The 288358-nt window shown below is 42.9% G+C and overlaps 2 protein-coding genes and 1 long non-coding RNA gene across 10 annotated transcripts; 1 reads left to right on the forward strand and 2 right to left on the reverse strand.

Moving 5' to 3' along the window:
• Nucleotides 1-1786: 1786 nt before the first annotated feature.
• PIP4K2C (phosphatidylinositol-5-phosphate 4-kinase type 2 gamma) lies at nt 1787-52429 on the reverse strand. Its single transcript, XM_075851977.1, has 10 exons — nt 52046-52429; nt 40225-40322; nt 33330-33426; nt 22942-23088; nt 21452-21598; nt 16185-16223; nt 11588-11701; nt 5523-5772; nt 5017-5120; nt 1787-4014 (listed from the first exon to the last, which is right to left on the reverse strand). Exons 1-10 carry the CDS (start codon nt 52388-52390, stop codon nt 3934-3936), a joined length of 1422 nt encoding a protein of 473 aa, XP_075708092.1. The 5' UTR covers nt 52391-52429; the 3' UTR covers nt 1787-3933.
• An 84-nt stretch (nt 52430-52513) lies between these two features.
• Nucleotides 52514-54855, forward strand: LOC142742352 (uncharacterized). The gene is made up of 3 exons (XR_012881360.1): nt 52514-52570; nt 53489-53548; nt 54743-54855. It is a non-coding gene; the product is annotated as an uncharacterized LOC142742352 (long non-coding RNA).
• A 13638-nt stretch (nt 54856-68493) lies between these two features.
• KIF5A (kinesin family member 5A) lies at nt 68494-202480 on the reverse strand. Of its 8 annotated transcripts, none has more exons than XM_075851983.1 (31): nt 201737-202480; nt 148874-148961; nt 148376-148449; nt 147755-147859; nt 146902-146950; nt 139692-139747; nt 132852-132939; nt 131857-131981; nt 126271-126375; nt 126030-126178; nt 125476-125624; nt 124800-124975; nt 123468-123536; nt 121487-121693; nt 120742-120888; nt 120418-120606; nt 120034-120151; nt 116493-116551; nt 108100-108206; nt 106485-106586; nt 106174-106234; nt 106006-106077; nt 103778-103882; nt 94580-94600; nt 82994-83210; nt 82547-82697; nt 77025-77107; nt 73170-73259; nt 72277-72304; nt 70582-70702; nt 68494-68804 (listed from the first exon to the last, which is right to left on the reverse strand). In XM_075851983.1, exons 1-30 carry the CDS (start codon nt 201860-201862, stop codon nt 70624-70626), a joined length of 3195 nt encoding a protein of 1064 aa, XP_075708098.1. In that variant the 5' UTR covers nt 201863-202480; the 3' UTR covers nt 68494-68804; nt 70582-70623. The 8 variants fall into 8 exon arrangements, with proteins under 8 accessions (XP_075708098.1, XP_075708097.1, XP_075708096.1 ...); XM_075851982.1 differs by having other exon boundaries at nt 108100-108209; XM_075851981.1 differs by having other exon boundaries at nt 73170-73256; nt 108100-108209; nt 116487-116551.
• Nucleotides 202481-288358: the final 85878 nt, after the last annotated feature.

Here is a 288358-nt window from a genome sequence, read left to right on the forward strand (position 1 = left end):
TGGATTGAGAATTGTCTCAAGGACCGTATCCAGAGAGTTGTGGTCAATGATTCCTACTCTGAATGGTCCCCGGTAATAAGTGGTGTACCCCAGGGTTCAGTGCTGGCACCACTATTATTCAACTTATTTATTAATGATATAGAGGATGGGATTAATAGCACTATTTCTATTTTTGCAGATGACACCAAGCTATGTAATATAGTTCAGTCTATGGAAGATGTTCATGAATTGCAAGCAGACTTAAACAAACTAAGTGTTTGGGCATCCAGTTGGCAAATGAGGTTTAATGTAGATAAATGTAAAGTTATGCATCTGGGTACCAACAACCTGCATGCATCATATGTCCTAGGGGGAGCTACACTGGGGGAGTCACTTGTTGAGAAGGATCTGGGTGTACTTGTAAATCATAAACTAAATAACATAATGCAATGTCAATCAGCTGCTTCAAAGGCCAGCAAGATATTGTCGTGTATTAAAATAGGCATGGACTCGCGGGACAGGGATGTAATATTACCACTTTACAAAGCATTAGTGAGGCCTCATCTAGAATATGCAGTTCAGTTCTGGGCTCCAGTTCATAGAAAGGATGCCCTGGAGTTGGGAAAAATACAAAGAAGAGCAATGAAGCTAATAAGGGGCATGGAGAATCTATGTTATGAGGAAAGATTAAAAGAATTAAACCTATTTAGCCTTGAAAAAAGACAACTAAGGGGGGACATGATTAACTTCTATAAATATATGAATGGCACATACAAAAAATATGGTGAAATCCTGTTCCATGTAAAACCCCCAAAAAACAAGGGGGCACTCCCTCCGTCTGGAGAAAATAAAGGTTCAATCTGCAGAGGCGACAAGCCTTCTTTACTGTGAGAACTGCGAATCTATGGAATAGTCACCGCAGGAGCTGGTCACAGCAGGGACAGGAGATGGCTTTAAAAAAGGCTTAATTTCATAGAACAAAAAAATATCAGTTACTATGTGTAGAAATTTTTACCTTCCCTTTTCCCGTCCCTTGGTTGAACTTGATGGACATGTGTCTTTTTTCAACCGCACAAACTATGTAACATCTATTACAGAATGCGAATACGCTGATATCCATTCGGAAAAGGTTCCAAGCCATGTGGATGGGATTTGCTCACAGCTTATCCACATGGTTGTGCCAGTATTCCACTGCGTATTTTCTAGCATATCTTTTCAGTGTGCAAGGGGGGCCTTACTGGGCCAGGGTGGGACTTCAGGCAGTGACTTTGTTACCAGACACCACTAAAAAGTGTTATCTTTCAAAAGACAGACCTCAGATGAGGGCAACCACACTGAATGCTGGTGCTAAGAAACCAAAACGTATTGTTTTCTCTGTGCATGCCTCGGTGTTGCCCCACGCCAACATCAGACACCGCCTTCTCGCCAAGTAGCTCACAGGCTGGGGAGCTCTAAGGATACCAGTGCTTGCAGGCGTAGCACAGAGCACAGGCCTGAGGCAGTAACAAGGGGAGACCTGCTCAAACTCAACCGATAGGTGGTGAGTAATGCAGGGGAGGAATCACATCACTACAGATTCCTCTATCTGATAGCCCCTTAGTGGGGACAGGAAAACACTGGTGAAGGCAGGGTGGGGTATTTAACCTCCCGTTTCCTGTTCATATTCTGGCCAATGGTCAACTCCTGTCCTATTATAGTAAGTATTTGAATTCCCCATGAAATAAGAGAGCGGACATCATTTTTTAAGAATACAGGCAAAAAAGGGTGAGAACACAGTTTCTAACAAAAAATAGAAATATACGATCAGTTCCAATTTCAGTGCTGTGGTTTAATTGCACAAACATCTATTTGTAAAGAAAAGAACCGGATTCCTGCCCATTTACAGAACAGTATAAGGCACTTATATAAAAGAGAAAACATGAAGATTGGCATAATTAAAAACACTTTTACAGCTAGCCTGCAGCATAGTTTTATGGTGCCATGCATTCTGGCTATGCTCTTGCAGGTTAATGGAGAGGGCAGAACATGGACCTGCTAAAAACAGCAAATTTTGTCAACTAAAGCATATTAGGGCATTGCAAAAGGTGAACCTACACATTGGCTTATTCACATGGCTGCATTTTTGGTCTGTGTTTGATCTACACATTTATTTTTTTTGTACGTAGAAGGAATGAAAGCAGGAAAAAAAGACAAATATATTTTAGTAGATATATTTTCTAAATGTATGTGTGACGCATGAGGAAGGGGCGTGGCTGCCCAAACCGTTGCGTGACAGGATCCCTCGGAAAGGGAGGATTCAGCTTCCTCGGGTGGTAACACTGCTGTTAATTATTTGAAGGATGAAATAAAAGGAGATGTCAAGAAAGGGAGCAGTCTGTGCAGTTTAATACTTAATAGCCCTGTGGAAATCTATTGTTGCAAATATTGCGCTTGGGATATTTGGCAGAGTTGATGGATTCAGCCCCTTAAATCCTCACCAACTCATTCTGCTCTATATTGCATATAAAACACTCACTAATCAAATGTAAAGATAATTTCAAACCGGTTCCATTTTCTCAAGGTAGCCGATGTCTGACAAGTTTGTGTGACTAGTTCTGGCATTTATCTATTGAAACTAAGTCATAGAATGAGTGTCTCTAAATTTCCTTTCTATTGCATGCCCACTTTATTACCCTTCCCACTCAATTAAAAGGTAACACCACCCAGTGTATGGAATAACCTTTATATACCATACCTGTTCTTTTAGGTGGACATTTAAAATTCAAGGCTCCATTGGAATCCACGCAGTTATACCAGAATATGATATACAGGAGACAACCACTTCCCTTGTATACGCTATTCACTATCAGTAACTTGGTAAGGTAATTACATTTCTGCATAAGCCAACCTTGTTCACATCAATTGCAAACAACCCATAAAGTTAGGCGTCAGCAGCCAACGTTGAGGCACACCGGCTACCTGTCTGTCCAACATCGTCTTAAACAGAATATTTCATTCGAAAGGAAAAGCAATTTTAAATACAAGAAACACACTCAAAATAAATATACGTTTTTATCCTCTAAAATACACCACAATTAGTCAGCTCCAAGTAATGAACCCAAAATATGCACACAAAGATAAATTATGAAACGTATACATCTACATAAACAAACATTTACTAATAACCTATAACTGCAGTTAAGGATTTTGCTTGTTTTCCCATTTACCAAACCCAAGTGCACAGGCGTATAGCACAAACTGAAAAAAACGGGGGTACATATAAAACGCTAATGGTTTGTCGAAACTGTAGCCAATGGTCCCATCCATTTTATTTTGCCATAGACCGTAGTGTGGTCACAGGAAAGAAGGAAAGGTTAGGGCTGACCAAAAGTAAACTGAAAAAAATCAGAGGTAAACACCCCGTCAAGTTATACCATAAACATAGAACATTTCCCATAGACGGCCCCTTATTTGGTTTTATATGTGACCACTTCAAACCGCAACTGGATTTCGGCATTTACACCGTGCGCATCATATTAGGCACGTACGCAAGAACTCCGAGCTCAACCTGTTTGAAATACAAAAACATTTTCTTATGGCAGATCAAGTGACACAATGCTGCCTGGGCTGTTTGTTAGAATGGTAGTAACAATATTAGTAAGGGGTGACATTTTTTAGTTGCAGGCCTAGTATTTGGTCATTTGCACAAAGGCAGTTAAACCTCGTACCATTAGAATTAGATATTTTTTCTGCTATCACTGTGGTCCATAACCTTATATTGATTTTTTTTATTGCTTGAAAACTTGCACCCAGGATGGCTTTGCGTTTCGTTTTACACGTTATTTTGCCTCCTATGTGCTAAAGACAAACAAAATTCCAGGACGCCATTTGGATTGGGGGTCAGAATTCAAAGAAGGATTTCTTGTTCAATTTAGTCAAACGGCAATAAATCCATGGGAACAAAGTCCTGACGTTTTATGCAAAGATGTTTGTGACAAACTCTAGGAATCTTTTTCCGTACTGATCTGGGTGCACTGTAGAAATCTCCGCACCAGCCTGGAAAAAAAAAAAAGTAAAGACTTGTAAGCTAGTTTACAAATACAAAAACATGTAGGTCTAAATCTATAGGGCCAGGGCTGTATGTAAAGTAGAATGGGCCCCACCCCATACGGAAAGCTCCGATAAATACACCACTTTTTTTTAAATTAAAGTTAGGGTATGTTCACACGGCCAAATTTCAGACGTATACGAGGCGTATTATGCCTCGTTTTACGTCTGAAAATACGGCTCCAATACGTCGGCAAACATCTGCCCATTCATTTGAATGGGTTTGCCGACGTACTGTGCAGACGACCTGTCATTTACGCGTCGTCGTTTGACAGCAGTCAAACGACGACGCGTAAAAATACAGCCTCGTCAAAAGAAGTGCAGGACACTTCTTTGGACGTTTTTGGAGCTGTTTTCTCATAGACTCCAATGAAAACAGCTCCAAAAACGGACGTAAAAAACGGCGCGAAAACGGCGCGAAAAATGCGAGTTGGTAAAAAAACCGTCTGAAAAGCAGGGTCTGTTTTCCCTTGAAAACAGCTCTGGATTTTCAGACGTTTTTGTTGACTACGTGTGAACATACCCTTAATGTCAAATGCAATTATGTAACTTTAATACCGGCTCAGATAAAACCAACCTGATTGGTTGCTATGGACAACACGGAACCTTCCTCAGAATAGAATTTAGGCACACGACCCAACGGGCCTCATTTAACAAGAATTTATCAGGACAACTGGACTTGTTGCCTATAGAAACCAGATTCCTTCTTTCATTTTGATAAGGGCCTTTGGCCATTTGGAGATGGAATCTGACTGGTTGCTATGGGCAACTGCTCCAATAGTTCTTAGAATACTCCCCCATTGTGTTTAGCAGTTCTATGAATAAACTTCCATGCCGTTTAGATACTGAGCCTGAAGTGGCACTGAACATGCAGCAGATCAGTCAAACCATGGACATCGGTGTTATTTAGAATCAACCAAATTATCCCCTAGGTGAGATCCACATAATCACCCCATGCTTCACAGTTTTGGCTGCATGAGCGGCTTTCTTCTTTGCATCGTACTGTGTAAAAATGTCAATCAGTCCCATAAAATAGACTTCCTTCTGTGGAGCACCTGTATAAAGACAGAAGTGATATCAGCTTTCTGAGAAAAACAAACCCCACAATACTAAGTGGCTACGTTTCCCCTGCAGTGGCCAGAGAACAGCTCATCATTGCTGCTTAGAGAGGCCAGACAACAGCTCATCTCAATTTCATGGTCATGTGATGGACACACAGCTGCTAGGATCGTTAGCAGACACAGCTGATACAGTAACGAGCCGTGCACCTGGGTGTACGTCACATGACCATCATTTATCCACAATGAATGTTTCTACTGAACAACAAGCAGAGATTTTGAAAATCGTAAGGAATACATCAAGTAGACTGGAAAATCATATAACAATTATACAAAAAAAACATTAAATTTGCTGAAACCAGGCAACCCCTACATCATAAAATAAAATGAAACCCTTACACTCAGAGCTTTTGATGGCATAAACATCGATGAATGGCGCAAATTCTCCAGGGCCTAGAGGTTTATGGGCGTTCAGGTAGCCAGCTATTCCTTCAGGAGAGGTCCCATAGGAACCAACTGTTGCATGAACCGTTGCCTCATTTTCAGCATCCTCTTCCTCAATCTCCTCGTCCTCTTCCTGCTCCGCTCGAATGCCATCATGAATTCCCAGCAAAAGACTATAATCCATAATTCTTAACTGCACCAGAAACTAGAATATAAAAACCAATAAACGATTGTTTCATTGCAACCTCGCACTTTCATTTGTTAGCATTTCACAAATTACCCAAATATACATTACAAAGACAATTATGTGGTATAACAAGACTAACAGCTGAAGCGGCGTCATAACAGAACTGGATATATAATGCTATATATTCTAGTATCATACAACCCCGGTCCATGACACCGGGAGTAAAAGCAGATTCTGCTCTGGTGGACATAGCCTGGCCATGCATTACATTGGTAATGCTGCGTTTCACCAGTAGAGGCCGGACGCCGCTTCCCCCAGCGATAACCGATTATCTCCGCTGGTTAGAGATACCAGACCTTTAAATTTCGGTTGCGCTCTAGCCCGGCTTATAATTAGAAGAAAAACAAGGTGTGTTTGTGCGGCAACTTTTTTAAGGTTGCAGAACGGTGCGGCTGAGAGCATACATGCACTTTTCACAAAAATTTTGGTTCTCAGCTACCGCAATCCGGGTAGAACCGCAGCAAAGAAAAAACCAAAAACGTGCATGCTTGGTACTCTCATACACAATGTGAATACACTGAGACATGAGAAAAAGCGGATGTCAGAACTTTCCAATTTTACATTCAGCTGAACCTTTAGGCCTCATTCACACGAGCATATCCGATTCACGCGTGTGAAAAACGCGAGTGAATATGGTCCGCCTGTGTTGCGTTATGCATCAGTGTGCTTCGCGAGTAGCATGCGTTATTCATGCACTCGCAAAGTACATTTTTTTTTTTACATTATTTTCAACTGAATTGATGGGCAAGTAACGTACAGCACACGCATGTGCGGTGCGTGGTTTTCACGCACCCATTGACTTCAATGGGCGCGTAGGTGCGTGATAACGCACAAATATAGGACATGCAGTGAGTTTCACGCAGCAGACTCTCACTGCGTGAAAAATCACGCATGTGTGAATGGCCCCATTGAAAATCAATGGGTCCTTGTGCTGTGCATTGTTTCAACGCACGGACGTGATTCACGCCGTGTTCACACCACGCAAAAAAAAACAGACGTGTAAACGTGTCAAAAACGCTAGCGTTTTTGTAAAGTGCTTTTTAAACTACAGGCATTTGATGCGTTTGTCAAATTTTTACGCTTTTTTGGCGCATAATTAGGACTCCCAAAGAATTGCCGCAACTTTTAATTATGCAACGCGTTTTTAAAACAAGCGCACATAAACACGCATCGTATGCACCAACGGGGAGCTTCCCATTGATCTCAATAGGTAGCTTAAATTATGTGTTTGGACGCGTTTTACACACCGAAAAACGCAACAAGTATACGCCGTGTGAACAGGGCCTTATGGAGATGGCAAAGAGGAGAAAAATAAACTACAGATGTGAAAGTGACAGAAGCATCATATTCTACAAGTGCAGATCTGACAACATCACAAGACTAGACAATCCACACACTAAACCTCTGTAGTGGGAACATTTTGTTCTAAGGATAAAAAGTCATTAAGGAAACTAAATTAGCCAGAGGACATGGAAAAAGAGCGACGTGAATGAGCAAGACACAAAATGAGCAACTAAAGCTCGCAGCCTGAATACAGAAACTATTGTTACGCTTTTGCTCTTCATTCTATAAATTGTGTACTGTGGTGCCTTATGGCAAGAGTCATCAGCAGCAACATGGTAGAGAGAGAGAGACCTCAAACTTTCACACGCAGGATAGCTGTAGGTTATTAACCCTTTCACCTCTTGTCCCCATAAATCAGCAGATGCCAGTTAGAGTCAGAGACGTCAAATGTTTCCGATTAGGAGAAAAGGATGATTAGATGTGTAACTGTTAGGCTGGATTCACACAACCATGTTACGTCCGTAAAGGACGGAATGTATTTCGGCTGCAAGTCCCGGACCGAACACACTGCAGGGAGCCGGGCTCCTAGCATCATAGTTATGTACGACGCTAGGAGTCCCTGCCTCTCCGTGGAACTACTGTCCCGTACTGAAAACATGATTACAGTACGGGACAGTTGTCCTGCAGCGAGGCAGTGACTCCTGGCGTCGTACATAACGATGATGCTAGGAGCCCGGCTCCCTGCAGTGTGTTCGGTCCGGGACTTGCGGCCGAAATACGTTCCGTCCATTACGGACGTAACATGCTCGTGTCAATCCAGCCTTAATCTTCTCACTCCTGTAGTAGGGAAACCGGAAATGTACAAAAGTTCCTGTATTCTGCCCACCTGAGAGGCTGTACAGGGGGAGAGATGACCGTATGAAACAGACAGCTTTCCTCCTGCTGTCACTTTCAGCTATCCCCTTACTACCTCTCCCTTAGGCGAAATTCATACGAACGTGTGCGTTTTGCACGCGAAAAAAAACTTGTTTTTTTGTGCGTTGCAGTTCCCTGTGTCATAAGTGTTTTGTGCGTGGCTGCGTGATTTTCGAGCATATGCCATCCTTATGACACGCAGTTTTGAGGTTTAGAAAAAAAAATTGAGGTGGATTTATTTTTCCCTTCATTTCTTGATCTACTGTTGCGCAAATCACACGCATGAACACGGATGTGCGTCCGTGTGTTGTCCGTGATTTTCACGCACCCATTGACTTCAATGGGTGCGTGATACGCAAAAAACACTCAAGTATAGGACATGTCACGAGTTTCACGCAGCGGACACGCTGCGTGAAAAACACAGAATGTCAATGTCCCCATTGCCTTACATAGGTTCGTGTAAATAAGGCCTAAGGCTAACTTCAGACATAGCGGAAAACATTAGCTGCAGGTTTCACGAGTTACATGAGGAATTTGCGGATTGTGCTACGGTTCACTGTGGATTTCACCCTATACAAGGAAATGTTTAAATCTGCAGATTCTCCGCAACATAAGTATTCTGTGGATTTGAAATATGTTCATATTTGTTTGGATTTGGGGTGCGGAATCCCCACAGCAGATCCGCCACGTCTGAATATGGCCCTACACAGAATCAGTAAGAAAGAAAAAGAACAACTTTCATACAAGTGCTGCGCCCCGAGTAGATCACCTAGAACATTAGAAGTGGTTGAAATTTTGTGGTTTTTTTTGTATAATTAAAACTTACCATTTTCCAATATATTTTCTATGTTAATTCTCAGTTTTCAAGATCCCTGCTCCTTGTTATTCATTAGGAACATTCATGGTTTACTTCTAGTGGATACAATTCTGTCCATGGTCATGTGATGAACACACAGGTGCTTTAATCGTTAGTAGACAGAGCTCTGATACACACTGTAATGAGCCGTGCACCTGTGTGTCCGTCACATGACCATGGACAGAATTTTATCCACTGAAAGTAAACAATGATTGTTCCTACTGAATAACAAGCAGAGATCTTGAAGACGATGAGGAACACAGAAAACATATTGGAAAATGCATAACTTTTCATTAAGCAAATTAATATTTTTTGTATAAACAGGACAACCCCTTTAATCCTAATATAATTCGAAATCTAAGATATTAGGCTTAATGGGAACGTGTCACCAGATCATTACCTCTTGTTTAAATCAAGTTTTTACGTTAAACATTTTTTTTAAATAATTTTTGGTGATTTTTTTTTAATTAAATCTTCTATGTCAATCTACATATTCTGTATAATAAGAAACAATCCAAATGTTGGCTTAATCAAAATAATATGTTTATTCACCCATAGTATAACTACATTCAAAAAGCCTTTGATATTTCGTATGAAGAGACATACCAGAAGTTTTGAATGGTGGGGGTCCTCCACCGCAGCTGAAATTAAGGTGTTGAAGTGCCCCAGCTGAGTGCTATGCACCTTTGGCTGTGATCGGCGCTCATCAGCCTGATCACAACGTCTATGAGCCAGTCTTCAGCCTAACCGGAAGCGCTGATCACAGTCAAAGGTGCATAGCACTAAGCGGAGCCCCCACAGATGAAAACCTCTGATATGTCTCTAGGACATAACAAAAGTTTTATGAAAGTGGTGTTACTCTTTAAGGCCCCCTGTACACAGGAAATAAATGCCGCAGATTTTCTATGCAGAAATTCCATAGCGGATTACAGTCCCAGCCATGTAGATGATTTGTACAAGTCCTCCCCCACCTAATGCGGAACATTTTCCACACAGAAATCAAAGCATGTTGGGGATTTGTAAATCTGCACCATTCTCCTGTTACGGATGTTCACAGGATTTCACCCTTTTTATAAGACATGCAGAAGCCCGCAAAGTGTGTGGGTACCATTAGGGTAGATTCCAAGAGCCAGACTTGCAGCAGAAAATTCTGTATCAAGTCAGACCCAAATTCCACAGAGAAATCTGTCCGAAAATCCGCAACAAATCTGGTTTTATTTGGTCCAGATTTTCCGGCCCCAATTTGTTCAGCATTCCCAGGAGGCCGGGGAGTATTGCATTATAGAATTGTAATATATATATATTTATTTTACAGTGGAAAAGGTTTTTTCTTCTAGTTGCAGAAAAGCAGCATAGAACTCAATGGAAAAAATCTGAAACAGATGCGCAACCATTCCGCAGCATAAATTGACATGCTGCAGATTTAAAAATCGCCACTGCAGGTTAATTACAGCATAGAAACATTCTGCAGCATGTATGAGATTTGTTACAGATTTATCGCCTGCAAAGTCTGGACAGAAAATTCAGCAATTCTGCTACGTATGAACATGGCCTTAATGCGATACCAAGGTCTAATCTTTAGACCGAGTATTCTACGCAGCAAGAGTTTTTAAAGCGTATTAAATACATCCTTGCAGTGAAAGGGTTAAGGCACTTTTACACCAGCCGACACTCGGCCAGTGCAGCGAGCGCCGATCAACGAGACAGTGAACGGCACTCACTTGCTCCTGTCACACGGAGCTATGGATGGGGATGAGCGGTCGTTACTCCGAACGCTCGTCCCCATACATAATCATGTCCGGCAGCGCATCTCCCTGTTTACACATGGAGATGTGCTGCCGGCAACGATCGTTTGCTCGTTCATCTGCGGATGGCTGCCCTTTTTACACAGGGCAATTATCGGCAACGAACGTTATAGGAACGCTCGTTCTGCCCGATAATAATCAAGTGTAGAACCCCCTTCGGGACAGGCCGTGTTCATTTGCAGCGGGTATTTTCCACCACCACAAATTTTACCATTTGAATAGAAATGGGTAAAATCAATATGTTGGCATGCTAGGGATTAGAACATTTGTGCAGTGTACACAAGCAATGTACTACTGTTGCTTAGTTGCAGTATCAATATACGTATGCTTTGTGTGATCGTGTCCGAAGATAAATTGAACATGAAAATCACTTTACATAGATACATGTTGAAGGCTATATAAACCGTTAAGTTTTATTTATTTTTTTAAATAAAATTGTGCATCCGTGTGATTCCTAAATACATTTTATTCCAAATTCTTGTTACTTTGAGATACAGCTGCTTTGTATTCTGTTTACAGAGCAGCTGTAGACCTGAGTCAGGTCCGCGGGACTGACAGGTTCAGTTTCAGTGGGTACACCGTGTCTGGCACGTAGGATCCTCCTGTAAATCGATCACATCTAAGTCATGAACATAGATGTGATCGTTAACAGCTCGATCCTGCGTGTCAGAAACTCAAGATCCGCGGTCGCTGAACCGGTTAGTCCTGCGGACCTGTGGGATACAGGATCCAGTGCAAGTTACAGTTGCTCTATATACAGAATGCAAAATAGCTGCATCTCAAAAAGTAAAAATTATTTTTAATTAGTATTTAGGAAGTTTCACCAATCACATGGATGCCCAATTTTATTTAAAAAAAACACAAAAAACATGTACACACCTGCACTGCACTGAAAATAAAACATTTATGGTACCTCAACATCACGCTTCAGCTTCTCCATGAAGACTTTCTTTTGTTCCTCATCAACATACACTTTCTGGCTCATGTTTAGAAAATCCATGTCCTTCAAAGTTGGAAGTTCCTTTATCTTAATACAAAGTAAACAAAAGTGGAGCATTTAAAATGTGCTATGTACACCACTGAAAAGTTGTTGTTTTTTTAAATAAAAATGTATCAGTGTGTTTGGTGCAACTCTTTAGTTACTTTTAATTAGAAAATTATTTTAACTTTTTGAGATACAGCTGCTTTGTATCCTGTATGAAGAGCAGCTGTATCTTGTGTGGAGACCTGAATCTGTCGATCGGTAACTTAGATGTGATCGGTAACTTAGATGTGATCGGTAACTTAGATGTGATCGGTAACTTAGATGTGATCGGTAACTTAGATGTGATCGGTAACTTAGATGTGATCGGTAACTTAGATGTGATCGGTAACTTAGATGTGATCGGTAACTTAGATGTGATCGGTAACTTAGATGTGATCGGTAACTTAGATGTGATCGGTAACTTAGATGTGATCGGTAACTTAGATGTGATCGGTAACTTAGATGTGATCGGTAACTTAGATGTGATCGGTAACTTAGATGTGATCGGTAACAGCTCAATCCTGCGTGTCAGAGCCACGCAGGACCCGCTGACACAACCCGTCATTGCCGCTGTCCTGACAGATACAGGTTTCAGCACTAGATATAGATGCTCTGTATACGTGATACAGAGCAGCTGTATCTCAAACTAAAATGGCTTCTCATTCCTAGTCCCGAGCATGGCTTTGCGCTCATTCAGTCCAGTACACCGGCATGGATCCCCTCCTCCTTCGCTCTCAATATCCCCCCTCACTACTAACCTTCAGACTCTAGTGGTAGTGCCCAGGCTCCCTTGCTCACCAATCCCACGTTCTATTGATACGTGCTGCACCCTCTCCTCTTCTGATCCTTCCTCCTGCTCTTCCTTCTTTCCTATGACACTTCTGCTCTCTCTGCCCCAATGAGGTGAAGTGACACTGGCAGCCAGTCTCCTCCACCTGCTCACTCCGGTCTGGTGATGCAGTGTGGCTCTAATCTGCATCCAGATGATTTACAGCGCAAATAAGTCCAATTTGTGTTTTTTTCAAATGGGTTCCCACTGTACATTTGCTCAAAAAAAGTGGTCTTTGGTTGGTTTGGGGGAAGGGGTCTGCTTATGGAGGGGCAGCTTCCATAAACTATAATGATGGAGAAAATCGGTTTGGATTGGGTGGTCTTCTGGGGAGGTTTCACTGTACATATGAAATCTCATGTGCTTGTAGGGCCTGATTTTTCAACTTAATTTGCATTTACAATATATTCATTGTAATGTAATCCATAATTCTGACTACAATTTATTACATTTCAAACTTTAGATGAGCAAGTTGGTGCTTTTTTGTTGCCACTTTGCACATTAAGACCTCAATCCTGAAAGACTTCCTTTACACAGCATATTTTCAGACATACACTATATGAACAAAAAGTATTGGGACACAGACAGGAGCTTTTATGACATCCCATTGTAAATCCATTGGCATTAATATTGAGTTAGTGCCCACTTTGCAGCTAAAACAGCTTCCATTCTTTTGGGATGGCGTCTACAAGATTTTGGAGTGCGTTTGTGGGAGTTTTTGCCCATTTATCCCGAAGAGAAATCTCAAGGTCAAAAACTAGAGGACTAGAGGGTTGCAATATCCATTCTAGTTCATCCCAGAGGTGTCCGATGGGGTTGAGATCTGGGCTGTGTGGCCCAGTCATGATTCTCCACACCAAACTACTCTTTTATGGCTCTCTTTGTGCACTGGGGCACAAGTTAAGCTGGAACAGAAAAGGGCCTTCCCCAAACTGTTCCCACAAAGTTAAAGGCATACAATTATCCAAACCGTCTGGGTATGCTGAAGCATTAAGGTCTCCCTTCACTGGAACTAAGGGGTCTCGCCAAACCCCTGAAAACAACCACATTAGTCATCTCTCTCCTCCAAATTTACAGTTTGCTCAAACTGTACTCCACAGAAGACGTTTCCAATGCTCCAGTGTAAGGCTTGCATACTGCTGCTCAGCCATGGAAACCCATGCCATAAAGGATGTTAATGCCAGAGGAGATTTAGAAGTCTGCAGTTATAAGAGTCTTGGCATTTTTTTGCACTATGTGCCTCAACACTCCACCCCCAAGCGGTCTGTCCCTTAGTGGTGAGTTGCTGTGGTTCCTAAACACGGCAAATATGAATGATATTATTGCAAAGCGGATCAGGGAATATCTAGGAGGGAATACATTTCACGAACTGACTTGCTACAATGGTGGCCTCCTATTACAGTACCACGCTCGCATTCAGTGAGCTCTTTAGAACGACCCATTCTTTAACAAATATTTGTAAAGGCAGACTGCATGGCTAGGGGCTTTATTTCATACACCTGCAGCAATGGAACTGAGTGAAAGACCTGAATTAAATAATTAAGAGGTCCCAATACTTTTGTCCACATTCTCTATATTCAGATGGTTGCATTTTAGAGCCTATATTCCAAATGTTACACCTGGACCCCGATTGTTCTACTGTATTTACATCACCCGCGTAGCCTTATAAAAGGGCTTGTTTTTTTTTGCGACGAGTTGTAGCTTTTAATGGCACTGCATATTGTACTGGGAAACTGGCTGCTGTGACAAACATCAGCACCTCGCGACCGCGTATTATGGGGGAGGGAGCAGCTCCAAACTCCCCCCACCGACTTTGAAGTACAGTCGGTGAGGGGTTAAATGGGCATTTATCTGTGCAAAACAAATGTTGACAGCATATTTAAAAAAAAATAAAAAAAAGCAGCTGTGTCTCGCCACAAAAATATGTTCCTAAAGGAAAAAGTGACATCCGGTATTTATGCAATGTTACATTTATAGCAATGTGGCCTTAACTGTACTGAACTCAGATCCAAATAAGGCATCCGTGACACTTATTTCATGCAGCAGACAAGAAGTTGTGCCCAGAACCTAGCGTGCAATAAAATCCAGGTCAGCAGTAACCTCGTTGTGGCTTCCATAGGAATGCATTGAGAGCCTGAGACAGGTCAGAGTGAAGATCATGCGGCCAGCGCTGAACTGGAAAACGGCATGATGCAGGGATCGGTAAGTTTTCCTGCACACAGCACCCCACTGAAAACCAAGGTATAAATGAAGAGGGCAATAAAATAAAAAAAGTGGAGCGCTTTTTTAAGGCTACGCTCAAACAGGGCTGCGCAAAAGTACACAGAATATCCACCCTGGCAGCCGCAGAGAATTCTGGCAAAAAAAAACGCACTAAAAATTGGTGCAGTTTTTCCGCCGGAATGTCCGCTGCGGAAAACTGCTTGTAAATAAAAGAAAATAACAAACATGCTTACCCTCTGAGGTCCTGCAGACCGGCCTCTTGTGAAGTTTTATCCCATGTGACCGCTTCAGCAGTCACATGGGATGAAACGTCATCCCAGGAGGCAGGCCTGGATGAAGCAAAGAATTCTGGGTAAGCATATTTTTGAGTTGCTCTTTTTTGTGCGGCAGAATCGCAGCTTTTCCGCTGCAAATCTATTTGTTGCAGGTTTTACCTCCCCATTGAAAACCCACAACACTAAAGCAGCGAATACTGAAATACAATTGACATGCAGCAGATTAAAGAGGCTCTGTCACCAGATTTTGCAACCCCTATCTGCTATTGCAGCAGATAGGCGCTGCAATGTAGATTACAGTAACGTTTTTATTTTAAAAAAACGAGCATTTTTGGCCAAGTTATGACCATTTTTGTTGTTATGCAAATGAGGCTTGCAAAAGTCCAAGTGGGTGTGTTTAAAAGTAAAAGTCCAAGTGGGCGTGTATTATGTGCGTACATCGGGGCGTTTTTAATACTTTTACTAGCTGGGCGCTCTGATGAGAAGTAACATCCTCTTCTCTTCAGAACGCCCAGCTTGTGACAGTGCAGATCTGTGACGTCACTCACAGGTCCTGCATCGTGACGGCCACATCGGCACCAGAGGCTACAGTTGATTCTGCAGCAGCATCAGCGTTTGCAGGTAAGTCGATCTTACCTGCAAATGCACGTTACAAATTAAAAAATACATAAAAAAAAAAAGTAACAAAAACGCAATAAAACACTTGAAACTCATGTTTTTTTTTTTAGCTTGTTAAAAAGTATATGTGAAGGAGGCCTTGCAAAGATTAAGGCCTCATGCACACGACCGTAGCCATGTGCACGGCTGCGATTTTCAGGTCGGCCGGCCATGGAGTGTCAGCCGTGAGCCCGGACCGCAAAACACGGCCGTAATAAGGCTTGCCCGTTCTTTTTGCGGTCCGGGCTCCGGGGCCATGCACGGACTGTGCAAAACACGGTCGTGTGCATGGCCCCATAGGAATGAATGGGGCCGCAATTCTCCCGTGGATTTTAGGGGGAATTGCGGCCGCAAAAGCACGTTCGTGTGCATGGGGCCTAACAGCAAAATACTATAGAACTTTCTGTAGCTATGATGCAAACTTAAAAAAAAATCCATCCAGCTTTATAATTCGGTTCCATAAAAATATAGTATGAATACAAGAAAAATGGAGGAAACGTACCTTCTCTTTATCACTAGCCTCTCGAGATACCAAAGATCCCTGTAGAAGATGCAAAAAAATAAATAAATCAGAGAATGGCACAAAGCCCAAGTCCGCAAAGAGAAAACCTCTGTATCCATCATCTCATCCCAGAGTTAACTACAAGATATATATGGAATTGAAAGCATATTCATTTAATATCACATTTTCCCCCACGACAGGGGTCAGACGATGAGCCGTTCATCACCCCTGTGGCTAATAAGACCATTACCAGCATCTGCATCGCGGGGATTTCTATGCTGTTCTGGTGAAGATATGTGCATGAAGACAGAAGTATGAACTCTGCACATCTTGAATTTTATTTTTGGGTGCGATTTGTGTCAGACTATGTTGGGTCAGACTCTTTGCCTCGCGGGAGAAAGAAGGGACATGCCCTATCTTCACGCGTTTACGCCTCTGACTTCCCATTGACATCAATGGGAGGCAGAGAGAACGTATTTCGCTGAGTTTTTGCCCGTAGCACTCAATGGCAGGGGGGCGAAAAACGCAAACGAAAACCACGGCAAACGACGTGCAGGAAGGACAAAATCTGCCTCAAAATCCCAAACGGAATTTTGAGGCAGAATTTTCCTCCTGCAAAAAACTGTGTGAACACAGCCTTAGAAGGTGAAACTTGGGAGCTTCACTTAAATTTGGTTGGGTCATTTTTGGAGAATTTGGAAACTTGTACTTGAAATCACTTGAGGCCATGTTCACATGCTGCAAATTCCTTCCACTGCACAACCTGGAAACATCAGCAAGTGAATATATTTACATTACATACGGATTTCACCACGGATTGTTAACGTGTGACCGGGGTTTCTAAAACTATTTACTTTGCACTGTAGTGTGAGAACAATTCTGCAATTTTGGTTCGCCATGAAGCCCCACTTTTTAAATAACTTTGGCCCCGCAGCAGGTAAAGAAGGATGTATTAACCCCTTAAAGACTAGGCCAATTTGAGTTCTCTTCATTTTCGTTTTTTCCTCCCCGCCTTCCAAAAGCCATAACTTTTTTTATTTCTTCATTGATATAGCCGTGTGAGAGCTTGTTTTTTGCGAGACAAGTTATACCATTTAGGGTATGTTCACACGGCCTATTTTCAAGCCGTAAACGCCCGAAAAATCGGAAGCAGAACGCCTCCAAACATCTGCCCACTGATTGCAATGGAAAAAACGGCTATTGAAAACAGCACCAAAAATGGATGTAAAAAACGCTGCGAAAATCGCGAGCGGCTTAAATAACGTCTCAGAAAATCAGGAGCTGTTTTCCCATGGTTTTTGACTCAGCGTGTGAACATACCCTTATTGTAACGCATAATGTACTGGGAAGCTGAAAAAAAATATTTGTGGGGTGAAATGGGCAAAAAACAGCCATTATGCAAATTTTTTTTTGGGAAGGGGGGGGGTTTGTTTTTACGGCATCCATCAGGCGGTAAAAACTGCATATTCACCTTATTCTACAGGTTAGTACGATTACGGCAATACCAAGTTTATATGTTTTGTTTTACCACTTTTATAAAAATAAAACTATTTGCTAAAAAACAAAAAATAAAATATGAGAGCCATAATGGTTTTAATCCTCCATCAATTTAGCGGTGTGAGGGCTTAAATATTTGCAGGGCAAAGTTTAGTTTTCACCGACACCATTTTGGGGTACATGCAACTTTTTATCCCATTTTTTTTTTTGGGAGGGCTAAGGTGACAAAAACAGCAATAAAAAAAATAAAATTATATATACACATTTTTAAAAGAAAAAAAAAATGCTGGAAATAGATCACTATGTGTGTAATGAATCTATATAATATAGGAATTGCACTTTTTGAATTGAATTACTGAAATAAATAAACTTTTTGATGATATTCTAATTCATTGCGATGGACTAGTATGTGTACATGAGGAATGACTTTCTGGCCATTGTAGGACTTTTTTCTTTTAGCAGTTTTCCCCTCTGCAGGTTTTAAATTCTTAGTCTTCTCTGAGCTAGTGGGCGGAGCCTAATTGTTGTGTCTTCTATACACTGCACACATAGAAGAGGAGAATCCTGCTCTCCTATCTCCATCACGTAAATAGAAGCTGCAGCAGCATGGAGGACATTATACAGGAGGTTTGAGCAGCTTACTTAAGAATTCAGGACTGGGTAGATACTTATTAGAAGCTGCAGTACATCTGTCTGTCTCTCACTCTGCTCCCCCCTCCACTCTTAACAGACTTGTATAGGCAGCTGGTCTGTGTCGCTCACTCATTCTGCTCCCCCTCCACTCCTCATAGCCTTATATTGACAGGAAGTGAAGAGACACACCCCAACCTTCTGCAGCCCATTTGTAACTAGGAACAGATTTTGTTTAACAAGGGCTGGACAGCAAACTACAGGAAGGGAGACACCTAGTAGCAGTGACTTCACACAGAATTTGCATGGATAAAGCACCTACATTGTAACAGTAAGTAAATTACCAAGTTGATCTAGATCAGGTAGATTATTAGATCATAAGTTGTATGAAAAGTTGATGTCCATTTAAGCAATAAATATAAAGGGCGTTAAAACATTGAAATGTGATGTGTAAAAAAAGCACCACACAATGGTGTCCGGTCTGAAGGGCGACATGAGGAATCCCTATGGTTTCATACTACAAAAGCCGTAGGCACAACATCATGGAGCAACAATAGTGGGAGACAACTATGATCTGTAACCACAATATTAAATAAAAAAAGGTTTTAAACAAAATCCAGTTTATTAAAGAGGCTCTGTCACCACATTATAAGTGCCCTGTCTCCTATATAAGGAGATGGGCGCTGTAATGTAAGTGACAGTAATGCTTTTTATTTAAAAAACCGATCTTTTTTCACAACGTTAGGAGCGATTTTAGTTTATGCTAATGAGCTTTCTTAATGCCCAAGTGGGCGTACTTTTACTTTCGACCAAGTGGGCGTTGTACAGAGGAGTGCATGACGCTGACCAATCAGCATCATGCACTCCTCTCCATTCATTTACACTGCACTAGCGATATAGTTATATCACTATGTGCAGCTACATACACAAACCCTAACATTACTACAGTGTCCTGATAATGAATACACATGAACATCCAGCCTGGACGTCATGTGTACTCAGAATCCTGACACTTCTGAATCTTTTCTGTGAGATTTACAGCAACGTATACGAAATCTCGTTTATCTCGTAATCTCGCGAGATTTCGTATCCGTTGCTAGAATCTCACAGAAAGAGTCAGAAGTGTCAGGATTCTGAGTACACATGACGTCCAGGCTGGATTTCATGTGTATTCATTATCAGGATACTAGTAATGTTAGGGCTTCTGTATGAGGCTGCACATAACGATATATCTATATCGCTAGTGCAGTGTAAATGAATGGAGAGGAGTGCATGATGCCGATTGGTCATCGTCATGCACTCCTCTGTACAACGCCCACTTGGTCGAAAGTAAAAGTACACCCACTTGGGCATTAAGAAAGCTCATTAGCATAAACTAAAATCGCTCCTAACGTTGTGAAAAAAAGATCGTTTTTTAAAATAAAAAGCATTACTGTCACCTACATTACAGCGCCCATCTCCTTATGTAGGAGACAGGGCACTTATAATGTGGTGACAGAGCCTCTTTAAGCTCTGCATACAGGAGAAAATGATCATTCGGAACATACAAATTAAAGCAAATTCTGGTGATCAGTCAGTAGAATTATGAATCTGCACAAACCGTATATCCATAATATAACCAACCAACTCTAGGCAGGAAGTGTCTGTATTAATAGTTGAATGTGCACAAAAGTGAAACAGGGAAGACCCCATACAAAAAAAGGAGAGAGGAGAAGAGTGAAATAACTAAAGCAAAGTGAAGTAACCTCAGGGTACCGATGTGTTAAGGGGTATACGAGCAGAGGCGGAAGGAATATTGCTAGAATCTTGTGTGTGGGATGAGGAAGTCCAACAGAGCAAGATTTTAAGAAACTGGACTTTTTTGTGGTGACAAACAAACTTATTTTTAAAGTGGAAAGTGGCAGTGACTGAAGGTATCCAGTCTTAGGCTGGGTTTACACTGAGTATTTTGCAGACGGAAATTCAGCCTCAAAATTCCGTTTGGAAGTTTGAGTCAGATTTTCCTCTCCCTGCACGCTGATTTTCGCCTGCGGCCATTGAGCGCTGCGGGCATAAAACTCTAAACGCCCGAAGATAGGGCATGTCCCTTCTCTCTCCCGCGAGACTGTTTTACCGCTCGCGGGAAAAACACACCACCTCCCATTGAAATCAATGGGAGGCATTTTTTGGGCCGTTTTTGATGAGTTTTGCGCTGCGGTTTCCGCGTCAAAAAACGCGTAAAAAAAACTCTGTGAACCCAGCCTTAGAGTTCGTGTGTGATCGGCCAGTCAACATCTTGCCACACATTTTTGTCCTATAAAAAGAGGATGTAGGTCAAAAAGGTTCGATCAGGGACAGAGGGATAATCTTCTGGGTCTAGAAACAAAAGACACGTCTTGGGTCACTCGCAACAGGACAGCCCATTTCATCATTGCCGAATCTAATCTGTTGACTAAATGAAAGGAGATTCCAGAGGAATTATGGATTTGGGGCATAGGTCAGGTGAATTACATTGAAACCTCCGTTGTGTAGTATGCACGGTGTAACCTAATGGAGTGGCACGTTAATTTTGAAAACCAATTTGAGGGTCTCAAATATTCATCTCCCATATTTTATTTTGTGCCTAGAAAGAAGTACCCAATTTGTGCCTTCAAAGCATTGAATAAAAGAACAGAACGATAGAAAGAGAAAAGAAAGAGACCAGAGTGCACAAAAAAGCCAAAAGTAGAAAGGTAGATTTTTATTAATCCAAATACATTAAAAAGGAGTCAAACAAAAAAGAAAAGACATCATTCACGAATCAAATGAACCCATATGTTTAATAAAATATAGTGCTGCTAAGCCTGTCCCCTCCGTATATAGAATTCAATACATGGAGGGTAGAGCGCGAAGAGACCTGTGAGCTGAAAATGTCGAGGAGACCACATCATGGACATTTTTTTCTGCTAGGACAAATGCTTCACCATCGGCACACAATGAAACATGCCACAATTTATTTTATTTTTTATATCTGATTACACATGAATCTTAGGAGGAAAAAAACCTGTGTATGAAATCTGAGGCACATGGAGGTACATAATGGACCTGTGGTTTTCTATGGGTGCAGTAAGAAAAAAGCTAGAAGGGGATTTATTTGAAATCCATAAAACACACTCTCTCACCTTAAGATCATACTTCCTGTGAACGGTTAGGCGATGACTAAACATATTTCTCATTACCAGCATGTAGAAGTCTTCGTTGTCTACACTTAAACGATACATCCCCAAAAACTGAGGTAAAAGTGTGCTACCATGACATTTCACGATATGCTAGAAAACAAAGAAAAATCTATTAAATCAACCTCCAGGAAAAAAATGTTTGTGCAGGATTTTATTTACAAGTGAAATTTTGTATCCATAGAAAATATTTATGTACTTTAACTTCGTATTAAGGACCTCTTAGGCTATGTTCACACGGGGTATTTTGCCGAGTTTTTTTACGCGGAAACCACGTCGCAAAACTCGGCAGAAACGGCCCGAGAACGCCTCCCATTGATTTCAATGGGAGGCGTCGGCGTCTTTTTCCCGCGAGCAGTATAACTGCCTCGCAGGAAAAAGAAGCGACATGCCCTATCTTCGGGCGCTTCCGCCTCCGACCTCCCATTGACTTCAATGGGAGGCAGGAGAAAGCGTATATCTCGCTGTTTTATGCCCGCGGCGCTCAATGGCCGCGGGCGAAAAACGGCGCGATAATTGCCGCGAAAATCGGCGTGCAGGGAGAGGAATATCTGCTTCAAAGTTCCAAACGGAAATTTGAGGCAGATATTCCTCCCCCAAAATACTCCGTGTGAACATAGCCTTAGAAATGAGAAAGTGAGAGAGAGAAAGAGATAAAGATCTCAAAGTCCAGGTAATCAGTCAGGTCTCCCTTCCCATCTTATCTGTTGAGGGGGGGGGGAGATGCTAAGCTTAGAGATATAAAGTTTTCTATGATTTGATCCAATGTTTTCAAGCCTGAAAAGGCTATTTAACCACTTGATGACCCATGCTATAATAGTATGATGCAGGTAAAACACTCAGAGAACCTGCGCCGTACTATTACGATGCTATGACAGCGTGGGCGCTGTCACGGTGTCTGCAAGATCAGGCCAGCAACTGTAATACACAGCTGTTGGACCGCTCGAATGACCGAGATCAGAGACACCTCAGATCTCCGTTGTTTAACCCGTTGTATGCGGTTATCAAAGCTTAAAATTGGCAGATTGCTCAGAGCCCATTGAATAACCCTAGGGCAGTCTATTAATGCCAGTTAGGGCATACTTCGTTTTTCTTATTAAGGTTTTTTTTTTACATAATGTATCTATTATGGGATTAAAAAGGTTAATAAAAATGGATTAAAAAGTAACAGAATATAAGAAACACATAAATAATATTGCATATAATACATTATTATTTGGTGCTTTGTAACCTTTCTATATTCAGATATTTGGTATAAGCATTGCAACCTGTTCTACAGATCTATAATATTTTATAAGAAGAGAAGTGAATAAAATAAAAAAACATTACGGAAAAAATAACTGCATTTCCGTCAAAATATAGATTCAATTGCGAACATAAATGTGCTTAGAAAGGGTACCAAAAAGAAACAGCTATCCCCCGTTTGTTTTTCTTACTTGGTGGTAGTCTGATAGGATACTATGCATGTTTGCAATATCTTCACTTGAGACTTCCTTAACTGCCAGGGTCTTGTCGTAAGACAGAAGAAATCTTCCATCATGAGCTTCACTTTCAGTATATGGGGAACTACGTGTCAGAGAGACCTAAAATGAAGTTAAGAAATTAGATGTACAGTAGTAGTGCTAAAGTATGAAAGACAAACTTAACCCGGCCACACTATAGTCCATTTTATATGTGCACAGAAATACATCAGGGACTGGTATGGCCATCATACCCAATTATTATAGTCGGTCAGAACAAATTCTTTAATTTAATTGGAAGGAAAAATTATTTCTTAGCGGTAATCAAATTTTCATGTAACCTCCACGACGGCACCATAAGGGTCAGTTCACACGTTGCGTAAATACTGCGGTTTTTCCACAACGGAACTCGCCGCAGAAAATCTGCAGCAAATAGAGTAGCATCTAAGTGGATGAAATAAAACAAATCTCATCCACACTCTGCGTAAATACTGAGCGGGAAAATAACGCTCAAAAATTTACCTGTGGTGCGGAATTTTTAAACGCCGCCTATCTGTTGCAGGTTTTCCCCATTGAATTCAATGGGGAGGTAAAAACAACAAATAGCAGTTATTGCATTTTTTTGCGGCAGAAAACCCCCCCAAAACTCATACTTACCCAGAAGTCTGTGTTCCTCCCTCCAGTGCGGCCTTCTGGGATGAAGTTTCATCCCATGTGCCCGCTGTAGACAATCACAGGCTGTAGCAGCGGTCACATGGGATGAAACATCATCCCAGAAGGTCGGTCTGGAGGGCCTGCCTCCTGGGATGACGCGTCACAGGCCGGCGGTCTCCTGGGATGAAACGTCATGCTAGCAGGCTGGAAAGTGCTGCAGTTTTCCGCAGCTGACATTCCGGGCGAAGATGTGCACCACAGTTTGGTGTGCTTTTTCCGGAATTCCCTACGTCGCACAGGGCAGATACGTTGGATGCTATTATGCAGTGTATCCATCCCGTGTGAACTCAGCCTAAGGAGGGATTCCCGCCTTTCAGAGGGACACGAAACAATGAGGAAGGTTAAATACACCCTTCTCCTTACCTTCCCCAGTTAACACCATATATCGCGATATATATGCAGGTCAAATACAAAGAGAAATGTATTGAACAATATAGGTATCATACAATGAAAGGAGGGAAAAAAACCCTGTGCTCTCCTAAAAGTTACAGGAAAATACGATAACGGTAAGTAATCTTTTTTTTTTTTTACTACACCTCCACAACAGCATCCCTAGGAGAATTAACAAATTTTTTATTTCTGAGTGGGACTACAGCATGAAGGACCTTACGGCCAAAAGTCATGGATGAACACTACATCCAGTTTATAACAGCGATAGAAGTGTTTGGACTTTGCAGATCTGATCTATCGTGACAGAAGCACTCCCAGCCCAGGAAGTAGATACAGCTCCTGTTAAAGAGGCTCTGTCACCACATAATAAGTGCCCCATCTCCTACATAAGGTGATCGGCGCTGTAATGTAAATGACAGTTCACAGCGTGATCTCGCGAGATTACGCTTGCTGTGCTGTAAGTCCCACACAAACATTACCGAAGCGTCAGGATTGTGAATAGACATCACGTCCTGGCTGGAAGCGATGTCTATTAACTCTCAAGATAATTCAGTAACGTTAATGTGTCAGTAAGTGACTGCACATCATGATCTAGCACGATTACTATGTGCTGAATAAATGAATGGAGAGAAGTGTAGGACGCTGATTAGTCAGCGTCCTACACTTCTCTCCACATTGCCCACTTGGTCAAAAAAGTAAAAGCACGCCCAACTGTCTATTAAGAAAGTCATTAGCATAAATTAAAATCGATCCTAACGCCGTCAAAATTTATTGTTTTTCTAAATAAAAAACTGCTGTAATCTACATTACAGCGCCGATCATATTATGTAGAAGATAGGGCACTTATGTGGTGACAGAGCCTCTAAGTAAGCTTTCAGGATCAAAGCAATGGCCTTCTCTATGAGACTGTAGGCAAAGGATGTAGCTACCCTAATTTAACTAGAGGTCGTGATCTAGCTTGCCGATGAAGAGTTAACAGTAGTGACAATTTCCAGGAGGAAATGTCCCTAACGTTATCTGGTAGCCATGACTATTTCTGTAATTCAAGGAGATGAAGGCATTTCTGACCATATTTGAGGACTTCCCTTCTGACCTCTGCACTGGTAGGATTGAAGAGAAAAACCTTTGTTTCACGAATGTGAATTGCGTCCGTGCAGGCCGCGTTGTTTTCACGCGGCTCGCATGGACCAATAGAAGTCTATGGGGCAGTACTGTCCGTGCTTTTTGCGCAGCGTTTGTCCGCTGCGTAAAAAGCGCAACACGTTCAATATCTCTGCGTATCTTGCGCATCACACACCCATTGAAGTCAATGGGTGCGTGAAAACCACGCAGGTCGCACGGAAGCACTTCCGTGTGAACTGCCTGATTCGCGCAACAGCTGTCAAAAGGATGAATGTAAACAGAAAAGCACCACGTGCATTTCTGTTTACAAACATCCAAATGGCGTGTCATAATGATGGCGGCTGCGCGAAAAGCACGCAGCCGCGCATCGTATGATGCTGCCTCACGGAGTAGGTAAGTGGCTTTTGCGCAGGCAAAACGCTGCGTGTTTTGTGTGCGCAAAAACGCCACGTTCGTCTGAATCAGCCCTTAGGATGGCTCTCTTTCTGGACATTTTATCTTTGACCTCGAAAAGACAGTCTGCTGAAAATAACAAGAAAATTAGGGAAAGCCTTCCCTTTTATCAGAGGATTGATATAAAATTTCATCTAGCCCTGTGCCTAACAGCCTATCACCTTCACAGGCTATGGAGCATAATCTGAACTTGGAACCAGCGTCCCCTGACCGAGGGAAGCCAGAGAGCTCTTCTGGCAGAATTGAATGTGATAGATGCTCTGGCAGAGTCCGACTGTCAGCTGAGGTATCCGAGAGAAAATCCACAGCTTTCATAAGGACAGGGAGAGAACAGAATTTGCTCTCGGAGGGCTCTGGATTTTAAGTGATCTTCCATATCCTACAATCATATTTTAAAAGATCTCATCGTACATGTTACAGCAATACTTGGCTTGAATGCCACAGTACCATCTTCCTCCCAAGTGCGCTTACAGATACCCTCTGCTTTTTTTTATCCATTCTCCAGACCCATTTCTTCAAATGGATGTAAAGAACGCTTAGAAATTCTAGCTACTGGAGCGTCTATTCTTGACATCTTGTCCCATTTCTCAAAATCTTACTTTGCAAACTGATACTTCCGTTTGATCCCGAAATTTTTTTTTCTCCTAGAAGCTTCAGACCATTCTTTGTGGCTCCCTTTTTAATGTTCTAATGGATTGGAAACACTTTTTTTTTCTATTTCAGATGCTTGAAAATGTGATCCTGTATTGATTTAGGTTCTTTAGCCTCCTCAGTCTTCATGGTGGCTCTTAGGCTATGTTCACACGGAGTATTTTGCCGAGTTTTTTGACGCGGAAACCGCGTCGCAAAACTCGGCAAAAACGGCACGAGAACGCCTCCCATTGATTTCAATGGGAGGCGTCGGCGTCTTTTTCCCGCGAGCAGTAAAACTGCCTCGCGGGAAAAAGAAGCGACATGCCCTATCTTCGGGCGCTTCCGCCTCTGACCTCCCATTACCTTCAATGGAAGGCAGAAAAAGCGTATTTCGCGCTGTTTTATGCCCGCGGCGCTCAATGGCCGCGGGCGAAAAACGGCGCGAAAATCGGCGTGCAGGGAGAGGAAAATCTGCCTCAAAGTTCCAAACGGAATTTTGAGGCAGATATTCCTCCCCCAAAATACTCTGTGTGAACATAGCCTTACTGCTTTAAGCAGATTTTCAGAATTCTTCTGCTAGAAATAAAGGTTTCCCGTCGTTATCGGAGGAAGCATACGTCTCAATATTTCCTTCTTCAAAATCAGAGGAGTCTCGTGAAGAGTATCTGAAAGTGAAAGGCACCGGCGAGAAAAGTCGATATTTCTGGAATTGGCCAGTCCACTCCTCACGGATCATAACTGATGTTTTGTAGCAAAAAGAAATATTCGTTATTAACTCCTTCCCTATATTGGGCGTGACTGTACGTCCTGATTTACAGTGCATTTCTGCAATAGGGCGTACAGTCATGCCCTGTAGATGAAGCGGGAACAGGAGCTGTGCGTTTCAAATTCAGCGGGTGGCAGCTTTTAATATACAGGTGACATCCCTCTGCAACGGCGGTGTTGGCAGTTACCGCCGATCTAACCCCTTCAATGAGGCGGTCAATGCCGTCCGCCGCATTGAAGTGGTTGACAGAGGGAGGGGGCTCCCTCTGTACACCACCGCCCCCCCCTTTGACAGACCGCGGGTGCCGATGGTTGCTATGGCAACCAGGAAGCCTAGCAACGGCTTCCTGGTCGGCCAGGTACGTAAGCCTATTAGGTCCTACCCAAGGCAGGACCTAATAGGCAAACTGTCAGATGAAGAATAACAGTTACAATACACTGCACTACATAAGTAGTGCAGTGTATGGTACAGGGGATCAGAAGACCAGATCTTCAAAATCGACCAAATAAGTGTAAAATAAAAAGTTTAAGAAAAATAAATAAATAAAAAGTATTAACTAACAAAAACAATAAAATCACTGTGTTTCCTTGATGAAGTCCTTTATAGTTGGAAAAAAACGATATATAATACATATCCCCGCGTTAGGAACGGACTGAACTATAAAAAAAAATATCATGTTATTTTTACCGCATGGTGAACACCGTAAAAAAATGTAATAAATAACAGTGACAGCATTTAATTTTTTGGTCATCTTGTCTAAAAAATTTTTTTCCATAAAAAGCAATCAAAAAGTCGCAAGTACTCCAAATGGTACGAATAGAAACTACAGTTCGTCACGCATAAAACAAGCCCTCCCACAGCGATATCAACTGAAAAATCAAAAAGTTAATGTGGTCAGAAAATGGCGACACTAAAACAGGATATTTTCTTTTTAGAAAATAGTATTTTTACTGTGGGAAAGTAGTAAAACGGAAAAAAAACTATATAAATTTGGCATTACTGTAATCGTATCGACTCACAGAACAAAGTTAACATGTTGTTTAATCTGCACTGTGAACACTGTAAAAAAGAAAAAAACACTGCGAGAATTGCCGTTTTTTGGTTTCCTCGTCTCCCAAAACATGGAATAGTGAGGGAATTTTTTTTTTTTTTTTTTTAAAGAATCGCATGTACAGAAAAATAGAACCAAATACAAATTACAGCTCATTCCTAGGTATGAACGATGCATCGAAACTTCGATACGGTTTCGATACTCTGCATCCCCAAACGGTTCAATACCGTTATTTCATGTATTTCGATACTTCGCTGTGCGGCTGCACAGCTCAGCATTGTAACACATGAATGTATGAGAGCGGAGCTGCGGCTGTGTGATACAGTCATTGCCGCACTCCTGAGTCCTGATAACAGGTGCGCGTTCAGGATGATGCGATGCGGCCGGCGCTGCACCAATGAGCGGCGGCACTGAAAACAGAACATGGCGGGCACGCTGCAAAACACCCCCATGTTCTGACTTCAGTGCCTGAACCGCCGCAAATTACTGCAGCGCCGGCCGCATTACCTCATGCTGACCACGCGCGCACTTCCTGTCAGGAGCGGGGCAATGGCTGTATTATCAGAGAAACCACTAATCTCCACCGCTATTCCCGTGAATGCTGCGATCACATCGGACTGCAGCATTCAGGGGAAAATGAGAAGGGGGGATGCCCCTGGATCGCGTCACAGAGAATTCCTGTGACGCGATTGAGGGACATACCATATATGGGCAGACAACGCGGGGTCCAATGAAGGACCCCAGGGCTGTCCTACCATATTTCCTGTTAGGGCATACTTGGGTATGTCCTAACAACTTCCTGTGTACTATCAGTACACAGGTTAATGTACTGTAATAGAGATATATGCCAGTACATTAAAGTTTAAAAAAATAAAGTAAAAACAAAAGTAATGTTAAATAAAAATAAAAAATACACATACACCTTTTTTACAATAAACATTAAAATAAGTCTCAATACATAAAATATACACACAATCAATATTGGCGCAGCCGTAATAACCTGCACAACAATTTTTTTGCATCACTTATGTGTACGCTGTAAAAAATAAAATAAAAACTGCTTTCTATCACTTATTGTGGGGCACGAGGTGTGATGAATTTAACATCCATGTGTTTCACATTAATAGTAATTAACCCCATCATGTACCTTACATATTAACCCATTATGACTGGGAAACATGATGGGGTTAATTATTATTAATGTGAGGCACATGGAGGTTAAATTCATCACACCTCGCGCCTCACATCGAATTGGTATCGAAATTACAATAGTAAACGAAGTATCGGTATCGGAGTTCAAATTCTGGTATCGTGACATCCCTAATTGCAGCATATTATTTCCGGTCAGTGTAAAACTTACAGCTACCAGTTAGGTCATGCCTCAGGCATGGCTTAGCAGGCATCCACTACAGGCAGACCTGGGGGCCTTTGTCAGGCCCCCGGCTGCCATAGAAGCCATCGGCATCGAGCGATTGCAATTGCAGGGTGGCGGTGGGGTAAGGGGGAGAGAGAGCGCGAGCAAGCACCCTCCCTCCAAAACCACTGGGACGCGGCGCTCGCTATTGAGTGCCACATCTAAGGGGCTAAAGGGGTGAGATCGATGTTGATATCTATCCCGCTCGTTAAATCAGGTGCCCAGCTGTCTTTAGATGCCCGACATCCGCTTTAGCCGGCACAGGTCACCCGTGCTGGGCTTACGTCACAGCGCCGTGAAAAAGCGGCGCTCTGGCATAAGTACGCTTAACGGCCGCCGAGAAAAGGCGTATTGGCTGTCGTTAAGGGGTTAATAGTGTCGAGACATTTTTTCCTTCCCTGAGATAAGCGATTACAGGGAGTTCGTGCGAGCGCAGATTTTCCAGACGTAAGGATAGTTTTTAAGCTGTGTGATCAGAGAGCATTGCTTGAGATGAGTAAATAAGAGCGGCCTCAGATTCTATATTTTATCAAAGAAAATTACTATATCAATAGAAACACGTGAATGGGGCAGTGAGATTACGTGGTTAAATAGGGTTTGTAACATCTCAACAAAAAGAGCTTAAAACAAGAGTAGTTATCTCATAGTGAATATTACTGAAGCAGCATATATTATATGTATTATATATATATTACTTTACTGCATACGGCTTACCATTATGGTAGAAAAATAAATGGATTCGTTTTGTATTAAAGCACGCCTTAATAAAAGCACATCTTTTTCTACCGCTGCTTTCCCTTTAGAGCCCTTAGGAATTCAGACATTTCATTATACAGCGATAAGCAGATTTGCTTTAATAAGAGGATTTTATGTATTCTTTTCCAAAAAGTAAGACAGACTTGTGAATATAAACTACTTGGCATACAACTTCAATAGTGGTTAAAACTTAATTAGAACATAAACCCTTAAAGAACTTCAGCCCTTACAAGCTGTGAAATCTGCAGTTACAATAAAGCATTTAAAACTTATAAAGGAAACCCTTTCCCAGATATGAAAAGTTTTAACTACAGTGGTGTTCTCTTAAATTCTTTATCACTATCTACAACACTTGCTAGGATTACGCAGTCTATTAAAAATGATAGAAGTGATCCCATTCATCGCTATAGGAATCGGCTACTTATTTCTTGCAATAGTTTTAATACACGGCTTAGAAGTGATCTCTACAGAACAGGAAGTGTCAGCCCATTAGGACCATCAATGGATAGTAGCAATTTCCCCTCTTAATATACTAGCCCTTCACAATGAATTAGAATATCAAAAAGTTAATTTCAGTAATTCAATTCAAAAAGTGAAACTCCTATATTATATAGATTCATTACACACAGAGTGATCTATTTCCAGCATTTTTTTCTTTTAATGTTGATGATTATGGCTAACAGTTAATGAAAACCCAAAATGTAGTGTCTCAGAAAATTAGAATATTATATAAACCCAATTTCAAAAATGATTTTTTATACTGAAATGTTGGCCTACTAATAAGTATGTGCAGTATATGCCCTCAATACTTGGTCGGGGCTCCTTTTGCATGAATTACTGCATCAATGCGATGGGACATGGAGGAGATCAGCCTGTGGCACTGCTGAGGTGTTATGGAAGCCCAGGTTGCTTTGATAGCGTCCTTCGGCTCGTCTGCATTGTTGGGTCTGGTGTCTCATCTTCCTCTTGACCATATCCCATAGAGAATCTATGGGGTTTAGGTCGGGCGAGTTTGCTGGCCAATCAAGCACTGTGATACTGTGGTAATTAGACCAGGTATTGGTACTTTTGGCAGTGTGGGCAGGTGCCAAGTCCTGCTGGAAAATGAAATCAGCATCTCCATAAAGCTCGTCAGCAGAGGGAAGCATGAAGTGCTCTGAAATTTCCTGGTAGACGACTGCGCTGACTCTGGACTTGATATAACAGTGGACCAAACACTGTTGCTCAGTGTCCAAAGTCCAAATTTTCAGATGAAAGTAAATTTTGCATTTCATTTGGAAATCAAGGTCCCAGAGTCTGGAGGGAGAGTGGAGAGGCATCAATCCAAGTGGCTTGCGCTCCAGTGTGAAGTTTCCACAGTCAGTGATGGTTTGGGGGCCGTGTCACCTGCTGGTGTTGGTCCACTGTGTTATATCAAGTCCAGAGTCAGCGCAGCGTCTAGCAGGAAATTTTAGAGCACTTCATGCTTCCCTCTGCTGACAAGCTTTATGGAGATGCGGATTTCATTTTCCAGCAGGACTTGGCACCTGCCCACACTGCCAAAAAGTACCAATACCTGGTGTAATAACCACAGTATCACTGTTCTTGATTGGCCAGCAAACTCGCCCGACCTAAACACCATAGAGAATCTATGGGATATTGTCAAGAGGAAGATGAGACACCAGACCCAACAATGCAGACGAGCTGAAGGACGCTATCAAAGCAACCTGAGTATCCATAACACCTCAGCAGTGCCACAGGCTGGTCACCTCCATGCCACGCCGCATTGATGCAGTAATTCATGCAAAAGGAGCCCAACCAAGTATTGAGGGCATATACTGCACATTTCGACATCAAATTTTTTTGAAATTGGGCTTATATAACATTCTAATTTACTGAGACAAAATTTGGGGTTTTCATTGACGGTTCGCCATAATCAACATTAAAAGGAAAAAATGCTGGAAATAGATCCCTCTGTGTGTAATGAATCTATATAATATAGGAGTTTCACTTTTTGAATTTAATTACTGAAATAAATTAACTTTAAGATATTCTAATTCATTGAGGATTAGTAGACGCTCACATGAAAAACTCCCAAAAAATAAAAGCTACCTAACCCTTTAAAAAAAATTGTTAACATTAAAACTTGAGTTAATCAATAGCTCATTGTCCATTAAAAATTATATAGAATATTAAAGAGGCTCTGTCACCAGATTATGTAGGCGATAGGGCACATATAATCGGATCGGCGCTGTAATGTAGATTAAAGCAGAGGTTTTTATTTTGAAAAACACAATTTTTGAGGACGTTATGAGCAATTTTAGATTTATGGTAATTCGTTTCTTAATAGACAACCGTGCGTGTCTTTACTTTTAACCAACTGGGCGTTATGAAGAGAAGTGTATGAGGCTGACCAATCAGTGACCAATCAGTGTCATACACTTCTCATTGTTCCAGCCCAATGTTCCAGTGTGATTGTGCAGTGAAAGAAGCTGGGCTGGAACAATGAGAAGTGTATGACGCTGATTGGTCAGCGTCATACACTTCTCTTCACAACGCCCAGTTGGTCAAAAGTAAAGACACGCCCAGTTGTCCATTGAGAAACTCATTAGCATAAATCTAAAATTGCTCATAACGTCCTCAAAAATTGTGTTTTTCAAAATAAAAACCACTGTTATTATCTACATTACAGCGCCGATCATATTATGTAGGAGATCGGGCACTTATAATCTGGTGACAGAGCCTCTTTAATTTGTTAGCATTTACTCTTCTTTTCCATGCGCAGATTTAGGCTGGGTTCACACCTGCATTTTCCATTCCGTCGTTCTGCTCCGTCAGAGGAGCAGAATAAGGGAAAAACCGGAAGCGCCGTTTTCATTGCACGCTGCACTATAGTTTCTGGTCATTTCGGCCGGGCGTGCGACAGATGCCGCTAATTTAGCCTCCATGCAAATGTGAACTAGACTGTCGATGTCAACGTGATGGCACAGTGTATTATCAATGCTGCAAATGTGTTTTTCAATAAAACTTAATAGCAAAAGTCCTTAATTTAGATCAAGAGGTACGTGTCAATTTTGTCAGCTTACCTGGTAGTCAAGGTCATCTATTCCAAAACGCTCACGGAGATTTCGGAAAACTTGGGGACAGTACTCTTTAAACTTGAAGTGACTAGGTAAATTCTCCCTGAAATTGAAAAATAATTAGATTGTAGGCAGAGTAACAAAGGAGCAAATATGCATAACTAAACTGCATGGCCATGTCTGCATATATAAGTTACAGCACTTCCCGTTTCCACCAGACTATTTATGAACTCTGTGGGGATCCCCTGTAGCGGAGAGAAGTTAGACAGGTGCATAGAATAGGGATGTCACAATACCAGAAGTTGGACTTCGATACCGATACTTTGTGTATTATTGCGATTTCGATATCAAAACGATACTTTGCCAACAGTAATAAAAAAAATTAAAAAAAGTTCTTCCATTTTCTGATGTGAGGCGCGAGGTGTGATGATGAATTTAACCTCCATGTGCCTCACATTAATAGTAATTAATCCCATCATGTTTCTCAGTCATAATGGGTTAATGTGTGAGATACATGATGGGGTTAATTACTATTAACGTGAGGCACATGGAGGTTAAATTAATTAAACCTCGTGCCTTACATTAATAAGTGAAACGTTTTTTGTTTTTTTTTACAGCGTACGCATCATAAATGACGCAAATTGTTGTGCAGCTTATTAAGGCCGCGCCAATACCGAATATGTGTGTTTTATGTATTGAGACTTATTTTAATGTTTATTGAAAAATAAGGTGTATGTATTTTTTTTAATTTAATATTACATCCCGATTCTCATTTTCATCCTGTACGCTACAGTCCGCTTTGATCGCAGCATTCAGGGGAATAGCGGCAGAGATGAGGTTTCTCTGATCTCCGCCGTTATAGAGCGAGGCTGCGTCTGTGGCTGTGAAACACAGCCATTGCCCCGCTCCTGACATAAGGGCGCGCGCGGTCAGCATGAGGAGATGCGGCCGGCACACCACTAATGAGCGCAGGCACTGTAGACAGAACATGGGGGTGTTTTGTAGTGCGCCCGCCATATTCTGTCTTCAGTGCCGCGCATCATCCTGACGGTGCGCACTTGTCAGGACTCAGGAGCGCGGCAATGGCTGTATTACACAGCTGCAGCCCCGCTCTCATACATTCATGTATTACAATACTGAGCAGTGCGGCCGCACAGCTTACTATCCAAATACATGAAACAACGGTATCGAACCGTTTGGGGGGGGGGGGGCACAGTATCGAAGTTTCGATGCATCGTGCATCCCTAGTATAGAATGCCACCTAGTATTTTGGAGGTAGCTGCTGCAGTCACTGTATAAATACACCAGTAAGGTTCTTTTATCTTATAATTGGGTATGTTTATCTTTAAAAATAAATGCAAAATTCCTTATGTATGTCACAAGGTTAGACCGTGCCCCTTTTCTACCTAATTTTTTAAATGTAACAATTTTATGTAGCTTATTTATTGTTCAATAGAAAGTTATAAACACTGTAGTAACGTAAAATATGTTATTACAGCATATAGACATTTTGCTGCAGGATATGAAAGGGCCTTTGAAAACAAAGCGCAATTTAGTGCAGTTTTCTAAGTATTCATTGCCCCACATATTTCTGAGGCGTGTACTGCTACTGACCAACAGAAATTTTGAAGCTGGTATGGCAGATTTTGATTGGTCAGATTAAGATTATTCACATTTGCCTTGTGATTTAGAACAGAAACCACGATGCAGCGTCAGATCCGTTGTACAACGATACCACCGGCGCCCAACGAACCTATTGACTTAGAATAAGTTCCATCATGTTGTCCGTCGTTCTGACTGGAAGAATAGTGCTGCATGTAGTGATAATATGTCTGTCAAATCTGACGGAATTTGTGTTGGAGTCTCCGAACAGATCCTCTGACTTGGATGTAAACATTGCCTTAATGGTGTTCAGTACTATAGATTATTGTAAAATCACTTGGATTACAACGTCTATGGACACCATATGGAATCCCAGAGTATGATACTGCTAAATAGATTACTTGGATCAAAGAGGATAAGCAAATGATTACTCATATGTGGTGTCCACCATCATAAAATACATGTTTCTAGGATTTGGTTTTTCACATTTCATATTAACACAGGTTAATATTTTAGCATACTGTATGTAGCCATGTAAGATGCAAATAATACATGTAGGGCGCAGTAATAGTTATACTGCATATACTGAATATTAAAGTAGTTGTAGTAGTTAAAGGGTAACTAAACTTTGAAAAAACTCCTGACATGTCGGTTATGATCGGTGGGGGTCCAAGCACGGAGAAAAACAGTGGTAGAAGCAGTCGGGTGAGCACTGTGCCGCTTAGTTTCTGATTGGCTTTGCTCAGAAAGCCGAGCAAGCAGTATATGGGCTCCAAAGAAAATCTATGGGTCCGTACACCCCTCACTTGGCTTTCCGAGGAAACGAAGTGGCACATCGCTCATCCAAAAACTTTAGCTGCTTCATTTTAGAGATAGGTGGGGAACTCAGTGCTTTGACCTCCACCGATTAAAACTTCTGACATGTCAAGTTTTATCAAAGTTAGTTACCCTTTAATAACAAGAGTTTGCGGACATCGAACAACCACTTTAAATGGAATAGAACTGGGGATAACAGAATAATGGAAAACTGTCATGTAAATCTCAAAACATGCTGGCACATCCACTTGTTAGCATATGAGTGTCTGGAAAGTCAGATAATAAACCCTGTATCTGGATTCCAAACATTTTTGTAAGAGACAACTTGGCAGTTAACAAAACAATGTGTACGGTATTAAATATACTTTCCACTGCGCTCTAAAAATGAACAAAAAACGGTTTATGCTTTTTAAATATTAAATAATGGTTTATCTGAAAACTGTCCACTTTTGTTTACTAAAACTTCATTACATTATTTAAACAATACAGTTGTCTGGTATTGATTTTACCCAATTACAAAAAAATTAAAAAAACAAGAAAAACAGAAAAGCAATTTTCAGGAGAAACACATACATTAACCCCTTCACGACTGCCATACGGCTGTATACGTTCTAACTGCCGATGCCCTGTGCAGTTAGCACGTGTATAAACGTTGACAGCCTAGAACGGGTTTAAGGAGTGCAGTGGTGCTTCAGTGTGAGCAGCACTGCACTTATGTCGGCCGGGGCTATGAGAGCCCCGGAATACACCCCCCACTCTAGATAGTGCCAGCCACAACCCTCTGTAGGCAGCGCAAAACCCTCTGTAGATAACGCCACCTAAGCTCCCTCCAGCATCGGAACCCCCGGCCAGCACTCTGGCCGAGGATTCCCCTCCTAGAGAGAGCCCCCGCCATCTCTCAGTCCCCCCACCCCCCCCCACAGACCGCAACATCCCACTGTAGACAGCACCACCTGAACTGACTGGTCAGTGCGATCTGACACCGGGGATTCCGCTTCTAGAGAGAGCCCTACGTCACTGTTCATTTGGACGGTATCGTTAGTGGCTCTCTCTAGGAGCGGAATCCCCAGCCGACGCTCTGGCCGGGGATTCTGCTACTGGAGAAGCCCCTGGTGTCACTATCCATATATGAACAATCACGTCAGCGGCTCTCCCTAGGAGCAGAATCCCCAGTGTCAGATTGCTCTGTGTCGGGGATTCACTACTCGAGAAGCCCCTGGTGTCACTATCCATATATTGACAGACGTCAGGGGCTACTCCTGGAGCAGAATCCTTAACTTTTAGAGTTAACCCCTGACGTCACTGTCCATATATGGACAGAGACATCAGGGGCTTCCTGTAGGAGTGGAATCTTCGGCCAGAGGGATTCCGCTCCTACAGGGAGCTACAGTGGCACTATCTGCAGCGGGGATAAAGCTAAATACAGGGGGGATGTTGCTATTTATAGGGGGGAGTGGCGCTATTTACAGGGGGGTGGCACTATCTACATGGGTACTGTGGCATTATATTGGCACTATCTACCGTGGTATTGCGTCACTATCTACATGGGCACTGTGGTGTTTTCAGGGGGTTGGGACAAAAAACCCTAACAAATAAAATTCATCCATTTTCACGTCCATGAAAAAACGGATGGCAAATGTTGGTTAAAAACGGCCAGGAAATGGATTCAAATTTTGAGACGCATTGATGCAAAACGGACAGTTGATTCGTTGTTCACTGCCATTTTTTTCATGGTCATGAGTATATAGCCCTCTTTATATATATATATATATATATATATATATAAACACAAGTGTTTTTTTTTTATTTTTTGTGATTTGTCTGCTCATAAATATTAAAAACACTGAATTAAACTACTCTAACAAATGAAAGCCTCATAAGTCCTGTAGAAAACAAATTTAACCTCGACACAGGGGCATCAATGACCCTTGGTCATGAAAGGGTTAATCTACTATGAGTAAAGGCAATCAAAAACCCTTAGGATAAGGCCACACAGAGCAGCCCTGAAACGGCCAACACTCACACCGCCACCATGTTTCGCACGGCTGTTAAATACAGTTAATGGCTGCGTGTTAAAGGGACGTTTTACCCGCATTATCTGCAAAATCGTGCGGCCATTAATTAATACACCCTTTATGGCTGCATGATTTTGCAGGTAAAGTGCAGTTTTACCGGATATGGTATAACATAGTAATTGACAGCTGCGCCGAACATGGTGCCGGCGCGGTTGTTAGCTGTGTGGCGACTGTGTCAGGGCAGCTCTGTGTGGCCTTACCGTTATTCACCCAACAGCTGATTGCAAACATGACACCTAAAGTGGTTTACAGAGTGCGGGGGCTCCAGGTCTGCCATGTTCGGAAGTCTTTTATAAACTTCAAGAAATAATACATTGCAAAACAGAAGTCTTGAAATTATTATAGAAGCAATCAAAAAGGTTCACCTGTTGAATTTCCCTACAAAAAAAAAATAAAAGTTCAAATAAGTGTTAACCAGTTCAGGACCGGGCTATTTTGCGCCTTCAGGACCAGACACCGTTTAGCCATTTTTAGCACGTGTTAGTTAAATGGCTATAACGTTTTTATTTGTTGGACTAACGACGTGATTTTTGCGACGTTTTTTCCGTAGACAATGCAGGTTTCATTTTTTATCGTTTTTATACACACCTTTTTTGCGATTTTAGAATTTTTATTCATAAAGTTTGAAAATAATAGTAAAAAAATAAGCTTTTTTACGTTTCAGCTATTTTTTGGGGGTAATAACATAGTTTTAACCTAAAATAGACCTTTTGTTTGTGATCGTCATTGTCTACCGTAAATTTTAATATATTACATGTCTATATTAGAGTAATTGGGTCAGCGCTAGCGTTACAACAATGATTGGCGGGGGGGAACATGTTTTTTTGGGGTGGGTATTTTATGTGTATTTATTATTAAATTTTTTTTTGCACTTTACTTTATTATTTTTTTTTTACTATGGTCTGTCCCCCAAAGGTCAAAAAAGACCTTTGGGGAACTTTATATATATTTTTTCTTTCTTTTACACCATCTTTTCCACTGTAACTGGAGCTGCACAGCAGCCCAAGTTACAGGGGAAATCAGCCCTCTCATAGTGACGATTGTCACTAATAGGGCTGTGCTGGGTCTTGTAAGACCCAGCAGCAGTCTGCCACTAACGGCACCCGGCGATCATGTGACCTGTCACATGATCACCGGGAGGAATAGAGACAGCGCCGCTGCTGCTGTCTCTATTCCTATACACAGCGTTCATTGAACGCTGTGTAAAAACACATCGGAGAAGACAGAAGCAGTGAAAGCTGCTTCTATCCTCTCCTCAGGGTCCCCGGCAGTCACTGACAGCCGGAGACCCGACATTCAGCTGCCCGATCGCGCGGGCAGCAAGTTAAAACCCGAGCCGTAAAAAGTCTATGGCTCGGGTTTTAAGGACCCTGACCGCAGGCAGTAAATATACAGCCAGCGGTCGGGAACCAGTTAAAGAAAATCTCCAATTTTTTTTTTCCCTTTACAAAAGACAAATGACATAAAAAGAAATAAATGCCGGAATTGCTGTTTTTGTTTATCCCACCTCTCAAAAAAAGTGGGGAAAAAAAAAGTGGGCAAAAAGTACCCCATAATGGTAGCAATGAAAAATTACAACTGGCGTAACAGTATCAATTGAAACAACCCATAAAAAACAAGCCCTCACAGAAAGGAACTTGGCGACAAAACTAATTTTTTTTTAAAGAAGAGATTTAGTGAGCAAGAGTAGTAAAAAAAAATTATTATGTTATTTATACCAAATGGTGAATGCCGTTAAAACAAATACAGAAAGACAAAAAGGAGGAAATGCGGTTTCTATTTCCCTCCACCTAAACAAACGAAACATTACACAATAAATTATACGTACCAGAAAATAGTGCCATTAAAAAAGACAACTGGTCCCACAAAAGAGAAGCCCTCATATGGTTACGTCGACCAAAAAATAAAAAAACTTTATGGCTCTTGAATACAGAGATAGAAAGGGCCAAAATAGGCTGGTCTTTAAAGGGTAAGGCTGGGTTCACACGACCATGTTACGTCCGTAATGTACGGAACGTATTTCGGCCGGAAGACCCGGACCGAACACACTGCAGGGGGCCGGGCTCCTAGCATCATAGTGATGTACGACGCTAGGAGTCCCTGCCTCTGCGTGGAACTAATGTCCCGTACTGTAATCATGTTTTCAGTACGGGACAGTTGTACGATGCTAGGAGTCCCTGCCTCGCTGCAGGACATCACTATGATGCTAGGAGCCCGGCTCCCTGCAGTGTGCTCGGTCCGGGTCTTCCGGCCGAAATACGTTCCGTACTTTACGGATGTAACATGGTCGTGTGAACCCAGCCTAAAAGACAAAAATATGACAAAAGTGCTGGCCCATCTCATCCCCTACATGAAAGATGAAAAGCAAATATATTTCTAACCACGTGACAACTGGGGCATCAACCAACCTGTTAAAGAGGTGATTAGTGACCTTAATTTTTGAGTTAGCCTTAAAATCATCAGGTAAAAGCATCACCGGAACAGGAACTTGATTGAGTTCATTGACCTGAAAAACAGACAAACACGTATCAGCAGCAATGAAAATAAAGGGTAAAGGGAATAAGTCTTACGTCTTTAGACTTTAGTTGAATTTATTAGACGTAAGATTGTGGAAGATGAATAATGTGTTTGTTCTGTTTTTTTAAATGTCTTTTTTTTATTCCCTGGGAGCGGTCATATTGGAGATACACACTCAAAGGCCGACTGCGCGTGCGCCGTAACTTAAAAGTACACCCGGAAGAGCTCCGCCCAGCTTACTTCTGTGGCTGCAGCGGTTACGAGTTACGTGCATGTAAACAAGAACCGGGACTGCTGCCAGAGTGACGGCGCTGGATCGCCGAGGGCAAGGATAGGTAAGTATTGCTTTTTTGTTTTATTTCATTTGCAGACCCTAAGGGAAAAAACGTTTCACTTCCCGGATAAACGCTTTAACGAGCCAATTATTTGCAGGCTGGCTTATGTACACTGCTCTTTAAGGGAAGTTCACACAAAGATTCATGGCGCTGATTTAGATGCGGAAACTGCATCTGAATCAGCGCCAAAAATCGCATTCCATTGATTTCAATGGGAGGAAGAGGCTCTTTTCCGGACAGCTTTTGGGCACTCGCGGGAAAAAAACAAACAAAAAACAGCATGTTCTTTCTTGCCACAGTTTCTTCTTCTAACCCGCCATTGAAATCAATGAAAAAAAAACAACCTTCGGCTCTATTTTCTGAGCGCTTTACGCCCGTGGTCCTTGCACTAGATTTAATAGCCACAGGCAAAAATTGCAGCAGAAAGAAAAAAGCGCATGCAGTTCAAACTCTGCCTCAAAATTCCTGGAGGAATTTTTAGGCACTTTTTTCTGGCGGCAAAAAACTGTGTGAACAGGGCCTTAAACAGCGAACAACCTTTCAAATGTTTAGACTGAATAGATTATTTGCATTATTGCAACAAAAAAAGTGCAGACACCAAGTTCAACAAAGTAATTTACCAATCAGCTGGCATGGGTTCCATGTAACCAGACAAAAATAAGAGTAGGGACAACCACAATATCTCATTGAATTATACATACCACTTTAAGGAATCCTTCACACTCCCTAATGAATAATCTATGCAAGTGCCAAGCTAGCCATGCAGAGCCTGAGTTTAGCTGGTTGCCTAGCAGCAGCCTGGCCGCCAGGGGTGACCATGCTTTTGTCACCTACTAGGTTAGGCACCTGCACATGGCTGTATTCCCGGTTCGTGATTACGGCTACGGTCGTCCACGGACAGTCACCCGCATAGTATTGGAGCACGGTCAGTAAAATAAAAAAAATAGGACAGGTCTTTTTTGCGGAGCCTTTTCTAAGGCCCGGACACCTTTCCGTAAATATACGGGAAGGTGTCCACTGGCAATAGAAATTAATTGGTTCGTACTTACTGTCTGTAAGTGTGGATCAAAATTAAGGCTGTGTGCACGGGGCCTAAGGCTATGTTCACACGCAGTCAAAAACGTCTCAAAATACGGAGCCGTTTTCAAGAGAAAACAGCTCCTGATTTTTAGACTTTTGTGCCACTCGCGATTTTCGCCGCGTTTTTCACGGCCGTTTTTGGAGCTTTTCTCAATAGTCTATGGAAAACGGCTCCAAAAACGTCCCAAGAAGTGACCTGCACTTCTTATTCGCGGCAGATTTTTTACGCGTAAAAAAAAAACGCAGCGTCGGAACAGAACGCCGTTTTCCCATTGAAATCAATGGGCAGATGTTTGGAGGCGTTCTGCTTCCGATTTTTTGGCCGTTTACGGCCGTGCGAACATTCCCTCACTGTGTTTCCATATTGTATAGTTTATTTGCCATCAGCACAAGAAATTCTAAGGCCGGATTCACACGAGCTTGTGCAGCGTTTTGCGTGCACAAAAGGTGCATAAAAGTTCCGTGTGTCAGCAGCATATGATGCGTAGCTGCGTGATTTTCGCGCAGCCGCCATCATTATGACACTCTGTTTTTATGTTTGTAAACAGAAAAGCACGTGGTGGTTTTGTTTACATTCATAGTTTTGACTACCCTAGCGCGCATCACGCACGGCACACGGAAGTGCGTCCGTGTGCGGTTTTCACACTATAGGACATGTCGTGAGCTTTTCGCAGCGGACATACGTTGCGTGAAAATCACGGACAGTCTGAACGGGCCCATTGACTAACATAAGTCCATGCGACGCGCGTGAAAATCGCGCGCGTCGCACGGACGTATTATACGTTCGTCTGAATAAGCCCTAAGGCCGTGTTCGCACAGCTAAACAATCAGCTCACCAATCATACGGTAATTGATATGTTTTTTTTTCAAGACAATCAACATACTAACACATTAACAATACTGAAGTGTTTAGACAGTGAATAGACATTCCACGAGATGTCTATTCACAATCCTGGCACTTCGTTACTGTTTCGATGGTAGTTACAGCAGAGCAAGCGTAATCTCGTTGTAACCTGTCATTTACAGCGTAATCTCGCGGGATTACGCTTGCTCTGCTGTAACTACCACAGAAACAGTAACGAAGTGCAGAGATTGTGAATAGACATCCCGTGGAATGTCTATTCACTGTCTAAACACTTCAGTATCGTTAATGTGTTCGTATAAGACAGCACATACTGATCTAAAAGGATCCCTATGCGCTGAGTAAATGAATGGAGAGAAGTGTATGACGCTGATTGGTCAGCGTCATACACTCCTCTGTACAACGCCCACTTGGTCAATAGTAAAACACGCCCAGTTGTCCATTGAGAAACTCATTCGCATAAAACTAAAAACGCTAATAAAGTGGTGAAAATAGATTGTTTTTCTAAATAAAAAAGCACTGCTGTCACCTACATTATAGCGCGGATCTCCTTATGCAGGAGATAGGGCACTTATAATGTGGTGACAGAGCCTCTTTAAGCGAAGGATTGTTTCAAATGAAAATGTGACATGGTAAGGTCCTAATGTGCTTAGAGGTGAAAATGTACCACCCATTTGACAAATCAAAGTCTCTCTTAGTGACTCTCCCCCACATAAAGTAAAAAATCTGTTTAATATCACAGCTTAAAAAATTATTATTCCAGTTTTCACACGGATAACTATTATGCTTCCTATTCTCTGTAGCTCACTTGTCAGCTTTGCCGTTTAGACTTGGAGAAAACAAGTAGAGTCATCTCATCATTATTAGAGGGTGAGCGAGGTAATGACAATTTTATTGTACTGCTAGAGGTCTAGATAAGGTAGGATTGCAACACTATACACTATAGTCACAGCAACACCATACACACTGATAAGACTGTATGCATCTCCTCGGTCACTCCCTGGTCTCTGGAAGAGGGGCTGTCACTTCCTGGAGAAGACTAACGATGATATTCTGCTGTAAATTAAAGAGTTATTAGGGTATGTTCACACAGAGTTTTGAAGAGCTTTTGGACGCGGAAACCGCGCCGCTAAACTCGTCAAAAAAACGTCCGAAAATGCCTCCCATTTATTTCAAGCCCTTTCTTCGGCGTTTACGCCTCTGACCTCCCATTGACATTAATGTGAGGCAGAGAAAGCGTATTTAGCTAAGTTTTATGCCCGCGGCATGGCCGCTCAATAGCCGCGGACTAAAATCAGCGTGCAGGCAGAGGAAAATCTGCCTCAAACTTCAAGATGGAATTTTGAGGCAGAATTTCCGCCTGCAAAAAAACGCTGCTTTTTTCTAAAGAATGTCATGTTTTTATAATCCTGCAAAACCCTTTTAAGTCGTTTGAGTATTTATATATTATACATGCGGTGCGCGGCCAAGTATATTCAAGCTCGGCCCCGGTTGGTGTGTAGTGTCCTTTTTCTGCCAGACAAAACTTTGTGCTAAAAAGTTCCACCTTTGTCTCATCTGTCCAGTCAACATTTTCCCAAAAGCATTGTAAAACAACCAGGTGGTCTCGGGCAAACTTGAGACGGGCCTCAACGTGTTTTTACAACAGTGGCTTCCTTCGTGGTATCCTTTCATTAACACCATACTCGTTCAGAGTTTTTCTATGGGTGCGCTCACACGTAGAGTACTTGCATTGTATTTCCGCAGCGTAAAAGTACACCACCTTTATTAACTGTTTAGATACTTTTTGCACTTTGCTCGACAAGGCAGTTTGGTCTAGCTGAAAGGGGGTGCTTAAATGCCCCACAGTGCGCAAAACCACTAACCTAAACTAAGCCAACAAAGGGGTGTTTTAAAGGGAAGGTGTCATGATTTTTATTTTATTTTTATCATATTGCTTTTAATATAATATTTTCAAAAATTTTATTTTATTGTGTTCTCTTGTTTTACATTTTAATGTATTCTTACTTTTACTTCTCTATGGGGGCTGGCATTTTTTTTTTCATCTCTGTATGTGTCGATTAACATGCGCCGCTCCCACACAGACCAAAACGAAGCTCGTTCGTAGAGCGAAATCCAGCGCCATTTTCATGTGGACCGAAAGCCGCTGCCGGACAGTAAGATGACTACTTCCGACCGCGGCTTCCGGCCATATGTTCAACGAAGTGAAGGCGCAAGGAAGAGGAGCGTAGACCAGCGGAGGCGGCAGGAGCAGGTAATTTATGTTTGTGTATGATGTGTGTATTACTTTCGTGTATGTCCGTGTGATACGGTCTGCTGAGCCCTGTATCTAATGCTTCTAGCACTGTGCAGTTGCTCAGAAAATGGCGGCACACAGTGTAAGAGATTTAAAGAAATTGAAACCCTTCCTTCTCCTGGCACTAGCCAGAAGAAGGGGGTGGGGAATCGTGTGAGGACACTAGAGGAGAGTGTGTCCACCACAAATTTGCAGTATAAATCAATGAGGTTGCTTTACCAGTGACCATTCTGCAATTTTGGGAACTGGTCCCTCTAGTGGCCAGCACATGGAAATGTTATAAATTAGAATATAATTTAATATTTCCTGACTTGTGAAAAAATTAAAACAATGTGTAATCACTTAAATACTAATTGTTTAACTAAAAAAAAAAAATTCTAGCGACACATTCCCTTTAAGGTAGAGAAAACTGTATAACATATCTAGCAAGTTGCGACAAATTTATCATACAGAATCTGCCACTGATAAATTTGGCGCATCTTCTGATTGCCTGGTCTAAGTACTTTATATGGGAGCACGGCCCGCAAATGCGGTGGCTGTCTGTGGCCAGCCGTGCCCATAATCACAGACATTGATTACAGGCACGGTCGTGAGCAGGGGGCCTAAGACAGTATTAGTAAATCTGCCCCAGTTTCTCCAAGGGTATGTGCACACACAAAATCAAAAAAGTCTGAAAATACAGAGCTGTTTTCGCTGCGTTTTTTTACGGACGTTTTTGGAGCTGTCTTTCTATAGTCAATGAAAAACTGCTCCAAAAACAACTGAAGTAGTGACATGCACTTATTTTTCGTTGCCTTTTTGAAAAATGGCCGCGTAAAAAAAAGCCCCGTTGGAACAGAACGCCATATTTCCAATTGAAATCAAGGGCAGATGTTTGTAGGCGTTCTACTTCCGATTTTTAAGCCGTTTTTTGGAACGTTTACGAAATACGCCTGAAAACACTCCGTGTGAACATACCCTAAGGGTATGTGCACACACACTAATTACGTCCGTAATTGACGGACGTATTTCGGCCGCAAGTACCGGACCGAACACAGTGCAGGGAGCCGGGCTCCTAGCATCATAGTTATATACGGTGCTAGGAGTCCCTGCCTCTCTGCAGGACAACTGTCCCGTACTGTAATCATGTTTTCAGTATGGGACAGTAGTTCCACGGAGAGGCAGGGTCTCCTAGCGTCGTACATAAGTATGATGCTAGGAGCCCGGCTCCCTGCACTGTGTTCGGTCCACTACTTGCGGCCGAAATACGTCCGTCAATTACGGACGTAATTAGTGTGTGTGCACATACCCTAACTGTGGATTGATGTACACCCAGGTCTTTAGCAATTATTTGTAGTATTTTCCAGCTTCATGCCTCTCTCTAACACGTGTTCTGAGGTCTTCACAAATGTATTTGCCTTTGCGGAAATGTTCACACTAACTAATATTTCTTAAGAAAAGATTTATCAGTAACCAGTTTTTTGTTCCCTTATTTAATGGGTAAAGAAACCACACTTCCAATCTCATCTCTTTAATTGAAATACCTTTTGCCAATTAACTCTTAGAGAAGTCATTAATAGAGGTTCACTTTTTCACCCTGCACTGCAGAGGTTTACTCAGTGGGGAAAAACTTATTATTCATTCGACACCAGTCTCCTCACATAGAAAAGTCGCAAATGCCTCAAATGTCTTAATCTGCGACAATTTTTGGGCATTTTAATAAGTGGGCGGGGCTTAGTAGAAAGAGGCCTACGGTGGGCCAATAACTTTACTATCATTTACGCAAGAAATTTGAGTAAATTATAGCGCAAATCTACTATACCTCATAGCTGGAGAAAATTTTAATTTCTGGAGCACGGATTATCAGATGCGCCAAAATTGATTAACATGCATGCACCTCTTAAAGGGTAACTAAATGTTCAAACTTTTGACATGTCATAGTGACACGTCACAAGTTTTAATCGGTGGGGGTCCGAGCACTGAGACCGCCACCAATCGCTAAAACAAAGCAGTAGAAGCGATCGTGTGAGCGCTAAGCCGCCTCGCTTCTGATCGGCTTTTCTCGGAAAGCCGATGTAGCGGTGTACGGACTCAATAGAAAGTCTATGGACGCATACTCTGCTACATCGGCTTACCGAAAAGAGCCGAATAGAAACGAAGCAGCTCAGTGCTCACACAAGCGCTTCTTCCTCTTCGTTTTAAGGATTGGTGGGGGCATCAGTGCTCGGACCCTCACCGATCAAAACTTGACATGTCACTATAACATGTCAGAAGTTTGTTGAATGTTTAGTTACCCTTTAACGAATTAGGTGCATCTTACTCCAACGCTCTTTAGATTAAGACTGGCGAATGAAACACCAGTCCTAATAAATTCCCTCCAATGTGCTCACTAAAAGATATGAACAGTACAACAGTTTGTGTTATTAGTTTAGGTTGTTGTGGTTTATGATTGTGACTTCGATAACAATCAGACCTAATTTTATTAGTAATCAATGCAAAAATTCAGGTCATTCCAAAGGGTCACTTACTTTTTCTTGCAACGGTTTGCACTGTAAACGTCAAACGATTAACATCTACAGGTACCGATAACTATTTTTATGTATGCACAATCCTGATAATTATGATATCATTTTGTGCGTTTAGTTTTCTCTAAGACTCAAACATTTACATTTAACAAGAAGGCACGGATTTGTGGAGCTTTGTAAGGCCTCATTGACCAATACTGCTTGGTGTGACATCACTATGTAGCCCTAGCCTAAGGGGTATACTAAATGCTTTGGGGGTGACAATTTATACTGTAATAACACAAATATCTAATACATAAACGCACAACAATAACAGAATCTATATCAGTAAGTGACCAGATCTGCATCACTGACTCCGAGCTATGTATCCCTCTGCCCCCACCAATAATGTCCCTGCTGTTTTGCAAATCAGGAAAACAAAGTGATTATTTCTGGTGGATGAACGTTTACTGTGAAATGGCAAAATATATAACCTACTTAAAGGGCAACCGCCAAAGCCTAGTGCACAACGGACTACATAAAAGACCAGAGAAATGCTTCACATGCCAGCTGAAGACAACGTGGGGATTTCTATGTAATACATTCTAGTTAATACCTAGAACGGTCACAATATTAACAAGGCCACATGACAATGAGAAAATACACAACGTTTTGCGCAGTGCCCGGCTCCTGAGCTTGCAGGAAAGAAGAATCCTCTTAACTGTCATCCAATTACAATCCAGAAGATATGATTGTGTATTAACAGTATATACTACAACCAGGTAAACAGCCCAACAGCACGACCAGGTACACAACCCACAAGCACCACGGTACCACCAGGAACACAGCGGTACAATGTATGCACACACACTCTATGATGCCACCAATACACCTGTGGGAGCACCGCAGTATACCCGATGCATGCTCTATAGTGCCACCCGGTATATGACGTGAATGCAATAGGAAACAAGCTGCATCCCATGTATTACAATACTATAAAAGTAACTGTGCACCACACAACACTAAAAAGCACTGCACCACACTTTCCTATAATAAATGGTGTATCAGGCCATTAAGCACCGAAATATTAACCCTATAGAAACACATTGGAACATTACAGAACATTTGTTTGGTATACCAACATATAAGACAGTAGTAAGCCCCAAACGTAATGTCAACATAGCCTAACCCCAGGTAGGCTATACTATGGCTAGGTTCACCATATCCTAACAGGGCACGCTATACTATGACCATATACAACAGGGTACACTTTATTAGGACGAGATTCACCATATGACCAAGATGACAATATAACGGGGTACACTATAGTATGACCAAGATGACCATATAATGGGGTCCACTAAAGTATGACAAAGGTCACCATATATTAGGGTCCACTATAGTATGACTAGCTTCTGCATATAACAGGGTACACTATACTATGACAAAGCTCACTATATAACCGGATACACTACAGTAGTTTTTGCATATAACTGGGTGACCTAAGGTACGACAGGGTACACCATACACCGGGGTACCCTACGGCAACACGGGGTACACCATTCGACTGGGTACCCTACGGCGCGACGGGGCACACCATACGACTGGGTACCCTACGGCGCGACGGGGCACACCATACGACTGGGTACCCTACGGCGCGACGGGGCACACCATACGACTGGGCACCCTACGGCGCGACGGGGGCACACCATACGAAGGGGGCACCCTACGGCCCGAAGGGGGCACCCTACGGCCCGAAGGGGGCACCCTACGGCCCGAAGGGGGCACCCTACGGCCCGAAGGGGGCACCCTACGGCCCGAAGGGGGCACCCTACGGCCCGAAGGGGGCACCCTACGGCCCGAAGGGGGCACCCTACGGCCCGAAGGGGGCACCCTACGGCACGACGTGGGTACATCATATAACGGGGTACACTACAGCACGCCGGGGTACATCATATAACGGGGTACTCTCCAGCACGTCGGGGTACATCATATAACGAGGTACTCTACAGCACGCCGGGGTACATCATATAACGAGGTACTCTACAGCACGACGGGGTACATCATATAACGGGGTACTCTCCAGCACGACGGGGTACATCATATAACGGGGTACTCTCCAGCACGACAGGGTACATCATATAACGGGGTACTCTCCAGCACGACAGGGTACATCTTAGAACGGGGTACTCTATAGCACGACAGGGTACATCATATAACGGGGTACTCTATAGCACGACAGGGTACATCATATAACGGGGTACTCTATAGCACGACGGGGTACAACATATAACGGGGTACACTACAGCACGACGGGGTACATCATATAACGGGGCACATCATATAACGGGGTACACTATAGCACGACAGGGTACATCATACCGGGGTACACTATAGCACGACAGGGTACATCATATAACGGGGTACTCCAGCACGACAGGGTACATCATATAACGGGGTACTCTCCAGCACGCCAGGGTACATCATATAACGGGGTACTCTCCAGCACGTCGGGGTACATCATATAACGAGGTACTCTACAGCACGCCGGGGTACATCATATAACGAGGTACTCTACAGCACGACGGGGTACATCATATAACAGGGTACTCTCCAGCACGACGGGGTACATCATAGAACGGGGTACTCTCCAGCACGACGGGGTACATCATAGAACGGGGTACTCTCCAGCACGACGGGGTACATCATAGAACGGGGTACTCTCCAGCACGACGGGGTACATCATAGAACGGGGTACTCTCCAGCACGACGGGGTACATCATAGAACGGGGTACTCTCCAGCACGACAGGGTACATCTTAGAACGGGGTACTCTCCAGCACGACAGGGTACATCATATAACGGGGTACATCATAGAACGGGGTACTCTCCAGCACGACAGGGTACATCATAGAACGGGGTACTCTCCAGCACGACAGGGTACATCATATAACGGGGTACTCTCCAGCACGACAGGGTACATCATAGAACGGGGTACTCTCCAGCACGACAGGGTACATCATAGAACGGGGTACTCTCCAGCACGACAGGGTACATCATATAACGGGGTACTCTCCAGCACGACAGGGTACATCATATAACGGGGTACTCTATAGCACGACAGGGTACATCATATAACGGGGTACTCTATAGCATGACGGGGTACAACATATAACGGGGTACACTACAGCACGACGGGGTACATCATATAACGGGGCACATCATATAACGGGGTACACTATAGCACGACAGGGTACATCATACCGGGGTACACTATAGCACGACAGGGTACACCATATAACGGGGTACTCCAGCACGACAGGGTACATCATATAACGGGGTACTCTCCAGCACGCCAGGGTACATCATATAACGGGGCACTCTCCAGCACGCCAGGGTACATCATATAACGGGGTACATCATATAACGGGGTACTCCAGCACGCCAAGGTACATCATATAACGGGGCACTCCAGCACGCCAGGGTACATCATACCGGGGTACACTATAGCACGACAGGGTACATCATATAACGGGGTACTCCAGCACGCCAGGGGACATCATAACGGGGTACTCTCCAACACGCCAGGGTACATCATATAACGGGGTACTCCAGCACGCCAGGGTACATCATATAACTGGATACTCTCCAGCACGCCAGGGTACATCATATAACTGGGTACTCTCCAGCACGCCAGGGTACATCATATAACGGGGTACTCTCCAGCACGCCAGGGTACATCATATAACGGGGTACTCTACAGCACGACAGGGTACATCATATAACTGAGTACTCTACAGCACGACAGGGTACATCATATAACGGGGTACTCTACAGCACAACAGGGTACATCATATAACGGGGTACTCTACAGCACAACAGGGTACATCATATAACGGGGTACTCTACAGCACGACAGGGTACATCATATAACGGGGTACTCTCCAGCACGACAGGGTACATCATATAACGGGGTACTCCAGCACGACAGGGGACATCATATAACGGGGTACTCCAGCACGACAGGGTACATCATATAACGGGGTACTCCAGCACGACAGGGTACATCATATAACGGGGTACTCTATAGCACGACAGGGTACATCATATAACAGGGTACTCTATAGCACGACAGGGTACATCATATAACTGGGTACTCTATAGCATGACGGGGCACATCATAACGGGGTAGTCTTTAGTATGACGGGGTACTCTATAGTATAACGGGGTACACTATAGCACAACAGGGCACATCATAACGGGGTAGTCTTTAGTATGACGGGGTACTCTATAGTATGACGGGGTACATCATATAACGGGGTACTCTATAGTATAACAGGGTACATCATATACCGGGGTACTCTATAAAATAACGGGGTACATCAGCCTTCACCACACCTGTGCATATACTATACTAGTATGGTGTATTATTACTGGATGGCTTGCTACAACTGCTATACACCGTTTTCAGCAGGCGGTAACACCTGGAACTTGTAGTACTACAACTACTGGGAAGCAACAGGTTACATGACGTGTATGTGAATGAAGGTGAACTGCAGGAGACTGCCATAGTGAGATATATGTTCCGCCTTTACGTTACTACTCTACAGGTACTTTTGCCGCCACACTAGGGGGGGGGGTGCAGTCTGGGCCTCACCGAGTGATTGACTCCCCACATGAAGACACTGACGAGTGGGTCGCTGGCCCGGAACACCTTCACTTTCTGCTGCACGAAGTGTTTCTTCTTAGTTTTAGTCTTGGCTGTAGTGGTGGGCAGAATGTTTACAGCTGCTGAGGAAGTAGCGGGCACCGCGCTGGAAGACATGTCAGCACCACGGGGCTGCCAGCGGCCACGACCCCCGAGCCTCCTCCTCTTTTTCTTCTGTCCCAAACGGGTGCTCCCCCGCCCGGCCGGGCTACAGGCACTCTCCGCCCCTTCTAACTCACCTGGGCGCCGGGCGCGCATGCGCAATAGATTCCCACCTCCACCCAACCGGCTCATGGGACACGTGACCGTAAACTAGGCGCGCCCACGTCACCATGGAGATTTTATCCTGGAAACTGTAATGTCATACAGCAGGAACCATTTTAGTTATGGGCAGATACATTTTCACCTGGGTTATATCAGTCACCGTATATATATATCCATGCCTCGGTGTGTGTACAGTCCTGCATATGGACGGTACTGACGTTTGACTAAAAAAATTGGTCCTGAAATAACCCGCTATGGGTATGCTCACACATGGTGGTGGTATTACAGCTAATTACTGTTTAAATTACTGCTTTTCCCAGGATTTTTAGGCCGGGTTCACGGATTATATAAATATTACGCTGTTGAACCAATCTACTAACCTGCACCAACACTCGCAATTAAGGCCCTGTTCACACACAGTTTTTTTTGCAGGCAGAAAAAGTCTGCCTCAGAATTCCTTCAGGAGTTTTGAGGCAGATTTTGAGCTACCTGCACATATCTTTTTGCCCGCAGCCATTGAAGTTAATGCAAGGATAGCGGGCAAAAAAACGCTCAAACGATAACTTCAAAGGGAGGTCAGAGGTGGAAACCGCGGTAAGAAAGGACATGTCGCTTTTTTTTTCCGGCGAGTGACCAATAGGTGATAAAACGCCTCTGCCTTGCATTGAAATCAATGGGGGGAGGCGCGATTTCGACCTTGTTTGGCGCAGTTAAATAAATAATACATAATCCTGCTAAGGGTCCATTCACAAGTTGCGGTGCAGTTAGAACCGCATCTAAAATCCACCATCTAAAAACGGCATGCGGTTTTACTGCAATATGGTGCTTTTTCCGACACGGTTGTGCATAGAAAAATGCATCAAATTGTGGTAAAAATCATGCCGTTTTCGGATGCGGTTCTAACTGCAACTTATTTTTCACTGATTGGTCACCATAAATAGGGTTAAAACGTAACCTTTGATGTGTTATTGTAAAATACTGATACAATTGGGATAGAAATGTATAAATATATATGTGAAAGTCTTGCGCCTCCGCACATTGCATTGACATTGTCGTCTTATTGGGTGTATTGGGCAGCCCAGATGTGTATCATTTATTCATTCTTTACATTTTTGTTATTATTTGCAGTGGAGACCGGTAACCCCACCAGCAAATTCGGAGTTATTCCCCTCCTATGGCTCCGGTCAGGTATCTGCTGCCATCTCTCACAGCTGCTTGAGGACAACTGATGGCGCTGTCTTTATTTGTTGAAGGAGAATACAAGGCTATTCCACTAAGGCCTCGTTTACACGAGCGTGTGCGTTTTGCGCACGCAAAAAACGTGGCGTTTTGCGTGCGCAAAAGGCACTTAACAGCTCTGTGTGTCGTCTAAACGCTGTTAGCCCTACTCGTTTCTTCACTTTGATTCCTCTGCAGTGAATGGTCAGGAGCTGCTGTAGTCATCCCTCTCACAATCCAGCGGGATTTGTGTACAATGCACTAAACATAAAAGCATGCGTGGCATGGGTATAGATGCCAGCCGCCGTTAGTGGCAAATAACTCCGTCCTATAAAGGCACAGAGCCCTCCCACTGATGTGTTCTAACCATGTAAATGGACCCTAAGGCTGAATGAACGCGATGCATATTACGTGCGGTTTTTCAGCACGTATTTGCGTGCGCCAAATCCGCAGCGTAATACAGTACCAGCAAAGTAAATGAGATTTCAAGAAATCTTGTGTACACGCTGCGTTTTTTTCTTCTATTTTACACATCAAAAAAATGTACACATCAAAATGTAAAAACTGCACCGAAAATTTAGGTGCGGTTTTTACCTGTGTATTTTCCGCAGTAAAATACGCAACATGTGCATGTAGCCTAAGGCTGGATTTACACCTCCAGTTTTCGTGGCAGTTTTTTTTGTGCCAAAGCCAGAAGTGGATCTAAATAGAAGGAAAAGCATAAAGGGAAGATTGATCCGTCTCCTGCCTTTTATATCCACTGCTTGGATTGGCTTAAAAAAAAATAAAAAAAATAAAAATACATCAAATGGTTTATTTGTAAAGATCGCCAGACACATTAGACGAAAGTGGATGGATGTGGAGGATTTCGGCCAACGATCGCCGGTTATAAATTTAACCGTGCGGGTGTTACAACCGACCAATGGCTGACAGTAATCTAGTAGTAAAAAACAGGTTGGATGTGTGGGAAATGTTAATTCCAGTATCGGAAGTTGAATGTGTATGGGTCACTTGGACGAGCGCGGACAATGTTTCTCTAAATGCCAACCCACATAGGAGGGGTGTGGACGGGTTTGATATAGAACATTCGTTTCTACGTGCATTACCCTATTTTTTCCCCCATACATCGGCCAGTAATATTCTTGTCTCATCGGACATATATAGGCACCTTGTACAACTAACGGCTAATGTCATCTGTAATTGGTATGGAGAGATCGGCTCAACAAATATACATCGACCGAATGATCGTCCACGTCCACGTCCACGGCTGTGTAATGTTTATGGCTACCTTTTGTGACTGCATTTCCCAGGAATCATTGCAGGCTCTAAACACTGTGTAGTAGCTTTTGTCTCTGTCTTCTGCAATGATCTGCGCTGCAGTCCGTCTCTTGCCGAGATCTATTCATCCCCAATCAATAATGCTATTACGCAACCAAACCGCCCATTTCATTGGCTGCGCAGGAGCTGGGAATGACTATTCCCCAGCTGATTACAATGGGAAAGGATATCCACGGAGAGTACAGTGGGGAGTGGACATGCTCAACGGAATGGCTTACACACGGAACATCACTAGGGACGTGTCGTATACAGGGCTGTGACGATCTGCTGTCGGGGGAGAGTTGGTACGCCCCCATACACATTAGATGGTCGGCTGGTCCAGATGAAATCGGCAGACAAACATCTAATGTGTGTGGCCACCTTAACATGCTTTCAATGCCGCTGTCACAATTTAGTTGGTTGTTAATGGAAACAGACAGAAAACTCAGCCAAGGTCCTCTAATTTAAAGTCAGTTATTTTTTTCTACATCAGCTTAGGACCCAGGCACACAACCGTTTTTTTCATCCATCCGTAAATACTGTCCGTAAATACGGATGAGTCATTTATAGTCATCCGTAAATCATTCGCATATACGTAAGGGTGTCCGTAAATAAGGTCCGCAGTTCATCCGTATTTACGGATCCATAAAAAAGCAGGGAGGAATCTAGGGTAATCCCCTGGCGTCATATAGCAATGCTTCCGTAATTACCAACGGCTACGGATGCAAATCTGAAGTCGTCCGTAATTATGGAAGCGCCCATAGACTTCTATGGGGAGTTCGTGTAGTAATAATGGACAAAAAAAGGATATGTTCTATCATTTCCACGGCACGGACACCCATCCATTAAAATACAGAAAGGTGTCCGTAGCCCGTAGAAATGAATGGGTCCATCATTAAGGATGAAAAATACGGTCATGTGCATGAGGCCTTAGGCTGGGTTCTCACGACCTATTTTCAGACGTATTGGAGGCGTTTTACGCCTCGAATTACGTCTGAAAAGACGTCTCCAATACGTCGGCAAACATCTGCCCATTACTTTCAATGGGCTCCACGATGTACTGTGCCGACGACCTCTCATTTTACGCGTCGCTGTCAAAAGACGGCGCGTAAAATTACAGCCTCGTCAAAAGAAGTGCAGGACACTTCTTGGGACGTAATTGGAGTCGTTTTTCATTGACTCCAATGAAGAACAGCTCAAAATTACGTCCGTAAAAGACGCCCTTCAAAACGCGAGTACGAGCAATTACGCCTGAAATTCAGGAGCTGTTTTCTCCTGAAAACAGCTCCGTAATTTCAGACATAGTTGCAGTTATCGTGTGCACATGCCCTTACTGTGTAGTCTACAAAATGAATGACTTTTTTTATCTACATATTTAAACTGAAAAACGTTGTTTAATGGTTACCACATACCATATAAATACTCACCCACTGGGCAGCTCAAGTATAAGGGTATGTTCACACGCAGTGAGCAAAAACGTCTGAAAATACGGAGCTGTTTTCAGGCGAAAACAGCTCCTGATTTTCAGACGTTTTTGTAGCAACTCGCGTATTTTACGCCCGTTTTTGGAGCTGTTTTTCAATGGAGTCAATGAAAAACGCCTCCAAAAACGTCCCAAGTAGTGTCCTGCACTTCTTTTGACGAGCCGTCATTTTACGCGCCGTATTTTGACAGCGACGCGTAAAATAAAGGCTCGTGGGAACAGAACATCGTAATTCCCATTGAAAGCAATGGGCAGATGTTTGTAGGCGTATTAGGGGCGTTTTTTCAGGCATAATTCCAGGCGTAAAACGCCCGAATTACGTTTGAAAACACTGCGTAAAATTGAAGTTATACATCTAGATATATATGTGATGCCATGAGAGTCATGTGACAGTAGATTTTATTTGTCAGGCATAATTTGATTAGGTTTAATGCCTTTTGCCAAATAGCCCCTACAGTAATGAGCGTATTTCTGAGTCTTCAGGGATACAACATATTATATGTAACCCCAACACAACACACATATACATTCCAAGTGAAATGTGCTGATCATTTAAAACTCATTGGCGGAGATCTATTATTATTCTCAACCGGGTTGTTTTAGCGGCAAGAACATGGATTTATGCACATTCTATTCAGATGTATTAAACAGATTTTTAGTCGCAGGAATTTCTGCAACAAAATCTGCCACATGTGACTGCACCCTAAGGGTATGTTCACACAGGGTGGATACGCTGCATAAAAGTACACAGCGTATCCGCCCTGGACCCCGCAGGGAATTCTGTCCGAAAAAATGCACCAGATTGTGGTGCAGTTTTTCTGCTGGAATGTTTGCTGCGGGAAACAGCAGGTAAACCATGGCGACGCGTCCCTCTGACATCCTGCAGCCCGGCCTCCTGGGATGACGTTTCATCCCATATGGCCGCTGCAGCCTCTGATTGGCTGCATCAGTCACATGGGATGAAACGTCATCCCTGGATTCCGGTCTGGACGCAGAAGCGTAGACATGGGTAAGTATAATCTTTTTATTTTTTTTCTGAGTTGCGATTTTTACGGCGCAATCGCAGCTTTTTTGGTGCAAAGACTGCAACATCTATTTGTTGCAGGTTTTACCTCCTCATTGAATTTAATCGGGATAACCCACAACAGAAAGGCAGCGATTCCGAAGCATAAATTGACATGCTGCATATTAAAAACCCGGACCACAGGTCAATTTATGAACATTTTTTCAGCGTATTTTTTACGCAACATGTGGATGAGATTTGTTCAAATTTCATCCACTCTGCTGCTACTGTATTACGCTGTGGATTTTCCGCAATAAAATCCATTGCAGAAAATCTGCAGTATTTACGCTACGTGTGGACATACCCTAGGACTCAGTTCCTACGTAGCGTAAACGCTGCAGAATTTCCACAATGGAATTCTGTTTGGAAATTACGCAGCATTTACAGTAGCAGCAAAGTGGATGAGATTTGAAAAAATCTGCAGCGAAAATGTTAAGCGTAGGAACACACACAGCCCATTCAGAGCGGATATACTGCGTCTAGCTGCGCAGCGTATCCGCCCTGAACACCGCAGGGAATGCCGGCCGAAATCCCGCAACACACTGGGGTGCGTTTTTTCAGGCGTTAATTCCGCTGCGTAAATTATCGCAAATACTTACCCCCTCCCTCCTCTGACATCCGCTCCAGCCTGTGATTGGCTGCAGCAGTCACATGGCCTGCAACGTTATCCTGGGAGGCCGGACTGGAGAAGCAGGGAACTCTGGGTAAGGCCGGATTCACACGAGCGTGTGCGTTTTGCCCGCGCAAAAAACGCAGCATTTTGCGTGCGCAAAAGGCACGTGACAGCTCCATGTGTCAGCCCTGTATGATCCGTGGCTGCGTGCTTTTTGCGCAGCCGCCATCATTATGACACTCAGTTTGGATGTTTGTAAACAGAAAAGCACGTGGTGCTTTTCTGTTTTCATTCATCCTTTTCACAGCTGTTGCGCGAATCACGCTCATCCCACGGAAGTGCTTCTGTGTGGTGCGCTTGATTTTCACGCACCCATTGACTTCAATGGGTGCGTGATGCACGAAATATGCCCAAAGAACGGACATGTTGTGACTTTTTTGCAGCTTACTCACGATGCGGAAAAATCACGCAACTATCTGAACTGCCCCATAGACTAATATAGGTCCGTGCGACGCGTATGAAAATCACGCGCGTTGCACGGACGTATATCCCGTTTGTCTGAATAAGCCCTTAGTGTAACTTTATTATTGGTTTTTCTCACTTACGATTTTTGTGGCAGAATTACTGTGATTTCGCCGCAAATATTGCAACACACACTACTTTGTTGCGGGTTTAAGCACCCCATTGAATTCAATGGGAAAACCTGTAACAGAAGAGCTGCGATTCCGCAGCATTATTTGGCATGCTGCAGTTGAAGAAACCGCACCGCAGGTCAATTTAGGTGCGTTTTTTTCGGCTGCATTTTTCCGCACTGTGGGGACGAGATTTGTTGAAATCGCCCCAAGACTGCTGCTACTGTATTACACTGCAGATTTTTCACAATTAATCCGTTGCAAAAAATCTGCAGTGTTTATGCTGTGTGTGTTCGTACCCTAATAAATTGACCTGCGGTGCAGATTTTAAATTTGCAGCATGTCAATTTATGCTGTCGGTTCGTTGCTCTTTTGTTGCGAGTTTTTCCCATTGAATTCAATGGGGAGGTAAAATCCGCAACAAATAGCTAATATTGCGACTTTTCCGGGGGAAACGCTGCGATTCCATTGCAAAAATCACAAATCAGAACAAAAACACCTTTTTTTTTGTTTAAAATTAATAAAAAAGTTAATACTTATCCCCGGCATTCGTCATAGAGATGCATTCCTCTGTTCTCCTTTCAGGCCGGCCTCCTGGAATGTTTCATCCCATGTAACTGCTGCAGCCAATCACAAGCTGCAGCATCATCTCAGGAGACCGGGCTGCACGGAAAATAGAGGGATGCGTCGCCATGACAACAGATAGGGGTATTAGCTGGTTGTTTTTTTCAACCCCTGGTTTCCGCCCAAAAATGTGCACAACTTGGTGTGGTTTTTCGACTGGAATTCCCTGCGGGTTCTAGGTCGGATACGCTGCGTAGTTTTAAACTTTACAACTTTTCTGCGGTCTTATTCCGCAGCGTGATTGGGATTTGCAAAAATATCCACTTTGCTGCTACTGTAAATACTACAGAATTTCCGCACAGAATTCAGTTGCAGAAATTGCGCAGCGTATCCTGCCCTCGGGAACATACCCTAAGTCTTTTGGATCCTTGATGTCGACAGCACCCATACACTATATTTTTCAATTTTATTGCTGTACATACAGTGGCAAGACTGCTATTACACTAAAGTTGTGGGATCTGCGGTCTTTCATTTTACTAAGACCATGAATTAGAACTGATATCAAAATAAGCAACAAGGGAAAACAACCCTATAGAAAAGGTCTGGAAATGTTCTCTTTTGTACACTCTTCTGGGATCCGTTCCTGTTTTGTTTGTTTTTAGCAGAAAGTAAGGCCAGGGTTACATGTAGACTTTGTATAGTAGTACATAACTGATTTTAACTCTTGAGCTACAGCTGAAGTCCACGAGTCCATTGGGTTGCATGCAATCTTGGACTGCAGCTAACACTCAATAGTTAAAATCCATTATGTAGTACCACAAAAAGTCTAGGTGTAGCCCTGGCCTAAGGGAGAATATATCCCTCTGACAACTCTGACAACTGATCCTTTAATCTACTCAATAACTCATCTGAACAATGATCGTAGACAATGGAGATATATCAGACCACAACAGGTGTGGACATAGAGAAATAGATATTTGTTTTGCAGGCTTGACAATTGTGAAACAACTACTATGAAACTGAAAGGGTCTATTCATGCGTTGCGGCATTGCCGCAATTACCACAAAATCGTGGCAAAACATAGCAGTTTAACAGAAATTGCAGCAGTAATCAGCGATTTGACCGCACCGTGTGAATAGACCTTAAGAAAGATGATTAATGAATTAATTTGTACATCAAAATATTTGGTACAAATTAAATGACGAGTAGGACTCATAGAAAACACATTAATAAACTATATGACCAAAAGTATGTGGACACCCCTCCTAATTATTGATATAATTGTTTTAGCTATACACATTGCAAACAGGTGCATAAAATCAAGCACACAGCCATGCAATCTCCATAGACAAACATTGCTAGTATTAGGCGACATACGGAAAAGCTTAGTGACTTTAAACGTGGCAGTCATTGGATGTCACCTTTGCCACTAGTTGTTTGTGCCCCGGTCAACTGTTAGGGCCATTATTGTGAAATGGAAGCATCTGGTAGTAGCAATAGCTCGAAGCGGTAGACCACGCAAACTCATAGAGGGGGCCACTGAGCACTGAAGCGCTAGGTACGTAAAAATTATCTGTTGTATCTCTCACTACCGAGTTCCAAACTGCCTCTGTAAGTGACATCAGCACAAGAACTGTGTGCATCAGGAGCTTCATAAAATAGATATCCATGGTGGAAAATGCACAATACAAAGCGTCGGCTGGAGTTGTATAAAGTATACCACCCCTGGACTCTGGAGCAGTAAGAATGCGTTCTCTGGAGTGATGAATCACATTTCACTATATAACAGTCTACTGGACGAATCTGGGTTTGGCGGATGCCAGGAAAACGTTACCTGCATGACTGCATTGTGCCAACTGTAAATATTGGTAGAGCAGGGATAATGGTCTGGGGCGGCTTTTCAGGGTTTGGCCTAGGACCCTTATTTTCAGTTAAGGGTAATGTTAATGCTTCAGCATACAAAAATATTTTAGATAATTGTATGCTTCCAACTTTGTTGGAACAGTTGGGAGAAGGTCCTTTTCTATTCCAGCATGACGGTGCACAAAGCAAGGTCCATAAAGACATGGTTGGGTGAGTAGTGTGGAAGAACTTGACTTGCCCACACTGTCCTGACCTCAACCCAATAGAACACCTTTGGGATAAACTATAACGGAGATTACGAGCCAGGCCCTCTCATCCAACATCAGTGTCTGACCTCACAAATGCTCTTCTGGATGAATTGGCAAATATTCCTATAGAAACATGCCAATATTTTGTTGAAAGCCTTCCCAGAAAAAGGAACGCTGTTACAGCCACAAAAGGGGGTCCAACTTCATAATAACTTCCATACTATTGGAATGGGATGTCCAACAAGCACATATAGGTGTGATGGTCATGTCTCCACATCCTTTTGACCAATGTCTCCCCACTAAATTACTCCCCACTAAAATTATAAACCACAACAGTTTTCCTAGAACTACCTCTTTAATAAAAATTGCAGCCGCTTATTGACTGTGTATTAACATTTATTATGTGAGATCCCGACCATAATGCTCCAGCAAATGCTGCGTCTCCTTCAATGTTTTTCCAGCCACGTCAGCGCATCTGTACATGCAGCTGTGCTTAGTACTGCAGTATTCCTGGAAAACCCCTTTAAAAAGGAATGTTAAAGAGGCTCTGTCACCACATTATAAGTGCCCTATCTCCTACATAAGTAGCTGGGCACTATAATGTAGATGACAGCAATGCTTTTTATTTAATAAAAAATCTATTTTCAGCACTTTATTAGCGATTTTAGATTTATGCTAATTAGTTGCTTAATGCCCAAGTGGGCGTGTTTTTACTTTAGACCAAGTGGGCGTTGTACAGAGGAGTGTATGACGCTGACCAATCAGCGTCATGCACTCCTCTCCATTCATTTAGGCAGCGCATAGGGATCCTTTTAGATCGCTATGTGCTGTCTTATACTAACACATTAACAATACTGAAGTGTTTAGACAGTGAATAGACATTCCATGGGATGTCTATTCACAATCCCTGCACTTTGTTACTGTCTTTGTGTTAGTTACAGCAGAGCACAGCGTAATCTCGCTGTAACCTGTCATTTACCGCGTAATCTCGCGAGATCATGCTTCCTCTGCTGTAACTACCACAGACAGAGTAACGAAGTGCAGAGATTGTGAATAGACATCCCGTGGAATGTCTATTCACTGTCTAAATACTTCAGTATTGTTAATGTGTTAGTATAAGACAGCACATAGCGATATAAAAGGATCCCTATGCGCTGCCTAAATGAATGGAGAGGAGTGCATGACGCTGATTGGTCAGCGTCATACACTCCTCTGTACAACGCCCACTTGGTCTAAAGTAAAAACACGCCCACTTGGGCATTAAGCAACTAATTAGCATAAATCTAAAATCGCTAATAAAGTAGTGAAAATAGATTTTTTATTAAATAAAAAGCACTGCTGTCACCAACATTATAGCGCCGATCTCCTTATGTAGGAGATAGGGCACTTATAATGTGGTGACAGAGCCTCTTTAAACCTAAAGTATAAGGCTGGGTTCACACGACCACATTAACGTCCGTAATGGACGGACGTATTTCGGCCGGAAGTCCCGGACCGAACCCAGTGCAGGGAGCCGGGCTCCTAGCATCATAGTTATGTACGATGCTAGTAGTCCCTGCCTCTCTGCAGGACAACTGTCCCATACTGTAATCATGTTTTCAGTACGGGACAGTAGTTCCACGGAGAGGCAGGGACTCCTAGCATCGTACATAACTATGATGCTAGGAGCCCGGCTCCCTGCACTGAGTTCGGTCCGGGACTTCCGGCCGAAATACGTCCGTCCATTACGGACGTTAATGTGGTCGTGTGAACCCAGCCTTAGGCCTCATTCACACGGCAGGGTTTCCCGGCCGGGTGCCGGCCGTTCATAAATCGGCCGGCACCCGGCTGCATTAGGAATGATAGACCCCTAATGGGGCTATTCACACGACCGATTTTTTGACGGCCGGAAAATCCGGCCGTTAAAAAATAGGACATGCTCTATCTTTGCCCGGGCACCCGGCCGCCCGGCTCCCATACAAGTCTATGGGGCCGGGTATTACACGGCCATCACCGGAATGTGTTCCGAGTGATGGCCGGGTTTCCCGGCGCTTGCGCTCTATCTCCTCCTCCTCACAGCGCAGAGTGCATGTGAGGAGGAGGAGTTGATGCCATTCTGACGAATGGCATCGCTGTACACTGTGTTGCAGGGCCGGGGTGTACAGCAGGTGGAAGGGAGCGCTGCGCTGGCTCCCTTCCCCTGCTTGTTAAAAGCACCCTGGCTCGGCGACACCTTCGATGGCGCCGCTAGTAGCAGCAGCTGCTGCTGCTACTACTGTAGCGACGCCACTATAGCAGAGCGGGGAGGTATCTCCCCGCTCTGCTATGTGCTAGCCGCACTTTAGCTCCTTGAAGGAGCGGAATCCCCGTGTGTTCGGGGATTCCGCTCCTGGACAGAGCGCTTGATGTCTCTGTCCATATCTGGGCAGTGACATCAGGGGAAACTCCTGAAGCGGAATCCCCGAACACATGGGGATTCCCCTTCAGGAGTTGCCGCTGATGTCACTGTCCGGATCTGCCCGGCCCGGCACGGATGCATAACTTTATGCAAACCGGCCGGGCAGAATGGCCGATTTTACCGGCCGGCACTCGGGCTCGGACCCGACCCGGTCGTGTGAATCCCGCCTTAATCCTACAGACTTCAGCTTGTAAAAAGAGTTTCTTATATGCGCTGTCACATATATGTACATAAATGCTAATACACCGTGTTCCAAATTATTATGCACATTGGATTTAAGTGTCATAAACATTTAATTATTAGTTTTTCAATTAAATACATGGATGGTATTGTGTCTTAGGGCTCTTTGGATCATTGTAATCAATCTCAGACACCTGTGATAATTAGTTTGCCAGGTGTGCCCAATCAAAGGAAAACTACTTAAGAAGGACATTCCACATTATTAAGCAGGCCACAGGTTTCAAGCAATATGGGAAAGAAAAAGGATCTCTCTGCTGCCGAAAAGCGTGAAATACTTTGGACAAGTTGTGAAAACATTGGATATTTCAAGAAAACGTAAGCGTGATCATCGTACTGTGAAAATATTTGTGGCTGATTCAGAGCACAGACGGGTTCGTTCAGATAAAGGCATAATGAGGAAGGTTTCTGCCAGACAAATTAATAGGATTAGGAGAGCAGCTGCTAAAATTGCAAAACAGAAAACAGGTATTTGAAGCCGCTGGTGCCTCTGGAGTCCCGCGAACCTCAAGGTGTAGGATCCTCCAGAGGTTTGCAAGTGTGCATAAAGCTATTATTCGGCCACCCTTAAACAATGCTCACAAGCAGAAACGGTTGCAGTGGGCTCAGAAATACATGAAGACTAATTTTCAAACCGTGTTATTTACTGAGTGCCGTGCAACCATGGATGGTCCGGATGGATGGAGTAGTGGATGGTTGGTGAATGGCCACCATGTCCAAACAAGGCTGCGACGTCAGCAAGGAGGTGGCGGAGTCATGTTTTGGGCTGGAATCATGGGGAGAGCTGGTAGGCCCGTTTAGGGTCCCTGACTGTGTGAAAATGACCTCTGCAAAGTACGTAGAGTTTATGACTGACCACTTCCTTCTGTGGTACAAAAAGAAGAACCGTGCGTTCCGTAGCAAAATTATCTTCATGCAGGACAATGCACCATCTCTTGCTGCAAAGAATACCTCTGTGTCATTGGCTGCTATGGGCATAAAAGGAGAGAAACTCATGGTGTGGCCCAAAGGGTTCCCCTGACCTCAACCCTATTGAGAACCTTTGGAGCATCCTCAAGCAAAATATCTATGAGGGTGGGAGGCAGTTCACATCAAAACAGAAGCTCTGGGAGGCTATTCTGACATCCTGTAAAGATATTCAAGCAGAAACTGTCCAAATACTCACAAATTCAATGGATGCAAGAATTGTGAAGGTGATATCAAAGAAGGGGTCCTATGTTAACATGTAACTTGGCCTGCTAAGTTTTTTTGTTTGAAAGAGCTTTTGATTTCTGTAAATATGACCTCCTGATGCTGCAGATTCAACAAATTACCATTTTACTTCTCTTTACAACCTTTAAAATGTTTTGATCTCTGTTGTGCATAATAATGTGAAACACTGCATTTTGAGTTTTTTACTTCTAAAAAACAATCTGTTATCATTAGAAGAATTGTTGAATAAAATTTGCATTATACTCCAACGGTTGATGGCTTGGAGATTATACTGACTGTCATTTGCATCGACTATTTAGGAAACTCAGCGAAAAATAACATTTGCATAATAATTTGGAATGAGGTGTAGAAATTCTCAGAACTGATATATAAGATAAAATAGTGATCATGGGGCAGACATTTTTTCTGGACTTCCTAACATTAATCCAATGAAAGAACATACGGTCACCCTCTCAGCAGCCCCTAGCTGCTTATAGACAAAAAATATATATATTTTAACTGAAAAGTAAGGCTAGACTATTGATTTATTGTTCCTTTAAAGGGGTTCTAGGCCACCAATGTTTGAACGGTGGGGTCCAAACTTTGGGAACCTTTTCAATCAGCACCTCTGATTTAGTCAACAATAACTTGCAAAAGTTTTTTGCTATACTGTTACATTATATTTTATTGTGAAAGGCTTTGTTTTTTGATCTTCAACTCTTTAGGACATTGGGTGAAAAAGTAATAAAATTTAATATTTTCCTTAAATATTTTTGCACAAACGCACTGATCACATAAAATTTGCACTCATTTTGTCAGTTCATAACGATCAAGTGGGCACCAGACACCTAGGTCTACTAGTAGACTATAGATACATATGGTCTACCACTAGGGGGAGTTGTAACAGGGCCCTGTTCAAGCAGAGTTTATTTGCAGGCAGAAAAAATCTGCCTCAGAATTCCTTCAGCCTGCGCTTTTTTTGCAGCGGTTTTCGTAGGCGTTTTATTCGCCTGCGTTTTTTCAGCCTCCCATTGATTTCAATGGGAGGTCAGAGACAGAAGCACGGTGAGAAAGGACATGCCACTCTTTTCCCCTGCGAGCGGCTTAAAGCCGCCTGGGAAATTAGGGCCTCTGCATCCCATTGAAATCAATGGGGAGCGATTTCTGAAGTTTTTGGTGCTGTTTATGACGCGGTTTCCACGTCAAAATCTGCTCCAAATAACTCGGTGTGAACAGGGCCTTACAGTGGCCTGCAACCGGTGGCCCTTCAGCTGTTGACAAACTACAACTCAAAGCATGCCTTGGTAGGCGTAAGAGGTTGGAGACCATTGCTCTACTGTATAGGAAATTCTAGTGGATTTCTCTTCTCTACCGGCAGCATGCTAACAGTCAATGACATATCCATCTCATCTGGTGTTTAAGTATCAATTGTCAACATGATTTCCTCTAATTTTCCTACCAGGCTAGATTTCTGGCCAAGGAACACAATTAAGGGCATGTTCACACGTGGCGGAATTGCTGTGGAATTCCGCTGCGGACAGTCTGTCCATTGGTTTCCACACCTTATTTAGTTATCTTCGTGCAGACGTTGCGGACCATAGGCTGCGGTGCAGAATTTGGTGTCCGCAGCATACACTGGCTGATGCGGACTTGATGCGTACTTGTGGCGGAATTTCTCCATTTACTTCAATGGAGTTGCAAAATTACGCAATGAAATCCGCAGATGTTATGTGTGTTGCGTTGCGGATTGCTTTAGCCAACAGGATATTTCATCATTCTGGCTGGACCTATGTGTTTCGAGGTCTATAGCCAGACTGAGATGGAATGTTTTAAAATAGAGCAGGATGTACTCTTCACCTGAATCCGCAATGATTAATCCGCAGCAATTTACTGCACATTTTAGGCAAAGGCGCAAAGGAATCTGCAACGCGGATTATGTGCGGCATTTATGCGGACAGTGTCTGCAGAATTCTGAAACGTCTGAACTAATAGTACAGAAAAATGATGTTGTTTTGATTGAGTTTATCCCCTCTACTGACTTCATGTAACTATTAGGGTATGTGCACACACACTAATTACGTCCGTAATTGACGGACGTATTTCGGCCGCAAGTCCCGGACCGAACACAGTGCAGGGAGCCGGGCTCCTAGCATCATAGTTATGTACGACGCTAGGAGTCCCTGCCTCTCCGTGGAACTACTGTCCTGTACTGAAAACATGATTACAGTACGGGACAGTTGTCCTGCAGAGAGGCAGGGACTCCTAGCATCGTACATAACTATGATGCTAGGAGCCCGGCTCCCTGCACTGTGTTCGGTCCGGTACTTGCGGCCGAAATACGTCCGTCAATTACGGACGTAATTAGTGTGTGTGCACATACCCTTACACCCTTGGTGATGAAAATGTTAAATAACAGTGAAAACTGACAAATAGCAGTTCGTAGTCTTGTTGCTAATGAACAATCAACAGCATTTTAATGAACCTACTTAAAGGAATGGTCCACAATCTGTGAACGCACCATCTTCATGGTGGAAAACGGACTGCATTTTCTATGCCAAATCTACAAATACAACTCATTCAGAACAATGTACAGTCTTCAGCTGAATACTGTTTACTATTGAGTGGGTGAAGGCAGTTTCTTTATATGAATCACTGGCAGACTGGCACTCATTTCCATTCCTTATCTTCCCTCTGGCTGGAACATCAGATCCATGTACTGTTTCTCACAAAATGTTACAATAATTTTTATTAGCAAATTCGTTGTTTTCAAAAATAAAAGTTGAAAAACAAAATAAAGAGTTGAATTATTTTTATTGTAAATTTCCCTCATTACTCTATAAATAAAAAATAAAACAATAAATAATATCTGTAAAATCAAGACACGAACAAAAACAAGAGACAGAACATTACAATAAATCATGCTCACTAAAAGGGAACGTTTCATTTCTTATCTTATATTACGGACAGTGATTGATGTTTTTTTTCCTTCTACATTACTTTTTGTATCTTAAATGTTTTATTCTTGTTTTGTACTCCATAGTTGACCATTTTGTTGCTAGAACTTATTGCCCTGAGGTCATTATTTGCATCAGCTTCCGAGCACTCTTGATACATACCAGGGTCTGAACGCAGAAGGTTTGCAAACAGTCATTCACGTAGTCCCTACTCAGATATAAAATTTAGTTTTTAATGAAAATTTCTCTTTACCCATGTTTCTCATCCAGCATATTGTCAAGGCCATAGCACTGAAAAGACAACTATACATAATTTTAATTGTCACATTTTATTCCATTCCTTTGGATACATTACTAACCCCAGGAAAATGACAGAGTGGGTGATTTGACAGGTTTACATTAGTTTCTCCTAGAGGACTGAGATTAAAACACAAGTGGGTACATAATTGAGTGCATTGCAAAGGTATAGAATAAACATTAGCAGCTGTTAGTATACAGTACATTAACAAAGCACGGTGGAAAGACATTGAGTTAGAGTCATACGGGGAAGATAATGTTTGGCAGCAGAGGCCACAGGAAGCTAACTTGCAGCATGCTGGGAATAAGCTTCAGTTCCTTTGGAGACTGGAAGTGGAAAAGAAGGAAGACAAAGTAGAGAGATCAATAGATTAGTGTGTTAGAGGTAAGAGAACGATGCTACATTACCGGGGGAAACCAAGGGGTGTCCAAAAAATCTGATGGCACCAAAAAAGGATTCTATATGACATTTTTATGCTTCTTGTTCAAAGAGCCCTAAAGTTGGCCATTTAAATGTATACTTGGAGTACTCCCATCTTACACTTTATGGTATATCTACAGGATATACGATAAATGCTTGATAGGTGTAGATCCCACCTTTGGGACATCACCTATCGGGAGAAGGTGGGCCGCGTAACCCTGTTAGCCAATTTAAAGAGACTCTGTCACCACATTAGCTCTATAATGTAGGTGACAGCAGTGCTTTTTATTTTAAAAAACTATCTATTTTTACCACTTTATGAGCGATTTTTAGCTTTATGCTAATTACTTTCTTAATGCCCAAGCGGGCGTGTTTTTACTTTAGACCAAGTGGGCGTTGTACAGAGGAAGTATGACGCTGACCAATCAGTGTCATACACTTCTCTCCATTCATTTACACTGCACTAGCGATATAGCTATATCGTTATGTGCGGCTACATACACAAACACTAGCATTACTGCAGTGTCCTGATAATGAATAAACATTACCTCCAGCCAGGACGTAATGTGTATTCAGAATCCTGACACGTCTGAATCTTTTCTGTGAGATTACCAGCAAGGCAAACGTAATCTCGTTTACATCGTAATCTCACGAGATTACGTTTGCCTTGCTGGAAATCTCACAGAAAAGATTCAGACGTGTCAGGATTCTGAATACACATCACATCCTGGCTGGAGGTAATGCATATTCATTATCAGGACACTGCAGTAATGTTATAGTGTGTTTATGTGTCTACACATAGCGATATAGCTAGATCGCTAGTGCAGTGTAAATGAATGGAGAGAAGTGTATGACGCTGATTGGTCACTGATTGGTCAGTGTCATACACTCCTCTGTACAACGCCCACTTGGTCTAAAGTAAAAACACACCCACTTGGGCATTAAGAAAGTAATTAGCATAAAGCTAAAAATCGTTCATAAAGTGGTAAAAATAGATTGATTTCTAAATAAAAAGCACTGCTGTGACCTACATTACAGCGCCAATCTCCTTATATAGGGGACATGGCACTTATAATGTGGTGACAGAGTCTCTTTAAAGTGATCGCAACTGAAATCAATGGAGAAGTCTATGGAAATTGCTGAAACAGCTCAGCAAGCAGTGCTCAGCTCTTTCCATAAGGGTACATTTACTTTAATTATTTTGGACCGCGCAGTAAAAACAAACATAAAAACACGTGTTTAAAACCGCACAAGCTTTACCCTGAATTGCTGCAGTTTTGTGATGCAGATGCAGTGTTTACAGATGGAACACATTTGTTTAACATGTTTAACCTCTAAATACCGCGCGTTCAATTACCGCGTCGCACAACTATGGTAGTTTGCGGTAAAAAGTTTGTGCAGTATTAATTGCTGTTTTTGATGCCGTTTTTAATGCGTGATCGAAAACTTCCAAAAATGTTGATGGGGAGCTGTGCGCAACGCAGTCACCTCTCCATTCGTTTCAATACGAAAAGTCACGGGACTCCCTGTTCTTTTGATAGGTTTGGGTTCCACCTCTGGGACCCTCACCTATCAGGCATTTATAGCGTATTCTGTGGACATGCCATAGATGTGTAAGATGGGAATACCCTTTTAATCTCACAAAATGTTAGTGGTCAGCAAACCTCCCTTTTGTTGCCTTACCTGGAAGTGCCGGTGAAAAGACATATCTAGTGAACCCTGGTATTAGCTGGCTGCAGTCTCCTGGTGAAGGGGAAATAACTGGGACTGGTCATCAGCCTCACAGCCGCATGGCAAGTCACTTCTGCAGAAAGATACAATGGAAAATAAATACCCATTAAACAGTATTAGGCCGGTCACATTCAAAGACTAGTGGCCAACAATCAGGCACTTTATTTTCTAAACTTATACTCCATACATTGAAATGTGGATGAGGGGAGAACACGTAAGCCATGTGGGTGGCACGGTGGCTCAGTAGTCAGCACTGGGCCATGGTATATACTCCACCAGGGACACACCTGCATTGGTTTCCTGCAGATACCCCAGTTTCCTCCCTCAGTTCAGAAACATGAGGCCATAGGTTACACGGATTTTCAGCTTTTACAGGCTGAAAAATAAGAGTTTGACTTCAAGAGAAAACAGCTCCTAATTTTCATCCGTTTTTTTTAGCAATTCGCGTTTTTCGCAGTTTTTTTTGCGGTCGTTTTTGGAGCTGTTTTTCTATGAAGTCAATGAAAAACGGCTCCAAAAATGGCTCAAGAAATGACTTCTTTTTTGCGTCCGTTTTTTTACGCAGCCCTTTTTCAAAATGGCCGCGTAAAAAAATGGCTTGCTGGAACAGAACGCCGGTTTTCGCATTAAAATCAATAGGCAGATGTTTGGAGGCGTTCCGATTCCAAATTTTCGCCCATTTGTCAGCCATTTACGCCCCGAAAAACGTCCAAAAATAAGCCTGATTTTTTAAGCATTTTTTTTTTATTTTTGCAAGCGTATTTTGAAGCGGAATTTCAAAGCCAATAGGAAAAGTCATCTTGTAAAATGCTTCAAGAAGTGACGTCATTTCTTGTTTATGAAGCATATTTTTACGAGGTGTTTAATAAATGAGCTGCGTAACAATACGCCTGTTTTACACAATGTATTTTCTATTTAAATTAATTGGAAGTTGGTTACAAGCGTATTTAAAGTAGGCTAAAAATAGTGTTTTACACTCTGAAATACGTCTGAAAATATGCCGTGTGAACATGGCCTTATTGTAGGTTAGGAGGCTTGGTAAAATTGGCCCGTGTGTGAGAAATAGGAAAATTAGACTGTGAGCCCCTCTGGGCACATGGACTGATGTAATTATGTTCGAGGTAGTAGGATGTCGGTGCTATATAAGTAATAGCTAATAAATAGTTAGTACGTGGTCTGTGTCTAAACTATTGTTAATGAACTCTGTCCACATCAGTGCATCAGCCTCGAGCCCAGTTACACCCACATCCAGCAAATACCACTCATGCAATATAGTAAGGCTGGATTCACACGAGCATGTTCGGTCCGTAAAGGATGGAACGTATTTCGGCCGCAAGTCCCGGACCGAACACACTGCAGGGAGCCGGGCTCTTAGCATCATAGTTATGTACGACGCTAGGAGTCCCTGCCTCACTGCAGGACAACTGTCCCGTACTGTAATCATGATTACAGTACGGGACAGTAGTTCCACGGAGAGGCAGGGACTCCTAGCGTCATACATAACTGTGATGCTAGGAGCCCGGCTCCCTGCAGTGTGTTCGGTCCGGGACTTGCGGCCGTTTTATGTTCGTTTTATGTTAACATGCTCGTGTGAATCCAGCCTAAGAATACTAACTCCTACAACAAACTTGTATTCCCGTGACTCACCGGTTATCATTGATGTCTGTAGCATTGCCTGTTAGCACAATGGGTGAAAAAAACAGCTTGTTAAACATTCTCTTAATATATCATTTATGTAAGAACTGTATGAACTTCACTACTTTCTATCAAAGTATAATATAGTAAAATACACTAAACAGCTTGTTGGTAAATACTAAATAATATGCCACATTCGCAGGGAAATGTATATTCGTACTCGCAGATCAGTGGCCATTTTTTTATACACTCATCTGTGTGGCTTATTATTTTACATGCCTGCTAGTAATAATTCTACGGCTGGGCAGTAAGATATCCCTCCCTACTGTTGTAGCAGCAATAATAGTATATCTAGCATGTCGTCTGGCGTGGATATTGGATATTATTAGAAATGGTTCTGTGATCACATTGAAGTATGAGCTTGTAGGCCTCTAGTAATCCTTACACTGTACATGTTTTGCTAAAGAACAGTGGTGGAAACGTAGAAAACCGGAGGGATTTCCTATGGGCAACGCTTATGCTTATTGAACACATTTTTATAAACCGAACCCAAAGAATCAAGGTTATCATTACCCCATACATACAGAGATATTATACACCACCGTACAGACATATACAGGGTAACACATGAACATTGCTGTATTAATGATATCCTACAACATAGTGAGTTATGTTTGAAATAGTTCAACATTGTTTGACAAATGTTTATACATACAGAATGATACAGGACAAGACACTGAGAGTTAGGTAAAAAAAATATATAAATAAAACAAATAGAAAAATCTAATGCCCAATACAGTAAAATTCTGATTATCCAGCACCCCTGGTGTTGTCGGTGTTCTGGATTATCGGAAATCTTGAACATACATACTTACAAACACATATACACAAATATATATACTTGCCGGCATTGGCGTGGGGGTTGTGGGTCCTAGGAGGGCGTGGGGTTAGTGGCTCCTGGGAGGCGGGATGAGTGGGTCCTTGTCGTGCAGCTGCTGATAAGGGGCATCATACCTTTAGCAATTTCTTTGCGGCTCAGGGGGAAAGCAGCAAGGGATATACATCTATTGGCCTTCACATATATCAATACCCAGTCATAAGTGCTGATGTACACATGTTGGCGCCAGTGTTATGGTGTCTGTGCAGGTTATCTGGCCACTAGATATAATGTAGGCCAAAAGATGTAATAAAGGCCTACACTGCCATATATACTTTGCTACTTAACCCCTGAGCAATAATGAAATGAAAAGTATGATGCCTCTCAGTGCCAGCCTTATGCTGTCCAGAACTTGCCTAATGAATCTGTAATTTTTATGTTAATCCGGCATGACACTATTTTTATGTGATATTTTATATGATATTATACTTTAATATGATTTTCAGATCAAATTGTGCCGGATATTTGGAATTTTACTGTACAAAGGAGATTACAAACCCTGAGCCTACAAAATATACTGCTCAAAAAAATTAAGGGAACACTTAAGTCACACATTGGATCTCGATTAACAAAAGATTCAAGATGAAAATCTTTACTGATATAAATTGTGTAATTTGTTTAGAATAAAATGAAATGTAAACCAAAATTATCAACCAAATCACCCTGAAAATCAAAGCAAAAAATTGAAATCACAGGCGGATCCAATTTGTGTGAATCTCATCACGACAACTCATTATGTGACTCAGTAGTGTGTATGGCCCCCACGTGCCTGTATGCACTCCCGACACCGACTGGGCATGCTCCTGATGAGATGGCGGGATCAGTACATCAATGAGCTTTTGGACAGTCTGTGGCGCTACTTGGCGGCATCGGATGCACTTTCATAATGTCCCAGAGGCTCTCAATTGGATTCAGGTCTAGGGAACATGAGGGCATCAATGGCATGAACGCATTCGTCATCCATGAACTGCTTACACACTCAGGTCACATCAAGCCGGGTATTGTCCTGCACCAGGAGGAACCCAGGGCCCACTGCAGCAGAGTATGGTCAAACAATGGCTCTGAGGATTTTATCCCCGTGTCTAACAGCAGTCAGGGTACAGTTGGCTATCACGTTGAGGTTTGTGCGACCCTCCATGGATTTGCCTTCCCAAACCACGACTGACACACCGCCAAACCGGTCATGCTGGATGATGTTGCAGGCAGCATAGCGTTCACCACGGCATCTCCAGACTCGTTCATGTCTATCACATGTGCTCAGTGTTAACCTGCTCTCATCTGTGAAAAGAACGGCACGCCAATAGCAAACCTGGCAATTCTGGTGTTCTCTGGCGAATGCTAATTGTGCTGCACTTTTCTGGGCTGTGAGCACAGGTCCAACTACAGGATGTTAGGCCCTCGTTCCACCCTCATAGAGTCTGATAGTTTGGTTAGACACATGCATACCAGTAGCCCACTGGAGGTAATTTTGTAGGGCCCTGGAAGTGCTCCCTCTGTTCCTCCTTACACAAAGGAGCAGATACAGGTTCTGCTGATGGGTTGATGCTCTTCTACAGACTTGTCCGGCTCTCCCGTGTAACGGCCCTTGTCCTGGTATCTGCTCCTCAGACTGGGATAGGAGACACAGCAAAGCTTCTTGCAATGTCATGTATGGATGTGCAATCCTGGAGAAGCTGGACTACCAGTGCAACCTGAATGTCCTGCAGGTACCGCCTCATGCCACCAGTAGTGACAAGGACATAAAGAATGAGTCAGGAAGCATAAGGAAAGAGGAATTGTGTGTGGCCACAACCTGCAAAACCATTCCCTTTTGGGGGTTGCCTTGTTGATGCCCCTCCCGTGCACGTGTTGTCAATTTTATTTGCACACAAAAAAGGTGAAATTGATTTACAATCCTCAGGCCAGCGATACACTGAGACTTTTTGTATTGCGGCTAATTGATTTTAACTCTAGAGCTAAAGGGTAACTAAACGTTCAACAAACTTCTGACATGTCATAGTGACATGTCAGAAGTTTTGATTGGTAGGGGGCCCGAGATCTGAGACCCCCACCAATTGCTAAAACGAAGCGGCAGAAGAGCTCATGTGAGCGCTCAGCCGCTTAGTTTCTGTTTGGCTTTTTCCGGAAAGCTGATGTAGCGGAGTACGGGCTCATAGACTTTACACCGCTACATTGATTTCCGGAAAAAGCCAAACACAAAAAAAGCGGCTCAGCGCTCACATGAGCACTTCTGCCGCTTTGTTTTAGCAATTGGTGTGGGTCTCAATGCTCGGACCCCCACCAATAAAAACTTCTGACATGTCACTATGACATGTCAGAAGTTTGTTGAACGTTTAGTTACCCTTTAAGACAGATGCAGTCCACAAGATTGCATGCACCTCAATGTATTTATTTGGAGAGCAGCTGTTGCTTAACAGTAAAAATGAATTAGTAGCACTAAAAAAGGTCTAGGTGTAGCCCTGGCCACAGAGTGTATTCACACAGTTTGGTTTTGCCGCATTTTGTTTTTTTTGCTGTGCGACCAAAAACCTCCCTGACGAACACATGCATTTTTACAGTGCCGTTTTCAGCCGCGCAGCAAAAAATAAATAAAAAATGCTGCAAAATCGCAACGTGTGAATATACCCTAACTGAAGAGATGGATATCCCTGAAGTTTAATTGACTTGGGCTTATACTGTGATGTTTAAGTGTTCCCTTACATATTTTAAGCAGTGTATATCATGTAGAAAGATACAATACAAGCTTTTTCTGAAGAGGCCTCACCAGCAAGACCATGATGACTGGGTCTCACCAGGGGTCAAAGTCCATGCCAAATTTAGAAATAACGCTCAATTCTATTTTTATTCTTCCCCTGAAGCCAGTATAACATTAAAGAGGCTCTGTCACCACATTGTGCAACCCCTATCTGCTATTGCAGCAGATAGGCGCTGCAATGTAGATTACAGTAATGTTTTTATTTTTAAAAAACGAGCATTTTTGGCCAAGTTATGACCATTTTCGTATTTATGCAAATGAGGCTTGCAAAAGTACAACTGGGCGTGTTGAAAAGTAAAAGTACAACTGGGCGTGTATTATGTGCGTACATCGGGGCGTGTTTACTACTATTACTAGCTGGGCGTTGTGTATAGAAGTATCATCCACTTCTCTTCACAACGCCCAGCTTCTGGCAGTGCAGATCTGTGACGTCACTCACAGGTCCTGCATCGTGTCGGCACCAGAGGCTACAGATGATTCTGCAGCAGCATCGGCGTTTGCAGGTAAGTCGATGTAGCTACTTACCTGCAAACGCTGATGCTGCTGCAGAATCAACTGTAGCCTCTGGTGCCGACACGATGCAGGACCTGTGAGTGACGTCACAGATCTGCACTGCCAGAAGCTGGGCGTTGTGAAGAGAAGTGGATGATACTTCTCATCAGAAAGCCCAGCTAGTAAAAGTAGTAAACACGCCCCGATGTACGCACATAATACACGCCCAGTTGTACTTTTACTTTTCAACACGCCCAGTTGTACTTTTGCAAGCCTCATTTGCATAAATACGAAAATGGTCATAACTTGGCCAAAAATGCTCGTTTTTTAAAAATAAAAACGTTACTGTAATCTACATTGCAGCGCCTATCTGCTGCAATAGCAGATAGGGGTTGCAAAATCTGGTGACAGAGCCTCTTTAAATAAGCACAAACGGAGTCAATACAATATGTTGCTAAATCAGATATTGTTGCAGGCAGTCAAGGACCTGTGCAGCAATAGAGATCAGCAGATGAGCACTCCTGGTATAACTGCAATAACACACATTCATATCGTTTCTGTATTTAGCTGGCTTACCATTGTCCACATTCATCTTCTGGTAGGGAAGTAAGCTGCTAGTGGAAGAACTGCTCCTTGAAGTGGAACATGGATTGGAGAAACTAGTAAAAAAAATACAAAAAACAGGCCTGTGTTAATACAATATGTTGTTTTATAGAATATGTATTCTATTTAACATGCTGCTTAATATTACAAAATAAAAATTATCAGAGTACAAGGAATCTTGAACCCTTTAATAGACAATTTTAATTTAGCAATAAAAGGAATTCTGCCTGAAAAACCTTACTAAAAGGAATATTCCCATCTCAGACATTTATGGCATATTCACAGGATATGCCATAAATATCCGATAGGTGCGGGTCCTATCTCTAGAATGGGGCCCCCTACCCCTGAGCTGCCCTCTGTCGCTGGGTTCTCGTAACTCAGTAGCCGGGTTTTCCGGAAACAGTCGAGTGAACTTGGCTACACTGTTTCTCAAACTCCCATAGACGTTGGTGGGAGTTATGGAAACAGCATAGCAAAGCGAGCTACGCTGTTTCCGAAGCTCCTGAGTTCTGAAAACAGTGATACACTGTTTACAGAACTTTAATTTACTTCTACGAGCGTTCCGGAAACAGCAAAACTAAACGCTCTATTTCTGGAAAGACCTGGTCACTTCGTGACTTAGTGGCTGAAGCCCAGCGACGTACGATAGGACGGGGGGTGAGCGAGCACCATTCCAGAGATAGGTGCAGCTCACAAAGGTGGGACTCGTATCTATCGGACATTTATGGCATATCCACAGGATGGGAATACCCCGTTAACCATATTCTGTTTGCTAAGGACCTGTTCACATATTTCCGGCCCTCCAGTCTCTTTTCCCTTCAGCATAGTACCAAAAAAACTGAGGGAAACTGATGATAAAACAGATTCCAGATTTTACTATGGGGTTAGTTTTGTTTCCAGGGCATTAGTTGTGATTCTGGATATCTCCCCGAGACGCATGCAACGTTTCTTTGTCCTGCTATGGACTCTGGACCGGTGCAACATGTCCAACAAAAAAGAAATTGCTGGACAAAAATTATATATCTGAACGGACCCTGAAAGATAACTCATCCACAAGATTGCAGTGTTTCCAGATTTTTCATCCCCTATCATTTATAGTGCTCATTTATATGCAAATAAGTGACCACTACTAAAAGAAGGTCTATATAGAGGTGTTTTGCGCATAAAAATAAATAACGTGGAAAAAAAAAAGATCTAAAAGGATGTAGGCCCAAGTTAAGGTCCTTTTTATACCGACCTATTTTGACTGGTACAATGAGCACCGATCAGCGAGATGGCTTGTTCATCGGCGCTCGATTGCTCCTTTCACCAGGAGCTAGTATTAGGACGAGCGATCGGAGTAATGATCGCTCGTACATTTCTATCACGTCGGCAGCACATCTTCCTGTTTACACAGGGAGATGTGCTGCCGGCAACAATAATATTTTGGGCATCTAACACGATACAATCAGCCGCTGAATGAGCGTTTGCCCGATAATTGGCTGGTGTAAAAGGGCCCACAGATTATACAGTCCCTGATATATCAGAGCTTGCGTCCTCTAAATCAGAAGTGCGCTCAGAAGAACAATCAGTAAAGAAAAGTCTGACCGTAAATACTGCAATAATACTGCAAGACTGAAATACTTGTCTAATCTTTTAAACATCATAGAGTACATAGTTATGAGATGTCTGTCTGATAGTACTTTTGGCCAAAAACACAGACATATGCAGCCATTTACAGACAAAGGTCTTCAGGTTTAAAAGTAAAACCCCCCTGTAAGTGCTCTCTTATATAGACCTGAACGGTTCAAATTACGACTGATCCAACATGACAGATCATTTTGTTGACAGACTATCAGTAAGCCTGGATGAGAGAATGCAGCCAGTAAATGGCCAACATTTGGAGATGAAAGAACTATGGTAGGAATTTATTAGCACTGGTGTTTCATACGCCAGAAACAAGCTGGAGTAAGAGGCGAAAGTTGTATTAAGAGGTGCACATCTCTTATTAAATTTGCCTCTTCGGGTGTCTGTGCGTCACTGAATGATATCTACGCCAGCCTGGAAAACTGGTGTAGATATCCGCTACAATTTATGGCAGTTTCTGGCATAAATTATAGTAAATGCATCAGGCACAGCGGCACTGAGCCTTCCAATAAGCTCCACCCACTTTTTAGAAAACCGCTGATCGACATTTTTAGCATACATGGAGATTCGCGTTTGCATTTTCAACTATTGAGTATTTTAACACTGGGACCATCGTAAGCGGTGAATGTAAATAGTCGAATCGTACCTATTTAACCCCTTAGTGACCACTAATACGCCTTTTTACGTCGGTCACTAATGGGCTTTAGGCTAGGCTGACGCCTTTTCACGTCAGCCTAGTCTAAGTGCTGCACGGGTCTCCCGTGCAGGCAGGAGCCGGGGCTCTGCTGTCTGATGACAGCTGAGCTCCTGCTCCAACGCCCGCGATCGAAGTTTACTTCGATCGCGGCCGTTTAACCCGTTAAATGCCGCCGTCAATAGCGACCGCGGCATTTAACTTTGTTTACAGAGGGAGTGAGCTCCCTCTGTCACCCATCGGCGGCCCGCGAATGAAATCGCGGGTCTCCGATGGGGTGTCATGGCAGCCGGGGGCTTGATAAAAGCCCCCAGGTCTGCCCTGGACATATTCCTGTTAGGACGCGCCGGAGGCGTTACACTGACAGGCAATAATGCTCTGGTATATGAAGTATACCAGAGCATTATAGCAGCGATCGGAACATCGCACAGTAAAGTCCCCTAGTGGGACTAATAAAATCAGTAATCAAAGTGAAATAAAGATTATTAATAAAAAGTACAGTAAAAAAAATAAATAAAACCATTTTTTTCCATAAAAAGTGGTTTTATTTAGTAAAAGTGTAAAAAAAAAAAAAAGTACACATATGTGGTATCGCCGCGACCGTAATGACTCCATTAATAAAGTTAATATGTAATTTAAACCGCAAAGTGAACACCGTAAAAAAAAAACGCAAAAAACCATGGCGAAATTGCAATTTTTTTCCATTGCCCCCCAAAAAAGTCATAATAAAAATGAATCAATAAGTCCCATGCACCCCAAAACAGTACCATTCAAAACGACGTCTTGTCCCGCAGAAAACAAGCCCAAAAAATCACTACATTGAAGGAAAAATAAAAAAATTACGGCTCTTGGAAAGCAACGATGCAAAAGCAAATAATTTTAGTTCAAAAGTGTTTTTATTGTGCAAAAGTCGTAAAACATAAAAAAACCTCTACATATGTGGTATCGCCGTAATCGTACCGACCCATAGAATAAAGGTAACATGTTATTTACGCCGCATAGTGAACGGCGTCAATTTAAAAACGCATAGAACAATGGCGAAATTTCAGTTTTTTTTATAATCTCCCCCTAAAAGGTTAATAAAAGTTAATATAAAAATTATATGTACCCAAAAATGGTGCCATTAAAAAGCACAACTAATCCCGCAAAAAACAAGTCCTCATACAGCCATGTAGACGAAAAAATAAAAACGTTATAGCTCTTTGAATGCGACTATAGAAAAACGAATAAAATAGCTTGGTCATTAGGGCCTAAAATGGGCTGGTCACTAAGGGGTTAAGGATGATGCAGTTATGTGTGTGGACATTTTAAGCCTTCTATATATGCCCCAAATCTCCAGCTTAATCTGCCAAGTGTGTGAAGAATCGCGCTGTGTACGTAAGAAAATAACATTTTGGAAACATTTTGGATCTAAAACATCTGTCATCTGTCTGTTCTTACATTGTTCATGATCAGGCAATTGCTCAGTCAGTATTTCTGAAACTTTCCTGAACATGAACCCCTTCTCTTAAGGTTAATGCAAAGAAAAAGTTGCTGTAAAGAACGGCTCCTGCTCTGGAGGACACCGTGTAATCCTGTTCTACTTTTTTTGCAGAAGGAGGCATGTGCCAATAGCAATTTACCAAACGGAAAAATGTTTATATCATGGAAAATATCCTATGATTGCCTTGCCCACATAAGATCATAGTGTTTACCACAAATTTTAAAGTAGAAATCCACCCAAAATTAATCTTCTGACATGCCATACATAAGTATCAGTCAATGAAGTCCATGAGCTTGGACTACCACCACCAATTTCCATAACAAATGGGCTGCAGCACTTCTTAAGGTCGCCATATACCTTAGATAGCTGTTGGCCGAACACTCATTTGGCCGACTGCTATTCCTCTCAATCCCCCAATACACATGAACGCTCGGCTGAGCGTGCATGTGTACTCAATGTGAAGGGGGAATAAGCCGCTGCCAGACACCTTTCGCAGCATCTTATCTCCAGTGAGAAAAAAGGATCGGGCATTTGAAATCCGACATGCCTGATCCTTTTTTCCCTCGACATCTGCCGTCTGGGAGAATCGGGACCTTCCCATACACGTTAAATGGTTGGACAGTCAAACCGAAATTGGGTGGTTCAGCCGAGGCTCATCTAATGTGTATGAGCACGCTTAGAGCCCCCAAACTTATTCCGGAACCCTCAGAGATTTCTGTTACAGGAAATCTCTGCCACAATATTCTCATCCTGGCCCATTCAAATCAATAGTAGAGAATACTGTATCAGAGATTTCCATTGATGAAAATGTCTGAGTGGTGCAAAATGGTTTTAGATAATGTGTAGGCTTGCTTGGAGGGACACGTTTACAGACTTCATGTCATGTGTCTCTGTAGTAAGTAAAAAAATAAATTTTGGGTGGATTCCCTTTTCAAAATTTAATCAAAGCATGAATGGTAAGTGTTCAAACCGATGTGTCAGAACCAATAGTTTTTAGCACCATAGATATAATAAGGGCATGTTCAGACGTGGCGGAATTCTGCAGACACTGTCCACATCAATGCCGCACATAATCTGCGTTGCAGATTCCGTTGCGCCTTTGCCTAAAATGTGAAGTAAAATGCTGCGGATTAATGATTGCGGATTCAGGTGAAGAGTACTTCCTGCTCTCTTTTAAAACATTCGATCTCAGACTGGCTATAGACCTCGAAACACATAGGTCCAGCCAGAATGATGAAATATCCTGTTCGCGAAAGCAATCCGCAACGCAACACACATAACATCTGCAGATTTCATTGCGTAATTTAGCAACTCCATTGAAGTCAATGGAGAAATTACGCCACAAGTACGCATCAAGTCCGCAACAGCCAGTGTATGCTGCGGACACCAAATTCTGCACCGCAGCCTATGGTCCGCAGCGGAGTTGTCCGCAACGTCTGCACGAAGATAACTAAAAAGGTGTGCAAACCAATGGACAGACTGTCCGCAGCGGATTTCCAGTGCGGACTGTCCTCAGCGGAATTCCACAGCACGTGCCCTAAATATTCCTACAACAGAACAATCGTTTGAAGAATAACTTTTCCGTCTATAACGAGCTTTAACAGTTGTTGCTGTTGTATATGGAGAGCTATGAATACTGAGAAACAGCTATAAGCAAAGTTTCAATGTATATTCAATATTTCTAATACTTACAATGTGTCATTGGTGGGACTGGATGAATGCATATACATATTTTGGTATTGCTGAAAGATGTTGTTAGTGTAGCTAATTGAATCAGAATTACGGACTCCATAGAGATTGGTGGGGGAGGAGGCAGGGTAGTGACCAGGTCTGATTGGCTTAGCTGCAAGAAAAAAAAACCACAATTAGTAAAAGTGATATATATACTGTGTGCGTGTATGTACAGTGTATATATATATATATATATATATATATATATATATATGTCTGTGTTGAACGCAGGAAGCCATATTACATTGTAACTACTGTACATATAGGTGTAGAAACTGTTGTATTAGATGACTGAGCACATTATAAATGAGGCCATTGTAAATGTTAACAGTACTAACCATAAAAGAACATTGCGACAAACAGGTACATAAGGCAAGAACAACAGAATTGACTACGTGCCCCTCTTACCAATCTGTGCAGTGTGTGTGCGCTTCACTGTGTTCTTGTAGCGTACAGCCTCTTTAATGCGGTCCACCTCTTGTTGATACCGTCTCTTGTCCTTCATAGCTCCCTCTTTGGCCTCTTTCAGTGCACCCTCCAGGGCCTTAACTCTCTCAGCCGTAGCCCGAAGACGTTTTTCCAGTTTAGGAAGCTCACAACGAAGATCTGCATTGTCACGAACCAGCTGAAAGGCACCGCAGAATGTGAGAGACATTTCAGAATAATAAATAATATATTGGATTTTGATATTCATCTTGAATTTTCTAAGCCCAATCTACAGTATCAAATATGGTTTTGGTCATATATTTTGTACATTTTTGTATAATCTTCAGCAGTATAGGTTGTGTGGGATATACCTGCAAAGATATACACTTAACAAAATAACATCTTACATATACAGGTATAATACCTATGTAAGGTATGGAAATATGTACATGGAAAGAGTGGAAAGATCTGAAAAGGTAAATAATGAGACAACAAAACATATATAGAGAGAGAGAGAGAGAGATAAAAAGAACCATAGAGGCGCTATACTTCACAGTAAAGCTTTATTCAGAAGAACGTGTTTACCACAGCCGATTCGCACTCATGCGGGACCCGTTTTCACGAATCCCTCATAGACTTGAGTTTATTAACCCCTTCAGGACGAAGCCATTTTTTGATTTTTTATTTTCGTTTTTCACTCGCCGCCTTCCAAGAGCCATAACTCTTTTATTTTTCTGTCAATAGAGCGGTATGAGGGCTTATTTTTTGGGGGAGGAGTTGAAGTTTATATTGGTTGCATTTAAAGTACCATCTAATGTACTGGGAAACTGAAAAAAAATTATTTGCGGGCTGAAATTGGAAAAAACTGACATTCCTCAATATTTTTTTGAGTGCTTTTAACAGCTTTCATCGTGCGGTAAAAACGACAACTTAAAGAGGCTTTGTCACCACATTATAAGTGCCCTGTCTCCTACATAAGGAGATGGGCGCTGTAATGTAGGTGACAGCAGTGCTTTTTATTTAAAAAAACGATCTATTTTCACAACGTTAGGAGCGATTTTGGTTTATGCTAATGAGTTGCTTAATGCCCAAGTGGGCGTATTTTTACTTTCGACCAAGTGGGCGTTGTACAGAGGAGTGTATGACGCTGACCAATCAGCATCATGCACTCCTCTCCATTCATTTAGACAGCAGAATCGCGTTCTTACTAGAACATGATCTGCAGCCACATACACAGCGATTCTGCTTGATTAACGTTAATCCAATGTCCTGATAATGAATACACATGTATCCTGACACGTCTGAATCTTTTCTGTGAGATTTCCAGCACGGGAAACGAAATCTCGCGAGATTACGGAGATAAACGAGATTTTGTTTCCCGTGCTGGAAATCTCACAGAAAAGATTCAGACGTGTCAGGATTCTGAATACACATGACGTCCAGGCTGGATGATCATGTGTATTCATTATCAGGACATTGGATTAACGTTAATCAAGCAGAATCGCTGTGTATGTGGCTGCAGATCATGTTCTAGTAAGAACGCGACTCTGCTGTCTAAATGAATGGAGAGGAGTGCATGATGCTGATTGGTCAGCGTCATACACTCCTCTGTACAACGCCCACTTGGTCGAAAGTAAAAATACGCCCACTTGGGCATTAAGCAACTCATTAGCATAAACCAAAATCGCTCCTAACGTTGTGAAAATAGATCGTTTTTTTAAATAAAAAGCATTACTGTCACCTACATTACAGCGCCCATCTCCTTATATAGGAGATAGGCCACTTATAATGTGGTGACAGAGTCTCTTTAACTTTATTCCATGGCTCAATACGTTTACGGTGATACCGAATTTAAATAGATTTTTTTTATATTTTACTACTTCTAAAGAAAAAATATTTTTGTAAAAAAAAAAAAGTGATTTGTGTCACCACATTCTGAGAGCCATAACTTTTTTATTTTTTCATCTATTGAGAGGTGTGAGGGCTTATTTTTTGCAGGATGAGCTGTAGGTTTTATCGGTATTATGTTTTGGTACATGTAATTTTTGTATCAGTCAAAAAACAACGATTTTGGGGTTTTAAATGTTTTATTTTTTACGGCGTTCACCGTGCGCATTAAATAATGCTATATTGTAATAGTTCAGACTTTTACGGACGCAGCGATACCAATTTTGTTACATTTTACATTACTTAAGAGGAAAAAATGTGAGTTGTTTTTTTTTAACTTTTAATTTTTCTACTATTTTCACTACTAAAAACTTTATTTCACTTTTTTTTTTTTACACATTTCATTAGTCCTTCCAGAGGACTTGAACCACCGATCGTTAGAGCGCTGGTACAATACACTGCAATACTAATGTATTGCAGTATATTGTCATTTCTACAGGCTTCTGTTATGCCCTGCCACAGGCAGGGCTGAGCAGAAGCAGAGTGAAGACAGTCCTGTGGGCCTTCATTAGGCCCCTGGGCTGCCATGACAACCATCGTTACCCCCGATCTCATTGTAGGGGAGCGATGAGCTGTCAGAGGGGGCCACCCCCTCTTTCCAATGCCTCTGAGGGGTTAAACAGCCACGCTTCACATTTACTCTGTGCTGTGACTAAAGCTGGGCATGAATGAACAGAAGTGTATGATACTGATTGGTCAGAATCATACACTTTTCTTTACAGCGCCCACTTGGTTAAACGAGAAAAACAAAAAACGCCCAGTTGGGCATTTAGAGAAAACAAAACAAAAAAAACAAACTAGTTATCAGCATCAAAGCATTTATTTAATTAGGTAGTAGAGAAGTTTTAAACTGGTGACAGATCCTCTTTAAGCCTGATGGAATAGAACTAACGGAGGTGTGAACAGAGCCTTAAGCTGGGTTGACACGTGGCAGAATTTCACTTGAATTCCGCTGCGGACACTCCGCAGCGTTAATCCGCAGCGGAGCCGTTTCTCCATTGACTTCCACTTAAATTTAGAAGTGTTCGTTTAGACGATGCGTAAAATTCCGCTGCGGAGCATAGGCTGCGGAGCGGAATTTGGTGTCCGCAGCATGCTCTGTCTGTTGCGGAGCAGTGGCGGACTGGTTGCGGACTCATGGCGGAATTTCTCCATTGACTTCAATGGAGATTCTAAATTCCGCAATGAAGTCCGCAGCTGTCATGCACATGTTATGTGTGCTGCGGATGCGTCTTGCTTTTTTAACATGACACCCTGGACAGTGACTACCGATCCCAATATACAGCAACCTGTAAAAAAATAGAAGTTCATACTTACCGAGAACTCCCTGCTTCTGTCTCCAGTCCGGCTTCCCAGGATGACGTTTCAGTCTAAGTGACGGCTGCAGCCAATCACAGGCTGCAGCGGTCACATGGACTGCCGCGTCATCCAGGGAGGTCGGGCTGGATGCCGAAAGAGGGACGCGTCACCAAGACAATGGCCGGTAAGTATGAAATTATTTTACTTTCACTAGGGAAAGTGCTGTCCCTTCTCTCTGTCCTGCACTGATAGAGAGAAGGGAAGCACTTTTACCGCAGTTCGCAGCAGCTAGTCCGCATCAATTTACTGCACATTTTGGGCAGATCCGCCGCAGAATCTGCAACGCAGATTCTGTGCGGCATTGATGCGGACAGTTGCGGAGGAAAACCGCCACGTGGGGGCATGCCCTTATATGGCACAATGCAAACAATAGTACATAACAATTATAACAAGAACACGCTGTACTATCCCTAATAAAGATCAGCAAATCTGTGAAAGTTTGCTTTACTGGCATTTCACCGACATACAAATATCCTATTATAGAGCCGTGTTTCTAGCATATAAGACAATGGCGGCTGAAAATCTTTACTACAGATCCCTATTTCAGCTTCCATTGTCTTATATGATAGAGTTACAGCTCCGTGATTGGAAATACTTTAGTGTCGATTGGTACCCATTGTTATAAAGACTACATATCTAGACTGGTTTGACTGTTTCCACTTGGGTTTCTGGGTGATGTGAATTTTGATGCAGTATGTATATGTCACATGCATTGATTATTACGCTTTTTATAGCATGCAGGCATGGCAGTGGCTACAGATGAACAATTCAAAAAAGCTGGTGAGTTTAGAGGATGCCAGCCAGTGGGTGAAAAACTATGTGATAGTAGCAGTTAGAGCTAAAAGACCATCACCTCTTGCCTGGAAATATGACCAATATTAAAACAGTGAAAGATACAACAATAAATGACCAATAATACCATCAGCGGCTGTAACATCCATATCTCTCAACTGGTTCAATACTAGGATTGACAGAATAGTAGAATTGATAGTTTAAGGAGGATCAGTCCCAGCGTAACATTGCATATAGAGCTCAAAAATGTCTATGGCCCGCTTCAACCATATAACCTTTATACAAGTTACTATATCATAGATACATAAGCTGCATGACTATAGGAAGACTGTTGTACTATGAACTCACAGTACATGGGTTCAATGCCCGATAAAAATGAAAGTGCGTGCTACATGCAACATGTTGTATTTTCATTCTCAACCAATGTGTGGGAGGACAGGTTTGTGCCTCATGGTATTATGCTGGATGAGCTCCAATAATATATAACAGCTGACGACTCATAAAGTTAAAATTCTACCACTAGGATTATACAATAACTATGGTTAAATTGCAATTGAACCTAAACAACAATTTGCTTTAAAGGCTATATAAACCTTTGAAACCGTATATATATATATATATATATATATATATATATATATATATATATATATATATATATCAGTGTGTTTTGTGCAACTTTGTAATTACATTTAATTAAAAAATATTTTTACTTTTTGAGATACAGCTGCTTTGTATTCTGTGTACAGAGCTTCTGTATTGTGCGCTGAGACCTGACTCTGTCAGGCCTGCGGCACTGATACGTTTAGTGACAGCGGGTCCTGAGTGTCTCTAAGGGCATGTTCACACGCAGTGGTTTCAGACGTCGCTGTCAAAATACGGCGCATAAAAAGACGCCCGCGAAAAAGAAGTGCATGTCACTTCTTGGGACGTTTTTGGAGGCGTTTTTCATTGACACCATTGAAAAACAGCTCCAATAATGTCGGTAAAATACGCAGCGAAAAACGTCTGAAAATCAGGAGCTGTTTTTGCTTGAAAACAGCTCCGCATTTTCAGAAGTTTTTTGCTAAGTGTGTGACCATACCCTGACACGCAGGATCGAGCAGTTACCGATCACATCTAAGTTAATAGATTACAGGTGAATGCTGCTTGTCAGAGACTGCATGACGCGCTGACACTGAACCTGTCAGTGTCGCGGGCCTGACAGATTCAGGTCTCAGCGCACAATACAGATGCTCTGTACACAGAATACAAAGCAGCTGTATCTCAAAAAGTATTTTAATTAAATGTAATTACAAAGTTGCACAAAACACACTGATAGACATTTTTATTATATATGTATATATATTAAATGTTTCAAGAAAAAAATAGTTCTAAGTGTTTGTGTTAACTATTAGGGTATGTTCACACGGCCAAATTTCAGACGTATACGAGGCGTATTTTGCCTCGTTTTACGTCTGGAAATAGGTCTCAAATACGTCGTCAAACATCTGCCCATTACTTTCTATGGGTATAACGCTGTATTGTCCACACGACGCGTAATTTTACGCGTCGTACGGCAATTACGATGCGTAAAATTACGCCTCGTAAAAAGAAGTGCAGGACACTTCTTTGGACGTTTTTGGAGCTGTTTTCTCATAGACTCCAATGAAAACAGCTCCAAAAACGGACGTAAAAAACGCAGCGAAAACGGCGTGAAAACGCCGCGAAAAATGCGAGTTGGTAAAAAAACGTCTGAAAAGCAGGGTCTGTTTTCCCTTGAAAACAGCTCTGGATTTTCAGACGTTTTTGTTGACTACGTGTGAACATACCCTTAGGGCACGGCCAGACGTGGCGGAGTTTTTCTGCTGCATATGTTGGTGCAGATTTGGGGCAATTACGCAACGAATCTGCACCAACATTTGCATATTTGACAGGTAATTCAGACGTTGCAGAAAAGACAGCGGACTTGCCACAGATTTCAGGTTTTGCATTACAAAGGCTGAAATCCGCAGTGAAATTCCGCTTCTTCTCCGCAACAGTCAGTGCATGCTGCGGATGGAAATTTCCGCACCGCAGCCTATGGTCCGCAGAGGAGTTTTCCGCAACGTCTGAACTAACTTGCCTCAAAATGTATTGAAACAACTGTAAAAACCGGCCGCAAGAGAATTCCACTGTGGACTGTCCGCAGCGGAATTCCACAGCAATTCCGCCACGTCTGGCCGTGCCCTTATACGATAATAATAAAGCGGTTCTCCAGGATATAGCTTTTTCATTCTTGAAAGCTTTGCAATACCATGTTTGTAAAGGAAAAAAAAAAAAGGAACGACCCTCCCTCCCTTGCCATGCAAACATTGCAGCAGCACTCAAGTCCACATAGCGTCCCTCCTCCCTTACAGTCTGCGCAATGTACAGGGCACCCGTATTGCACAGGGAGTCTTTCGCCTCTACAGCTGTGTCACATATGTCAAACAGTAAGGCCATGAACAGACGTGGCGGAATTTTTCCGCTGCAAATGTTGGTGCAGATTTGGGGCAATTACGCAACGAATCTGCACCAACATTTGCATATTTGACAGGTAATGCAGACGTTGCAGATGCCATAGATTTCAGTTTTTGCATTGCAAAGGCTGAAATCCGCAGTGAAATTCCGCTTCTTCTCCGCAATGTAATCAGCAGGCTGCGGAGGGAAAAATCTGCACCGCAGCCTAATTTCCGCACAGTTATTTTCTGCAACCTCTGAACTAACTTTCCTAAAAATGTATAGAAAGAAATGAAAAAAACGGCTGCTGCAGAATTCCACTGCGGACTGTCCGCAGCAGAATTCAACAGCAATTCCGCCACGTCTGAATGTGCCCTTACAGTGGAAAAAGCCTCAGACACAGTAAGGGCATGGCCAGACGGGGCGTATTTCTGCAGACACTGTCCGCATCAATGCCGCACATAATCTGTGTTGCAGATTCTGTTGCGGCTTTGCCTAAGGGCATGACCAGACGTGGCGGAAATGCTCTGGAATTCCGCTGCGGACAGTCCGCAGCGGAAATCCGCAGCGTACACGTTTCTCCATTGCCTTCCACAGCTTTTTAGTAGGGTTCGTTTACACGTTGCGGACAATTCCGCTGCGGAGCATAGGCTGTGGTGCGGAATTTGGTGTCCGCAGCATACAATGGTTGTTGCGGACGTGTCGCGGACTTGTTGCAGACTCATTGCGGAATGTCTCCATTGACTTCAATGGAGAGTCAAAATTCCACAATGAAGTCTGCAGATGTTATGTGTGCTGCGGAGCGTATTGGTTTTACTGACATGACATTTCTTCATTCTGGCTGGACCTATCTATTTCTAGGTCTACAGCCAGACTGAGGAAGTCAATGGGGCACCCGTAATTACGGGTGACTACGTGTGTGCACCCTTAATTACGGGTGACTACGTGTGTGCACCCGTAATTACGGGAACGTTGCTAGGCGACGTCAGTAAATAGTCACTGTCCAAGGTGCTGAAAGAGTTAAGCGATCGGCAGTAACTGTTTCAGCACCCTGGAAAGTGACTTCCGATCACAATATACATCAACCTGTAAAAAAAATAGAAGTTCATACTTACCGAGAACTCCCTGCTTCTTCCTCCAGTCCGGCCTCCCAGGATGACGTTTCAGTCCAAGTGATGGCTGCAGCCAATCACAGGCGAATCACAGGCTGCAGCGGTCACATGGACTGCCGCGTCATCCAGGGAGGTCGGGCTGGATGTCAAGAGAGGGACGCGTCACCAAGACAACGTAAGTAAGAATTTATTTTACTTTTACTAGGGAAAGGGCTGTCCCTTCTCTCTATCCTGCACTGATAGAGAGAAGGGAAGCCCTCTTCCCCTCAATACGCAACGGCTAGTCCGCATCAATTTAATGCCCATTTTAGGCAAAGCCGCAACAGAATCGCAGATTCTGTGCGGCAATGATGCGGACAGTGGCGGAAGAACTCCGCCACGTCTGTGCATGCCCTAAAATGTGCAGTAAATTGATGCGGATTAGCCGTTGCGTATTCAGGTGAAGAGTACTTCCTGCTGTCTTTTAAAACATTTTATCTCAGTCTGGCTGCAGACCTAGAAATACATAGGTCCAGCCAGAATGAAGAAATATCCTTTTCTTAAAACCAATACGCAACGCAGCACACATAACATCTGCGGATTTCATTGCGGAATTTTGAATCTCCATTGAAGTCAATGGAGAAATTCCGCAATGAGTCCGCAACAAGTCCGCTACACGTCCGCAACAGCCAGTGTATGCTGCGGACACCAAATTCCGCACTGCAGCCTATGGTCCGCAGCTGAGTTTTCCGCCATGTGTGCACGAACTTAACTAAAAATGTTGAGACCAATGGAGAAAACGTCCGCTGCGGATTTCCGCAGCGGACTGTCCGCAGCGGAATTCCAGAGCAATTCCGCCACGTTTGGCCATGCCCTTAATAGCTTCTCTGTGCAAACTCTGGATGTCCTGTACATTGCACAGACAGTGAGCGGGGGCATGGACGGACTCGAGTGCCGCTGCGATGGTATAGAGAGGGCATTTTATTACAAGCATGGTATTGAAAAGCACTCTTATTGGCAAAGAATAGGAGGGCTCAATAAAAATAAAAAAAAAGATACATCATGGAGAACTCCATGGACACTATGAAAACATTATTTATGGTTATTATGTAAGGCTCTGGTTAATAGGCTGGTTCGGTTTATAAATAGATAATGACAAAACCTAACGGACCCCACAGACTTCTGTCAGGATTCTGGTACCCTAAATGGCAAGAATAGCATAGACGTCAAAAATTCCAGAAGCAAAAACAGACTAACAAAAAAAGCTAGTGTGAACAGAGTCTTAGATAATCCCAATATTTTTTTTTTTTAACTGATTTAGAATTTAGAAGGTATTTTCTTATTTTATCTGACTCCTGATATCAAGCTCTGATATGTCCTTCATAAAACGTTGCTGTGCTCGGCTGTTTCAATCAGTGCCGTAGAATTTAAATGAAGCTACAGGGACAGGGGGTCACAACCCCACCAATCTGTTGTATAGGTGATAAATGTTTTAGGCTGGAAAACCCTTGAGGGGCCTATGCACACAGTGCTTGGACCCTCTATGGAATAGGAATCCCTATGGTTCCATATTATATATAAGAATATAGTATGTTGACCCCTTGAGGTACCCTATTCCTCGCTATGCTGCACACCAAATAGAACCCGCATTAATGGAATGTACACTTTACTTCCAATGGTTCACTATGGGGGCCCTGCTGTTTTGCTTTTATTATAATTTTTAACGTACAAAATGTTATTTCTATCCCGAGTATTTTATAATGTATTTTATGTTTTTATTTCCTTCAATGACGAGAGTATTTAGGTCCTAATTGAACGGACACTTTTTAGCAATCTTGTGCATGTGGTGGTTTAACTTACTCTTTTATTTGTTGGACTGCCAAATTAATTGTTTGTTTCGTTTTTTAATATCTTTTAAAGATAAATATTATTAATTTTTTTTCGTTTTATAAGGCTAAATGCACACATGTTGAATTTGGTGCAGAACCGCAGGTAGTTCCGCAGGTAAAATCCGCACCTAATAGTGCATTTTTTTAATCATTTTAGGTGTGGTTTATATATTTTGATGCGGAAATAGGTGTTTTTATGCTGCGGATTTTGGTGGGTTTTTTTTTTTTTTTTTTTTAAACGAGTCAGATACAATTCACAAGCAGAAATGCAAGCTAAAATTAGATGCTGCGGATTTCAAAATACAGAACGCATGTCAATTTTACTTGGATTCTCATTTACTTTGCTGGCTATTGTATTACGCTGCGGATTTGCTGCACGAAAATACACGTGGCAGAACCGGATGTAATATACATCGTGTGCATTTTGATTAGGGGTAAAGTGTACAAAAAGTAAACATTTTTTTTTTCTTTTTACCATTTACAGTTCTTTATTTTTCAAATTAGCAAATTGACGCTGACAAAGTATTACATTGGGTCCCCTATTTTGTTTCAGTCATTTTTATACATATATTTAGTCTCGTGTGACTATGGCAGCGATTTGGGTTGGCATGGGTGGTGCTTTTTTTTTCAATCTATTTGAATTTTATCTTTTTTTTTTACTTATTGTATACATATATTTTTGTTGTAATATATCTCCAAGAGGTCATAAAAATAACCTCTAGGGTATCATTTTTTTCCCTAGTTTTCCACTGTAACTCAGGCATCCATAGGGGCCCCAGTTGCAGGGGAAAGCAGCCCCCCTGTCGAGACATTAGTCACTGGCAGAGCTGATCAGCTAAGACCCAGCAGCTTTGCCATGCTAGTGGGCACTGTCGCTATCGTTATTCACTACATAGCGCTCATTGAGCACTATGCAGACTCAGGACTAGTCATCAAAAAACAGTGGGTGGTTGCTAAAGGGTCAAAGCCACACAATTTCATGATAACTCTGCAGCCGACAGAAATCAGAAAAGGAAGTGCTGTCAAGAAATCTCGCAGAAGTGCAGCATCGGGCTTTGTACCTGTAACGTCAACTCATCATATACCACGAAGTAAGATATTAAACGTTTTTTTCACATTTTTGAACACTAAAAGGTATTTTCTTTTTCTGGTAGGTGTCCTTTAATTCTATGGAGCATCAGCAGATAAGTGGCTGATTTATAATAATGCGGTGCCAGGTTATCAGGAGCTAAAACACATCATGCACTAAAATATACTGTATATGTGTAGTTCATTTGACAACGGAGAGTTGATGCTGTAAATCAGATGCTTCTTTACTGGTAGGATGCAAGGTCCAAAGAATAGACTTTTCCAATGTTGGGAGATCATACAAGAAGATCTAATCTGTGTTTGTAGGAACCAATAGATTAGTTGAAAGAAATATAAATACTAACGATAAACAAATGAGAATATCGGTCTAGGTTCCACAAGTAACATGCATGTTCACATTGTGAGAATGAGCATGTTCTTTCAATGAAATAGGAGGATACTAGAAACATGTGACAATGCAGAACTCCCGAGGAATTGACGGATCCTAACAGCACTCATTGACATTAGCTTGTCAGCGGATTTCTACCCATATCAGTGGGATCTGCTGACAAAAATATGAAACTCATGCTCAGCTTCTCCCCAAAAGTGAACTTGCAGCACGAAACTTTGTGAAGAGCCGTCATTTTCAATACACTGACCATAATCCAAAACTGGGTGGATGGTGTGGAACGCCGTGCCGAGCCTTGCAAGCCCCATTCACTAACACCACATGTGATAATTCATGTGAGAGCTGCTACCCTGACTCCATGTCAGCCGCATGCATCAAGAGGTAATAATTCCATTAGCTTGGGAAATGGATGAACGTTTGTAAGGTACAAACATCTATAGATTATGAGAGATCCATTTCATTTCACAGCAGTACTGAAAAGCTGAGATACAGGGGTGGTAGAGGCCAGCGGACCTGGAGTTAGGCAAACATCTCTTTCAATATCTTTCAGTACCTTGGAAACCCAGTCATCCAGCTAAATGGAAGGCAGCAGGGAGGGAATGGGGGATACAAATGGGAGTCATTGAAAAGAGATTGCTTACTTCTATATAGACTGAGCGTACAAACCGAAAAAAGCAGAATGTGGAACAAATAGAAGTAATGGACGCAGGGTGATAATGCACTTATAATGGAGACAGAGGCCGCTGCAGAGAATGCTGACTAAATATAGCAATAGAATTTCAATTATTCATTGAATTTATATTGAGATGGAGACTGGAACGGGTCCAGGAAGGCTATTAAGCAAAAAACGAAAAGATGTACCAGATTGTACAAAATATTAGATTAACAAAGCGAAGGAAAGTCATAGATTGGGTCTTTTAATATAAAGATGAAATCTGCTCTCTGTGTATGTTATAAAGTATTGTAATACCTACTGTATGGCAAACACTATCTGAAAGAACGAATAATACTGTAGTCGTGATATACTGTAAATAGAATTATGATCAGACACACTTAATAACTATCGCATGGGTGCATATCCCAGAATGCCAAGGAATCTTGAAGATATTCTCTAGACAATTCGCTAAACAGTGCAAATAAGGTGTCTAAGGCCTCATGCACACGGCCGTGCCCGTAATCACAGCCCGCGTGCCCGCGGCACGGCCGGCCGTGGACCGCATTTTCGGGCCGTGCTCTCATACAATGTATGGGAGCTCGGCTCATAAAATACGAAAAGTAGGACAAGCTCCATAATTCCCAGCATGGTTCTACGGCACGGACTCTTATCCGTATTACGGTCTGCAATTACGGAGATTTTTTTATGGTCGTGTGCATGGGGCCTTAGTCCTGTAAAGATTGTGATGTGCAACATAGCAGCCCCCACTTTGGGCTGTCGGTGTGCTCTCCATCCCCCGGCTAAGGCCCTGTTCACATCTACATTCTGCATTCCGTTGTTATGCTTCCTCAGAGGAGCAGAGCAACGAAAATGCCAGAAGTGTAGGTTACATTGAACAACGGAGACAACCGGCGCCAGACGGAACCCATTAACTTTATCTGGTTAGACCGGAAACAATAGTGCAGCATGCTGCGCTATTGTTTCTGGTATTTTAGTCGGAATCTGCAATGGATGCCCCTAACGGTGCACATGTGAACATAGCCAGTTATAAATTGTGGAAGAAGACAGTCAAATTGACTACCCAAATATACAACCTCTTTAGGCCCAGTTCACAGAGGTTTTTTTACGCTGATTTTGACACGGAAATCGCGTCTGAATCAGCAGCAAAAAACAGCCGAAACCGCCTCCCATTCATTTTAATAGGGGGAGGCGTTTTTTTCCACGGCGGTTTTTAGCTGCTTGCGGTAAAAAAAAAGCGCCATTATCTAGCGGTACCGCCTCTGACTTCCCATTTAAATCAATCTGAGGCAGAGAAAGCATTTTACGCAGCTTTTTTTGCCCACAACGCTCAATGGCCACGGGTGAAAAACAGGGCCTTAATGTGTCATAGGCGGACTGCAGGATACAAAAAACAGAAGCCTATATTCTACTAAAGACCAGAGGCGATTCAGATTTCCCTACTTTGTAATAGCAAATGACGTTACAGAGAAAGAGGTTGCAAACAATTCTGCTATATAGCCTTTTGGCGACATTCACACTGGTGTCATGGTTCCGCTCCATCAGGTTTCTAGTGTCCCTGATGGGCAGAACAGATTATTCTACTGCACTATTCAGTCTGGTAAGAAAAATTGAAATCTGATGGGCCGATTATAAATCGATGGGAATCATAAAACATTTGGCAAAACAGCTAGACGCTCCTGGACTTGCTCCTCTCCACCTGAGCACAAGTAGAATTATTTTTAGATGACACTACACTAACAACAGATTGCTACCTATGATGGAGGCCAGATTTCTCTTGTCAGATGCCCGCTGGTGTACGGAGCGCCTTGATAAGCTATCAAGAATTCTTATTTAGTCGCTATGACCATTTGAGTTTTATTATCTAACCTGCGATGTGTTCTCTAGTCTGATCATGGCGTCTTTCTTCAGAACAACTATATGGTTCTGAATTTAATTATACTGCTGTGCACTTTGCTGATGATTTCATTGGGGTGATGGGCGCAGGCTGAATATCTTCATCTGATCTAACTTGCGAATGTTTCTGACTTCATATATATATATATATATATATATATATATATATATATATATATATATATATATATATATATATACAGTGAAGGAAATAAGTATTTGATCCCTTGCTGATTTTGTAAGTTTGCCCACTGTCAAAGTCATGAACAGTCTAGAATTTTTAGTCTAGGTTAATTTTACCAGTGAGAGATAGATTATATAAAAAAAGAAAAAGAAAATCACATTGTCAAAATTCTATATATTTATTTGCATTGTGCACAGAGAAATAAGTATTTGATCCCCTACCAACCATTAAGAGTTCAGCCTCCTCCAGACCAGTTACACGCTCCAAATCAACTTGGTGCCTGCATTAAAGACAGCTCTTACATGGTCACCTGTATAAAAGACTCCTGTCCACAGACTCAATTAATCAGTCTGACTCTAACCTCTACAACATGGGCAAGACCAAAGAGCTTTCTAAGGATGTCAGGGACAAGATCATAGACCTGCACAATGCTGGAATGGGCTACAAAACCATAAGTAAGACGATGGGTGAGAAGGAGACAACTGTTGGTGCAATAGTAAGAAAATGGAAGACATACAAAATGACTGTCAATCGACATCGATCTGGGGCTCCATGCAAAATCTCACCTCGTGGGGTATCCTTGATCCTGAGGAACGTGAGAGCTCAGCCGAAAACTGCACGGGGGGAACTTGTTAATGATCTCAAGGCAGCTGGGACCACAGTCACCAAGAAAACCATTGGTAACACATTACGCCGTAATGGATTAAAATCCTGCAGTGCCCGCAAGGTCCACCTGCTCAAGAAGGCACATGTACAGGCCCGTCTGAAGTTTGCAAATGAACATCTGGATGATTCTGAGAGTGATTGGGAGAAGGTGCTGTGGTCAGATGAGACTAAAATTGAGCTCTTTGGCATTAACTCAACTCGCCGTGTTTGGAGGAAGAGAAATGCTGCCTATGACCCAAAAACACCATCCCCACTGTCAAGCATGGAGGTGGAAACATTATGTTTTGGGGGTGTTTCTCTGCTAAGGGCACAGGACTACTTCACCGCATCAATGGGAGAATGGATGGAGCCATGTACCGTCAAATCCTGAGTGACAAACTCCTTCCCTCCACCAGGACATTAAAAATGGCTCGTGGCTGGGTCTTCCAGTACGACAATGACCCGAAACATACAGCCAAGGCAACAAAGGAGTGGCTCAGAAAGAAGCACCTTAAAGAGGCTCTGTCACCAGATTTTGCAACCCCTATCTGCTAAGTCGATGTAGCTACTTACCTGCAAACGCTGATGCTGCTGCAGAATCAACTGTAGCCTCTGGTGCCGATGTGTCCTCGCTCGTCTGACACGATGCAGGACCTGTGAGTGACGACACAGCTTGATCTCTCGAGAACACGGCTGTGTCTGCACTGTCAGAAGCTGGGCGTTCTGAAGAGAAGTGGATGATACTTCTCGTCAGAACGCCCAGCTAGTAAAAGTAGTAAAAACGCCCCGATGTACGCACATAATACACGCCCACTTGGACTTTTACTTTTAAACACACCCACTTGGACTTTTGCAAGCCTCATTTGCATAACTACAAAAATGGTCATAACTTGGCCAAAAATGCTCGTTTTTTAAAAATAAAAACGTTACTGTAATCTACATTGCAGCGCCTATCTGCTGCAATAGCAGATAGGGGTTGCAAAATCTGGTGACAGAGCCTCTTTAAGGTCATGGAGTGGCCTAGCCAGTCTCCAGACCTTAATCCCATCGAAAACTTATGGAGGGAGCTGAAAATCCGAGTTGCCAAGCGACAGCCTCGAAATCTTAATGATTTACAGATGATCTGCAAAGAGGAGTGGGCCAAAATTCCGTCTAACATGTGTGCAAACCTCATCATCAACTACAAAAAACGTCTGACTGCTGTGCTTGCCAACAAGGGTTTTGCCACCAAGTATTAAGTCTTGTTTGCCAAAGGGATCAAATACTTATTTCTCTGTGCAAAATGCAAATAAATATATATAATTTTGACTATGTGCTTTTCTGTTTTTTTTAAAAAATATAATCTATCTCTCACTGGTAAAATTAACCTAGCCTAAAAATTCTAGACTGTTCATGTCTTTGACAGTGGGCAAACTTACAAAATCAGCAAGGGATCAAATACTTATTTCCTTCACTGTACATATATGCAAACATACAAACATGCAAACATACATACATACATAAATAAATAAACTCACCTAAGACGTTCCCATGAAGATCTGAACGGTACCATCACTTTTCTTCTTACTGCTCCCATTCACAATAACAGAGCGGTGGGCACAGATGACGTAATCACGTGTGCCTGATATGATTACGTCATCTGCGCCACAACGCATTGTTACTATGAATGCGAGCGGCGCCAAGTAGCAGGAAGATGGCAAGTGACGGGACCGTTCCGAGCTCCGTAGGAACGTCTTAGGTGAGTTTATTTTTTTCAATATTTTTTATGTTGTTCGCCGTGTGCTGATGCAGCACTGGTGCGGCGGCTACAGAAGTTACATGTAGTGAGAGGGTGGGTGAGGGAAAAGTGGCTAGCTGAAACGGCTTGCCGAAACAGGAAGCATGTAGTGAGTGTAGTGTAGTTGACATTCACGGTGTGTTCGTCCCAACCCAGTGGGCAAACTTACAAAATCAGCAAGGGATCAAATACTTATTTCCTTCACTGTATATATATATATATATATATATATATATATATATATATATATATATATACATATATACACACACACAGTCTAGTCCCATTATTATGACCACCAGCTAATATCCAGAGTAACAACCGTGTGCAGCACGGGCAGCAGCTAGACGGGCTGGGAGTGACTCAATAAGGTGCTGGCAGGTTTTCTCAGGCTTCTGCAGCCATGCTGACTGCAGTGAATCCCACATTTGCTGGAGGGTGCGTGGGGGAGGATCTATGGGGCGAACAAGACGATCGAGGTGGTCCCACAGATATACAATTGAGTTCAAGTCCATCGAATTAGGGGGCCAGGGAGGTACTTGGAAGTCTTGGTCGTGCTCTTCCAAACCACTGTCGGACATTACTAGCCGTGTGACATGTCACATAGTCTTGCTGGAAGATTCTATCTGCCCCAGGGAAGACAAACAGCATGTATGGGTGGACGTGATCTGCAACGATGGATTCATACTCAAATCCGTTCAGAGTGCTGTTGCCATGAATGAGTGGGCCCAGAGCATGCCGTAAAAAATTTTCCCAGACCATAACGCTGCCGCCACCAGCTTGGGTTCATCCAGAAATGGTTGCAGGGTGTTTGTTCTCTGATGTTTCTCGTCTGACACGTTAACGTCAATGAAGCAGAAAACGTGATTCATCGGAGAAGACAACTCTTTGCCAATTATCGCTGGTCCAATTCTGATACTGCCATGAGAATTGAAGCCTTTTTTTTCGATGCACCTTTGTTGTCGTAGGAGAAGTGACCATCCATCTGCTTCGGAGCCCCATACGCGGTAGAGTTCGCCCAACTCTTGTTTTAGACACACGTCTGGTAGCCCCCTGGTTGATTTTCATGATGAGCTGCTCCACTGTAGCATGTCGCTCGGCCCTCGTGCCCCTTCGTATCCGACGTTCACCTCTCACATCAATGGCACGTGGTGCTCTGCAGTTTCCACGTCAGTTATGTCCAATGGTGTAATTTGCCCACTCACGACACACTTTCACCACAGCAGCCAATAATCATCTCTTATTGCAACTCTGATAAATCGCCCCTTTTACCCATGGCAACAATGAGTGATATGTGTTCAGACAGCCTATTGCACATCTTATATACGCACCAAGCCAGCCCACGACATATCACTTCCTTCATGGACTACGCAAGGCCGACGTCGAAAGTAGAAGGTGGTCATAATAATGTGAAACGACTGTGTATATTTGTTCTTCAACGTTTGTAAGGAGATGGAGGTGCGTGTTTGATATGAAAATATCGCTTCCATGTGAGAAATCAATAAAAATTGCTTGAATCAATAGGTCGCTGGGAATCCATCAGGATCCGTTGCAAGATGGATCAAAATGGATATGTCATGGGTCCTATAACAATGGAGCCCTTTATGCCAGTGTGAACAGAGTCTTACATGTGCTTTTAACTACAGTTAAGCACAATGAACATATTACTATATGTTTATATTTTTGTCCCCAAAAAGACATTATTTTAATAAAACAGTATTAAAAAAAAACATACAAAAATGAAACCATAATAAACAGTTATTCTTTTTAAGCAAAATATTAATTTTAGTCTCCACATTACTTCTTCCCGGCCAATTTTTTTTGCCCGCAAAACCACATGAGAAATATTGGTTCAAAGTTAGCAAGGACACACAACATCTTGGAAAAACATCACAAGCCAACTTCCTGGACCAATATAAACATGTATAACACATACATGCACACACTGTACACACAAACATCCCTATATAGGAATTAAAAATATCTGGCAGGGAGAAAAAAGTTTACATTGGCAGTGTTAGGCAATTCCAAGAAGCAACACTTTTACACTGTTTATCGCTTTTAGGGATCATACGAACTGCCACATGAGATCAATATGGATCCATTATACGGCACCTACAGCCTGCAATTGGCCAATAATGTACCGCCATGCACCTCCGATTTTATATGTAGGCACACAGAGGTTTTTTTTCTCTTACGGATCCATATGGGCTGATAGACCTATATATTCATAAAAGATTAGACTATTTTCTGTTATATTTGGATTTTTTGGGATGAAAATCGAAATATTTACATTCTATGGAACTGAGCTAATAGAGGAAAGTTTATATACAAAGCAACATTATGAAAGTACCAGCATTATAATAATAACATTGTTACACTAAGGCCCAATTCAGACGACCGTAGTATACGTCCGTGTGACTGCCGTTAAAACAACGGCCATCACACAGACGCATGTATTTCAATGGGGCCGTTCACACGGCCGTTGTTTCAACGGATTGTGTGATGGGTCCGTTGAAAAATAGAACATGTCCTATTTTCTTCAGTTTTCACAGATCCCTCGATAGACTCAAGTCTATAGGGATCCGTGAAAACGGGACCCACACGGGTGCAACCCGATGTGAAAAACTTCAGTTTTTCACATCGGAGTTTGCACTCATTCGTATGAATCTGGCCTAAGACTTACAATATATAGTTTTGGTGACGTGAAATGCAAAGAATTAAAGGGAGGCTTTTTATAGTGGTCACTGCATGAGTAACCTGGTATTTGCAGAACAAATGTGTGCCTGTGCGAATATCAATCTGAAAGGGGTTCTCTGCTTCGGACAATCCCTTCTTGTTAGAAAGGTCCCTTGACAATAAGCAGATCACATTGTGTCCCCCTTGTGGCACCCCCAGTAAGCAGCTGTTATCTGTGGGGAAAAATTCACATACTGTACTGTCCTCTTTTAGCCAGAATGAAGAGAAGCTACAATGTCTCTCTCTCGCTCTCTCTGGAGGACCCAGCACGTCCATGCATTACACAGACAGCTCATTGATTTCAATGGTCACTGCGTACTGCTCCATTCCCCCTGCAGTGGTGCTGCAGGGTAATGAAACATTTCATATCAGGTTCCCTTGCAACTTATTGCTGATCCCTGGGGTGTTACCATTCCCCTTGTCAATGGGGTGTGTCCCTACACAGTCTCAGGCCGGATTTACACGAGCGTGTGCGTTTTGCACGCGCAAAAGGTACTTAACAGCTCCGTGTGTCATCACCATATGATGCACGGCTGCGTGATTTTCGCGCAGCCGCCATCATTATGACACTCTGTTTGTATGTTTGTAAACAGAAAAGCACGTGGTGCTTTTCTGTTTTCATTCATACTTTTTATTGGTGTTGCGCGAATCACGCGCGTCACACGGTAGTGCGCGAACAACGCACAAATATAGGACATGTCGTGAGTTTTACGCAGCGGACGCACGCTGCGTGAAACTAACGTACAGTCTGCACGGCCCCATAGACTAACATAGGTCCGTGCGAAGCGCGTGAAAATCACGCACGTTGCACGGACGTATTACACGTTCGTCTGAATAAGCCCTCACTCTGTCAGCACTGATTGGAGATTGTCAGACTGTGCAGGGACCCCCAACTGATAATACCCATTTGTCAATTTATTCATTCATTTCTAAGAGGAATAACAGAGGAACGACACAATGCAGAGTTCTAAGAGAAGATAATCCAGCATTGTTATATGATGAGTAATACAAGTATTTAACAAATAAACATGTCAGGGGAGCTGACAGGTCCTCTTTAACATATTTATGGGTTTCCCCCTTTTCCGTTTTTCCTCAAGACTATACAAATTAAGTTCTTTGACCCAGTACTAGTCTGGGCTAAAAATACTGATGCAAACTACTGACCAAAATACGCCCGTGTGAAAGTGGCCTTAAAAAGAACCTTTAACTACCCCAGACTTGTGCAACTGAGTGCACCATCTTATAGGCACTGCCGCACAGACTCTCGGGCACTTTGAATTAGCTGTGTAGTCCAAGTCATTCTGGAGATATCGGTGTCGTTATAATTGGTGCCCGATATGTAAATGAGCCCCTGTACTGTCAGAGGGGCATTTCTGGACATGGAAATGCAGGGGGATTGGATAGTCAGAGCTCTGAAACTGGCCAATCAGCTGCGGACAGTGTCAGAGAGGTTTCTACTCTGATCTCTGTGATCTCTCTGCTGCGTGTGTGCGTACGCGCTCTCCTCCTTTAGTGGATGCATTCAATTGTGTAGGGATATTCCGTTTTGTCATACAAAATTATCTCAAAATACAGTCATGCACTGAGACGCGATGCTCTACCGCAGCAGAAATAACAACAGGCCAGGCAGTAGCATCAATGTCCGTCCTTCATGCTGCACGGTGAAGCAGATGCAGCAAGCACAAACTCTTCATGTCATTTCCCAGTACAGTTTGCACACACAATGATATGAGGTGTTGCGTTAGTGAACAACAAATACACTTTTCTTATTTGCCGCAGTTTTCTAGTATTTTCAGGAAATCTGGGTTACTCACATACACAATAGCTGTGCACCTACCTGTTTGTGAACCTTTGTAAGTTGCTCCAGGTTGTTCTCAAGAAAGGAAATCTTCTGTTTCTGGGAGTGAATCCCCCCACTATCCTCGGGTTCCATCTCAGCACTCTGCACACACACATTGGTATGTTTATAGAAGATACAGCACACCGACAGCTCACAGCTTCACTCTACCTAACATTAGTTTTTGAAGACACAAATTTCTCTTGATGGTTCTCGCATTGGGGTTTTATTTGCTCAAATAACCAAATGTGCAGAATATAATTTTTTTTTATTTCCATAGTCTAAATGCACAAAACCTAAATAATCATAGTAATAATAAGCTCCATTATTATAATATTTATTATTTCTTGCAGGAATTCTATGAAAATCAGGCCGGATTCACACGAGCGTGTGCGTTTTGCGCGCGCAAAAAACGTGGCGTTTTTTCTTTCAAACTCTTTATTTGGTAAAAAAGACATAACAATTCTGTAAACATTCCCACAAATCGGGAGCATATATAGCTTCGCAGAGCTATAATAACGTTCCTAGATGGAAACGTTGTGATAGAGATTAATATCTAAACAGAAATATCCCAAAAATAATTGTCCGTATGATGACATTGATATATCAAGTAAAAGATAGCTATGAGTAGTGTTAGGAAAAAACACATAACCTCTTAAAACGTGGCGTTTTGCGCGCGCAAAAGGCACTTAACATCTCGTTTGTGTCATCACCATATGACGCGCGGCTGCGTGATTTTCGCGCAGCCGCCATCATTATGACACTGTATGTTTGTAAACAGAAAAGCACGTGGTGCTTTTCTGTTTTCAATCATAGTTTTTACTGATGTTGCGCGAATCACGCGCGTCCCACGGAGGTGCTTCCATGTGCTGCGCGTGATTTTCACGCACCCATTGACTTCAATGTACGTCATATTACGTTAAGGGCTTATTCAGACGAACGGGATATATACATCCGTGCAACGCGCGTGATATTCACGCGCCTCGCACGGACCTATATTAGTCTATGGGGCCGTGCAGACAGTTGCGTGATTTTTACGCAGCCTGAGTCCGCTGCGAAAAAGTCACGACATGTCCGTTCTTTGTGCGTATTTCGCGCATCACGCACCCATTGAAGTCAAGGGGTGCGTGAAAATCACGCATGTCACACGGAAGCACTTCCGTGGGACGCGCGTGATTCGCGCAACAGCAGTAAAACTATGAATGTAAACAGAAAAGCACCACGTGCTTTTCTGTTTACAAACATCCAAACGGAGTGTCATAATGATGGCGGCTGCGCGAAAATCACGCAGCAGCGCATCATACGGGGCTGACACACGGAGCTGTTAAGTGCCTTTTGCGCTCGCAAAACGCCGCGTTTTTTGCGTGCGCAAAACGCACACGCTCGTGTGAATCTGGCCTAAGAGTCAAGCTTTACTGCAGACATTAGAGGGGCAGACGTTGGTATTGCATTTCCCTAAATTACTGACACCTTTACCTGTTTAGCTACATTAACTTTCTATCATAAACAGGTGCCCTAATTTACATAATATCTAAATAATTTAAATATTAGCATATTGGAATTCCTAAGCAGTTGTATATTTGCGTAATTAGTTATGGATTTAGATATAGTGATTGCTTTATCTACATTTCAGCCCTGTACATGTTATGTTTCCTCTAAAGTTACGTTATTTATTCCATTATGGCTGTGTTCACACAGAGTTTTTTGCAGGAGGAAAATTCTGCCTCAAAATTCCGTTTGGGATTTTGAGGCAGATTTTGACCTTCCTGCATGGCGTTTGCTGTGATTTTCGCCACGTTTTTCGCTCGCGCCCATTGAGTGCTACGAGCAAAACACGCAGCGAAATACGCTTTCTCTGCCTCTCATTGATGTCAATGGGAGGTCAGAGGCGTAACCGCGTGAAGATAGGGCATGTCCCTCCTTTCTTCCGCGAGGCAGTTTTACCGCTCGCGGGAGAAAACCGCCCCCGCCTCCCATTGAAATCAATGGGAGGCATTTTCGGCCGGTTTTTGACGAGTTTTGCGTAGCGGTTTCCGCGCCAAAAATCTCGTCAAAATACTCAGTGTGAACAGGGCTCCTAAAGCTATTTTTTTTTTACTTCTGCCTGCTCATACCTAACAGCCTTACATTTAAAGGGACATGCATGTCTGGTGTCTTCTCCCTTCTCATCTATCAGGACTCGTGTCCCTATCGGGACCCATATAGCGGGTAATAGAAAGTCTACTTACTTTCTTGACTCGAGATGTGACGTCTTGAACAAAAAGCTTCCGAAGATTGTGGAGGGTCTGGAGTTCACGGGCCTTATAAAATTGTTACAGATAAGCATCAGTTTAGGAAGAATCCCAATGAGATTTGCTATGACAGTGATGATGGATCAGGCTGGGAAGTCTACTTACAACAGTCTCCTCGAGCCCTTTAAGATCCTGCTTAGACTGCTCGTGTTTCTCGTACAGAAATCTGGTGGAAAAAAACCCAGTAGTAAGAGTAAATAACATGTACAAAATGGATCATACGGCTAATATTTCAGTGATGCAGACATAAACCCTTTCATATTTCTGGCATCACCAAAGTAATGGCTACCCATAGACTTTTACCCCCACTTTTGTTTCTGGGCAGACAAATAAGTGCTGTTCATATGAAATTAAAATAAATCTTCATTATGTGCCGCTACATCCTTATTGTAGTTATGCCATCAATGGACACCCACGTCAGCTCCTGCAGTTTGTGGTTTTTCTCGTGTTCCTCGCTCTTCAGCTTCTCATAATCGGCTCTCAACTTCTCCAGTTCCAGCTGCAGTTTCTGGTTCAGACTGATAAAAGGAAGAAAGGAGAAATTCTGATCAGAAATGAAGCCATGCTCCACCAGAAACAAGTCGTGATTTTTTTTTTTCATTTTGTGCTGGACATAATTCGGCAAACTACCAAATAATTTCATTATAGAATTAACTAAACTAACAAATTAAAAGCCAAAATATATTCACGGCTTCCTCTTTTGTATAGTTGTAGTAGTTGTAGTTATATAGTAAATAAATGTATTCATTATTGTAAAAAGATGAATGTCTGAGCAGCTCGAAGGAGCACTCCTATCAGCAACCTTGGCCACTAAAAATGGCCCGAGAGGGCCCACATGAACAAGTGCCACTGAGTCCCCTTTAGCTGGAAATCTTATAGATGTGGGAAAATGACTTGCAGCGATTACTACAAGATACATACATATTTGTTGCCAAACACTAAAGCTCATTCCATCATGGAAAAGTAGGAAAACCTCTTCTGTGTGAACGTAGCCTTAGTAACATTTTATTTTCGTGTATTTTAATTTCGTGGCATGCTGACAATAAGAAAAAAGTTGATGAGATGATGGGAATACTTAGTCTATTTTAAGACTGAAGCTGGCCATACCCTTTAGATAGATGTCGGCTGAATGCTTGTTTGGGGGACAGCTATTCCTTCCGACTCCCCCACACTCATGCACACCCGACTTGGCCAACCGTCCATGTTTTCCCAATAGGCAGAAAGCCGCTGCCAGACTCCTCTAGCAGCGGCTTATCTCCTTACAAACAAAAGGATCGGCATGTTGAAATTCAAAATTTCGAACATTCTTTCCCCCCATCTGCCACCAGGGACAGTCGGGACACTGCCATACACATTAGCTGGTCGGCCAGTCCTGCCGAAATGGGCGGGTTCAGCTGACATACATCTAATATGTATGGCCACCTTAAGGTTATGTAGAATTCTTGGGCATTAAAGGGGTTTTCTCATAATGATCATTTATCACCTATCCACAGGAAGGCGAATAAATGATGATCGCTGGGGTTCCAGCCGCTAGGACCCCCACCGATCCCGAGAACGAGGGTCCCGGACTCCCCTATGTGACTGGAGTGGGACTATGCATACCCGGCCACCACTCCATCCCCTTTCAGTAGGGCTGCCGGAAATAGCAAAGTGCTTTTTCCAGGAGCTCCGTAGAAAGTTCTTTGTATCCGTGGGGGTCCTAGCGGTCGGATCCCCACCGATCAGACATTTATCACCTATCCTGTGGATAGGTGATAAGTGATCATTATGAGAAAACCCCTTTAAGCTCTCACAAACACACTTACTGAATTAGTGTATTATAAGATCAGCTAAATATGCATGTACCATAAATCCTTATAATAAAACTGAATTATCAATACCAACAGGGTAAATAAAAGTGAACAGTTATGGCAAATTAATTTAAAGAAAGAAGAATATAGAAAATGACTACACAATGTTGTAGACAGGATGGTATTAAACAGTATATCATAAATGTGAGAATATACGTTGAGCTTGTGTGCACTCTCTTACTCTTTCAGTTCATCAATGATCTTCTGTTTCTCATTAATCTCATCCCGGAGACGGGCCAGCTGCTTATGATGGGCCTCACGGTGGCTTTCCATCTGCATCTCCAGGACCTTCTAATACAAAGGGGAATAGCTGAATATCACATGACACTGTACGGGAGCAACTAAACTCTTTATATCAAGTCTATGGAAATATATATAGTAGACTTTGTATATGTTTCATTTAGAAGTAAAGGAAATATTAATCGATAGCATATGCCATCAATAACTGATGATGGGAGGTCCGACCTCCGGGACCTTCATGTTTTTTCTTATAGCGATCCTCCGGTGCAAAGTAAACATTTTACAATATACGGCAATTGTATAGTAAACATACCCGGTGCCCTCCTGAAATATGCTGCCACCATTTGGCCATTCTGGCGCCCCCTTTCCATGTATATAAGATGACTGCCACAGTCTCAGGCTACTCTATACACAGTGTGCCTTGGTACTTAAGATGCTCCCCCTGCCCTCAGATGAAGCAGCGGCGCTGTGTCCATCATGTCTGTGTCTTCCGCTATAAGTCCTGTTGCAGGGATTCTGGCTGAAAATGCAGAAGAGCTGAATAACAAGAGACAGATGCTTGTTCTTGACATCCCTGGCGCTGTGTTACGTCTTAGTGCTGCAGAGTTGTCTTCTGAAGCGCTCCTCTGTGCTGAAGTATTGTCTCTCATTATGCAGCACTTCCAATTCAGCCGGAACCCCTGCAACGGGACCCGCAGGAAAAGAATGGACAAAATGCTGCCAGTCTTCCGAGGACAGGGGTAGTGTGACTCAGATTACCACACTGTGCATAGGGTAGCCTGAGATTGTGGGAGCCATTTATATACATAGAAAGGGGGCACCAGAACGGACAAATGGCGGCACCATCTTTCAAAAAGTATGTTTACTATACATTTGTATAGTAGAATTTTTACTTGGTGCTGTAGGTTTGATTTAAAAAGCGCTACCAGTGCCCCAGCGGTAGTCACATACAATTATTACATAGTTACATAGTTAGTACGGCTGAAAAAAGACACATGTCCATCAAGTTCAACCAAGGGAAGGGAAAAGGGAAGGAAAAATTTCTACACATAGGAGCTAATATTTTTTTGTTCTAGGAAATTATCTAACCCTTTTTTAAAGCCATCTCCTGTCCCTGCTGTGACCAGCTCCCGCGGTAGGCTATTCCATAGATTCACAGTTCTCACGGTAAAGAAGCCTTGTCGCCTCTGCAGCTTGAACCTTTTTTTCTCCAGACGGAGGGAGTGCCCCCTTGTTTTTTGAAGGAACAGGATTTCACCATATTTTTTGTATGTGCCATTAATATATTTATATAAGTTAATCATGTCCCCCCTTAGTCGTCTTTTTTCAAGGCTAAATAGGTTTAATTCTTTCAATCTTTCCTCATAACTTAAATTCTCCATGCCCCTAATTAGCTTCGTTGCTCTTCTTTGTATTTTTTCCAACTCCAGGGCATCCTTTCTATGAACTGGAGCCCAGAACTGAACTGCATATTCTAGATGAGGCCTCACTAATGCTTTGTAAAGTGGTAATATTACATCCCTGTCCCGCGAGTCCATGCCTCTTTTAATACACGACAATATCCTGCTGGCCTTTGAAGCAGCTGATTGACACTGCATGCTGTTATTGAGTTTATGATTTACAAGTACACCCAGATCCTTCTCAACAAGTGAATCCGCCAGTGTAGCTCCCCCTAGGACATATGATGCATGCAGGTTGTTGGTACCCAGATGCATAACTTTACATTTATCTACATTAAACTTCATCTGCCAAGTGGACGCCCAAACACTTAGTTTGTTTAAATCTGCTTGCAATTCATGAACATCTTCCATAGTCTGAACTATATTACATAGCTTGGTGTCACCTGCAAAAATAGAAATAGTGCTATTAATCCCATCCTCTATATCATTAATAAATAAGTTGAATAATAGTGGTCCCAGCACTGAACCCTGGGGTACACCACTTATAACCGGTGACCATTCAGAGAAGGAATCATTGACCACAACTCTCTGGATACGGTCCTTGAGCCAATTCTCAATCCAATTACAAACTATATTTTCTAAACCTATAGTCCTTAATTTACCCATTAGGCGTCTATGGGGGACAGTGTCAAATGCCTTTACAAAGTCCAAAAACACTAAATCCACAGCGGCCCCTCTGTCTAGACTTCTGCTCACCTCTTCATAAAAACAGATTAGGTTAGTTTGACAACTTCTGTCCTTAGTAAAACCGTGCTGGCTGTCACTTATAATGCTATTTATTGTCACATAATCCTGTATATAGTCCCTCAATAGCCCCTCAAACATTTTCCCCACGATGGATGTTAAGCTTACTGGTCTATAATTACCTGGGGAAGACCTAGAGCCCTTTTTGAAAATAGGCACCACATTTGCCCTGCGCCAGTCCCTTGGCACTATACCAGTCACTAGAGATTCTCTGAATATTATGAAAAGGGGGACACAAATAACTGAACTAAGCTCTTTAAGAATTCTAGGGTGTAACCCATCTGGTCCCGGGGCCTTGTGCACATTTATTTTATTTAATTTAGCTTGGACCATCTCTACATTCATCCAATTCAGTATATCAACTGATATATTAACAGCACTGGCACCGGCTACATCAGCTGCTCTTTTTTCAGTTGTATATACAGAGGTAAAGAACCCATTTAGAAACTCTGCCTTCTCTTGATCCCCTGTGATCAACTCCCCATTACCATTATCTAGGGGTCCTACATGTTCAGACCTTGGCTTTTTAGCATTTATATACTTGAAGAATTTTTTGGGATTTGTTTTACTATCCTTGGCCACCTGCCTTTCATTTTGTATTTTTGCTAATTTTATTACATTTTTACAGATTTTATTAAGCTCTTTATATTTTACAAAGGCAACAGATGTACCCTCAGATTTGTATTTTTTAAATGCCCTTTTTTTGTCATGTATTGCCCCTTTCACAGAAGGTGTAAGCCATGTGGGGTTTAATTTGAGTCGTTTATACTTGTTACCTATAGGAATAAATTTTGCACTATAATTACCCAAAGTAGATTTGAAAATCTCCCATTTATCATTTGTTCCATTATTTGACATTAGTTCTTCCCAGTCTATATCCTGAATTGCAGCCCTCATCCTGGGAAAATTGGCTTTCTTAAAATTAAATGTTTTTGCCCTCCCAGCCTGCGTTTGTTTTTTACAGTATAGGTAAAATGTAACTATATTGTGATCACTGTTACCGAGGTTTTCACGAACATTGACATTCCCAACAAGCTCTGCATTATTAGAAATGACCAGATCCAACAGAGCTTCACCTCTAGTCGGGTCTTCCACAAACTGGCCCATAAAATTTTCCTGCAACAGGTTGAGGAAATGTGTCCCCTTTGCAGTTGAAGCTGAACCATGACACCAATTAATATCCCGGAAATTAAAATCTCCCATTATCACTACAGTACCCGCCTGTGCAGCCCGCTCCATCTGTTTATATAGCTGAACTTCCATCTCCTCAGTTATATTGGGGGGTCTATAGATTACACCAAAAGTAATTTTTTCAGTGTTTACCTCCCTTTCTAGTTCCACCCACAAGGTTTCAACCTCCTCACAGTCTTCACCCACTATTGTCTTTTTCACACTCGCCTTCATATCATTTCTCACATACAGACATACACCACCACCTTTCCTATTTGTCCTGTCTTTCCGAAAAAGTGTAAAACCCTGTAGATTTACAGCCCAGTCATGTGAAGAGTCCAGCCATGTTTCAGCAACACCAACTATATCTATATTTTCTTCCAGTATCAAGGCCTCCAGCTCCCCCATTTTGCTTGCTAGACTTCTGGCATTTGTGAACATACACTTTAACTTGCCTGTCAGTTTTTCACTTTTATTATCAGAAATGTGATTTGACATTAATCGGGCCTTTTTATTTACACTGATGTTTTGTAATAAAAGGATCTCCTTATCTTGTTGTCTAGTCCTCTCCCCACATTCTGTTTCTCCCCCCACCAATATAGTCTGACCCCTCTCTAACCTGGCTACCCCTTTTTTTTCTACATTGACCTCCCTCCTCAGCCCTAGTTTAAATACTCCGCCACCCCAGCTAGAATTCTCTCCCCCAGCACAGCGGACCCCCTTCCATTTAGGTGCAAATCATCTGCAGAATACAGTTTGTACCCCAATGAAAAGTCAGCCCAGTGCTCTAGGAACCCAAAGCCTTATCCTCTACACCAAGACTTCAGCCATGCATTTAACTCCCTGGGCTCCCGCTGTCTTTCCTGTGATACGCATGGCACAGGCAGTATTCCTGAGAATACTACTTTGGAGGTCCTTCCCTTCAGCTTGTAGCCTAGTTCTTTAAAATTATTCTTAAGGCTCCTCCACCTACCATTTATTCTGTCGTTGGTACCGACATGGACCACGACAGCTGGATCATCACCAGCCCCTCCCAGCAATTTGTCCACCCGTTCCACCACATGCCGAACCCTGGCACCAGGGAGACAGCAAACCATTCGGTTGAGGTGGTCTTGGCGACAAATTATTCTATCCGTCTTCCTGATTATAGAATCCCCTACGACTATCAATTGTCTTGGCTTACCTGCATTACCATCCCGCCGACTACTAGCTGGGCTGTTCTCCCGGCTGTTAGGGAGATCAGTATCCACTAGGGCTGCCATTTCTGAGACTGACACCCTCGCATCATCACCCAACTTGGCAATTTTGCCTGGAATGTCAGAAACCGGATCGGCCTTCCTTTTCTTTGACCCCTTTCTACTGCCCCTAACTACATTAACCCAGCTACTTACCTGATCCTGCTCACCCATGTCTTCACCCTCCAGTTGTAACCCACTAACTGCATGCTCCGTGAGCAGCAAGCTCAGCTCAAGATTGTCTATCCTCCTCAGTGTTGCATTCTGCTCCTCCAGATCTCTAATACGAGCTTCCAGGTGAACAACATGCTCACATCTGCCACAGAGATATTCACCCTGGAACTCCGGCTCCAGTCGTGCATACATACTTGCATACTTGATTCACCATAGCCTGATTCACTCGTGATCTGATCAGAAGCAGTGCTGTGTCAGAAAACAGTCAAAGGGACCAACGGTTAGAAACTCACTGATCAGACATTGTTGGCATTTACTTGTTATTTTTATGCCAGCTCAGTCAACACGATTAACATATCAGCTGCATGCTTTTAGAATTACAGTTTTCATTATACCAGATCTTTGTAGTAATGCTGATGTGCCCACAAGAAAATACTATGATCTTAAGATACCATGTCTGATAAAGGCTCGTTGGAGCTGAAACGTTTAATAGATGTATAAAGGCTCTCACTTGTAGTTCTGCCTTGGTTTCTAGTTTTTTGCTACAAGTCTTATATAAGCCACAAATAAAAAAACAAATATAGATATATATTTTGCTAAACTGGTGTCTTCTGCTAATGTTGACATAGTATTAAAACAACACAAACAGGACCATACACAAAAATCTGAAAATCGTAGAAAAACCCAGAGTTGGCACCACTCACCACCGAGTGCACCATTAAATGTACCACATCATTAATAGACATCATTAATAGGCAGATGTATTATTACTGTCTTAACCCCTTAACGCCGAAGGACGGATATATCCGTCCTCAGCAGCTGCTAGTTCGCGCAGGAGGACGGATATATCCGTCCTGTGATGGCGCGGGTACTGAGACTGTACCCACGCGATCAGCGGCAGGAGCACGGCTGTTCTACACAGCCTGGCTCCTGCTGCAACTGCCGGAATCGAAGCGCGCGCCGATTCCGGCAGTTTAACCCATTAAATGCCGCTGTCAATAGTGACAGCGGCATTTAATGTGTTTGACAGAGGGGGGAACTCCCTCTGTCTCCCGATCGGCGCCCCCGCAAACAAATCGCGGGTCACCGTCGGGTTTCCATGACAGCCGGGGGTCTAACAAAGACCCCCAGGTCTGTCTTCAGCATCTGCCTGTTAGGCGATGCCAGAGGCATGACCTAACAGGTTGCCTGTCAGTTTTACACTGACAGGCAATAATGCTTTGGTATACGAAGTATACCAAAGCATTATATATGCGATCTGCACATCGCATAGTGAAGTCCCCTGGCGGGACTAAAAAAAAAAATGTAAAACAGTTAAATAAAGTTTGTTAAAAAAAAAAAAAAAAAAAATTACAGTCAAAGTCAAATAAAACTACTTTTTTGCCCCAAAAAGTGGTTTTATTTAATAAAACGGTCAAAACAAATCACACATACACATATATGGTATCCCCGCGATCGTAACAACTTGACCAATAAAATGAACACATTAATTAAACCGCCGGATGAACGGCGTCCAAAGAAAATGCAAAAAACAACGGCAAAATTCTCTCTTTTCTCCCATTCCCCCCATAAAAAATAAAATAAAAGTTAATCTATAAGTCCTATGTACCCCAAAATAGTACTAATGAAAACTACACATTGTCCCGCAAAAATCAAGCCCACGTACGGCCACATCGACGGAAAAATAAAAACGTTACGTCTCTTGGAATGCGGCGATGCAAAAACAAGTAATTTTTTTCTAAAAGGGTTTTTATTGTGCAAACGTAGAAAAAACATATAAAACCTTTACATATTTGGTATCCCCGTAATCGTGCCGACCCATAGAATAAAGTTAACATGTTATGTACGCTGCATAGTAAACGGTGTAAATTTATAACGTGAAAATTAATGCTGGAATAGCTGCTTATTTTCAATTCTCTCCTAAAATAAAGTTAATAAAAGTTAATCAATATATTGTAAGCATCTAAAAATGTTACAATTACAAAATACAACTCGTCCCGCAAAAAACAAGCCCTTATACGGCTATGTCGACGGAATAAAAAAAGAGTTACGACTCTTGGAATGCGACCGTGAAAAAACAAGAAATAATCCTTGGTCATTAACGTGCAAAATGGCCCGGTCATTAAGGGGTTAAACAGTTTAAAGTGTAACTAAACATTTGACAAACTTCTGACATGTCATAGTGACATGTAAGAAGTTCTGATTGGTGGGGGTCCGAGGACTGAGACCCCCACCAATCGCTAAAACGAAGCAGCAGAATCGCCCCTGTGAGCGCTCAGCCGATACGTTTCTGTTATTTCTCCATGAAATTAATGAATAAATTGACAACTGGGTGTTACCGTTCCCATTGTCAATAGGGTGTGTCCCTCCACAGTCTCACTCTGCCAGCACTGATTGCAGAGTATTAGTCTGTGTAGGGACACCCCCCCCCCCCAACTGGTAACAACCAGTTATCAATGTATTCATACATTTCTAGGAGGAATAGCAGAGGAACAACATAATGTAGAGTAATTATTTACTAAAACAGACATGTCAGGAGAGCTGACAGGTCCTCTTTAAGTTGCACCAAATTTATCGAATTGGTGCATGCTGTATGATCAATTTGACGCATCTTGCTAAACAAGTTAGGCACTTTTCCCTTCCTTTACGACACCCCTTGGTTGGCTTACTTTCTTTTAGACCAATATTTTGCGCCAACATTTCGGTACAATTTTGGAGCACGTCGCCACATTTTAAACCATGCCACCTTACCACTAAGCCACGCCCCATTTTCCTTAAATTTTTGCAAAGTGTTTAGTAAGGCACAAACATCTGTTCTTTTTGGCGCAAAGTAATATTAGAAAGTGCAATTTAGGCCAATATCCTAACACAATAGTAAATTGCCTCAAATGCTTACCATTCTGTTCTGTAGTGCCCAAAATTCTGCACTGACTAATTTTATAATATATTGTATGGATTTCAGACGTAATAAATAATATAATTCTGGCAGAATGCAGCTGGATTTATGCAGCTGGTATTAAAGGGGTTGTCCACTACCGGACAGCTGATGACCTATCCACTGGATAGGTCATCAGTATACGATCAGTGGGGGACGACAACCGGACCCCGCACCGATCAGCTGCTCCGGCTGCCTCCGGACACCGGACATCGATGCCGGAAGCAGATGGCTGCGGTCATGAAGCTCCGGCTCTGTACACTGCATACTGTGAAATGACATCCGGTACCCAGAGGCAGCCAATCGGTGCAGGGTGTCGGATCCCCACCAATCATATACTGATGACCTATCCGGTGGATAGGTCATCAGTTGTCTGGTAGTGGACAACCCCTTTAAGCTGAATGGAAGATATATAAATCTACATGGATTGAGCTGCCCTTCCGCCATAGACTCTGCTTTTATGGTAGGTGTCAATTATAAAGGAGTCCACAATACTGCACCAAAAGGGGCATGTAAATAAAAGGACAAGCTGAAATCACAAAATGTAACTCGTCTGAATGATTGACAGAAATATATTATAAATGCAGGACAAGTCACACATTACGCTGACCTTCACCTCACTGGCTTCCACCGCGTCCTGTTCTTTATCCTTCGCTGCTACTTCAGTCACATTTTCTGCCAAGTGAGAGACAGAGCTGATTATACATCATGTTCAGTCACATTCATACTCCAGAGAGGTGTCACTTTATGTCAGGCACACATAAAGCAGGGAGACATTTCATGGGGTGAACCAATATAAAAGAACATGCAGCCCATTGTTTCAGTAGATTTCAGTGGGAACAAGTGACATGAGAGTATAGCTAAGGGGGGAAGACGGGAGGGAAGGGGCTCATTTCTGCTACTACAAAAACTGAGGACTATGAAAACAGAAGTTTTTATTCTATAAGAGTCAGAAAAAAACACCAACCCATGCACACACTATCCAAGTTTATCTTCTATTCTTGATTCAATATAAATTCATAGTTGCCAAATATGGTTCCCACTTTATAAGGATCACTTCCTGGGAATTTGTGGTTTGTTTTTTTCTATAGTCATTCTCACCACCATTTATGCCCTAGGACTATAAGGGTGCAGTCACACACGGCAGATTTTGTTGCAGAAATTTCTACGACAGAAAATCAGTTTGATTCATGTGAATGTGGTTGTTTCTGCAGCAGGTGAATGGATTTCTGCAAGTTCCATTCAGATGACAGAAAGAAATGGTCTGCAACAAAATCTGCCGCGTGTGACTGTACCCTAATAGTTTTAGAAGTTATACACTATTTGCAAAAACGATGACGGATTGTTAATCGACCAAAATTCAGTCCACAAATGCAGACTTGGTGGCTGTTGCATTGCGGTAGTTCTGTGCTGTGTTTATTTATGTCCATACAAATGCTTCTATGGACAAGGAGCTAACATGGAAATCTATTTACAAATGCACAACCTTACACAACACTTTATGGATCAGCTAAATATATAGAATATGTGATGCTTCAAAATGTGAGCTCAGGTACCAAATTTCACATAAAAGTTAAGTATAAAGCGGAATAGGTTTTGGTAGTAATTGGTTAAATGGGCACTGTCATTTCAACAAACTTTGCATAAATGCAAAGTACAGGCGATTATAAGAAATGTTGTAATATATCTTATCAGAGTAACAAGCCTCTTTATTCTCTTATCTGGCTGTTTTCCTGCTTCCCCATCACAACTGACTTTCACTCTAAAAATTCAGCTCTATCCGTCTCAAGTTGGACTGCAGCTCACATGTTTCAGATTACACATGTCTATGGAAGCCTATGGAGAGGGGAGGGGGAAGATTGAGCAGGAAGGGCAGGAGATAAGAGCAGAACGACAGGCATAGAAACTTTACTTCCCTATATATGCCCTGCAGGATCCTGGGGCTGTTTCTGGGCGAGGGAGAAGGTTATGGAGCATATTCTCCTCTTCTTACTGTGTCTAGTGTATGGCTGCCAGTCTCCACCCCCCCCACCCCCCCCCCCCCAGCTCAGAGAGAAATACAAACTACAGATATAGAACGCGCAAATTGCAAAATTAAAGTCATATAATGGCCAGAAATAGTGCTACTCCTCATGTACACACATGACAGCTTATTCTGAAAAGTCAAAGGGTAACTGTTATTTCATTTTATTTTAACCCCTTAATGACCAGCGTATTTTAGACCTTAATGACCAAGCTATTTTTTACGCTTTTCCATCGTCGCATTCCAAGAGCTATAACTTTTTTTATTTTGCGTCGACATAGCTCTATAAGGTCTTGTTTTTTGTGGGACAAGTTGTATTTTTTTAATAGCACCATTTTGAGGTACATATTATTTATTGATTAACTTTTATTAACTTTTTTTGGGGGGGGGGGGGCGAAAAAAATGTGACATTTCACCACTCTTTTTTGCGTCCCAAATCTACGCCGTTTACCGTGTGGTATAAATAACACAATAACTTTATTCAGCGGGTTCTTACGATTGCAACGATACCAAATTTGTATAGTTTTTGTATGTTTTACTACTTTTACACAGTAAAAACGCTTTATTTTCAAAATTATTTGTTTTTGTGTCTCCATATTTGAAGAAACGTAACGTTTTTATTTTTTCGCCAATGCAGTTGTATGAGGGCTTTTTTTTGCGGGAAGACTTGTAGTTTTTATTGGTACCATTTTGGAGTAGATGTGACTTTTTGATCACTTTTTAATCACATTTTATTAAAGTCAAGATTCACAGAAAACAGCAATTTTTTACGGCGTTCACCGTGCGGGTTAAGTAATGTAATAGCTTTATAGTCGGGGTCGTTACGGACGCGGCGATACCAAATATGGGTAACTTTTTTTACCTTATTTTGGTTTTTTAATAGTAAAGCATTTTGTAAGGGGAAAAAGTGGGGTTTTGATTTTTTTTCACATTTTTTTAAATTAACTTTATTAAACTTTTTTTTTACTTTTTTACAAGTCCCACTAGAGGACTTTAATATGCGATCATCCGATCGCTATTATAATACACTGCAATACTTTTGTATTACAGTGTATTACTGCCTGTCCGTTTAACACGGACAGGCATCTGCTAGGTCATGTCTGCGGCATGATCTAGCAGGCATTCATTACAGGCAGACCTCGGGGCCTTTATTAGGCCCCCGGCTGCCATCGGAGACACAGACACTCGGCGATCTTATCGCCGGGTGTCAGTGGGATGAGAGGGAGCTTCCTCCCTCTCTCCAAAAACCACTCAGATGCGGTGCACGCTATTGAGCACCACATCTGAGGGGTTAAACGGGTGAGATCGATACTAATATCGATCTCACCTGGTCGAGCAGGGACGCCACCAGCTACATCTGGCAGCTGAGAGCAAGGAGATTTGACAGCTCCCTGCTCTGTTTACTTTATTCTGATGCAGTGCCGTAAAAAGTCTTATGCATCAGAATAAAGCCTGTTAGTGGCCGCCGTGAAAAGGCGTATTGGCGGTCACTAACGGGTTAATAATGTATAGGAGATGCGATTTCAAGAGTTGTGGTATGAACACCTTCGACAGGATTTCCTCGCTCGTCCCTTACTCATCAAAGCGTCTGGCAGGAAGAGCAGGGAGATAAGATCAGTTTGGCTGGTTATTAGGAATGGACTGAAACAGTCTGTTGTATAATTGTGTGAAATTGTGTGCGTCAGGTTTCAGGAGCAGGCAGCATGAAGTGTTCCCCGCACAGATCAGCAGTATTCAGTGTGTACGGTGTTGAATATGGAATTTCCCTAGCAACGGCCAGTAGCTGAGGATGGGGCAGCAGTTCAGGAACAGTTTTATAATAAAGAGGCTGAATTGGATAGTAAAGTATATTGCAATAGTTCTTAAAATCGCCGGACCTGTATTTTATTTTAAAAAAAGTTAGAAATGATAGTTACCCTTTAAATTTTTTTGTACCTAACAAGTTTTAATATTTAAATTAAAAAAAATAAAATAATGTAGAATGTACTGATGTGCGATAGTACTGGTAACTATACACTGGTAAAATTTATTGTAAAATTCTAGTTACTATGTACATTAATATTTGTGAGATTAACCCAAATTGCTTGCATGCTTTAGAAGACATTGGCATGCAGAGGGATGTGTGCCCGGGTACCTTGAGCCTGCATCTTAGCTAACTCTTCACTCAGCGTATCATAGGAATCCTCCAGCTGGCGTTTCTTCAGCTCCACGCTGTGCATGTATTCAGTTAGAGACCTGATCTTGGCCTCATGCTGCAAAAGAATGGAGAAAGCCAGGTCAGAAATTGTAAGGTAGAAATGAATGAAGCCCCCTGTGAATTTCTCAAGACTGAGATCTGAAAAACTATAGCATTATAACAAGGCCATTTTTAATTTTGCCCTTTTATTCATTACAAATTGTCAATAGACTTATTTATGAGGAAATAGGAAACATATGAAAACGTATGCAATACTGATGCAAAAAATGTCTAAATAACATAACTAACGCATAAATGAAGACGAGACAAACTGAGGCCTACCTGTGATATCAGCAGTTGGCAGGAGGACAGCTCTCGTCCCGTCACTTCCATCTTACGGTGACATTCAACCTGAAGGTTCTCCAGCTGGCGGCATCGTTTCACCACTGACTTGACCTCCGATTTGATCTTACTGATATAGAGACGTGCCACTGTAAACTCTTCCTCTATGGCCCCACTTATCTCTACAGGCTGTAAGGAAAACGTAAGACTTCACACTCAACGTATAGAAGAAAGGGAAACATGGACAGGAATGGGATTAGCGGAGTATAGATTTAATTCCCAGTGTCTTCTGATCATTGCTTTGTGTGTTAAGATGCTACTCACCAGTTTAAATTCTCCATTGCCGACAATGACACTGAATTCACTAAGATCTTTCATGAGGCCATTGAGAACTTCTGCAATTCTCTTACGTTGATGGGTGCTAAACTCCTGCAGGCGATGGATATCGTGTTCCAGAGAGAGTAGCGTTGCCTTAGCAGAGACCAAAAAAAAACAAAAAACAATCAATGATAAAAATTCACTGTTAGTTCGTACTCGAGGCCCTCTGCGGCAGTCAATATTAACAGTGTCCTCTCGGACTATTTTCCTATTCTGAATTGTACCCGTCAGGGCTGCCCCCTCTCCCCTCTTATTTTCATTATCATACTGGAACCTCTCCTTCGATGCATTCGTCAGAATGTTGATATTACAGGAGTTCAAGTTGGGGACAATACCCATAAAATTGCCGCTTATGCAGATGACCTTTTATTTTTTATTTTCTAACCGTTAATCTCACTTCCCAATCTTCTCGCCGAACTCTTCCGATACGCGACCCTATCAAATTACAAAATCAATTTGCAGAAATCGGAAGCCCTCAATATTTCTTTGCCACAGACAGTTCTTGTTTCCCTATCAGCTTCCTTCCCATTCCAGCGGTCCACGTCTACCTTACCATATCTGGGAGTTCACCTCACCCCACGTTTATTTATCTAGTATACGCTTACAAAGTAATTCAAGGCATGCTAAAAGTAAGGATATAGCAATGAATGCCCTTCCGCCACCTTGTGGTCAGAGCACAAAGCATACTTACAACTTTTTGGGACAGTTCCTCAGCAAGTATCTTGTTCTGCAAAGTTTTATCCTCCACTTCCTGGGATTTTTGGTCATAGTTTACTGCAAGTTCCTCTAGGGCCTGAAGAACTTCCTTCACTTCCTCCTTGGCGCAGTCATTCTCCATCTGTAAGCGGCTTAGTTCCATTTGCACTTTGTCATTGTCTCCCCGGGTGGATATTAAGAGCTGTAGATACAAAAGTCAAGTTATTTGTCCAGTCCTAAAGATTGGTAGTAAACTGTATAAAATGGGTATTGACCAAATACATAAAGAATGGCATAGCTGGTTATTACACTGTGCTATCAAATAAAAGACCATGTAGTTGTTTCACGTTTACGTATGTGAGGTGTAAAAAGACACAAAATACACCTCTTTTGTCTTTACCTTTGTATGGACCTACTGCCTCTGTATCAATTTCAAACTGTTTTCAAGATCTCTGGTGGCAGTCAATCTATAGGAACCTTCATTGTTTACTTCCTAGTCATGTGACGGTCATACAAGAGCACAACTCACTACAAGACACTGCTCTGATAACTCTCCTGTCCTATACCTGTGTGATCATCACATGACCAGAACAGATCTTTAATCACTCGAAGTACACAATCACCGTTTCTATTGCATGACTGCTTGCAGAGATCTTGAAAACAGTGAGAAATAGATACATAAAGTATTTTGGAAAATTGTATAACACTTTTATTATACAAAGAATAACCTTTTTATTTGCTGAAACCGGAATACATCTTCAAACATAAATACATTTACTGAAGGTTATCACAATAATACTATATTTATCTATGGGCCATCTCTCCCCTACGGAGCTCTGAATCCTCTGCATTCGCAGCTAAGTTATATGTAGGTTTCGAAGCTTACTGAAGTCAGATTTATACAAATCCCATTGAGGTCAGTGGTACCTGTATAAATCCTTTTTCACTCAACTCCCTCCAGCAGAAAGTTTTACATATAACTCTGCTGTGTCTGCAGGAGGAGAAGGGAATATAAAGTTCTGTATGGGAAATATAGAGACTCCTAGGAAAATATGGTACTACTGGGATACACGTTAAATCCCATATGGTACACTATATATACAGTACATGGATAAAGTAAATATTCAGTAGGTATTTCTACATATGGGAGGATTAGATCCATATTGTATTACATTTTAACAACCTTTATTGTATTCTTATTTTTATCTAATTTACTCTTGATAATGTTAATATGTTTTTCATTTAAAGGGGTTTTCCCACGAGGGACAATTATGATATATCCACAGGATATGTCAAACTGTCAGATAGATGCGGGTCCCACCTCTGGGACCCGCACCTATCTCTAGAACGGGGCCCCCTAAACCCCATTCTGGCTTTGTCTGCTATCACTGACTCCCGGCCACTTCCTGACTTTATGGTCGGGAGTTACGAAAACAGCACAGCCCGCTGAGCTATGCTGTTTCCGTAACTCTCATAGTAGTGAATAGCAGTTACAGGAGCAGCGTAGCATGCGAGCTACGCTGTTTCCGTAACTACCGTTCAGTTCTATGGGGCTTACGAAAACAGCGTATCTCAGCGGGCTGTGCTGTTTTCACCTTCATGGTCGGAAATCAGCCGACACACACAGAGGTAGAATGGGGTTTAGGGGCCCCATTCTAGAGATAGGTGCGGGTCCCAGAGGTGGGACCCGCATCTATTTGACATTTATGACAGATCCCGTGGATTTGTCATAAATGTCCCTTGTGGCAAAACCCCTTTAAGTACTATAAATCCTGTCTACAAATGGAAAGAAATAGAAATGACAACGCAGCCGTCGGTAAAATCTATTATGGTGACTAATGAGTTGCCTACATTATTATATACATTATTAGTTTCTGTGGTCAAGTCTTTATTTATTCATTGCTTACTATGTATATACGGCTTTCAGTATTTCATTTAGTTATTTACAGGATAAACATGTATTTCAATTTTATTACCTCTTCTTGATCCATCATTTGCTGCTTGAGTTTTTCTGCTAACTGACTTTGCTGGTTAATCTCATCATCCTATAAATATAAAGAACAGAGAACACTTCATTATTTGCACCCAATTATTATTTAGACGTAATATGTTTTTTTTACATAATGCTCCTAATAGTAGAGCACATACAGAGAAGAGGACAGGGTGAAAGCTGAGAAAAGTTTATCCAGTCACTTTATCCAGAACTTTGTCTTTGCACGCGGCTCACGAGACATAATTCAATATATTGATTGGCATGCTCCCTTGTATCCCCATTGGTACCCTATTATACCCTATTGTATAGATTAAAAATCTGGAGTACTTTATGTGCTCACACTATTGAAAATAAACACACTGGGGCAGATTTATTAATGTGTTTGTGCCTAGAATATGTCACAGCATGCGCCAAAATTTGGCACATTTCTGGCACATAGTGTCGCATTAAGTTTGAATTCAGTAGACAATTTTTATGTGTCCGGATAAGAGGGCGTGGCATAGCAAAAAGGGGTCATATTTAAATTGTGCCGAGATGCACCAAAATTCCGCCAAATATAAACTATATTTGTATCGTTTTTATTTGGCCTAAAGAGGCATAAGAAACAGGAAAGTGTCTAGCCTGTCGAGCAAGATGCGCCAAAATGTGATCAATTTGGCGCATCTTCTGACTGGCTGGTCTAATCTTAGACAGGAGTAGTAAATCTGCCCCATTATATTTTTACAAACCCCCCAGGACTTCTGTCACCAAAATGCCGTTTTTCTATGTCTTTGGAGTAATCATTATAGAATCATATGATGAATATATTCGGCTCTATGTGTCTTTGCGATTCTCTTCCAGTAACTTATGCTGCAGCTGGAATTAGTATTAAAATATTTTAGGTCAAATTATCTTAACAAAAAGGCTGTACATGAATATTCATTAGGGGTTCTTCCCTTGTTCAGTGCTTACAATACAGGATTTAGCTGCTGATTGGTCAATCATGTGACCTGATTGGTTGATCGTGCGACCTCACATACTTTGCTGGGGCTACACTAAATCTGATTGGTCAGATCTCTCACTGCAGCTCCACCCTTTAGACTCATTCAGACATAAACCAACTCTATAGACTCATTCATTTCAAAGTGAAAATTACTGGAAAATGTCACAAAGAGACACTAAAAAAGGTTTTAATTATGTAATTTACCTGAATTTCGACAAGGGAATATAGAATGAACTAATTCTAATTACACCCCAAAAATAAGTGACAGATACACTAGAAATAAGATGCAAAAAACAAAGATATTTTCTCTCGTAATGATTGATTATTCCATACCTTGTCATCTAGCTGTTTATACATCTTACGGATCTCCTCCTCATACTTTCTTCTCTCTTCTTCTGAGATCCTAATCACAATGGAGGAGTTGTTGTCATTAACCGGAGTCTCATCACAGGTTTCCTGGGTAATCTGTTCGCCATCACTCAGCTGCTCCGTCTCAGGAACATTCTCTCCTAAAGGTAAAGTTAAGGCTATTATTTTTTTGTATGCAATGTAATAACCACAGTACTAGAAACCTCATGACTATATACAACTAGGGTGAGTTATAAAAACGAGTGAAAACAACAATGCTGTTCACACTATATGGAAGATAAATGCAGCAACCTGTTGTACGTGTACCCTATAGGGAACACGTCATGTCTTTACGGGGTACTCGCACTGTCCTCGTGCTGTATATTTTTTTTATCATGTCATTTTTATTGAAAGCTTTTGGTACTGTTTATGTAAACAGAGAAACAAAGTAACAAACTTCCCACCACTACTCCAAACTTCTAAATCGTCTCATGCTTCGGGGGCAGCACAGTGTATGGTCATGGCCTTTTGGTAACGGTAATGTTTTTTATTTGAGCAGGGGGTAACATTGGGAATCACTGCTTTAGGCAACTTAGCCTTATTTTTCCAATGCTCTAGGTTTAATGCGTTTTCTTTGAAATGCTCAATGAACAGCTCTTACCATTCCTCCAGCGGGCTAGTTCAGCCTCCAGCTTCTGAATGTTTTCCTTCATTGTCTTGTTCTTCTCCTTTTCCTTCTCATACTTCTTCTTCCACTGCTCCGCTGTCAGCTCGAGATTGACTGATGCAGTGTTCTTGATGGTCTTGGCTCTACAGGCATGATGATGACATTTACAACGTTCATTGTGTATTCTACATTAATTTACAAGCAGATGACCTTATAAAACGGGAAAGGTCACGACAAGAACCCATATCCGCGCATATGAACATCATAGTAGCGGGTCGCTTGCTTGGGACCTACCTCTATGAGCCAGAATGGAGAGCCGCTATGTAAGAGTGACCGAGCTAGCCATACATTAAATGCTAGGCCGTTCATTTACATGGAAGGCATGCAATGCTACATGTTTTCTGCAGCAGAACTGTGTAGCCAGACAAACATTCCCCCCAGCAATAATGGCTAATTGTCGGAGAATAGAGAAGTCGGACCCGCGTTGATGAGCTGATCGTTTGCCGGCTGCTACTTATAAAGGGGTTGTGTCTTAGGGAGATTCTTACCGTTGGCCAAACATAAGAGTTGACTTGGTCTCTGCGTCATTATAGCTTGATGGAGAGCAGCAGATAAACATAGTTGTCCTGCAGTTTCCACCTAAAGAGTCTTGCAGGATTCGAGTCATCTTACTATCTCTGTAGGGGACGTAACCTTTCTATAACATAGAAAAGGATAGAATTAATATTTGTGAAGTTTTATATGGCAAAAGGAAACTGCATAGTGAAGAACATGCCAGCTATCACTTACTGATCCTTCTGCCAGAGAAGATATAACATTTCCCAGTGCCGACAAGGATTTATTTATGTTCTTGGCTTCATCTAGTACTGACCCTTCAGCTCCAGTTTTACTGACCTATAAGATTAGATGAGATAGCACCAAACAGATTACTGCATATGGGATGATAAAAAAAATCATAGGTTTATGTAAGATTCACAGTAGGATTCCAAGTTGTAGCACAAGAGAGAAATAAATAAATGACTTTGAATACAATGGGGGAGAAACTCCAAAGAATCCTATCTGCATAAGACGCCTTTGTGGAAATTTGATGAACCACTTTAGGAATCTTCTAATTTATAATCTTTGCATGGAATATACATGCAAATAATACTTTTCTTCCCATGACAATCAATATTTGACCCACTTTATTGAAAAATACTCCCAAATATGGAATCATTAGCACAATTCTCTTCATATGCTACAATACAGCATTATGCGCAGGTTTTGGGATATTTTAATTTTTTTAACTGTAATTTTTATTGAAAAAGTTTTCATTTATATGCAAAGAATAGAACACGTGAAAAATAAACATTTACATATTAACACCAAGCAAAAAATGCCAACTAACGCAATATTATAAAAGGATAACCAGTGAATAAGACAATTTTAATACAAACCACAATGTCGCATTCTTGTTATACACTATGTAAAGATTGTCATAAGGATCAAAAATATCAGTTCTGATCCATATTTAACTTAAACAAAAATTTCTGATGAGCCCCCATGATCACTATTACAGTAATGAGTAAACTGTGAATGAAAGGGATTCTCTATTATAGGGTAGAACGGTTTCCTGATCCCGATCCTAGCAAAGTATTACAATGCAAAACTCAGAATGACATCCAGATAATAAGAGATTTATGAAAACAACAAATGTCCATAAACAGTGAACCACACTTTGCAACGTGTTATTTCCAAATGATAATATTGGGTTAAGTGTAAAAACCAGAGAGGGAACCTCAGACCCAAGGCAAGAGCTGCTTATATTGATATCTCTGCCTCCTCCTCCTCCTCCTCCTCAAAACGATATCTGAAGGCAGCTCTAAGAAGTATGGTATTTTTACAAATACTATCTATCTATCTATCAGACACTTTTCTCTTCCTTATACCACTTCTTATTTGGCTTATTTTACGCCAGAATTTTGTGCCAATTTTTTGGCGCACACTGATGCATTTTAAGTCATGTCCCTTACCCAGTGGCGGATTATCATTAGGGCGAACCCCCTCATGCCCAGTGGCGTCGCTAGCACCGGAGGGAGCCCCAGTGCCAGGACTGCACCTGTCAGGCGAGGGGAGCTTCGCTGCTACTTCGCAGCCGTGGTCTCAGCTGCTTTAGAAGCTCCCCCTCCAGCCCCCCTTCCCTGCTCTACACACCTCTCCTGCTGCTAGCTGTCGGGACATGGGGGTGGGGAGACTGTCGGTGGGCTCTGTGTCTTGCTGTGAGCAGGAGAAGAGCTGCAGTGAAGACTCACAAATCTCCTACATAAAAGGTAAGTGCATGTGTGATTACAATGTGTTTAATGTGCATATTCATGTGTGTTTTTAATGTGCATATTCATGTGTGTTTTTAATGTGCATATTCATGTGTGTTTAATGTGCATAGTCATGTGTGTTTAATGTGCATATTCATGTGTGTTTTGCGTATAATGTGCATATTCGTGTGTACTTTGCGTATAATGTGCATATTCGTGTGTACTTTGTGTATAATGTGCATACTCGTGTGTACTTTGCGTATAATGTGCATACTCGTGTGTACTTTGCGTATAATGTGCATACTCGTGTGTACTTTGCGTATAATGTGCATACTCGTGTGTACTTTGCGTATAATTTGCATACTCGTGTGTACTTTAAGTATAATGTGCATACTCGTGTGTACTTTGCGTATAATGTGCATACTCGTGTGTACTTTGCGTATAATGTGCATACTCATGTGTACTTTGCGTATAATGTGCATACTCGTGTGTACTTTGCGTATAATTTGCATACTCGTGTGTACTTTAAGTATAATGTGCATACTCGTGTGTACTTTGCGTATAATGTGCATACTCGTGTGTACTTTGTGTATAATGTGCATACTCGTGTGTACTTTGTGTATAATGTGCATACTCGTGTGTAATTTGTGTATAATGTGCATACTTTGTGTATAACGTGCATACTTTGTGTACTTTGTGTATAATGTGCATACTTTGTGTGCTTTGTGTATAATGTGCATACTTTGTGTATAATGTGCATACTTTGTGTATAATGTGCGTACTTTGTGTACTTTGTGCATAATGTGCGTACTTTGTGTATAATGTGCGTACTTTGTGCATAATGTGCGTACTTTGTGCATAATGTGCGTACTTTGTGCATAATGTGCGTACTTTGCGTACTGTGCGTACTTTGTGTGTCTGTGATAGAGATAGAGTGTATATATACATATGTATAGTGTGTGTATGTATATATATATATATATATATATATAATATATTATATATATTTCAGCAGAAATTCCGCTACAGAAAAAAATCATCATTTCCTGCATTTTTGCTGCAGAAAATGGTGCGTATTTTGCTGCGTTTTTCTCAATGTTGGGGGATGGTGACGTCTCCTCTGAAAAAATGCAGCGATTCAGTCACTTTCCGCAGCAGGAATTGACATGCTGCAGCACGAGAAATACGCACCGTAGGACAAAATGTCTTGTCGGAAATTTTACGCAGCGTCTGGATGAGATTTGGTAAATCTCACTCACTTTGCCACTACTGTATTCTGCGTATTTTCCAGACAGAAAATACTCAGCAATTCCGTTAAGTGTGGACAAGCCCTAATACAGTAGCAGCAGAGTAGATTAGATGTGAACAATTCCCATCACACGCTGCGTAAATGATAAGCGGGAAATAAAAAGCTCAGAAATTGACCTGCGGTGTGTTTTTTTTATTCCGCAGCATGTCAATTGTATTTGCGTAAACGCTGCTCATTTGTTTCGGGTTTTCCCCATTTAATTCAATGGGGAGGTAAAACCTGCAACAGATAACAGATGTTATGTAAAAACGCAATTTAGAAAAAATAAAAATCTTATACTTGCCCAGAATTCTGTTTCTTCGTCCGGGCCGGCCTCCTGGGATGACGTTTCACCCCATGTGACCGCTGCAGCCAATCACAGGCTGCAGCAGTCATATGGGATAAAATGTCATCCCAGGGCTGCAGCGACGATGTGTAGCACTATATACAAGGGGGGGGGGAGCGCTGTGTGGCACTATATACAAGGGGGGGGAGCGCTGTGTGGTGCTATCTATAGGGGGCTGTGTGATGCTATCTATAGGGGGCTGTGTGACGCTCTCTACAGGGGTGTGTGTGTGGCGCTCTATCTACAGGGGTGTGTGTGTGTGTGGCTTTATCTACAGCGGGGTGTGTGTGGCTATATCTACAGGGGTGTGTGTGTGGCGCTCTATCTACAGGGGTGTGTGTGTGGCGCTCTATCTACAGGGGTGTGTGTGTGTGTGTGTGTGTGTGTGTGGCGCTCTATCTACAGGGGTGTGTGTGTGTGTGTGCGGCGCTCTATCTACAGGGGTGTGTGTGTGTGTGGCGCTGTCTACATGGGGGGTTGGCACTGTGTCCCTGCACAGTGTGATACTGTCAGTATGTAGGGACACATCCCTGTGAAAGGGGAATCATAACACCCATTTGTTAATGCTTGTGCAAAAAGGTAGTGTTAGCAATAGTTAAGGCGTGGCAGGGTGGCGGTGGAGAAGGGGGGCCCAAGTGTGGGTAACAGCCCAGGGCCCATGGTCTTCTTAATCCGCCACTGCCCTTACCTTACTGGTTAGCCATGCCCCTTTCAGGAACACTTTAAGACATTTTCTAGTGAGGTGCAAACATCAATATTGCATTAAACTGTGCCAATATGTACCAAAATTTGGCAGATTTTTTTGGACACTTTGGAAACCCAGACACAGTAGTAATCTGCCCCATACTATCTTTATACCCTATACTAAAAATGTGAGCACTTTATGTCCTCTCACTCTTTATGAACATTTATCATTAGTATAGAATAGTATACGATACAGCGTCCTGTGTAAACCTAGCCTAATAAATCCTATTACTTCTTCATCTGATACAACAGACTTTAATGAAGACTCATTGCTGGGTATCGTAATGGGAATAGTAAAAAAGTTAAAAATCGACTGAAACAAGGGAAATCGTGGAGTCATGGAAATTATGAGCAGTATGTAAAAAATTAAAAAGATCCCATTCCTGCAAGTCATTTCAGAAATGTATTATACAAACTGTCTACTGTTCATTGCCCTAACATCAGTGTTCTGCAATCCCAGGCAATACACACAGACTGCAGAAATCAATAGGTCTTGTTCCGTCTGAGTTCACATTGATTTTAGCGTATTCCATGGGCTATAATTTCTGGCTATTCCAATGATTGTGCAGAACTGTCAGTAATGTCTTTCTATATAAAGATGCATGTATAAATAAGACTATTGCCCATATTACGCCAGCTAAGTAAAGGAGACAGTTGAAAAGATGAGTGCCAAATTTCTTAAAAGCTGCTCTTCTCTTAATAAATATGCCACAATTTCAATTCCCTGACAGGTGGAAAATGAAATAGATTTGTGTTCAAATTTGCCCCATTTTTACGTTATTTTCTGGGAGAATACGCTCACTTTTCTTGTCACTTTTCAATTTTTTCAAGTAATGAGAAAAGTCGTGAATGTTCTTATAAACTTATCGCACATCAACTTTTGCTGGCGTAAACTGCTTTGCAAATGTGGACCTATGAGTATCACACATACAACAATACTATCAAAGCAAAACTCTGCATTAAAGGGAGATCTTACAAACTGGACAAAATTAGTTATACTACAGGTGTCCTATCCTTAAAATAAACCATACCTGTGTGATGGGTGTGGGTCAGACCCATGGCGGTCCCTTCACTTCAGTACAAATAATAGGGATGTTCTTGTTCATGCAGCTGTGTCTGGTACTGCCGCTTTGCCACAGTTTTATTTGCAGGAAGAAAAAATTGGTGGACCATAAACGGCCGCTGCTGGTAATAAAGTTAGAAGCAGTTCCAGTGTTTTGAAATACAAAAATAAATAATTTATTGCAAAAGACTACGCGTTTCAATGCTGAACCAGCGTCTTCATCAGGCCAGATGAAGACGCTGGTTCAGCGTTGAAACGCGTAGTCTTTTTCAATAAATTATTTATTTTTGCTTTCTTCTTCTGCCACAGTTTTCACACCTGAGTAGAATGTAGCTGAGCTGCAGTATCTAACACACCTGGGAACACCTCACTATGTCAGGTACTGCAGTGAAGGGGCTGCGGCTCTCCAGCAGACCTTTGTTCTGCTGCTTGGAGCCCCTTTTATCACACATTAATAACCAGTTGGTTGAAATGACATAAAAGTTAAAAACTTGAGGGAGGATCCCAAATATGCTTGGAAACGGATGAACAACGCGATTAATGGCAATCCCTGAAAAAGATCCCAAGAGAATCTTCACTGAATTGTTACTGATATCATTTTCCCAAAATGACAAACTAGTCAGGGCATGGTCGTGATTCTGACCTTCTCACTGCCAGCCAAGTCCACTAGATACAGCTTTCCACTCAGCTTCAGTTCCGTCTCCACATTCTCCTGCTTGATATTGATGAGGAAGATGCTATGACTACGGGAACTGTGCTCATTCATGTCTGAAAAAGACAATATATAACAGTAATAAAACATAAAAAAACAATAAAGCACAAGGGTTAATTAAGACCTATATATGGTTAATAACTTAATTGGGTTGAGAATTCTAACTTTGAAGCAATCCAAAAGAAAAATAAATCATGCTCTGTGCATATACATTCACAACAAATATTGCATACCCAACATTACGCCCTGATCTTCATATAACAATTGCTAAGGCTCCATGCACACGAACGTGCTTTTGCGGCTGCAATTCCCCCGAAAATCAACGGGAGAATTGCGGCCCATTCATTTCTATGGGGCCATGCACACGACCGTAGTTTTTACGGTCCGTGCATGGCCCAGGAGCCCGCACCGCAGAAAGAACGGACCTGTCTTATTACGGCCGTCTTCTGCGGTCCGGGCTCATTGAAAATAATGGCCGCGGCTATGTGCATTGCCCGCGATTTGCGGGCGGCTCGCGGCTGAAAGTCCACAGCCGGCCGACCCAAAAATCACGGCCGTGCACATGGCTACGGTCGTGTGCATGAGGCCTAAGTCTTGCAAAATGTGCACTAGTGCAAGATTATAGGACATAGCAATGTAATAGATTCTGTAAATAATAATAGGTAAAGATTAGGATTTGAAGGCTCTGTAAACTCCCTACTCTTGATACAAAATGTCTGACTGTTCTCTCTCAAATGGCGCACATAATAGTTATAGATTTGTCTATTCTAGATGTGGTGGCCCCAGTTTGCAGAAAGCAAATAATAAGGAAGATAAATATTTGGTATGTTCTAGTATCATGCACATGGATACAACAAGCAAGCTCCCTCCCTGGTGCTTCAAGCAATAAAAATGAATAGCATCAGATCACTTATGTCAGGCCTTACTTGTGACAGCGACATGGCGGTTAGACTTTCCTTCATCAATCACATCTAGGATCTCCTCCGGACTGGACACAAAGCGCTCAGTACAGCCCTGCCAGGAGAAGAAGAATGGATTAAATACTCATTTGCTTTAGGAGGACAAAAACATCAAGTGCTTCAATAGTTGTAATGGTGTAGTTAACCCCTTAATGACCAGCCTATTTTAAACCTTAATGACCAAGCCATTTTTTACGTTTTTCCATCGTCTCATTCAAAGAGCTATAATTTTTTTATTTTTGCATCGATATAGCTGTATAAGGTCTTGTTGTTTGCGGGACAAGTTGTAATTTTTAATAGCACCATTTTGGGGTACATAGAATTTATTGGTTAACTTTTATTAACTTTTTTTGGGGGGGAATAGAAAAAAACCTGCAATTTCACCACAGTTTTTTGCGTCCTAAATTTACGCCGTTTACCTTGTGGTATGAATAACACAATAACACAATAACAAAAACAGCAATTTTTGCATGTTTTTTATATTATTTTTTACGACGTTCACCGTGCGGGTTAAATGATGTAATACATTTATAGTCGGGGTCGTTACGGACGCTGCGATACCAAATGTGTGTAACTTTTTTACTTTATTTTATTTTTTAATAATAAAGCACTTTGTAAGGGGGAAAAATTGGTTTTTAATTTTTTTTTCTTCACTTTTTATTAAACTTTTTTTTTACTTTTATACTAGTCCCACTAGGGGACTCACTATGCGACTCGGATCGCATTTATAATACACTGCAGTACTTCTGTATTGCAGCGTATTACTGCCTGTTCGTGTAAAATAGACAGGCATCTGCTAGGTCATGCCTCCGGCATGATCTAACAGGCATTCACTACAGGCAGACCTGGGGGCCTTTATTAGGCCCCCGGCTGCCATCGGAGACACATGCTTGGCGATCTTATCGCCGGGTGTCAGTGGGATGAGAGGGAGCTCCCTCCCGCTCTCCAAAACCACTCAGATTCGGCGCTCGCTATTGAGCGCCGCATCTGAGGGGTTAAACGGGTGAGATCGATACTAATATCGATCTCACCCATTAGAGCAGTGATGCCCTCAGCTACATCTGGTAGCTGAGAGCAGGGACATTTAACGGCTCCCTGCTCTGTTTATTTATTTTCCGATGCAGCGCCGTAAAAAGGCGATTGCATCAGAATGAAGCCTGTTAGTGGCCGCCGTAAAAACACTACGGGGCGGTCACTAACGGGTTAAAGGGATAGGTCATCCACAGGATAGGTCATCAGTATATGGTTAATGGGTTGTGAACCCTTGCACAACGGAGACAAATGGAAAACATTTGCACAGGAACGTCACCATTAAAATCAATGGTGATCTATGGTTTATGTTTGTTTCAGTCAGGGTTCCATTCTGACGGAAAGCTCAGACGGAACGCCAGAACGAAGCCCTGACGCAGATGTGATTGAAGCTTTACTTTCATTAGTAGATGCACAGTAGGTCTATAGAATAGAAATAATGTGTTTGTGCACTCTTTTTTTTTTATTATTTATTTTTCTTCAAACTTTCCTAGATTTAGCCATATTGGACACACATTTTTTTTTTTGTATTGTCTGTATAGACTGTGCAGCAGGGTGTGTGCCCTTTACAATAACTGCAAAGACTGGGAGGTTATGGTCAGAGAAATGTCAATAGACTAACACAGTCTCCAATAAGTGATGCAGTACACCCCTTCCCACGGCGGCCAGGGAATGGCAGAGGAGAAGCATACAAAGCTTTATCTGTGTGTATAATGTTGCTATCCTGCCTTATGTTGACCTCAAGCAGTAGCTCTCTGCTGATTGTGTCCCAGTCTATATAGCAAAGCTGGCAAGTGAGCAGCAGCAAACAGGAAATGACATTCATTAGTGCACCCTTTGAACAGAGTTAATACTGCTTCAAATCTTCAACCCCAAAAAAGATAATGTGAAGTTATAGTCAAGCCTGATGAAATTATAGTATTCATTTAGGAAATAGCAGAGGCTTTACTCAGTGACCCAACAATTATCCTCAATAAAATCATTTCACATACTTCGAATACAATCACAAATTGTCCCTTACAGGCATTTCACTGCTCTTTGTGAAGGGCATAAACTGAACCCTGGAACAGCGTGAATATTATTCAATTCAAAGAACGATTCTGAGAAATGATACAAAGTATTTTGAATTGTATTTCAGCCTCAGGAAAACAGCATGAGATCAATAGTTTGTGGCTTTCAGCAAAAACCCTCTGAATCGCTGTACCTGCCCTCATAACACTGCAAAAGAGATTGGATTTTCTTCTTCTTCTTCTTCCAGTAATAGGCATTTGGCACATTAGCACTCAGTACGATCTATCTCCACCCGCTGTATACATAATGGAGTGACTGCTTCCTGTCATATTCACATTATTTATGTATAATGATATATAGTTCTATTACACTACCGAGACAGAAAAGATTATTCCAAATGCTTTTATTTTGGGAAATACAAAGCTAAATTAAACATAATTGTTTTATTTTTTAATGAAAAAGACGACCAAAAGCACAAATGTTCAGCAGCCGGTAGACCAAAGTACATCTGAAGCCCATCGCACCACTATGAGACGGTGCAGAGGGCAAAGGTTCAGAAAATGATTGGCTATAATTGTATATTGATTAGTACTGGAGAGACGATGGCGGAAAATATATAAATAACCTTTGCAGATACCAGCGAGCTCCAGTGCCAGATAATCCAACGAGACTGCAAACTGTTTTGATGGATAGTAAAGAAATATTCGGCACACAAGGTGATGATTTTAGCAAATCTTTCGGTTTTATTTTATCAATAGTTGATGCCAGAGGTTTTAGTGCGACATTTCGGTCATATATTAGACCTTCATCAGGCACTTGTACCTCCTGTTGTCTGGTTTATCCAGTCGTTGGCGCTGCGTACTTTAGTAGCGGTTCACCGCTTTGTTTTGGCGATTTTTCTACACGGCAAAGGGAGAGAACAGCAGCCTGAACCAATGATGGGAGTGACAACCCCTATTGGTCTCATTTTGAGGTCCCTGATCTGGGGGACTCAGTACTGTAGACAAGATGCTCCAGCTTTAGTATTTGTAAGGGTAAAGTCATACGCAGCAGACTTTATTGCAGACATTTCTGCGGCTGAAAATCTGGTACATTCATCTGAATGAAACGTGTAGAAATCCCTTCATACACCCGCTGCAGAAACAACTACATTTAGATAAATGGAACTGATTTTCAGTTGCAGAATTTCGGCGACTCTTCCATACAGAAACAAGCACATTCAGGTATCTGGATTTAAAGGGTGAGTATGGGCTCTTTTTCATTAAGGGGATGTTCCCTATCATATACATTTATCACCTATTCACAGGATTGATAAATGTATGATCGTGGGGGGCCACACAAATCCCTATAACGAGGGTCCTAAGTCCCCCGCTCCTCCTCATCCGTATGACCTCAGTAGAAATTAGTTTCAATGGCGCATGGAGCAAAGTATGCTCTGCCGCTTCAATCAACCTCTATGGGACTGATGGAAACAGCCGAGCACAATGAGGATTCTCTGTAGATTTGGGGGAGAAAATCAAATGCAATTCTGCAAGATAATAGACATACTGCGGACTTTCAAAACCCCATTTGCATGTATTGCCATGTACTGAAGATTTTCAGTGTGGTCTGAATGTGGCTTTAAAGGGCATTTCTGGAAATTCTTTCTAATTGAGAAAGGTTTTGTTAATGAGATTTTAATGATAAGACTCTCAGAATTGAGGAGGGTAATCTGAACACAGGGCCTTAAAGGGATTTCTGGTTTTATGTAAATAAGGATTAATCACTGTATAAATTAAAAGTTCTAAAATTTTCTAACATACTTTGTTTCAATTTCTCACAATTTTCAAAACACGTGTTTTCTGTCAGTGAATGAAAACACTACTGTTTACATTCAGTGGGAGCACCTAGTCCAGCACCCAGCTGAGAAGTGGAGACAATTGTATCAGTCTAGGCAATGCTCTGTGAGCTAAAGGGGGAGTTCACACAGAGTTCTTTGGCGAGTTTTTGGACGCGGAAACCACGCCGCAAAACGCGCCAAATAACGGCCAAATATGCCTCCCATTGTTTCAATGGGAGGCGGAGGAGTTTTTTCCCAGCGAGCGGAAAAAACGGCTCGCGGGAAAAAGAAGGGACATGCCCTATCTTCGGGCGTTTATGCCTCTGACCTCCCATTGACATCAATGGGAGGCAGAGAAAGTGTATTTTGCGGCGTATTATGCCCGCGGCGCTCAATGGCCGCGGGCGAAAAACGCTGCGAAAATCGGCGTGCAGCCACAGGAAAATCTGCCTCAAACTTCCAAACTGAATTTTGAGGCAGATTTTCCATCTGCAAAAAACTCTGTGAACCCAGCCTTACATCAGCACAAATATTTCTGCTAGTTTGCTACAATGTAACAATGTTTAGCTTACAGAGCATTGCCTAAACTGAATTCAACTGCATCCACTCCTCAGCTGAGAGCAGGACTAGGTATCTACAGGCTTTCAGCCTCTGAATGTAAACAGGAGTATCCTCATTCACTGACAGCAAACAAATCTTGAAGATGGTAAGGAATTAAAAGACAGTATATTAGAAAGTTGCAGAACTTTATATATATATACACGATTAAGCTTTATTTACATGAAATCGCAAAACATCTCTACCCTACCCTGTCCTTGCCGATATTTATTCTAGGTTTGGCTTGAGTCCCAGGAGTTGCCTGATTAGATTTCTGTTACTGATGAGGCTTGCCCAATTGTGACATGATTATATGACTTCAAGATATGTACCTAAAACAGTTTAAAGAAAAAAAAAAAGCAGCGACATTATAAATTAATAGTATGTATTCCTAATGTTGTGTAATGTAAAGTGTACCTCCAACTACACATTAAGAAAAACAGATATCCCACGGCATCCCCATGAAAAAGACAAGAAAAGGGATGCCCATTTAGTTGGTTTTACTTTTTCGTTTGTGGACTTTCACCTTATTTTACACCCACTCCATAGATTGCAAAAATCAGCATTATGGAGCGGCATGTGGGTGGGCGCCCCCTTGCCATGGCCTATACTAGGGAAATTAATGCAGAGGTCGGTTCTCTTAGGGTATGTTCACACGAGGGCGTCCGTAACGGCTGAAATTACGGGGATGTTTCAGCCTGAAAACATCCCCGTAATTTCAGCTGTAACGGCATGTGCAGGCGCTTGAACGCCGCGTCCATTACGTACGTAATTGGCGCTTCTATTCATTGGAGTCAATGAATAACGGCTCCAATTACGGCCAAAGAAGTGACAGGTCACTTCTTTGACACGGGCTTCTATTTACGCGCCGTCATTTGACAGCGGCGCGTAAATTACGCCTCGTGTGAACAGACAAACGTCTGCCCATTGCTTTCAATGGGCAGATGTTTGTCAGCGCTATTGAGGCGCTATTTTCGGACGTAATTCGGGGCAAAAACGCCCGAATTACGTCCGTAATTAGTGCGTGTGAACATACCCTTAGTTAGGAGGCAGCCAGGCGCTTCATCTCGTGAACACCCTCGGCGCTCTGAGTAGCCGCTGCTCGACTCTCCTATCGTGATCTGCCGAGCACCGCTGAGAAGACACATTGGGAGGATCTGCAGCTGCAATTATACATCGCTGGAGCAGAGCGGATGGTAAGTATATATGTATTGAATTCCAATGATTGCACCAGTTTTTTATAAAAAAAATAATTTGCCACCGTTTCCACAAATTTCTCGTCAGCGCACAGTGAGCGAAGCTGTGGCCCATGTGACAGTTAGGGCAAGTGAAGAGACCTATGTCAGCTGACCTTTAGTTATAATAAAAGCTAAGAATATGTGGTGGTCTTGGCAGACCATCTGGCGTATTACTATGGAGGTGCCACGCTGCCCCACCCTCCCTCTCTCCCTACTATTCAATCCATATTGTATTCATTGTATCGTTTTAATTTTCACTGCCTTTTTGTTGAAAGGGATAAATCGCTGGGCATTATGAGTGGACATACTGATTTTTGATAGTCTTGATCTTAAGGCTAAGCCAGTTAATTCATGTTAATAAGTGTAAGGTTCTTATTATTAGTTTAATGAATGGTTCTGTATGTTAACTCTAATAAAAAGGCCGCAGCCAAACTTTACCGCCATCCAGTTTGTGTCTTTCCTTATTTATATATGAAAATAAAAATTTAAAAGAGTTTTATAAGTTTGATTCAGAATGGTATATTTTTGTAATCCCATGGACGTATATATAGCAAGGTTAATAAGATTTACAAAGTGAAATGACTACTAATTGTATGTCTATAATTCAATGTACACCGTAAGTTGTAGGTTCCTCCAAGCCATACATGTTTATTACAATTCAATAATATGCTGCTTTTGTTGGTTTTCAATCCCTTTATGAACATGAGTTATCTGACAGTAAAAATGAAATTCCTCGCTATTGTGCTACAAATACATCAAAACAATATTCTGCCTATGGCACCGCAGACACAGGCTGCCATAAAAGAGCTAGTGTCTGCTGACAGCTGCAAGTAAGCTGTGCTATAGTTTTCTGCTCTATTTCCTGACTTTTATATTGGGATAGAGCTTTATGTATATGCGATTTCCATCACATACAAGATATGTACTGTAGTGTGCCATAGATGAACCTAAGAATGTAGAAGTCACCAGTTTACGCTGGACCTATACATTTTATGTATTTGTACTGATAAAATATGGACATTTGTGTTAATATATATATTTTTGCCGTATTATTTATTAACTCAGCATTTAAATAAAAAGCTCAGAGGATGAAAAAAACATGTCCGCTCTCACCTTGACAAATGGAACACGGTTCTTGTCTTCATGCACGGAGAGGTTTGTTTTAGACACTACAAAAGGAAGGGGAATGAATTGATTTTCAAAAGCATTAAAAAGAAAATCAATAATACCAAACAAGTTACCCAACTATTTTTACTTGCAAACTAAAAATAAAGAATATATGAGAGGACAGACATATAGATATGCTTAACCCCAAAAGGGGGTTATGGTGTTAATATTCATTACTAGTCACCATCTGTGAATAAATAGGGACCTGACTATTTTACAACAGTTAGAATACAAGAAAAACACAAGAAAGAAGCATGAACAGGGAAAATTTCCATACAGTGGTCACTCAGGTTACAACATTTTTTTAAGTTGGAATGGCTTTTCTTGTACCATGATAACTATCTACCTGTACTACATGTACTGTACTGCTCCCTACCTGTACTGTACTGCTCTCTACCTGTACTACCTGTACTGTACTGCTCTCTACCTGTACTATATGTACTGTACTGCTCTCTACCTGTGCTACATGTACTGTACTGCTCTCTACCTGTACTATATGTACTGTACTGCTCTCTACCTGTACTACATGTACTGTACTGCTCCCTACCTGTACTGTACTGTACTGCTCTCTACCTGTACTACCTGTACTGTACTGTACTATATGTACTGTACTGCTCTCTACCTGTGCTACATGTACTGTACTGCTCTCTACCTGTACTATATGTACTGTACTGCTCTCTACCTGTGCTACATGTACTTTACTGCTCCCTACCTGTACTACCTGTACTGTACTGCTCTCTACCTGTACTACCTGTACTGTACTGCTCTCTACCTATGCTATATGTACTGTTCTGCTCTACATGTAGTGTACTGTTCTCTACCTGTACTACATGTACTGTACTGTTCTGTACCTATACTACCAGTACTGCTCTCTATCTATACTACATGTACTGTACTGCTCTCGATCTATACTACATGAACTGCTCTGCTCTCTACCTGTACTACATGTACTGCACTGCTCTCTACCTGTACTACATGTACTGTACTGCGCCCTACCTTTACTAGATGTACTGTACTGCTATCTACCCGTACTACATGTACTGTGCTGCTCTCTACCTGTATTACATGTACTGTACTGCTCTCTACCTGTACTATACTCCTCTCTACCTGTGCTACATGTACTGTTCTGCTCTACATGTAGTGTACTGTTCTCTACCTGTACTACATGTACTGTACTGTTCTCTATATTGCTTTCTATACTACCTGCACTGCTCTCTATCTGTACTAGATGTACTGTACTGCTCTCGATCTATACTACATGAACTGCTCTGCTCTCTACCTGTACTACATGTACTGTACTGCTCCCTACCTTTACTAGATGTACTGTACTGCTATCTACCCGTACTACATGTACTGTGCTGCTCTCTCCCTGTATTACACGTACTGTACTGCTCTCTACCTGTACTATACTGCTCTCTACCTGTGCTACATGTACTGTTCTGCTCTCTAACTCTACTACACTGTTCTCTACCTGAACTACCTGTATTGTACTGCATGTACTATATGTACTACATGTACTGTACTGCTATCTACCTGTACTACATGTACTGTACTTCTCTCTACCTATACTACATGTACAGAAGATCCAAACATAGGAGCAGCACTGTGTCAATAGCCAGAAACGGTTGGTGCTAGCTTCAAAATATCAAGGAGTGACGAGCTCCTCATGCATATATCCAAGAAAAAGAGACTGGAAGCAGCACTCAGCAAAAAAATGTGAATTTATTCACCCAACACAGCAACGTTTCACTTCCTCCATGGAAGCATTTTCAAGCTTGAAAATGCTTCCATGGAGGAAGTGAAACGTTGCTGTGTTGGGTGAATAAATTCACATTTTTTTGCTGAGTGCTGCTTCCAGTCTCTTTTTCTTGGATATACTACATGTACTGTACTGCTATCTACCTATACTACATGTTTTGTACTGCTATCTACCTGTACTACATGTACTGTGCTGCTCTCTACCTGTACTACATGTACTGTGCTTCTCTCTACCTGTACTACACTTCTCTCTACCTACACTACATGTACTGCACTGCTCTCTACCTATACTGATCTCTATCTGTACTACATGTACTGTACTGCTCTCTACCTGTACTACATGTACTGTACTGCTCTCTACCCGTACTGTACTGCTCTCTACCTTTACTACATACTGTACTACTCTCTACATGTACTGTACTGCTCTCTACTTGTACTACATGTAGCGTACTGTTCTCTACCTGTACTACATGTACTGTACTGTTCTCTACCTGTACTACATGTACTGTACTGCTCTCTACTTGTACTACATGTAGTGCACTGTTCTCTACCTGTACTACGTGTACAGTACTGTTCTCTATCTGTACTACATGTACTGTACTGCTCTCTATCTGTACTACATGTACTGCACTGCTCTCTACCTGTAATACATGTACTATACTGCCCTCTACCTGTACTACATGTACTGTACTGCTCTCTATACTACATGTACTGTGCTGCTCTCTATTTGTAGTAGATGTAGTGTACTGCTCTCTACCTATACTACATGTACTGTACTGCTCTCTACCTGTACTGTACTGCTCTCAACCTGTATTACATGTACTGTACTTCTCTCTATCTATACTACATGTACTGCACTGCTTTCTACCTGTACTATATGTACTGTACTGCTCCCTACCTGTACTACTTGTACTGTGCTGCTCTCTGCCTGTACTTTATCTGCAGTACTGCTCTCTACCTGTACTGCTCTCTACCTGTACTACATGTACTGTCCTGCTCTCTACCTGTACTACATTGTACTGGTCTGCTCTCTGCCTGTACTATATGTGCAGTACTGCTCTCTACTTATACTACATGTTCTGTACTGCTCTCTGCCTGTATTACATGTGCTGCACTGTTCTTTACCTGTAATATATATTTACTGTGCTGTTCAACATAGAAAGAGATGCCCTACTTCCTGCATGTCTTTCTGACTTTTATATGTAAAGACTTGCTTTATCTGCACTAGTCTTGTGCTTATTATTTTTTTATATGAATTTCTTTCTTATTTTGCGGGCCCTCTAAATAAAGAGTTACATAGAGTTAGGCCTCATTCACACGGCAGGGTTTCCCGTCCGGGTGCCGGCCGTTCATAAATCGGCCGGCACCCGGCTGCATTAGGAATGATAGACCCCTAATGGGGCTATTCACACGACCGATTTTTTGACGGCCGGAAAATCCGGCCGTCAAAAAATAGGACATGCTCTATCTTTGCCCGGGCACCCGGCCGCCCGGCTCCCATAGAAGTCTATGGGGCCGGGTATTACACGGCCATCACCGGAATGTGTTCCGAGTGATGGCCGGGTTTCCCGGAGCTTGCGCTCTATCTCCTCCTCCTCACAGCGCAGAGTGCATGTGAGGAGGAGGAGTTGATGCCATTCTGACGAATGGCATCGCTGTACACTGTGTTGCAGGGCCGGGGTGTACAGCAGGTGGAAGGGAGCGCTGCGCTGGCTCCCTTCCCCTGCTTGTTAAAAGCACCCTGGCCCGGCGACACCTTCGATGGCGCCGCTAGTAGCAGCAGCTGCTGCGGCTGCTACCACTGCAGCGATGCCACTATAGCAGAGCAGGGAGGTATCTCCCCGCTCTGCTATGTGCTAGCCGCACTTTAGCTCCTTGAAGGAGCGGAATCCCCGTGTTTTCGGGGATTCCGCTCCTGGACAGAGCGCTTGATGTCTCTGTCCATATCTGGGCAGTGACATCAGGGGAAACTCCTGAAGCGGAATCCCCGAACACATGGGGATTCCCCTTCAGGAGCGGCCGCTGATGTCACTGTCCGGATCTGCCCGGCCCGGCACGGATGCATAACTTTATGCAAACCGGCCGGGCAAAATGGCCGATTTTACCGGCCGACACTCGGGCTCGGGAACGACCCGGTCGTGTGAATCCCGCCTTATAGCCTCAATTCACAATGGTTGTCTTGGAACTAATGAATTTGTATATTAAAGTAGCACTGTAATAATATTACGAATATTTAATTTACAAATTATACCGATCTAAGTCAATGTTAAAATTATGAAAATTAAAATACAATGCCCTGTAAATATAAGTCCCTGGGCTATACTTTTTGTGAGACCTTAATATTCTATTTAATTGTTTTTGGAAAAACTGGGTATGGTACATGTCGAGGAATTTTTCATTTAAGGGGGAATTTTTTTTAAATCTTTGTAATATAATAGATGATTGTGTCATGTCCATGGCCGGGGGCCATCAGGCTCACTCACCTCCTGACGGCCGCAGCCATGGGTCTGCGAGCGCTGGCCCCAGTCTCCTCCTCAGGAGACGCTAGCGCTCACTTCCGCTTACCTCGGCCGGATCCCGTAGGGTGCGCGCACACGCTCGTGCCCGCTCTTAAAGGGCCAGCACACGCACCTGAAGTTAATGTTAAAATTAGCCCATGAGTACCCTGGACTATAAGAAGGGCTCAGCCCCTTCCTCCCTTGCCTGAGCGTTGTTGTCGTACCCTAAGTTTGTTTAGCAAATGGTCTCCTAGTGTTTTCCAGTTCCCTGTTCCTGTACCTGTATCCCGTGCTACCTGGTCAAGTACCGTGCTGAGCTGTAGTCGTGCTGTGCTGTATTCCAAGCCTGTCCTGCTACACCACGCCTGACGTCTGCCTGCTGCCTAAGTCCCAGCCGAGCCTGTCATTGCTTCTGTCCGAGCTGCCACAGGTACACTATACGAACTATAGACTGTGACCTGCGCCCTGTTGGCCAGCTGCCATACCGTCAAGGCGGTACGGCCCAGTGGGTCCACGCACCCAACGTGACAGATTGTCTCTAACAACTTGTGTAGTCTTGCGATGGTCATTTAAAACATAAAAACATAACATAGATTGACTTCTAATAACAATAACACGTATTTCATACATGGGTTTACAGAATTGTATGTGACTGTCTTGGAGTTACTAGGGCATCAGATTCGAGAGGGCGCATCTTCACAGCCTCAAGCAAGTGACAGATCATTATCTGGAATGAATGCACTAATTTCATCCTCTGATGGATATGACGTTAGCGCACTCTACCTGAATGTATAATAAAGCAATGATTGCTCATTTGTATACACGTGCCATGCCTTGCAAAAAATAGGATTGCAGTCAATATGAAGCCAGGTCATCTGCTGGGAGCTGTTTTTTAGTGTAACAGTGTGGTAAGACATTTAACAGATTATAAATGTATAAACCACTGATTTGGAGACAATAAGGATATGTTCACATTAGCAATTTTTCAGGACGATTTCTCTATCTTTTGTAGAACTGATTACACAACTGATGCATAGAAGGGTATCGGCTTGTACCTTTTTTCTAGGGTAAGGTTATCAATGCAAGACTGAAAATGTAGCTGTTGCTCATCTTTCTGCAGTCCAGTGCCATACTCCTGCTCCCTGATGATGTCACCTCGAGAACAATATTTAAAAGTACGTTTCCCCTTCAGACCTCACCTGAACCTCAGGTTTGTGTATCTGTCAATATCTTGTGCATATTCATACTGATCCTGTATACAAACTGCAGATACAAACTGCAGACTATGTTTCTGCCTTGCTGTTTCAAATCCATCTGTTGTACTCCTGGTTATCATTCTTGGCTCCGTTATCTCACTGCGACTTGATCATCCCTGGTATTTCTGAATGATTTTCAATGTCCTCCCGGTACTGACCTTTGGCTATCATGACCTATGCGTTCGATCCTCCCACCCCGGCTTTGCCCAAGATCCTATGCAGCACACCTGCAGCTAATCGGTGACTGCTCTGAGGGCCACAACTTATGGGTTCCACCAGGAGAGTCCATACCTCCATGAGGGGGTTGAAGGTGAGTAGCGGAAGGGTTGATAACTCTTTATATGTATGTCCTTTATTATGCATTCTGTTTTTTTGCTGGCTATTCCAAAGGTTTTGTTATTACCTGCCTTTTTTGATCCTTTGTTTTCTGTAACGTTTTCCCATCACTTAACTCTTAAAAACCTCTAATAGAAATTAGAATGCTAACAAAGAGCGGAAGAGTTCCTTAATTGGTTAGTCAGTGGAACTGAGACAATCCAATGTAAACATGCCGTTTTCCATCAGACAAGCACTAGTGTGAATGCAGCCTAATACACAAGACAGACATTTCTTTAACCCCTTAATGACACAGCTTATTTTGGGCCTTAAAGTCACAGCTATTTATGATGTTTTTCGAACACATTCAGAGATCAATAACTTTTATATTTTTCTGTCAACGTAGCTGTATGAGGGCTTGTTTTGTTGCAAGACTAGTTATATTTTTATATGGCATAATTTTGGGCTGCATATAATGTATTCATTTATTTTTTTTAGTGGTAAAAGGAAATAAAGAGCAATTGTTTGTTTTGATGCCTCAAAACTGCTCATAAAGCGAAGAGCGTACCACTCTCTACTCTGACCAATCAGGAGACCGCTAGTGTCTTCCCTAAGAAAAGAAGGGTGGGGTTTGCAGCGTGCAGTGCAGGAGCACTTGCATATCAAGTCCCGCCTTAGTAGCACTTGCGATCGACACTCTGGGGAAATGAAACATTGTTTTCTCGGTCATGCAACTTGCATGACCGAAACAAAATATATGTTTAAAATGCCCTTCTCCTCCGGTTTATCGCTCTGTCAACAGTTTTGAGGCCTTAAAACTGCTGACAGGTTCCCTTTAAATGTTAACACAATTCTGCAGTTCTTACAATTACAGTGATACCAAAATATATATATATATTTACTTTTTTGTCAAGTTTTGCTACATTTGCACATTAGCAACCATTTTTATTAAAAATAATTTGTTTTTGTGCTTCTGCATGCCAAGAACCATAATTTATATATATATATCTCAACAAAGCTTTATGAGGGCTAGAACCTGTTGATTTTTTTTCCAGAATTAAACATTTTGCAAGACAAAAATGTAAAACCACATTGGTGCCCTGGCCGCTATTGACCGTGGCATCTAAGAAGTTAAACATCTGGGATTGGTGTTATCTTTGATCTCATGCCCTCCTTAAATACTAATTCTCACATTAGATGCCTTTCACCATGTTTCCAAACCATAAAAACGATATAGATTAACGTACAATGTTTTACCTACTATACAACAAAACTATTTCCTTTCATTCTAGATTTGGGTTCTTTATCTCTGTGCACTTTTTTACTTACCATCTAGAAGGTCTCTAATTTTATCCAGGTAAATTTCAAAGTAGGAAACCTAAAGAAAGAACAGATATCTCCATTACTATTTAGTGTTATGATCCAAATAAACTGCATTATTGCATGACAATGTAATCAAACCGTAGACCCATATTATAGTCCTACAATATACAGTATTCTCTATTAATAGTCATCAATACTCTAAACTAATTTCTAATATAATCCTGGTTATATTTATAAATTAACCTAACACCTAAATGTGCACTACCATTCTAATAATCTAGCAGCCCTTGGACTAGCAAGGGGATAGATTTTCATGGTGCCTAAATAGTTAATGCAGGGACGTTTAAGATGGGTGACATTATGTACAGGTATTCATCGGCTCCACTATGATTGGTGTTATGTGGTATGGGTGGGCTTTGGATGGTTTTATTGGTTCATACATGGGGGTGGACTTGCCTTTTTGGACCTGTTTGTGGAATGAGCTATCCCTCCCTAGTTTATTATTTGGATTATAATTATTATGTATGATACCTGTTCATGTGAGCTTATTATATGTCTTGTATTTATTGATTTACTCTACTTTATATGTTACAGCTGAGCATCTGGAGAACCATGCCCTGCAGAAATGTCCTCCACTGGTTCTAAAGGTGGGCAAGGTTTTCTTTATGTTGACCCCACCATATTATTCTAGATGTCCCTACAGTCATAGAAAATGTCAGATCCCCGTAAATTTCCCAAAAGTGATAATATGGCAATTCAATAAATCACTCCACAGGATTTCCCCTTTGAAATACTATCTACCAGCACAAAATATCGACCATACTGTATTGAAATGTTTGATAACACAGTAGTTTCTTACCTTAATATGAAATTCCAAGTTCTCATCCATGGCGTAGATATGGTTGAAAATATCCCTAGCGATCCTGGGTATTATTCCCATCATTTGCGGATCATGGAGTTTACCCTGAGGGAAAGTGGAGAATGACAGTCTGTATGCTACAACTGAGACATGACACTTATCTTTCGTTACTAACAAAGAGTCCTCATGTCATTTCCTAAGGGTTTTCCATCAGACAAATTTCCATCAGACAGTTATTTGGCGCTGTTTTTGACTCGGCAACCACGTCGGAAACCGCGCCAAAAAACGTCCAAAATCGCCTCCTATTGATTTCAATGGGAGGCAGAGGCGTGTTTTCCTCGTGAGCGTCATGTCCTTTCTTCAGGTGTTTCCGTCTCTGACTTACCATTGACATCAATGGGAGGCAGAGAAAGCGTTTCTCACAGTGGTTTTTGGCGGCGGGCGAAAAACGCAGCAAAAAATGCGGCAAATGTTCTGCAGGTAAGTCAAAATCTGCCTCAAAATTCCTGAAGGAATTTTGAGTCCGATTTTTCCGCCTGCAAAAAACTGTGTGAACTAGGCCTTAGAGTGCTCCCAGTTTTCAAAGACATTTAAAGAAACTGTGAACTAAAACAAGCTTACCTCCATAGTGTGGGTCTTTCCAGAAGCTGTCTGCCCGTAGGCAAAGATAGTTCCATTGTATCCGGCCAGCACATCTGCAAGGAAAAAGGAACATCTCAATGACGTAAACTACTACAGATATCTTATGTATCTGTTTTTTAAATGGTCCCTTTCCATATTAAATTAGATAACTCTTGTTACCAATAAGATTCAGAATAGGATGCCCGAATAATATCGAGCTACGGGGCACTGTCATTTCTCAGTTATAATAAAGCACCATATGGATAACATAATATAAATCTTCCACAAGCTCAGCATTCATGGGACAACAAACAGATGGACTAACGTAAGGGTCGCCTGACATGGTGACTAGTGTAATTGGCCATACAAAGAACTGAAAGAGTAGCCCAACTTTGGATTATTGAACTAACGCTTATAAATCCTTTTCCTAGCAATTCAAATTGATAAAATATATGGTTGAAATGTATATAAAAATGATAGCATATATAATAGTATTACCTTTAACAATTTGCATAGCACAGGCATGGTAGACTTGCTCCTGAGTCGTATTTGGAGGAAACACACGATCAAAAGCATAAGGTTTTCCCTAAAATAAAATAAAAAAAATTATTAATGCAATGTGTAATTAAAATGACATCTGCTTTTCATTTAGAGGTTTATATATTTTATGAAAATTCTCGCTGACATTTTGCTGCATATACTTATTTACCCAGAAAGGGCAATCTGCCACCATACCTGTATTTCCGCCCTGCCCGTAATTCCAGCACCTGATTCCAGCAACGTTGGCTTAGGTTCACGCCCCGTTAACGCTGGGTAGTTATCAATTATTCAAGAATCAGCATATCACCCGCGAATGAACGGGTTGATTGTGGAGGAACAAGGCTGATTGCGTGGGCTCGGAGGCTTAGGTTCACGCCCCATTGTTGCTGAGCAGTAGAGAACGCCCAGTTGTCAAAATATTCAAGAATTAGCATATCAGCCGCCGAAATTCACGTATTGATTACGGAGTGAACGGAGGCTAATTGCGGGGGTATGGAGGCACCTAGCTACATCAAATAAACGGCGCTGGAATGAGGGTCAGGACAGCAATACAGGTATGGTGGCAGATTACCTTTTTCTGGGGACATGACAGGTCCCCTTTATGGAGCAAAAAGCAAGAGAAATACTTTTTAAATAATAATACATTTTGTACTTTCAATTCTAAAGGTAAAACGAAAAAAAAAAAACTGACTTTCATTTAGAGAATGTTACCTCACCCAGACTTAAAATGTTAAGACTATTCTCCTCCTTATACCACCTCTTGCCTGGCGTACTTTACACCAATATTTTTTGCCAAAATATTGGCACACGCCATTAATAAATTTGCAGCATTTTACAACGTCTCTTAGCCATGCTCCCTTTATGATACACTTTTTAAAACTGTCTAGTAAGGTGTAAAAAGGGTCTTAAACACATAATATATTTGTCGCACGGCATGCGTGCCAATTTTTCAGAGCGATTTGAGCCAGTAATTTGGCACATTTTGCTTTGTAAATCTCCACCCAGTTTGTGAAATATGTAAGAGGGACTATGACTAAAAATTCTAAAAGACATGTATAAAACATTTTCACAATATCACCACAATAAATGTGTGCACAAGAATAAGCACAACTTCTACACAACAAAGAGAATTTAATAACAGACTTCAATGCACATTTATTGTACTTCCTTATTATTTACACATGAAAGACAGAGAGGAATTCAATAAGGAGAATTTCCGATCCAAATGTATTTTGGGAAAATCCTGATTAATAATGCAGGTGAATATAAGGGAAGGCATGACTGATGCCAAGCTGCTTTTCCCTTGTCAGTTCAGTGCCAATCGAGCCTTGAAGTGAACAGTTAAAATACTTAGATTGACTAGAGAAACAGCGCGTCTAATAACTTTTATATAATGTTGTCAGGCGATAAGGAACCAGTCTGTCTTATGTTATTTAGGTCAGTAGCATGAGGATTTGGCTCTGAGCTTTTTCTACAGCCAATATTTTCTGACAATATTTTTGCAGGGTACAAAGTATCAGGGATGTTGAAGACGTTGAGGTACTTTTGGGCTACCTGCATACACATCAGGTTGTCGGCCGATGACATTTAAAGGGATTATCAGGGACTATAATATTAATGGCCTATTGTTAGGGTCCTTTTACACGGGCCAATTATCAGGCAAACGATCATTCATCAGCCGATGAGCGAGCAAACAGTCGTTCATCGGCTGATCGTACCGTTTCGGCAGCAGAAAATATTATCATTGTCGGCAGAACATCTGTCTGTGTAAGCAGGAGACCTGCTACCTTACATAATAGAAATGGATGGGGACGAGCGATCGTAGTAGTCCCGATGTATTACTAATAATAGCTCTTTGTGAAAGGAGCAAACGAGCGCCGATCAACGAGCTGTCTCAGTGATTGGTGCTCGTTGTTATGGCCAAAATTGGCCGGTGTAAAAGGACCCATTTCTCATTCATTAATATAAACAAACCTTGCTGCCCTGTAGTAGTCCTGAAGATCCCAATTTACTTGTAATCGTGTACTGGAAAAATTGGAGCGGATTGATTGCTATAGGCACTAGTTTGTATACAGAAGAATATATTACAAGACCATCTACGGTTCATTATAAAGTCTTCTAACTTTTCCTTTCACATGGATCTTTCTTTTTCTCACTGCAAAAAAATATACTTTAATCTTAATTATTATACCTTTATATTATATGTTCAAAGAAGAATGTCTGTTAATTACTAGTATGAACAATTCCCAAAAATATGAGGCTAACAATACTCCCCAATGACTTGAGATCTGAGAGATTTTAATTCGTCTCGGTAAAGAAACAAAATACTGAGTCGCTGGAAGCCGGGGCTTTGTGGAAAACATACTGGTCACATTCACAATGATGTGAATCACAAAAAACAAAAAAAAAGCAAAAGGTGCTCCATAAGGTATTTCATTTGAACTTTTGTGTGTATTTAATTTACTGTTTGTTTTATGTGTATTTATTATTTTACTATTCATTGTAACACTATATGACCCTGAAATCCATTGCCAAATTTGGATACACAGCATATTCTGCCTTTGGTTACCATTTTCACCAGAATACATAGTAGCGTACATTTGAGTCCTCAACTTTTGCATTCCACAAACAATATCATGGGAATCAATTAAACAGACTAATATAATAAAAATAAAGAACTCCAGACTCATGAAGGCTATTTTCAAATCACCGTTATTCATAAAAGCAGAATGACAATAATTACGCACTGCCGGAGCACCAACAGCGTTCGACAGAACCCACTGACTTAAAGAGGCTCTGTCACCAGATTTTGCAACCCCTATCTGCTATTGCAGCAGATCGGCGCTGCAATGTAGATTACAGTAACGTTTTTATTTTTAAAAAACGAGCATTTTTGGCCAAGTTATGACCATTTTCGTATTTATGCAAATGAGGCTTGCAAAAGTACAACTGGGCGTGTTGAAAAGTCCAAGTGGGCGTGTATTATGTGCGTACATCGGGGCGTGTTTACTACTTTTACTAGCTGGGCGTTCTGATGAGAAGTATCATCCACTTCTCTTCAGAACGCCCAGCTTCTGGCAGTGCAGATCTGTGACGTCACTCACAGGTCCTGCATCGTGTCGGCACCAGAGGCTACAGTTGATTCTGCAGCAGCATCAGCATCAGCATTTGTAGGTAAGTAGCTACATCGACTTACCTGCAAACGCCGATGCTGCTGCAGAATCATCTGTAGCCTCTGGTGCCGATGTGTCCTCGCTCGTCTGACACGATGCAGGACCTGTGAGTGACGTCACAGCGTGATCTCTCGAGAACACGCTGTGTCTGCACTGCCAGAAGCTGGGCGTTCTGAAGAGAAGTGGATGATACTTCTATACACAACGCCCAGCTAGTAAAAGTAGTAAACACGCCCCGATGTATGCACATAATACACGCCCACTTGGACTTTTCAACACGCCCACTTGTACTTTAGAAAGCCTCATTTGCATAAATACGAAAATGGTCATAACTTGGCCAAAAATGCTCGTTTTTTAAAAATAAAAACGTTACTCTTATCTACATTGCAGCGCCGATCTGCTGCAATAGCAGATAGGGGTTGCAAAATCTGGTGACAGAGCCTCTTTAAATGGGTTCCGGCAAGTTTCCATTATAGTTTCTGTCAATTTACGGAGAAGGCTCGTAACAGAGGCTCCAGTGCTGATGTGAACCTAGCCTAAAGCAATCTAAATTTCCCGATATGCTCAGTTAGGCATGTCATCACCTATAATGTATAAATTAGTGCATTTATTTACCTTTTCAGTACTTTTCAGAGGTGTTTTAGAGCCATGTTCATGCTGGAAGCTGCAACTGCTTTTCTCAGCCTGTGGAAGGGTCAGTTTGCTTGTCTGCCTGTTTCTAACCCCGTACAAGCATTCACATCAACATGAACAGGATTTCTTCCCTTAGGAACTGTCACTGGGCTCCAAGGTTTAACTCCTTCCTGACCGCCCACATCCTCTAAGCAGGAGCTGTAACTAACAGCTCCTGATCTCAGAGCAGCCTCCTGAACAGAGCTGGGGTTGGAAAACATTCGGAATCCAGCTGTTTAACCCTTTGATTGCCGCGGTCCGTGGCATGATCAAAGGGAATTCCACTTTTTGATCGCATCACCGGGAGTGACACAGATGTGAATGAAACCTAACCTTGGCTTGTATTCATTTAGCAGGACAAATGTGGACAAATTAAATATGGCAGGTAGGCAAAGCACCTAGAAATTTGCTCCTGCAGCCACTTTGTGTTATTGTTTGTTTTTTTTTTAATGTCTATTATTGTCTGGCTACTCAGAAATTAAACTGTGGTCTAACTAGACTTGATAACGTATTTCCAAGGAGAGACTACAGATTACAAACAAGATTAAAAACCCAATATACTCATATGACAAGCTTGTTAAAATAATTGGCGCATCCAGATAAAGCCATCTGCTATATTAAAATGGTTATTACCGTGTTATATTTGTTCTAAATATAAAGCAAGCTGGTTGGGTGACAAACTGTTTAGGGCAGGGGTGGACAAATTAGAACGTCCGAGATATCTGCTACTGGCTCCTGAAGTCAGTAATTCCTTCACCCCAACATGTTTCTGGCTGGAAAGTAAATATCGTAACTGTTCTGTGTCCATGTTCTACCATGTTCCTGGACTATGATTAGAAGTCCAGAGATGTCAGAACTTCAGTGACACTAGCAGTAAGTGACTGGTGGGATGTAACTGCATAATGCGGATATTTTCATCATAGTGATCACATGTTCCACAGATTGTCCCCAATATGGCTCACATCTCCCTATCTCAGTCACACACAATAGGGATAATGGCATAAGAAGCCAATGACCTTGGTCGGATCCGAACCCAGGATCCCAACATTGCACGTTCTAACCACTGAGCTATCTTATAGAGAAAGATAACTCAGACATGGCTAAGTAGAATATTGAAAAACATCACACAAGGAGAACCAGAAAATTCTATTTCCTGATAATTTTATTATTATAATGGGGGATAAATGCTCTTTTAACTATTAACAAATACATAAAAATTGTACAAAAGTTTAAATTTGGAAGTGCAAATATATGTGCATAGAGACAATATAAAAAAGGCTAAATTGCTTAACTTAGAAAATATAGAATATATTACACCTGTTTTTGCCTGAAAATCTATTTTATGCTTCCACCTTAAAGGGGTTGTCCCAAGTTGACTCAAATTTTTTTTTTTATACATTCTAAGCAGGAAATGAATTTTAAAACATTTGGTGTTAAAAAAAATTTAAAATTCATTTCCTAAGTGCCTTTTTTTTACACTTGATAACTCAGCAAGTGCTGGTTATCTTTTCTAAAAAGGGGCGTGAGCGGCTCGATGTTAATCAAGCCGCTCCGCTCTGCAGTGTGCGCGCTCCCGATGTTACTAGATACTGTAGTTCTAGCAACATCGGGAGAATGTTCGTCTCAAGCGGGCATGGTAAGCCCGATTGAGACGAACTTACCGTGAATGTCATGAACCCTACACTACACTACACTACATTCACCCCGTTTCGGCAAGCCACTTTTCCCTCCCCCACCCTGTCACTACATTTTTGTACCCGCCGCATCGGTGCTGCATCAGCACCCGGCGAACAACTAAAAATATATAAAATAAAATAATAATCACCTAAGACGTTCTAACGGCGCTCTGAACGGTCCCGTCACTTGCCATCTTCCTTCTTCTTGGCGCCGCTCGCATTCATAGTAACAATGCGTTGTGGCGCAGATGACGTAATCATATCAGGCCCACGTGATTACTTCATCTGCGCCCACCGCTCTGTTATTGTGAATGGGAGAAGAAAAGTGACGGGACCGTTCAGCTCTTCGTGGGAACGTCTTAGGTGAGTTTATTTTTGTATGTATGTTGTTATGTATGTATGTATGTATGTATGTATATGTTTTCTTGTATGTATGTTGTCATGTTTGTATGTGTATATGTGCATGTATGTGTATATGTGCATGTATGTATGTTTGCATGTATGTATGTTTGCATATATGTATGTTTGCTTGTATGTATGTTTGCTTGTATGTATGTTTGCTTGTATGTTTGCTTGTATGTATGTTTGCTTGTATGTATGTTTGCATATTTGTATGTGTATATGTGCATGTATGTGTATATGTGCATGTATTTTTGCTTGTATGTATGTTTGCTTGTATGTATGTATGTATGTATGTATGTATGTATGTATGCTTGCTTGTATGTATGTATGTTTGCATGTATGTATGTTTGCTTGTATGTATGTTTGCTTGTATGTATGTTTGCTTGTATGTATGTTTGCTTGTAGGTATGTATGTTTGCTTGTATGTATGTATGTATGTATGTATGTATGCTTGCTTGCATGTATGTATGTTTGCATATATGTATGTTTGCTTGTATGTATGTTTGCTTGTATGTTTGCTTGTATGTATGTTTGCTTGTATGTATGTTTGCTTGTATGTATGTTTGCATGTATGTATGTATGTTTGCATGTTTGTATGTGTATATGTGCATGTATGTGTATATGTGCATGTATGTTTGCTTGTATGTATGTTTGCTTGTATGTATGTTTGCTTGTATGTATGTATGTATGCTTGCTTGCATGTATGTATGTTTGCATATATGTATGTTTGCTTGTATGTATGTTTGCTTGTATGTTTGCTTGTATGTATGTTTGCTTGTATGTATGTTTGCATGTATGTATGTTTGCATGTATGTATGTTTGCTTGTATGTATGTATGTTTGCATGTTTGTATGTGTATATGTGCATGTATGTGTATATGTGCATGTATGTTTGCTTGTATGTATGTTTGCTTGTATGTATGTTTGCTTGTATGTATGTTTGCTTGTATGTATGTATGTATGTATGTATGCTTGCTTGCATGTATGTATGTTTGCATGTATGTATGTATGTTTGCTTGTATGTTTGCTTGTATGTTTGCTTGTATGTATGTTTGCTTGTATGTATGTTTGCTTGTATGTATGTATGTTTGTATGTGCATGTATGTGTATATGTGCATGTATGTTTGCATGTATGTATGTTTGCATGTATGTATGTTTGTATGTATGTATGTTTTCATGTATGTATGTCTGCATGTATGTATGTTTTCTTGTATGTATGTATGTATGTTTTCTTGTATGTATGTTGTCATGTTTGTATGTTTTCATGTATGTGTTTTCATGTATGTATGTTGTCATGTTTGTATGTGTATATGTGCATGTATGTTTGCATGTATGTATGTTTTCATGTATGTATGTTTGCATGTATGTATGTATGTTGTCATGTTTGTGTGTGTGTATGTTTTCATGTATGTGTTTTCATGTAGGTATGTTTGCATGTATGTATGTTTGTATGTATGTTTTCATGTATGTATGTTGTCATGTTTGTATGTGTATACGTGCATGTATGTTTGCATGTATGTATGTATGTTTGTTTGTATATATGTCTGTATGGCCATGTATGATACTGTCTGCTGGCGCCCTGTATCTAAGCCAACTTTGTATACATGGTATAACAGTCAGTATCACACATGAAAGTGAAAGTAAGCCTACGACATGTTTTATTTCATTTTTTTTTTATATTTTTGATTTTTTACAGGTTTGGTGTTTGGACTACGTCGGTTTCGAGGACTACTTAGATGACGCTTTTTTTTTCATCAATAAAATGGTTAATGAGGGTTGTGTTGGGGGTGCTTTATTTCAATAAAATATTTTATCTAGATCTTTGTCTTTTTCTTTTCAAATTTTATTACTACCACTTTAGTAATGGCCGCTGTCTGAGTGACAACATCCATTACTAAGGCGAGGCTTAGTGTTAGCCGGTGCAGAGGCTAACACTAACCACCATTATTACCCCGGTACCCACCACCACCAGGGGTGCCGGGAAGAGCCAGGTACGATCCAGTACCCGACCATCTGTTGTGATGGCCGGGCTCTGGGGCGGCCGCAGGCTGGTATTATGAGGCTGGGAAGGGCCAAAAACAGTGGACCTTCCCACCCTTGTAATGCTAGGCTGCTGCTGCTGTGTTGTATCTGGCTGGTTATAAAAATGGGGGGGACCCCACGTCATTTTTTTTTATTATTTATTTATTATTTTTATTAAAAAGACATGGGGTTCCACCCAATTTATCATAACCAGCCACAAACAACAGTGTTATTAGCCTGGGAATGGACAAAACCAGTGGCCCTTCCCACCCATGTAATGCCAGACTGCAGCGGCCTTGTATATGGCTTGTTATAAAAAATGTGGGGGACCCGTCTATTGCTAAATTTGTTAAATTCAAAAAAAAAAACGACGTGGGGGTCCCCCCATTTTTATAACCAGCCCGATACAACACAGCAGCAGCAGCCTAGCATTACAAGGGTGGGAAGGTCCACTGATTTTGGCCCTTCCCAGCCTCCTAATACCAGCCTACGGCCGCCCCAGTACCCGACCATCACAACAGATGGTCGGGTACTGGATCGTACCCAGCTCTTCCCGGCACCCCTGGTGGTGGTGGGTACCGGGGTAATAATGGGTGGTTAGTGCTAGCCTCTGCACCAGCTAACACTAAGTACCGCCTTAATAATGGATGCTGTCAATCAGCCAACTGCCATTATCTAGGCACTAATAAAGTTTGAAAAAAAAACACAAAGACAATTTTTTTTTATTGAAATAAGAAATCCAACAAAACCCTCGTTAACCATTTTATTAAAATTTTCAAAAAACGTAGATCTACGCAGTAGTCCAACGAATCGAAGATGTAGTCCAATCGGTACATCAAAATCTGCAACAACATTAAAAAAAAGTTAGCAATGTGAACAATACCGATACTTATGCTCACCTACACACACACAAACAACCACACACAAACATATACACAAACACATATAAACACACACCCATATATTACACAAACACACACATATACACACACACATATACACACACACATATACACACACATATACACAAACACATGTACACAAACACACCCATATATACACAAACATATACACAAACATATATACACACACACACACACACACACACACACATATATACACAAACACACACACATATACACAAACACACACGTATACAAAAACACACACAAACATATACACACAAACCTATACACATATGCACAAACACACCCATATATACACAAACACACACACACATATACACACACACATATGCATACATATACACATATGCACAAACACCCATATATACACAAACACACACATATACACACACACATATACATATACAAAAACACACAAACATATACACACAAACATATGCACAAACACACCCACATACACAAACACACACACACATAAACACACAAACACACACACAAACATATACACAAACACACATATACACACAAACATATACACAAACACATGTACACAAACAAACCCACATATACACAAACATATACATATATACACAAACACACCCATATATACACACACACACACACACATATACACAAACACATATACACACAAACATATACACATAAACATATGTACACAAACACACCCATATATACACAAACACATACACAAACCCACACATATACAAAAACACACACACAAACATATACACAAAGACACCCATATATACACACACACAAATATACACAAACACAAAAATATACACAAACATATACACACAAATACACCCATATATACACACACACAAATATACACAAACACAAAAATATACACAAACATATACACACAAATACACCCATATATACACTCACACATAAACACACACACACATATACACAAACACACCCATATATACACACACACACACACACACACACACACACACACACACACTTACCTTTAGCGGAGCGCAGACTTCTCGCGACGGGTGCCTTCCACTTCATCTCTTTGCATCTCCTGCGCATGCGCCGAGATGCGCGTTCATGAGTAAATGACATCCTCTGCTCCGGACGCAGAGGATGTCATTACGCATGCGCGGCCACCGCTAAAGGTAAATAGCGGTGGCCGGGAACCTAGGCAACGAGCAAGATACAAAGAGGGACCGACCGCAACTTCAATCAACGATATCAAGAAAACGACATCGCTGGACGACGGACAGGTAATTAGAATTATTCTTATTTTTACATGGGGGAGCTTTATAGCTCCATTTATCAACTTGGGACAACCCCTTTAAATATTAAATAAACCAAAAATATTTTTGGAGTCGCAATTTTGGCCAAAAACTCTAGTTTTGCATTTTTCTGGCCTTTCAAACATGTTACCGCAATGTGATTATTTTTAAAACCCACTATTTATGATTAGAATAAAAATACCCTAAATATAGTCATCAAAATAAATGTATGTTGGCTGTATATCTGCGGGAAAAATTAACGGTGACACAACAGCGCTCTAATGTGTGCCATGGGCCCTCTACAGTTACAGAAGCGGAAATATGAAAAGCAGGAATGGATATGCAAGAGCAGAGATGGAAAGAAGACTTGAAGCTCACAAATAAGATAAAAAAAACACTTATACAGAAAGCTTGTTAAAATGATTGGTGCTTCTGGAAAAAGACATCTGCTGTACGTATTAAAAATATCTGGCGTCCTCATTACAGACGCGTTTTCTTTGTTCTAAATAATGGAATAGAAAAACTAGCCAATAGATGACAGTCTACAGCTGGGATGGGCAAATCCCAGGAGACTGGTAGCCAATATTTCTAGAACTTGAATTATGTCCTTAAAGGAAATGTATGCAAATATTTCGCAAATATTCCCAACAAATTACAAAACTAAGATTATGAAATGATGTTAAAAGGGAATGTGCAAGGCAGATCGGCCATTCAAGAGACTGAGAAAGTCCAGTAAAAACCTCTATTGGATTTGTAATGGTTCACATATTGGTTGTCACCTAGCTTTCCTAAAATGGCCAAATAAAATTAGCTTTACACCAATTCAGTTAAGAGCTGGCATTGTATATGGCGCCTGTTCTGCCATGGAAATCCAAATCATGAAAATACCAGCAAATAGCTATAGTGTGAATATTATTTCAGAGACAGTATTGGAACTTGGCACCAAATGTTGCCACCGACAACAGATTATTTATTTTTACTCTCTTCAGCACTCGGTGGTCCTGCTCTATGAGAGAAAGGTAGTTCCAGCAGGGCAAAAATTTGATGAAGTGACCCGGTTGGAACTGAGGGTAGTATTCAAAAATACTGCCACACTGAATGCTATTAGTCTTCGTAGTACTTTCTACTTTACTGCCAATGTTTGCATGGCTGTATGCTTGAATTTAGGTAACTGTTAGGCCCTGTTCACACTGAGTTTTTTTGCAGGTGGAAAAATCTTGACCTGCCTGCATGCTGTTTGGCTCCTTTTTCACTGCGTTTTTCGGCCAGGGGCCATTGAGCGCCGCTGGCAAAAACCACTGCAAAAACCGCATTCTCTGTCTCCCATTGATGTCAATAGGAGGTCAGAGATGGAAACGCCCGAAGATAGGGCATGTCGCCACTTTTTCCCGCGGGCGGTTTTTACCGCTCACGGGAAAAAAACGCCACCGCCTACAATTGAAATCAATGGGAGGCGATTATTTTTTTTTGACGCTTTCCGTGTCAAAAGCAGCATCAAAATACTATATGTGAACACCCGCTTAAAGGGTGTTTCAAGCCAGTAAAAATTGATGCCTTATCCTCAGGATAGGCCATCAATAGGTGATGGGTCGGTGTCCGACACCCGGGACCCCCGCCGATTAGCTGTTTTGAAGGGGATGCAGCGCTCGTACGAGCGCTGCTTCTCCTTCATTTCTACTCGCTCACTGTGAATCGTCGACACACATGTAGCGGCGATTCACAGTATTGCAGCCTACTTCTCCCATTGAAGTGAATGGGAATACATGATGCAATACCTGTGAATCGCCGCTACATGCAATACCTGTGAATCGCCGCTACAATGAGCGCGTAAAAATGAAGGAGAAGCAGCACTCGTGTGAGCACTGCACCTCCTTCAAAACAGCTGGTCGGCGGGGGTCCTAGGAGTCGGACCCTGACCCATCAGCTATTGATGCCCCATCTTGAGGATAGGCACTCATTATTTACTGGCTGGAAACCGCCCCCCCCCCCCCCCCCCGTTAAATATGGCCATACCAGCTAATTAGAAGGGGTCTTTTGTCCCTTAAAGGGGTCGTCTCACTATGACAACCCTGCTTTAAACTAGGCCAGCCTGAAAATCTGCTGATTGTCGCAGGTATGGCTTCTGAAACCAGCGGCGATTAGATGTCCATATGCCCATTATGGCATCAGTGAAACAACCCATTAAGATCTTGAGCATTGTAAAGGTGGAGATCATAAACGGTCCCTCCTAATGGGTCTAATTAATAATAGGTTTGTAATTAGTATAGACATGTCATATGTTCCTGTATTAATGTTGATTAATGCGTTTCGTTATAATTGTGTTTCTAGATGGTGAGATAGGACGTATTGATACACCTGTGCTGTGAACTAGATTATGACTTTCACTAAGGGCTGTTGCCTGAAATGCTTAAGTGATATCACTGGTATATTTAACTTTTTTTTTAACGCGTGAAATAAAATACTGAGGTTTTAACCCCCACTCAAATGCTATCGAAAAAATATGCGTGGAATAATGAACATGTTGCGGGTTTTAAAATCCACAAAATGTTCATTATTTTTTTTAATACTAAGATCATAGGAAAAAAAATAACTCCCTGTCAATTTGCAAATGGAGAACAAAGTCCTCTGAGTATTGTCCCTCAAATTTTCCTCTGTAACAAATTACATTAACATCCGAGGGAAAAATAAGTCATGTGTTTGTCTGATATTCCGGGATTTTTTTTTCTTTTGTCATTGCAGAGATTTCCAAGGGACCAATTTACGTGAATATCTTCCTTCTCTCAACATAGCAAGGAAAAAAACACAGCTGGCCTTCTTCTCGGCTGCATACATACTACTGGCCTTCTTCTCGGCTGCATACATACTACTGGCCTTCTTCTCGGCTGCATACATACTACTGGCCTTCTTCTCGGCTGTATACATACTACTGGCCTTCTTCTCGGCTGTATACATACTACTGGCCTTCTTCTCGGCTGTATACATACTACTGGCCTTCTTCTCGGCTGTATACATACTACTGGCCTTCTTCTCGGCTGTATACATACTACTGGCCTTCTTCTCGGCTGTATACATACTACTGGCCTTCTTCTCGGCTGTATACATACTACTGGCCTTCTTCTCGGCTGCATACATACTACTGGCCTTCTTCTCTGCTGCATACATACTACTGGCCTTCTTCTCGGCTGCATACATACTACTGGCCTTCTTCTCTGCTGTATACATACTACTGGCCTTCTTCTCTGCTGCATACATACTACTGGCCTTCTTCTCGGCTGCATACATACTACTGGCCTTCTTCTCTGCTGCATACATACTACTGGCCTTCTTCTCTGCTGCATACATACTACTGGCCTTCTTCTCGGCTGCATACATACTACTGGCCTTCTTCTCTGCTGCATACATACTACTGGCCTTCTTCTCGGCTGCATACATACTACTGGCCTTCTTCTCGGCTGCATACATACTACTGGCCTTCTTCTCGGCTGCATACATACTACTGGCCTTCTTCTCTGCTGCATACATACTACTGGCCTTCTTCTCGGCTGCATACATACTACTGGCCTTCTTCTCGGCTGCATACATACTACTGGCCTTCTTCTCGGCTGTATACATACTACTGGCCTTCTTCTCGGCTGCATACATACTACTGGCCTTCTTCTCGGCTGCATACATACTACTGGCCTTCTTCTCGGCTGCATACATACTACTGGCCTTCTTCTCTGCTGCATACATACTACTGGCCTTCTTCTCGGCTGTATACATACTACTGGCCTTCTTCTCGGCTGTATACATACTACTGGCCTTCTTCTCGGCTGCATACATACTACTGGCCTTCTTCTCGGCTGCATACATACTACTGGCCTTCTTCTCTGCTGCATACATACTACTGGCCTTCTTCTCGGCTGTATACATACTACTGGCCTTCTCGGCTGTATACATACTACTGGCCTTCTTCTCTGCTGCATACATACTACTGTATTATGTACGGTTAACTCCGTCCTTGCTTATTTTTCACTTTGTCTTTACCTAGCTCTTGGAGCGGCCACTATACTAAAAGTTCTGGGTGATCTCCATGACTCATACATGTCATTTTTGGAGCTGGATAGAGTTACTGAATATTTCACAGAGCACAACTGGTCTTTAGGGGTGGAATTACCATTTTGCTGATTCCACTTCCTCGGAGTAATCCTTCCATATTACAATATCCTCCCAAAGCTGCAGAGGAGACTCTGTATTTCTTGAGGCTGCGGCTGACTGTGATAAGAAAAAAGCTCAGCCCCAGGAGCTGTCCAAGAGCTGAAATCTGCTTCCACTCTCCGCAGGGACCCAGCCATCCTGCTAGAAACCTCGGATCAGCTGCTATTTGTAGTGATCGTGAACACATTGATTCCAAGCTCAAGAGAGTTCGTTTTCTAGTTTTACTGAAGACAAAATATATAAAAGTGTCATTGTACTTTCCCAGAAATCCTTTGCTTGCCGGTTATATTTCTGGAATGTTCCTGCCATTTAAATGTATGCATTTTCCTAATATAATAACTACTAACTAAATATAATAACTAATCCCTGATGAGCCTTAAAGCAATCCTCCAGTCTCAGGATAAAATTATAAATGTGATGGGGTATATGGAGTAATACTACCTGGTGCCCTCCAGTTGAGCCCCTCTGCCATGGATCCAACATTTTAATGTCCCCTCTGTGTTGTCTCAAAATGGTCACATCGCTTCTCATGACCAATTCGAGAACAGTAGGAGTGTCTCAGACTCGTAGTCCAAGAAGCACTGCAGCCATTTTGGGACAGCACAGAGGGGACTCCAAAACGGCAAATCCATGGCACAGGGGGGCAACTGAAGGGCACAAGGTAATATTACTCCATATTTAAAATGTTGTCCCAGGACCGGAGGGTCGCTTTAAAGGCTATGTACACATTTGAAATGTTTGGGTTCTTTTTAATTAAATTATTGTTTTAGGTGATTTTTAAAAAAAATGTGATTTACTTTTACTAAAAATTTTGTTTGGTTTTTCCGATACAGTATCGTTCGCTATAAAACGATTCCATCAGTTCAGCTGAATTGACGGTGTTAGCGGGTCCTGTGTGTGTCTAACACACATCTAAGTTCATCAACTTAGATGTGATCAATATTGTGAAAAACGAAACAACATTTTTAATAAAAGTCCATTTAAAAAATGTTCAAAATCAACTAAAACACTGATTTAAAAAAAAGCAAGCAGCTTTCAAAAGTATACATGCTACCCCTGATTTACTTATAGGGGTGTGAAGTTACACAGCGTATCCGCCCCGGTGGCCACACGGAATAGCAGGCTGGCCTCCTGGCGTGACATGTCATCCCAGGAGACCGCAGCAGCCTGTGATTGGCTGCAGAGGCGGTCACATGGGATGAAACGTCATCCCAGGAGGCCTGTCCTGGGATTACGTTCCATCTCATGTGGCTGCCGTTACAGCCTGTGATTGGATGCAGCGCTTACATGGGATGAAACGTCATCCCAGGGGGTGGCCTGGAGGAAGAAACACAGACTTCTGGGTAAGTATAAGATTTATTTTTTTTCAGAGTTGCAGTTTTTGTGGAGGAATCACTGCGACAAAAAAAATGCGACAACTGCTATTTGTTGCAGGTTTTACCTCCCCATTGATTTAAATCGGGAAAACCCACAACAAATAAGCGGCGTCTACGCAAATACAATTGAAATGCTGCGGAATAAAATTCTGCACCGCATGTGAATTTCTGAGCGGTTCTTCTGCCCAGTATTTATGCAGCGTGTGAATGAGATTTGTTCTATTCCATCCACGTTGCTGCTACTGTATTATGCTGTGGATTTTCCGCAACGGATTCTGTGAACTGACCCATACTGTGCAAGATCAAAATATGGATTTTTAGGTTAAAGGGTAACTAAACTTTCAAACTTCTGACATGTCATTGTGACAAGTCAGAAGTTTGGATAGGTCGGGGTCCGAGCACTGAGAACCCCACCCATCGCTAAAACGAAGTGGCAGAAGCGCTCAAGTGAGCACTGAGCCACTTCATTTTTGATCTGCTTTTCTCGGAAAGCCGATGTAAGGGTGTACATAGACTTTTTATTGAGTCCGTACACCATTACATCGTCTTTTCAAAAAAAAGACGATCAGAAACTAGGCGGGTCATGCAGGGGAATCCACCTGTTATTCATCACATCGAAGTTATGAACTTAGATGTGATTGATAACAGGTGGATCCTGCGACCCGCTGTCACTGAACCCGTCAGTCCCCCAGACCTGACAGAGTCAGGTTTCAGCGCAAGATACAGCTGCTCTGTATACAGGATGCAAAACAGCTGTATCCCAAAAAGTATTTAGAAAGTTGCACCAAACACACTGATACACCTTTTTATAAAAAAAAAACAACAACTATTTCAAAGGTTTAACACAACCATTAACTTCTTTATACAGAAATTTATACGAAAACACCCAACACATCCTTATCCTGAATACTTACAGCATTTTAGAAAGTTAGTTATATCTAGATGTTAGATGGATGTGCATCAATATGGGAATTACATGCGGCAATTCAGTCTAAAATTTAAAATAATTGTTAAAAGAACTTAAATCAATATCAAAGAAAATTACTACACAAAGTGCGAGTGGCCTCTGTCTGCTATAAATGGATTTCTAGTAGATCACTGGACATCACTCAGGATCAACCCTTGTCACAAGCAACCCATGGACTTGTGGGCTTAGCACGTCCCGCTCTGACATTGGTGATGGTTGGTTTAGCCGCATGCATACGCTGAACTAAAGGTGGCGAATAGGATTTTTAGGCCAATCATCTGCTCTGAATACTATTAGGGAACCTAAACCTATTTCTTAAATGACAGCGATACATTTGAAGCTATTTTAGCATTGAAGTAGATATGTATCAGTCTTTCAATGTGCAATTAAACCTCATCCGTCACGCACTATACATCACCATTGACTGTTGTCATGGTTACTCACTCCCAATGGAGAAGATTATTAGGCTAATGGAACTAGAAACTGAAGGATTACCAATTTCCTTTCTATCTGCTGAAGAACGTGATCGACATAATTCCCGGCAGCTTGGCCTAAAAGATTGTTTCTACTACAAAGATTTCGGCTTTATTTAAATACTATCTGCCCTATTATAAGTGTATTTCTGGGTGTTATCAGGGCAACCCTAAAGATTCTGACACAAAATACAGAAGTCAGACATATATTTATGTCAAGAGTCCATCTAATTTTAAGAAGCATCAGAAACTGAATTTATAGTCCGCCTTGTTGCGGCCGTTTTCGTAGTTGTTTGGTGTCTCTACTTATGCAGAGAATAGCAACCGTCTTCTGAGCATATATTATATTAGAATAAAAAAAATTAAGTAATAGAGTAAAATATCACTATTGGACCCCTACTGCAATAGCCCCCAGACTCTGATCTCTTTAACATCTAAGCTGCACAAAAATGACTTAACCCCTTTACGACGAAGGACGGATATATACGTCCTGTGCAGGTGCTAGGTACTGAGTGTGTACCCACGCGATCAGCGGCAGGAGCACGGCTGTTATACACAGCCTGGCTCCTGCCGCAACTGCCGGAATCGAAGTGCGCTCCGATTCCGGCAGTGCAACCCATTAGATGCCGCTGTCAATAGCAACAGCGACATCTAATGTGTTTGACAGAGGGAGGGAGCTCCCTCTGTCACCCCATCGGCGCCCCCGCAAAGAAATTGCGGGGTGCCGTCGGGTTTCCATGGCAGTTGGGGGCCTAACAAAGGCCCCCAGGTCTGCCTTCAGAAAATGCCTAATAGGCCATCCCGGAGGCATGGCCTAATAGATTGCCTGTCAGTTTTACACTGACAGGCAATAATGCTTTGGTATACTAAGTATACCAAAGCATTATACAGGGTGGGCCATTTATATGGATACACCTAAATAAAATGGGAATGGTTGGTGATATTAAATTCCTGTTTGTGGCACATTAGTATATGGGAGGGGGGAAACTTTTCAAGCTGGGTGTTGACCGTGGCGGCCATTTTGAAGTCGGCCATTTTGTATCCAACTTTAGTTTTTTCAATGGGAAGAGGGTCATGTGACACATCAAACTTATCGAGAATTTCACAAGAAAAACAATGGTGTGCTTGGTTTTAACGTTACTTTATTCTTTCATGAGTTATTTACAAGTTTCTGACCACTTATAAAATGTGTTCAAAGTGCTGCCCATTGTGTTGGATTGTCAATGCAACCCTCTTCTCTCACTCTTCACACACTGATAGCAACACCGCAGAAGAAATGCCTCCCGATCTGACCCCCTTAGACTTTTATCTTTGGGGTCATCTGAAGGCAATTGTCTATGCTGTGAAAATACGAGATGTGCAGCAACTGAAACTACGGATACTGGAAGCCTGTGCTAGCATTTCTTCTGCGGTGTTGCTATCAGTGTGTGAAGAGTGGGAGAAGAGGGTTGCATTGACAATCCAACACAATGGGCAGCACTTTGAACACATTTTATAAGTGGTCAGAAACTTGTAAATAACTCATGAAAGAATAAAGTAACGTTAAAACCAAGCACACCATTGTTTTTCTTGTGAAATTCTCGATAAGTTTGATGTGTCACATGAACCTCTTCCTATTGAAAAAACTAAAATTGGATACAAAATGGCCGACTTCAAAATGGCCACCATGGTCAACACCCAGCTTGAAAAGTTTCCCCCCTCCCATATACTAATGTGCCACAAACAGGAAGTTAATATCACCAACCATTCCCATTTTATTTAGGTGTATCCATATAAATGGCCCACCCTGTATATACAGTGAAGGAAATAAGTATTTGATCCCTTGCTGATTTTGTAAGTTTGCCCACTGTCAAAGACATGAACAGTCTAGAATTTTTAGGCTAGGTTAATTTTACCAGTGAGAGATAGATTATATATAAAAAAAAAAAAAGAAAATCACATTGTGAAAATTATATATATATTTATTTGCATTGTGCACAGAGAAATAAGTATTTGATCCCCTACCAACCATTAAGAGTTCAGCCTCCTCCAGACCAGTTACACGCTCCAAATCAACTTGGTGCCTGCATTAAAGACAGCTGTCTTAAATGGTCACCTGTATAAAAGACTCCTGTCCACAGACTCAATTAATCAGTCTGAGTCTAACCTCTACAACATGGGCAAGACCAAAGAGCTTTCTAAGGATGTCAGGGACAAGATCATAGACCTGCACAAGGCTGGAATGGGCTGCAAAACCATAAGTAAGACGCTGGGTGAGAAGGAGACAACTGTTGGTGCAATAATAAGAAAATGGAAGACATACAAAATGACTGTCAATCAACATCGATCTGGGGCTCCATGCAAAATCTCACCTCGTGGGGTATCCTTGAACCTGAGGAAGGTGAGAGCTCAGCCGAAAACTACACGGGGGGAACTTGTTAATGATCTCAAGGCAGCTGGGACCACAGTCACCAAGAAAACCATTGGTAACAGATTACGCCGTAATGGATTAAAATCCTGCAGTGCCCGCAAGGTCCCCCTGCTCAAGAAGGCACATGTACAGGCCCGTCTGAAGTTTGCAAAGGAACATCTGGATGATTCTGAGAGTGATTGGGAGAAGGTGCTGTGGTCAGATGAGACTAAAATTGAGCTCTTTGGCATTAACTCTACTCGCCGTGTTTGGAGGAAGAGAAATGCTGCCTATGACCCAAAAACACCATCCCCACTGTCAAGCATGGAGTTGGAAACATTATGTTTTGGCAGTGTTTCTCTGCTAAGGGCACAGGACTACTTCACCACATCAATGGGAGAATGGATGGAGCCATGTACCGTCAAATCCTGGGTGACAACCTCCTTCCCTCCACCAGGACATTAAAAATGGCTCGTGGCTGGGTCTTCCAGCACGACAATGACCCGAAACATACAGCCAAGGCAACAAAGGAGTGGCTCAAAAAGAAGCACATTAAGGTCATGGAGTGGCCTAGCCAGTCTCCAGACCTTAATCCCATCGAAAACTTATGGAGGGAGCTGAAAATCCGAGTTGCCAAGCGACAGCCTCGAAATCTTAATGATTTACAGATGATCTGCAAAGAGGAGTGGGCCAAAATTCCATCTAACATGTGTGCAAACCTCATCATCAACTACAAAAAACGTCTGACTGCTGTGCTTGCCAACAAGGGTTTTGCCACCAAGTATTAAGTCTTGTTTGCCAAAGGGATCAAATACTTATTTCTCTGTGCACAATGCAAATAAATATATATAATTTTGACAATGTGATTTTCTGGTTTTTTTTTAAATATAATCTATCTCTCACTGGTAAAATTAACCTAGCCTAAAAATTCTAGACTGTTCACGTCTTTGACAGTGGGCAAACTAACAAAATCAACAAGGGATCAAATACTTATTTCCTTCACTGTATATGCGATCAGCAGATCACATGGTGAAGTCCCCTGGTGGGACAAAAAAAAAATGTCTAGCAGTTAAATAAAGTTTGTGAAAAACAATTTACAGTCAAAATAAAATAAAGCCACCTTATTTTGCCCTAAAAGTGGTTTTATTTAGTAAAAGTTTCAAAACAAATAACACATACACATATATGGTATCCCCGCTATCATAACGACTTGAACAACAAAATGAACACATTAATTAAACCGCCGGATGAACGGCGTCCAAAAAAACGCAAAAAACAACGGCAGAATTCTCTCTTTTCTGCCATAAAAAATTAAATAAAAGTTAATCTATAAGTCCTATGTACCCCAAAATAGTACTAATGAAAACTACACATTGGCCCGCAAAAATTCAGCCCACATACGGCTACATTGACGGAAAAATAAAAAAAGTTACGGCTCTTGGAATGCGGCGATGCAAAAACAAGTAATTTTTTTCTAAAAGGGTTTTTATTGTGCAAACGCAGGAAAACATATAAAACATTTACATATTTGGTATCCCCTTAATCGTGCCGACTCATAGAATAAAGGCAACAAGTTATTTACGCTGCATAGTAAACGGCGTAAATTTATAACGTGAAAATCAATGCTGGAATAGCAGCTTATTTTTAATTCTCTCCTAAAATAAAGTTAATAAAAGTTAATCGATATATCATAAGCATCTAAAAATGGTACAATTACAAAATACAACTCGTCCCGCAAAAAACAAGCCCTTATACGGCTATGTCCACGGAATAAAAAAAGTTACGACTCTTGGAATGCGACCATGAAAAAGCAAAAAATAATCCTTGGTCATTAACGTGCAAAATGACCTGGTCATTAAGGGGTTAAGTACCCCTTTAGTTTACTAGTTATTCTATATATTTAAAACAAAATACATCATGAATTAAATCCAATCAAAGGTTTATAATCACTACATCTCTGCATTACTAGCTTATTTTAATACACTCACATTTTTTTAAAAGAGTTTTTCCAAGAGAAAATTGATAGCCTATCCTCAGGATAGATAGGCCATCAATATCTGATCAGTGGGGGGTCCAAATCTCAGCTCTTTAGCAGGGTCCGTGGTGCTGGTGCGAGCGCTGCTTCCCCTTCATTCCCAATACTGTAAATAATATTTTTTTTTTTACATGATTTTATTTGATTTCAGGCTTTACATCACCCAAAACTGCCATTCAATTATCATGTGTAGTCTTTGTGTATCTACTGTGGAAATAAAGGGGAACAAAGATTTTTTCTTTTCTTTTGACAGATTAGATTAATTACTAGCGAGAAACAAGTGGAGGGGAAACGGTTTAGGAGCGTGACTTTCATAATTACCTGCAAGCAGTCAGATAAGAGTCGCTCATTTATAACTATCACATAGATATGAAGTCGACATTTTTAGCACGTTTAAGTGTTTCAATGAATTACAATATAAATGAACTTCTATAAATTTTGTAATTTATTCTAATAGACTAACCAGCAAGAAATCCCTGCATGATATCTCTTCCATTAGTCAAAACGTTCGGACAGAAACCAAGGTCCCCTGAGAGCAACTGAAATTGGTACAAAAGAGAGTTACAAATTTTAGCGCACGCCATATTTGTGCTACGATTGCTTACTTTTACTTCAAAAGGGGGTGGTTTTGCAGAAGGAGTGGGGCCTCCCACGGACTTAGGCTTCATGTACACGACCGTACCCGCAATTACGACCTGTAATTACGGGCAATGCCGGCCGCGGACAGCCGGACGCTTTTACGAGCCGCGCTTATAAAGTATAGGAGCACGGTCCGTAAAATAAAAAGATTGGACATGTCCTATTTTTTTCGGCAGGTTTCTACGGAACGGACACCCTCCCGTAGACATACGGGAAGGTGTCCGTCGGCCATAGATATGAATGGGCCCGTAATTACGGTCCGTAATTACGGGCGATTTTACAGTCGTGTGTATGGGGCTTAACAGATTTACCATAACTCACACCAGAAAGTGGCGTAAATTATGACGCAAATCGCCACCTGCTCATAGCAGGCATAACTTTGTATTTATATTGCTTGGATGGTCATAGATGCGCATTTTCCGCCGTCGAAGGTTAGTTTATGACTGGCGTCTTAATGAATAAATCCCCCCCCACTGTCTCTGCACACTGACACGTCAGCTCCTTCATGTTCTAACTAGTGACAGACTTCAACTTAGGCCTCATGCACACAAGGTACAATGTCACATGCACTCCAAATTGGGTCCGCAATATACAACTGCCCTCAACTTTATGTTTTTGCCTCTTTACTTTTTACAGCAGCAGTCCCAAGTTCAATGTCAGTGAATAGAAATAAAATGCTAGTAAACAGGAACATTTATTAACTCTTTTAGACACATTTTGTGCCTTGCTCCACAAGGGGGCGTGGTTTTGAGGAAAGGGGCCTAGTCTATTGAGAGGGGGGTGGCTTAAGTGTGCCAAAATTTTGCTGCAAAAAACTGTCATGAACTAAGCCAACCAAGAGGTGGAAGGAAATGTGTCTAACATGCCTAACAAGATGCACCAAATGTATCATACAGGATGTGCCACTGTGATAAATTTGGCGCATTTTCTAACTGCCTTGTCTAAGTTTACGCTGTCTAAATCTAGGCAGTATGAGTATATCTGCCCCACTGCATTTAAGCTTCCTTTCACACAATCTGAGTATCATAGACTTACATAGAGAAACTGGCTTCTGGTTCACACATAAGACGCTGTGTGAATCGGCCAGCCAGATTAGAGCTCACGTGACCGCACGGGGGAGCCGAACGCAGCCTGTGTTTTGAAAACTAGATACTCGGTGAGCAAATAAATAGCATATACATGTACAAGATGGCCATTACAAACAGGCAAAGCAATAACAATTTTTATGGGCGTGCTTCTTTAAGTCGAATGAATCAGTAAAAAAAACCTGAAACTTTTGTTTTCGTTGCTTTCCGTTTCTGTCTGCTTTTATTTATCTGTCAAATAAAGTAAAGATCCGTTTAAAATGAAATCTAGACACAGATGTGAACCCAGTGTAATATGTATTTCATCGAGTTAGGTTAAGTAAATTTATGCACAGAAGTATAACGACCATCTGCTGCCATTTCCAGGAATTATGGGTGCACTCATGTGCATTTTTTTGTCGTTTGGCTACTTGCAAGTTTGAGTCCTAAGGGCTGAAGCGTCGGGCGAGAGTGTTTGGCGTGCCGCCTAGAAATTTTAAAGATTTTTACTTACCTTGATGCTTTTATTTCTTGTTACTTCTAGACATAAGATCCTTTTCCTACCAGGAGTGACGATAAGGAGCTTGGTGGAACTACAAGGATAAGAATTTCCATCCACACCCTCATTGGATTGTGGATTGTCCACTGCATTTTTCTGGGAGAGAGTGCCAGGGCCCCCCATAGCAATCGCTTGGGGGACACATGGTATCACAGCCCCACATAATTTTTATGATTTAAAGGTTGGTGGTTTCTGGTTTGGTTTCTTCCTCCCCACCCCTCTTTTATTATTACAGTTGGTATTTACCTGCATGGGTCAGGTTGAGGTCAGCTGTACAGGAATGTACGAGCAGGTTCTGGAATTTTCCACCTTGCGCTCGTGAAGCCCGCGCTTTTTACTGATTGGATAACGAGCAGCAACGGCGGGAAGATTTCCTGTTTAAATTCTGGTGTCCGGCAGTGATCCGGGCCGTTTGAAGAAGATTCAAGACAAGCCCCGCCCAGCCCTCCCCTTTTTTAAAAGGGCTTCCCTGTCGCGATGTTTACTAGAGGGGTTTAGTCTCCCAGCTAATGCTGGGGGCACTTGGTTCAATAATTTGATGATGATTGATTAATGAATTTTCAATAATTTTATGGTTATGTTGGATTGAATTATTTATTCTTGGGTAACCCTTAATAAACATCGCGGCCTATATTTCCAATTATAAAGTTGTGGTTGTCATTTATTTGTATGTTTATATGTTGGGGTTTGTGTTACCATGTCCATACTGAATGATATTGGACTGTTACCAGCACCGTCTGAGCGGTAAACTTAACTGTACTTTATGAAATGTATAAGAGTTCTCTTAACTAAACGCAAAAAAGCTTACGAAGAGCAGGAAAGCTGTGCACCAAAAAAAGTATAATATGCATTTTTGGACGGAAAATTTACCTCCAGATTAATTGTGTTGTTTAGGTTTCAATCTGATTAGTGGTTTTCCAGCGGTTGCCAAATCTCTGATGTAGGAAACCTCGGAGTATTCAGTATAACCAGTCTGGGTGTGCATGTTGCCAAATAACTGCATCAAATAAATGTTGAATTTGAGCAGGTTGTGATTTGCACACAGTAGTCAGAGTATAAGCTGGTAAGCGGGTTCTGTTTCAATACCTCTTGGTTGCAGATTGTCGTTTTAGTGTAAGCTCTTGTATTAACACAGCTGGATTGGTTATAGTAGGTGACCCAGTTGCTCTTGCACATACAAACTAAAGACATTAAAATGCTAGAGTCTTTGTTAGGCCCCATGCATACGACCGTATATTTCTTCCGTAATTACAGACCCATTTATTTCTATTGGCCTCGGACACCTTTCAGTATTTTTACGGATGGGTGTCCGTGCTGAAGAAAATTATAGAACCTGTTCTATTCTTGTCCGCAATTACGGCACGGACTGTCCCATAGAAGCCTATAGGCGCTTCCATAAATACGGACGGCTACGGATGTGCATCTGTAAACCATCCATATTTACGGAAGCGTTGCTATGCAACATGTTGGTGACATCATTTGCAGCCTCCCTTTTTTTTTTTAACGGATCCGAATATACAGATCACATACGGATGCAATATGGACCGTATTTACGGACACCCTTCCGTATATACGGATGAATTACGGATGACTACGGATCCGTATTTACGGGCAATATTTATGGATAGATTAAAATATGGTTGTGTGCATGGGGCCTCAGAGTACTTAAGGGATATATATATATATATTAAGGTTGTCACGATACCAGAATTTGGACTTCGATACCGATGCTTTGTGTAGCATTGCAGTTCTCAATACCAAAACGATACTTTGCCAACAGTAATAAAAAAAAAAGTTCTTCCATTTTCTGATGTGAGGCACGTGGTATGATAAATTTTGAACCTCCTTGTGCCTCACATTAATAGTAATTACCCCATCATGTTTCTCACAGTCATGATGGACAACATTGGGTTAATGTGTGAGGTACATGATGGGGTTAATTGCTATTAATGTGAGTGACATGGAGGTACTAAATTCATAACACCTCGTGCCTCACATTAATAAGTGAAAGAAAGAAGTTTTTTACATTATTTTTTTACAGCGTACACATCATAAATGACGCTATAAATTTGTTGTGCATGTTATTACGGCTGCGCCGATACAGAATATGTGTATATTTTATGTATTGAGACTTTTAGTTTAATGTTTATTGTGAAAAATGTGTGTTTTTTTACTTTTTTTAATTTTTTTATTTAACATTACTTTTTAAAAAAATTTTTTTTCTTAATGTACTGGCATATATCTACACAGGCAGTTGTTACGACATACCTATGTATGCCATAACAGGAAATATGGTCAGACAGCCCTGGGGTCCTTCAATGGACCCTGAGCTGTCTGCCCATATATGGTATGTCCCTCGATCGCGTCAAAGGGATTCCAAGTGACGCAATCCAAAGGGCATCCCCCCTTCTCATTTTCCCCTTGAATGCTGCGGTCGACATTGATCGCAGCATTCACGGGGAAAAGCAGTGGAGGTCATCGAGTAGGGGTATTTTTGACATCCAGTTGTGAACGTACAGAGGAATGGCACAATGCACAGTCTAAAGAAAATATTCTCCAAAATTGTTATACTATACTGTAAGTTCTCTTTCACACGACTGACTTCGGGCCTTGAAAAACGGTCCACGTGTCGGACGCATTTCGCGGCCTGACCACGGTACAGGTGAACGGGACTCCTGCAATCATAGACATTTTGTGATGCTAGGAGTCTCTGCCTCCCTACAGAACTGCTGATCCGTACTGTATCATTTTGTTCAGTTCGGAACAGCAGTTCCGTGTGGAAGCAGGAACTCCTAGCATTATAAAATATATATGATGTAAGGAGTCCCGTTCACTTGTACCGCGGTCAGGCCGGGAAATGCGGCCGACACTCGTACAGTTTTTCACGGTCCGAACAGTGCAAGGTACGGTAACAATTTCTTAGTGAGCAATCAGACAAGACACCTACCCAGTAGTGCCACCTGGCAGATTATTCCACAAAGCACTGACCACATGCTAGTGAATGCCAGATCGTAGTGCCAGTACGGTAATAGCCTATACCAGTATAGTGATCATAAAAAAAATCATATAGCACTGTCCACATTGCTGTAACTGCTAGAGAAGTGCCCATTTCAAAGTGCCAACCATAGAGAGGACTAAAAATATCAAACCACCGCCGCATTTCTTGGATAGTGAGTCCATCCATCCATTATGTGAGCATTCTACACCTTCCCCAGATAGAAAGTAATGGAGCTGTAAATAATGATTCTTTCAAGGGCAAACTGACAGGAACAAGTTCTCTCAGCTTAAGTAAAAACAGATTGTTTTATTGCTGTAAAATACTGTCGCAGCTTCGGACAAGGATGTATGAGAAACCCCAGGAGACATGAGGAAAAGCTTCTATACAATCTATTATGGAGAGAGTTCAGGGGCTGTTCTATGGCCACCAGTTTCGTTTTAGGCCACAAGCACACGGTGCGTATTACGTGCGGATTTATTTTCCTGCGTACAGTACCAGCAAATTAAATTACATTTTAAGTACCCTCATCTGGACGTTGCAGAATTTTTTTTGCACATAAATTTGCGGATTTTAAAATCTGCAGCATGTCAATTTATCTTGTGTTTTCGTCTCAGAATTGTATCTGAGAAGTTTCTAATAAAAAAAACCCACAAAAGAACCAAAATATAAACCTAAAAACGCATCAAAAAGGCAATATTAAGTACAGATTTTACCTGTGGAATTACCTGCTTTAGGCCCCATGCACACGAACGTGTTTTTGCGTCCGCAATTCCCCCGAAAATCCACGGGAGAATTGCGGACCCATTCATTTCTATGGGCCCATACACACTATCCGTGTTTTCACGGGTCCCCGCATGTCCGCAAATCCGTGCCGCACAAACTCAGGACATGTCTTATTACGGCCCGCAAATTCGATGTGGACATGCCCATAGAAGTCAATGGGCCCGTGGAAAATGCGGGTACACCTCCGTGTGTCAACCGCAGTTTGCGGATTTGCGGAAGTGTTGCTAGGCGACGACCGGGAATGAGTTCTGTCGTCATCCTGTTTTACCTAGGCTTTTTTTTTTTATCCGCATTTTGCGGATTACATACGGATGAACTGCGGATTACATACGGATGAACTGCGGAGGACATTTCACGGAACACGGTCCTGGAATTTGCGGACCAGAAAAACACTACGGTCGTGTGCATGAGGCCTTAATCTTCAGTTTTGATGCAGATATTCCGCAACAAATTCCACAATGTGTGTATGTAGCCTGAGGCATCTAATTGTGGTCTTCAAGAATGCTGGCATTCAGTCAAAAGTTTAAATTTCTTTTTGTTGCTATGGTGACGTATGTCTAATAACTTATTTTCACAAAAAATGTTTTGTTTGTTTTTTATGCATTTTTTTTTACCCATTTTTTGCTATGCGATCTGCTATGAGTAAAAATACCATTCAAGTTGGGAGATTAGGAAAACAAAAACCCGCTCTATTGTAGTGACTATGTTGATACGTGTAGACAGCTTGGTGATCTGCGGTCTATGAACAATCCCTTCAGCTAATACAGGCACTATCTTCATCTCTATAGTATGTGGAGATCAGGAATATTACTCTTCTTTAAAACATTCGCAAACCAACTTTTCAGTGAGTATTTTATTAGATAGCATCAGGCATTAATACGGATTTTAATTATATGAGACAATGCATTATGTAGCTATCAGCTAATTCTAAAGATAACATTTTATCTTAATAATTCCTTCCCGGCAGCCTAGAACACACAACATGCTTGCAGCAAGGAAGCCATATGGGAGCATAATTGTAAAGGGATCACTGGGAGGAGATTTTCGGGACAGCTACCTGCACTGCATTCATGTTTACAAAGGCTTTTAGAATACTTTTCCAGGCAGAGGAAGGGACACATATACAAAAAAATCCATGCGTATATCTACCCCAGGCAGATTCTCTACCTGGACGAGCGTCCTTCCAGCCTATGAAAACGATCATACACACACTGCAAGTAGCGATCCCCAAACGGGTCTGCCTGCCCAGATATAGGATTCTCCACAGATAAAGGAGGGCAACTGCGTCCATATATTAAAGGGAAGAGTGAGTCGAAGGTGGACCCACATTTGGAAAAGAACCACTCACAAGATATAGCCCCTTAAAACAAGGTATCTATCAGATACCATAAAAAAAAAAAAACGAACCCAATTATGAAGACCTCTAGACTAGAGACATATTTCTTTATGCAGGCCTATGGGAATCATTAGAAACCGTCTTCTATGTTATCTTTACTAGTCGCATGTTATGTGAAGAGTTTTTATTCCTAGTGTAGAAAAGCGCACTAGAAATATTGTACTGTATGAGAGCCGCTATTGATTAGGCTCCTAGTTTTAGAAAAATTGGGGAAGGGGGCTTCAAAATAATAAAACCTTTCTACTATGTTAACTTTCCCCAAACCACGATTTGGCCATGATGCCACAGCGTATTTCAGAGTATTTATTACGCAGTTAAATACCTGTAGTTGTATTTTTTTATCCTGAACATATACCGTGTGAACAGGGCCTTTAAGATAATCTCAGGCCTCAAAAATGCTGACAAAGCGATAAAGGGGGGGGGGGGGGCGCAATGTAAACATATGTTTTGTCTCGGTCATGCAACTGCATGACTGAGAAATTGATGTTTAATTCCCCCGGCACCGCGTTCACAAGTGCCACTGAGGTGGGTACTAGATGTGCAAGTGCTCCTTGGCTCTCCTCAGTGCACGCTGCCAGTGAGGCTCTACTGGTCTCCTGATTGGGCGCTAGAGCCGTCCCTCAGAGCAGAGAGTGGCACTTGCAACTGCCGCACCGTTGGGATAAACGTCGGTTTCACAGTCATGCAAGTTGCATGACCGATACAAAAGTGCGCTTCTCCTCCTCTATATCATGCTGTCAGCAGTTTTGAGGCCTCAAAACTTCTGATAGATTCTCTTTGAGAACCTTTACAAGTAGAAGCAATTTGGGTAACATGTGTGAGCAGCGGCAGAGATATATTCTCCATGACTGCGATCACGTTGACATCAGCACAATATAGGTACTGTTTATGATAACCTGTATTTTGCAAATGGCGGGAGCAGAAGGACTACTCCACTGTCCACCAGAACATTGCTACAGCCCCTATATTCACCACGCATATCAAACAAGCACCAGTAGACTACTATTCTGACAGCACTAGGAGAGTAGATGACTTATGTTGCTGCTATTATCTTTTACTATTAATTATTCTTGCTTGAAGAGGGACTGATTAGGTAAATGGATATTTCGACAAATGACATTTATATCCTTAGGATATGCTATAAATGTGTGATCACTATGATCGTTTCACTGTTTACGTAACAGCCCACAGGCGACAATGTAAGTTCTGCTCATATTAGAAGCTCTTGTTTACCCGGCTATTACACAGATTCCCCAATCTTATGATCAGCTGGGGTCCCAGTGATTAGACCCACACCAAGATGGAGCTTAAAGGGGTTTTCTGTGCTTATGAAAAATACAGCACCTACAGTTAGATCCAGAATTATTTGGACAGTGACACAATCTTCATGATTTGGGCTCTGCATGCCACCACATTGGATTTGAAATGAAACAACTGAGATGCAATTGAAGTGTAGACTTTCAGGTTTAATTCAAGGCGTTGAATAAAAATATCCTGTGAAATGTTTAGGAATTGCAACCATTTTTCTACACAGCCTCCTCATTTCAGGGGCTCAAAAGTAATTGGACAAATTAACATTCCCATAAATAAAATGTGTTTTTTCAATACTTTGTAGAGAATCCTTTGCAGGCAATGACGGCCTGAAGTCTGGAACCCATGGACATCACCAAACGCTGGGTTTCCTCCTTTGTGATGCTTCACCCGGCCTTTACTGCAGCTGTCTTCAGTTGTTGCTTATTTGTGGGTCTTTCTGCCTTAAGTTTTGTCTAAAGCAAGTGAAATGCAGCTCGATCGGGTTGAGATCCGGTGATTGACTTGGCCATTGCAGAATATTCCACTTCTTTTCCTTAAGAAACTCCTGGGTTGCTTTCACAGTATGTCTTGGGTCATTGTCCATCTGTACTGTGAAGCGACGTCCAATCAACCTTGCTGCATTTGGTTGAATCTGAGCAGAAAGTAAATCCCTGAACATTTCAGAATTCATCCGGCTGCTTCTGTCGTCAGTCACATCATCAATAAACACTAGTGACCCAGTGCCTTTGGCAGCCATGCATGCCCATGCCATCACACTGCCTCCACCATATTTTACAGAGGATGTGGTGTGCTTTGGATCATGAGCTGTTCTAAGCCTTCTCCATACTTTCTTCCTCCCATCGTTCTGGTACAGGTTGATCTTAGTTTCATTTGTCGAAAGAATACTGTTCCAAAACTGGGCGGTTCCTTTAGATGTTGTTTGGCAAAGTCTAATCTGGCCTTTCTAATTTTGAGGCTAATTAATGGTTTGCACCTTGTGGTGAACCCTCTGCATTTGCTCTCATGAAGTCTTCTCTTTATGGTAGACTTAGATACTGAAATACCTACTTCCATAAGAATGTTCTTCACTTGGGTAGATGATGTGAAGGGGACTTTCTTCACCATGTAAAGGATTCTGCGATCATCCACCACTGTTGTCTTCTGTGGACGTCCAGGCCCTTTGGAGTTCACGAGATTACCAGTGCTCTTTTTTTTAAGAATGTACCAAACTGTTTCACTTGCATTGAGAGCTCCTTTGACCTCATGTTGTGGGTTCACAGCAACAGCTTCCAAATGCAAATGCCACAACTGGAATCCACTCCAGACCTTTTACCTGCTTAATTGATGATTGATTAATGAGGGAATAGCCCAGATAATTGTCCAATTACTTTTGATCCCTTGAAAAAGAGGCAGGTACATATTAAAGAGCTGTAATTCCTAAACTCTTCCTCAAATTAGAATGTGAATACCCTCAAATTAAAGCTGAGATTCTGCACTTTAAGCCCATATTGATTATATAACTGTATATTCAATATGTTTTGGTAAACAGCTAAAATGCCAAAAGTTGTGTCACTGTCCAAATAATTCTGGACCTAACTGTATATGTGTCGGAATGCTCACTAGATAATGCCACCATAGCTCAGAAGTAGCTATTTTTCATTTACTGTGCGGTACTGTTGTTTTGATGCCGGAGGGCTGAATTACCATGTAAAGAGCTACAGATCCCATGATTCCTATCCCCTCTAACAGACTTTGCCTCTATTTACAGCTGCCTGCATGTTAAAAACAATCCTGACGTAGAGGGAAGAGCAGGGAGGAGTCAAGATAAGGGCCATGTTATGTGTGACATCCCGCACTACAGGCAGTGGGAGAGGGGAGATAACCACGCATGTAGTGTATGGAAAATCACACAAACAGGAGATAAACACCAGGAGTGTGGTCATGTTACAGCATGTGAGACTAGCTTACAGAGGCATTTCAGCTACAGACAGCACTTTAGTGACTAATCTTACTGCAGCTAAACAATCTGTACATCATTTTTAAAGATCATATAACCTCTTTAAGACATTGCAAGGCAGTGTGCCCTCTCTGCAAAATTCAATCTTGTGTGCTTCTTGTAAAATACACACACACAAAAAAATCTTCCCTTGGTTTAGACTTATTGCTGTTTATTCATAAAGCTAATTGTTTTCTGGAGCATCATAACTAATGATAATGCATCAAATAACTAATAAAATACTAAAATTTAGCACATTAACGATAAAAGAGAATAACAGAGTATAAAGAGTAAAATAAACAATTATCAATTTATTTCCATAAAAATTCTAATTTCTAAAAAGTGCCAGTGATTGCTTTTCATATATTGGTGTATGCATAGTATTGGATGTCCAATCCAAATATAGCATAGCAGAGGTGCTATATCTATATTGTCTCCTGTTCGCAATATGCAGTATGGTGCAGTCTGGCTGTATTTGTGTTTGTTTTTCTGTTACTTTAGCTCCCTCACTTACGTAAGTGAAAGGGATTTTACAAAATCCTGTTCACAATTAGAAGTAGCGTTCTATACGCTATTAAGCAGCTGGCATTATCCCTACTTTTTTGTGGTTCTTTTTATACAGTATACTGTACTTCAATGGCATGGTTATTTACATGCAGTAGCGCAATGGAACAATTTATAGAACTCATCATAAGGCAGTTTCTTAAATGGACACTAAACAAAAGGATGAAGGGGAAAAAATTATGTAATTGTTGGTCTGTAATGCCTTCCGCAAAGTCCTAAAATAAGTGATTATCTATTAAAGTGTCTTGCATCCCCATTTGTTTTACAAACTTTTTCAGTTGTAAGCCTTTGACTAGTACAGGGGTCAGCAACCTGTGGTACCCATGCCACAGCTGGCACGTCAAGGATGGTTTACTGGCACACTTCTCTCTCACAAGGTGTCCCGGGCGGTTGCGTGCTTAACGGCGGGGATAGAGAGCGGCGCTGCATTATGTGCTTGGCGGTGCTGAACACCTGGAGAAAGAGCGGCACTGCGCTGTGTGTTTGTTGGCGCTGAACACCGGAGTTCAGTCTCCGGTCAATCTCTGCTGTGTACAGTCCCCGGTCAATCTCTGCTGTGTACAGTCCCCCCTTACCGAGCGTGTGTTCAGCGCTTATATGAATTTACTGTTTGCATGGCATACTGAGTACCTCATCTTTGTTTTTGGCACACAGTACAAAAAAGGTCGCCGACTCTTGGACTGGTACATTAAAAACAAGATTACAGCTGAAATGCTTTGTAAAAATGCATGGGTATTTTAAAAACACATTTTCAGCATTTCAAAAATGCACAATGTGAACCCAGTCTAAGCTAGGTCCCTTTCCACAAATGTGTGTAGGTCGGGGTTGTTAGGTTTGAAGGGGTCTCATCAAGCTGTGTTGTATGGATCCTGAATACGGCACCCACAGCTTTTGAGGGTTTTTTTCTCACAGATTACCGTATTATGCATGCCCTATTACGTAGGTCTGCTCGCCTAGGAGTATTGCTTCTACGGAACAATACAGCCTCATTGTTGTCATACGGCGGCACGCAAAGTGCCTACAGGTCCGTAATACATGTGCCATCTAAACCATCTCATATGTAAACTAATAATACCAACTAGATGAATGGTAGAGTGAAGCTTACCTACTAAGCAGCACCTTATATTCAGTGCAGGACTGGACAACCATTGAACAGTGATTGCGGTCAGAAAGCAGGTAACGGACGCAATGAGTGAGCCTCATATATACTGTATTATGTTGTATGCTATATCCTCTTATTATACTATGAAACGCTATTACACCCAGTTCCTCGGTGAATCACCTATCTGTATTCAGCAAACTCCTGTCTGAAAAAGATTACACTGCTGTGTCTCCGACAGAGGAAACAAGATGCTTTGGAAAACAAGTCTTATGAGGAAAGATAATTGATGTGATATGAGTGTGCAGCTGGAAATCTCAATATCTCCTAGAACATTACTGGCACTGAACGCTCATTCATCTCCCTGCAACTTGTTTACCCAGAGAATAGAGGGAGAGTGCAAACATTTTTTCATTTAATAACTTGAAAGATAATAATTTTACAAAATGAATTTCCCATTCGTCAAGAGATTGGTACACATCAAGGTCAAGGGGGTTTTAAGGGGGTTTTACACTGGGCAATTATCGGGAACAAGCGTTCATAGAACTCTTGTTACCGATAATTGCCCTGTGTAAACAGGGCAGCGATCAGCAGAACAAGCTCGTTCATCTGCTGATCGTACCGTTTTAAAAAGTAAACTATTATCGTTGTGTTGACGGAGATGCGCTGACGACATGATAATAATGTATGGGGACGAGCGATCTGAGTAACCAGCACTCGTCCCCGTACGTAGCTCCTTGAGACAGGAGCAGACGAGCACCGATCAACGAGCTGTCTCGTTGATTGGCGCTCGCTGCAACGGCCAAAATCGGCCGATGTAACAGGGCCTTTAGAAGATATCAAATCATGAGCTGACAAACTGGTCAAGGCTAAATGCAGATCTGTGGCAACTGCTTGTGGCTCTTAGCAACCTCAATGGACTCTATTAGATGGCATGATTTATAGGACAGCTTTCCACAGGAACATGGTGCATTCCATTCAAACTGCTTAAAGACAAGTCATAAGTGAATGGAAATATCCTGGCATATTTGGGTTACATAGTTATTGGGTTCCAAAATATATTCAATATATGGAGAATAGTATTGGGACACACCTCTTAATCAATGAATTCATGTGTTTCATTCAGTATTGTTGGCACATGCACCTAGCCATGCAGTCTGCCTTTATAAACATTTGTGAAAAAATGGGTCGTTCTAAAGAGCTCACGAATTCCAGCGTGGTACTGTAACAGGACGCCACTGTTGTAACAAATCAGTTTGTGAAATGTCTTCCCTCCTAGATATTCCACGATCAACTGTAAGTAATATTATTGTAAAGTGGAAGCGTTTATGAACCGCAGCAACTCAGCCACAAAGTGGCAGACCATGTAGAGATACAGAGCTGAGTGCTGAGGCGCATAGTGCATAAAAGTCGCCTTCGCTCTGCTGACTCAATAACGAAAGAGTTCCAAACCCCCTCTGGCATAAAAATTCGCACAAAATCTGTGTGTCGGGAGCGTCATGACATGGGTTTTCATGGCCGAGCAGCTGCATGCCAGCATTACATCACCAAGCTCAATGCCAAGCGTCGTATGAAGAGGTGTAAAGCCGCCGCCACTGGACTCTGGAGCAGAGGAAACGTGTTCTGTGGAGTGATGAATCACGCTTCTCTATCTGGCAGTCTGATGGATGAGTCTGGGTTTGGTGTATGCCAGGAGAACGTTACCTGCCTGACTGCATTGTGCCACCTGTATAGTTTGGTGGAGGAGCTATAATGCTATGGGGGTTTTTCAGGGATTGGCCTAGGCCCCTTAGTTTCAGTAAAGGGAAATCTTAACTCTCCAGCATACCAAGACATTTTGGACAATGGTATGCTTCCAACTTTGTGGGAACAGTTTGGGGAAAGCCCTTTTCTGTTCCAGCATGACGGTGCCCCAGTGCACAAAGCAAGGTCCATAAAGGAATAGTTGGGTGAGTTTGGTGTGGAAGAACTTGACAGTCCCGCACAGAGCCCTGACCTCAACCCCATCGAACACCTTTGGGATGAAATAGAACGGAGATTTGAGCCAGGCCCTCTCATCCAACATCAGTGTCTGACCTCACAAATGCTCTTCTGTATGAATGGGCAAAAATTACAGCAGACACACGCCAAAATCTTGTACAAAGCCCTCCCAGAAGAATGGAAGCTGTTTTAGATGCAAAGGGGGACCAATACCATATTAATACCTATGGATATAGAATGGGATGTCCTACAAGTTTCTACAGGTGTAATGTGTAGGTGTCCCAATACTTTTGTCCATATATTGTATGTCTATCAGGTTCAACCATTACCCTTAAATGGCATAGACCAATCTGTAATAGGGTAGAAAAATTCCTTCCCATCTCTTCACAGACAATAGGACAGAATCCTGAATCAACATTATGAAAATACCAGTATATGTATATGTGTGTAAAGGCCCTTTTACACGGGTCAATTATCGGGCAAACCCGATTCCGGATATTTTCCCTGTGTAAACAGGGAAATGATCAGCCGATGAAGAACTGATTGCATCATTTATGCTGCAAGAAATATTATCGTTGTCGGCAACACATCTCCCTCTGTAAACAGGGAGATGTGCATACCACATGATAGAAATGTATGAGGACGAGCGATCGTAGTAATGATCGCTCGTCCTCAAACATAGCCCCTTGTGAAAAAAACAAACGAGCAGCGATTAACAAGGACCCTAACGGCTTATGCACAGAGCGACATACGCCTTTAATTTATCCTATAGGGACGCTCCAGCACACTATCTGCGTAGTTGTCCTAAATGCGATTTACACAAAGCTAATTTACTTCACGGGATGTGGTTGTGCCCACAAATTCGCACGTTTTGGGATCGGGCTCTACAATTTATTAAAGACACCTGGGGGGAAGAGGTGCACGCAAACCCACAGGCAGTGTTGTTTCACTATATCCCTTTGGATCCAGGGGGGGAGGGACCACCTATAGTGGCCCGGAAAGGAGTACATATGGCATTATTGGCTATCAAGAAGTGCATCTTGCGTCACTGGTTACAAGCATCGGTCCCGGAAATTGCGGAGGTCGCGACTACTCTCAAGACTTTATTGGGATATGATAAAACGGACCTAGAAAGACACAAAGAAAGGTCTACAGAACAATTTTTTAAAACTTGGCGTACATTCATCGAGCAACATTATCCCACAGCAGAGATAGGGGTGTTCATGCGCACATTTCGACACACATCATGGTATAGTTCACAGAGTATCCAGGGCACGCTAGGCATGCTGGTGGCTAGTTAAGAAAATGTTCACCGAGATGGGGGAGAGTTGGGGGGAGGGAAGGGAATTGTTGGCTTTGTTTTGTCTGATTAATTGCTTTGTAACGTAATGATGACAAGTAAAATGGAAAATAATTTTGAAGCTGGAGCACATTGTTATTTGATGTACGTATTATTGTATGTGTGATACACATTGCATACTTGTAACTGTTCTGGTTTTGAATAAAAAAAATATATTTGAAAAAAACAAGGACCCTAACCTTTTATTCGAATGTAGTAACCCTGGCCATTAGAAGTTATCACCGGGAAAAGCTCGGGAGACAGATGTAATAAATGTTCATGAGCCTGTCAGAGAGGAAGCTGGACTTTGCAGCAGTCCTCTACTCTGGCTCATAGGCGGGGGTGTCCCAATGAGGTATATATGCCGTATATACGTACTTGCTGTTACTGCAAGACGTGGCCTTGTGTTTTTTCAATCGTTATGATCTGATCACTCACAAGTCCATCTTCAGGTTCCTCAAGATACGTCAAAAACTAAATCTCCAGATCCCTAAAGAAAGCTATGGGAGACAAATAGCACTCCACAAATTGCTAGTAGGGTTGCACGATGCATCGAAATATGGATACTATTTAGATGCTGTGCACCCTCAAATGGTTTAATACCGTTAATTCATGTATTTCAATACTAAGCGGCCACACAGCTTAGTATTGTAATTCATGAATGTAGCCAGAGTGGGGCTGCGGCTGTGTAATACAGCCATTCCCCCAGTCCTGAGTCCTGACAAGTGTGTGCGCGGGGTCAGCATTACTTGAGCTGGTCACGCTGCACTAATGCGCGCCGCCACGGTAAGACAGATCATGGCGGGAGCACTGCAAAACACCCATGTTCTCTGTCTTCACAGTGCCTGCGCCGTCGCTCATTAGTGCTCATTGTCTCATTAAAATTTCTGTATTACACAGCCGCAGCCCTGACAGTGGAGATCAGAGAAACATCTGATCTCCGCCGCTATTCCCTTGAATGGTGCGATCAAATCTCACCGCAGCATTCAAGGAGAAAATGAGAAGGGGGGATACCCTTTGGATCGCGTCACAGGGAATCCCGGTGACGCGATCGAGGGACATACCATATATGGGCAGGCAGCCCAGAGTCCATTGAAGGACCCCAGGGCTGTCTGACCATATTTCCAGTTGTTAGGGCATACTTAGATATGTTCTAACAACTGCCTGTGTACTATCAGTACCCAGGCTAATGTACTAGTATATAGATAAATGGAGGTACATTAAAGTTTCAAACTAAAAAAAAAAAAAAAAAAAGAAAGTAATGTTAACCACTTCCGGACCGCTCATATACTATAAACCTCCGGGCGGTACACAATTAACTCTGTAGGGCCGCTCCAGAACGTCCTGCAGAGTTAGCAGGTTTGCAGCTCCCCAGCGGCATTTTGCTCCATGATACAGCTGTCTCTAGACAGCTGTATCATGGAACTTTAACCGAAGACCACTCAGCGTGGTCTCCGGTCATGTGATCGTTATGACAACCTGTCACAAAGATCACATTGCTCCTAACAGCAGCACTTACGCGCCGACTGTGAGGAGCTCTGTCATACAGCTGTCTAGAGACAGCTGCTAACACGGAGCTTTCACCCGGAGACCAATCAGCGTGGTCTCCGGTTATGTGATCGCTGTGACAGCGTGTCACAGCGATCACGTTGCTCCTCCCAGCAGCGTTTGCGCGCTGACGGTTAGGAGCTCAGCTATATGAACGCTGCGATCACATGCGTGCCGACGGTAAGGAGCTCCATAATACAGCTGTCTAGAGACAGCTGTATCACCGAGCTTCAGAGTGGTCTCTGGTCAGGTGATCACCAGTTGCATCTTCTCCCTCTCTGGCAGATTGCCAGAGAGGGAAAAGAATAATGTAATGTAATGTAAAAATGTCTGTCTGCTACACAGCGACATTGGCCACGCACGACACAGGTCGACCGGCCAAAGATCGCTATGTCCCGTAGCCTACATTGCATGTAATAAAAGTCAATGTGATTTTGTTGCAACGCGAAAGTTGCCACGACATGACAGCTGCAAGAACTGTCGTGTCTCAGTTACTTGCAGGTCACAACGCAATAACATTGACTTTCATTACTTGCGGTGCAGGCTATGGGAAATAGCGATCTTTGGTCAGACGACCTGTGTTGTGGTCAAAGTCACCATGTAACTCACCCGGAGTATTTTGCAGGCAGAAAAAAAATCAGCCTCAAAATTCCTGAAAGAATTTTGAGGCAGATTTTGACCTGCCTGCACTTTTTTGCCATGGTTTTTTGCCCGAGGCCATTGAGGACCGCGGGTGTAAAACGCTTTTTCTGACTCCCAGCCGCCCAGGAAAAAACAACAATTTTTTGCCGTATATTGGCGCTGATTCCGACGCGATTTCTACGTCAAAATAAATCCAAAAAGCTCTGTGAACTGGGCCTTAGGGTGACGCTTGTGGCGGATTCACTGCAAATTTTACCTGTGGCTTTGCGCAGGCAAAGTCTACAGCGGATTAAAGTACAAGGCAAGTAGATGAGATTTTACATGGCAGATTTTCAAATCTTTGATATGTGGTTAAATGAATACCTTGGGGTCTACTTTCCATAAAATAATCATTTGTGGGGTGTCAAAGGGGTTTTCCAGTCCACAAAAATTGATGGCCTATCCTCAGGATAAGCCATCAATATCTGATCGGTGGTGGCCCGTCTCCCCGCCGATCAGCTGTTTTGAAGGGGCCGCGATGCTCATACGATCGTCGCTTCCCCTTTATTTCCTTAACTGCTCACACTGTGAATCGTGGACACACTTGTAGCGGTGGTTCACAGTATTGCACTATACACTTGAATAAGAGAGGGCTGTAAAACTGTGAACTGCCGCTACAAGTGTGTCCGCGACTCACAGTGTGAGCAGTAAAGGAAATGGAGGGGGAGCAGTGCTCGTACGAGCACTGTGGCCCCTTCAAAACAGCCGATCGACGGGGGTGCTGGGTGTCGGACCCTGACCGATCAGATATTGATGGCGCATCCTGAGGATAGGCCATCCGTTCTTGTGAACCTGAAACGTCACAACATCTGTAATGGTCGTATGGTGTCAGCGAATCAGCTTTGGAAATTTTTTCTCTAAAAGCCAGTTTGCGCACCATTCATTTTAAGAGCCACCATGCGCCCAGCGTGTAAGAAATGCACACATATTTGGGATCGTTGAAGTCGGCAGAATTTGCCAAATATGTATTCAGGTGTGTTTACCCAGTGGCATGCACCAATTGTAAATAAAAAAAAATCACCTAAAATCACACATTCACATTTTTTTCAACTTTTATTTCCATTTTTCCTTCCATATTTTTTAAAAAAAGTTAAATATATCTATTCTTTTTTTTACACAATACGGAAGGCCAATATGTTCTGAGAAAAACAGGACCAAATACATGTAGGTTGTAAAAATGATAGAACAATTTGCTTTTAAATTGGCAGGGGGTTAAAGCTCTTGATCAGGAAGTGGTTAAATTTAAATTTAATAAAATTAAAATTAAAAAATACACACATTTTTTATAATAAACATTAGAATAAAAATCTCAATACATAAAATATACACATATTCGGTATCGTCGCAACCGTAATAACAAACTTATAGCGTCATTTATAATGTTTATGCTGTTAAAAAAATTAAATAAAAACTTCTTTATTTCACTTATTAATGTAAGGCATGAGGTATTATGAATTTTGAACCTCCATGGGCCTCACATTAATAGTAATTAACCCATCATGTACCTCACACATTAACCCACTGTTGTCTATTATTATGTGATGGGGTTAAATGGGGTTAATTACTATTAATGTGAGGGAAATGGAGGTTCAAAATTCATCACACCTCGTGCCTCACATCAGAAAATGGAAGAACTTTTTTTTATTATTATTGTTGGCAAAGTATCGTTTTGGTATCGAGTATCACAATACCACACAAAGTATCGGTATCGAAGTCCAAATTCTGGTATCATGACATCCCTAATTGCGAGTACAGGCTCAATCCTCCAGCCAATCAGCGAACTGTGGACCTGATTTAAAAGGCCATGTACACCTTTGGAAGTTTTGTTTTAATTAAATCAAAGTGTTAAATGTTTTTAAGCAATTTTCAAATTGACTTTAACTAAAAACAGTTTATTGTTCTCTCTCAATCAATTCTATCAGTTCAGCTGAACTGACGCCTCAATTGAGGGCCGGCCCTGTGTGTCTCTGACACACAGGCTATAACTGAAATCGATCACATCTAATTTCATAACAAAGATTTGATCGATATTAGCTGGATCCTATGTGACAGAGAACACAGGACCCATTCTCAGCTGACCAATCAGTTCAGCTGAACTGCCGGAATCGGCTAAGAGAGAGCGATACAGGATACAAAGAAGCTGTATCGTAAAAAGTAAAAAAAACATTTTCTAATAAACGATGATTTGAAAATTGCTTTAAAACACATAACACGTTGATTTAATAAATAAAAAAAATCAATCAAAAGGTGTATATAGCCTTTAAGGTCCAACTCGCTGATTTCTAGTGCCAGTTATTACTATAGGTAACCTGGTTCAGTGGTGTTTTTTGGTGACTTCTGTGAGTTATTTCAACTATCGTCCAGTTCATATTTATTGTTGACCTCGGATTGCCTGACCATTCCTTGTCTTCTGATTTGGTCTGATATTACCCTCCTCAATTTGACCCGGCCTGCTGACCATTGCTTGCCTTTACCGTTCTGGTGATCAGTGGATTCTATTTTTTCCTGTCTGCACCACCAGTCGGCAGATGCAACATGGGGAATGCTGCAGTGTAGACTAGATCCCTGTATATGGGTTAAAGTTTAAAGAGTAGCTATGAGTAAGAACCGAATAGTTCAAAACGCATAAGCATCCTTCACCCGGGATTATTTATTTATTTGTTTTACATTTTTATACCATAAAGCAGTATTGATTTAAACTGCATCGCGTGCTGGACCACCTGTCTGCTATTTTGTTAATATTTTTGACTGCATAAAAGGTGCTATTAGCCGAAGAACAAGCATTTGCTCTTTTATCGGCTGGTCATTGCCCTATCGGGAACAAGCGTTCGTGCAAGCGCTCATTCGCCCGTACAACAGAGCCCTTAAGGGCATTGTCTACATTACAACATCCAGACGGACCACTCCCGGAACACTTGAAGCACATTTCTAGATGCATTGGCTACCTGGCTTAACCCTGTATGAACATGAAGCATATTAACCATATAAGAATTAATATAAATAGGATGGTCAACTTGATAGTGGCTTACCATAATTAAATAGTACAGTCCCATAGTAAACATGGCAGAATAGTGCAATATAGGTTAGATATTTCAATCACACAGTCAATGTCATATATTGTGGCTTCCTGTTGTTCGATCCATTAAGCAAGAACAATAGACACATTATTGGTCATTATCCTGTGCGTTAGAAGAATAAGTCTCTCAAGTAATTAGTTTTGCAGTTAATTTATATCTATATTCTCATATTTTCCATAACAATGGATGAGCAGACAGATTATATTTACTGCATTTCCCTTACTTGAAATAGAGGTTAGTACAAGGTTTTCTGTAAGCTTATACTGAAGTGCTGAGAAAATGTATTTGCCCCTGACCCGATTTCTTCTATTTTTGATAATTCGTCAGATTTAAATGTTTCAGATCGTCCAACTAATTCTAATATAAGATGAAGACAACACGAACAAGCAGAAAATGCAGCTTTTAAATGATCAGTTCATTAAACAGCGTAACTCGCGGAGCTACTCTGTTTCTGTAACGCCAAATAGCAGGGAATTGCAGTTACAGAAGCAGTGTAGCATGCGAGCTACGCTGTTTACGTAACTACCATTAAGTTCTATGAGACTTACGGAAACAGCGTAGCTCCACGAGTTACGCTGTTTACGTAACTCACGACCATATAACGTTTTCCATGGTCAGAAAACACCTCATTCAACCGCAACACACAGCGGCTGAACAGGGTTTAGGGAGCCCCGTTCTGGAGATAGGTATGGGTCTCAGAGGTGGAACCCGCATCTATCTGACATTTATGACATATCTTGCGGATGTAAAAAATAAAATATTTGAAGCAGCACAAATCCCGTTATCAGGAGCGGTGTCACGCTGTAAAATCAGACAAACCCAGTCTGACGTAATGTAATCTTCAGAAAAAGCGTGGTTGAACAGCAGCACACGTCTCCCAAATTTCAATCAATATGTTCTTTTATTGGTCAAACATCCAGTAAAAAATGGCAACGTTTCGACCCGTGACAAGTGGAGGGTCTTTCTCAAGGATTGAGAAACACCCTCCACTTGTCACGGGTCGAAACGTTGCCATTATTTACTGGATGTTTGACCAATAAAAGAACATATTGATTGAAATTTGGGAGACGTGTGCTGCTGTTCAACCACGCTCTTTCTGAGGATATCTTGCGGATGTGTCATAAATGTCTCTCGTGGGAAAACCCCTTTAAGTCATGGCTTTGACTCAACCACTCCAAAAGCTTAATTTTGTTTCTTTTGAGGAATTGAGGAGGACTTGCTTGTGTGCTTCAGATCATTGTCCTGCTGCATAACTCAACTGCGCTTGAGCTTCAGGTGACAAACTGATGGACAGAATTTTTGCCTTCAGGATTTTCTGATAGAGAGCAGAATTCATGGTTCCGTCAATTACGACAAGTCGTTCAGGTCCTGCAGAAGCAAAGCTGCCCCAGGCCCTCACACTACCACCACCATGTATGGCTGTTGGTATAATGTTCTTCCAATGGACTGCAGTGTTAGCTTTGCACTAAATGTAACAAAACTCAAGTCTTCCAAAAAGTTCCAACTTTGACTCATTATTTCACAAAATATTATCCCAAAAGTCTTGGGGGACATCTAGATAGTTTTTTGGCAAATGCGATACGAAACTTGGTGTTCTTTTTGGTCAACAGTGGTTTGCACCTTTCAACTCTCCTATGAATGCCATATGTGCCCAGTGTCTTTCTTATTGAATAATGTACATTTACTTTAAGTGAGGTCTGGAGTTCTTTAGATGTTCGTCTGGGTTTTGTTGTGACCTCCTGAATGAGACGTCGATTCGCTCTTGGTGGAATTTTGGTGGGCCGGCCACTCCTGGGAAGGTTCATCACTCTTCCCATTTTTCTCCATTTGTGGATAATGGCTCTCACTGTGGTTCACTGGAGTCCCAGAGCCTTAGCAATGGCTTCGTAACCCTTTATAGACTAGTAGATTTCAATGATTTTGTTTGGTATCTGTATTTGTATCTCTTTAGAACGTGGCCTAATGTGCTTCTTTTTGAGACCTTCTATCCTGCTTCACATTGTCAGACAGGTTCTATTTAAGTGATGTTTAGATTCAACAAGTCTGGCAGTAATCATGCCCGGATGTGGCTAGTAAAATTGAACCCAAATTGAAATTGTGTTACTGCTTGATTCAGTAGTAAGGGGGCAATTACTTTCTCACATAGGGCCAGCTAGGACTGAACAGCATTTTTCTTTCGATAAATAAAATGATCAGTTAAAAACAGCATTTTGTGTTTATTGGGTTATCTTTTGTCTGATATTAAAAGTAGTTTAATGATCTGAAACATTTAGGTGTGGCAAATATGCAAAAATATAAGAAAATGGGAAGGGGGTAAATACTTTTTCAAAGCACTGTATATGTATATACGGTATAGAAACATTCACGGAAAATCATCTAATACGTAAAATCTCGATCACCAATCTGCACAGTATTTCCTGGTAGACCTTCAAAGATACCTAACAGAAGAATATATAAAAAGGTTCTTTAATTAACATTATTTATGTGAAACTTATTTTATAATATGTTACTTTGAACCATTTTCTGATGACTGTCTGAACCTTTTTTGACACAAGCAAGTATGATGCCGACCAAAGGCATATATGTGTGGAAAAATTGATGGTTGTTGTCGGGTGCAGTCTTGTAAAGTCGTTCATGTCAAATGACAGATCTGCATCTCATCAATAGAAGCCAAGACCAAGTCACAGATCAAGGCAGAGATTAATCGGCAATTTATTGTTTTAACTTATGACGTAGTTGTTCGAAACGACAACCCCCACAGACTAACCGTGAACAACAAGTAGTTCAGAAAACAGCCATCCGCCATTATTCGTGTAACTGCCAACAATTATATTTCAGCATAGAAGTTAAACTTAAAAATGTTTTTTGTTCTGGTTAGGTTTTAAAGGGGTTTTCTATCTTGGAAAGCGATGTATGCCATTACATAGTACGGTTGAAAAAAATACATATGCCCATCAAGTTCAACCAAGGGAAGGGATGGGAGAAATTACAGAACTTTATTTTACCCCTATTGATGCAGAGGAAGGTTTAAAAAATAATAATAAATAAATATAAAAAATGACCCATAAGTAATTCCCCAATCTTCCCCAAAAAGGAAAAATTCTGTCCTGATTCCATGCACTTGAATGGAGCTGTACTGCAATTCCCTGCAACACTGTGCGAGGAAGAACAGTGAAGGGGCCATAACGCTAAACCAGCGCTATGTCCCCTTTATTCCCAGGATCGGTTTAAATTGTCATTTAAATTTAGCACTCACGGCAATAAGGATCCATTTGAGCCGGCGATCACAATGAATGAACAGCAATGCCGTGTGCCAATAATAAATACAACTAAAATCAATGGATCTGTCGAGTTGCTGATTTGAGCAAAGAACGACTTCTACTTAAAATCCACCCGTATCCCTGTATTCATTTCATAGGAGGATGGCACTGATATTAATTAGCAGGATCATGACAATAATTAAGTCACCACTGCCCTGGGCACTGTGAGTGAATACACCCTTGATTCTTAATTATTTCTCATGCATGCCATATCCATGGACGCAACTACTGCTCATCTGTATTTTAATTGGGAAGTATATACATAGTAAAGCTCAAGAAGGTAAAAAAAGAAACCGAGAGACATGAACATTAATATTAAAATATCTATTTGAAATTTTTTTTTTTTAATTAATAGACATCAATCTTCACAAAATACAATCAGGCTCCAAAACCTGACACAGACAGATTAGTTGTAAGTCTATCCGGAGCATCCGACTCCTGAAATGTACCCCCCACCCGCCATTCAGCTGCCATTAACAAGGGCAAACAACGTATTGCAGAACAACCCCCTTTTGTCAGGCAGTTCACTGATAGTGAGCTGATCATTGGGAAAAAAAACACCAAGAATTGTAAGCTTTTTTTTTTCTTACATGTTTGAAAAGTGTTTCCGTAGGCGTTTTTGTTTTGTAGCATTTTTAACATGTATTTTTTTCTTGCATTTTTGAACTCCTATAGGGAAAGTGCCTGAAAAAATGCCATACCGAGAGCATGCACGTTTTGGAAAAAACGCCACTGACCTCAAAAACTCTACAAACCAAAATACGTTATATGTAGTGTTTTCAATGTTTCACTACAGAATTTAAAGCGACCCTCCAGTTCACCATAAACATTTTACATAATATGGGGAAAGTATCGTTAAAGGGAACCTGTCACCAGCATTTCACCTATTAAACCAGCAATACCCGGTGGTAGTGGGTGAAAAATCATTTCTATATAACCTATAATTGTCTTCTTAGTCGGTTTTGTAGCTTTAGTATTCCGTTTTTTAGTGTTCCCACACCGTATGCAAATGAGCATAAAAGAGTCATATCTTCGTTTAAAAAGAGTCAAATCTTCGTTTGAAAAGAGTCATATCTTCAATCCTCAAGTCTTTCCGCGTTCACCCCGCCTCCTTACTTTTGATTGACAGCTCCACCAAATCCCACAGCACACAAAATCCCGCGCTTGTGCATTGATGTCCTGTTCTGGGGTGGGCGCACAAAGGGACACCGGATTATTACGATAAAGGGCGCAAAATGTTTGCAGACCGTTATTTACAGTCGAAGAGGGATAACGGTAATGAACTTTTTATAGCAGAAGCTAGTGAGGGATAAGTAAAATTCAATGGGTGAAATGATGGTGACAGGTTCCCTTTAAAGTACCTGGTAACCCCACTTTTTAGAGTTTCTACCCCTGATCCGCCGATTCAAGGTCCGCTCTGAACTAATATAAACTGTCCGCCAGCTTCTTACTCTACTCTATACAGCCTAAATCAGGTTCCTGTTGGGTTTACTATTTTTGCTATGGCAAGATCAGTGCTGCAGACTATGCTATTCTTGATGTCAAAAAGCAACGGAAACCCAACGGAACACACACTAGCAGCAGAGTGAACAAAGTCTTAGTAACTTTTGTAGGTAAAGCAGACTGACAACTAATAAGGCTACAACTACAGCTCCTACAGGATCAGACAACCAGGGCCTGGTTAGTACAAGGTGGAGGTAAGGTTTAGTAGTTAAGGGCCTGTTCACATCAGCATTTAGTTCCCATTCATTGGTTCCATTCCACCTTTCCGCCTATGGAGCCGTTGAACGGAAAGCCGAACGGAAACTATAATGCTAATGTTGCAGTTGGTTTCTGCTTGTTTCCCTTCCGGAAAGTTTCAGTTTTTTTCACGGAAACTAAAGTGCTGTCGACTACGCTATTGTCGACTACGCTATCGCGAAAAAACTGAAACTTTACGGAATGGAACCAAACGGAAACCAACTGCAACAGAAGCATTACCATTGAAATTGATGGTAATGCAAACAGAAGATATAGTTTCCATTCGCTTTCCGTCCAACAGAAACCAAACGCTGATGTGAACAGGCCCTTGATACTGTATGTGGCGTTTTTTTTTGGGCCTTTTTTTGTGTGTGTTTTTTAAAGAAACAAAAAAACTTTCTCGAAAGAGTATATAACTGTTTTACTGAAAAATCAAACACATTTTTTTACGACACTCAATCACTTACATTGCACACACAAAAAAAAAAACTGCAGCGGCGAATAGTACCCGGTGTGTATTCCTCGGAAGTGGGATGTATCCCTGAATAAGTAAATTTGCCATTTAGAATTTTGAGAAAACTTGATTAGGCCAGGATCACACACACAGTTTTGATGCAGTTTTTGGCTCCATTTTTTTTAGTGTGGACACAAAAGAAAGGAGATGCATCAGTATTTTCTTTACACCTTTCCTTCCTTTTGGATCCACTTCTGGCTTCGGCTAAAAGAAACTGAGCCGAAAACTGCATCAAAACTGTGTGTGTGTGATCCTGGCCTAACCACAACTATACGAGAGCTGTTTTGGAGACCATATTATTATTGTCACCAATCTTTCCCAGAAACAGATATCTACAGAGTAATTTCATTCTTAGGCATCATGCACACGAACGTATTTTTTCCCTCCCGTAAATACGGTTCCGATGTCACCAGTATTCCACCCGTATTTACGGGCACGTTTTCGATGCAAAATTGTACTGCACTAATCGGCAGCCCCTTCTCTCTATCAGTGCAGGATAGAGAGAAGGGGCAGCCCTTTCCGAGGTAAAAGTAAATGAAATTCATACTTGCCTTGGTGACGCGTCCCTCTCTTGACATCCAGCCCGACCTCCCTGGATGACGCGGCAGTCCATGTGACCGCTGCAGCATGTGATTGGCCTGTGATTGGCTGCAGCGGTCACATGGGCTGAAACGTCATCCAGGGATGTCGGGCCGGATGTCGAGAGGGACGCGTCACCAAGAGACCGGACTGGAGGAAGAAGCAGGAAGTTCTCGGTAAGTATGAACGTCTTTTTTTTTTTTTTTACAGGTTGCTCTATATTCTGATCGGAATTCACTGTCCAGGGTGCTGAAAGAGTTACTGCCGATCAGTTAACTCTTTCAGCACCCTGGACAGTGACTATTTACTGACGTCGCCTAGCAATGCTGCCGTAATGACGGGTGCACACACGTAGCCACCCGTCATTACGGGAACTCCATAGACTTCTATGGACTGTCCGTGCCGTTATTACGGCCTGAAATAGGACATGTTCTATCTTTTTCAACAGCACGGACACCTTCCCGTAAGAAAACGGGAAGGTACCGGTGGCCAATAGAAGTCTATGAGCCCGTTATTACGGGTCGTAATTACGACCTGTAATAACGGGTGTTTTTACGGTCGTGTGCATGAGGCCTTAACAAAATTTACAGAATGGATACTGTTGATATTTTATATTTAGAGAATGTTCTCTTTAGAACTGTAACATGTTCTAATGTGAACGTACCAAACAAAAAAAATTTAATTAAATTTACATGAAATAAATTATTTTAAATAGCGGTACACAGTAATTTTTCTCATGGACTCACATAGGGTCTGCCAGTAAAATTTTTGTGACATGTTCCGTTGGATGCCGTATTATGCAGGTCCCCAAGAATTGCTTCTGGGGCAGAATATATCCGTAATACGAGGGCCTTGACAAAGCGTGTTCGCGAAACGGTCGTAGGCTTATTCCACATCATTTAAAAAAGATCTTGAATAAAGAAATTAATTGCCAAGTCGGTGAGTGCCTCGATTTGTTTTTTTTTGGATTTCAAGTTGTATGTGCTATACTGGTCGATGAGCACCCCGTGGGCATACTGACTGCCGTAATCCATCAATGTGAATAGTGCCATTGTGAATCTCCATTCTACTATTAACCTCTGGTTTGACAGTGCCAGACCCCTTCCTTCTCTCTTAAATCAATATATCTGTAATTCAGCGCCATATGTAGGCACGATGTTGCGGCACATGGAACCTCTATGACGCTATAGTTTGGAGCTGCAGGAACTCATGTGCCTCTGTATAAGCTCGATAACTCTTTTTGTAGACAAAGAAATCCAAAATAACATTGGGGTGTAAAAATGTTATGTGCACTAACCTGATGGTTGTCCTATAAAAAGGCACAACTATACTGTACATGGTTAATGCAAAAGTGCTGAGCCGGCCGCGGCACCATATAGGACGTTTCTCCCGTTCCTCTCTCGGTGGGCGGACCAGAAACCGTAGACACACGTATCTTTGAACAAAGCTTTGACTTCCAAGACTGGGCACAAGCTCAATATCCATAAAATGAATTGCCAAGGGAATCATGTAATGCCAGCGGAAGATTTATTATAAAAAACAATAAAAGATAGCTGCAACGCGTTTCAATCACGTGCTGAGACTTTCGTCAGACATCTATTAACCTTGTATTAAACTAGATTGAAGCCCTCAGCGCCAGTCTTGGATGTCAAGACTTTACTAGAAAGCTACGTGTCTATACGTGTGCATATGGCCGCGATCCCATGAAAACAACAAAAGTCTTAAATTGTAATCATTAGGACCCCACTGGAAACAATATGTACATAACTGCGAAAGAAAAAAAAGCCTGCAATGTAGATGTGAACCGGGCCTTATATTCATCCATTTCTTTGTTATATCTGTTTTTCTAAAAATGGGTTGATAACCAATTTATTGTCCCAGTTTTTCCAGAGTTCTGTAGGACAAATCTGCCTTATGTTTTTATAAATCCCCTGCTCCTAAGTGACAACGTCTGTAGGAGCTCTAATAAAAGCCATAAGCGTGCAGTCACACGCGGCAGATTTTGTTGCAGAAATTTTAATCGACTGAAAATTAGTTCTATCCATCTAAATGTGGCTATTTCTGCAGCAGGTGTATGGATTTCTGCAATTCTGATTATTAGTCGTAGCTCAATTCTGCAACAAACTCTGCCGAGTGTTACTGCCCCCTAGGGATGCGCTCAGACGTGATATATATGTCTTGTATTTCAGCGTGTATATATGCTGCAGAAAACTACAATGTATGGCTATGGGAAAATTATTCTGCAACAAATTTCTCCAGTTCTTGTGTTGGAGAATATTTTTCCCATAGGCTTACATTGTAACGTGTTCCGCAGCATATGTTTACGCTGCAGAAATACAAAGCAAATGCGCCACGTCACCCCAATAGTTGTCATACATTCACTGCAGAAGACCCATATTTAAAGTGGGAAATTCAGTCAAAATGTACTGATATTGAATTTGAGTTACAGTCTGTACTATTGTCCAGAACTGCTTTTAGTTTTGCAGACCACAGAGCTGAAATCTCCCAGCACTGCTTGTGGAGCCAAGGTTTGGGCAGGTGATTTGATTCAGGGAAGTGTAATCATAACACCAGGCATATTAATGTAAGACGATGCAGAAAAACTGTCCCCCCGCCTTGCAGGAATTCCGCTAAACTGTTAGGTGTGTTTGTCAACAAGCTTGTTGACTGTTTCCAAAAGCAATCGGCATAACTGTGACTAAAGCTACGGATTATAATACCGGCTGTAACTCAAGATCATTACAAAAGTCCTCAATTTTTTGATACATTTTATTACTTTTTATTATATCTGTATATACATTTTAGTTTTATAGGGAGATACTCTTTCAAATGGAAGCATCTTCTTAATAAATAATAATCTGCGGGCAATGTTTGCTACGCAGCAGCAGCAACCAATGGTGGTGTCACTCGCTATTTTGAAAAAGGGCTGGAAGCCACCATCACTTCTGAGCCCAGAGGAAGATGGCCGCCGGTTGTCAACGCTGCCTTTCTTTGTATTTATTATTATTTTTCATCAATTGTTATAGTGGAGGCAGCAGGCCACGCCAGTAAGGGCCTTTTTGTCTTCCTCATAGCGTTTTACCTTCATTTCTTAGATTATTTTTCAGCAGACGACAATAAGCATTGGGTGTGGGTATAGTGTACAGTGCCAACATAGTCATCAAAGTAGGCATCTCTGCCAATCCGACAAGTCAGTGCTGTGGCCTTGTGACCTTGGGCAGGTCGTACGCTTATCACTGAATAGAGTAGATGAGGATTGTCAGTATATTGTGTTACAGACAGTGCCGCACTACAGCAGCATTATTAGAACTAGTATTATACATCAGCCTAGAACAGCGTACACATAATGTGCAAGGAAGTGACCTCATGTCTCCACCCTGATGCTGCATTTACACTAGAAGATGATGGTGGTGATAGTGATGATGATGACGATGATATCGCTGCAGGATGATGCCATTTTTACTCCAGGCTCTGGTTCCAGCATGTTCATAGCACTAAGTGACAGAAATGTGAAGGGACAGGGAGGGAGGGTGAAGGGTGGTGGTGAAAAAAAAAGATCCACAAGAGGGCGCTGTTTCAAGCTTCACATAAACAAGAGCACTGGTGGAAATATAGTGAATAACATATATAATCATCTCCTATAAACGTATGGCACATCTGTCACAGACACAACTATCCTGTATCATATACCCACACATAATACCTGTACCCGCCAACCAGGGCAGTCTATTGCATCATGTACCCCAATATAATAACCAGTGTATAATCCCCAGGAATGACCTATCCATTGCTATACCACCATTACTATATCGTTCTAGAACGAGAAGAAACACGACTGTAGCGCATTGCAGAGCCCCTGCCCCGAGTGCAGAGGGTGATGGGTGGCAGGAAGCCACCATTCACATACCCTACTACCAGCCTGTGTGGTAGATGTGGAGGGCACTGCCACACCCTGCACCGACAGCCCTAACCCAGCGTGGACACAATGCACCGATCTGATCAGTATATGTACGGCTGTATACATTGGATCTACCCACCAATATGCGCCCCTTTACTACAATAGGTGTCACTCACCCCCACGATCACACAGTCATCGCCCTGGAATACGGGCAGGTACTTGTCCCCTCTCTGCACCTCCGACTGATTCAAAGGGCGAAACCTGCACAGGACCTTGATGCTGCACTCATTGGTCTCGGCCATGATGGGAGATGAGGATGCTTCGGGCTGTTATATTAAATAAGGGAGAGCAGAAGCAGCGCAGGTAGGATGATGATGCACGGGCAGATCCTGGGATAAGTGGATCACTGGGGCGCAGGGAGCCGGTAGATCCCGCCCTTACAGCACCGCTGGGATGGATGCTGCCCTGGAGACTGATGAGGAGAAGGATGGAGGAAGGTGACGGCTGGCAGCTCTCATCTGCAGGCTGGGGACCCTGCCTGTGTCTCTTGCTGCGGGTGGTGTCTGAGGAGGGATGGGATGTGATGCGGCGCTGTCTTCTCAGTCTTGCAGTCTGATGCAGCCTGTGATCCACTGTGGATGCTGGAGTGGTGTAAAGGAGATCACGTGATCGGCCGCGATGGAGAGGGACTATTTCAATGCAGCTCTATGGAAGGACGCCAGAACAGGCAGCAGGAAGATGCCTGACAAACTGATATGATGAGGCTAATACGGAAATAATGCTTGATCATGTTCTTTACATCAGTACGAGGAGGATGCCCAGCATTTTTGGACTAATGTGGAGGTGATGATCTGCAGAAGAGAACTGATTGAGGGTGATGTGCTGCACAAGGGGACTGATTGGTGGAGCTCTGTCTGAGGAGGATGATACTCTGCACATGGGCATTATTGTGAGGGTGATGCTCTGCAGGAGGGGACTGATTGGGGCACGTGAGCCCACCAATTCCTACGCCTTGGTTGGGGTGAAGTTTTGCGCCTCTCATTTTAATAAAGCAAATCCCTCCAACCAGATAACAACCTGCCCAGCCTTCTGCCTGTACCCAAGGGAGGGAATATAAAGACCTGATCTGATGAGCCCCTCACATGGCCTCTCTTTATACCTGTAACCCCACCCACCTGTTACACCTGGTCCAATCGCACTCCCTTATTTCCTGACCCATATTGTCTTCTGTCTTTAGGACATGGGCCCCTCTAGCACCTACCCTCGTCTCTTGCTGCTGAGATGTCTGGGATAGGCTGAAGGGACATGGCTGGTGGATACCCGGGCAATTTTCTCTTTTGCCCTACTTAAAGGGTTTTTACAAGAATCGACAATTATAACCGATCCACAGGATAGGTGATAATTGTCTGATCACTGGGCACCCTACCGGTTGCGAGAACGGAGGTCCTGAACCACCCATCTCTCGTCACTGCGCCCCCCACAGACAGAAGAGCTTAAATGCAGCGGCAGTCAAGCATGCGCTCTCTACTCAATTCAATGTCTATGGGACTGGCGGAAATAGTCGAGCATTGTAAAGCAGCGGCGTGCATGCTCATGCTCTGCTCCATTCAATGTCTTCATCACTGTGGTCAGTTCGTTGTCACGATCATTGGAGGTGATCAGGCAATTGGCACCTATCGTGTTAATTCTGGGAATATCCCTTTAAAATCCGGCCCTGAATTTGAATTTCTTCCACATGACTACAAGAAAAGTGTTGGCGAGATGGTCAAGTGATCCTTCTCAACCAAGGGCAAGGGACTTTTTTACATACCGAGCTTGCTTCCAGTCAGGGGTTTAGTGGGCGAGAGAGGTGTCTAGTGCTGGCTCAACTCGTCTTTTTTTGGAAGACCGCGTGATGGGCCATTGACTATAGTAGGCAGAGAGAGAGAGGCAACAACAGATGAAGCGGACCCTGGAAGCGGCTTTTTCTGGAAATCGGCAGGGATCACGTCAATCAAAAGTCTTAACTGAACAGACATATATGGCATATCCTAGTAATATGCCGCCAAAGTCTATCATGAGACAATACCTTGCAAGGTATAGCACCAAAACGTCCTGATGTCCACGGTAGGAGTTTCCAAGTCACGTGGGGACTCATACATTATTAACCCCTTCCCGCTGTGGCCACTTTGACCTTCCTGACAGAGCCTTATTTTTCAAATCTGACATGTGTCACTTTATGTGGTAATAACTTGGGAATGTTTTTACCTATACAAGCGATTGTGAGATTTTTTTTCTTGTGACATATTGGACTTTATGTTAGTGAAAAAATGTAGTCGATAAATTCAATATTTATTTGTGAAAAACACCAACATTTTGAGAAAGTTAGCAAAAATTTGTATTTTTCTAAATTTAAATGTATCTGCTTGTAAAACCAATAATAATACCACACCAAATAGTGACTAGTTAACATTTCCCTTATGTCTACTTTATGTTTGCATCATTTTTTTGAGCGTTCTTTTATTTTTCTAGGACATTACAAGGCTTAGAACTTTAGCAGCAATTTCTTACATTTTCAAGAAAATTTCAAAGGGCTATTGACCAGTTCAGTTCTGAAGTGGCTTTGAGGGCCTTATATATTAGAGATCCCCTCATAAATCACCCCATTTTAAATACTGCACCCCTCAAAGTATTCAAAACAGCATTCAGAAAGTTTCTTAACCCTCTAGGCGTTTCACAAGAATGAAACCAAATTGGAGGTAAAATGTACAAATTACATTTTTTTGGCAGAAATTCATTTTTAATAAATTTTTTTTCTGTAACACAGAAGGTTCTACCAGAGAAACGCAACTCAATATTTATTGCCCAGTTTCTGCAGTTTTAATAACATCCCACATGTCGCCCTAGTGTGCTGATGGACTGAAGCACAGGCCTTAGAAGAAAAGGAGCACCTAGTGGATTTTGGGGCCTTATTTTAATTAGATTATATTTTAGGCACCATGTACGGTTTAACCCCTTCAGGACTGAGCCTGTTTTGGCCTTCAGGACGAAGCCGATTTTTCAAATCTGACATGTGTCACTTTATGTGGTAATAACTCCGGAATGCTTTTGCCTATCCAAGCGATTCTGAGATTGTTTTCTCGTGACATATTGTACTTTATGTTAGTGAAAAAATTTGGTTGATAAATTCAATATTTATTTGTAAAAAACACCAAGATTTGGAGAAAATTTGCAAAAATTAGCATTTTTCTAAATGTAAATGTATCTACTTGTAAAACAGATAGTAATTCCACACAAAATAGTTACTAGTTAACATTTCCCATATGTCTACTTTAGTTTGGCATCGTTTTTTGAACATTCTTTTATTTTTCTAGGACGTCACAAGGCTTAGAACTTTAGCAGAGATTTCTCATATTTTCAAGAAAATTTCAAAAGGCGATTTTTACAAGGACCAGTTCAGTTCTGAAGTGGCTTTGAGGGCCTTATATATTAGAAAGTCCCCATAAATCACCCCATTTTGAAAACTGCACCCCTCAAAGTATTCAAAACAGCATTCAGAAAGTGTATTAACCCTTTAGGCATTTCACAGGAATTAAAGCAAAGTAGAGGTGAAAGTTACAAATTAAATTTTTTTTTACTAAATTCATTTGTAATACATTTTTTTCTATACGACAGAAGGTTTTACCCGAGAAATGTAACCTATTATTTATTGCCCAGATTCTGCAGTTTTTAGAAATACCCCACATGTGGCCCTAGTGCGCTAATTTACTGAAATACAGGCCTCAGAAGCAAAGGAGCACCTAGTGGATTTTGGGGCCTCCTTTTTTTTAACATATATTTTAGGTACCATGTCAGGTTTGAAGAGGTCTTGTGGGGCCAAAACAATAAAGACCCCCAAAAGTGACCTCATTTTGGAAACTACACCCCTCAGGGAATTTATCTAGGGGTATAGTTAGCATTTTGAACCCACAGTTTTTTTGCTAAATTTATTTGAATTAGTTTGTGAAGATGAAAATCTACTTTTTTTATGAAAAAACGTAGAAATTTTTACAAGGAATAAAAGAGAAAAAACACCCCAACATATGTAAAGTAATTTCTCCTGATTATAGCAATACCCCATATGTGGTAATAAACTGCTGTTTGGACCCACAGCAGGACTCAGAAGGGAAGGAGCACCATTTGGATTTTGAAATTCTGATTTTGCTGGAATAGTTTTCAGTGAATGAAAAAAATTTTTACTAAAAGTTTCGCTCACCTCATAACCACCACGCTATGGTTGCGTTTTCCAATGCGTTTTTCATGATGCTTGACTGATGCAAAAGGATGTGTAATTAATCCAAACGCTGCAGGTGCTTGTAGATGCTCCTATGCTAATCCTGTGTCGACTGCAGGCAATTGAAGCAAAAAATGGTGTGTAGAAAAGGCAGATCCAGCACTCGTATAGTTTTCAGTGCCATGTCGCGTTTGAAATGCACTGGAGGGAACAAAATAGTGGAAACCCCTGGAAAGTGACCCCATTTTGGAAACTACACTCATCAAGGAATTTTTCTAGGGGTAAAGTTAGCATTTTGACCCCACGGTTGTTTTGCTGAATTCATTGGAATTATTCTGTAAAAGTAAAAATCAACTTTTTTTCTGAAAAAGGGTAGCCATTTTTAATTTTTACAAGGAATAAAGGAGAAAAAGCACCCCAACATTTGTAAAACAATTTCTCCCGATTACGGAAATATGCCATATGTGGTAATAAACTGCTGTTTGGACCCACAGCAAGGCTTAGAAGGGAAGGAGCGCTATTTGGCTTTTGGAGCTCAAATTTAGCTGAAATGGTGTTTGGGTGCCATGTCGCATTTGCAAAGCCCCTGAGAGGCCAAAATAGTGGAAACCCCCCAAAAGTGGAAATTACACCACTTAAAGAATCTATCTAGGGATATAGTGGGCATTTAGACCCCACAAGTCTTTTGCAGGATTTATTAGAATTAGGCCGTGAAAATGAATATCAACATTTCTTCCACTAAAATGTTGCATTTTTTCAATTTCATAAAGGATAAAGGGGGAAAAAGCTGCCCAACATTCGTAAAGCAATTTCTCCGGAGTACGGCAATACCCCATATGTGGTCATTAAGTTATAATCTATCTTACAACTGCATTGACACCACAATAGATACAGAACATATGCAATAGTACACAGTTGTGTTTTTAAACTCTTTAGAACCAACAGGAATGCCTCCTCATCACTTGGATCTAAAGGTTGATGCTCAAGTTATTCTCTTGATCTGAATGCATCAAGACTGTGCAATGAAACCAGGATGTGCATTAAAACATGCCATCCCCGTGTGCTTGGAGCAGAATCTTCACTGGATGTGCTGCTGGAGCAGAAATTTTTATTCCACAAATTCCACTGATTAACTCAGATGAAACAAAACCTATAAACGATTACAGTTTCCAGTTAAGCTATCATTTGCAATGACAATAAATAAGGCCCAAGGCCAATCATTAAAGGTGGGTGGCATAAATATGGACTGTGCATGTTCCTCGCATGGACAATTGTATGTTGTATCAGGTAAAAATCTTTGCACCTGGCAATAAATTTCAATGTTGTTTATCAACAGGCTCGGTCATGGAATCTTACAAATCCATCTCCTACCAGTTTAGCTGTTAGGTATTTAGGAAGTTAAAAATGAAATAAACAGTGTATAACTGACGGGGTATATAGGACTACTAGCAATTTCGGCAGAAAAACTAAGGCATGGATTGGCCACCTGGGCACCCTTGGAACAGATCCAATGAACACACAAATACACCAACACTTTATACCCGGGCAGTGCCAAGATACTTTTTCTAGTCTATATATACAGTTAGGTCCAGAATTATTTGGACAGTGGCACAATCTTCTTAATTTGGGCTCTGCATGCCATCACATTGGATTTTAAATGAAACAACTGAGATGCAATTGAAGTGTATCCTTTCAGGTTTAAATCAAGGGGTTGAATAAAAATATCCTGTGAAATGTTTAGGAATTTCAACCATTTTTCTACACAGCCTCCTCATTTCAGGGGCTCAAAAGTAATTGGACAACTGAACATTACCATAAATTAAAAATTATTTTTTTAATACTTTGTAGAGAATCCTTTGCAGGCAATGACTGCTTGAAGTCTGGAATTCATGGACATCACCACACGCTGGGTTTCCTCCTTTGTGATGCTTTGTCAGGCCTTTACTGCCACGGTCTTCAGTTGTTGCTTGTTTGTGGGTCTTTCTGCCTTAAGTTTCGTCTTAAGCAAGTGAAATGCAGCTCAATCGGGTTGAGATCTGGTGACTGACTTGGCCATTGCAGAATATTCCACTTCTTTGCCTTAAAAAAAAACTCCTGGGTTGCTTTCGCAGTATGATTTGGGTCATTGTCCATCTGTACTGTGAAGCGACGTCCAATCAACCTGGCTGCATTTGGTTGAATCTGAGCAGAAAGTAAATCCCTGAACACTTCAGAATTCATCCGGCTGCTTCTGTCTTCAGTCACATCATCAATAAACACTAGTGACCCAGTGCCTTTGGCAGCCATGCATGCCCTTACCATTACACTGCCTCCACCATGTTTTACAGAGGATGTGGTGTGCTTTGGATCATGAGCCGTTCCAGGCCTTCTCCATACTTTCTTCCTCCCATCATTCTGGTACAGGTTGATCTTAGTTTCATCTGTCCATAGAATGCTGTTCCAGAACTGGGCTGGCTTCTTTACATTTTATTTGTCAAAGTCTAATCTGGCCTTTCTATTTTTGAGGCTGATTAATGGTTTGCACATTGTGGTGAACCCTCTGTATTTTCTCTCATGCAGTCTTCTCTTTATGGTAGACTTAGATACTGATACACCTACTTCCAGTAGAGTGTTCTTGACTTGGATAGATGTTGTGAAGGGGTTTTTCTTCACCATGGAAAGGATTCTGCGATCATCCACCACTGTTGTCTTCCGTGGACGTCCAGGCCTTTTGCAGTTCATGAGATCACCAGTGTGCTCTTTTTTTTTTAAGAATGTACCAAACTTTTGATTTGGCCACTCCTAACATTTGTGCTATCTCTCTGATGGATTTCTTCATTTTTTTTCAGCCTAACGATGGTCGGTTTCACTTGCATTGAGTGCTCCTTTGACCTCATGTTGTGGGTTCACAGCAACAGCTTCCGAATGCAAATGCCACAACCGGAATCTACGCCAGACCTTTTACATGCTTAATTGATGATGGATTAATGAGGGAATAGCCCATGCCGCCCATTAAATAGCTTTTGAGATAATTGTCCAATTACTTTTGGTCCCTTAAAAAAAAACCAGCTACAAATTAAAGAGCTGTAATTCCTAAACCCTTCCTCAAATTAGGATGTGAAAACCCTCAAATTAAATCTGAGAGTCTGCACTTTAAGCCCATATTGATTATATAACTGTATATTCAATATGTTTTGGTAAACAGCTAAAATGCCAAAACTTGTGTCACTGTCCAAATAATTCTGGACATAACTGTATGTGTAATCTGTCTATTCACTCACATGAACTCTCTCTGAGTGGGTTCTTAAGGAGCACTAAGAATAAAAGGTCTGTTGTTTTGTAAAAAAAAAAGTATCCAAATAAACATTCACAGCAAACATATATTGTATTTATTTATAGTTCTAATCTTCTAGTTAACATATATATTTGGTCAGTTAGCTAGATGTAGGGGATAGATGTAAGTGAGAGTATGACTACAGAATCAGAATACACAGGGTTTGTTTGTAGTCTGTCATTACGGAGACAAAGTATCAGAGCTGTACACAGAAAACGATAATACAAGTTTAATCAAGACTATTGGCAAATTTTCTTTGTTTAACCCCTTCCCGCCCAATCACGTACAGTTACGTGATTAAAGCTGGTGGCTTACCGCCTTTTCACGTAACTGTACGTCATTGAGATGAAGCTGGCTCAGGAGCTGAGCCAGCGACATCACCGCCGGGTGACAGCTGTATGTTACAGCTGTCACTCTGAGGTATCGGCCAGGACCGGAACTAGCATCCGATCCGGCCGATTAACCTCTCACATGCTGCGTTCAATAGAGATCGCAGCATGTGAGGAGTTTATAGCCACCGGCACCCCAGCATCGTGATCGCTGGGTTGCCGGTGGCTGCAAAGGCGATCGGAGGGCTAATACTTACCTCCCAATCAGCCTGTAAGGGAATCCTCCTATGCCCCGTCGTCGGCGGGGCCCAGGAGGCTTCCGGTACCATCGGCAAGATGGCACCGGCTCAGCTTCCGGCTCAGAAGCTGAGCCGGCGTCATCATCAGCAGTGGGTGTCCGCTGTATGTTACAGCGGACACCCCAATCTATCGCCAGGAACCGGAGCTAGCTCCGATTCCTGGCATTAACCCCTTCGATGCAGCGATCCATTGTGATCGCTGCATCCTAGAGGTTTGTAGCAAATCGGCAGCCTTGCCACGCGATGGCAAGGCTGGCGACTGCTACTATGGCAACAGGAGCCCTAACAATGGACTCCGGTCTGCCATTACGTAAGCTGATTAGGCCCCGCCCAGAGGCGGAGCCTGATCGCCTTGCTGTCAGTGAACAACTGACAGTTCCAATACATTGCACTACATAGGTAGTGCAATGTATTAGAACATCAAACAAACAGTTGGACATTCAAGTCCCCTAGTGGGACTAAAAAAAAGTGTAAAAAAAGTAAAAATAAAAGTTGTAAAACATACAATAAAAGTTTCAAGTAATAACACAAAACACAATCGCCCTTTTTCCCTTATCAAGTCATTTATTATTGAAAAAAATAATAAAGCCATACATATTTGGTATCGCTGCGACCGTAACGACCTAAACTATAAAAATATTATGTTATTTATCCAGCGCAGTGAACGCCGTAAAAAAAAAACCTCAAAAACACTGCCATAATTACTGTTTTTTTGGTCACCGTCTTCCAAAAATTGAAATAAAAAGTGATCAAAAAGTCGCATGTATCCAAAAACGGTACCTATAAAATCTATACCTCGTCTCGCAAAAAACAAACCCTCACACCGCACCATCGACAAAAAAATGTAAAAGTTATGGCTCTCACAACATCGCGACAGAAGAAATACATTCTCTTTCCAAAAGTAATTTTATTGTGCAAAAAGTTATAAAAAAGTTCTATAAATTAGGTATCGCCGGAATCGTACTGACCCGCAGAATAAAGGTAACATGTAGTTTATAACGCATGGTGAACGCTGTATATAAAAAAAACAAGCTATGGCAGAATTGCTGTTTTTTTGTCACCTTGCCTCCCAAAAAAAGGATAACAAGTGATCAAAAAGTTGCATGTACCCCAATATGGTACCAATAAAAGCTACAGCTCGTCCCGTAAAAAAAGAGCCCTCATACCACTACCACTACCAATACCAGGACAACACTTTCCAGGCAAAATTCCCCAAACTGCAAAGGTGCAGAGTGTGGACCAAAAGGGGGATAAGGAAGGACGCCAGTCATCAGTGCGACACCGGCCTGTGCAGAAAGGATCGATCACAGCGTAACACACATCTATGGATCATTTTATTATTTTTTTTACCTTATTATACCACCTGACTATGCCCGGATGTACTCTGCCCAGCTCACATATGCCCCACATTATAAACGGAAACAACAGTGATACTCCAAACAAAACTATTACCAAGCAAATTCCACGCTCCAAAAGCCAAATGGCGCTCCCACCGATCTGAGCCCTACAGAATGCCCAAACAGCTGTTTATGTCCACATATATGGCATCGCCATACCCGGGAGAACCCTTTTAACAATTTTTGAGGTGTGTGTCCCCAGTGGCACAAGCTGGGCACGACATATTTGACAATGAATTGGCATATCTAGGGCAAAATTTTAATTTGTACCTTCGGCAGCGCAATCATTTATGAAAAAGACACGTGGGGTGAAAATGCTCACTACACCCCTTAATAAATGCCTTGAGGGGTGTAGTTTCCAAAATGGGGTCACTTCTCAGGGGTTTCTTTTATTTCACATCTGAGCCTCTGCAATTGTGAACCAATACTTTATATGTCGCCAAATTAGGCCTCAATTTTACATGGTACTCTTTCACTCCTGAGCCCTGTCGAATGTCCAGCCAAAAGATTAGGGCCACACGTAGGGTGCTTCTAAAACCGGGAAACACCGCATAAAAATTGAGAGCTGTCTTGTTATGGTGGCACAAGCCGGGCACCACATATTGGCGTATCTAAGGAAAAATTCCCATTTTCACTCTCCCACATCGTGTGCACACAAATTTTTCTGCAAAACACCTGTGGGGTTAACATGCTCACTACACCCCTAGGTGAATACCTTGAGGGTGTTGTTTCCAAAATGGGGTCACTTCTGGGGGGGACTGTTTTGGTTCCACAGGGACTTTGCAAATGCAACATAGCGACCAGAAACCAAATGCAGCAAAATCTGTACACCAAAAGCAAATGGCGCTCCTTCCGTTCTGAGCCCTGCCGTGTGCCCAAACAGCATTTTATGACCACGTGTGGGGTATTGCCGTACTCCAGAGAAGTTGCTTTACAAATGTTGGGGTTCTTTTTTTCCTTTATTTGTTGAGAAAATTAAAAATTTTGAGCTAAAGCTACGTCTTATTGAAGAAAAAGGATTTTTTTTATTTTCACTGCCCAATTCTAATAAAATCTATGAAACACCTGTGGGGTCAAAATGCTCACTACACCCCTAGATGGATTCCTCAAGGGGTGTAGTTTTCTCAATGAAGTAATTTTTTTGGCGTTTTCACTGTTTTGGTCCCTTAGGGGCTTTGCAAATGCGACATGGCCTCCGCAAACCATTCCTGCTAAATTTGAGCTCCAAAAGCCAAATGGCGCTCTTTTCCTTTTAAGCCCTGCCGTGTGTCCAAACAGCTGTTTTTTACCACATGTGGGGTATTGTTTTACTCAGGAGAAATTGCTTTACAAATGTTGCGGTGCTTTTTCTCCTTTAGTCCTTGTGGAAATTAGAAAAAATTAGCTAAACCTACATTTTCTTTGAAAGAATGTAGATTTTCCTTTTCATGGCCCATTTTCAATAATTTCTGCAAAAAACCTGCGGGGTCAAAATGCTCACTACACCCCTAGATGGATTCCTCAAGGGGTGTAGTTTTCTCAATGGAGTCACTTTTTTGGCGTTTTCACTGTTTTGGTCCCTCAGGGGCTTTGCAAATGCGACATGGCCTCCGCAAACCATTCCTGCTAAATTTGAGCTCCAAAAGCCAAATGGCGCTCTTTCCCTTCTAAGCCCTGCCGTGGGTCCAAACAGCCATTTATTACCACATGTGGGGTATTGTTTTACTCGGGAGAAATTGCTTTACAAATGTTGCGGTGCTTTTTCTCCTTTAGTCCTTGTGGAAATTAGAAAAAATTAGCTAAACCTACATTTTCTTTGAAAGAATGTAGATTTTAATTTTCACGGCCTACTTCCAATAATTTCTGCAAAAAACCTGCAGGGTCAAAATGCTCACTGTACCCCTAGATAATTTCCTCAAGGGGTGTAGTTTCCCAAATGGGCTCACTTTTGGTGGATTTCCACTGTTTTAGCGCTGAAAGAGCCCTTCAAACCTGACATGGTGCCTAAAATATTTTCTAAAAAAAAGGAGGCCCAAAATCCACTGGGTGCTCCTTTGCTTCTGAGGCCTGTGCTTCAGTCCATTACCACACTAGGGCCACATGTGGGGTATTTCTAAAAACTGGAGAATCTGGGCAATAGATATTGAGTTGCGTTTCTCTGGTAAAAACTTCTGTGTTACAAAAAAAATAGATTAAAAATGAATTTCTGCAAAAAAAAAAATGAAATTTGAAAATTTCACCTCCATGTTGATTTAATTTCTGTGAAACATTTAAAGGGTTAAGAAACTTTCTAAATGTTGTTTTGAATACTTTGAGGGGTGATGATTTTAAAATGGGGTGACTTTTTGGCGGTTTCTAATATATAAGGCCCTAAAAGCCGCTTCACAACTGAACTGGCCCCTGTAAAAATAGCCTTTTGAAATTTTCTTGAAAATGTGAGAAATTGCTGCTAAAGTTCTAAGCCTTGTGATGTCATAGAAAAATAAAAGGACGTTCAAAAAACGATGCAAATATAAAGTAGACATATGGGGGATGTTAATTAGCAACAATTTTGTGTGGTATAACTGCCTGTCTTACAAGCAGATACATTTACATTTAGAAAAATGCTAATTTTTGCAATTTTTCACAAAATTTGGGTGTTTTTCACTGATAAATATTGAAAATGAGCTTGGTCCTGAAAAGGTTAATTAAAGATGCATCGGAACAAAAAAATAAAATAATGGTACATAGCTTTTAACTGTAGTGATTCTTATTGTTCTGATATAGGCCTAACCTAGACCCTTCCCTAAAATAACACAAGCCTTTTTCCTATACTACACAATTCATCTTCAAATAGTACATTTATGAATAATTATCTAAGGTTATATATGTGCTCACACTTAAATACAGTCCTGTTTTCATTTACTTTCATTTCTCTTGTGTGATTTTGGCCGAAGACATAAGATGGCTTTTAACGCTAATGCTTTTTCAGGTTTGCAGAGGGCGGGTTTGAGTGAAATACAGGCAGATATGGCCATTATTATACTCATCACTGAAAAGTGTCTCACTAAAGATCCTGAAATTGTATTCAATCGTCAACAATGTGACTGAATATGTTTTGTTGCTACGGCTGCACCTCTACAGTTTCAACGTATCGTAAAGTGGTACAGTGCGTTCTTTTATTCATGGTAATAAAGATATTCGTTCACTACAGATAAGAAAAGTGCACCTCTTGGATGCAGCTTGGACACTCATAGGCCTCACTCTTCAGTTGATGAAGACATCAAGACGATGTGATGCAAATTGTATGCACATAATGCTCTGTTCACATCTGTGCCTGGGGGCTTTGTTAGGGGCCTCCACAGCAAATTATCTTATCTGCTGCGCTATTTTTTCTGGCAAAATGACAGACACCATGATGGAAACCCGATGGAACCTATTAAAGTCAATGGGCTCTGTCAGGCGTCATTCGTATTCGTCTTGCAATAGATCCGGCAGCTATGTTTTTTCTTTTTCTGCTCCTATGACGGAGCAGAACAATGGAAAACCTGAACGCAGATGTGAACAGAGCCTACTGCTGCAGCCAATGCTCTCTATAAAATACTCTATTCACAGTAGCATGTGACGATTGCAGATATACAGCAATACATCAGCATACAGCAGATATACATATGCGTCATGCATTAGTTGATGTCATCATGGGCTTCACCTATCAGTTTATGACATTAGAACTGATGTAATAATAGGCCAAACATTATATAAACAAGCACCTACCACTAAAGAGCTGGAGCAAGGTCTCTCCATGAATACATCATATTGTCAAAGTGTCCTGGCAGTTATACATGGCAGTTGTGCAGAAGAAAATAACCCAAGCACTCAAATCTGCAAATATTTGGAAAATGTCGTGTATAGCTAAATTCGGCATCTCCCAGACCCTCTATGCAGACTCTGACATAGAGCGTCTGGGAGACGCCGAATTTAGCTATACACGACAACATTTTCCAACAGCTAAGCGATTGTGACATAGGCCGAAACGTCAAATACATCGCCTGCTATTATTACTACTGTACCAAGATAATACATATCTTTAAAATAATTTGTTTGAAAATAACAAAAAAAGACAAATTAAAATCTTTGGAAACCTTGCAACAACGAGAGATTTAAAAAAAAAATATTTGCAGATTTGAGTGCTTGGGTTATTTTTTTCTGCATAAATGGTGGGTTGATCCGACCTGAACCCTCGCAGCACCTACATATCTTACCAAGGAGTGCAATCCATCATCTTTTCTATACATGGCAGTTGGACAGGGTAAGAGACAGGTAAGCTATGTGGACTAAACAAACAAAACGGCATTCATTATAATTATTACATTTATCATTTTATCTGTTTTCTAAAAATCAAAAAACACAATTTCACGTCTTGTCCTCAGGAGACACCAGCCCTCACTTCCACTTCGCTCTGCTGTGTCCCGTAGGGTGCGCGCGCACGCTCATGCCCGCTCTTAAAGGGCACCTGAATAAAAGACTAAATTAGCCCATGAGCACCCTGGACTATAAGAAGGGCTCTGCCCCTTCCTGCATTGCCTGAGCGTGGTTGTCATTACCCTAGTTTGTCTCTGCAAATGGTCTCCTAAGTGTCTACCAGTTCCCAATGCTCCCGTTCCTGCTACCTGTATCCCGAGTGATCCTGGTTCAAGTGCCGTATTGAGTTGGAGTCGTGCTGCGCTGAGTATTACGCCTGTTATGCTACACCACGCCTACTGTCTGCCTGCTGCCTACGTCCCATCCGAGCCTGTCTTGCTACTGTCTGAAGCTACCACAGGTACACCTATACGAACTATAGACTTTGACCTGTGTCCTGTTGGACAGCTGCCATACCGTTAAGGCGGTATGGCCTAGTGGGTCCAACATGACACAGACTCTATTCTCCTTCTAGCTTCAGGGGACATCTCTCCCAACCCTGGTCCTCCCTATTCTACTGCTAAGCTCAAGCACTTACCTGCGACACATAGAACTACCCTGCTAATCTTCTTAACTTTCATTTTATGTCTTCTCCTGTCTCTTTTAACTCTGCGCTCTGGAATTCTCAGTCCGTTTGCAACAAACTCACCTTTATTCATGACTTATTCCTTTCTAAGGTCCCATGCACACGAACGTAAAAAGGGCCGTAATCACGGGCCGTAATTACGGACCGTAATTACGGGCCCATAGACTTCTATTGGCCACGGGTACCTCCCCGTATGCTTACAGAAAGGTGCCCGTGCCGTTGAAAAATATAGAACATGTCCTATTTTAGGCCGTAAGTACGGCACGGGCAGACCCATAGAAGTATATGGGGCTCCCGTAATTACGGGTGACTACGTGTGTGCACCCGTAATTACGGGAGGGTTGCTAGGCGACGTCAGGGGATAGTCACTGTCCAGGGTGCTGAAAGAGTTAAACGATCGGCAGTAACTCTTTCAGGACAGTGACTTCCGATCACAATATAGATGAACGTGTAAAAAAAATAGAAGTTCATACTTACCCAGAACTCCCTGCTTCTTCCTTCAGTCCGGCCTCCCGGGATGACGTTTCAGCCCGTGTGACCGCTGCAGCCAATCACAGGCGAATCACAGGCAGCAGCGGTCACATGGACTGCCGCGTCATCCAGGGAGGTTGGGCTGGATGTCGAAAGAGGGACGCGTCATCAAGACAACGGCCGGGTAAGTAGGAGTTTCTTTTACTTTTACTACGGAAAGGGCTGCCCCTTCCCTTAATCCTGCACTGATAGAGAGAAGGGGCTGCCGAATAGTGCAGTGTCATTTTGCAGCGAAAACTTGCCCGTAAATACGGGTGGAATACTGGTGACACCGGACCCGTATTTACGGGCACGGGTCCATAAATACTGGTGCAATACAGGTCGAATACATGTGACCAAGGACCCGTATATACGCCAGTATGTACAAGAGGAAAAAAATACGTTTGTGTGCGTGAGGCCTAACTCTCACTCTCTCAACCTCCTGGCTATTACAGAAACATGGCTACACCTGTCTGACACTGCTTCCCCTTCTGCACTATCTTCTGGTGGTCTCCTCTTCTCGCATGCCTCCAGACCTGAGAACTGGAAGGGTGGAGGAGTAGTAATGCTTCTTTACCCACACTGCACCTTCCAGGTCATTCCCCAGGTACACTCACATTCCCCTCCTTTGAAGTCCACACCCTCAGACTCTTTCACCCTTTTTCCCTTCGAGTGGCGGTTATCTACTACCCCCGGCCTCACCCTGCCAATTCCAGGATCATTTTACTGCCTGGCTTCCACAGTTCCTATCCTCTGAAACACCCACTCTCATCATGGGTGACTTTAACATCCCCATTGATAACCCAATCTCCTCATCTGCCTCCCAGTTTCTATCTTTAACTTCCTCCCAGGTCTTACACAACTTACTAACTCTCCTACACATGAAGACGGTTATTCACTTGACCTGGTCTTCTTCCGGCTCTGCTCAGAATCTGACTTTAATAACTCTCCTCTCCCGCTCTCTGACCACAACCTTCTCTCCTTTACTATCAAATATTCTCTGCCTCCTCAGGTCATGCCTACGTATCAGACATACAGAAATCTACATGCCATTAACACTCAGCAACTCATAGACAGTCTACAGTCTTCATTTTCCCCTATCTCTTCCCTCTCAAGTCCCAATCTGGCGGCCAAACCTTACAATAAACTCTCAAGAATGCATTGGATGAAGCAGCCCCCCCCCCCCTACACTCCGAACCACCCGACAATCTACAACAACCCTGGCGCACGCCTCAATCCCGCTTTCTTCAGCGGTGCCGGAGATGTGCTGAATGTCTGTGGAGAAAATCGCATTTGTCTGCAGATTTCCTACATTACAAATGTATGCTCAAAACGTACAACTCTGATCTTCACCATGCCAAACAATTCTATTTCACCTCTCTAATCTCCACACTATCTAATAATCCGAAACGCCTCTTTGCTACTTTTCATTCCCTCCTTAGTTCTAAAGTGCAGACGCCAATCACAGATCTCAGTGCTGAAGACCTGGCCACTTATTTTAAAGTTAAAATTGACAACATCCGGGATGATATTATCTCCCAGTCCCCTAGTAACATTGATCCTCTTCCCTCCCCCTCTAATTCACTTTCAACATTTGACCCAATAACAGAAGAAAAAGTCACTAGTCTACTCTCTTCTCGTCCTACTACCTGCCATCAGTGCCACCATCAGGAATTTCTGGGCCCCATACAGCCAAGATATCTGCCCCCCCCCTCCATTACCGGGGGTGGGCAACGGAAAGTGGGGCACTCACATTTGTTAGTTATACGCATTAACTGAGCAGGCAGTGACCGGTTAATGCTCTGGATTTTTATCTATTTATTCAAAACTTATCCGACTGTAAGGCATACAGTGGGATACGTCGCCCGGGGAATGGCCCAGGGGATTCCGGCCTTGGAGAATCCCCTGACGTCACTTTACATATATGGACAGTGATGTCGGGAGCTTTCCCAGGGACAAAGTCCACGGGTAGAGGACTTGTGATGCTCTGCCTGGGGACTCTGGCATTGGGAAGCTCCTGACATCACTGTCCACATACTAATGTCAGGAGCGGTATACGTTTTTTTGTGGAATCTCTTAGGATGGAATAGCAATGTCTACTACGCTATTCCATCCTTCAAAAATAAGGTATACCGACGTCTACCAGCCCGACGTAGGCTAAAAGGACGTAATGGAAACCTATGAATTATCGTCTACGTTGTTTATAGTGTACATTAGGAGATTTCCTGTCGTACACGATAAACTTAGGGCAACAAAGCGATGTGAAGGGGGCCTTAAGGGAAGGAAAAGCACTTGTGAGGATGTAAGAACTAATCGTCCGTTCTTACGTTGCCATTAAAGTTCAATGTGTTTTTCAACAGCAAAAATCGTAGGCTTTCCCTTTGATTTCTGACGCAGATGTGCGACAAGCGTGCCACAAGCGTGTAGCAAATTCGCACGAGAATAAGGCCCTGTTCACACATTTTACTGCATTTTTTGCAGCAGAAACCGCAAGCGGGAAAACAAGCGGGAAAAAACGCTGGCGGTAAAAAGAAGCGACATGACCTTTCTTCAGGCATTTCCGTCTCTGACCTCCCATTGACATCAATGGGAGGCAGAGAAAGCCTGAAGGAATTTCGAGGCAGATTTTTCTGCCTGCAAAAAACTGTGTGAACAAGGCCTAAATCCCATTCAAAGTTTCTAATCCTCGTCTTTTCCATGCAAAATAATTAGCATGCTACTTATTGCTGTGGTGGATTTCTTTTCATGGTGCGGACAAAAATAAACGTGGAAAAATTTTCGTAGCCTGTGAACTGGCTTGCGGAAACCTCATATGCATTGGATGCAGAATCATCGGCATGTCATCGGATTTCGTATCAAATCCAACATGTGTGAACAGGGTCTTAGGGTGAGTTAAAAAAAAACTCTGTTAGGCCAAATGCACACGATGCTTATTACGTGCAAATTATTATTTTCGTGCGGCAAATCCGCAGTGTAATACAGTACCAGCAAAGTAAATGAAATCAAGATATCTCATCTACATGTCGCATTTTCTGCACAAAAATGTACCTGCGGTGCGTATTTGAAAATATGATACATTTACATTTATCTTGCATTTCCACTTGCGAATTGTTTCTGAATAGTTAAAAAAAAACAAAAAAACTATGCAGCCTAAAACCTGCACCTATTTCCGCATCAAAATGTAAAAACCGCACCTAAAAACGTATCAAAAAACGCACTATTAGGCTGGGTTCACACGACCTATTTTCAGACGTAAACGAGGCGTATTATGCCTCGTTTTACGTCTGAAAATAGGGCTACAATACGTCGGCAAACATCTGCCCATTCATTTGAATGGGTTTGCCGACGTATTGTGCAGACGACCTGTCATTTACGCGTCGTCGTTTGACAGCTGTCAAACGACGACGCGTAAATGGACTGCCTCGGCAAAGAAGTGCAGGACACTTCTTTGCCACGTAATTTGAGCTGTTCTTCATTGAACTCAATGAAGAGCAGCTCAAGATATACGAGCGTCTCAGATGCCTCGCAAAATGCGAGGAGGAGCATTTACGTGTGAAACGAGGCAGCTGTTTTCTCTTGAAAACAGTCTGTCTTTTCACACGTAAATGACAGCTAGCGTGTGCACATACCCTAAGGTGCAGATTTTACCTGCGGTTTTGAGGCGGGTTTTGTGCACCAAATTCCTCAATGTGTGCGTTACAGAATTTGCTAGGGATTTACAGCAAATTAACCCCTTACATCGTAAAGGATGAAATACGTTACAATTCTGCAACATAATAGGTATGCAGCTGATTTATAAATCAGCAGCACTTCCTAAATGCCATGCAAAGTTTTATGCCTTAGTCTAGTTACACAATGTGGTAGAATCCCATTTTATTTGCCACAATCTTTGCAAAATCGCGGCAAAAAAGTGATTTGTCTGCTGAGAGCTAAAGAGTGAGAGCGTGCGCGCGCACAGCTCCGATAACATGGAACAGAAGAAGAGTTCACACTCTTCTTCTCTTCTGTTCCGTAGTGGTGGTGTAGGCTGCGCGCACACGCTCTCCAGCTCTTGCTGTAACACTGTCTGTAGCTGATTGGACAGTGTCACAGCGATGTTACACGCTCCGTTGCCAATTACCTCCCCATTGACAGTTCAGGGGGTTATTTAAATATCGGGCACCAAATATTACGGCACCCATATCTAAATAACGAAGGAGGTTAGAAAAATTCTTTATCTACATGTATGGAGAGGTGAAAGGTTCTCTTTAAAGGAAAGGTGTTATTTTTTCATTTTTTTTTATTTGATATGTTTTACTTTATGGGCCTATTTTTTCTAATTATTTTAATATGTTCCCTAAAGTAACTATTTATTCATATGTTTGTAATTCTCTGGGGGCAGCCATCTTTATTTTTATTTTTCATACTGCTAATTTTTGTTTTGCAGTTTCCGCTGGACCATTTGGACTACGTCGTAGATTCGTTGGACTACTTCGCTGATTTAAAGGGAATGTGTTGCCAGCAAAACATGTTTTTTTTTTTTTTAGTTAAACAATTAGTGTATAGGTGATTAAACATTGTTCTAATTTTTTTTTTTTTTTTCACGAGTCAGGAAATATTATAAATTGGATTCAATTGGATTCTAATTTATAATATTTCCCATTGCTGGTCACTAGATGGAGCCATTCCCAAAATTGCAGCATTGCATGTGGTAAAGCAACCACATTGCTTTATGCTGCAAAATTGGGTAAAAAGCCCTGGCTCTAGTGAGCTCTCAGCATCCCCCCCCTCCTTTATCCTGGCTAGTGCCGGGAGAAACGAGGGGTTTGAACGGTCTAACCTCCTACACTGTGTGTCGCCATTTTTTGAGCTAACACACAGTGTAGAAGGTTTACATACAGTAGTAAACACACACTGAAACACAAACATATATAGAAATCCCTTACCTGCTCCAGTCGCCGCCGCTCCCTCCGGTCCATCCGCTCCGTCTGCTGCCGCTGCTCCATGTGCACAAGTCCGGAAGCCGCGACCGGAAGTAGTAATCTTACTGTCCGGCCGCGACTTCCGGTCCACAGGAAAATGGCGCCGGACGGCGCGCATTCCAAATTGAACTGTGTGGGAGCGGCGCATGCGCCGTTCCCACACAGCGGCGTACATGTTAGTGGATGGAACGGGCCCCGTTCGCAGTCCCTATGGGACTGGAGCTGCCGTATTCCATGTCTGTATGTGTCATTAATCGACACATACAGAAATGGAAAAAAAAATGGCAGCCCCCATAGGGAAGAAGAAGTGTAAAAATAAGAAAAAGTAACACACAAACACACAAATTAATCCAAACGTTTTTAATAAAGCACTAACATCTTTAACATATTAAAAAAAAAATTGTCGTGACACTGTTCCTTTAAGCTTTTTTCATTTTTTTAAATAAAATGGTTAAAGTGGATTGTGTGGAAGAGTTATTTCAATAAAAAAAATTTTTTTTATGTCTCTGTTTTTTAATACTTCATTACCACCTTAGTAATGGCAGCTGTCTGATTGAGAGCGTCCATTACTAAGAAGGGGCTTAGTCTTAGCCAGTAAAAGGCTATCATTAACCCCTATTATTACCCCGGTACCCACTGACACCAGGAGTACTGGGAAGAGCTGGGTACGATCCAGCACCCGACTGTCTGAAGTGAAGTAAAGGGCAGGTACTGGGGTGGCTGCAGGCTGGCAAAATCAGGCTGGGAATTGCCAAAAACTGTGTCCCTTCCAACCCTGGTAATGCTAGGCTGCTGCTTTATTGTATCTGGTTGGTTATGAGGGGGATCTCACGTAATTGTTTTTCAACTATTTATTTTTTTTAAATTACGTGGGGTTCCCGCTATTTTTCATAACCAGCCAGATACAATAAAGCAGCAACAGGCTATCATTACCAGGGTGGGAAGGGCCACGGTTTTTGTCCCTTCCCATCCTGATATTCCCAGCCTGCGGCCGCCCTGATGCTTTGCCGCCGCTTCAGATTGGCGGAGTACAAGAAAGTCTAATTCCCAGGTCAGGCTTTCTTGTACTCCGCCATAAAGAAAATTTTTTCCTCCTGGCGGATGATTTTTACGTTGACAGGTAGCAGAGTTCTTCCACAGCGGTGTTAGGGGGCAAACTCGCAAATTGTCCAGTACCCCCAGAATGGGCCGCTACTCTTGGGCCAGTGCTGTGTGCTTGCCTTGCAGACTAAAATTTGACAGGCAACCCCTGGCCATTGGCTCCCTGCTCCGCCGTTTGCTCTTGTAGGCCACAGCCTGGTTTAGACCTGAGGCCTACAAGAGATCAGGAGCACGATGACGTCAACTGCCTGACACAATGACGTCACTGCATCATGCCATCCACGCCGGGCCACTGAATTCAGTTAAAATTCATAAGTCTATTAGGTAATAAAAAGGGGGCATAAAAAAGTGGCATACAAAAGGGAGCATTCTTATTGTGGGGGTATAAAGCAGGCATTTTTACTGAGTGGGGGTATAAAGAGGCTAAATTACTGTGGGGGCATAAAGGGGATATTAGTACTGAGTGGGAATTCTATTCCTGAGTGAGGGCCCTAAAAGTGGCTCTATCACTGAGTAAGGTATAAAGGGGACACTAACACTGTGTAGGGGAACAAAAGTGGCACTTACTGTGTGGGGCCTTTGGGGGAACAAAAGGGTGTGTGTACTATTACTGTGTGGGGCACCTAGTATAGTATGTATAGGGAGTTTGTGTAGAGGTAGGGAATAGTTAGGGAGTGCGCTAGAAAACAAGGAGCCAAATATATCTGTCATATTCTGCAGGGCTTAGGAAATCGTGTCCGGGAGAAGTTGTCATTGCGATCTTGGCTGGACGAAAACGAAAAGGTGAAAGTGAGCAACTTCAATCTGAGAAGACGTCACCTGTGAGTCACTCAATATAACTATACTCTAATCACTTATATGGTCTGCAGATTTCCTGTGTATAACTGGCATCTACCTTTATATGGTCACTGTATGGTGGTAATATTGGTCTATATATAGTGTGTTTTATTCACGAACAGTATTGTGGTTTTTTTCTGACACTGTGTTGTAGTAATATGTGATCTTGGGTTTTTTCAGTATCAATATGGGGGTATTATTCAGTCACTATATGGTTATGGTGTGGCGGTATTATTCAGTAACAGTATGGGGGTATTATTCAGTCACTATGTGGTTATGGAGTGGCAGTATTATTCAGTAACAGTATGTGGGTATTATTCAGTCACTATGTGGTAGTAATATGTTCTCATGGAGTGGAGGTATTATTCATTAACACTATGGTGGTATTATTCAGACACTATGTGGTGGTAATATGCAGTCATGGTGTGGAAGTATTATTAAGCCACTATGTGGTTATGGTGTGGGGGTATTATTCAGTAACAGTATGGAGTATTATTGGTAATGTTGGTCTTACAATCCATGTAAGTTACTGTGGTGTGGGCTTTGGGGAAGTGTGAGTGTGACAGCAGATGATCAGGCTAAGAGACGGTCTGCAGAGTGGCATGGGATGTACTTTGGCATGCAGGTGATACCTACGTGTAGGATGTGGGGCCATAACTTGTGTACAGTCCAGGGCCTAAGATCATATTAATCTACCGCTGGCATCAAGCCAGCACAGGCAGACCACTACAATACAGCAGGTAGAGCAAAGAAACCAGCCCAGGACGTGCCGCTTCAAAACAGCGCTAAGCGCGATCCATCCTGGACTGGCTTGAATGTAATTGCAGAGAGTGATGCCGCTAATGAGACTGGCTGCCGAGGAGAGATATGGGGCTGTGCAGGACAGACTGTACTATTTGCACTGCACTGATTGGTAGTAAGAAGAATTCTTTAAATCTTTTCTATACTTCAAACAGCACTTTAACAAATAAACATCAAATGTTTTCCTATTTAAGAAATGTATATATTGCGTGTTTGATGTGTAAAGCTAGTAATGAGAAAACTCTGATAGATTGGGGGGGGGGGGGTGCCTTTTTATAGTTCGCCTCAGGCAGCAGAGGGGCTAGGTTCACCCCTGAGCCTAACATCACAAATTTTTCATGTTTTGTATCCTTTTTTTCTGCAATTTTCATAATTGCAGCACAAATCAAGCGGTTTTGCCGCGATTTTTATATAATCGCTGCAAAACTGCGACAATTTTGCCAATGCAAAAATTGCGGCAAAAAAACGCTACGGAAACTACAAAAAAACATTTTAACATACTTTATATATTCTACAAGTGGGGTCAGGAGGGATGAGAAGCAGGATGGAGAGGGGGGACACTCACCAGCCTGCAGGTCCAGTCGGATGTGTAGAGAAGGAGCTGGCTGGGGGGGCGGGATCTCCACACACAGCTTCTGCTTCTCATGCTGCAATCTTTCTCTTCTGTTATTCCTTTACGCTGCTGAAGTTATTCGTCCAGTTCGTGAAGTTACAACAGGTCTGCAGGGGGGGCCACGAGCGCTGCGGGGGTGCCTGCAAGGGGGGGGTGAGGTGGGGCCCACCATGGGCGAGGGGGGGGGCCGACAGCCCGACGCGCACCTTTTCTTCAGACATGTGGCCAGGCCTCTGAAGGGAGTACCAGTAATACTGTCCTGATGGCGGCCCAGCCTGCCATAGTGACCCTATCCCCTCACCGTCCCTCTGTCACTAGTTACCTGACTCAATTATTTAACCTCTTTCTTCTGGAATCTTTCCCTCCTCTTTTAAACATGCCGTTATAAACCCATTACTGAAAAAAACAACTCTTGACCCATCCAGCGCTGCTAACTACCGACTTGTCTCTAATCTCCTATTCATCTCAAACTCCTAAAAAGCCTGGTCTACTCTGCTAAATCCATTTTTTTTGTGTGCGTCAATTTTCATTTTATTCAAAGAATTTTCATATAAAAACAAATAAACAAATGCATGTTCCTGACAAAAATCAAGGATGCAGTATCACAAGGTCAAAAAACGTAAAGCAGTAAATGTAAGGCTGTCAGTGTAATAATAATCTTACACAGTGAAAATAGGACCTATTTAGTCCTGAATGAGCAGACAGGACCTTGATGTAGAATGGTAAAGTTAGGAACAATCATGTAAAGAAAGAACGAAAGTACAGTATTCCATGTCATATAGAAAAGGTATGCTAGCTATGACACAATAAAATCAAGTATACAAAAGGAAAATAGACATCATTGTTCCTAGAGTAAAAGAAAAAGGAAAAGCAAGTCTATGCTAGGTGGGTAGTAGTAGGAGTGATGAGAGGAGGTTGTGGAGGAAGGGAATGAGTGCTATTCCTGAAAGACCGCCAATGGTCCCAGATAGAGACAAATTTAGTGTGTTTTCTGACTTCCCAACCTGCAAGTTCTTCCATCCTACAGATGTGGTCTATTTTATCAAACCATTGCTGTGTAGAAGGGGGATTCTTTGATCTCCAGTGAAGGGGGACCAAAAGCTTTGCAGCGGTAATGAGATGGGTAGCTAAATTATGTTTGGCTGGGTGGAAGGAAGGGGTAGGAGCCCATAGTAAGATCAGGGGAGAAGACAAGGGTATTTTTTTCCTGGTAATGTTGTGGATTGTGTCAGAGACCATTTGCGAAAAAGGTTTAATAAGTGGATATTCCTACCAAATATGCTTGAGAGAACCCACATCTCGACCACAGCTCCAACACGAGCTATCAGAGATTACATTTATTTTGTGTAGGAATTCAGGAGTTCTGTGGGTTTTAAAAGAATTCTCCTGGATTCTCACACATCTTGAGAAGCCATGTGAGTGTCTCAATATAGTAGCAATCTCAGAGGAGGACCAAGTGAGGTTAAGCTCTCTTTCCCAAGCCATAATATAACTCTGTTTGTGGGCGGCCGAACGGAGAATCAAATCAGAGTATACTTTGGATAGGAGTTTGGTAGGTGTAGAGGGGAAACGTAGCAAGGTGTCTAACCATGAAGGTTCAACGAGCGAAGGGAATTTGTTTCTAAATTGGGAGTATAGACTTTTAAAACTTGTAACATGTAAAAAATTACAAGTATTCAAACTCGGATTAAGGAGAAAATTGTCAAGGTTAGGGGTAAAGGGATCCTGATAAACCGTAGGGGGGCAAAGTTCAACCCTGCCCAAACACTATGTAGATCAAAGGGGATCCCTAATGCAAAGGGAACGTAGTTAAGGGGCATCATTGGGGAGAATAGAGTGGGAGGATCCAATGAGGACAAGTATGGAAAACTGAGATGGTGCCTCTGGAGATGGGGCTAAGTTTGGAAAGAGGTATTCGAGTAGAGAATCTACCCCAAAGCAGAGGACGCATCCAAGAGGGATATTTCTATGTCAACGTGAGGAGGTGGCTCCTCACTTCTGTTTAAGAGTACCCATCTGCTGAGATGGTTGGCTCTGTAAAATTGCTGGACGCCAAGGAGGCCCATCCCCCCCTTGTGGACTTTTGAGGGTAAGAGTTTTATGGGCTAATCTAGGTGTTTTGTTGCCCATAGGAAATCTCCAAACATGCTTTTCAGGCTATTAAAAAAGGATTGTGAGAGACAAATGGCTACCATCTGTATAACATCCAATTTTTTTTGAAGAATATAAGTCTTAAGGACTTTTTTTCCTATCCATCCATGAGAGGAGAGGAATTTTGAGGGCTTGGAGTTGGGACTTGATCTGTTGGAACAGGAGCTGGAAATTTAGCAAGAATAAGAGGGAAAGATCATAGGGGATGTGGATTCCCAAATATTTAATTGCTTTTTCTGGCCAATTGAAGGGGGCAAGGGATTTAAATATGGCAATTTCAGTGGGAGGTACAGAGACGTTGAGTATGTCAGATTTAGAGAAGTTTATTATGAAGTTAGAGATTTAATGTAATCGCTAAAGATCTGCATGATTCGAGGGAAAGCTGGCAGGGGCTTGGTTATTATCAACAAGAGATCATCTGCAGCCGCAGCGGTTGAATGTACAAAATTGCCAACCCTCACAAACTTGACAACCGTCAAGCCGTCTATACAATCAGATTGGCGGATCTTCTGTAACAGGGGTTCAATGGATAGGATGAATAGGGAAGGAGACAGGGGGAAACCCCGTCTAGTGCTGTTGAGGATGTTAAAATATGGGAAAAGAGTGCCATTAGGTTTGAGCCTGGCTCTAGGTGCTGAGTACAGAGAAAACGTTGCCTCAATTAAAGCTTCAGGGAAGCCAAGTCTTTCCAAGGTAAAACGCATGAAGGACCAGCTGACCTGATCAAAAGCTTTCTCTGCGTCAGTACCCAGAAAGGCCAAGGGTATTTTTTGTTTTTTGGCGTGGTATATGAGATGGATAAGACGAGAGGTGTTGTGTTTTTTTTTTTTTGTTTTTTTTTTAAAATATCCTTTTTATTGTCAGTTTTCACATTTTCTTACAAACATTTCACGTAAAAGTTACATCATGAGTGCGCAGCACTCAACTGGCATGGAATTTAACTTTGAATTAAATTCAACACAACATATAAACATATAAACATATAAACATGGCATAATTGTCGATCTTCAAATGGACCTAAAGCACGACTTCCCCCAACCCCGACACGACCTAGGTCATCAATACGTTTCTACTCATCCTTTATCCCCCTGCTGGTTCAAAGTTGCAATCCCCCTAAAGTGCCTGCCAAGAGCTGTGTGCAGTACCACTTTGTGTACTGGAAAGGCTTAACAATTTCCGCTATTTCGGCTGCTGAACATTGCGATTCTATGAATAATTGCCACTTATCAAATAGCTTCTTGGTTCCCCTTTCCTTCCGCCTTTCCACCTCCACCTTCTCAAGAACTAATAGCTGTTTCAGCCGTGACACAATCAATTCTAACCCCGGCGTATCTGTCTCTAACCATTTACTCAGGAGGCATCTCAAGGCTACCAGTAAAATCGTGTGCACCAGCACGGGAGGTGATCTCACTCCTCGAGCACTCTCTTCCTCCGCCGGCCGCGCCTGATGGAATAGTAGCGCTTGAGGCGTCATTGGGAGATTCATTTTCCAATGGTCCTCAATATATTTCTGTACCATCCCCCAAAATCATTTCGTATGTACACACCCCCACACTCCATGCCACAAATTCGTCAATGGTGTATTGCACTTGGGACAACTTGTAATGCGGTCAGGGAAAGATTGTGAAGGCAAAATATTAAAGCCATATATTGCTGCATGCATCAACTTAAAATAGGTTTCCCTCCAGCTCTCATTTATAACACTCTTCCGTACCATCTCCCAACCCCCCAGTATGGTCTCTCCTATACCTGGATCCTGAGTCCACCGTTCCCAGATTTTAAAACTAATCCTTAATTGCGGACGAACAAAACCATCTCTCAATGCTCTATACAACCCTGAAATGGTCGCCCGCCCAGTTGTTGGACCTATGACCTCATCCAAAGTGTGCGAGGTAGCTTCCTTACTCAAATCCCTGAGCCTGGAGGTGCAAAATGCTCGTACCTGGAGTACTTGCAAAAAATTGACCCTACCCGCTATGGGTCTGAGTTTAGTGGTGTTTCCTCCCCAGTTAACCACCTCTTTTCCTCTGTGTGCATAAGGTCCCCTGCGTTGCCAATGCCTACCCTCTCCCATGAAGCAATTCCGTCCCCCTTGTCCATTCCCGGTAAAAATTCCGGGTGTCCGCTCAACGGCATATATTTCGATACCAGGTGGGGTAACCCAAACTGCTTACGTACCACTTTCCAAGCTAGGACTGTATCTCTCAATACAATGGAGGTTTTGAGACGGCACGGAAGAGAAGCAACTCTACAATGTAACAAAGCTTTCAGGTTCCATGGTGAGGCATACTCCCCCTCCAGATCTAAGTTGGAATAATTGCTTGTTTCATGAAGCCAATCTACTACATGGCGAAAAAGACAGACCACGTTATAACCCCTGACATTCGGAAAGTTCACACCCCCTTCTTGTTTACCCATCATGAGCTTGGTAAGTGCTATGCGCGGCCTTTTTCCTGCCCATATAAATTTAGTGAATGAGGCTGTCAGTTTGGAGACATCCACATGCTTCAACAAGAGAGGAAGTGTTTGAAAAGGGTATAACAATCTGGGGAAACTAACCATCTTAATCAGATGGCATCTTCCCAGGAGGGACAACGGCAATTGGCCCCATCTAGTGAGTTCCGCTTGTATTTTTTTAATCAACAGGGGATAATTTAGGCCATACAGAGTGTCTGGTACCCTCCCTATTCTGATACCCAGATAAGTAATGCAGTGCTCAACAGGTGATATCCCGCAACCCAAGGATTGCCAAAAGGTCTTAGGCAATGGCCTGCCCAACTCCAGCAGTTCGCTCTTAGCTATGTTGACTTTATATCCTGAGCATTGCCCAAATTCCTGCAAAAATTGAAAAATCGTCCCTAAATGCTCTTGAGGATTTGACATAAAAAGTATAACATCATCAGCGAACAGGGCTAACTTCACTGCACAAGACCCTACTTGAATGCCTCTGAACATATCCGATTCCTCCAGGAATCTAGTCATAGGTTCCAATGCAAGATTGAATAACAGGGGCGACAGGGGACAACCCTGTCGTGTTCCTTTATGTAATTGGAAGGGATCTGATAGGAACCCTGAAGAGTGAACACGTGCCTGCGGGCTATTGTAGACTCCCTTCAGGAAGACCCGGAAGTCTCCCTGAATGTTCATTTTGTCTAGCACCATCAGGGCCGCCATCAGGGGGGTATTAGGGGTACTGGTGTGAGGGGCCCGGCCAAACCTAATTGAAAGGGGGGCCCGGCAACTGCCGCGACTTTCCATTGGTAGAAAAAAACGGGCCCCTATAATGGGGCCCGTTTTTTTCACCACAGAATGTCGTGAGCTGCGGGCCCCCCTCTCGTCATGGGAGCCGTCGAACCGCCCTGCCCGCGCGCGACCGATCGCGCGCACAAGGAAACTCCCGCGCGTGCGCACTCGCGAGTGTCCGTGAGCACGCACCCTTGAAAGCACGCACTCGAGACCGCCCGTGCGCGCACCCGCAAAAGTACGGAAGCGCGCACCCGCGCACCTTACAGAATTTCGAGTCAGATTTTGACCTGCCCACACTATCTTGCCTCGTCTTTTTACTGCGTTTTTTGCCCGCGGCGATTGAGGACAGCAGACAAAAAACGCAGCGAAAAATGCATTTTCTGCCTCCCATTGATTTCGATGGGAGGTCAGAGGCGGCACCGCGGCAAGAAAGGATGTGCTGCTTTTTCTTTTTTCCACGACTGGCTCCCATTGATTTCAGATTAAATCAATGGGAGGCGGTTTTGGAAGTTTTTTGGTGCTGATTCTGACGCAGTGTCCGAGTCAATATCAAGGCCCAAAAACTCTGTGAACTGGGCCTTATTGTTAGGGCTTATTCAGACCAACGTGTAATACGTCCGTGCAACGTGCGTGATTTTCACGTGCCTCGCACGGACCTATGTTACTGTATGGGGCCGTGCAGACTGTCAGTGATTTTCACGCAGCGTATGTCCGCTGCGTAAAACTCACGACATGTCCAATATTTGTGCATTGTTCGCGCATCACGCACCCATTGAAGTCAATGGGTGCGTGAAAATCACGCCTAGCACTTCCGCAGCCGTATAAACTATGAATGAAAACAGAAAACCACGACGTGCTACAAACATAGAAACAGAGTGTCATAATGATGGCGGCTGCGCGAAAATCAAGCAGCCACGCATCATACGCTGCTGACACACGGAGCTGTTATGGACCTTTTGCATGCACAAAACGCCACGTTTTTGCGCGCGCAAAAAGGACACGCTCGTGTAAATCCGGCCTTAGGGTAGGAACACACTAGGCATAAACACTGCAGATTTTATGCAACACATTTTATTGTGGAAAATCCGCAGCGTATTACAGTCGCAGCAGAGTGGATGAGATTTGAACAAATCTCATCCACACGCTGCAAAAAGCATTTACCTGCAGTGTGGCTTTTTAAGCCGCAGCATGTCAATTTATTGTGCAGAATCGCTGCTCCTCTGTTGCGGAAATGCTGCGGTTCTGCCGCAAAAATCACAAATGAGAAAAAAAAAGGTACTTTTTTAAATTTATAAAAAAGTTTAGACTTACCCCGGCCGTAGTCCTGGTGACGCGATCCTCTATTCTTAGCGCAGCCCGGCCTCCTGTCATGACGTTTCATCCCATGTGACTGCTGCAGCGGTCACATGGTCTACAGTGTCATCCCAGGAGGCGGGGCTACGTTCAGAAGAGAGAGATGCGTCACCAAGACTACGGCCGGGGCAAGTCGAAACTTTTTTCCCTGCAGGATTCCCGCAGCGGACACGCCTCACGAAACCTGCGCCACTATTTGGTGCGGTTTTGCTGTCAGAATTCCCTGCGGCTACCAGGGCGGATAAGCTGTGTAGTTTTACTCAGCATATCCGCCTAGTGTGTCCCTTATGATGTCGCTCCTGGAGCTTCTGCCTGTCTCTAAATAAGCAGTTGGTCCATTAGAATTTGGAATTTATTTTTTTTTGTGAACCAGCTTAAAAAAATACAAAACTTTTGTGTTAGGGCCTGTTCACATCACCGTTCGCTCCTGCTCCGGGGTTCCATCTGAGGTTTCCGTCGGGTGAACCCCGCAACGGAAAGTGAAAGTGACAGCACAGCACGTATTACACGTTCGTCTGAATAAGCCCTAACAATAAGGCCCAGTTCACAGAGTTTTTGGGCCTTGATATTGACTCGGACACTGCGTCAGAATCAGCACCAAAAAACTTCCAAAACCGCCTCCCATTGATTTAATCTGAAATCAATGGGAGCCAGTCGCGGAAAAAAGAAAAAGCAGCACGTCCTTTCTTGCCGCTGTTCCGAAATCGAAATCAATGGGAGGCAGAAAATGCATTTTTCGCTGCGTTTTTTGTCTGCTGTCCTCAATCGCCGCGGGCAAAAAACGCGGCAAGATAGTGTGGGCAGGTCAAAATCTGCCTCAAAATTCGGTGCGCGGTTCCAGGCGGTCGCCGGTGCGCATGCGCGGGAGTTTGCGGGTGCGCACGATCGGTCGCACGGGCGGCGGTGTTTGACGGCCCCCATGACGACCCCCATGCTACCCAGGGCCGCCATCAGGGGGGGTATTAGGGGTACTGATGTGAGAGGCCCGGCCAAACCTAATTGAAAGGGGGGCCCGCAGCTCATGACATTCTTTTGGTGAAAAAAACGGGCCCCATTGCAGGGGCCTGTTTTTTTTCTACCAAAGGCAAGTCGCGGCAGTTTGCCGGGCCCCCCTTTCAATTAGGTTTGGCCGGGCCACTCACATCAGTACCCCCTGCTGGCGGCCCTGGGTACCATGATATAGTGCTGGACGGAGTACCGTTAACAGGCGGTGCCACGGTAGGGGGGCCCAGAAAATTTAGCTGTAGGGGGCCCTGAAATTCCTGATGGCCCTCAGCACCATCCCCAGCCATTCCCATTGTATGTTATCAAAGGCTTTCTCTGCGTCTAGCGCTAAAAGTGCCGGCCTGGTACCTGGCTGGGGATCGTGCCTGACTGTTTCTAGCACCGTCAACACTTTGCGTAGATTCGTCACTGCTGCCCTGCCCTTTACAAATCCTACTTGGGATTTTCCCACCAGTATGGGTAGATACATAGCCAGCCGATTGGCCAAAATTTTTGTGAGCAATTTCTGATCTTGGTCTATCAGTGAAATGGGACGGTACGACCCCGGGTCAAGAGGATTCTTCCCCTTCTTGGGTAACACCTTTATATGCGCTACCTTGGCCTCTGCTGGTAAAGCCCCCGTTCCTAGTAAAATATTATAATATGCCACCAAGGTAGGGCTGATTTCTTCTCTCAGAGATTTAAAAAACTCCCCTGTAAATCCATCCGGACCCGGGGCCTTTCCGTTAGATAAGGTCTTAATGGCGCTCCAAACTTCCTCTAATGTAATCTCTGCGCTCAAGTGACCATTCTGCTCCTGGGTGAGCCCTGGCAGCTTCACCTTCTCCAAAAATTCCCTCCCTTTTTGGAGATCTATGGGTGTTTCTGAGTAAAGGGCTTGGTAGTATTTACTTAATATGGTGTTAATTTTTTTGGGGTCTGAGGTAGGAGTTCCATTTGATTCGTTAAGTGTTGAAATGTGTGACGGTGCATACCTCCCCTTTGCTAATCGCGCTAATAATTTGCCCGCTTTATTGCCGAAACGCATTAACTTGGCATCAAATTGGGACCGGTAAATACTCTCTCTTTTGTCTAACCATTGATCAAACTGTCGCTTGGCTTCCCTCCATTCCTCCCACAATGGCAGTGATGGAGAGTGTAGGAATGCTATGTATGCACACCGTAATCTGTCGCTCGCTGCCTTGTATCCTTCGGTCGTCTTACGTTTAAGATTAGACATATATTGCATAATTTTCCCTCGTATTACCGCTTTGGCTGTACGCCAATACAATGACGGTTCCGAGCGATGCGATACATTATCCCCATCAAATTCCATCCACCACCCCTTAAGCTTCTGTATAAAGCCCTCATCCTTTGCCAGAAAGGCGGGAAACCTCCAAATAAAATCCGTTCCTCTAGCTACTGTGTCGGCCAAGGTAATGGTAACCGGAGCATGGTCCGAAATAACTAGATCTGCAATTGCCGCTTCACGTAAACGCCGCGATAATGCGTCACTAACTAGCAAGTAATCAATACGCAACCATGACTGATGAACATGGGAGAAATGTGTATATTCCCGCGCATCTGGGTGTAGACTCCTCCACGCATCTATTAGGGCCGTGTGTCTTAAAAAGTCGGGCAAGATCCTATCTCTATTTCTCTGCGAACTATCCTCCTTTGACGACCTTACAGTGTTAAGGTCTCCCCCTAGAATCAAAAACCTAGTGCGATCCTGCTGGAGTTGGGTTTCCAAATGACCAAAAAAACCAGTGTTAACCGTATTTGGGCCATACACATTATGAATACTGATGGTTTCCCCTGCATGCTCCATCACCAGATGGATCCAACGACCCTCGTCATCCCGCTCCTGGGACGCCAGCGTAAACGCAAAATTTTTATGTACCAAAATTATAACTCCCGCCTTACCCTCCCTTGCCGACGAGCCAAAAACCTGACCCACCCAGAATTTTTGCATATACTTAAACTCCGGCTCGGTAAGGTGAGTTTCCTGCAATAGGGCCACATCTGGGTGCAATCGTTTCATGTGTCGCAAAAGTTTGGTCCGTTTCTGTGGGGATCTCAGCCCTTTAACTTTCCAAGAGACTATTTTCATGTTATTGGGCTGTGTATAAGATGAGCTAAAGTGCCTAAAAGTCGTGCTAAGTTCGGGGAGTCAGATCCGTCCTTTTCCAAGAGCCATGTATAAACATTAACAACATAACCAAAACCCGGCTTATAAGCCAGAACCAAACTCCATGTCCAGGCCAACCGGCCCTTATCTAACAAAACCATAAAATCACCTACGGCAAGGGTTAGCAACCCCTTAATACCCACTGGTGTACGTGACTTCACTTTTTTCTGTTGTGTCAAAACACGCCCCTCCCTCCCCCTCCCCCCCAGCCTGCATATATGGCTCCTTCCATGAGGAAGTAGCACCTGCCCTCGCCACCTCATTACCTCTTTGTCGCCTGTGCACACTTTTATACATTCCCATATCGTCAATTTAACAGCCTAGAGTCCGTTTGGATTATATCCTCACATATCCACATGAATCTTGCTTCGCCTCAAGGTTTCCCTACCTCCTTATCCCAGATCTCCTACCACAATTTCCCCCAATCCGCCATCTGTGACAGATATAACTAATCCCTTGCGTGGGGGAGGCATTGTATCATTCCCGGTCGATCCCGCCCACAAGGAAAAATCTCAGAGCCTGATCTAACTCCCTCATTAATCCTCTGTAATGAAAATGCAGGGAAATACCAGAATGCATACATTTCAACCTTGTAACATTGTATCATTATAACAATAGGTCAACTGTTGACCGGGACAGAGTGCCGTATAAGACCGCCAAATATCTCCCTCAAAACTTTCAAACTATCTGTAAACTTATCTGTAGCCGGTCGGAATCTGCAATTGGTCTACAGCGTCCACAAAATCATCCTCACATCAGCTTAAATAAAATGTGCTGAAAAGGACTTCGTCCGTCAATCAGGAGACGTGGATCTGGTGCGGTCCCGCGTTCGCCTCTGCGGTTTTGGAGAGTCCCCTCCATTTCCGGTTCGACCCCCCCGGGATCTTCCAGGTGTGGGCATTAAAGCTTCTGCCCAGGTTCGCTCCATATTTAGTCGGTTCCGTTTGGCTTCTCTCGACTTGCGATTTGGACTGTGTACTGGACTGTGACGCTCCTCTTGCTGGGGTCTGTGCCTACAAAGCTCCGTAAGTGCGTCCTCCGCTTCCTGTGGCGTGGTGAAAACTTTGTTCCGCCCGTTCTCTTGAAACACCCGCAAGATGGCTGGGTACTGCAGGTTAAAGCGTATTTTCGCTTGGAACAGCGCGGTGCAGATCTTGCTGAAAGCCCGCCTTCGCTTTGCAACCTCCGCCGAGAAATCCTCAAAAAGGAGCACTTTCATGCCCATTATTTCCAAAGGACGCGATCTGCTGCGGAATGCTTTCATGAGTGCCACCTTGTCATTGTAATCCAACAACTTAAAGGGAATGTGTTGCCAGAAAAACATGTTGTTTTTTTTAAATTTAAACATTTAGTGTGTGGGTGATTAAACATTGCTCAAATTTTTTATTTTTTTTTGGCACGAGCCAGGAAATATTATAAATTATTTCTAATTTATAATACTACCCATTTTTGGCCACTAGATGGGGCTGTTCCCAAATTGCAGCATTGCAACATTGGGTTAAAAGCCCTCGCTCTAGTGAGCTCTCAGCATCCACCCCTCCTTTATCCTGGCTAGTGCCGGGATAAACGAGGGGTTTGAAAGGTTTAACCTCCTACACTGTGTGTCGCCATTTTTTGAGGTAACCCACAGTGTAGTAGGTTTACATACAGTAGTAAACACACACAAACACTAACATACATTGAAATCTCTTACCTGCTCCTGCCGCCGCGGCTCCCTCCGGCCCGTCCGCTCCGTTTGCTGCCGCTGTTCCATGTGCACAAGTCCGGAAGCCGCGACCGGAAGTAGTAATATTACTGTCCGGCCGCGACTTCCGGTCCACAGGAAAATGGCGCCGGACGGCGCCAATTTCGAATAGGACTGTGTGGGAGCGGCGCATGCGCAGTTCCCACACAGACGCCGTACACGGCAGTCAATGGGACGGGAGCCGTTCGCAGTCCCTATGGGACTGTGGCTGCCGTATTCCATGTCTGTGTGTGTCGTTAATCGACACACACAGAAATGGAACAAAAAATGGCAGCCCCCATAGGGAAGAAAAAGTGTAAAAATAAGAAACAGTAAAACACAAACACACAAATGAATATAAACGTTTTTATTAAAGCACTAACATCTTTAACATATAAAAAAATTATTTGCGATGACACTGTTCCTTTAAAGATTACTTGTCTGGGACGTAGCGAACTGTGGTCGTCTGTTGCTGGGAGGTTTCTGGGGTCCGGCCCCACTCTGTGCGCTCTCTCCACCCGGCAGGGACGGGGAAGACCTAAAGCTTCTGGCAATGTCCTCTCACACACTCGTTGCAAATCAGAAGATATCACCGCTTCTTTCAGCCCCACCAGTCGCAGGTTGCTCCTCCTGGAGCAGTTTTCCAGATCCTCCACCTTGTCCCCCAACTGCGTATTAACAGACAGCACCCCTCTAAGTTTGGATTGCAGACGCTCATTTTTATCCTCCAGCAGCGCCATACGCTGTTCTAACTCATCAGCTCTGATAGTGACTTGTGCCAGCTCCGCATGCACGCGGTTTAGGGAGTCTTGCACCGTTTTTTCCAGCGCCTTTTGCAGGTCTGGCGCTATCTGTTTGGCTACTTCACGGGCCAAGGCTACATAATTAATGGCTGCAGGAAGAGCGGACATTATGTGTTCTGCCGGGCTTGAAAGCTGGGACTGATGGTGCTGCAGCTCATCTTCCTGTGTGTATAGCAGGGTCGCAGTGGCGGGAAGCGCCGCCATCTTACCTCCCTTTACCACGACCGCGGCTGAGTCTTCCATGGCTGGCTTCTGCGCGCTTCTGAGGAGGTACCTGTCCATACAGGCACCACCGGTGATGTTTCTGTGTGCAGGGCTAGTGACTTCACCGCTGATTGTCGTCGCCGAAGCGACTATTGCGAGCAAACAGGCTCGACGGGAGCGGGAGCTCAGTCACTCGCGTCCTGCATCCCCAGCGCCGGAACCGGAAGTCCCGAGGTGTTGTGTTTACCTTCCCTGCCTGGAACAAATCCCGTCTGCTCAGGACCATCAAGTTTAGACAGAAGAGGTTTTAATCTATTTGCCAATAGTTTCGCCCATCATTTCAAATCCACATTGAGGAGGGAAATAGTACAATAGCTACCACAGTCTTCAGGGTTTTTCCCTTCTTTTGTGATCAGGGAAATGTGAGCCTCCAAAGATTGTGGGGGAGCAGTCCTCCATCGAGGAGGGCGTTACAAACTGTAAGGAATCTGGGGAGGAGAACATGTTGGAACTTTTTATAATATGAGACAGGTAACCCATCTGGACCTGGGCTTTTCCCTGAAGGGATTGAGTTCAGGACCAAGGAAAGTTCTTGTATCGTGACAGGAGCTGTAAGCGATTGTTTATCTGCTTACCAGAGTATAGGTAGGGATAACTCATCAAAGAATTGGGGAGTGAGGGTCTCAGAGTCAGGAGCAGAAGGGAGATTATATAAAGAGTTGTAAAATGAGAGGAATTCTGAAGTAATGTCCTCTATATTCACAACCAAATCTGCTCCAGCCCTTTTGATTGAGGAAATAAAGGAGGTCTCAGATTTTTTCTTTACCAGAGAGGATATAACTTTAGAACCCTTTTCCCCCGTGAGCATAAAACTTGAATTGGCTGTGTTGGTAAAACTTGGCAGAACATACATTCAAGTGGTCCCTAAGTTTGTTCCTCAGAACTGATAGTTCCTGTTGAGTTCGGACAGCCAGAGATCTCTTCCCTAAAGTTTCCATGATAGAGATTTGTGACAACAGAGAATTCATTTCAGCACTGAGTTGTTTTTTGAGTCTAGATCCTAAAGCTATGAATTCACCTTTTACAAAGGCTTTATGGGTTTCCCAAACCAGAGGGGGAGAGATGTCAGGGCTCTCATTCAGCAGGAGGAATTCAGAGAGTTGAATTAAGAAGGGTCATCTCAACATCATGGTCAAGCAATGTTTCATTGAGCATCCAGGACCACGACTTAGAGGGTAAATTAGATGGAGAAATAGTGACATATACTGGTGCATGATCTGAAAGGGTTATTCCATCTATCTCTGCATCAATCAACATAGAAATGTGATTTTTGGAAAGGAGGAAATAATCTAATCTATGGTAAGTATTATAAAATTTGGAATAGAAGGAGTAGTCCCTATCATTGGGATGTAAGTGTCTCCACACGTCTCTAAGGCCCATTGAAACCAGGGCTCTTTGCAATCTTTGAAGGGAGAGGAAGGAGTGGGTAGAACATTGTTGGGAAGTGTCAAGGAGTGGTTCTAGGGCTAGATTGAAATCCCCCCCAATGAGAAGCAAACCTTCTGCAAAAATGTGGACATTTTCGAGGGTTTCTAGTAACCAGGGAATCTGTTGTTGGTTTGGAGTGTAGAAATTTGCGATGGAAATACTGGTACCAGCTAGTTGACCTTTAATAAATAAAAATCTGCCATCTGTGTCTGCTTGCGTTAGAGTGTAAGAGAAGGGCAAATTTTTCCATATGGCAATGCCCACTCCTCTGGATGAGGAAGTATGTGTGCTATGGAACAATGGTGGTGCGACAGAGTAGGGACATGTGAGGACCTAAAGTGAATTTCCTGAAGCAACAGTATGTCAGAACGTGTGTTTTTCAAGAGAGAAAGGATTTGGCCTCTCTTTCACGGTTCATTAAATCCTCTCACATTGTAGGATGTTAATAACTGTTAATAATTCTAGAATAAAGAAGCGCGTCAAAGAAGAAGACCTCAAAGTAGACTGCAGAGAAATACGGAAATTATGTAATTTGATACATGTGTAAAGAAGGAATATGATCATGGAAATAGGAAATACAATATAAAAAAAAACAAGGAACATTGGTGTATGAGCAAAAACAACAATGAGTAATGACTAGATTCGTCATTATGAAGGTAGGGCAGCCAAGCCTACAACTACAGAAAGCCGCAATGATGAAAACTTAGGATTAGTCAATCCGTAAAGCACATATCATGAGAAAATGCAATTAAATTGTGAAGTAGAAACAGTAAAGATAAAGGCATGTCCCGTAAATAAGACAGATAAGGCAAAAGGTACCAGGCATTCAGTCTAAGAGTGTACGAACCAGTGGCAGTTCGGCTTGAAGCACCACGCAGGCTTATGCTCAACCAGATCCAACAGGATCTGCAGTAGGTAATTCTTGGGGCAGGGATAAAAAGGATATTCAATGGACCAAGTAACAGTCCATTTTCAACTGTGCGTTATCTAATAACGCCTGTAAAAAACAAAATATAGAGCAGACTGAGTACCTGGCAGCACCATATATGGCAGAAGACTCCATACACTCGAGCATGAAGAGAGTCACATAATCACCCTAAGAAATCAAATAATATAATAATACAGAAACAGGTATAAACTGGTAGAACACCAGGGATTCAGCCCAAATGTTGGTGAATTATTCGGGGGTTTAACATAGAACTACCGCTTATCCAGTACCTCAGGCCCCACGGTATATATATCTAGAGGAAAAACTGGAGGCAATGCTAGAAAGGCAGTCCAGAGACTGGATACTATCAAAAAGCTAACAGCAAATCGTCATGGTGTGGACACAGATTGAATCTGACGTAGGACTGGATACCTGGTGCAGATTGTACAGTGCAGGGAGCTACCCTGAAACTGGAGTATGGGGAAATACAAAAAACACTTCTGGAAGTTGGATGAACAATAACGAGACCTCGGGCGAAGGAGAGAGCATCAACGTCACCGCTACAATAATCCTAGGCGTAGGAGGGGCATAAACCACATCATGGAGAGAGAAGCTAATACCTCCTCCTAGATGGAAGCAAGTACAGCGGGAGGTCAGGTGTAGTCCATGTCTGCCCCTACAGGGGCGAGTTTAACAGATTTCTTAAGACTTTTAGGGTCTTTGGGGAGACCTATTTTCTCCCAAGGTAATGGCGTAGTGATGGGAGGTAGGGACGCAAAGTCTTGCACTTGGGCCCAGTCGGAAATGGAAAGGTCAATCATGTCCAAGATGGAGAAAGCTTCTTCAAGCTCCGAGTGTTTACGCACAATGAGTCTTTTGCCAGTAGCTTGGATGGAGATACCAAATGGGAACAGCCATTTATAAGGAATGTTCTTCTTCCGAAGATTATCTGTCCGAAGTTTCGAGGCCCTCCTTTTGGTCAGGGTGACAGTAGATAAGTCCTGGAATAAAGAAAGATTGGAGCCCTCAAATCAAATAGACTCTCTGTCTCTGGACAATCTTAGGATATCATCCCTCACTCGTGAGTTAAATAGTCTACAGATGACATCCCTGAGTGGATCCGAAAGATTTGGTTTCACTCTCAGAGCTCTGTGGGCACGTTCCAACAGGATTTCTTCTTAATACAAGTCACCCAGAATAGAAATTAAGATTTGTTTAACGGTGTCTCTAGGTGATGTTGTCATGCCAATAGCAACCAATCAGAGCTCAGCTTTTCTTTAATTAAACTGCTCTGGTAAAATCAAAGCTGTGCTATGATTGGTTGTTATTGGAAATAAACAGTTATACTTTTAGACAGTTTGGATAAATCTGCTCTCTAAAACAATACATTTACTAAGGGAACCTGTCACCAGCAGGGTCTAGTGGTGAAAATTCTGGTAACAGGATCCCTTTAGAATAGTCCATGCAAGGAGATGGGAGGCAGGCAGAGAAGCCCTACCTCAGCAGTTACAGTTAGCTCTATGTTGTATGTCTACTTTAACCTGCGAGTGATTGGCTGAAGTGGTTACACCATGTGACCGCTGCAGTCAATCAAAGAAGTAAGTCGTTGAGTTGTTATTAAACGGACAGGCAGTAATACACTGCAATACAAAAGTATTGCAGTGTATTATAAAAGTGATCGGATGATCGCATATTAAAGTCCCCTAGTAAAAAAAATAATGTAATAAAGTTAATTTTAAATAAAATTGAAAAAAAAAAATTAAAAACCCACTTTTTTCCCTTACAAACTGCTTTACTATTAAAAACACAAAATTAAGCAAAAAAGTTAGACATATTTGGTATCGCCGCGTCCGTACCCCGACTATAAAGCTATTGCATTATTTAACCCGCATGGTGAACGCCGTAAAAAATAAACTAAAAAACAATGGAAAAAATGTTGTTTTCTGTGAATCCTGACTTTAAAAAAATGTGATAAAAAGTGATCAAAAAGTTGCATGTACTCCAAAATGGTACCGATAAAAACTAAAAGTCGTCCCACAAAAAAAAAAGCCCTCATACAACTGCATTAGTGAAAAAAGAAAAAAGTTATGGCTCTTAGAATATGGAGACACAAAAGCAAATATTTTTGAAAAAAAAGCGTTTTTACTGTGTAAAAGTACTAAAACATACAAAATCTATACAAATTTGGTATAGTTGCAATTGTAGTAAATTGTAATAAAGTTATTGTGTTATTTATACCACACGATATACGGCGTAGATTTAGGATGAGTGGCGAAATCTCAGGGTTTTTTCTATCCCCCCCCCAAAAAAAGTTAATAAAAGTTTTTTGTTTTTTTATAAATTATTTTATTTTGTTTTTAAAGCATAAAGAAAAACAGACAATATACTCAGTACACACCAAGTCGGTATTGACATCGGCCTGAGGCCAGTAACTTGCATAACAAAAGTGCATAACATTACAATGGAAGGCAGTATACCGCTCAGAATATTATTGGAAGAAAGGCAGGTATGCACCCTGAACCCGCAGCGATGCATAATACTCCGTAGTCGAGCTGAGATAACAGTAACAGAAAGAAGGAGAGAACGGGGACAGAGAGGGAGAGAGAGAGGAAGAGGAACGCACCTGACTTAGTTGGGCCTATAGAAGAGTTCAAGAGGCCATGATGGCCTTGTATTCCACAGAGGATTGAAAACAGATCCATTCACGCCAAGTTCTGAGGAAGGCTGCATGGGACCCCTTCATTGATGCCGTGAGGTCCTCCATTCTCATAATCTCCTGGATCTTGCCACACCACATGCCCACGGAAGGGGGACAGGTTTGTCTCCAGAACGCGGGAATACATGCTCTAGCCGCATTCACCAAGTGGCGAACAACTGAGAGCCTATACATGGACAACGGCATCTCACACAGATGGAGCAGGAAAAGGCCTGGTGATCTCAGGAGGGGGAAATCCGTGAATTTCGAGGAAATGTGCCACACCTCAGACCAGAAATCAGCCAGGAGGGGGTGGTCCCAAAAAATATGCAGGATTGTACCCACTTGGTCTCCACATCTCCAGCACAGAGGTGAAACCGCCGGAATCATTGAATGCAATCTGGAAGGCACCCTATACCACCGAGACAGAATCTTGAACCCTGCCTCCTGATATCTACTGGCCACTGAGGACTTATGTGTCATGGTAAACATACGCTCTCGTTGTTCGGGGGTGAATGATAGACCCAAATCCCTTTCCCAACTGAGCAAATAAGGTGGGGAGGGCAGATTGGAGGGCGAGATCAGAAGAGCATAGAGTTTAGACAGTGAATGGCGCACCGTGCCTGTGCATAAAAGTTCAAATGGGGAGCCCTCCCGCGAGTACGCCGCCGGATTAGCTATGGACGCCAGGTAATGTCGTAGCTGGGAGGCCTGCCATGCAGAAAAGGGGACCGGGTCTGACAGAGACTGTAACTGCGCGCCTGACATCCATCTCTCCTCCTGCAAAAAGTGTACCGCACGTCCCTTAATCGTGCCCTCAACCAAAGCAGGAAAGGACCACCTTCCTGCCCTGGTGGAAAAGCAGGGTTGCCCAAAATCGGGTACAGAGGGGAGGGGGACGGGGAGATCTCTGTCCTAGGGAAGAGGCGTGCCGCCACTGCCAGGGTGGGCCCGATCGTCGGGTGTGACCGCGCAGCCAAGGGAGTATGTCTACCCAACCACGGTAAGGCCTGCAGAGGGACTGCCAAAATAGCCTGTTCCATGGAAACCCACTTCTTAATCTCGCTGTGTCTAAATCAGTCTAGAATTTGTGTCAAGTGGGAGGCATGGTGGTATGAAACAAAGTCCGGAAGACCAACACCCCCTCACACTTCACATGAAAAAGCATTGAACGGGCAATACCTGCAGGTTTCCCCGCACAGATAAATTTATGTAGAAGAGACAGCAGAGATTGAAAGAACGGGCGTGGGACATGTATCGGGAGGGCCTGAAAAAGATACAGTATCCGTGGCAGGATATTCATTTTAAATATGGCGCACCTTCCAAACCAGGTGAAGGTACCGGACGGTCAAGAATCCAAGTCGCTCTTTACACGTTGAAGAAGCGAAGGGAAGTTCACCGCGTAAAGGCGAGAGAGATCACCCGGAAGCCGCACCCCCAAGTATTTAAGTGAGTCCCTCGCCCATTTAAAAGGAAAGGACTCGGACAGGTCATCGACCAGGGTCTGTGGCAATGAGATGTTAAGTGCCTCAGACTTCTGGTAGTTGATCTTGAAGTTGGATAATTTTGAGTATCTATTCAACTCCGCCATCAGGTTGGGCAAGGAAATCCTGGGAGCCGTGAGAAAAAAGAGCAAATCATCCGCATAAGCAGCGACCTTATGGACCCTACCGCCCAGGGCTATGCCCGCAATGTCTGAATTGGAGCGAATATGGCACAGGAAGGGCTCCAGACATAAAATGAAAATTAATGGGGACAAGGGGCAGCCTTGCCTTGTGCCATTGGTGATTGCAAATGAGGGCGAATAGTGCCCGTTGACCTTAACCTGCGCCGATGGAGAGGAGTAGAGACCCGAAATCCAATTCATCATGTGAGCCCCCAAGCCTACGTGCCGCAAGGTTGCCAGCATGAAATCCCAGTTGACTCTGTCGAAGGCCTTCTCTGCGTCCGTCGACCTTAAGCAAGTGGGAGGGGTCACAATAGCTGCTTGGTGTATTAAGTTAATCGCTCGTGTGGTATTGTCACGAGCCTCACGCGAGAGCATAAAGCCCACCTGGTCGTTGTGTATCACGTTGTGTAGAAGTGGGGTCATCCTCTGTGCCAGGATCTTGGCAAATAGCTTTAAATCCACGTTAAGCAGAGAAATGGGACGGTAATTCTGGCACAAGGATGAATCCTTCCCCTCCTTGGGCATGACCGTAATATGGGCCCTTAAGGTGTCTCGGGGGATGGAGCCCCCCTCAGTAATAGAATTGAATGCCTGGAGGAAGTGGGGCGAGAGCAAGCCCGGATAGGTCTTGTAGTATTGCAGGGGCAGACCATCCGGGCCCGGTGGCTTTACCGTGGGTGAGACCTTAAGTGCCCATGACAGTTCTTCCGGGGAGATGGGTGCCTCCAAGGTCGCTATCGCCACAGGAGGGATACATTTCATCCCTGATGACCAAAGATACTGCTCGATCTTCTCCAGGTGACCCCCGCCTTCCGAAGAAGAATGGGGTGCCAGTGGAAGATTATAGAGAGTGTGGTAATAGGCACGGAAGGCTTCTGAGATGTCTTGTGGAAGTTGGAGGCGGTTGTTGTGTGAACCCAGGACATAGGGGACATAGGTACGTGAGCGGGTCTTCCTAAGTGCTCGGGCTAAGGTCCTACCAGGTTTATTACTAAATTCATAGAAGTGTTGTCTGCATTTGACTAGGGAGGCCCTCGCCTTTGCAAGGCAGAGTGAACGCACCTGCTCTCTCAACTGTCCCAACTCCGCCCCCACTACCCGATCCTGAGATACCTTATGTGACTGTTCCAGGCGATGTATCCGAGTCAGTAAGTCCCGGAGGTGTGCCGACCGTTCTTTTTTAAGCTTGGTACCCTCATGGATAAAGGCGCCGCACACCACGCATTTGTGTGCCTCCCAGATACAGAAGGGGTCAACCCCTGGCGTGGCATTTATTGCAAAGTACTCCGCCAGATCTCTGCGTATATCCGAGACCACCGTCGGATCCTGTAGGAGCGATTCATTCAATCGCCAGTGCCAAGAACGAGGGTGGGCTGATGGGCGGGAGAGAGTGAGAGTAATAAGGGCATGATCAGACAGTGTAATGTCGTCAATGGAGGCCGATGTAAGGCTAGGGAGGTGTGAATGACGTAGAAAAAAATAATCGAGTCTGGAGTAGGAGTTGTGGGGAGCCGAGTAAAACGTGTAGTCTCTGGTCGAAGGGTGCAGAACCCGCCATGTGTCCACTAGTTGGTGTTCGTGCAACAGTCGTCGTATACGACGGTGTGCCGCCCTGGGTAGAGAGGAGTGCCCTCTCGAGGAGTCTAACATGGGGTCCAATGTGAAATTCAAATCCCCCCCAGTACCAGAGTGCCTTCCAGAAAGCCATCCAACACCCCAAGAACTTTTTCCAGAAAGGCTACTTGACCCGTGTTAGGGAGATAGTATGAGGCCAGTGTGTACAGTGTGTTGTCCAGCTTACCCTTCACGAAGAGGTACCGGCCCGCTCCATCTGTGCAAGTCTCCACATGCTCCCAGTGCAAAGAGCGTGAAATCAGGATAGAGACCCCCTTAGTCTTGGAGTCAGGGGACGTACTATGATACACGTCCGGGTAGTTGGAGTCTGTGAGCCTCTGTATACAGGCAGCCCGAAAGTGGGTTTCCTGTAGAAATGCCACGTGTGCTTTTCTTTTCCACAGCAGACGGAGAATGGAGGACCTCTTCTCGGGGATGTTCAGTCCCTGTGCGTTCAGAGAGATAACAGTTATGTCAGACATGATGACGGACAGAGGAATGGACAGAGGGGGGAAGGGAGGGATAAGAAGAGAAAGAAAAAGAAGAAGAGGAAGAAGAAAAGCTCCTACACAGATGCCGCTGAACAGTGGCGATAGGAAACGCAATCACTCTAAGGTCGGAGTACCAAATCCCTCCAATACTCAACTAGAGCTATACCGTCCCGGATGAAGACCTCCCACCACGACACAGCGCTCAGAACCCTAATGGGGAACGAGGAAAGACAGCAGGGCGGGAAAACAGTGTCTCACTAGTACAGTAGTTAACACAAAGATGTCTCCAAAAAGTAAAATTAACATCAAAGCCCCGGACTCACCGAGTGATCTACCAAATGGGCCTACCTTCCCCTTTATAGCTAAACAGTGGAAACATCCCCAACCTTTGTAAAACCTCCCCCCCAACCCACAGTAAGTACAAATGTCTCTGGAGCAACCCCTTCAACGCCGTCTGCCGCCGCCCGCAGAGAACCCTGTGGGAGAGAAAGGGGGGAGTAAAGTGCAATTAACTGTCCACATGTGGAAGCTGAAGATCACTCAATCCCTTCGAGGAGAGCGCCGTCCTGGGGGCCGAGGATCAACGGGCCCGACTCCGCGGTCTCCGTGTGGAGATCTTCGCCCTGAAGGTCGGGTCACGGGTAGCTCCGCTCCGGGACGAGGCGGGAGATGAGACACGAACTCCGGAAATGGACCACCTCTGAGAGCAAACGGTGCCGGGGGTTCAGTCCAGTCCGGTAACCGCACCGGTGAGATCTCCAAAAACCGGAACGCCTCCTCCAGATCTGGGGACCGGACCGCAAAGGATTGTCCCAGTCTGCAAAGAATAATGTGAAAGGGATGGCCCCATCTGTAGGTTGCGCCTGCCGCCTTTGTGGCTTCCAGTAGGGGGCGGACAATTCTGCGCATAGAGAGTGTCAATCTCGAAACATCTGGCAGGACTGTGATCTCGGCTCCATTGGAGGGAACGGACCCCTTCTCCCAGGCTCTCCGGGCAAACTCTTCTTTCTGTTTGTAGAAATGCACTCTACATATCACGTCTCTGGGTCGATTGCGATCTCTATTGCGGGGGCCCACCAATCTGTGGACTCTGCCCATCTCAATGGGCATATCACGCAGACGGTCCAGGAGCTTATTAAAAATGTGTGTCACAGCATCATAAAGTCCATCTGGGGGTACGGACTCCAGTAAACCTCTCAGCTTCAGGTTGTTACGTCTCCCCCTGTTTTCAACATCATCCAAGTCTAAGGAGAAGTCCCGTAATTGCGTAGCTTGGGTTGCCAGGGACTGTGAGAGGACCGAGATATCTACTGAGGATATGGAGTGTTGGCGTTCCAGGGTTTCCACCCTCGTGGCCAGCGCACGCACCTCCTGTGTGACAGCGCCTACGGCCCTGTCGTGTTTCTCCTCTAGCTGGACAAGACGGATATCCAAGTTGGTTTTGGTGGGCAATACTTTGACCATCTCCCAGAGTTCTGCCAGGGTTCGCTCCATTAATAGTGGGGGGCCGTGGGATGGGCCTGTCTGTTGTTCCCCTGAGTGCGTCGATGTGGCCATAGACCCCCCTGAAGATGGCCGGTGTGTCCTGGCTCAACACACATGGCTGTAGTGGCAGGCACTGGCGCACGGCCGCTGAAAATGGTGCTTCTAGTGTCTCATGGCCGGGTGCTACCTGGGGTGGTATAGGGGGAAAGGCGTCAGCCTGGGGCGGGGGAGCCGACCCTGGAAAGCCTGCCACACACTGACCTCCCTCCTGAGATGACATCTCCCCTCCAGGGGCACGAGAACAGCGGCCGAGCTGCGCCTGACTGGCGAGAGGGGAAGGCGGCGAGGTCCCACGAGGTGACGGAGGCTGGGTGCGGCCTACAGGAGGTGAGGAGGAAGAGCGCGGCGGTGTGCCGTCCAAGGAGGACCGGAGATACCGGACGATGGATGGAGTGCCCGAGGCGTCCGGAAGGTTCCTGCGACTTCTCCCCTTAGTCATGCTGCATCGGGGATCGGTAAGTGAGCCCTTAACGGGCGATTTCTGCGGGGTGAGTCCGGAGCTCCGAGCGAACACGTCCTCACACCGCCATGTCCAAGCCACTCCCCTCAAGTTAATAAAAGTTAATCAATAAATAATATGTATCCCAAAATGGTGCTATTAAAAAAATACAACTTGTCCCGCAAAAAACAAGACCTTATACAGCTATGTCGACGCAAAAATAAAAAAGTTATAGCTCTCGGAATGCAACGATGGAAAAACTTAAAAAATACCTTGGTCATTAAGGTTTAAAATAGGCTGGTAACTAAGGGGTTAAAGAAGCTCTGTCACCAGATTCTCAAATTCCTATCTCCTATTGCATGTGATCGGCGCTGCAATGTAGATAACAGTAACGTGTTTTTTTTAAACTTTCATTTTTGGCCTTGTTATGAGCTATTTTATATATGCAAATGAGGTTTGAAATGGACAACTGGGCGTTTTTTTTTTCGTTATGTCCAACTGGGCGTGTATTGTGTTTTTAACTGAGCGTGTTTACGTGTATGACGCTGAACAATCAGTGACCAGTCAGCATCATACACTCATCTCCATTGATTTACACAGCAGCCACATAAACAGAGATTAATGTTAACCCCTTCAGGACTGAGCCTGTTTTGGCCTTCAGGACGAAGCCGATTTTTAAAATCTGACATGTGTCACTTTATGTGGTAATAACTCCGGAATGCTTTTACCTATCCAAGCGATTCTGAGATTGTTTTCTCGTGACACATTGGACTTTATGTTACTGGCAAAATTTGCCCGATAGATTCAGTATTTAATTGTGAAAAACACCAAAATTTAGCGAAAAATTTCAAAAATTAGCATTTTTCTAAATGTAAATGTATCTGCTTGTAAAACCGATAGTAATACCACACAAAATAGTTACTAGTTACCATCCCCCACATGTCTACTTTAGTTTGGCATCGTTTTTTGAACATTATTTTATTTTTCTAGGACGTTACAAGGCTTAGAACTTTAGCAGCGATTTCTCATATTTTCAAGAAAATTTCAAAAGGCGATTTTTAAAAGGACAAGTTCAGTTCTGAAGTGGCTTTGAGAGTCTTATATATTAGAAAGTCCCCATAAATCACCCCATTTTGAAAAGTGCAACTCTCAATATATTCAAAACAGCATTCAGAAAGTGTATTAACCCTTTAGGCGTTTCACAGGAATTAAAGCAAAGTAGAGGTGAAAGTTACAAATTTCCTTTTTTTTATACAAAATTCATTTGTAATACATTTTTTTCTATACCTCAGAAGGTTTTTCCCAAAAAATGTAACTTATTATGTATTGCCCAGATTCTGCAGTTTTTAGAAATACCCCACATGTGGCCCTAGTTCGGTCATGGACTGAAACACAGGCCTCAGAAGCAAAGGAGCACCTAGTGGATTTTGGGGCCTTCTTTTTTTAGCATATATTTTAGGTACCATGTCAGGTTTGAAGAGGTCTTGTGGGGCCAAAACAATAAAGACCCCCAAAAGTGACCTCATTTTGGAAACTACACCCCTCAGGGAATTTATCTAGGGGTATAGTTAGCATTTTGAACCCACAGCTTTTTTGCTAAATTTATTTGAATTAGTTTGTGAAGATGAAAATCTACTTTTTTCTGAAAAAACTTAGAAATTTTTAATTTTTTCAAGGTATAAAAGAGAAAAAACACCCCAACATATGTAAAGCAATTTCTCCTGATTATAGCAATACCCCATATGTGGTAATAAACTGCTGTTTGGACCCACAGCAGGACTCAGAAGGAAAGGAGCACCATTTGGATTTTGAAATTCTGATTTTGCTGGAATGGTTTTCAGTGCCATGTCGCGTTTGAAATGCACTGGAGGGAACAAAATAGTGGAAACCCCCGGAAAGTGACCCCATTTTGGAAACTACACCCCTCAAGGAATTTTTCTAGGGATAAAGTTAGCATTTTGACCCCACGGTTGTTTTGCTGAATTCATTGGAATTATTCTGTAAAGGTAAAAATCGACTTTTTACAAGGAATAAAGGAGAAAAAGCACCCCAACATTTGTAAAACAATTTCTCCCGATTACGGAAATATGCCATATGTAGTAATAAACTGCTGTTTGGACCCACAGCAAGGCTTAGAAGGGAAGGAGCGCTATTTGGCTTTTGGAGCTCAAATTTAGCTGAAATGGTTTTTGGGTGCCATGTCGCATTTGCAAAGCCCCTGAGAGGCCAAAACAGGGGAAACCCCCCAAAAGTGGAAATTACACCACTTAAAGAATCTATCTAGGGATATAGTGGGCATTTAGACCCCACAAGTCTTTTGCAGGATTTATTAGAATTAGGCCGTGAAAATGAATATCGACATTTCTTCCACTAAAATGTTGCATTTTTTTCAATTTCACAAAGGATAAAGGGGGTAAAAGCACCCCAACATTTGTAAAGCAATTTCTCCCGAGTACGGCAATACCCCACGTGTGGTCATAAATGGTTTTTCATTAGAAAGTAATTAACCCTTTCTGGAGTGATCCATTTTTTTCTTTTCCTTCTTAGTTTTTTCCTCCCCGCGTTCCAAGAGCCACAACTTTTTTATTTTTCAGTCAATAGAGCGGTATGAGGGCTTATTTATTGAGGGACGAGCGGTCATTTTTATTGGTGCAACTTTTTGGTACATACTACTTTTTGAGCACTTTTTATTACATTTTTAGGTAGAGCCAAGGTGACCAAAAAAACAGCGATTTTGCCGTTCTAAATTCTTTATTTTTCACGTGAGACGCTCCATACATCACCCCCCACACTACGACATGCTATGTCATGGTGCGCGCAGGGGTTAATGCGCAGCGCATGGTGCGGAGTGAAAATTAAAATTTTCCACTCATTTGCCATTTTAGTGCACTATATGTTATGCCCAGTTTGTGCCTCTGAAGACAAATAACTCAAAATATTAACCGGGTTCTCCCGGGTATGGCGATGCCATATCTGTGGACGTAAATTGGTGTTTAGGCACGCTGCAGGGCTCAGAAGGGAGGGACGCCATTTGGCTTTTGGGGCACAGAGTTTGCTTGGTAGTTGTTCTGTTTGGGGTTTTACTGGTGTTTCAGTTTATAATGTGGGGGCATATGTAATCTGTGCGGAGTACATCAGGGTACATGTTATCTGTGCGGGGTACATCAGGGTATGATAAGAGGGTATAATAATGCAGTAAATAAATAATAATCCGCAGATATGTGGCCAGTGTCGCACTTATAAATGGTGCCCGATCTTATCTGTTTTGGAACACTCTGCACATTTTGCATCGCCATATTCTGAGAGCCAGAACTGTTTTATTTTTTCTCCACCGGAGCCGTGTGAGGGTTTATTCTTTGCGGGACAATCTGTAGTTTTCATTGGTACCATTTTGGGGTACCAGAAATTTTTTTGATCACGTTTTATTCCATTTTTTGGCAAGCAAGGTGACCAAAAACCATCAATTCTGACAATGTTTTTTATTTGTTTTTTTTATGGCCTTCACCCTGGGCTATAAATGACCATTATACTTTATTCTGCGGGTCGATACGATTACGGCGATACCAGATGTATATAATTTTTTTATGTTTTGCAGCGTTTGTGCAATAGAATCACTTATTTATAAAATAAATTAATTTTTGTGTCACCATATTCTTAGAGCCATAACGTTTTTATTTTTCAGTCAAAAAAGCGGTGTAAGGGCTTGTTTTTTGCGGGACGGGATGTAGTTTGTATTGGTACCATTTTGGCGTACATGCGACTTTTTGATCACTTTTTATTGTATATTTTGGGAGGGTTGGTAACCAAAAAATTGTGATTCGGGCACTGTTTTTCGTTTATTTTTTTCGCGGTGTTCACCGTGCGGGAAAAATAATATTACAGTTTTATAGTTGGGGTCGTTACGAACGCGGCGATACCAAATATGTGTACTTTTTTTAACGTGTTAATTTTTTTCCTATAATAAAAGTCTTATTATAGGAAAAAAAGCATTCTTTGTTTATGTCACTTATAACTTTTATTTTTACACTTTTTCAAAACATTTTTATTATCTTTTTTTAACTTTTTTTACTTGTCCCACTAGGGGACACTTAGACTGGCAGCTCTAGATCGCTGCTGGAACACATTACACTACACACGTAGTGTAATGTGTTCTAACTGTCATTGTGACGTAACTGTCACACTGACAGGAAGCAGAGGAGGAACGGCCGGAGGCTGATCCTCCGAGGCTTCCGTACATGGCAACCCGGAGGTCATTGTCTGGCCTCTGGTTGCCATGATAAGGATCGCCAGCCCCCGCAAATACATGTGGGGGGCTGCCGATCCGCTGTAAACCTCTTCGATGTGGTGATCGCAACGGGGAGAGCAGGGCTGACACCCTGCACAGTTAACCGCCGCTGCGGTGTAGCGCCGCTCGGCGGTTAACTTTTAAAGCGCGGACGTAACTGTACGCCCAGGTGCGCGAAGTTACTGCTTATCTGGACGTACAGTTACGCCAAGGTGCGGGAATGGGTTAATCAAGTGTCCTGATAATGAATACACATGAAATCCAGCCTGGACGTCATGTGTATTCAGAATCCTGACACTTCTAAACACGCCCAGTTAAAAACACAATACACGCCCAGTTGGACATAACGAAAAAAAAAACGCACAGTTGTCCATTTTAAACCTCATTTGCATATATATATAAAATAGCTCATAACTTGGCCAAAAATGAAAGTTTAAAAAAAAACAAAAAACGTTACTGTTATCTACATTGCAGCGCCGATCACATGCAATAGGATATAGGGATTTGAGAATCTGGTGACATTGCCTCTTTAAGGCCCCATGCACACGACCGTATTTTCATCTATCCGTAAATAATGTCCGTAAGTACAGATCCGTGGTCATCCGTAATTTATCTGTATATAGGGAACATTATTGGCATATACGGTCTGTAATGCATCCGTATTTGATCCGTATATACATCAGAAAATGGAAGAACTTTTTTTTTTTTATTACTGTTGGCAAAATATTGTTTTGGTATTGAGAATCGCAATATTACAAAGTATCGGTATCGAAGTCCAAATACTGGTATCATAACAATCTTAATATATATCCCTTAAAGTGGCTCTGTCACCAGATTTTGCAACCCCAATCTCCTATTGCAGCAGATCGGCGCTGCAATGTAGATAACAGTAACGTTTTGTTTTTTTAAAAACAAGCATTTTTGGCCAAGTTATGACCATTTTTATATTTATGCAAATGAGGCTTTCTAAAGTACAACTGGGAGTGTTTAAAGTTATGTACAACTGGGCGTGTATTATGTATGTACATCTGGGCGTTTTTACTTCTTTTACTAGCTGGGCGTTGTGAATGGGAGTGTATGATGATGACGAATCAGCATCATCCACTTCTCTTCACAACGCCCAGCTTCTGGCAGTGCACAGACACACAGCGTGTTCTCGAGAGATCACGCTGTGACGTCACTCACTTCCTGCCCCAGGTCCTGCATCGTGTCAGACGAGCGAGGACACATCGGCACCAGAGGCCACATTTGATTCTGCAGCAGCATCGGCGTTTGCAGGTAAGTCGATGTAGCTACTTACGTGGGGTTCCCCCCATTTTTCATTACCAGCCAGATACAACATAGCAGCAGCATTCTAACATTACCAGGGTATAGATTAGACTGGATGGATCTGTGTCTATTTACAACCTTATCAATGATGTAACCATGTAATGTCAGAAAATAATTGTGTGTGTCCATGTGGCTTCCTTACAGATCTGATTTAAGGTGGCATCTGCTCTTTCAGCTCAAGATGTAGCTTTTGGTTGTATCTGCTCTTTCAGCCCAAGCTGCTATTGCATTTGCGGAGAGGGCATCAAAATCATTAGGTGGCATCTGACCTTGGAAGGAAAAGCTTTGAAAAAAACTATTTAATTCAGTATGCTGTGTATGGAAAAACAATGAAGGAGATGCAGCGCTAAATCAGCACTACAGGCCCTTCAGTCTCAAGGTCAATGGGGGTCCCAGAGCTCTGACCCCCTCCGAGCATAAAGGGATCAGAATACCCCTTTAATGATAAATCCAGTTTTTTCTAGGAAATTTAAATCTCCTATTTTTTAAAGATTTTTGATGCTGTCTTGTCTCAAATTTCTGGTGATAAAAGGGCAGCCCTGACCTATTTTGGAGTGAAAAGCCTTTTTTTTATTAGACGCTTTTCCTAAATAGTCATCCAATGCTGGGCGAAGCAAAACATTTCCCTCACAAGGGAATAGCACATAGTCTGCCTTTGGATTGTACATCCCCCTTCCAGGATACGCACGTAAATCTGGTCCGTGTGCGTTGCGTTATTGCATCTGTGCTTTGCGAGTGGCATGCAATTTTTAAAGCACATCTTTTTTAATGGAATTAATGCGCAAATCACGCACAGCACACGGATGTGCATCCGTGTTCTGTGCATGGTTTTCACGTACCCATTGACTACAATGGGCGCGTAGGTGCGTGAAAACGCAACAATATAGGACATGCAGTGAGTTTCACACAACGGACTCTCACTGCGTGAAAACTCCTGCATGTGTGAACGGCTCCATTGAAATCAATGGGTCCGTGTGCTGTGCGTGACTTGCATGCACAGCATGCAGACGAGTTTAAGGGCTCATCTGAATGAGCCCTTAAAGGGGTTAGTAAACTCCTAATACTTTTCGGTCCCCACATAAAACCTTTAATGCTCTTTATGCAGAATTGGCAAGTGTGGCTGTACTAGCTGATAGTCTAGCTCTGTCTGCAGAGGGATCCACTAGGAAATCAACTGCTTAAGGCTATGTTCACATCTGAGTCAGAGGCTCCATTGTGGGCCTCCGTCGCAGATCCGGCAGGGTTTGCCGGAGTTTACCGGAGACAATATTGTGCGCTATTGTGTCCGGTAAAATTACGGACACCACGACAGAAATCCGGCGGAACCCATTAAAGTCAATGGGTTCCGTTGGCAACCGGCGGTATTCATTGTGCAATAGAACCGTTGGTTCCATTATTTCCTTGCTCTGCTCCTCTGACGAAGCAGAACAACGGAACACACCAACATTGGTCTGAACCCAACCTTGGGTAGAGTACAAAGAGACTCTTTAATCTGTTCCTTTTTGGTCTTATCTTTAAGGTGCAATTCTTACTGATTAATCAGATCAATAACCTGGCTACATACTTAGAAGCAATACTAGGTTTAAAAGCTCCATTAGGCCTTGATCACATGGAAAAATCGAATGTGGATTTGGCCTTGATTCCGTGGCAGAAACTTGAGGCTGACCCTCAGATTTCTGCTGCGGTTTTTCAATAAAAACTGACGCGTTTCTGAACAATCGGGCTAACCTGCATGTGGCCACCCAATGCTGTTTTCGGGGGAATATGACATAAAAATTTGTGAAGAAGTGCCATGTCTCTTTTTTTTTCCGAATTCACGCGTTGGAATCAGCATGCATTTTCCACCGTGTGAGCATACATTTAGAGGCCTCCCAAACCCTTTTTTAAATATAATTCTGCTCTTTTGTCCATTAAATCATTAAGAGAACCTCTGTCTTCAAAAGGTAAGGCAGCTTGTTTAGAAATTTTTGTTAATGGTACATCCAGCTTCTGGGCTCTGTCCCAGGTACATATTTTCTTTTGACTGATCTTGGAATATTAAAATTTCCATCCCCTTCCAAAATCAGAGCTTGTACAGATTTGGGTTCCTTATCCTCTTCCCGCTTCATGACGTACTATTAGGTCATGCTGAGCGCATCATTCACGCTCAGTGTCCTAATAGTACGTCTTGGGAATAACCGACATTCCACCCCCCTCCCGTCACATCTATGAGCTGTGACAACTGTCACGTACAGCAGTTGTAACAGCTACTTTCTCATGGACCGATCGTGATGGTCCCCGCCGATTAACCCCCTTACAAGCCACGTTTAATAACGATCGCGGCTTCTAAGGGGTTAGAACATCATTGACAGCAACCGGAGGCTTAACAATGGCTCAAAAAAAGTTTTAAAGCAATAAAAGTAAAAATTGCCCTTTTTCCCTTATCAAGTCCTTTATTGTTAAATAAATTAATAAAAAAGAAAAATAAACTGTACATAATTAGTATCGCCACGTCCGTAACGGCCTAAACTATAAAAGCATTTTGTTATTTATCCCGCGCGGTGAACGCCGTAGAAAAACATAATAGTAAACCATACCAGAATCGCTATTTTTTGGTCACTCCCCAAAAATTTCTTAACCCCTTAAGGACGCAGCCTAGTTTTGGCCTTAAGGCTCAGAGCCCATTTTTCAAATCTGACATATTTCACTTTATGTGGTAATAACGTCGGAATGCTTAAACCTACCCAAGCGATTCTGAGATTGTTTTCTCGTGACACATTGGGCTTCATGTTCGTGGTAAAATGTGGTCGATATATTCAGTGTTTATTGGTGAAAAATTGCAAAATGTAGAGAAAATTTTGAAAAAATTGCATTTTTCAGAATTTAAATGCATCTGCTTGTAAAACAGACGGTTATACCACCCAAAATGGTTACTAGTTCACATTTCCCATATGTCTACTTTAGATTGGCATCGTTTTTTGAACATTCTTTTATTTTTCTTGGACGTTACAAGGCTTAGAACATAAACAGCAATTTCTCATATTTTTAAGAAAATTTCAAAAGCCTTTTTTTTAAGGTACCTCTTGAGTTCTGAAGTGGCTTTGTGGGGCCTATGTATTAGAAACCCTGATAAAATACCCCATTTTAAAAACTAGACCCCTCAAAGTATTCAAAACAGCAGTTATAAAGTTTTTTAACCCTTCAGGCATTTCACAGGAATTAAAGCAAAGTGGAGGTGAAATTTGCAAATTTCATTTTTCTTGCTGAATTTCAATTTTATTCATTTTTTTTTCTGTAACACAGAAGGTTTTACCAGAGAAACACTACTAAATATGTATTGTCCAGATTCTGCAGTTTTTAGAAATGTCCCACATGTGTCTCTAGTGCGCTCGTGGACTAAAACACAAGCCCTAGAAGCAAAGAAGAACCTAGTGCATTTTGAGTCCTCTTTTTTATTAGAATATATTTTAGGCAGCATGCCAGGTTTGAAGAGGTGTTGAGGTGCCAAAACAGTAGGAATCCCCCAATAGTGACCCCATTTTGGAAACTACACCCCTCAAGGAATTCATTTAGGGTTGTTGTTACCATTTTGACCGCACAGTTTTTTCACAGCACGTATTTGAATTGGGCTCTGAAATGAAAAAAATGTCATTTTTTCCAATAAAATGTCATTTGTGATCAAAATTTCTTATTTTCACAGGGAACAAAATACCCCATTTTGTTGCCCAATTTGTCCTTAGTGTGGCAATACCCCATTTGTGGTGATAAACTGCCGTTTGGGCCCATGGGAGGGCTCAGAAGGAAAGGAGCGCTATATGTTTGTTGGAGTCCAGATTTTGTTGGATTGGTTTTCGGGTGCCATGTCGCATTTGCAGAGCCTCAGCGGTATCAAAGCAATGGAAACCCACCAAAAGTGACCCCATTTTGGAAACTACACCCCTCAAGGAATTCATTTATGGTTGTTGTTAGCATTTTGACCACACAGTTTTTTCACAGCACCTATTTCAATTGGGCTGTGACATTAAAAAAAATGACATTTTTTCCAATAAGATGTAATTTTTTACCAAAATTTCTTATTTTCACAGGGAACAAAATACTCAATTTTGTTGCCCAATTTGTCCTGAGTGCATCAATACCCCATTTGTGGCAATAAACTGCCGTTTGGGCCCATGGGAGGCCTCAGAAGGGAAGGAGCGCTGTGTGTTCTTTGGAGTACAGATTTTGCTGGTTTGGTTTTCGGGTGCCATGTCGCATTTGCAGAGCCCCAGAGTTATCAAAGCAATGGAAACCCACCAGAAGTGACCCCATTTTGGAAACTACACCCCTCAAGGAATTCATTTATGGGTAATGTGACCATTTAGACTCCATAGTTTCTTCACAGAACTTATTTGAATTGGGCTGGGAATTCAAAAAATATATATTTTTTCCAATAATATGTCATTTTAGCTCAAAAATTCTTATTTTCACAAGAAATAAAATACTCCATTTTGTTGCCCAATTTATCCTGAGTGCGGAAATACCCCATTTGTGGTGATAAACTGCCGTTTGGGCCCATGGGAGGGCTCAGAAGGAAAGGAGCGCTGTGTGTTCTTTGGAGTACAGATTTTGCTGGATTGGTTTTCGGGTGCCATGTCGCATTTGCAGAGCCCCAGAGGTATCAAAGCAATAGAAACCAACCACAAATGACCCCATTTTGGAAACTACACCCCTCAAGGAATTCATTTATGGGTGTTGTGACCATTTTGACCCCATAGTTTTTTCACAGAACTTATTTGAATTGGGCTGGGAATGAAAACAAAATTATTTTTTTCAAATAATATGTAGTTTTGGCAGAAAATTTCTTATTTTCACAAGAAACAAAATACCCCATTCTGTTGCGCAATTTGTTCTGAGTGCCGCAATACCCCATTTGTTGTGATAAACTGCCGTTTGGGCCCATGGGAGGGCTCAGAAGGAAAGGACCACCATTTGGCCTACTGGGGATTTTCGAGTGCGAAGTCATGTATGCAGAAGCCCCTGAGGTACCAGTACAGTTGAAACCCGCAAGAAGTGACCCCGTTTTAAAAACTACACCCTTAAGGCATTCATATAGAGGTGTAGTGAGCATTTTGACCTGAGACCTACACCCCATAAACTGTAATGTGGGTTCTCCCGGGTATGGCAATACCCTACATGTGGCTGTTATCAGCTGCCTGGACACACAGCAGGGCCCAGAGGGGAAAGACGTGGGGGGATAAGCTGTGTGGAGTGCATCAGGGTAAGTAAAATTGGGGTAAATTATAAACCAAGGGATGGATGATAAATTTTAAAACACTTTCATACAGAGCTCTGGTTATTCGGGACACGTGTCACATTGATATATTGCGTCATGCATTATCGCCCTCTTATAGCAGACTTTGCACCTCTTTTGACTTTTTCCCTTCTTGCCAGTTTGGGGAACTTCCCCTGGAAAGTGTTGCCGCCCTGGTACGATGCGTGTGGCCTCGCTTCCAGAAGTACTGGGTGCCCCCCCTTCTTGGTCCCTAAAGATTAGGTTCTTGATAATCACCTCTTGAAATTCCAGGAAAGTTCCCGTCTGGCCTGCACATCGACGTAGCACGTACGCATTGTACAAAGCCATCTGTATGATGTGCCCGGCCAGCTTCTTATACCACACCGCATGGCGCTGTAGGGCTTCAGGACTTGATTTGACAAGTCCATCCCTCCCATGTACCTATTGTAGTCCAGGATGCAGTCTGGTTTGGGGGTGGCCTTTCCTTCATATATCCTAAACCTGTAGGTATACCCTGATGCACTCTCACAGCTTATACATCTTCACGCCATACCTTGCCCTCTTACACGGCAGGTACTGGCGGAATTGAACCCTCCCTTTAAAATGTACCAGGGACTCATCAATAGAAATACACTTCTCGGGGTGTATGCTTGGGAAAACCGGGCACTGGAACGGTCTAATAGGGGTCTCCGTTTATACAAACGGTCAAAACTGGGGTGATCTCGGGGTGGGCACAGCTCATTATCAGTATAATGTAAGAAGCGAAGTATTGCCTCATTTATTTATTTTTTTAGGTTCCAGTTCAGTTCTGAAGTTGCTTTGAGGGGCCCATATATTAGAAACCCCTATGAAATACCCCATTTTAGAAACTAGACCCCTCAAAGTATTCACAACAGCATTTAGAAAGTTTATGAACCCTTTAGGTGTTTCACAAAAATTTAGAGCAAAGTAGAGGTGAAATTTAAATTTTTTTTTTGTCAGAAAATCCTCTTTATACCATTTTTTTTATAACACAAAAGGATTTATCAGAGAAACGCAAATTAATACGTATTGCCCAGATTCTGCAGTTTTGAGAAATATCCCACATGTGGCCCTAGTGCGGTAATGGACTGAAGCACCGGCCTCCGAAGCAAAGGAGCGCCTAGTGGATTTTGAAGCCTCTTTTTTATTAGGCACCATGTCCGGTTTGAAGAGGTCTTGTGGTGCCAAAACATTGGGAACCCCCCAAAAGTGACCCCAATTTGGAAACTAGACCCCTTGAGGAATCCATTGTAGTTTTCTTGGGGTGCATGCGGCTTTTTGATCAGTTTTTATTCTATTTTTAGGTGACGTGGTGACTAAAAAACAGCAATTGTACGATTGTTTTTTTTTTTTCGTTTTTTTTTACAGCGTTCACCGTGCGCTATAAATAAAATATTCACTTTATTCTGCGGGGCGATACGATTACGGCGATACCAGATGTTTATAGTTTTTTTTTATGTCTTATGGCGTTTGCACAATAAAATACGTTTTGTAAACAATCATTCACTTTTTGTGTTACCTTATTCTAAGAGCCATAACGTTTTTATTTTTCAATCAATAAAGCCGTGCGAGGACTTATTTTTTGCGTAACGAACTGTAGTTTCGATCAGGACCATTTTTAGGTACATGCGACTTTTTGATCTCTTTTTATTCCATTTTTTGGGAGGTGAAGTGACCAAACAATTGTGATTGTGGTACGGTTTATTATTATTTTATTTTACGGCGTTCACCGTGCGGGATAAATAATGAAATAATTTTGTAGTTCAGGCCGTTACGGACGCGGCGATACCAATTATGTATAGTTTATTTGTTTGTTTATATATTTTTATTAATAATAAAGGACTGATAAGGGAAAAGGGGGGATTTTTACTTTTATTACTTTTAAAACTTTTATTTTCTTATTTTTACACATCTTTTTTTAACTTTTTTTTTACTTTATTACTTTGTCCCACTAGGGGACATGAGGGCAGGAGGCCCTGATCGCTATTCTAATACACTGCACTACATGCGTAGTGCAGTGTATTAGAACTGTCAGCTACTCACTGACAGCAAGCATAGTGGGTCCTGACGTTGTCAGGACCCACTAGGCTTCTGTCTATGGCATAGCCGGACGCCATTGTTTGGTGTCCGGTTGCCATAGTCACCATCGCCTGCCGCTATCGCGTAGCAGGCCGGCGATGGCAGCTTAACCCCTAAAAAGCCGCGATCTCTATAGAACGCGGCTTTTAAGGGGTTAATCAGCGGGGACACAGCGATCGGTCCCCGCTGTAGGAGCTCTGACAGCTGCTGAATAAGACAGCAGCGTCACAGCTCCTGTATGTGTCGGGAGGACGGCCGAAACGGCCGTTACTCCCGAGACGTACTATTACGGCATGGAGCGCGAACGATACAGCTGCCATGACGTAATAGTACGTCAAGGAGCGGGAAGGGGTTAAAAAGAGATCAAAAAGTCGCATGTACCCAAAAATGGTACTAATCAAAACTCCAGTTCGTTCCACAGAAAACCAGCCATCACACAGCTTTTTTGATGGAAAATTAAAAAAGTTATGGCTCTTAGAATATGGCAACACAAAATGTAAATAATTATTTTTTTTAAGTATTTTATTGTGCAAACGGCGTAAAACTTAAAAAAAGACTTACAGTTGTTATCGCTGTCATCTTTTTTTTTTTAAATATCCTTTTTATTGTCAGTTTTCACATTTTCTTACAAACATTTCACGTAAGAGTTACATCATGAGTGCGCAGCACTCAACTGTCATGGGATTAACTTTTAAATTAAATTCAACATAACATATAAACACACCAACATAGAAACATGGCATAATTGTCAATCTTCGGATGGACCAAACAAACATGACTCCCCTCAACTCCAACACCACCTAGATCATCAATGAGTTTCCACTCATCCTTTCTCCCCCAGCTGGCTCACAGTTGCATCCTCCCTAAAACGCCTGCCAAGAGCTGCGTGCAGTACCACTTTGTGTACTGGAAAGGCCTAACAATTTCCGCTATTTCGGCTGCTGTACATTGCGTTTCTATAAATACTTGCCACTTATCAAATAGCTTCTTGGTTCCCGTTTCCTTCCGCCTTTCCACCTCCACCTTCTCAAGAACCAATAACTGTTTCAGCCGTGACACAATCAATTCTAACCCCGGCATGTCTGCCTCTAACCAGTGACTCAGGAGGCATCTCAAAGCTACCAGTAGAATCGTGTGCACCAACACGGGAGGTGATCTTACTCCTCGAGCACCCTCTTCCTCTGGCGGCCGCGCTTGATGGAATAGTAGCGCTTGAGGCGTCATTGGGAGATTCGTTTTCCAATGGTCCTTAATATATTTCTGTACCATCCCCCAAAATCGTTTCGTATGTACACACCCCCACACTCCATGCCACAAATTCGTCAGTGGTGTATTGCACTTGGGACAACTTGTAATGCGATCAGGGAAAGATTGTGAGGGCAAGATATTAAAGCCATATATAGCTGCATGCATCAACTTGAAATAGGTTTCCCTCCAGCTCTCATTTATCACACTCTTCCGTACCGTCTCCCAACCTCCCAGTATGGTCTCTCCTATATCTGGATCCTGAGTCCACCGTTCCCAGCTTTTAAAACTAATCCTTAATTGCGGACGAACAAAACCCTCTCTCAATGCTCTATACATTCCTGAAATGGTCGCCCGCCCAGTTGTTGGACCTATGACCTCATCCAGAGTGTGCGTAGTAGCTTCCTTACTCAAATCCCTGAGCCTGGAGGTACAAAATGTTCGTACCTGAAGTACTTGCAAAAAATTGACTCTATCTACTATGGGTCTGAGTTTAGCGGTGATTTCCTCCCCAGTTAACCACCTCTTTTCCTCTGTATGCATAAGATCCCCTGCGCTACCAATGCCTACCCTCCCCCATGAGGCAATTCCGTCCCCCTTGTCCATTCCCGGTAAAAACTCCGGATGACCGCTCAACGGCATATACTTCGATAACAGGTGGGGTAACCCAAACTGCTTACGTACCACTTTCCAAGCTAGAACTGTATCTCTCAATACAATGGAGGTTTTGAGACGGCACGGAAGAGAAGCGATTCTACAATGTAACAAAGCTTTCAGGTTCCAAGGTGAAGCATACTCCCCTTCCAGATCTAAATTGGAATAATTACTTGTTTCATGAAGCCAATCTACTACATGACGCATAAGACAGACCACGTTATAACCCCTGACATTCGGAAAGTTCACACCCCCTTCTTGTTTGCCCATCATGAACTTGGTGAGTGCTATGCGCGGCCTTTTTCCTGCCCATATAAATTTAGTGATTGAAGCCGTCAATTTCGAGACATCCACATGCTTCAATAAGAGAGGTAGCGTTTGAAAGGGGTATAGCAATCTAGGAAAACTAACCATCTTGATCAGATGACATCTTCCCAAGAGGGACAACGGCAATTGGCCCCATCTAGTGAGTTCCGCTTGTATTTTTTTAATTAACGGGGGATAATTTAAGCCATACAGAGTGTCTGGTACCCTCCCTATTTTGATACCCAGATAGGTAATGCAGTGTTCCACCGGTGATATCCCGCAACCCAAGGATTGCCAAAAGGTCTTTGGCAATGGCCTGCCCAACTCCAGCAGTTCGCTCTTAGCTATATTGACTTTGTATCCCGAGCATTGCCCAAATTCCTGCAAAAATTGAAAAACCTTCCCTAAATGCTCCTGAGGGTTTGACATAAAAAGTATGACATCATCAGCGAACAGGGCTAATTTCACTGCACAAGATCCCACTTGAATGCCTCTGAACATATCCGATTCCTCCAAGAATCTGGCCATAGGTTCCAGTGCTAGATTGAATAGCAGGGGCGACAAGGGGCAACCCTGTCATGTTCCTTTATGTAATTGGAAGGGATCTGATAGGAACCCCGAGGAATGAACGCGTGCTTGCGGGCTAGTGTAGACTCCCTTCAGGAAGACCCGGAAATCTCCCTGAATGTTCATTTTGTCTAGCACCATCCCCAGCCATTCCCATTGTATGTTATCAAAGGCTTTCTCTGCGTCTAGCGCTAAAAGTGCCGGCCTGGTACCTGGCTGGGGATCGTGCCTGACTGTTTCTAGCACCGTCAATACCTTGCGTAAATTTGTCACTGCAGCCCTGCCCTTTACAAAGCCTACCTGAGATTTTCCCACCAGTATGGGTAGATACATAGCCAGTCGATTGGCCAAAATTTTTGTGAGCAATTTCTGATCTTGATCTATCAGCGAGATGGGGCGGTACGACCCCGGGTCAAGAGGATTCTTCCCCTTCTTGGGTAACACCTTTATATGCGCTACCTTGGCCTCTGCTGGTAAAGCTCCCGTTCCTAGTAAAGTATTATAATATGCCACCAAGGTAGGGCTGATTTCTTCTCTCAGAGATTTGAAAAACTCCCCTGTGAATCCATCCGGACCCGGGGCCTTTCCGTTAGATAATGTTTTAATGGCGCTCCAAACTTCCTCTAGTGTAATCTCCGCGCTCAAATGGCCATTCTGCTCCTGGGTAAGCCCTGGCAACTTCACCTTCTCCAAAAATTCCCTCCCTTTTTGGAGATCTATGGGTGTTTCTGAGTAAAGGGCTTGGTAATATTTACTTAATATGGTATTGATTTTTTTTGGGTCCGAGGTAGGAGTTCCGTTTGATTCTTTAAGTGTTGAAATATGTGCCGGTGCATACCTCCCCTTTGCTAACCGCGCTAATAATTTGTCCGCCTTATTGCCGAAACGCATTAAATCAGCATCAAATTGGGACCGGTAAATACTCTCTCTTTTGTCTAACCATTGATCAAACTGTCGCTTGGCTTCCTTCCATTCCTCCCCCAATAGCATTGATGGCGAATGTAGGAATGCTGTGTGAGCACGCCGTAATCTGTCGCTCGCTGCCTTGTATCCTTCGGTCGTCTTACGTTTAAGATTAGACATATACTGCATGATTTTCCCTCTTATTACCGCCTTGGCTGTACGCCAATACAATGACGGTTCCGAACGATGCGCTACATTATCCCCATCGAATTCCATCCACCACCCCTTAAGCTTCTGTGTAAAGCCCTCATCCTTTGCCAGAAAAGCGGGAAACCTCCAGATAAAATCCGTTCCTCTAGCTACTGTGTCAGCCAATGTAATGGTAACCGGAGCATGGTCCGAAATAACTAAATCTTCAATTGCCGCTTCACGTAAACGTCGCGCCATTGCGTCACTAACTAACAAATAATCAATACGCGACCATGACTGATGAACATGAGAGAAATGTGTATGTTCCCGCGCATCTGGGTGTAAACTCCTCCACGCATCTATTAGGGCCGTGTGTCTTAAAAAGTCGGGCAAGATCTTATCTCTATTTCTCTGCGAACTAGTCCCTGCGCTCCTATCCTCCTTTGAAGACCTTACAGTGTTAAGGTCTCCCCCTAAAATCAAAAACCTAGTGCGATCCTGCTGGAGTTGGGTTTCCAAGTGACCAAAAAAACCAGTGTTAACCGTATTTGGGCCATACACATTATGAATACTGATGGTTTCCCCTGCATGCTCCATCACTAGATGGATCCAACGGCCCTCGTCATCCCGCTCATGGGACACCAGCGTAAACGCAAAGTTTTTATGTACCAGAATTATAACTCCCGCCTTACCCTCCCTTGCCGACGAGCCAAAAACCTGACCCACCCAGAACTTTTGCAAATACTTAAACTCCGGCTCGGTTAGGTGAGTTTCCTGCAATAGGGCCACATCAGGATGCAATCGTTTCATGTGCCTTAAAAGTTTGGTCCGTTTCTGTGGGGATCTCAGCCCTTTAACGTTCCAAGAAACTATTTTCATGTTATTGGACCGTGTTTAAGATGAGCTAAAGTGCCTAAAAGTCGAGTGGAGTCCAGGGAGTCAGATCCGTCTTTTCCCAAGAGCCATGTACAAACATTAACATTATCATTAACATCATAACCAAACCCTGGCTTGTAAGCCAGAACCAACAAGGCCAACCATCCCTTACCTAACAAAATCATAAAATCACCTGCGGCAAGGGTTAGCAGTCCCTTAATACCCACTGGTGTATGTGACTTCACTTTTTTCTGTTATGCCAGAACGCGCCCCTCCCTCCCCCTCCCCCCTCCAGCCTGCCTATATGGCTCCTTCCATGAGGAAGTAACACCTGCCCTTGCCCCCTCAGTACCTCTTTGTCGCCTGCGCACCCTTATGTACCTTCCCTTATCATTACTTTAACAGCCTAGAGTCCGTTAGGATTGCATCCTCACATTTCCCTATGAACCTTGCTTCGCTTCAAGGTTTCCCTACCTCCGTGCCCCCTATCTCCTACCACAATGTCCCTCAGTCTGCCATTGTAACAGATAACACTAATCCCTTGCGTGGGGGAGGCATTGTATAACTCCCGTTCAATCCCGCCCACCAGGGACAATCTCAGATCCTGATCTAACTCCCTCACAAATATCTTGCATTGAAAAAGCAGGGAAATATCAGAATGCATATACTTCAACCTTGATAACATTGTAGCATTGTAACAATAGGTCAACTATTGACCGGTACATAGTGCTGTATAAGACCGCAAAATATCCCCCTCAATAACTTTCAGATTATCTGTAAACTTATCTGTATCTGGTCGGAATCTGCAATTGGTCTACAGCGTCCACAAAATCACATCAGCTTAAATAAAATGCGCCAAAAAGGACTTCGTCCGTCAATCAGGAGACGTGGATCGGGTGCGGTCCCGTGTTCGCCTCTGCGGCTTCGGAGAGTCCCCTCTATTTCCGGCTCGACCCCCCCGGGATCTTCCAGGTGTGGGCATTAAAGGGAATGTGTTGCCAGAAAAACATGTTTTTTTTTAAAAATTTAAACATTTAGTGTGTGGGTGATTAAACATTGTTCAAATTTTTTTTTTTTTTTTTGCACGAGTCAGGAAATATTATAAATTATTTCTAATTTATAATACTACCCATTTTTGGTCACTAGATGGAGCTGTTCCCAAAATTGCAGCATTGCAACATTGGGTTAAAAGCCCTCGCTCTAGTGAGCTCTCAGCATCCCCCCCTCCTTTATCCTGGCTAGTGCCGGGATAAACGAGGGGTTTGAACGGTGTAACCTCCTACACTGTGTGTCGCCATTTTTTGAGCTAACCCACAGTGTAGTAGGTTTACATACAGTAGTAAACACACACAAACACGAACATACATTAAAATCTCTTACCTGCTCCTGCCGCCGCGGCTCCCTCCGGCCCGACCGCTCCGTTTGCTGCCGCTGGTGCAAGTGCACAAATCCGGAAGCCGCGACCGGAAGTAGTAATATTACTGTCCGGCCGCGACTTCCGGTCCACAGGAAAATGGCGCCGGACGGCGCCAATTTCGAATAGGACTGTGTGGGAGCGGCGCATGCGCAGTTCCCACACAGACGCCGTACACTGCAGTCAATGGGACGGGAGCCGTTCGCAGTCCCTATGGGACTGTGGCTGCCGTATTCCATGTCTGTATGTGTCGTTAATCGACACACACAGAAATGGAAACAAAAATGGCAGCCCCCATAGGGAAGAAAAAGTGAAAAAATAGAAAAAAGTAACACACAAACACACAAATAAATAAAAACGTTTTTAATAAAACACTAACATTAAACTGACATGAATTTTTTTTTTGTGGTGACACTGTTCCTTTAAGGCTTCTGCCCAGGTACGCTCCATATTTAGCCGGTTCCTTTTGTCTTCTCTTGACTTGCGCTGCGGACTATGTACTGGACTGTGACGCTCCTCTTGCTGTGATCTGTTCCCACAAAGCTCCGCAAGTGCGTCCTCCGCTTCCTGTGGAGTGATGAAAACCTTGTTCCGCCCGTTCTCTTGAAACACCCGCAGGGTGGCTGGGTACTGCAGGCTAAAGCGTATTCTCGCTTGGAACAGCGCGGTGCAGATCTTGCTGAAAGCCCGCCTTCGTTTTGCAACCTCCGCCGAGAAATCCTCAAATAGTAGCACTTTCATGCCCATTATTTCAAAAGGACGCGATCTGCTGCGGAATGCTTTCATGAGTGCCACCTTGTCATTGTAATCCAACAGTTTGAAGATCACTTGTCTGGGACGATGTGAATTGTGGTCAGCTGTTGCTGGGAGGTTTCTGGGGTCCGGCCCCACTCTATGCTCCCTCTCCACCCGGCAGGGACGGGGGAGACCTAAGGCTTCCGGCAATGTCCTCTCACACACTCGCTGCAAATCAGCAGATATCACCGCTTCTTTCAGCCCCACCAGTCGCAGGTTGCTCCTCCTGGAGCGGTTTTCCAGATCCTCCACCTTGTCCCCCAACTGCTCAGTAACAGACAGCACCCCTTTGAGTTTGGATTGCAGGCGTTCATTTTCATCCTCCAGTTCTAACTCATCAGCTCTGATAGTGACTTGTGCCAGCTCCGCATGCACGCGGTTTAGAGAATCTTGCACCGTTTTTTCCAGCGCCTTTTGCAGGTCTGGCGCTATCTGTTTGGCTACTTCACGGGCCAGGGTTACATAGTCAATGGCTACTGGAAGAGCGGACAGTACATGCTCTGCCAGGCTTGAAAGCTGGGACTGATGGTGCTGCAGCTCATCTTCCTGTGTGTATAGCAGGGTCGCAGTGGCGGGAAGCGCCGCCATCTTACCTCCCTTTACCACGGCCGCGGCTGATTCCTCCATGGCTGGCTTCTGCGCGCTTCTGAGGAGGTACCTGTCCATACAGGCACCACCGATGATGTTGCCGTGTGCAAGGCTGGTGACTTCCCCGCTGATTATCGTCGCCGTAGCGACTATTGCGAGCTTACAGGCTGGACGGGAGCGGGAGCTCAGTCACTCGCGTCCTGCATCCCCAGCGCCGGAACCGGAAGTCGACAAGTCTTCTTTACTGTAAGAGCAGTAAATCTGTGGACATCGCTGTCATCTTAGCGACCCGCACAATAAAGTGAATTGCTGTTTTGTTTTTTTTCATGTTCAAATTTTTATTGATTTTCAATACACACAGATATAGAACACAGTGGAAGGCCTCCATACACTAAAGAAAAACTACAAATAAGGGCAAAGCCCAAACAAAAAAGTGTGCATCCCACATCCCAATACAAAGAACATTAAATATCAGCAGCATTAATGTACTGAAAAATAACAGCTCAGACTCCTATACAACAGAAGGTACAACAAGGGCCGACAAATGCAATCAGAGGAAGCGAGGCACAATTCCCTAGACAGGCGAAAAGAAACAATAGAAAAAGTACAAAGAAGGGGAAGGGAAAGGTAAGGGAAGGAAGAAGACATGGGGAGCCTGAACTCCAGTTCAGGATTACCATGAGTGAAAACAGAGAAGAGCTAGAGCCAAAGTACACATAGTAGGGGCATAGTTGGACTAGCAAAATCCCAGGAAACTGCAAGCAGGGCCGGCCTAAGGGGTGTGCGAGCTCTGCGAGCGCACAGGGCGCTGCCCCCTCCAAGCATGTAGGGGACGCCACTGGGCTCTGTTCTTAGTTACACACACGGACTAAGAGCCGAGGAACAAAAGAAGAGGAGGAAGCTCCGCCCACAGCCCGTCCTGCACGAAGCCTGGGATCCTGTCAGCATGGAGAGATGGTAAGTGTTTGTGTGTCTCTGTGTGTATATGTGTGTGTATACAGTATGTGTGTCTGTGTGTATATAGTATGTCTGTCTGTGTGTATACTGTCTGTGTATATACAGCATGTGTCTCCGTGTGTATGCAGTATGCGTCTCTTTGTATGTGTATATGTTACAGTGTGTGTGTCTCTCTGTGTGTGTATACAGTGTGTGTTTGTATGTGTATATGTTAGTGTGTGTGTGTGTGTGTGTCTCTACATGTGTTTATGTCTCTTTGTAAAAGTGTGTTCATGAAACAAAGATATCTGTGCTGCCCCCTTTATACCCTGCTGCACCTTTATACCCTGCTGCCCCTATATATCCTGCTGCCCCCTATATATCCTGCTGCCCCTATATATCCTGCTGCTCCTATATACCCAGCTGCCCCTATATATCCTGCTTCCCCTATATATCCTGCTGCCCCTATATACCCCACTGCCCCTATATATATCCTGCTGCCCCTATATATCCTGCTGCCCCTATATATCCTGCTGCCCCTTATATACTCTGCTGCCTCCTATATACCCTGCTGCCCCTATATATCCTGCTGCCCCTATCTATCCTGCTGCCCCTTATATAACCTGCTGCCCCTTATATACCCTGCTGCCCCTTATATACCCTGCTGCCCCTTATATACTCTGCTGCACTCTATATACCCTGCTGCCCCTTATATACCTTGTTGCCCCTATATATCCTTCTGCCCCTTATATACTCTGCTGCCTCCTATATACCCTGCTGCCCCTATATACCCTGTTGCCCCTATATATCCTGCTGCCCCTATCTATCCTGCTGCCCCTTATATAACCTGCTGCCCCTTATATACCCTGCTGCCCCTTATATACTCTGCTGCACTCTATATACCCTGCTGCCCCTTATATACCCTGTTGCCCCTTATATACTCTGCTGCTCCTTATATACTCTGCTGCCCCTTATAAACCCTGCTGCCCCTTATATACTCTGCTGCCCCTTATATACTCTGCTGCCCTTATATATATGCCTCTGTGTGTGTGTATTTATATGTGTCTGTGGGTATAGTTATCATCTACGACATTATCTGTACTCAGAGAGTTATCACTGTGTTATCAGTGGTGTTACATAGGACTGCAGGTAACATTTACTGCATTATTTGTATTCATGGAGTTATCACTGTGTGTTATATGTGGTGTTACATAGGACTGCAGGTAAGATCTACAACATTTAGTTAAACAAAAAAAGAATACCTATATATTTAAAGGTCATATATAAATGAGTATAGTTACACATATGGGACCCCATGCATAGAAACACCAAAAAGTTATCCCTATATGCTGCAATAAGACCAAATCAAACGTATCGTAGAAAGATACTAAAAGACTTTATTGAAGACAAACAACACAGTTGATCAAGACACTTTGAAAATTAACACCCATAAAAACAATGTACAATCAGTACAAAGAAATAGACAGTGTTGAGTGTAAGGCAGGGCAAACAATGATGGTACTATGCATACTATATCATAAAATATGAAGTATGTACCATGGGTATAAATATACTTGTACCAATATAACACAGCAAATGCCTGGAGTATGACCACAAAACATGTATGGTAGCAATCATAGGAAAATCATTAAAACCTCATGACACGCATACCAGAACCCACCATGAGCCATTCCACTGCCACAACACTGTCAGAACACCCCAATGCGTGTTTCGCACCTGGCTTCGTCAGGGGGTGCTGGAAGAGTGTGACCAGAGGATTTAAATAGGAGGTACACAGCTGGAAGTGTACCTCACTTACTTGTCCATAGGATGTTCAGCTGGCGGTACCTCAATCACGCAGTCCACGGCGTCCGGAAATGAGCAGTGCGCAACTGCACAGAGCTCAAGTCCATGTTGCGCCGTGGACTACGTCATGAGCGGCCCCCCGCCCCGCGCATGCACACGACAGCCACGGACCAACGCATCCATCTTGGACAAGGGCAAGGCCATCGCAGTTGCCCATATCCAATGATAGAAAGCGGTATGTATACAAGACCACTATTAACCATTAGAGGAATACATTTAAAGGACAACAAGAGTATTGTGGATGAGAGCCTACTCTGGCATTGAGAATATAATAACTCGATAATTAGTTCTGACAGATAAAGCTATGGCAATAACAGATCAAGCACTAAAATATGCAAAAAGAGTGTACAGAGAGGGACCCAATGAATGCCTAGGAGCCCACTGTGCACACACATTGTAGATGATTTAAGGTGAAATATCACCATATATATATAGGATTGTATGACCAAACATCATACCACATTAGATAGATGGACCAAAAATAAAAAAATGAGAAATATGTATAAAAATGTGACATAATTATGTATATATAACCACATGCATGTTCACATAAAAATTAGTGAAAAGAATATATAATAAATGTGCATAAGAAGACCAAATAGGTCAAAAAGAGAGACTGAAAACAGTCGAGTGCTAAATAAATAGAATTAGGAGTGCATTTAAAGCACAATTGTGTAAAGCTTAAAACAACAAAAATAATAAAGTGAAAAGACATATGGATAGAAAAAAGCATATGATAATTAAAACCGTGATAAAGCAGAACATCCATCACTATTACAATGCATCTATAAAATGCCGAAATATAGAGACAATTCACTCAAAAGATAGCTATACCAAGTCAAAAGCAGAAATATTATTATTGCCGCCTAATCCAATAATCACATAGCCACGAAGTCATAAAAAAAGGTTAAAAGAACCAATCACTACATCCAAATATTTGCAGATGATGTTGTCTCAGAAACCACATGTATAGCAGACCATGTGCGATAACTATCCTCATGTGCCTCCGATGCAGGGCCGGCCTTAGGGTAGATGGCGCCCCGTGCGAAATTATCTTTCGGCGCCCCACGCCATTATAAAAAATGCCCCATAAAAAAGCATAATTCCTCCCCACAGTATAATGCCCTATATAGTGCCCCCACACAGTGTAATGCCCCTTTAGTGCCCCACACACAGTATAATATTTAATAATGTAATATATTATAACGCCTTCAAGGACACAGTATTTTGTCCTCTAATTGTGCCCACACAGTGTTATGCCCCCTAAGTGCCACACACATTATATTGTGCCCTTTAGTGCCCCTACACAGTATGATGTCCTCCACAGAGTATAATGCCCCCACAGCCCCCCTAGTAGAAAGTGCCCCCTGTAGATTGTGCCGTACAGCCTCCCTGTAGACAGTGCCATAATCCCCCACCTCCTCCTTGTAGACAGTGCCATACAGCCCCCATCTGCCCCTTGTAGTGTCATACAGCCCCCATCTGCCCCTTGTAGTGCCATACAGCCCCCATCTGCCCCTTGTAGTGTCATACAGCCCCACCTCCCTCTTGTACACAGTGCCCCCCACCGCCCCCTTGTAGACAGTGTCATACAGCACCCACCTCCCCATTGTAGAAAGTGACATACAGCCCCCACCTCCCCCTTGTAGACAGTGCCATACTGCCCCCCACCTCCACCTGACAGGATCCTTGCGTAGGCCGGCTTGATCCAGAGATGTCATCACGCCGATGTGATCCTGTCCCTGCGCCTCATAGGCTGCAGGCGCCTCTGTAGCCTGTTACAGAGTTTCCCAACCTTTTCGGACTTGAGCCACCCCTGGAAAAAAAAAAATCCTCAGGGCCCCCCTACCAAAAATTGTTTAGAGAAAGACAGAAAATAGCTAAAAATAAGCACTACATTCTTAGGGTATGTTCACACAGCGTTTTTTTGTAAGGCAGAAAAAATCTGCTTTTGAATTGACAGCGTTATTTGATGGGGTTTTTTTAGCGGTTTTTTTTAAGCCGTTGAAGCGAATGCAAAAGACGCAGCAAAAAAAGCTCCAATAGAGCGCCAAAGCTATTTTCTTCCTACTATTAATTTCAATTGGAGGTCAGAGGTGGAAACAACTTGAAGACCATCAGCCCCCCCCCCCCCCACTCACAGTAAAATGACCATCAGCCCCCCACTCACAGTAAGGCTGGGTTCACACACACTATTTACGGACGTAATTCGGGTGTTTAAGCGTTGGCAAAGATCTGCCCATTCATTTGAATGGGTCTTTCGATATTCTGTGCCGACGGTCATTTTTTTTACGCGCCGCTGTCAAAAGAAGGCGCGTAAAAGAGACGCCCGCGTCAAAGAAAAGCCTGTCACTTCTTGAGACGTAATTTTCCCTTGACTCCATAGAAAAACAGCTCCAATTACATCCGTAATGGACGCAGCGAATAGCGCCTGCACATGCCATTACGTCTGAAATTCCGGAGCCGTTTTCTCCTGAAAACAGCTCCGTAATTTCAGCCGTAATGGACGCTGCCGTGTGAACATACCCTAAAATGACCATCAGCCCCCCACTCACAGTAAAACTACCATCAGCCCGTCCACTCACAGTAAAACTACCATCAGCCCCCACTCACAGTAAAACGACCATCAGCCCCCCACTCACAGTAAAATGACCATCAGCCCCCCACTCACAGTAAAATGACCATCAGCCCCCCACTCACAGTAAAACGACCATCAGCCCCCCACTCACAGTAAAACGACCATCAGCCCCCCACTCACAGTAAAACTACCATCAGCCCCCCACTCACAGTAAAATGACCATCAGCCCGTCCACTCACAGTAAAATGACAATCAGCCCACCACTCACAGATGCCCCCTGTAGATAGTACCACACAGCCCCTTGTAGGTCGTGCCACACAGCCCCCTTGTAGGTAGTGCCACACAGCCCTCTTGTAGGTAGTGCCACACAGCCCTCTTGTAGTTCGTGCCACACAGCCCTCTTGTAGGTAGTGCCACACAGCCCTCTTGTAGGTAGTGCCACACAGCCCTCTTGTAGGTAGTGCCACACAGCCCCCTTGTAGGTCGTGCCACACAGCCCCCTTGTAGGTAGTGCCACACAGCCCCCTTGTAGGTAGTGCCACACAGCCCCATTGTAGGTAGTGCCACACTGCCCCATTGTAGGTAGTGCCACACAGCCCCCTTGTAGGTAGTGCCACACAGCCCCCTTGTAGGTAGTGCCACACAGCCCCCTTGTGGTTCGTGCCACACAGCCCCCTTGTAGTTTCGTGCCACACAGCCCCCTTGTAGTTTCGTGCCACACAGCTCCCTTGTAGGTCATGCCACACAGCCCCCTTGTAGGTCATGCCACACAGCCCCCTTGTAGGTCATGCCACATAGCCCCTTTGTAGGTAGTAGGGATGTCACGACACCTGAATTTGGACTTCAATACCGATACTTCGTGTAGTATTGCAATTTCGATACCAAAACGATATTTTGCCAACAGTAATAAAAAAAAGTTCTTCCATTTTCTGATGTGAGGCGCGAGGTGTGATGATGAATTTAACCTCCATTTGTCTCACATTAATAGTAATTAACCCCATCATGTTTCTCAGTCATAATGGGTTAATGTGTGAGGTACATGATGGGGTTAATTACTATTAATGTGAGGCACATGGAGGTTAAATTCATCACACCTCGTGCCCCACAATAATAAGTGAAAGAAGTTTTTTTTAAATTTATTTCTGAAGTCTTTCTGCCAAAAAAACTGCACCAAAATTTGGTGCTGTTTTTCAGGTGAAATTCCCTGCGGTTCTCAGGACGTATACACTGTGTGGTTTTACGTATCCGCCCTGTGTGTTCCTACCCTAATAATCAAGTTGCTCTCCCCACAAATATTATCTCTAAGGGCTTATTCAGACGAACGGGATATACGTCCGTGCAACGCGCGTGATTTTCACACGCGTGGCACGGACCTATATTAGTCTATGGGGCCGTGCAGACATGTGCGTGATTTTTATGCTGCGTGAGTCCGCTGCATAAAAGTCATGACATGTCCGTTCTTTGAGCGTTTTTTGCGCATCACGCACCCATTGAAGTCAATGGGTGTGTGAAAACCATGCATGCCACACGGAAGCACTTCCATGCGAACAGCGTGATTCGCGCAACAGCTGTCAAAAGGATGAATGAAAACAGAAAAGCACCATGTGCTTTTTTGTTTACAAACATCCAAATGGAGTGTCATAATGATGGCGGCTGCGCGAAAAGCACACAGCCGCGCATCATATGCTGCTGCCGCACGGAGCTGTCAAATGCATTTTGCGCAGGCAAAACGCCGTGTTTTTTGCGTGCGCAAAAGGCACGCGCTCGTGTGAATCCAGCCTAAGGGTAAGGCCACACGGAGCAGCCCTGACACGGTCGCAACGCAGCTAACAACCACGCCGCCACCATGTTCAGTGCGGCTGTCAAACAGCCTGTTAGTGGCCGCACGTATTCCGGTTACACGCGCACTGCCGCTCCATTCATTCTCTATGGGAGCGCCAGAGATAGCCGAGTGCAGTGTTCTGCTTTTTCCGGCGCTCCCATAGAGAATGAATAGGAGGTAAGTTGTTGTAATTTGCAAAATCGTGCGGCCATAAAGGGTGTATTAATTCATGGCCGCACGATTTTGCAGATAAAGGGACGGTTTACCCGCGTTAACGTGCGGCCATGAATTAATACACCCTTTATGGCCGGACGAGTTTGCAAATTACAACAACTTACCTCCTATTCATTCTCTATGGGAGCGGCGGAAAAAGCAGAACACTGCACTCGGCTATCTCCGGCGCTCCCATAGAGAATGAATGGAGCGGCAGTGCGCACGCGAGTGTAACCGGAATACCCCTTAACGAGGTATTGGACAGCCGCTCCTACATAGTGCCAAGCGCGGTTGTTGGCCGCGTTGCGACAGTGTGAGGGCCGCTCCGTGTGGCCGTACCCTAAAGAATCCTTTCTCCCCATACATAACGCTAAGTTCCCCTCCCCATGATTCATAATAAGCTCCTACACCACTAAATAAACTATACAGAAGTCCCCCTCCCCACAAAATACATGTATAAAGAATCCCCCCACTCCTATAGCATTTAGGGCAATGTCCCCTCCCCCACAAAATCGATCTGTAAAAAATACACACTCAAAGTACCTCTAACCTAGCCTCCCCTCCCCCACAAAATCGATCTGTAAAAAAAAACACACACACACACACACACACACACACACAAAGTACCTCTAACCTAGCCTCCCCTCCCCCACAAAATCGATCTTTTAAAAAAAAACAAAAAACATCCTGTTACACATCAAATAAAGCCCCCTCCCTCCCCCTCCCTCACACATCACATAAAGCCCCCTCTCTCCCCCTCCCTCACACAGCACATAAATAGACATAGATTAATCTAAAGCTGCTGCTCTTACCTGACTCTGGAGCTCCGTGGAGGAGTCTTCACTGGGGCAGCAGCACAGCAGGAAGGAGCTGCAGGTGCTGAGTGTGAGTGACACTGCAGTACAGGCTATGCCGATTGGAGGAGCAGACAGAAGCACCTGCTGCTGCTCCTCCAATCAGCGCTCACTTCACGCAGCAGTGCAAAGGGAGGAACATTTCTCCTCTCTTCTGCTCGTACCCACTGGCGCCCCCCTTGCAGCATGGCGGCCGGCGCCCTGTGCGACCGCACGTGTCGCACATAGCTAAGGCCGGCCATGCTCCGATGCAACCATGTGCCTCAATATAACCATGCGCCTCATGCACCTCCGATATGACCAAGTAAAGTCCGCTCTGAAATAACAAGCAAAAAGTAAATTATAAATCCTCCCTACACACAAAAGGATAAAACATAGCAGAGGTTGGCACCTACTAGAGATTATCATTATAAGAACAGAGCAAAACTAACCATTTCATTTAACCCCTTAGGGAAAACGGTCTGTAGTTTCTCAATCCATTTACATTCACGTTGGGCAAGGATTCTCTGAACATTACCCCCTCTATTTCCTAGAGAGATTTTGTCAATTCCTTTGAAAGTGAGAAGTCTCCAATTATCTTGATGGTGATCACGAAAATGACGAGGCATCGGTTTTAATTTTTCCTTAATTTTTCAGGATCATCAGTTTTCATGGCTCCCTTTATGTCCCTTATATGTTCAAGGATTCTCACACGAAGTTCTCTAGAGGTAACCGAGTTCGGTCCGGGACTTCCGGCCGAAATACGTCCGTCCATTACGGACGTTAATGTGCTCGTGTGAACCCAGCCTAAGCCTACCATGTGGTATGCTTATATACAGGGCCCATCAGACAGGATCACACATGGGTCATGTATCTAAGCCTACCATGTGATTGGCTTAGATACAGGGCCCAGCAGACAGCATCACACAATCTGTGATTCTGTCTCATGGGCCCTCTAAGCCTGCCACATCCTAGGCTTAAAGGGGTTGTCCTGTACCTAAACATTGATGGCCTATCCTCAGAATAGGCCATCAATAGCTGATGGGTCAGGGTCCGACTCCCGGGACCCTGCCAATCAGCTGTTTTGAAGGGGCCGTAGCGCTCGTACGAGTGCTGTTTCCCCTTTATTTCCCTTACGAAGGCCTCATTCACATGACAGAGTTTCCCGGCCGGGTGCCGGCCGTTCATAAATCGGCCGGCACCCGGCTGCATTAGGAATAATAGACCCCTAATGGGGCTATTCACACGACCGATTTTTTTACGGCCGGGAAGGACATGCCTAGTTATGGAACGTTTATAAATGTGTAATGGCATAGGGAACATAAATAAGAGAGCCGCCTCAGGAGAATTGGCAACCGAGACTCCAGTAACTTCTAATATCATTTTAAGGACCGCATCCCATAAACTCCTCAACGAGGGGCAACTCCACCAAACATGGGACATGGAACCTCCCATAACTCCACAGCACCAACAATTGTCAGGCACGGACGGATACCATTTATGAAGAGCAGCAGGCACCCGGTACCATGTAGAAACAATTTTGTAACTAGTTTGCTGAGCTCTGATGGCTATAGAGGCTTTTTGGGAAAGGGAGAAACACCGTTTCTATTGTGCATCAGTGAATGTCGTGTGCAATTCTTTCTCCCAAGCTCTGCAGAAGGAAGGGAGATGCTGGGATCGTTGGGAAAGGAGTAGTTTATATAAGGTGGAGATGGCATGGGTAGGGGACACGGTGGAAACACATAATCGTTCAAAGTCAGTAAGCGGATGGTGAATATGGGTGCGGCGATTAATAGCACCATAAAAATGCTTTAACTGGGAATATTCAAGCAGGTGGCGTGTGGAGGGCGTATCAGCTGGGTAGATGGAGGCTAAAGGCAGTAGAGAGGAATCGGAAAGGACCTGAGTAAAATACATAGGATTGGTGGATGACCTGCCTAGGAAGGATAGACGAGCCTTACCAGCAGGAAAGGCTGGATTGTCAGTAACAGGGGTTAAAGGGCCCAATGGGTCTATGAGCAAACGCCCCCACCCCCAAAGACTGCAACACCAGGAGAGTGTGGTAAATAACAAATGAGGTTTGAGTCAGTCTATTCCCAGACAGGGTCCACGGCAGGGTAGATAGGGTACTAGGGCAAAGTTGTTGGGCTAAACAAACCCAAATTTTCGAGTCGCAATTGTGAAAAAAATCAAGAACACAAGCATGAGTCGACGCCAGGTAGTAGAGACGACAGTCCGGCAGACCAACCCCACCCACAACTCTGGATCGATTAAGAATAGTTCTACTCAGATGGGGACGACCCGTTTGCCATATGAAGGATCCAAAGTATTGCTGGATGTGCAACCAATAAGAGGATGGGATGGAGATGGGGATCGTCTGCAGGAGGAACAGTAATCTGGGAAGGAGAGACATTTTTTATAATATTAATACGGCCAAACCATAAGAATTCCTCTTTTGCCAGGAATTAAAGAGGCTCTGTCACCAGATTTTGCAACCCCTATCTGCTATTGCAGCAGATAGGCGCTGCAATGTAGATTACAGTAACGTTTTTATTTTTAAAAAACGAGCATTTTTGGCCAAGTTATGACCATTTTTGTAGTTATGCAAATGAGGCTTGCAAAAGTCCAAGTGGGTGTGTTTAAAAGTAAAAGTCCAAGTGGGCGTGTATTATGTGCGTACATCGGGGCGTTTTTAATACTTTCACTAGCTGGGCGCTCTGAAGAGAAGTAACATCCTCTTCTCTTCAGAACGCCCAGCTTCTGACAGTGCAGATCTGTGACGTCACTCACAGGTCCTGCATCGTGACGGCCACATCGGCACCAGAGGCTACAGTTGATTCTGCAGCAGCATCAGCGTTTGCAGGTAAGTCGATCTTACCTGCAAACGCTGATGCTGCTGCAGAATCAACTGTAGCCTCTGGTGCCGATGTGGCCGTCACGATGCAGGACCTGTGAGTGACGTCACAGATCTGCACTGTCAGAAGCTGGGCGTTCTGAAGAGAAGAGGATGTTACTTCTCTTCAGAGGGCCCAGCTAGTGAAAGTATTAAAAACGCCCCGATGTACGCACATAATACACGCCCACTTGGACTTTTACTTTTAAACACACCCACTTGGACTTTTGCAAGCCTCATTTGCATAACTACAAAAATGGTCATAACTTGGCCAAAAATGCTCGTTTTTTAAAAATAAAAACGTTACTGTAATCTACATTGCAGCGCCTATCTGCTGCAATAGCAGATAGGGGTTGCAAAATCTGGTGACAGAGCCTCTTTAAGATCTGTGCGAAACTGGGACAGCAGGGGAATTAAATTAATTGTAAACAGTTGTGTGAGGTCACTACTTATACGTGCACCCAAATAAGTTATGCCCGTAGAGGGCCAAGAGAAGGGGAAATTACTTTTGAGAAGCGACACTACCGGGGCCGGGAGGGAGACATTCAAAGCCTCAGACTTGGAGAAGTTGATCTTGAAGTTAGACCATGTTCCAAAACCGGATAGCTCGGACATCAACGAGGGGAGAGACACATGCGGGTCTGTGAGGTAAACCAATAAGTCATCAACAAATGCGGAACACTTATATTCCGTCCCTCCTATGGTACTGCCTTTAATATCCGGGCTGTTCCGAATGGAGGCCATGAGGGGCTCCATGACCAGGACATACAACAATGGGGATAGGGGGCAGCATTGCCTGGTGCCATTATGAATAGTGAAAGGTGCAGAAAGGGAGCCATTTATTTTTAATTGGGCAGAGGGAGAGTGATAGAGGGCCATAATTTTAGCAAGGAGAGAAGGACCCAGTCCTATGTGTTGAAGGGTTTGGCAGAGGGTGGGCCAGGACATTCTGTCAAACGCCTTTTCGGCATCTAGGGATAAGATCATGAGTGGGATGTGCTGAGTCTGGGCATGATGATATCTAAAGTTTTAAGGGTGTTGTCGCGGGCCTCCCGACCAGGCACGAACCCCGCCTGGTCCGGGTGAACCAGGGTAGGAAGGTACTTATTCAATCTATTGGCAAGCAATTTGGCATAGATTTTGAGGTCCACGTTGAGTAATGAGATGGGACGATAACTCGAGCACAGTTGGGGGTCCTTGCCCGGTTTAGGGATAACAGCGAAATGGGCCAAAATGGAGCTAGGAGGGAACAGGACCTCGGGGGAAATAGAAATAAAAGCTTGAAGCAGAAGTGGCAGCAGACAGTCAACTAATGTTTTGTAAAACTTGGCAGTGTATCCATCCCGACCAGGACTCCTTTCCCCGGGAAGGTCTGTTATAACTGCAAGGATCTCTGGAGAGGTGAAGTCCATATCAAGTTCCTCAGCTATTTTCCTGGACAAAGGTGTGAAGGGAGAGGAGAAAGAGTCCTGACCCGGTGAAGGCGAGTGGGTGGGAGGACGAAGGTTATTGAGATCAGAATAAAATTTGTGAAAGCAATCCGCTATCTCTGGGGTCGTGTGGACAATATGGTAAGAGGGAGATTTAGTGTTTGGTATATGCGACTGGGCTATCCGAGCCTTTAAAGCTCTGGCTAACATGCGTCCGCTTTTGTTGCCCAATTCATAAAATTTACTACGACAGACTTGGAGGGCACGCTTTTGGGCCGAGTCTAACAGACATCGGGCGTCCTGTCGGGCACTCTGCAAATCCCGTAATATTGGAAGAGAAAGCGCACGCTTGTGAGCCAGTTCGAGGGAGCTGATTTTTTGGAGAGCAATTTTAAGGGAGTGAGCCCTTTCTCTTTTAAGGTGCGCTCCGTGTTTTATGAGGACACCCCTGAGTACACACTTTAGGGCCTCCCACTGTACCATGGGAGCCGTGTCATCATGGGCATGATCAAATGTGAAATGCTCAACCGTTTGTAGCAGTTCAGCATGGCAAACCCCATCCAGGAGCAGGGACTCATTAAGTTTCCAAGTCCAGGGGCCCTTAGTGAGGAAAGGAAGATGTAAGGTGCAATACACAGGGGCATGATCGGACCAGAGGATACTGCCGATGAACGTAGAGACAACCCAGGGAAGGGCATGATGTTGAAGGAGGATGTAGCCCAAGCGACTGTAGGTACCATGCGGATGGGAATAAAAACTATAATCCTTGTCAGAGGGATGTTGAAGGCGCCAAGCATCACAGAGCTGAAGCTGTAAGAGAGCGCGCCTCACCCGCTTGATAGCACCATATGCAACACTAGAGCGACCAATAGAGTTATCCACTGTCGGATCCAAAGTAAGATTAAAGTCTCTGCATAACACCACAGTCCCCCAGACCACTGGAAGGGCAGCATCTATGAGTTTAAGAAGGAAAGGTACCTGACCCTGGTTATTAACATAAGCATTAATCACAGTGAACTCACACCCACCGATATTAAAGGCATTGTGTTGCCAGAAAAACATGTTTTTTTAAAAAAAATTAAACATTTAGTGTGTGGGTGATTAAACATTGTTCAAATTTTTTTTATTTTTTTCACGAGTCAGGAAATATTATAAATTAATTCTAATTTATAATACTACCCATTTTTGGTCACTAGATGGAGCTATTCCCAAAATTGCAGCATTGCAACATTGGGTTAAAAGCCCTCGCTCTAGTGAGTTCTCAGCATCCCCCCCTCCTTTATCCTGGCTAGTGCCGGGATAAACGAGGGGTTTGAACGGTGTAACCTCCTACACTGTGTGTCGCCATTTTTTGAGTTAACACACAGTGTAGTAGGTTTACATACAGTAGTAAACACACACAAACACGAACATACATTGAAATCCCTTACCTGCTCCTGCCGCCGCGGCTCCCTCCGGCCCGTCCGCTCCGTTTGCTGCCGCTGGTCCAAGTGCACAAATCCGGAAGCCGCGACCGGAAGTAGTAATATTACTGTCCGGCCGCGACTTCCGGTCCACAGGAAAATGGCGCCGGACGGCGCCAATTTCGAATTGGACTGTGTGGGAGCGGCGCATGCGCAGTTCCCACACAGACGCCGTACACGGAAGTCAATGGGACGGGAGCCGTTCGCAGTCCCTATGGGACTGTGGCTGCCGTATTCCATGTCTGTATGTGTCGTTAATCGACACAGACAGAAATGGAACAAAAAATGGCAGCCCCCATAGGGAAGAAAAAGTGTAAAAATAAGAAAAAGTAAAACACAAACACACAAATGAATATAAACGTTTTTAATAAAGCACTAACATCTTTAACATATAAAAAAATAATTTGTGATGACACTGTTCCTTTAAGTACCAGGATGATGTATCTAGCTTCGGAGCAACTCCAAATGATCTGGAAAGGGGGTTGTTATTGAAATGCCAGTGTGTGTAAAATTTATGTTTAATGTTAGGGGAATGTCCTTTATTGAAGTGTGTTTCCTGAAAGCATGCAATGTGTACCTTACGCTTGTGAAGATGGTGTAGGATTTGTGCCCTCTTTTCAGGAACGTTGAGCCCCTACGCATTGAAGGAGGCTATAGTAAGGTCAGCCATGGATGCAGATTAAACGGCTTGCTGAGGTGTTTCGGAAGAAACAATAAAGGCAGGAGTCCAGGGTCACCATGAGGAAAAAAGGGGAAGGAGACAAGCTAGAAATAGAAATCACAGCATTAGAGAAAGACAAAAATAAAAATGCAAACATAAAACGCAGTAAGATGAAAACTGCCGCGCAAGCTAAGCGCAAAAATGCGGGGGGGCCAAAGGCTCGGTCCAGTACTTACAGGGGGAACATGACAGCTACACATAAGAGCTATCCGCACTCCCCAGCTTACAGTAGTAGTAGTATAAACAGCTAACATTATGTATGCACTGTAAATAAAATAAGGAGGAAGGCATTGTAAAGCATTTGAAAAAACAATACTCAAAACAAAAGGCAAGTTAGATAACTAACAGCAAATAAAAAGAAAGGATAAATTTCAGGAGCTGATAGAACAATTGCAGCTAACAAAATAAGACCCCGAGCATATTAGTCTGCGGCAGAACAAGGCGGTGTAGGGTCACGTCCCTGCCTGCATCTAGACCGTCTTCTGGGCCCGCGTGGGGGGCGACCCCCACTGGTAGGCGAATGCACAGAGGGAGGGCGTCCTGCCCGAGATCCTCCGCCTGCAGAAGATAACAGCGAGGACCACTCCGGTAGTGAAATATGAGGAAGGTCTAAGTCCCGCAAAAAAACAGGTAAGTCAGTCGGGAATCGTATAGTATAGGTACGACCATCTTGTCTAACCATCAGGGAAAAGGGGAAGCCCCATCTGTAGATGATGCCTCGACTCCAGAGTACCTCCAGAAGGGGTTTGAGAGCAGATCTTTGCCCAAGGGTATGTCTAGACAGATCTGGTAATAAACGTATCTGCGTATCTTGATGAAGAATAGTGGGCTGTTGTCGGATTTTTTGTAGAATAGAGTCCTTGATGGCGTAAAAGTGGATTCAGCAAATTACATCCATTGGCCGCTGATCATCAATACTCAGAGGACGGAGGGCCCGATGTGCCCGGTCATTTTCTATATGAGTATTCGGCGGGTGGCCCAATAAGTTACTGAAGATGGTAGACAGAGTAGAGAAAAGATCAGACGCAGGAATGGATTCGGGTATTCCCCGAATACGTAAGTTGTTCCTCCGGTTACGATTCCCAATATCATCCAGATGTTGTTGCAGAATGAACTATTGAGCATAGTGCTGTTGTACAGTAGATTGGACAGTTGCAATAGTGGTAGTGTCAGCGACACGTTCTTGAGTAAGGGTGTTCACCCTCGCAGAAAGTGAGGAAAGTTCAGCACGAAACTTGGTAAACTCCAGCTTACATTCTTCCACAATCTGTTTGGCAAACGAAGTCATATCAGCCCTAGTGGGTAACAATTGAGCAAGCTGACGTATATCCGAAAGAGTGGCTGGCTTGTTTTCACAAACAGACACAGATGAGGAGTCTGAAAGACATCATCCGTAACTTGAGCAGAGTCCCGGTCAGGATGGGCAGAGGAATAGATCATAGATCCTTGGCTGTTGGTATGCAGTATAGGCAAAGTCCAATGGTGTGGGGGAGATCCATGAGGCAGTGATGGTAGTATGGTCGGCTGCATATGAGGGGGACTGCCCCATGAGGAGCCAGAGGACCAGGAGGGGGAAACCCCTACCAGTGCAGGGCCTTGGGGAGGATGGAGGAGTTCTGGGGCCTGTGGCCCTGAAGGCATAATAGCAGATATGATGGCATGAGGCCCAGGAGCTCGGTACTCATGGTGCCGCCTGGATGTTGCCTTCGGCTGTGCACCGGCTGATGAAGGAGGGAAGACCGATGCGTCCAGCACTACAGCCGTTCCCGGATCGGGCGTGAGCAGCCTGCACACAGGGGCTGGAGGAGGAGAGACCGCAGGCCGTGGAGAGGGCGCCTGAGGGAGACAGAGTCCCGGCGTCAGTATCTCTGCAGGGAAGTTCCAGCAGCCATCTTGAAATGCCATGTGCTCCGCAGCAAGGAGAGCGGCGGCTTCAGAGGCCTCTGGGGCAGGTAGGGGATCCAGCACTGCTGCAGCCAGATCTTACCCAGCAGGGCAGGCAGCTTGGAGGACAGTGATCGCCGGAGCAGGTCTGAGAACAGGCACAGGAAGGTCCCGGTGGCCATCTTGGATGGCGGCAAGCGGTGTTGTCCGGTACTCAGCACCACCGACACCACGGGGATGAAGGATGGAGTCAGAGGCCTCCAGCAGCTGTACCTGAGAAGGTAAGGCGACGTCTTCTGGGGACGTCTCAGGGCCCCCGGAGCACTGGGATAATGAAGGTGGAGAGGCCGGGCGGCCATCTTGTCCTCGGGCCTCAGTCCAGAGCGGGGCCAGCAGCTGCATTGGGGTCTGTCGCCCAAAATATGACCAATGTCACTCTGGGGAGATGAGGGACGGGTAGAGGCTGCAGCCTTATTCTTTTTAGTTGCCTTCCCTATTGCAGGGCTTGGATGTTAGCCGATAGTGGAAAAGCTGATGGAGGAGCTAACTCTCCCATAGCTGTCCTCACTCTCCCATAGCTGGCCACGCCCCCCAGAATTGCTGTTTTTTAATCACCACATCTCTTAAAAAATAGAAAACTGATCAAAAAGTCACATGTACCCCAAATTGGTACCAATGAAAACTACAAATTGTCCCGCAAAAGATAAGCCCTCACACAGCTCAGTGGAAAAAAGTTCTGGCTTTCAGAATATGGGACACAAAAGGGGCAGAATGTGTTCCAAAAGGGCATAGAATGGGCACCATTTATCAGTGCGACATTAGCCACATATCTGCGGATTATTATTTATTTACTGCATTATTATACCCTCTTATTATGCCCTGATGTTCTCCGCAGAGCATATATATATGCCCTCACATTATAAACTAAAATAATCAGCAAAAACCCCAAAAAACAACTGCCAAGCTAAATCTGCGCTCCAAAATCCAAGTGGCGCTCCCCTCCTTCTGAACCCTACAGGGTGCCCAAGCAGCAGTTTACATCCACATATATGGCAATCCCATACCCGGGAGAACCCAACTAGGAAAGACTGGGCGCCATAGCAAACTTTTGACTAGGTCGCCCCATGTACCACACGCAGCACCCCTTATAGTGTCCCCTGTTGATTGTGCCATACAGCCCCCCTGTAGACAGTGCTATACAGTCCCTCCCATAGAAAGTGTTACACTCCAATTGTAGATAGCACCCCCCACCTCCCCCTTGTAGATAGTGCCATACAGCCCCCTGTAGATATCGCCATAAAGCTCCCCCGTATATAGCGCCATGCAGCTCCACCTGTATATAGTGCCACACAGCCCCCTCACTTGTGTATAGTGTCACACAGCTCCCCCTTAGTAGATACAAAGTAGTGTCACAAAGCCCCCCTTAGTAGATAGTGCCACACACAGACCCATCTAGATTGCGCTACAGCCCTCCCCTTGTAAATAGTGCCATACAGCCCCCCTAGCAGATAGTGCCACACAGCCCCCCCTAGTAGTGACACACAGCACCCCCTTTGTAGTGCCACACAGCCCCTTGTACAGTATATAGTGCCACACAGCTCCCCCTTGTGTATAGTGCCACACAGCTCCCCCTTGTGTATAGTGTCACACAGCCCCCCTTGTATATAGTGCCACGCTGATCCCCCCTTTTATAGAGTGCCACCCTGCTCCCCCATTGTATATAGTGCCACCCTGCTTCCCCCTTGTATATAGTGCCACTCTGCTCCCCCTTTATATATAGTGCCACCCTGCTCCCCCCTTGAATATAGTGGCACAATGCTCCCCCTCCCAAAAAAAAATTGTACTTACCTTGCCTCGTTCATGCGACGGACTGAGCACTGCAAGGCTCCGTTCAGGACACATGCAGTGATATCATCACGCTGGCCTGCGCAAGGAGTCTTCCCAGCACTATATAGGCTGCAGGCTGATTCTAGCTTTTCAGCTGCCTGAGGCGAAAATGTAAATGGCCGCCTCCAGATTTTGATTGACATCCCCCTGGCTGTTCTACATCACTACCAGTCTCCTCAAACTCTTGCGGATGCGCCGTTGCCTTGTACTCCCCTGGCATGTGCAGTGCAGCGATGAAGCTTGGTAGAGTGCACCTCGCTGCACGGTGCCTGCCCAAGTAGTACAAGGCAATGGTGCATCCGAGAAAGTTGTATCAGCCAGGGGGATGTAAATCAAACATGGAAAGGTGGGTTTGGAGGCAGGACTATGTGACTCTTCCGGATAGCGGCACCACCCCATGACCCTTTAATGAGCAATTAGCATATAGTATGCACCGTTTTAAAAGTTGATTTTATAGATTTTGCTGCATCTGAAAAAAACATACATTTGGAAATATTGTCAGGTCATGTATTCCCGCATGGTGGTGGTTCAAGTAGTTAAAACTACCAGACAAGTTCACATTAAAGGGAAGGTGTCATGATTTATTTATTTTTTATTATTGTATTGCTTTTAATATGATATTAACATAAATTTTATTTATTTATGTTCTCATGTTCTACTTTTTACTGTTTTCTTACTTTTACTTCTCTAGGGGGCCTGCCATATTTTTTTTCATCTCTGTATGTGTTGATTAATGACACATACAGAGATGCTATACGGCACATACAACCCCATAGAGAATGCGAACGGGAGCCGTTCCATTCTCAGAAGCGTACGCCGTCTGTGTGG

Source organism: Rhinoderma darwinii, chromosome 2 (genome assembly GCF_050947455.1).
Source record: "Rhinoderma darwinii isolate aRhiDar2 chromosome 2, aRhiDar2.hap1, whole genome shotgun sequence".
Lineage (NCBI taxonomy): Eukaryota > Metazoa > Chordata > Amphibia > Anura > Rhinodermatidae > Rhinoderma > Rhinoderma darwinii.

Excerpts from the sequence above, each read along its gene's own strand:
- PIP4K2C (XM_075851977.1), bottom strand. The coding sequence starts at position 52,390 with ATGAGCCGGTTGGGTGGAGGTGGGAATCTATTGCGCATGCGCGCCCGG. Across the intron at positions 40,323-52,045 it reads TGTGGGGAGTCAATCACTCG|GTCAATGAACTCAATCAAGT; the intron begins GTGAGGCCCAGA and ends TCTGTTTTTCAG. Across the intron at positions 5,773-11,587 it reads AGCTGAAGCGTGATGTTGAG|TTTCTGGTGCAGTTAAGAAT; the intron begins GTACCATAAATG and ends TTTATATTCTAG.
- KIF5A (XM_075851978.1), bottom strand. The coding sequence starts at position 201,862 with ATGGCCGAGACCAATGAGTGCAGCATCAAGGTCCTGTGCAGGTTTCGC. Across the intron at positions 108,210-116,486 it reads TGGAAGCCAGTGAGGTGAAG|AAGGTCCTGGAGATGCAGAT; the intron begins GTCAGCGTAATG and ends CCTTTGTATTAG. Across the intron at positions 82,698-82,993 it reads CACACACACTGCACAGATTG|CTAAGCCAATCAGACCTGGT; the intron begins GTAAGAGGGGCA and ends TTTTTCTTGCAG.